Raw genomic sequence first — 253,016 nt, forward strand, 5'->3', positions numbered from 1 at the left:
ACAGAGGATGAAACCCAAAGACGAGTCAAACATCAAATTGGTTGTCAATTTTAATGAACTATTTTAATGATGGGTTGTGTTTTCTGTTGTATTTTATTTGGAGTTGTTTATGATATGCTGTGGGGCTACTTAATATCCCTAATAATCAAGCCAAGTCACCTTCATTTATATAGTGCTTTAAACAAAAAGGATTGTGTCAAAGCAACTGAACAACATTCATTAGGAAAACATGCCACATGCAAAATGACATAAAGGCAGTTTATATAATCTAATCGAATGTAACTTTTTTGAGTGTAAAAAAGGATGATCAAACAAAATATTCTTTATGGAAGATTTGCCATGTAAGATCTGGTCTACGTTGCAGCTTATTCTTCAGATAATTAATTAATATCAGAGAATTAATTATTCAGGCTTTTTTTATTTATTTTTTGTCCTACAATGACGTATGCTATATTGGCAACATATTTACACATTTGACATATTTACATATTTATGTATTTATTCAGAATAAATCAGTTCATACGTTCCAAAAGTGAAGAATATAAGATCAAATGTTCCTTGAGACGAGTGAGCACACAAAAAGATGTTCTTCTGATTTATGAGTTTTCAAACTTGTGGAATCACTAGACAGGGAAGCATATCATTGAGTTTGACAAGGCCTGGTTTCTTACACTGCACAAATTCCAAGTTCCTGCAAGGTCCGGGTTTTTTTTTTTTTTTTTTCTACTTCGAGACCAAAGCCTCGAGCTGACACTTCATCAGACAAATATTGATTCTTAGTGTGTCTGGCCATCATCTATCCTGCACAAAGCTGGCATGCAGCTTTTTCTGAGTGGTTTGAATTTGACTAGCTCTTTTTTCTGTGCGGTATTTGATGGTTTCAGCTCTTTAAGAGACATAGTGTTCTTCTTTCATCAACTGTTATTTAACTCATCCATCACATGGCCTCTTTTGTGAGGTTTGAAAACACACCAGATCAGTCGTTTTGTCATGATGAACTGAAAGAAAGAGTTCCAAATGGATATAAAAAGACAAAACATGAAACCTTTTGGAAAATTTTAAAGATTGCAAGACAAAACGTGAAACCTTAAGAAACTTTTAGCGTTGTAGTGAGACTAAAACATAGCTCCTTGGCTTGAAAGCAAAGTTCTTTGTTTGGTCGAACCAAATTCAATCCATCATGTTTCCATCAAGAACAATGATAGAAGCATCATGCTGTGAGGTTCAGAAGGGGAAACTGAGAAGCTTGTTACCATGAAAGCAATACGGATTGAACCACTGGCTATATACGGTGGGTACGGAAAGTATTCAGACCCCCTTAAATTTTTCACTTTTTCTTATATTGCAGCCATTTGCTAAAATCATTTTATCAAGTTCATTTTTCCCCTGATTAATGTACACACAGCACCCCATATTGACAGAAATACACTGAATTGTTGACATTTTTGCACATTTATTAAAAAAGAAAAAGTGAAATATCACATGGTCCTAAGTATTCAGAACCTTTGCTGTGACACTCATATATTTAACTCAGGTGCTGTCCATTTCTTCTGATCGTCCTTGAGATGGTTCTACACCTTCATTTGAGTCCAGCTGTGTTTGATTATACTGATTGGACTTGATTAGGAAAGCCACACACCTGTCTATATAAGACCTTCCAGCTCACAGTGCATGTCAGAGCAAATAAGAATCATCAGGTCAAAGGACCTGCCTGAAGAGCTCAGAGACAGAACTGTGGCAAGGCACAGATCTGGCCAAGGTTACAAAAAAATTTCTGCTGCGCTTAATGTTCCTAAGAGCACAGTGGCCTCCATAATCCTTAAATAGAAGATGTTTGGGACGACCACAACCCTTCCTAGAGATGGCCGTCCTGCCAAACTGAGCTGTCTGGGGAGAAGAGCCTTGGTGAGAGAGGTAGAGAAGAACCCAAAGATCACTGTGGCTGAGTTCCAGAAATGCAGTCGGGAGGTGGGAGAAAGTTGTAGAAAGTCAACCATCACTGCAGCCCTCCACCAGTCGGGGCTTTATGGCAGAGTGGCCCGATGGAAGCCTCTCCTCAGTGCAAGACACATGAAAGCCCCCATGGAGTTTACTAAAAAACACCTGAAGGATTCTCTGGTCTGATGAGACCAAGATAGACCTTTTTGGCCTTAATTCTAATTATGTGTGGAGAAAACCAGGCACTGCTCATCACCAGTCCAATACAATCCCAACAGTGAAGCATGTTGGTGGCAGCATCATGCTGTGGGGTTGTTTTACAGCTGCAGGGACAGGACGACTGGTTGCAATCGAGGGAAAGATGAATGCAGCCAAGTACAACCTTCTCCAGAGTGCTCAGGACCTCAGACTGGGCTGAAGGTTCACCTTCCAACAAGACAATGACCCTAAGCACAAAGCTAAAATAACAAAGCAGTGGCTTCACAACAACTCTGAGACTGTTCTTGAATGGCCCAGCCAGAGCCCAGAATTAAACCCAATTGAGCATCTCTGGAGAAACCGGCAAATGGCTGTCCACCAACGTTTACCATCCAACCTGAAAGAACTGGAGAGGATCTGCAAGGAGGAATGGCAGAGGATCCCCAAATCCAGGTGTGAAAAACTTGTTGCATCTTTCCCAAAAAGACTCATTGTTGTATAGATCAAAAGGGTGCTTCTACTAAATACTGAGCAAAGGGTCTGAATACTTAGGACCATGTGATTATTTAAAAAAAATTTTTTTTATAAATGTGCAAAAATGTCAACAATTATGTGTTTTTCTGTCAATATAGGGTGCTGTATGTACATTAATGAGGGGGAAAAATTAACTTACCGGGAAATGATTTTAGCAAATGGCTGCAATATAACAGATTGAAAAATTACGGGGGTCTGAATACTTTCTGTACCCACTGTAACATAACTTCTAGGCACAGGTTTTTAGAAGACCGTGGGCCTTATACATTAATAATTTTGTACAGTTTGCATGTTTATGTGCCCAGATAAAGATCTTGAGGAAGAGCGTACTCCCATTTCATAAATATTGCTTTGAACACGCCCAAAATATGTCCATAAGAGCTTTCCATGACAGCATGGGTACTGTTGTCTTTTGTCGCATTGCATTGTGCTGCTCGCGTCCAGTATAGACATGGTGTAACACCACTTTATTAAATTATTAGTAAAATTGGTAGTTTGTTTTTGTAAAAACAGATATGCAATTAATCATCTAAAGAGCATAGGCCTGTTAAAACTCCGCCTTTTTATTTTGTTAGAACACCCTTTAGTGAATTAAGTGAATACAGAAACCACTACAATGTGTTTGCCATATTGCAATGCACCACAAGAGGGTGCAATATGGAGAAAATGGCTTCACACAGGAAAACAACTAAGATAATTCATTTGTCCAAACTGTAGGAATCTATATTGTTTTTCTTTGCCAAATAATGCATGTTTATTACGATACATCGCATACATCCATGATTTTTACATCCATTCAAGTATGCATAATATGAAATTAGTTGAAACTGTCCCTCAAAAAAACAGAGGATAACACTATATTAGCACCATTGACAGACATTAATAGATGAAAGACATTCCACATTGAAAAACAAAGATATTATGAAATAGCATCCCTTTCTTAAAATAAATTATTGAATACTTGCATGATGAAATACTATGAATACCCTTGCATGAATAGTTGGAAAGGACCAGCATGCTTGTGATGTCTTCCAGTCAGATTCAACAGAGTAAATAATTCACAATGATTGTCCACCAGTGAATTCAAAATAACATGAACAGGGTGGGCAAAAACCCCAAACAAAACTAATAAAGTTTGCACAGGGTCATCTGCTCCTAGGATGCCAGTGTTTACAAACCACTTATCTGAATTGGTTGGCTTTAAGCTACTGGCAATATTCAAAGTTTTCTTACACTGCAATTAATAATGTAACAACATAATTTCTGAAAATAGTGATGAAATTGTACACGGATAGAAAATATTGTAAGGCTCATTATATATTTCTAATGCATCAGTTGTTTCCTCTACAAACCCATAAGGTAGTTGAATAATAACAATAATATCTATAAGCAGAAGTCATCGGCTTGGTTTTTCGAAATGCCAAAGTATTTAGTTGAAATGCATGACACACAAAAAAGGTACTGGTCTCTTCATGCCTTTATTTTTCTGTAGATTTATGTAATATTCGTTCAGAAGACTCATCTGAGAAAAGTCCTCTCACCTTATCAAAACACTTACAAAAAGACCTAAACCACAAGTCCTGTCAAGTCAAAAAATAAAAAAGTGCACCAGAGTTCCTTTCATGTCTGAAGTGAGTTCACTTGAGAGTTATCCACAGTTTCATCTTCAACACCAACAGCAAACAAAGAATGAGGTTTTAGAATTGCTACTGGCTCAGCAGTGAGAAATGGAAAACAGAATTTCAGTCTGTTAATCTTTTCAGAGTCATTTCCTGTCTCAAATCTGAGTTCTCAATGGAAAAAGTGATGTTTAGTCCTGTAATACAGTAGATGACTGTGCTGCCTATGTGCTGACACTGAGCATAATTGAAAGAGTACCATGGAATTACTGCTGAGAGATGAAAGGCCCTCTAGAGAGGTGTAGTGGTTCAGGGCACTTGATAATCTCACTGGTTGGCCGTGGTTTCTGGGTGTTCATCAGCACTACTCTTTTACCTATGGATCACCTTATTGTTGATCAGGCCAGGGAAAGTGTCTTCTGTCGCTGCACTAAAGGAGCCCCCTGAAAGAGACAGAATCACAGTGATGTTCACTATAAGGCTATACAGGGTACTATATTATACAAACAAAGAATTTTACTTTAAAATGTATGAAGGTGTCAGTAAGAAATGTAATGTTTGGAATGAGATCTCATTTCATTTCAAATGACGCTTTTAAAAATATATTTTAATATGTAATTTATTCCTGTGATGACAAAAGTTGAATTTTCAGAAGGCATTACTGCAATCTACAGTGTCACATGATCCAAATATGATTGTTTTTTTTATTATTAATGTTAAAGACAGCTTTGCTGCTTGATATTTTTGAGGAAACACATTTGTTCAGACTTCTTTAACAAATGAAAAGTTCAATACAACAGAATTTATTTGAAATAGAAATATTATCTGACATTAGTCAAGTTTTCATGGTCATTTTTGATCAGTTTAGTGCATACTTGCTGAATAAAAATATACATTTATATATATATATGTATATATATATATATACATATATATAAAACTACCAAAATATTTAAGTGGTAATGTAAATTTTACATTTGCCTTTCATTTTTAAAGAATTAGCACACTTTAAGTTTCAAATGATACAATTTATATTATAAAATGTAGTATTTAGACACTTTTTGGTAGTTAAACTTAGTAGAAAATATCCATATTTAAAGTGAAGGGACTTATAAAGTCCAAAATGACGACATGTGAAACATTTTTCATGACAAGACAATGTGAAGAAGCATAATTCATAAATGTTTGTTTACCTATATGGCAATTATACATCCATATACGGTGACCATCATATCGACATCTGCATTTGACAATGTTATTGGTGTAATCAGACTCTGCAACCTCATAATTGGGGTTAATTACAATCTGTCAGAAAGAGTGAACACTGTTAGTAAAAACAATGAATCACAGTGTCTGTGGTCAAGAATCAGGATAACAGGATTCAAAAGAATTTCTTTGGTACTAAAATTACAACTAGTTTGTAAATGCCATTATTACCTGGAATATGTAGTCTCCCGGTTTAACATCTGTAATGTCCACCCACTGGCAGTCGATATCATGTCTGTATGTATCCCAGCAGCCCAGTGTGATCCCCTGCTCACCAAAGTTCGCACACTCGTACCTCTTCTCTATTCCTAATAAAGTTAACAATACAAAGAGCACATCATAAAAGTTGATCACATTACTGTAAATTTAATACCAATTTAATTTCAGTACCAATAATACACAGAGTTAGAGTGAGGTGAAATTTGATTTAACTGTGGGCTACAAAAACAGGCACATTCTCTGATACCTTCATCACATTCTGAGTCCTCTAGACAAAAGCTTGCTTTGTGTCCCTCTGCCACCTTGGTGCCATTGTTGCTAAGTAGGTCATAGTGGGTGAACACTTCCATGCTGTGATAGTGACTGAAACAGTAAAAATTTTCAGTACCCTGAATGTACTCCAGACCTCAGTAACACATGATCCTTTAGAAATCATATTAATATGATGTCAGTTGTCAGTTATCTGACCCCTCACCTGTGGCAGTCATGCCAAACCCAGCTCTCTCTGGAGGCTTTGGGTCTGAAGTCAGATTGTCCATTGTTGTGGATCTGGGAGGTGAACCGGAGAAGCCGGCGATAGGAGTTGGCTGGGGTGGAACTGGAAGTAGAGCCCAGGCAGTTCTCCTCATAAGCGCACCGTAACATGAACATAGGACGGTCCTCTATGTATGTGGTCTGTTGCACCACCTGGGGGTTGAGCACTAGATCTGGGGCAGCTGCAGGGAACAAAGCCAAAAAATAAAATTTAGCTAAAGTTTTAAAACAGATGTTGAATGGTGTCCAGAATAGTTTCTGCATGTTTCTTCTTGATTTTCAACTCCATATTATCTGACAGTGATGGGTTTAAAACACATATTAAACCACAAGCTACATTATTTATTGTTCTTTTTTTCACCAGGACATAAACATTTAGAGATTAAAAATCTCTTTTTCAGAAGCATCCTGGGCAAGATGAGCAGCCACAGAAGTTCTCAGTATTTTAAAATCCATCCATCCATCCATCCATCCATCCATCATCTTCCGCTTAATCCAGGGCCGGGTCGCGGGGGCAACAGTCTAAGCAGAGACGCCCAGACTTCCCTCTCCCTAGCCACTTCTTCCAGCTCTTCTGGGGGGACCCCGAGGCGTTCCCAGGCCAGCCGGGAGACATAGTCCCTCCAGCGTGTCCTAGGTCTTCCCCGGGGCCTCCTCCCGGTGAGACGTGCCTGGAACACCTCCCTGGGAAGGCGTCCAGGAGGCATCCGAAATAGATGCCCGAGCCACCTCAGCTGGCTCCTCTCGATGTGGAGGAGCAACGGCTCTACTCTGAGCTCCTCCCGAGTGACCGAGCTTCTCACCCTATCTCTAAGGGAGCGCCCAGCCACCCGACGGAGAAAGCTCATTTCGGCCGCCTGTATCCGGGATCTTGTCCTTTCGGTCATGACCCACAGCTCATGACCATAGGTGAGAGTAGGAACGTAGATTGACCGGTAAATCGAGAGCTTTGCCTTACAGCTCAGCTCCTTCTTCACCACGACAGACCGATACAGCGACCGAATTACTGCAGAAGCTGCACCGATCCGTCTGTCAATCTCACGTTCCATCCTTCCCTCACTCGTGAACAAGACCCCAAGATACCTGAACTCCTCCACTTGAGGCAGGAACTCTCCACCAACCTGAACCTAAAAATTATGAACAGAACCGGTGACAAAGGGCAGCCCTGCCGGAGTCCAACATGCACTGGGAACAGGTCTGACTTACTGCCGGCAATGCGAACCAAGCTCTTGCTCCGGTCGTATAGGGACCGAACAGCCCTAAGCAGGGGGCCGCCGACCCCATACTCCCAGAGCACCCTCCACAGGATGTCGCGAGGAACACGGTCGAATGCCTTCTCCAAATCCACAAAACACATGTGGACTGGTTGGGCAAACTCCCATGAACCCTCCAGCACCCTGGAAAGGGTATAGAGCTGGTCCAGTGTTCCACGACCGGGACGAAAACCACACTGTTCATCCTGAATCCGAGGTTCCACTATCGGCCGAATTCTCCTCTCCAGTACCCTGGCATAGACTTTACCGGGGAGGCTGAGAAAATTTTATATATAGTATATAGTATTTTACTATATATTTTAGTACATAGTATAGAGTATTTTAAAATAACAAAACAAAACAACACAATACCAATACATACAGTACAGACCAAAAGTTTGGACACACCTTCTCATTCAAAGAGATTTCTTATTTTCATGACTATGAAAATTGTAGAAGGCATCAAGGGCTTTTTGACCAAGAAGGCGAGTGATGGGGTGCTGCGCCAGATGACCTAGCCTCCACAGTCACCGGACCTGAACCCAATCGAGATGGTTTAGGGGTGAGCTGGACCACAGACAGAAGGCAAAAGGGCCAACAAGTGCTAAGCATCTCGCGGGGAACTCATTCAAGACTGTTGGAAGACCATTTCAGGTGACTACCTCTTGAAGCTCATCAAGAGAATGCCAAGAGTGTGCAAAGCAGTAATCAAAGCAAAAGGTGGCTACTTTGAAGAACCTACAATATGATATATTTTCAGTTGTTTCACACTTTTTTTGTTATTTATATAATTCCATATATAATTCCACATGTGTTAATTCATAGTTTTGATGCCTTCAGAGTAAATCTACAATTTTCATAGTCATGAAAATAAAGAAAACTCTTTGAATGAGAAGGTGTGTCCAAACTTTTGGTCTGTACTGTATTTAAAAAAAAAATGCATTTTGATTCTTCCTTTAACAGCTCACAGATCAAAGATTTAAAAGTACACACTGACAACAAACTTTGCATCTATCACTAGCCATGGCATACCGAAAAGCTTGTTTCCCTTATTTAATTGATACAAATGGAGCAGAAAGGACATATATGTGCTAGTGTTCATACAATGAAAACAGTCTTGCATGTTATTTTCAACGTAACCAGTAGAGGTCAGTGTTTTGTCCAGAAATAAATTATTATTAAATTATTAATAAATTAATATATTAATAAAAATGTAAAATAAAATATAAGAATAACTGGATTTGAATATTTGAATATGATGATAATTATCTCACTCTCAGAGCAGGAAACTCCAGCAGCAAAGCGGCCTCCACCTTTAGGGCAGCTGAGATATTGTCCGTGATGCAGACAGTGGGAGAGAGACATCTCTGTTCCTGCACACCTCACCCCACTCATCACCACTGAATCTGCATTCACTGCACCAGGCCAGTTCCATGTCTCCTGTACAAGCACATAATCACACCTCAGCTCAAATCATTCTTCCAATCCACCGGGGAAATTAAGGGAAGTGCAAATAGACTGAATATAAAGACAGCATTTATAATTGTACAGATGTTACATTATTAAAGGTGCACCCTGTAATTTTAACTCAGTCCCAAATATATATTTAAAATGTATTCTTTTTAAAACATAAAGTACTTTTGAAAAATGTAAACTCACATGAGCAGACTCAAATGATAAAAGTATCAAATATCATAGCCTAGTAAAAGCTGTTTTATTTTACATGAAGCAAGTTGCATCATAGGAGCAGACATGTATGAGGCATACTTAAAATGTATATATAATACTTGCTTTATCTCAGTAATGTGTTGGTATTGTTAATTAAATCTAAAATTACAACTATTAAAAATAGCTTTCATTGTTTGAAATAAAGCTGAAATATAAATAATATATAAAAATCAAATCAAAACTTCAACTTTAAAAAACCTAAACAAAAACGAATAAATGTTGCTTCGGTGACTAAAGTAAATACATAAATAGAAACATGCACATTACTCATATAATGCACATATTATACAGTAGACAACAACACATTTCAAAATGACAAAAAACTAATTTCAATTAAAATGAAAACTGAAAATCAAAATTCATTGAGTAGGGCATTTAGTGGTTTCTGTAATTGAAAACGTTTGCTTTTTCATGATTTTACATTCACGTCACTAGGTGTCTTTACAAGACTGGCGTAAAGGAAAAAAATACATGCCCTGAATGCATTCTTATGAAGGAACAGATGTTAAAAAAACTAAACTGAGGAAAATTGGAAAAGGAAAATGTCAACAGAGAAAGAGAAAAACACTAAAACGTACAATAACCACAAGATGGTGCTATTGCATTTCACCCAATCAAAACCTAAGGGACTTCTTTGTTCTAACGGAGAAAAATCCTCAGCAACCTAGACCTAGCTTAGCAAATCATTGGAAAAGTCAAAACACTAAACAGTAGCCATAGAATAGTTCCAGAGCAACGAATTGTTCTCTTTGCTACTATATTTTAAGTTACCTACACTTTAAAGTCGTGAGACAATCCGTTTCCCCTCAAACTACAAAACCATTTCATAAATCACTTGTCAACACAACAGTAACATCTTCAAAAGCAGACCTCTCCTTCTTTTTTTTCCGACCCTGCGGGAGTCAACTGTTTTGTTCTAGCTTGTCATCTATTTAAGATCCATTTGATGAAGAGATATAATTTTCTCCTGGAACAGAGAGTCTCTAACTCTCTTAAAGTCTTCCCAAGTGTAACTGTTTATCTTTAACAATGTCAAACCAGAAGGGAGTAACTGTTTCTCTTGGCAACCGTAAACACAGACATCTATAACTGTCAGAAAGCATGTATTTAAGGTTAATCTGAGGAAAACAAACTTGTCTTAAACAGTTAGCTGTTCTACTAATTACCGTAGTTCTCTATCAGTATCAGAACCATCATTCACACAGGGTGACTTTGCAGAGCTCTGCATATCAGGTCAATGAAACGGGAAAACACATCACACTCTAACATAACTGGGATTCATTTCAGACTTCAGATACACAAGTACATTTGTTTCCTTGCAGTAACTCATTTGTCCCAAGCTGTAAAAAGAAAGAATTTCATCTTGGACGCAGTACACGTCAGATGAGAAAGCGTGCTGCTGGGAGAAAAACAGAAAAACAGTTTCTTTATGGACATATTTGACAAATAGAATCAGGGGACATTCTTTCGAAGGTACAGTCGGCTCTGTTTACAAAATCCCATCTGTGAATTGGCAGATGCAGTGTCATTAGACTAGACAACATGTCTGAGAAATGGAAATGCTGCGATTTCTTATTTACAATCAGCAGGGACAGTTAATGGCCACCACAGGAATCACGTTGTCACAAGATAACTGGCCTGAAACATTCCAGAACTGATATGATCTGGTTTTTCTAAAGCTATACTTCACAAGTAGAGATCTCTCAAGCTTTTACAAAACTTTCAACCCACACAGAGCTTTGATTCCACTAACAGCAGTCTTCCACCATCCCTGCTTATACAAAAAGAGCTGAATAGTAATGTGAAGTTGAAATACCATGAATTTCTTCAAAGGGCCAACACCCAATTTATTAAGATCAAGGGACGACCTGGTGAGAGGGATAGACATATCTTACCAGCCGTCTGTTCAGGTGTCAGCGGTGTAAAAGGATCCCACTTCAAACTTTTAACCCTGGGTCATTCTAAACCCTGATTATCTTGGTTATTGTAACTCTGGTAACCAAGGGTTAAGCACAGTGTGAAGGTTCTTAATGTGAGACTTAAAGGTACAATTTGTAAGATATTGGCAGTAAAATATCCAAAAACCACTAGGCTAGTGTTTTATTTTTATTTTTTTCCAGCCGATTACTAACAATATCTCTAATGTTTTCAGATACTTGTAAATTATGAGAAAATTTAGCTTCAAGCAGTTCCTTATTCACTTCTTCTTGCACGTTTCATGGTGGATTGTGTTACTTATTTATGGAACATTATTAATGTTTACTGTCTGCCGCTGGTTCCATCGACAAGGACAGCTCCCGTAAACGTAAGGGCCAACCAAAAAAACCAAAAAAGTTTGGGACAAGAGGAGAGAAAGAGCAAGGATCAATATCGGTGTTGCATTTTCTAGATGGAAAGAGCTTCGCGACAAACTTCAACTAGAAAGAGATGCTGATCTTGCTTTTGTTTTACTCGACAGGTGAGTTGTTTTGATTCGTATCTTTACAGAAAATGTATGCTATTAAAACGATCAACAAGATTAGTTTTATGGAGCATACATGCCAAACGCGGGGCATCGCGTCTCTAGACCCGCACAAGGACGCATCTGATCCATCGTCTGATCGCGTCTTTGAATCCGTTAAATCCATGATTTATCTTTCCGTCTGATTGATGGCCGTCAGTGGTTGGGTAGAAGACAACAAATCCCATCATCCCACGCTCCTTCTTAGCGTCATCAAACCACGCGATTGTTATTGTTTTGGTAGTGCGCCCTCTAGTGGCAGGTTCTACAACCTGTACCTTTAAATGTCCATTTCTAGTGGGGTTGTGAGGGTAAACATACCTGGAAAGCCTGGCTTGCGAAGCCCAGGCCCAGCTGTCTGCAGACCACCATGGCCTCCATTGTGCCCCAGCCCTCACCACACACAGTCCCCCACACCATAGAACCGTTGTGCTCCATTAGAACCTCCACACGGCCTTCAAAGGGGTTACGACCTCCACTCAAACGCAGCTGCAATAATGAAGAGCACAGTGACTATGTTATGCTATAACGGTTAAAATAAATTTCAATATCCAGTCATATTAAAGGTACCACAGATGCATAAAACAGTAAGTTCTTACCCTCTGTTGAAAGCCCATGGCAGGAACATTGCACCTCACACCTGCGTCTTCTTCATGACTGCAGCCTTCAGAGTCTTTGTCCATACTGAAGGGGCACTCAGTGACAGACTTCTCAAAGCCAGAACATTTAACTTCATTCATATGTACAGGGCCCATTCCTGGAAAATATGCATTTTCATACAGAGAGACATATATTTAAACATATATTTAATCATAATTATTTACTGTAGCTCAAACAGTAAGGTATGTTTTAAGGTATGACAAGAGTCATATCTTTAAACACATATCTAATGATGGCATCATAGAAAAATAAAAATAATTTAACACAAGAACCGTAGTGCATTGTTTTAAATAGTTATTGTGTGCATTTTTCAAAGAATTTAAGGAATTTTCTTTTTCAAGTGAGAAAGAAGTTATATTTTCAGCTTAAACCTATCAATCCAGAGGCTACATAACCATGACCTACCATATCATTTGGATCCCTTTTAGGACTATAGATAACTATAGATCAGTGACCTAAAACAAAAATGGAACCATGCAATTTGTCAAAACCAAACACCTTTAACTGACATAGCATGGTGCGACTACTACAAAACATTCAGATACACTGTAATGTATGCATGAATTATTGCATTAACGTATTATTTAGGCCGGGGTCTGAAAATGGGGACCCATTTCATAACATATAATGTCATCAATAAATTTTTCAAGATCCATTTGTGTGAACAACAGCAAACATTAAAAAAATATGTTAACATAATTTGGTATCATAAAATCTAATTTTCCCTGATTTCTCAAATATAAAAGGTCACTGCACTATAAAAACATACCTTAAATTTCAGAACTCAAAATGATTTCAAAATGACTTGGTATCTACTAATAAAAACATGAAAGAGTTGCTGTGTAATACTTATCTTATACAGTATGCAAAGACTACCTAGTCATATCAGTTCATAACCCCTTTAAAAAATGTTAATGTGTAAACTAATGAGTATGACAACTTTTTAGTGCCATGTAATATATATATATATATATATATATATATATATATATACACATTAAAAATAAACAATAATTAAATTATATTGAAAAAAACGTCAGACAATTTTCACTTTATTCTCGAAATATTTTGACTTTATTTTCAAAATATTACAACTTAAATCTTGTATTGCTACTTCAACTACTTTATTCTTGTTATATTGTATTCATTTATTATATATATATATTTATTTATTTATTTATTGTGGCATCAAAACACCATTGTAGAAGAGAAACGATTCAAATTCAATTTTTTTTCCCCTCCCACACCTTGCAGCCCCCTGGGGATTCCAGACCCCCCAGAGTCATAAAAGCAGTTCTATTCAAGTTGCAAAACTAAAGGTGTGCTAGAAAGATAGTGTCTGTAGTGAACATACTGATGGAAATCACTTTCATTATAACAAGCAATATATCAAATTTAGTCCTCCATTTCCCTAGAGCACCTTGTGTTATGAATACTTAAAAAGTGCACCAACACATGCACAGAAATCAAGGTGGTTGTAATGTTCTCTCTAGAACCTTCTGATCAGTTAAACTATATGCACCTTGTCCAAGTTGACCTCCAGAAATAGCTTCTTTGGCACTTCCAAATCCAAGCTCACGACACACCACAGTAGCTGCTATGAGATTCCAGCTGTCATCACAGATCGTGCCCCATTCTCCATTTTTCAACACCTCCACACGCCCCTCTCCAAGTACAGCGCCACCCCTGAGACGCACCAGAGGTTGCTGTGAAGGAAGAAGAGAATGACTCCTCTTAGCAGAAAAGCTGAAACTCTTTGCTTAAAAACTAATTATGGTTATACTAACTAACAATGAAGGATATTGATATTTGAGACATTTTCCAATAACTCTGGAAATTTTAATGGCAGATGTGCATTACAGACCTCAAGACATCATAAGCCTAACATCATTATAAAAGAGTATAAAAGTTGACAAATCCATTTCTCACTTGCAAAACAGTTGTGCTTGCTAATTTATTTATTTTTTTTGCAACCACTGTGCATTGTTCAAAAGAAATTATCTGAAATATTTTGTAGCATCATAAATTCATACTGTCACTTATGATCAATTTAATATATCATTGCTGAAATAAAGTGTTCAGTTCATGTAATAGTTCATCTTTGACCATAAAATCAATCATAGGTCTTCTATAGGAATTCTTGCAGGAATACATTTAAGTGGTGCAGATCTGTTTCATGCTAATGAACTCACTGACCTCGCTGAATGGTATGCAACAGGCAAGCTTCCACATGGACCACATAGATATGTAATTTGGAAAGAGTGATCTCATTTTCGGCTTCACAGTGCTTTAGAGATTCAAAAATATTCTCTTCTTTGTTCTCTAACATTAGTATTCATATAATCACAGTTTGTGGCAACTTAAAATATTGAACTTAAAAAACTGTCACTTTTCCCATTAAAACTTCTTTAAATAAGTAAGAGACGATTCACTTTGAAGTAACCACTTAGTCTAGATCAAGATTAGTCTAGTCTAGTCTTAGTCTAGATCAAGATATGACCACGGTGAAAAATTGTGCTTAGCTCTGCTCCATACTTAAAGGATTACTCCACCCCAAAAATTACAATTTTGTCATTAATCACTTACACCTATGTGGTTCCAAACTAAAAGCTTAGTTTGTCTTCAAAACACAATTTAAGATATTTTGGATGAAAACACGGAGGCTTGTGACTGTCCTGTAGACTGCCAAGTAAATTACACTGTCAAGGTCTAGAAAAGTATGAAAGACATCGTCAGAATAGTTCATCTGCCATCAGTAGTTCAAATGTAACATTATGAAGCAATGAGAATACTTTTTTAACGTGAAGAAATCAAAAATAACAACTTTCTTCATAACATTACATTTGAACCACTGATGGCAGATGGGCTAGTCTGACAACATCTTTCATACTTTTCTGGACCTTGACAGTAGTTTACTTGGCAGTCTATGGGACAGTCACAAGCCTTTCGGTTTTCATCCAAATATCTTAAATTGTGTTCCGAAGATGAACAAAGCTTTTACATATTTGGAACGACATGGAGGTAAGTGATTAATTACAAAATGTTCATTTTGGGGTGGAGTATCCCTTTAATAGTTTTCATAAAGGTGAGAGTCAGAAGTTCAGCACAAAACACATGTGGGCATGTGGCTTCTTGGATTTTTGGAAATAAATATATCATCTGGCCTCACCTCCTGTCTGAAGGCCTTCTTGTATCCTGCCATGGGAGTGGGGGCGAAAGCTCTGCCAGGGATGCAGCTGACTACCACAGGACTGCTCTGCTCAGATGTGCTATTCGTGGCAAGCATGTGGCCTAGCTTACAGCTAGACAAATGAGCTTCATTTCCCGTGCAATTTATGGAGTAATCCCAATATGTTGGCTTTCTACGGCGGGCAAACATCCTGAGAAATAAAGCAAAGGGAATTTAAGAATTAAACTGAATAAACATAACTAAAACAAAACTCGTATAGGCCCAAAGTGGAAGATCATAGTAATAATATGTGATTCGTGACAGCATTAAAGATTTGATACACACTGAACTGTCAAAAGATGAAATGTTGCTGAAGTGACGTCATATATTCCTGCAGGAAAAATGGTGCTCATCCTACAAACAGAATATTTGAGAAGCTTCATATGAAATCCCATGATGTTAACAGTTCCCTGTCAGAAGTATACTGGCCGTCATTCACAAAACATACACAGTCCACATTTGTTTTTTGTTTAGACTCGGAGGGAGAGAACGTCTCACACTGGAATTGCTCCAAAGTCTGTTTCAGATCCTTGCTGCAACCACCATTGGGAAAACAAATGTGGACACAAACAAACACACAAAAGGCTCTGGAAGATACAAAAGAAATGCTAGACATAGCATTTAACTCACAGATTCTAAAGATGAGAATAAAAGAAAAGAAAAAAAAGCAATTTGTTACAAAAGCTTGAACATATTACCAGGCAGTTCATTTATATTATTTGAGGGAACAGCTGTAGGGAAAGCTGTTATACTTCATCATCTGAGAACATTGTCTGTTTGTTCCAGCCAGGGAAAGAGCCGTATTATTTACAGGAGCCATTCATGTGCGATCCTCTGAAAGGATAGTCCAAGTTTTCTTATGAAGGCATGGTTTAGAGCCACAGGGCAGACAGAGGTAGTTGAAAAGAAGCCCATTTTGGATCCCTGCTGAAAAAGCTACAGCCTTTGGCTACGTGCCCCACCTCCCCCCAACATCAAGCACCCAATTAAAAAAAAAAAAACAGACAGCGCCTGCACATTTCATAAGGCACACCATGTGTAGGGAAGCACGTAGCTCAGCCGAAGAGTCTGAGAATACAACCAACTATAAAGCTTTAATTTCCATTGTGCCTGTATGTTTTGTAATAAAGCAGATTCATTATTTTCTAGTCCTAACTAGTCTTTAGTGCTGAATTCCACATAGTTGTGAAAGTGCTCATGAAGATATACTCGTAGATCATACATTATGAATACATTATGGAATGTAATAGCTTAGCAGAAAGTATAAGTTTGAGTTGCCCTCAGAAGATTTTTATATTTATTTGCCCATTTTCTTGTAGGAGTACTACAGAGATTTATCTACAATGAAATTCTTAAAAGACTCGCTAGAAAACATCCTTCTACCCCAAATAAGGTTCATTTACCTACACATGTTTGAGAGGTATCCAGTGATTTCTCAGACCAGGGCTGATGGAAAAGCACCATGTCTATTTTTATTTTATTTCCAATGTTGGGTATTTTCTTTCAGGCTTTCTACCAACAGCTAACAGATTAAGATTTATGTCTTAATGACTTAAACAAAAAATGACTTATGGTGAATTATGGTATGAAAGTGTCAGGCTGTTTACACTAAGATAGTCAACATATAATAGGACTTCGATCTAAGCAGCATAGCAAATTAGATTAAGGAAGTTTTATTTATATTTGTTAAAATAAATGAAAATTGAAGCATACACTGTAACTTCTAAAGCTTAGCTTAAATTAGCTTAAACATAAAAATATTTCCTCTGTACTACTACTGTATTCTACACTACTAGAAGTGTAAAGATTTGGGGACTTGGGATTTGGGGACATTCTCTTAAACAACATCATAAGATATATCCTGAAATTTAGACCAGGATGATTTCCCTTGAACATTCAGTCCACCCTTATTCAGTAAATAAATAAAATAAAATAATTTTGTGATGAAACTCTTATACTGGATGACTTAGTTCACTTGTTTACAAAACTAAACCTCTATATGTTTCAAACGTCAGCTAACACAGACCCTGCAGTAGCTTTAAGGGCCACTGGATCACAGAAGATGCATCAAAGCGGTTTAGAATTTATACACTGTAGGAGCACTATGATTGAAACATTTGCTATGTTCCATAGGTTGGAACACGGGATTAAATTCAGCACATAACACGACCATATTTTCATGTAAAACATATTTGTCAGTGTACATTCCAAATAAAGCTACAAGCAAACAATTAAACTCCATATGCGTTGAATGGAGTAGGATTTTTATTATCAAAAGGGGAGTACCTCCATGTAAAATGTAAAATTACAATTCTAAATTTTCCCTATAGGTTCCTAAAGTTACTTTTACTTTTATGTAGAAAGAAATCTATATTCTAAAGTAATATTTGCACAAAAGAAATGTCGACTGAAGGCCAAATGAGAACTCACTTGTACACACGGGTGTTGTATCTCTTGTCTCCTGGAAAGCCGAACATGCCACAGATAACCCTGCTGTTCATTTGAGTCCACTCATCATCACAAATCTGCTTCCAGTTGCCTCCATCCTTCACCTCCACATAGCCCTCTGTGACTGGGATGCGCTTACGATATGTAGACAGGATGGGACGTATACGAACATCCTCCACCTGAATGTTCAGACTCTAAAGGGCGAACGACAACACGTTTTGTTAAAGCTGATTTATGATATACAATGATTTTTGTATTAACAAGAAAAATAATTGCAGGGTGAGAAACCGAAGGCCAAACATATTAGACATATTATAAGTTTTTAACAAGGAATCTCCCGTCAGTTGGGTTACCCTATTATGGCTCCGTTTTCAAATAGCGTAAAGTTTCAATTTGTTCTATGTCAGCATTATTCAGTGTACTCATATTGTAAAACTCTTAATTTGACCCTTTAACTTTAACACTTTAAACTAAACAGGTTTTACAGTTCTTCACTTCATTATAAACATCCTATCAGCAGGACTTGTTGACCTGCTCCACCTCTGAAAAAACGTCCAGCCGTGTTTACCCTCAAGCCAACAACAATTCACATCTGTAGCCAGACTGTAAAAATGCATTTAATGGGTTCTGACGTATATAGTCGATAAATAAAAAGGCAAAGAAGAGGTTACTGCTTTCAAGCTCACATCAAATAATCCCAGACACCTTGATAATCAGGCAAAGGTGCATGGTTAAAATTCTTTCCCCAAAGTCTGGAAAACTGAAGTACTTGGAGAACATATTATGCAACACTGAATATCAGAAGGTACTTCAACTCGTTAGATTCACATAGCAGCATCTTAATTATTATTTCATCCCATTTATTTATTTATCATATATTTTATGGACTAACACCAAATTCTTTCAGGAAGTATCTAGGCTTATGTGAGCTCTAAATGCGTCAGAAAGAATTAAGCTAAATCATTTCAGTAGACTCTAAGACTACTTGAAGAGCTTTAGAAGTAGATCCACATTCCTATACAAAGAGACCATGTGGGTTGAGTTTTGAAAGACTATATGCGATGCTGAGCTTAGACATTACATTGCCCTCTGTACCTTATGATATAGTTTGACCACATATTTGTGAATTTTGTTTAAATTTGTGTTAAACAGACTACCATTTAAAAGTCTGGGGTATGTAAGATTTTTTTTTATTCATCAAAGATTTATATATAAAGGGGATACTGGATGAAATTTTTACTTTAATTTTTTGTTATTTTTTTGCATTTAGTTTTTTGCACAAGGTTTCTGGCAAGTCTGCTAGGTCAGAAGAGCTGAAAAGTAAACACACTGTCAGTTTGTTATGGGATGTCTGAGTCTGGATGTGTCTTCCAGCAAGCTGTTTCAATTTGCAGCCACATTCAATGTAGAATGCTAGCTATTTTAATAAGACTAAGGCAGTAATGAAGGGTCATTTTGAACAAATCTTTAATGTGACTCAGGGAGAATAATTCGTCTGGAGGAGTGATTCTTTCAGTCGCGCATGCACAACATCCTATAGGTTCTGTACTGGAGTTAGTCAAGTAGTTCACCTGTTTCGAGTCTTCGGGTTTTTCGAGTCGTTCGTTCATCACGTGACAGACCCATGAGCTTAAACAATGCTGCCCAAACCAGAAAGAAACTTAGTAACAATAAGAACCATAATGACAGAAATTCACACATTTATAAACTCTAAGAAGTATTTGAGACCAGAAACGCACCACGTAACTGTAAGAGTAAATAGTAATAATGATAATAATAATAATAATAATAACTATGCACCCATTTGTACGAACGCTTGTCAATTAACTAATTTCTCTATCCAATGCTGTCACGTCATGTGACAAAAGGACAAACAATTCGAAAGACTCGAGAGATGAACAAGTCAATTTTCTTCCTGGCTCAGACTGCATTGGTTTAGCTTATGGGAGTCACGTGATGAACGAACGACTCAAACCTGAAGACTTGTCAGATAAGAGGTGAGGTGAGCTAATCATAGACTGAAGACCCAGGTAAACCATTAATTAATATTTCTTACAGCATTATAGTTTTGTACTGTTTGCAGTAGATGCGTTAGGGAAGTAACACTAAACATTTTAATTATATTTTGCTTAAATGAACTAAATGACTTTGAAAAAAAGAATCATTTATTTAGCTGAACGAGACTCAAAGGTCCAAGTCAGTAAAATAATCCCAACTTCCCATCACTACAAGGCAGCAAATCCTGTCCTCTGTCAACATGCCCTACAGAAGAGAGGGGCGGGCTGAGCAGTAGCTCATTATCATTTAAAGAGACACGCACTGAAACAAGTCACTGTGAACAGAGCTGTTTTTGAAAGGATGAAAAGGGTGTTGTTTTACACAACACAACCGTTGAGTAATTTTAACCAAAGTACCATACAGACTTTTGCTAACATCAACAAAAAACAACTCCACACTCTTGAACAGTGGAACATAGCATTAAATTAAACGTTAACCAAAGTTAAAGATGCTAAACTAGACATTGTCTCTCATTCTCTCTTACACAATACAATTGTTTTAAAATAAATATAAAAAATAAAAAAAACTTTGCAATGACCAGGTATAAAAGTGCTCCTTGGCCTGTAAAAGGTTACATATTTTTATGAAAAGTGAGGGAGAACAAGAAGTGGACAACCCACTCACCCCCGCCCTCTACAACATAAACCAGAAAAGAGGGAGGTGTCTTTCATTTAAGAAAAATAAATAAATAAATAATCAAGCAATTAATACAAGCTGAAGTCAGGGATTTCGAACTAGGAATGAGAATATGGTTGTTTATGAATGTGGCAGAGTCAAAGGATATCCTTACTGCGCCACACTAGAAATGCAAGCAGTGCAATTATGTGGGTGTATTCCAACATGTAAACACAATAACAAGCGTTCATTAATATGACCTAAAGAGTAAAGACTATTATGGATTTTAAAATGTCCGAAATCTTCACGAGGCAAAACAAAACTCACAAATGAACTGCCTATCACTCAAAAACATGAAATGGTCATATCTGTAAATCAAGAGATTTATTTTTTTTGTGAATGAAAAGGTCAGTGTTTTTTTTATGCCTCTGAGCAAGTGGTCATAGCTGCAGATTGAACGGATTTAATGAAGGTCTGTGCCTTTCCAAAATCTAAATTGGACTCTGTGGTCAGCAAAAGACATCAAAATATAGAAGCAGTTTCCATGACTTGGCACAAAACTAAGTAAACCTTTCATAAACAGTTTTTGTTATCTAAGCAATTGTGAGATGCAACAAAGCATTCCCATCAAATGCTAAAATAAAAAGCTACAGGAAAACACCAGCTAAAACTGCATATAAAGGCAACCAAAAAAAAAAAAAAAAAAAACACGCCAACACAGATTCATGATTTTTTAAATATGTGGCATAACATATTGTTTGTTGGATAATAAAAAGTGAATTTCCATCAGAAAACAACTCCGTAGTCTTGATAAATGAGATTTTAATTTTTTTGATTGAAGTAACCATTTACTTTGTGACTTGATCAGTGAGTTCAAAGACAAGTGCACATTTCTCAGCTACATGAGGTTTCAATTAACTCTTCTCTAAACAGGCAATGTGGAAAGTTTCAATTAAGGTTGGAAGGAAAAAAAAACACCTGAGGTGTGATTTATTAGCACAAAAGAGGAAGAAAAAGACTTCCAAACACGTGTGGCTGGCTTCCATAGTAACTGGATTTTGCAGCGAGGAAAGAAAAATACAGCAGCTGGGATATCGATTTATGAGGGCTTGTCCTTCTGTGGATGTAAGTAAGCGTCTCAGGAGACCAGTCTGTCTTTCAAAAAGAAAAAAGAGAACCCTCCTACTGCTCAGACAGGAGAAGGAGTCTGAGGCGCAAGTGGTGAACTGACAGGCATTCTTCCACTGGCCGCCAGACAGATTGTGAAAAGGAAAATGTCACATTGTTTTTCCCTTCAAACAAGAAGAAAACTGAAAGAGTTGAAAGAGTCTACAACTAAACAATACAAATAACATAAAATTATTCCACAAACTCATTCAAAAAATCTAATAAATCAACATACCCAAGTTAAAATGTACTAAAATGTAAAACTTTATCATAAAACAACTTGCAGTGCTGATTTTATAATACATTATAACTTTAACAACTTTAAATAACTTTACTGGTGAAGGAAATTTAAATGAATGTCTAAAATCCACAAAAGGAGTACAAATGGTAGATATTAAAGCTAAAGATGGGAACAAAGACATGGTTTTAACAAAAAATAAAACTTCTGCTGTTAAAAATGGCTGTTGTTTGTTTTTAAACTCTTTGCAAAGACATGCTAAATGCTTCTCTCCAGATGGAGCCCATTTCCTATTACCATTTTCCCTTCCCCCAACTTATAACAGAAAAGTGTGACAAACAAAATGCTCATAGTTTTTGCTCATAGTTCAATGCTCATAGTTACATTTTACATAAACTTGTCTGTTACTGAGCTTTTAAAAAAGATGGGCAACAGTTAACAAACAACCTTTCTACTTTGCTGGACAATGCCCTGGCCTGTCTTGTTAGACAGACTGAGCGCCTTAACACAAGTGATGATTATCTGTTTCCTAAAATAGCAAGATTGGAGTAGCACGGCCCATTCCACTTATCTGGTGCCCGTGTTTAATTGTCTTTTTATTCTTTCTCTGACTGCCACTCTTTTAACGGTTCCTTCTGACCTAACAGTCTCCTACAAGAATTTTTAACATTGAAACACTGGAAAAAACAACATTGAATTTTGGTGTCAGTTTTCAAGGAAAACGTTTACATGTACAGAAACCTCGGAATCCTCAGGAATGTTAAAAAAAAATGTGTTTTTCCACTTGGGTCAAAAGCAAAATGTACTACAAAAACCACAAGCAATAGTCACATACTATACTGAATAGGGCGACAAAGTAGTGAAGGCTAGGCTTAAGACTGAAAGAACAACTCTTCCCACAGTAAATGACACTGCTAGTCACGTTAACTGTGTTTTGATCTGCATTTTCAGAGATTATGCTTTCTACTTCATAGAAATAAACATCCTGTGTAATGTAGGGTGAGTCATTTCCCTTTAGTATGTAACTTAAAGGGGAGGAGAGGCAGATAAGTAAACAGAATGAACATCGACTTAAAGAAACAGAGAAAGCGAGTGTTTGATAGTAATGAAACTGTTAACTGATCACTGAAATCATTGGTCACTGAAATGTTATTTTAAATATGATATCCATCAAGCGTCTGTGTCATGCAGTTCATTACCTCAAATGTAATTTTTACTCATCCCTCAGTTATTAAAAGCATTTAACAGAAAAAAAAAACAATTACTTTCTTTAAAGTTTTTTTTTCTTTTAACCATAAATACTATTTTATTCCATTTACCCAAAGGTAAGGAATAACAGTCACATTTTGACCTTTGATGCGAGCGGGAAATGTATAGGAAATATACACTGCATAACATTTACATAATAAACTCACTTATAGACATGTGAAAAATATCTGTGAAGTGCAGTACAGTGAAGTACAGTACAGTACAGTCTTGAAAAAAGGTTTTAAAAAGGGGGATTTGTGGAACATGTAGAGCAAGAATAATTGTGCATGCTGGGCCAGACTCCAGGGAGGAGGAACATATTAGTCACAAAACAAATAATGTCTGCCTGTTTCCGAGCTGATCAGCAGCATGAGATGAAGTGGTGGTGACCATGTTTATCTTCAGCTGTTGTACAAGTATTAACAGAACTAAATGACTCTGTACATGAGAAATATCTTAACCTTAAAAATCTTTCCAAGGCATTCTAAGCCCAACTTGGATTTTATGTTAAAAGAAACACAGTCGTTAACTCTTCAGCAAATAAATAAAGCAACTTCCCCTGAACTCAGTACTTTATAAAGGCACAAACTCCCTGTGATTGTAATTAAGGTATTGCATAACACGTGTCTGCATGATAGGCCCGGCTTCCAGCTGCTTCTGCTGTCCCACTCTTCCATGATAATGGTGGATGAGAGCACTGGTCCGGATTTATACAGGGCTTGTATAATGCCTAGATTTATCAGAATTGTCAAAAATGGATTCATCTAGTTTTCATGTATAGAGCTAAATAAATTGAGTAAATGGAAACATTTACTAAAATCATGACTGGCTAACCACATACCTCTCTTTGCAAACAGGGAGAACTTCTCGTTCATTCACATTAAAATTAGGCTGCAGAAAACTATATACAGATTTGACCAGCCAATGCTCTAAGTCTTGCTGTAAAAAAAGTCATGTAGTGCCATGATTTACAGCAGGGGTCTTTAACTAAAATTGTCCAGTAAAAAACTCTCCTCACTAGCGAAGGTCCAGAAATACATGAATTCATAGTTATTTAAGCTCAAATTTAAGACTTTTTTAGGACCTGCACAAGTAAAGTTATTAAAGGGAAGTCGTGGGCTGATGGTTAGAGAGTCGGACTCACAATCGAAAGGTTGTGAGTTCGAGTTCGGGGCCGGCAGGAATTTTAGGTGGGGGGAGTGCATGTAAAGTTCTCTCTTCACCTTCAATACCACGACTTAGGTGCCCTTGAGCAAGGCACTGAACCCCCAACTGCTCCCCGGGCGCCGCAGCATAAATGGCTGCCCACTGCTCCGGGTGTGTGTTCACAGTGTGTGTGTGTGCTCTTTGGATGGGTTAAAAGCAGAGCACGAATTCTGAGTATGGGTCACCATACTTGGCTGAATGTCACGTCACTTTAAAATGATTTACAGTTTTTCAGGTATTCACACACAAAATTAAGTTTCATAAAAAGATTAACTTCCACGTCTAAGCGTAGCAACAGTTAACTGTAGTAGTAATCCGTGGCACCATTTCATAGTTTCAAAACGCTTTGTGGTCCGGATTCATGTTGAGCAGGGTCACAGGATATTTGAGGCACATAAATATTTGCAGCTTTTTGGATAGGTTCAGAAAAGTACACTGTATCTTTCCTTAAGTTTTGGGTTTAAAACAACTTGACAAGATTTTTTTAGATCAATGCTTCTGAGCGAAGTGATTCAGCAAATTATTACGTATACTGTAAAATAAACTACTTTAATGACAATAGCTATTCCATACCACTACCTGGAAAATGTAGTGTTCAAGTATTCTCCCCCAATATTCTTTTAAAGTCTCAACATTGGACGCTCCTCTACATATGCCATTTCTGCACTAATACCTACATTACATAATTTTTCCCATTTTAACATGAGGAAGGCCACAGTGCGCTGCCTATGAACATTCCCAGATGACTTGAATGAGGCCGGCATTATGGTAAACCTCTATGTGATTTGACTGCCTTAATCTGGAGCCCTTGCAGGCTATCAATAGACGGAAAAGCTGACTCTGGCTTTCTCTCAGGGTTTCTTAGCTGGAGACTACCAAATAGAAGCTGATCTAAGAAGTCTAGACTTCCCTCTACCCCCTGCTTGACTCAAATATTCCCTATTCTTTTAGAAAAGGCAAGTATAAGTATATTCAGATATTTTCTTGCTGCAAAGTACAGTGGTGATGAGTGCTCAGACGGACATTCATTCAGGTTTCCATATGGTATTACACTGAGAATTACAATCAAAGATTAACTCTTATTTGTCACATCTTCTATAGTCTGTGTTTCATCAAAAGAATGGAATTACACTTCTCTTTGTTTACTAGAGAGCTTATCATGAAATATTTCTCTGCATGCTTAATACATTCTTTCAAGATGACACTGTCGGCTCTGAGCAGCTTGTGTATGGAACGAGACAGGATGGGGACAAATCCTGTAATTACTCTAACTGGACTTTGAAATGAATTTAGATAAGGCCAAGGCCATGATGTACTTCTGAATTATGAACCGAATCAAGAACACACATTAGTAACACATTTAATGTCACTGTTCCAGAACATTAAGAATTTTAGACCTTTCTGTAGCTTACAGAAACAAATTAGAGTAAGCTATCAGGTCTGATCACCAAAAGGCTAAACTGCACCTTTTTTTCTGCATTTTCATGCTGCGTTACACCTGCACAGATCATCTTTTTAAAATACACTTAAATGGATATATAACACATCTCTCATTAAATGCTGAAACTGTTTGGTTGTATTGTGTTGACAATTTAATATTTTGTAAAATTTTGGACAGATTCCCCGTACTACCTGCACACATAAACACAATGGTTTTGCACAAATCACTAAAAACATATTTTGGCTTCAAAATGGGTGAATTTCACTAAAAGGCTTTGGGGCACTATTAATTTTGCACCTACAATATTAAGATACATGACTGTAAAAATGTTTATTTGTGTCCTTTGGAAGTTGCATTCAAAATCCATTTGGCTCAAAAATTTGAATGGGCATGATGCCACTGAACAGATTTAGAAACACACCTGTAGTAAATTCACTTACATTGATGTTGTTGGTAAGGGTGTTCACAAACTTGAATCCTGGGATTCTCTTGTCGCTGCAAACCACCCCAACATCCTCAGAATGCTTACAATCAGACACTCCTATGCCATTAGACTCACACTGGGCCAAGCTCCTCTCATTCCCCGTGCAGCGGACATTGTCAAACCAGATACGACCTAAAAACACAGAAAGTCAGTGCATGTATATTCTAAAACTCATCAATACTCCATAGAAGAATATGACTGAAATATTGCAGATATTCACTGTTTTGCTAATACTTTCATAATTATTATGTATGCAGCTTTAAAATTCATTTGTCAGAGCACTGGTTCATTAAAACCAGTGAAAAGGGTGCATGAGAACCAATTCTAGAACCATACATTCATATACATTTAACCTAAAATCTTGATGTTGATAAAAATAAATAAACAAACAAACAAACTCCATGGACATGTACTAACCTATAATATCAAAGGAGTAGTTCACCTAAAAAGAAAATTTGCTACAACTGACTCACTTTCAGGCCATCCAAAATGTAGATTTCTTCACTAGAACAGATTTGGATACTTTTTGCACTACATCACTTGCTCACTGATGGATCCACTGCAGAGAATGGGTGCCGCCAAAATAAGTGATAGAAACATCACAATAATCCACAAGTAATTCACATGACTCTGACTTATGGTGATGTTTTTTATCAGCTATTTGGACTCTCATTCTGACAGCACCCATTCACATCACTGGTGAGCAAAACATGTAAAGCCACCCCCCCCCCATCTTACATGGCTTGAGGGTGAGTACATTTTCATACATTTTTAATTTTGGGGTTAACTTTTTCAATAACTGCAGCATGATTGTAAAAGAGAAAAAAATATAGAATTATCTTACCTTCTCCCTTCCCATATTTAGATGATGGAAACCAGGAGACTGCTTCCAAATAACCCAGTTCTCTGCATACAACTTGGGCTGCATGAATGGTGAAATCATCATCACACACAGTCCCCCACTCCCCTTCATAGAAGACCTCAACGCGCCCTTCGTTGTGCTTGCGTTTCTCTCCTGCCAGCCGTAGCTGTATCCTGGGCGTATCTTTAGGAAGCTCTGGAATAGTATAAAGGTCTTGAGCAGGGTCTTGGTAGCCCGGAAGGAAACCCAAATGCTCATATTGTGCATAACTAAATCTCCATGTGCACAATAGTAAAACTGACACAGACCAGAGGGTCAGCATAATGATAGAGGCTCAGAAGATTTTTATGGCCTACAAAAAAAAAAAAAAAAAAAAAAAAAAATAGGGGGTGAAAGTGAAGCAAAGGAAGTAGGTTTTATTGTTATTACTATTTAAAGGCAGCACAGAAAGGCATTATTAATGCTAATAGACAGACATAATCTATTTCTATTTCAATCTATTTCCAACTGGTCATTTATGTGTACTTTTTTTATAAAAAGAACTTTTATCAAAGTATTGCGCTCAAGGATCCATCCCCAAATCAGCCCACATCAAAGAGTGCAGTAATGAGAACACAGAGACTTGTTTAGACTACACCGTGGCATACTATTCATCTACAATGACATGCCCTAATCAGAAAAAAAATTGCACAATCAACTGTTTATCACATGTTTATCAGAAGCAAACAAAAAAAAAGTAAAGAAAGAAAGAAAAAAAAAAACGTAACGTTTCCAACCTTATGTTCCCTTAAGGTTGCCACTCCAAGATAAAAGAGGCACTTCTACAAAAGCACATTTTAAGACTTCCGCTCACTTTCTCAAACACATTCAGAAAATTATTGTCTAAAATACATCACAATGGTGAAGCCTGTAACCTAAACTAAAACTATACAAGCATGAATAAATCTTTCATAATCTTTTCAGGATTTTAGGATGCATTGTCCGAATACATGTGGCAAATAGACATGGCCTCAGAAGTCTCAATGAATTGCCCAAAACTTCGTAACTGAATTTACATAAAGCTCACCACACAGACCACAGGGTTTGTTCAGAAAGTATTTGGTATATACTGTGTGTGTGTTCGCCTGAACAAGACTATTGCTCTGAGCCATCTACAGCTTTGGAACTGCCTCACATTCCAGTCCTGAAGACCTGGTTTTTGTCTGTTAGTAGTTTACTTCCAGACAGCAAGTCCCCTGACCACCATGAATAGGATTCTGACAGGACAAAAGGGTTTACATGTCAAGGGGTCACAGTCCTGTGCAATTCCACCTAGACACAAAAACCCAGTGTTCTTCCTGAACAAAAAGCAAAGGCACATATAAGAAATATATTATGCAATCACATAAACCAACAAGACAGCACAACTTATATCTCTTATTTAGTCAGAAACTCCTTGTACTTGCATCCTATCCCACGAAACTCAAGTATGACGTCATGCCTAACCATTAAAATCGCTGTTTCTCTCTCTCTCTCTTTCTCTCTCCTATCTTACAAGGAAACGTGATGTATTGTAAAACCAGAATGTCAGGTAACAGATTTTAAAACGAAATATTCAGTACAGCTATTTTCGTTTAAAAAAGAGGAAAAAATGCGATTATTCAATAGCTTACTGAAGCAAAGCAGATGCAGTTGTCAGCTTACTTTTGCTGTGAGTGCAACTTTCACAGTGGAATACTCCTCCGAAAGTGAATCTCTGCTTCTCTCAGCTGTTGCACATCCCCTCAACTTTCACTGGTTGATCTCCTACAATTTCAGAGAAGTCGAAACAAAGTTACGCCTTGTAGAACTCCCCCCTAACGCCCACCACTGTGGGCTGGTGACCTCATAGACCTCCAGTCGCACGGGCACATAACTGGAATTTAAAAAAAATGTACGTGCCTAAAAGAAGTTAGTGTAATAAATGTGATGGATTAAATAATCCCCTAGCTTGAAACTTTGGGTGACTGGTGGAGAGTTTTCTGGAAGGCTACTTAATGTTTGTTGGTGTTGTCGTTTTTGGTTGGGACGAATGTATTCCAGTAAGACAGATAGCTGAACTTCATAGTTATTTTCAATTCTTAAACGAATCTTTTTTAATGCGATCTTGTCAACGAATCCGTTGAACCGGTTCACAAAACCGGACTGAATGATTCCTGATTCGTGGCTGAATTCAGCAAAGCATGGCGTGCATGCATAGCCTACTATACATAGAAATATAAATATAGAAATAGAAAAGGTAGTAGCATATAGTTTACCGTTTTAGCCCACATAAGAAATATTGGTTTTAATAAATACCTATTTTCGGCAAATACATTTCTGCTAAATGAATTGTGTACGATCGTTTATTGCAATCCAACTTATTTTCGGCTCTAAATATATTTACTTAACTTAATAGTGGCTGATAACTGATCTGGAAAAATAAATGTTGATCGGGGACCAATGTAATGAGGTAAAACAAAAGCTGAACATAACATCTTTTTGAACAGATTCTTTGAAACGAACAGTTTGAACGAATCGTTTCGCCGTCATGACTCGGACCTCCCATCATTGGAACCGCTGTCTGTTCTCTTGTGGGATATTATTGAATAGGCTACTGCCATCTTGTGGGTAACAGTGAATTTAGGAGAACAGAACTGTAAACGAACCCATAAATGCTAATTAGACTTAACTAGTAAGATAGCAGATGTGTCATGAGAAAGATTTTCCACTTGCTTTAGGCTATTTCTTTGATAAGTAGGCTATTATAAATACTTTGAAAGAGCCTGATGACTGAAAACATGAATTGAAAATATATCATTAAAAATATATCAAAAATGAATAAATAATATATATGAGAGCAGTCACAGTCTCCCTCTCTACTATATTTTCTTAGGCTCCTCCCCCAAGATCATTAGCCTCACCCTCTGCACTGTATTCTCAGGCAATTCTCTGGTTGAACGAAGGAGGGAAGGTTATTTAAGAAATGTTCAATTACAGACAACTCTCTCATTAATGGATGAATTCCTGAAGTCTTTGGATATTAAACTATCTTCAAATGTACCCTGAAGAACGGTTGCTTGATCAAAGGACTACATTTTTCAGGTTGTAGCCAGGGTAATCCCAGAAGATGGTAAACCAGACTGAAGGTTATGTCTCAGAATTAATAACTCGCTCCACGACTGCTTTTCTGCTTTTCATTTTTGTGCTCTCCACCTTTCTAGGGAATGCTCTGGTGTGCACCGCAGTGGTACGGTTCCGTCATCTGCGCTCCAAAGTGGCGTATGTGTTTGTAGTGTCTTTGGCTGTCTCAGATCTTTTAGTAGCCTCTCTTGTAATGCCGTGGAAGGCAGCCACTGACATTGTGGGTTTCTGGCCATTCGGCAGTTTCTGTGAAGTATGGATAGCCTTTGACATCATGTGTTCCACTGCCTCCATTCTTAATCTGTGCATCATAAGTGTGGATCGTTACTGGGCTATTGCTATCCCTTTGAGCTACGAGCAGAAAATGACAAGAAGAGTAGCATTTGTCATGATTGGAGTGGCATGGATGCTCTCTATTCTGATCTCATTCATTCCTGTGCAGCTGAGTTGGCATAAGAGTCTGCGCCATAAAGAAGACCTGGGAGAAATCGGTGAAAAGTGTGATGCCAGTTTAAACCGCACTTACGCCATCACTTCATCTCTAATCAGCTTCTACATCCCTGTCTCCATAATGATTGTCACATACACTCGCATCTTTCTTATAGCGCAAAGGCAGATCCGAAGGATATCAATGCAAGAGTGTACCATTAAGCATGTTCAGTCCTGCCAGAGCTGCAATAAAGCACCTGAAGAGAAGTTAAAAAGCGCATTTAAGAGGGAAACCAAAGTCCTGAAAACCCTGTCGATGATCATGGGCGTGTTTGTCTGTTGTTGGCTCCCTTTCTTCATTCTCAACTGCATGGTGCCATTTTGTGACCCTGGCCTCCACAACACCGGACAGATCCCATGTGTCAATAAGACGACTTTTGATGTTTTCGTGTGGTGTGGATGGGCAAACTCTACCTTGAATCCTGTAGTTTATGCATTTAATGCAGAATTCCGCAAAGCTTTCTCCAGTCTCTTGGGATGTGGGAAGTTGTGCTCTCGGAATACTGTGCAAACGGTTGACTTCAGCAATGAGCTGGTGTCGTACCATCGCGACTCCACAAACCTTCAAGACATTCACCTCTTCAGTCACCCATGTCTGCATCCGCATGCTGTCAGGGAGGAAAGTGATAAAGATATATGCTTTGATACAGTGTCAAAGATGGCTGAAGTCCATTATGAAACGGAATGTACCTTTGTATATGGGGAAAGGACTCATATGCTAAGTCATGGAGAAACAGAATTATCACTGGATAAAATCATACCATTTACAAAAGAGGATGATTTAGCATCTCTTGAACATGTGGCTCATAATGAAAGTGAATCTCCTAGTATATCTGGAATATTGTGATCTTTATGTTTTGAAAATAATTCTACTTCTTATGCCTACTTTTACTTCAAACTGAGTAAGACCATGAGTAATTGAACAGGCTTGACCTGTTTTTGAGTGCTGTTTTCTCCATTACTCTGCTCATGAATCATTCAAAAGGTCACTCATTGTGAGATAGATAGATTCCATACCATAAATTGATTTTAATATATAAAGCTAATAATGTAGTACCAACCATTATTTCTATCTGAATAACGCTCAGTCTTTTTCAGTTAAATGTGTTAATGGCGGAAATAATAATCATGTGTCTGTCATCTTGAAGATTTTGTTTATACTGGAAACAAATAACACCTGACTTTGAAAGACTCCTTTATTCACTCCTAAAGGGAGAAGGCACTAACAGACTGACAGGTTTTTTCTTCTTCTTTTATAATGCTTCCTGCTTTTGTTACCTCGTATTATTTGATGAACTTTGAATATCTACATTTGCCAATCCACAAGCAAAAACAATGAAAATTGTGAAAAACTTCATCAAAATGAAGTCACGAATGAAACCATGTCCAGTGACATTAACATTACCATTTACATTCACATAAATTTTAAGGAAAAACCTTTACGTTTATTTTTATACAAAAAAGAGGTCTGTCCAAAGTTTTAAATGGCTTTTAATAAGAAAATTTGTCCTTAATTTAAAAACATGACATTCAAAAATGTACATTAAGCAGATTTACAGAATGATAATAATAATCTTCTGACACCATTTATTTTTTATTTATTTTTTTATTGTAGTAAAACAGGTTTTGGACAAAATATAGGTTTATGAGTAAAAGGTAAAAACAATAGTATATACACACACACACAAAAACCGATGGGATGTATCTTGCCTTTTATAACAACATTCAACAAACCATTAACAATGAATAAATTAAATGTGTGTTCTGTATTGCTATATTTACAGGAAACTCTAGTATTATCATATAAAAAATATAAATATAGTACACGAATCAGTGTTTAGTCACAAAAGCTCTCACGTATACGTGCACACGCTCGTACACGATGAAATCTTCGCACATTTCGGACACTTTCCAACCAGCGGACTCTTCTGTCTAATCTGTGAAGGATTGAAAATCTACAGCAAATAATCGGCTTTGAGCATCAGGTACAGAGGAAGAGACTGTCACGTGTTTCTACAAACCGATTTTACACAGAAGTATTTGTCCTGGCCGTTCGTGCTGGTGATATTTATAAGCAATAGGACCCTATCCAACAAGACAGCTCAAAATGTGTCGCACCCCACCCAAAAACCATTTTCTCAGTCTATTAAAAAGGCAATAGCCTTCTTACATGCGTTAGGGACATTTGCATTTCTGTGAAGATGGGGTGGCTCTAAGAAGAGCCTTTGGTTTGTGGAATGAAGTCTGGTGGCAGTCTATTTCTTCTTAGCGGCCGTCTTCTTCGCCTTGGTAGCCTTGGGCTTTGCGGCTTTAGGCTTCACTGCTTTGACCTTCTTAGGACTCTTTGCAACTTTCTTCACGGCCGGTTTCTTTACTTTCTTCGGGCTTTTGGCGGCTTTCTTGGGCGCAGCCGGTTTCTTCACTTTTTTGGGAGACTTCTTCGGGGCAGGTTTCTTTACTGCTACCTTTTTGGGCTTCGCCACCTTGGCTGCCGCCTTCTTCTTCACGGCTGGTTTCTTCGGTTTCGCCACAACTTTCTTAACGGGCTTCTTGGCGGCTGGTTTCTTGCTCAGCTTGAAAGATCCAGATGCTCCGGTGCCTTTAGTTTGAACAAGCGCCCCCTTTTTCACCAGAGATTTCAAAGCAATCTTGATGCGAGAGTTGTTTTTCTCAACGTCGTATCCACCACCTGCCAAAGCCTTCTTCAGAGCCGCCAGGGAAACTCCTTTGCGCTCTTTGGAAGCGGTAACCGCCTTCACGATAAGGTCTGACACGCCTGGTCCAGGCTTTTTCGCCTTTACCGTCTTCTTCTTCGGGGCTTTGGCCGGAGCAGCCGCGGGAGCAGGAGCAGTTTCTGCCATAGTTTCAGTAAACTTGGAGCCGATGTCACGTAGTACAGATCTGTCAAGCAATGTTTACATCCAACAGCTGAGGGCGGGATTTAAACGGGAGATGAGAACCATATAGACTCAACTCCCTGAACCGACGCTCTCAACATGACAGAGTCGTTCGTAGATGTGTTTTCTAATTTTGAAAAACACAAGGTTTTCCTCGAAAAAGAGTGACGGATTGTATACTTTAAACCACGTCCCGATAGCAGAGTCTTTCCTCTTTAAAAGCAGCTTATGTTTTGTTCAAAACATCGCTCGGTTTATTGTACAATAATAAAAACGCGTCCAAATTTAGTGCGAGGCGCAGCGGGAAATATCGCACTTCCTCTGTTCTTTTGTAGATTCTATATTAAAATTTGATAATCACAATTAAAATGACGGACAATATGCACAAAAAAGACCCTAATCTAAATATTTGTGGTGGTTTTAGACTAAGATTGGTCACAGAATAAAAAACTGAAGCGTTTTTCTTAAGTGAAGGTAACACAGATCAGCGCTGTAGCCATTTCAACCTCCTCTAATCTCACGGAGATTCTTTCTACAATGATCTATTAATGATAACATATGTACATCCAGTAAATGATTTGAATCACTTGTATATAAGCAATTTACCAACATTACACATGTAAAGACGTTGCCTGTTAGTAAGAAAACGGAAGTTAGTAGTATATAAAGGGAAAAGTGCTCTCAACAGTCGAGGAGTGCCATAACAGAAGCGATCTCGGTGTATGTTGTTCTGATACATTTCTAGCACTTTTTTCAACAATGTAATACTTACAAAACCTTTAATATTCTTACAATTATATTTAGTGGATATACAAAGGCCACTTAGCCACTTTTTATCCGAACAGTCTTAAAAGCGAGGATTTTCACGACGTTCCTTCTTTGTCCAGGGCGGAACTACTGCTAAACGTATTTCTGTACTGTGATGTTGATTGACTTATCTATAGCCTATTACACACATTTATTAAAAAATATTTCATAAATACATGTGACAGACAATTCACTCTTTATTTTAAGCGAAATCTGAAGATTATTCAACATCTGATCAATAACGTATATGGTTCATTAGTAAGAAATAATAAACATCGACCAGGGCACAAAAAGCTTATTTATGACAAATAGGTACAACTTTTATTCATATTTAATTTGCAGTAATATATATATACACACACACATACACACACATATACACATAGCCAATACCAAATACTATACAATACAATACAATAATAAAGGGACTTTGCCTACACACGCACAGAATGTATTATACTGTATTATCCTGCAACTTTGTAAATAATTATTGTAAAAACAAAAATCATTTGACAGTCAATCCACTGTGTGTTGTGTCTAACAACGCCCTTTAAAGTCACAATGAAATCAAAATGTGAAATTCTTATTTTTTAATGGAATACTGTAGTGTTTATTATAATCTATCCGTGCACTTAATTTATGTTTCCCCTCAAAATCTTTGTAACATACAGTTTCACCAAATCTTGTGAACCTATAGACTAGTAGGCTACTGCATCCTTTATATATCCAAAAAGTCTTTAGTTTTATCACAGCTTTCCGATTCTCTCTGGAAAATTTTGGACTTGCATCCTGGGTAGTTTAGACTTTGTGCATTCGACTTGGGAGTGTGATGTCCGCGATGATGCAAATCCGATAATTCTGCAAACAGCAGCATACTTGATAACATCAGTCAGTTCGCCTTGGCTACTGCAATTTTCCTCACTGTATTTACAATAAAACGAAAAAGGATATCAAACACCACTGCCTCCTATCGATTTCCCGATGAAGCGCATTGGTATGTGGTCTTGCTCCCCTCTGGTCAACGTGTGCGCGGGCGCCCTTTTCTGAGAGAAATGCTCATATAGACTGTTTCAACTGCATCAACATAAACAAATGTTATGCTTTTGTGGACCTAACTTAACTTCCGGTAGACTCCAAATAGAATCAATAACAACAGCAAAGTCTGTCTAGAGTAGATATTTTTTGATAACAAACAAAATATGTTTGCTGCTTGGATTAGGCGAATTTAAAGCTGCTTGGATTAGGCGAACTTTTGTGGACCTAACTTAACTTCCGGTAGACTCCAAATAGAATCAATAACAACAGCAAAGTCTGTCTAGAGTAGATATTTTTTGATAACAAACAAAATATGTTTGCTGCTTGGATTAGGCGAACTTAATGAAAATGCAAATTCATTCTTTACCAGCAGGAGATGTTTTAAAGCATAGACATAAAGCACGAGAAATAGAGGTTTCCCCAGTAACAGCTGTAAACAAAGCAGAGCTGGAACGCTCACACACTGCTTTATCACGCATATAACATGCAAGTCCTCCTTCAGAAATACAGCGATATAAAAACACCCGTGCCTCGTTTTGATATTTAAACATAAATGTAAGGAATTCTTATTATTAAACATGCAGTACATAATGTTACGTTACTCATGTTTATTTAACGAAGCCTTTTTGAAAATCTATTGTGGCGAGTCTCAAAAAATAAATAAATGTATGGGAAACACATCCCGCAGCACAACCACCTGAGCCCAACCTCAGTCTACTCATCACCTTGACTTTAACTGCGTTTGTAGATGGCACCGCAGCCAGACCGATATACACAACACAGAACGGAAGTTAACTTAGGTCCAGAAACCGTCTATAAGGAGTTCCACTCTTGTCTACGTCATTAGATCCACGATCTGAAAAAAAAAACAGCCGAAACTGGTACCAACCCAGAAGTAAGATTTTCTGCAAAGAAATTCTCAGTCATTCTTCTAAATTATTTTTTAAAACTTTGGCCATGTTTAACATTAGAATCCATCTCTTTAACAGTGTGAACAACTCTGCATGAAACACCATTGTACCCCCCATTTAATATAAAAAACGTTAACCTCTGATAGGTCTCTGAAGAGGCAGGGAGACAGACAGCCACGCCCTCGCGCCCTCACATGTGATCGCAAGAGAAGATTCTTTATTTGAAAATATTGAAGTGCCCGGATAAGTTATTTATAATAAAGACTACAGTATTCCAATAAAAAAAAAAAAAGACTTGTCAATTTTTATTTCATGCCGACGTCACATGGTGGCAACCTCAATGTAAATGGAACCACGGTGTATCTAGATAGGTTGCAAATTGGTCTTTTTTTTAAATGGTGCAATAGTTTCTTAAAGGCAACAGCAAACAAATCATTCAAGACTGTGGCTTATGGAAGTAAAGTTATTGTACCTGACAACTGCCATAATTATTCACAATACGGAACAACTTCCAGTGCATTATTGTTCATAGACATATTCATTCATTATTATTCAAACCAACCTTATTCATTACCATCATTTAATTATAATAAAGTTTACAAACATTTAGTGAACATGAAAATGTCAAAAGGTTTACTGACATTTCTGTCCGATCATCTATAAACTAATGAACTGTCAATGTTTTTGTTACTACCGCAAGTATCAATTAATGTAACAATTCTAAACGCCTTGCTTTTTTTAAAACTTGAGTAACGTTCGAGCGCCAACCTCCCGCTCTCTCTCGTGAGCAGCAGGGGTATGGAGTTAGAAATGTGTCTTTATTGCATGCGAGAAAATAAAAGATCTGAGAGAAAAAACAAAGTTTGAGAGAAAAAGTTATCACACTGATAGCAAAAAAACATTTCATGAGGGAAAAAAGAATATTTGAGAGAAAAAGTTTTCATGCCAATACACTGTTAGAAAAAGAGGTACAATACAGGTCCATTTTTGTTCCCTAAGGTACAAACTTTGCATGTGTACCCTTAAAAGTACAAAAATGTATCTTTAAGGTACAATTGTGCACCTTTAAGGTACAATTATGCACCTTCCATTGTACATTGTGAGCTTTTTGAGGTGTAAGGTACATATTTGTCCCTTACATATTTGTACCTTAATGTTTAAATATAAAATGGCAGGAATTAGTGGATGCTGAAAATGTCATCTCTCAATATAGAAACACAAGTTAACCTATACTATCAAACTCAATAATGTCAAACTAAATTAACTGTGAAGTTTTGAGATATGGGCAAAATAAATCAGAATGTTTTTTTTTTTTTTTTTTTTTTTGTGAAATGTCCCTTTGAATCATTTTTAATCATGTTAATGAGGATTATGTAATCATTTATATTCACAAACAGTATTGAAGAATTTGATTTTCAAACCATTTACCCTATTTATATTAGAATAAAACAGACAAATAATTGTTAACGCTTTAAGTTGTGTTCTATTGAAAGGATCTAGCTACAGGCTAACCAGAGTTTGACTCGGCGGAAGCATAAATATTGCAGCGCGGAAGGATACAGGAGTGAATCGACAATGATCCAACTGTCAGTCTCTGTCAGTGTCGATCAAAGGTGGGAGGATGGCCCTTCGACATTTATCAACAGAAGATTTAATCACGGAGTTATTTACTTTGGGGACAGAGGTCACTGAAGAGGAGAAAAGTTAATTCAAAGGTAATTTGAATTTTTAATCAGTGTTTGTGGTGTTAATTCAAAGTTGGAAGTTAACTTTTACTGTTAATGTTAGTGCTAGCCAAGTTCATACTCTGTCAACATTAGCTAGCTAGACTCACGTTGACGATTGCCATTATTAACGTTAACTAGTTAACGTTAGTTAAAATATTATTATATAATTATAGCATAAATAAATATTATTATTATAAGTAGCAGTACTATCTTGGCTACAGTTCACCATCGAGCTAACGTTAACTTCTCGGCGGCAAAAACGCTTCTCATCCAACTCTGCAGCCGAAAAGTTAACGTTAACGTGAAATATTAAAATATTTCAGAACAAAAGACTAATGGGCGGCAAAAACGTTTTTTCCACATCATTATAGCTTAGCTGTAAAACTACTGCGTCAGAGTTGGATGAGAAGCGTTTTTGCCGCCGAAAAATCTTTTGTTCTGACTTATGTGAGCTAGCTGGACTGCGTCAGAGGAGAACGATAAAAAAAACAAAAAAAACTTTTTGCCGCCCAACAGTCTCTTGTTCTGGAATATTTTAAAGCTAAAGCAAAGCCATTTGGGCGGAATGTGACTATCGATAGCCAGTGACTGTTTGAAAGTATGATTTAGTCTTTAAATATGCGGTTTATTTATAAAGACAGCGTCTATTTAAAAAATGTGTTTCGCCGATCTCGGAGACATGAGCTCCACATGATCAGCGGACTGCGGTCAAGCCAGCCATCATCATGTATCCGCCGAGAGCAGCCTCAGCTCGGATAGACCTTCTGACATTTGCCGCTGGCTCTGATGTCTCTAGTGGTTCAAGATAAAATGTAATTCGTTTGGGGTAAAGCGAAACGTTTCTTATATTTGTCCTTTATTCAATTAATCTATTAATATGTGTATATATATCGTTAGGTCCTTTTTATTCCTGAAATATGAACTTTTGTCATGAAGCTCTGGCTGACTGCTCACCGACAGCATCAGTTGTTTCTCCATGTTGAATGAGTGACTCCTAGCAGGCTCCTGATTGGTTAACGCGGCGCGAATTGACGCCCAAGTTCAAATTTTTCAACTCGGGCGGCAGACGCGAATCGCGTCAAACGCTTAAATGCACCATTCGCGCTTAACGCGCGTGTCGCGCGAAACGCTCAATTCGCGTCATTCGCGCTAACTAGACTCGAACTTTTTCCCCATTGACTTACACTAAAGTTACAGTCTGCCTTTTTAAATTGTTGTATGTTGTTACCAAAGTGGTGGTTAACATTGCTGTTTTTCTTTTCTCTTTTGTCTAGATAATGATGTTGATGGAGAAGCAGTGGACTATGGATTGAGTGAGAGGATGATTTCATGCCTCTTTGAAGGGTCGTTTAAGAAGCAAGCCAAATTCAACCGATTTGTTCAGCAGTGGAAAGAAAACGTGACACTAACCCTCGAGCCTGTCCCGGTACATTCAGAGAAGGCTACAGCAGATACATACTGTGTCGATGATAAACTGTGTGTTAGTATGGGGCATTTATGTTAAGCTGTGTTGGGAGGGCTGTAGAGGGTTGTGGATGAGCTCAAAGCTTGTGTTTTTTAATCCAGAACACATCAAGTGTCATTTAGTTTATCCGTTATGTTACTCTCTTTACTTTGGTGTGGTGTGCTAAAGTGTTTTGCTTGGTCTTTGATAAAAAAACTCATGTTTTTCTGCACTATATTGCTGTTCTTATTAGTGATGTTCATGAAATTGAAAGAAGGAAAATATAAATGGTTCCATTGTATTTATTCTCTGATATCGCTGTTCATTTTGTTTTTGGAGTGGCAGTAAGTTGTCAGTTTGTCAGTGAAATGCTTCTTAAAAAAATTTAATTAATTATTTTTAATGTTTTTATATCAGACATGACATCCTAAACATTGTTACATTTTATTTTGGGTTGTTACATTGTATGGTTGTGAGATGAATTATTATTGAATCTGTGAATTAAACTGTTTTCCATTTAAGGACTAAAATAAATGTCTTAAAATGCAGTTAGTTGTTGTTTGCCTTCATTTTCTTTCACTCCTTAGGGAATAAAAAGGAACTTTTTTGCCACCTAAAGGTACAAAATGGCTTTGTCACTGGGGTGGTACCTTAATGGGACAAAATTGTACCTTTTTCCAGAGGTACTTTATTGTACCTTTGTCTAAGGTACATTATTGATCCTCAAAGGTACAGTATTGGCCCTTAGAAGGTACAAAAAAGTAAGGTACAAATTTGCTCCTCTGACTCAAGGTACAATAATGTACCTTTGAGGGTACCACCCCAGTGACAAGATTTTGTTCCTTAAAGGTACCGTTTTGTACTTTTTTTTCTGAGAGTGTAGCAAAAAATAATAATATTTGAGACTAAAAAAAGTTTTAAGAGAAAGTATTTTCTCATAGAAACATAAAAAAATATACATTTGAAATTTTTACAATTATTTATGAGAAAAAAAATCTCTCTCAAAATACTTTGAAAAAAAAACTCAAATATATATTTTTTGCTATCAGTGTGAAAATATTTTCTCAAAAAAAAAAAGTGTTTTTCTCTAAACGCTTTTCTTTGCTCTTGATGCAATTTCTTGCTCTCGTGTCAGGATTTTGCTTTCACTGTGAGAATTGTGTCATGGGCGGGGCCACGTTCCTATTGGCCAGTCGGGTGAGCATCGTCTTGTCTTGGGAGTCGAACTGAATCATTACACCATTGTTCGGTTCACCTGCATAGATGCCGCCTCTGCCTTATGGCTAGTTAAGTTGAGCACAGACATATGACACTCCAATGTTTGGGTAAGATGATGACACACAGCTGGCTGAGCAAGTTCAGTATCACTGAAGATTAAACATTAAAAAATAGCACTCATATTCATGAATGAATGTCTATTATATTATTTGCTTGCTAATCGCTAGTAAAGTTAACCAGCCATCATGCTAGGTAAACTTGCAAACTCACCTGGTTTATACTATGTTTAAATCAAATGCCAAATTAATGTTTTGATTTAGATAGTTTCACACCTTATTTAGCGAGTAGTGAGCTAGTTTCTACCTTTGCACTTGCTAGCCTCAAAGCACCTGAAGAGTAACTGCTTGTTCATACAACCTCCCGTACAACTTATAACTAACTTTAGTATGCATGGAAGGTGGCAACCCTACAACTAGCTAACGTTAGACAGTGATTTATAAACCGTTTGAAAGATTTAAAAGAAAAAATAATTACCATGACAGTACAGGCACAAACATATTTGTGGGTTGCTAATGTAAGAGTTAGTTCTAGACCTGCAATTTACCTTGTCAGCTCTAGACCTCGGCTAGATGGTAAAAAATATTTAGAATAAGCCCGTGTAGCTGAGTTTGTGAGCTATACATGCAGTGTAGCTAAACATGTAGTGCAACAACCATACAAAGACTATTTTAAAGAAAACTAGGTGGGACACTTTCAAACGGTATATCAATCACTGCTCACTCACTACTCACTAAATAAGGCGTGAAACTATCTAAATCAAAACATTAATTTGGCATTTGATTTAAACATAGTATAAACCAGGTGAGTTTGCAAGTTTACCTAGCATGATGGCTGGTTAGCTTTACTAGCGATTAGCAAGCAAATAATATAATAGACATTCATTCATGAATATGAGTGCTATTTTTTAATGTTTAATCTTCAGTGATACTAAACTTGCTCAGCCAGCTGTGTGTCATCATCTTACCCAAACATTGGAGTGTCCGTGCTCAACTTAACTAGCCATAAGGCAGAGGCGGCCTCTATGCAGGTGAACCGAACAATGATGTAATGATTCAGTTCGACTCCCAAGACAAGACGATGCTCACCCGACTGGCCAATAGGAACATGGCCCCGCCCATGACACAATTCTCACAGTGAAAGCAAAATCCTGACACGAGAGCAAGAAATTGCATCGAGCAAAGAAAAGCGTTTCGAGAGAAACACTTTTTTTTTTAGAGAAAATATTTTCACACTGATAGCAAAAAATATATATTTGAGTTTTTTTCAAAGTATTTTGAGAGAGATTTTTTTTCTCAGAAATAATGTAAAAAATTTCAAATGTATATTTTTTTATGTTCTATGAGAAAATACTTTCTCTCAAAACTTTTTTTTAGTCTCAAATATTATTTTTTTTTGCTATTGGCATGAAAACCTTTTCTCTCGAATATTCTTTTTTCTCTCATGAAATGTTTTTTTGCTATCAGTGTGATAACTTTTTCTCTCAAACTTTTTTTTTTCTCTCAGATCTTTTATTTTCTCGCATGTAATAAAGAACCAAAACTCACTCCATACAGGGGCCAACAAGGAAGTGACTAATACTGTAATTCATCGACTGGCCGCTTGAGGCTGGCTGCAAAAGGGAGTCAGTCCCATAGACTCCCCATGTTAAAATGCCCAACTTTTACTGTCTACGAACTGTACAGCAAAAAAAAAAAAACATTTTTACAGCCTGGTGCAAAAAATGATTTTGGTCTTAATAGCTAATTTTGCCCTTCATGACAACTGTGAAAGGAGTGAATTTTAAATTCTGCCTGATTAAGAGCGTGGCCACTTGAGTGACAGGGATTGCCGCTGTTGTCGCGCTAGGTGGGCGTGGTTTCAGCAAGTAGCTCCCGCCTTTTTGCCCATTTTTGATTGTCCCGGGAGGGTCGCGCGGTGACGCACTGCGAAGATGGCCACGGCCATGCTCATGCTCTGCACCATAGACATCATATCTTTCTTTTACGGTCTATGCTCTGCACACTTTAGGCTTCAAAAACACACTTCTATCGCGCGTGACGTCACGGACAATCCATGTTTTTATAGTCTATGGTAACTTTAGTGATCTAACGTTAATCAAAACAGAAAGTGTGTTGTGGAGAACAAGAGAAGAAAAGATGAAGGAGAAAATGAGACATTAACTTGCTCTTGTAATTGAATGTGTGGGCGGCCCTCAAAAGACCCTTTTTTAAAATCCGGTCCGGATTAGATGTAACCACCAAAACCATACAGTGTACGGCCTTGACGCTTGAGAGCGTATACTACGTCCATAGCGGTCACAGTCTTGCGCTTGGCGTGCTCGGTGTATGTTACAGCATCACGAATAACATTCTCAAGAAACACTTTCAGTACACCTCTTGTCTCTTCATAGATCAGACCAGAAATACGCTTCACACCTCCACGACGCGCTAGACGGCGAATAGCTGGTTTTGTGATTCCTTGAATGTTATCTCTCAAGACTTTGCGGTGACGTTTTGCAACACCTTTTCCAAGCCCCTTACCGCCTTTTCCTCGGCCAGACATGAAAACAGACTAATATGTCAACGAACACGAATGAAACAATAGCTTCGCTTCCTTGTGAGGCCTGACAACTATATCTTTAAAGCGGACCTAGTGGAAACCATGTTTGGTGCAACCCCTCTGCGGGCGGGGCAAACGCAACAATGCAAAACATGTGGGACGTAGGTCTTATTGAAATAAATGTTATTTTATTAAATTTTTTTATCGTTTACTCCAAAAAAAATTTCTTTTAATAAAATATATAATAAATAAAGACAGGTGCGATGTGCTATTCGCGATATTTCAATAATTAGGATTGACCTGCTTGTCCCTTTTCGTTATCAATTCTCAGTTTTTCTGAATGTATAAATTGTATAACTTTTAGGACAGTATTTAGTGCGGCTTTGTGTTATATTTATGTTTTAGTGCGTAAGTGTCAAACAATCAAATGATAACTTATTTGAGTTCAGCGTAGATATGCACATTTTATACACTCTGTGGAGTGTTTTTATTTGAGCTAGACAGTCTCGATTTCTATTGGGTATTTGCTGATGATGACGCGTAGTGATTTGTCACTGGTATTTTTAACCCCCTTCTCAGCCGGTTTGAACTGGTATAACAAACAAAGAAGAGGCAATACCTTGATTTCAATCATTTATTACACAAGTCTTTCATATAATAAATAAGCATTTTTATTTTACATATATGACCATTTGTATTATGTTCTACAACAACAGCAGCTGTACAATCAAATCAAATGTAAAACATTATAAAATGATTTGCAGTAAACTGCAGTGCTCTGTATGATAACAGCTGCAACATCAGGGGACTTTGATTCCGTTGAAGAGCACAGATAAACATTTAGCTGTCAGATATTTCAGCTTTAGGATATCAGCTTCCATCATACCCCAGCGGCTGAAAATGAGAAGGAGCCATATTAAACGAACCCTGACAGAAAAAAACTGTTACATACTTTCTTGACTACCGATTTATGAATATAAAGAGAATTGTACGGAGACAAAATAATTAGCATTGCTTTCGTCACAACATTAAGCACACAAAACTCAAAGAACAAAGAGTTCTAAAAAAATCTAACAAACAACAAATCCTGTCTTTTACCTGGTAAACTCCCTCTTCATAGCCTGGCTCAGGACGCTGCCATATCTGATTGGATAAGATTTTCAAAACAACCAATCCAAATGCTATAATCATGACCCCCAATGAATTTGCAGTTATTGCCTCTGGTGGTAATGTGGAATAAGACAGCGTGCCATTGGTGTTTCCTTTTCTGAGGAAAGAACCAATAGTAAAACTCATTTGGCATGACAGTACATTTAATCTATTGTGAGTTCTACATTTATGAGTATGTTTTCTACCTACTTCTTTATACCTCATCTCTTGATTATACCATATAGATCATATCAAATTGATTAGACCTTAATGATCAGATCTAGTTAAAAAGCAGGTAGCACTTCATGAAGATCTCTTTAAAATCAATAGCCATATATAATTCAATTAAATATAAGTTCTTATTGTCTTGATTGCAAAAGCTAATTCATACTTCACTTACAGTGCAAAAAAGAGCTTTTCGTTGATCCCTGAGATGCAGGAAACAATGCTCAGTACCAAGATGATTCCTCCCATCCAAACATGAGTTGGCTTTATAAAAGCACGTGTTGAGATTGGAGTGCAGGGTAAGAGGAACGTGGTAAAACCCATAACCCACTAGAAAAAGCATCAGAAAAAAATGAGAATTACTAACACCACTGATAATTGTAAACATTTTGCATGTAATGTAGTTTAACTTTTATATACAAAGTGTGTTCATTTTTTAGCCACTATTAAACTTCACTGTACATCAACACTTTTAAACATGATACTCACCTGTACAGTAAAAAGTGCAGTGGTACAAATCCCCACCCAGCTATGGAGGGAATAAAGGTTGGGTATGTTGTTTGCATTGTGGAAGTCGAACACGGCACAAAGCCCGATAACAGACAGAATGAAAGAAAGGAGCAGAAGTCCAGCATGTAACAGCTTCCACGGGAGCTTATTGTGACCCCAAGTCAGAGGAATACGATACACTATGACCGCTGGTTAATAGAGGACAAAAAGTCACTGATGTCAGAAAGTCTGTTCAGTTGATAAAACTGACAAAAGAAGTCAGAAGTCAGAAGTCAACATAATAAAATATTTAGCCAAATATGATAATATTTCCAGTGTTGCTAGATTGGATGGACTATTTCCAGCCCAAAAGTTCACAAAAACCCACCCACTCCAACAAACATCACGTCTGTTTGATGATCCCTCGTAACTGGCAGCAAATCTGGGTGTCAACATCAACATCAGCGCCTCTGCAGTGTGCACGTGTTAACAAAGATGTGATGACTGACTGGATGCAGTACATGAATATTTGGGTTTGTTTACTAACCAATTAGCCTTTACAACTTATTTGGAAACCCCCAAACGGAAATCCACCCACACAATCAAATTCAAAACCACCCAATCTGGCAACACGGTAACATCCTAAACTTAAAACTAACAATAAAACAATCACACACTTTTTTTTTTTTTTACAACACATTAACTGTGCAATGTTGTGTTATCATATTATAGCTACAGTAGCATGAAACATAAGCCAAAACAACACCCAATCAAACATACCATTCCCATAAAGCACCACCATACCAGTGACCATTAAGACTGGGTGCCAGTTGAAGTGGTTGGCTGAGCCGTCCCATGCAAATCCACCTCGATAGCTGTAATTCCAGTGAACTACCAATGCCACACAGATGATCCCCAGTATCAGGCATGGCAAATAGGTTAGGTAAAATGCAACAATTCCTCTCATCCTGGGAGTGCTGCAGGGACAGACAATGATTTTTCTTTCATCTATTTATCTTGAGAAATTAACTTCACCTGACACATTTATTAAATGTAAACTGAATTATAGAGGTGTTTGCAAAGACATAAGCAACATTAATAGCCAATTGCAAAATAACCTACCTTATAAAAATATCCTCAGAATCAAACAGTCTGGTGATAGTTTAAACAAAGAGCATGCAAGGTGTATGAGGCTGTTTTTCTAAGAGTAGTACATCTGAATGTTCAGTACCTTGATCTGACTTCTTACAAGTTTCCAACAGCCTCGTGACAGCGTTGTTTTTTTTAATCTCAGTTCCTCATTATGATTTTCGATTTTGTCTAAAAACACATCAGATGGCAAACAAACACTAGCAGAACAGCGAAAACGGACAAACTAGCAGTGATAAGGAAAAAAAATGGACATTATGTCACTCAACAAATTGAGAACTATAACAGGGAAGTTATTTGAACTATAACAGAGAAATGTTCAAATAACTTCCATGGCGCAACGAAACAATGTAACAAAAATTGTTTTAATAATAAGACCCGTCCGATTAATGCATAGGCATAAGTAGTGCTTTGGTATTTCTTTTTGGTAAATGTTGTAGGTTTACATTATTATTGTAGTTGGAAACTTAAAGGGTTTTTCTTACTGTGACGTAATGCCAGTTTGAGGACACTCAAAAACAGACGAAGTACCCGCGCAAACTGTTTTCAATATTGCCTGTTAAAATAACAATATTGTCTGTTAACATAAGATAATGTGTTTTACTAAATGTTAGGCAAGAGAGAAAACCAACGTAAATAAACTTTAACGACCAAGCTTACGATGTTTTGGTGAAACGCAGCCCTGTTTGCTGACATGACAATTTCCTGTTTAGCCCGCGAAGCTGCATGGGAAGTGTAGTGAACAGGGTTAAGGCAGACAGCAAAAACTACTGGGCATGCGCACATCAATATAACGTATTTTTTTTTTTCACTGTAAAACAATCATTATTATTTTTGCATTATTTTTATGAGTAGGTTTAGGGTTGGAGTAAGTGTAGAAGCTAACAAAAAACAATCTAATAGGTATAAAATTATATTTATTGTCAGCTTCCGGTATTTGTTCAAGAGTGAACGGAACCTAATTTACGAAGGAAAGATATGTAAATGTTATTAGGTAGATTATATTTCGATTACTTTTCGACAAAACACCCAGAAACATTACAGCATAAGTATAGTTAAATAAAATAAAACTGCAAATGAAAAAGAAAATAAGTGATACTAACCTAATGAGATGTCTTTTGACGTAAATTAAACTTTTCTGCAAACTCACCCCCCCCCCCCCCCCCCCCCCCTACAAAAAAAAAAAGAATAATATAAATAATACAAAAACATCAACAAAACAAAAACATTACATTGGCTAAATAAGAAAAAAGTCCCAAAATTATTAAGTATGTTTTATCACAAGTTATGTATGTATTTTGGACACTACATCATCATAATGCACAAAAGTCCACATATATTTGAATTACAATGAACCTGCTCAATGCAGAGAATGAAAGTTAATTAGATGAAGAAATAAAAAGCGTTTCAACCGCTGCCAGCATCCTTGAACAAAACAAAGAAAACTTGTATAACAAATATATTTATTTATACAAATTTATCTGCACTGCTGTTGTTTGAAATCAAAGCATTCTACCCTCACATATCTGGTTTCATCCACTCTATTTGTAAACCTTGAGGTCGAAATCCTTATTTTCCGGGAGATCAGGTGACCTCTGGTGGCGAGCAAGCTGAAATGCAATTTTTACATATACTATGAACAGCATAAATGAGTACACCTTCTCTGAATAAAATATACAGGTGCTGGTCATATAATTAGAATATCATCAAAAAGTTTATGTTAGTAATTCCATTCAAAAAGTGAAACGTGTATATTACATTGATTAATTACACACAGACTGATATATTTCAAATGTTTATTTCTTTGAATTTTGATGATTATAATTGACAACTAAGGAAAATCCCAAATTCAGTATCTCAGAAAAATAGAATATTACTTAAGACCAATGCAAATTTTTTGAAATCTTGGCCAACTCAAAAGTATGAACATGAAAAGTATGAGCATGTACAGCACTCAATACTTAGTTGGGGCTCCTTTTGCCTGAATTACTCCAGCAATGCTGTGTAGCATGGATTCGATCAGTCTTAGGCACTGCTAAGGTGTTATGAGAGCCCAGGTTGCTCTGATAGCGGCCTTCAGCTCTTCTGCATTCTTGGGTCTGGCATATCGCATCTTCCTCTTCACAATACCCCATATATTTTCAAAGGGGTTAAGGTCAGGCGAGTTTGCTGGCCAATTACGAACAGGGATACCATGGTCCTTAAACCAGGTACTGGTAACTTTGGCACTGTGTGCAGGTGCCAAGTCCTGTTGCAAAATGACATCTGCATCTCCATGAAGTTGGTCAGCAGCAGGAAGCATGAAGTGCTCTAAAACTTCCTGGTATACGGCTACGTTGACCTTGGATCTCAGAAAACACAGTGGACCAACACCAGCAGATGACATGGCACCCCAAACCATGCCTGATTGTGGAAACTTTACACTGGACCTCAAGCAACGTGGACTGTGTGCATCTCCTCTCTTCCTTCAGACTCTGGGACCCTGATTTCCAAAGGAAATGCAAAATTTACTAATGAATGTATATAATATACAAGTTTCACATTTTGAATGGAATTAGTGAAATAAATCAACTTTTTTTATTATATTCTAATTATATGACCAGCACCTGTAAAAGATTTATTTTCTTGAGTGAAAATACAAGATTGAGTGAAACACTGAAGGATTTTCTCCTTGGGAGAATAAATATCTTCTTTGTCATGCTGAAAAAATACCCAATAATGCAGGAAATAAGGGGAGGGTAGCATTTCTGTTTCAAGTTTTTGTATTACATTACACAGTGTGTGAATTCATACCAGCATTGATAAAGCACAACTCTCTCACAGCTTCAGCACTCATATAAAAGCTTTACTACCACTGAACGTCTCTGTGGGTACCGGCACTTCTTACTGTACTCCTGTTCTAGTAACACCAGAACATTTTGGAAGCTTTTGAGGCCGAAATTATTAACTTGGTCTCTTGAGACCAGAGAATGGATTCCAAGAAGTCTCTATTTAGTAAATTTGGTCCATGGAAGAGGTTCAATTAGTTTATTTTTCTTTGTTAATTCTAGTGGTGTCAACAACCTGCAGGCTGCGTCATACTCCGTGAGATAAAGTTTTCATAGCTTTTGCCGCCTCTGAGACACTTGCATTTTATTTCTCCTGCTCTTTTTCTAGCAAAAATTCCCTCCTCACTAAATGAAAACCTAAAAGTGAAGACCTGATTATTTCAGGAGCCTTGTCACAAGTCCATAGTTTTTGAATGTCGGTGCTACTTCTGCTATATATTCACACTTAAAACAATAATTTAGTATTCCTTTTGTACCATTGTCCTCTTTTATGCTAAGAAAGAAGTCTCCTGGCTGTTCTCTCCCAAGTGCTTCCACTGCTGCCAGCATTAAGTCTGAATATGATTCATTGTGCTACATAACACTGTTAATTTCCAGGAAATTACTTGTCTTTAAAGTTTTGGTTCAATATACCTGTAGTTCAAAAATAGGTTTAAATCTATACTTTTTTATTATTATTATTTAGTAACTTTCAGGAGGGTGCTCTCATTTTTGTGACAAAATGTTTCACTTTGATAAGAAAATCTTATTTTGCTGAAAAAAAACATTTCATTCTTCTTTGGTAATTAATCAAGCAGGCTTGTTGGAACATTATTCGTTAAGTTTTAGAGGGGGTGTACTCATTTATGCTGTGAACTGTATAACAGAGAATTATGTGAGCTCTATATTCAGAACCTTAAGATTATTTGAAACGTTGTCAAAATCATTAAAAGAAAAGCTTATAAACAGATGAACTGCTTTTATTAGTTCACAAAATAATCACATGTAAACATTTTATTCAATGCAAATTATACAAAATGGGAAATAATGTAATCAAAACATAATAACAACCCACATTTCACAATAATAAAAGTATTATATACCTATTTTCAAATGTAACTAATGTTTGCAAAGAGTGGCATAACATCTCATATATGTAAGCCATGAAAATAATAATAATAATAATGCTAAATTTAAAATCATATCTTTGCACTTTGAGGAGAATATGGTGCTGACAATATCTGCATGTTTCCAGTCACTCATCTTCATATTTAAAGTAACCATTACTAATTGCCTTTGCAATGATATTTTCTGCTGACAGCCTTTGGTCTAAAAAGATTAATGCTTCAATAATAAATCTGCCTTCAGTCCCTCCTTTTCCATCCAGATTTTTAAGAGTTCATAAATTCTGTCTTCTGGAAAAAGAGACTCTGCACTTTTGATTGAATTCTCACTCAGTCCAATGAACCCGAAGAATCTGCTATGATAGTGGACATCCATTTCTTCAAAGAAATCAAGGTTTTCTTCAACAATTCTTCTCCTGAAAAGGTGAGACAGAGTGAAAACACTGCAGCATATTAGAATTTAAGGAACCGTTCACCCAAAAATGTAAGGTCTGTTATAGGGGCCTAGCCAGAAATGTTTAAGTGGGTGGGCCTACATAAACACTGTGGGCAAAGTGTAGCATATGTAAACTGCATGTCAAACTGCCAACAGAAAATACAGCACAAATTCAATACACAATATTTATAAATCATTGATTAACATTAATGTTAATTTAAAAATGAATTAATACTTATAATTAAAATACTTATAATTTATAATTAAAAGTCATATCTGTTAGCATTTGTAGGCTATGAGCTAATGTTAATAACAAAGATGATAAACACTGTAACAAAAGTATTGCTCATTGTTGGTTAATGCATTAACTAACATCAGTATGGAAGTTCATTGGAAAGCATTATATCAGTCTGAGACATCAATGCTTTGCGGATGATCTGATAATCAATTCTCTCTTTTTCAATTCGCGTTCAAAGATTGAGGAGTGTAGAAATGTCAGCTATAATTCACACCTTTATAAAGTTTGTTACATTTTTATTAGGGGTATCCCGGACTAAGGATTTTCATATAGTCAAATCGGAATTTTTGAATCTTGCTGATATTCTACTGATAGTCGAATCATATGCTTGGGGGCGGGGCAAAATACATTGAGTCAAGTCAGACATTCGACATAATTACTGATGTTAACACACAGGGAAAATGTGTAACAAATGCCTCAGAGATACAAACACGGTAAATAATGTTTTAATGTTTTGATTAAAAGATAGTTAACACTAAACGTCAGCGAAACCCTAACAAATCACATTTTTTAAAATAGTGCTCTCATTATGAAGTTGACAGTCTGACAGAAACGGTGCTTGACTCGAGAAGAGTCAATCTTTTGTTCATTATCTGGCTCAGCTCGGTGTTCATCTTCAGTTCTCTCTTCACAGCAGTTCAGTCAGTGTACTGTTTGAGTACATGAATTACTCCGGGATATTGGTTTGTTTTAACTCAGAGGGAGTATCAGCCACATTGAAAAGGTTAACAGCTTAAGTCATTTGTGGATTAATGCTTATTGGAGACGTGAACCGTTTAAAACGATTCAGTTTGATTTGGTGAAATGGTTCAAAAAGATCCGGTTACATCAAATGATTAGTTCGCGAACCGGATATCACAAACGACTTTGTTTTTACTCTCTAACAACAGACACGGAAGAGAAGACTATGATGAAAAAAGTCATAGTTTTTGCTATTTTTGGACCAAAATGTACTTTCGATGCTTCAAAAAATTCTAACCGACCCTCTGATGTCACATTGACTACTTTGTTGATGTTTTTCTTACCTTTCTGGACATGGACAGTATACCGTACACACAGTTTCAATGGAGGGACTGAGAGCTCTTGGACTATATCTAAAATATCTTAAAGTGTTCCAAAATGTTCCAAAATAAAGGTGGACATGGTATTTTGGTCGTTAGGACATACTTGGTACGTTGCTGCGACCAATATGACCGGTAATGTCCTCATAACGTGCTAGTTTGGTCGTTAGGACATTCTCATCATGTTCCAGTGACGTTCCACTATAACGTCGCCACGACGGATAGGGGAATCACAAAGTTACGTCGCTAGAACGTTATATGGTACGTCGCTGCGACCAATATGGTACTTTATAGTAACGTTCTCATAACGTGCCAGTTTGGTCGTTTGGACGTTCTCATCACGTTCTAACAACGTTTCACTAAAACATCGCCATGACGGATATGGGAATCACAAAGTTAAGTCGCTGGAACGTTATTTGGTACATCGCTGCGACCAATATGGTACTTTATAGTAACGTTCTCATGACGTGCCAGTTTGGTCGTCAGGACGTTCTCATCACGTTCCAATGACGTTCCACTATAATGTCGCCACGAATATGGTCGAATATGGTCTGGGAATCACAAAGTTACGTCGCTGCGACGAATATGGTCTGGTAGCTGGGTTAGAGTCCAGTCAAGTGACCTAATTAATAAACATGAATACGTCGCTATTAAGGATTCATAAGTTGGCGAAACAACCTGGGGTGCGTTTCCAAAAAGCATCGTTAGGTAACTATAGTATAGCAAATCTGTTGGTAACGAAGGAACCTGCGACCATTGCTGCTTTTGGGAACGTACCCCTGGCTGGCACATTAATTGCCTGCAAGCTTCACTTCCTGTTGAATAGCTACTTAAAATATTTCACTACAGTTTATCTGTACGTACTTTTTATTTCTTAGAAGGATATTAGGGCCACATTCTCCATGTTAACTTTGGTGTCCATCTCCATCATCACACATCTAAACTTAGGATGCCTCATTTGGCGTGCTCTCTGAACGCACACACAATCTTAATCATTATTATCAATTTTTAAAATGCAAGGGCATTTCTGTCTGTTTGGCGCCTCTCTAGTAGATAGTTGACTGTGACAGTGAGATACTATGACTGAGTGACAGACAGTGTGTGAAACACATGAAACTGGTTGGGACTCTTGCTTGTTTATTCAGTTACCGAGTCTAAGAGGAATTTCATACTGCTGCTTCAGAATGCAGACAAATGTCACTCCTTTCACTTCCAGCAAATACGCTCCACCACGTGATCCATTCATTAGATATATTAGATTCAACTGATTTTCAACTGTTGAGTTTTAATTGTTTGTTGTCTAGATAAACTATGCGTATGGTCTGTTGTAAGGCATCACTTTGGCTCATTGAAAGCATCTTTCTTTCCTTTCAACAAATCTAGTCATTGTTTTGTTGCTTCCTGGAAACTGATTGAGTTTAGTTCCTTCAGCCAGCCAGAGATGCCAGACAACCAATTATGTCTACATTTACCGACAAAGGCACTTTTCTAAAATGTAATTGCCTGAATAGGCTATATCTATACACAGTATTAGAATGCCTGGTGGTATAATCTTCGAACTGGGTTTTCTTAAGATGCATTTACGGTTCAGATTTCTGAACATTGCTCTAAGAATCCATTCAGCATTAATAACAAACAAACCATTTGTTTACCATGGTTATGAGGGCTGAATCTTTAGTCCCTTATGTGTCCTTTGATAAAAAAGTTCTGAAGGAGGAGGGGCCCTTTGAAGATAAAACAAACTCTGGACTTTGCACCAGCCATTTATGATCCCGAATTACTTTTAAGTATTGCTTAAATCAACACTTTCATCATTAAATGCCTATTGAACTATTGGCTACAGTTTCGTGCAAATACTAGTGAGCTGATTTATTTCTTACACACAGAAGAGTATATGTGGGAATCACTTGTTGGAATAACAGAATATTAGTTTTTTTTTATTTAAGAACTACATTTGCTCTGAAGAAGAGGAACAGGATAGAAAACATTGCAGACATCCTGTGACATTTCTGTAAGAGATAAGATTGCCTGCCTGACACTAAATTAAAATGAAGAAAATCATCAGCACTTGGAAAGAAAATAAGACAAGAGGCATGTTTGCTAGTCGCAGCTCTCTTCAACTGTACATATATTTCCAAAAGACTGCATATACATCAGCAAACTCCACTGTACAGAAAAGATCCAAAATGTTCAAAATTATAGATACAATATACTATAAAGCTGGCCTGGCGGTTCCCAACAAGTTTATTTAGCACTAGAAAAGCTCCTGCCCCCTGCATATCAGTGTAATAGCCTATAGTGTTTTTAACTGATATCTTACAGTACATTTGCATGATTCATAACCATCTTAACCTGTACAACATTCACCATTTACAGAAGTTATACAAGGCACAAGAATCATAGTTTGAAGCATGGGCCATGACATGAACATGTGACAGATAAACACTGCTAACTTTACCGTTCAAAGGCTTTGTATTAGTTTATCAAATAGTGTAAATGCGGTCCACAAATAATAGGGCAAAATCTTAAGATTGGCTTTCTAGCTATTTCTAGAATTATGTTTTTTGTTTGTTTTTTTGCTAATTACTTCTGAAATTTTATCATCATGTTTCAATATTTTGACATAAATGTGAACACTGATTAAGTTTAAAGAGCATCAAAGTGATTTTCTTTAAAATTCATTAACAAGACAACACAACTACACCTTTTAATCAAATTTGAGAGCAAATTCATTAATAAATTAAAATAAAGGAAATAATATAAAAAATATTTTGGGGATATTTGATGTAGTTGTGGGGAACTGCAGTAATAAACGTCAAACTGCCATTCTCAGTGCATATTTAAGAAGTGACCAGCAAATCTGTCAAGTTAAACTTATATTAAAAATACAAATAATATATATGTATATGCAAATATAATATTATCTAGAGTAAGACATAAAGCTTAACTTTTTAAGCCAGTGGTGAGCAATGTTGTGACTGTTGGAAACCAACTAAAATTAGCTCTTGGAGGCATTGCTGTTTGAGAGAGAAGGTTAATGAAGTAAACGACTTGGAAAAGGAGGACATAACTTTTTTCCTGCACTCCTGACAGCATTTTTCCACATAGCTTATCTCTTTTTATCAGACCTTAATTACAGCTATCACTGCTCATCGGCCGTGTTTCCCAGCACACAGTGGAATTTGGTCAGAGGAGATATGAGGATTCTTTTTTTTTTCTTTTCCTTTTCAGATGCATTTCAAAAGAAAGATACAAGTGTTAACAAAAGGGACATGCTGCCGTTTGTAATGGCTTAAGTAAACGCTTCTTCTGGTCAATATTAGTCTCAGGCCTGCCGCTCCCTATAAAAAGCATGAAACCGTCCTGCTCTCTCCACCGATGACTGAAACATGCTCACAGGAACAGAGTAATGCATTTATACTCTGAGGTTTTTAATTGTAATTCATTTATTTTTACAATAACTTAGAGATACTTTCCTTATGTGCAATACTCTGCCATAGCTGAAAACAATGTTAGAATCTTGATATTACCGTATATTATTCGGAATTATTCCTCAACCGATCCTATTAAGATGGAAAAATGACAATAAAACAACAGTGGAGATAAAAGAACGTGCTAAGCCACAGTCACAATGTGTGATGAGCAAAAAAGGGCAGGCTGCAGGATTGTGTTTGCCTCTCTTCCCTTCTCTAAACATCACCGTGCGAACAAAGCACACGTCAGTAGTAACATGCAGAAGAGATATAAATACTTTGCGACTCTGGAACAACAGTGAAAAAATAGGAAAAGGTTAAAAGAATAGCCTAGTTCAGCCAAAACAATGAGTTTTTTTTTCTTTCTGCAGAAAACAAAAGATGACATTTTGTTTCGCTTTCCATTTCTAACAGAAATAGAAAAACTCTGAACATTTTCCATAATATATTCTTTTATCTTCCAAAGAAAAGGGTCATGACATGAGGGGGAGAATGGGATGACAGATTTTATTTTTTTGGGGTGGACTATTCCATTAATTGTGTCGCTAATGCAAGGAAATGCTCAAGAACATTCCAGCCTAGCCACCAATAAAATTCCACACAATAATAATTATTAATCATAAACCAAATTAGGGGTGTGCCATATCGCGGTCGTGAACGATGAAGACGTCTCCACAATCTGCTTTTATCATTATCATTGCACTACAACGCACATTCTGTCAGTCACAGTTCTGGCGCCTCCATCTCAATAATACTCCGCGACATAATGTTACATTCCCATCAAATGTTCACTCAGCAGTAGAGTTACACTCACGGGACACAGTACATTATCGCTATTATTCGGGGGGTGTCGAGGGGGACAATCTAGTTATTTTTGAATAATCATCTATGGCCTGGAAATATTTGTTTATTTGAACAACTTTAATTTGATAGAATTATTGAGGATGGCACCGTAAAGTAAGTGCATGACAAATGTTTAATAGGGTGAATTCAGGTAATCTGGGACACCTAAATTCCAGTGTGTTTATTTCCTGTTCTAACAAAATTTAGTCAACAGGATAATTTTAGCATAGATGTCATGTGACTGAAATCCACAGAAAGTAGTGGGACACTACAAATTACATTTGTGATATATTCAAGCAACAAAATATGTATTTATTTGTTGAAAATGTATTTTAGTTTTTTTTTTTTTTTTTTTTTTTGTTGTCCCACATTATCAAATATGATTGAGAATGTGGGACAGCATTCTTTGGGTAATGACAAGGGATAATATATGCTATTATGAGAAGTGGGTGTCAATGTGGACTACTGGAGGTTATAACATTAGTTCACAGTTGCTAGCAGCTAGCTAAACCAGCTAGCTAGAGAGACGCTACACAGATGGAATCTGGGAAATTTATTCCAGCAGCAAGCAAAGTTATCAGGATGAAGTAAACAGTTCATTTAATTTCTCAAATTCCCAGTTAGTTTAGTATATACTACGGTTTAAATCACTGAACAGGAGGGGGATCTGCACTCAGGCCAGTTGACAATGTTCTGTACACAGATATGCAAACACACACACACACACACACGCATGGGTCTCTCACCTGCAAGGAGTGTTTGTTCCCTGTACTGTAAGAAATTATATTTCCTGATATTGAAATATACATTTCCTTATTGAGGTTTCTGTACTTGTCATTTTTTTCATAATGATTTTTAAAAATGGGTGATATTGTGTTTGGCATGCATGAAGTATGATGAATATAGGCTTTTTAGGCCTAATACATATGTCCTTGATTATAAAGTGACCTGTCCCATGAATGATCAAATTCAGGCAGTTCCCCCCCCCCCCCCCAAACAAACAAACAAACAACAACAAAAAAAGAAACACTAATAGGCTTGGCATGTCTCCTCTGGATATAATAATCAAGATTCGTTCTTCTGATGTGGTTAGAAAACATCTTAGGGATTTTAGAAAAGTCTAATGTGTCGGTCTAATGTGTTAGACAGATATCGAAATAAATGTCCCAGGTTACCCGAATTCACCCTACAAGATTCACCTAAACCTTTAATTTAATAACCCAAAACAGTCTTGTCCTAATTAATATTTTAAGCTTTGGCTAATTAATGCACTTTTATGTGAAATGCTGTTTGTTTTCTTGCAGTTCAATAATAAAATAAGGTGGTCAGGCTCAGAAGTACATTATATTGCGCGCTCCCCTTTAAATATATGTTGGAATATCATGAAACCATCTTCCTTCAGCCTTTGATATTGACTAGGCTGCAGGAGGTTTTTACGCTACTATTTGAAACTTCCACTTTTCGAACTTGGAAGTGGGATAAAGGCCTATACTGCCAAAAACACACAAGGTTTACATCCAAACAGTTGGTTATGTCTAAAGTGAATGCAAACAGCTGACAGAAATACATATGTGTGCCTGTGCAGCTCTTAAAGCGACAGAAGACTAATTGTACTAAACATGATGGAGCTTGTCAATAAATGAATAGTTCAATCAAAAATTACAATTCTTTCATTATTTACACACTCTCATGTTGTCCCAAACCTGTATTCATTTCTTTCTTGTACTGAAAACATATTAAGATATTTTGAAGATTAGCGCTGGGCAATATATCTAACGATATGATTGTCAGTGATCTACGGCTCTGTTTATTAAATGCTGCTCCATTTGAAAGCAGGTGATGGCGATATTCACGGAACCAGATTTACTGACTAGATGCGCATGATCATATCGTTAGATATATATCGCCCAGCCCTATTGAAGAATGTGTGTAACCAAACAGCTGCTGCTCCACGTTAACTTTGATAGTAGAAGGAAAAAAATAACATAAATAAATACCATGGAAGTCACTGGGGACCAGCAACTCTTTGGTTACCCACATGGTTACCAACATTCTTCAAACTATCTTCCTTTGTATTCAGGTTCAAGGTAAGACAACTTGGCACTTGAGTAAATAATGAGAGTTTACATTTTTAGGTGAACTATCCCTTTAATGTAAATAAAACAACAAAACACAAACAGAAAAATCCCTCACTGCTCTTGACTGAAGAACTTTAAAACAGTTGCTTTAATAAGAATAAATGTATAATTATACAGTGAAGTGTATATAGTGTCTCATATTTATATTTGTTCATTTGCTACAGCTAAATACACTTACTGTACCTGAAAGATAAAACAGTTTATTTTGTTTCTATATTAGGTGTATTTGTAATGTGCATCTTTGTTCCTATTTTTAATAACAAAGATAAAATAATGACAATGATTTTTAGCGTCGCCCACTTTGGCCTAAATATCTGCCATTGTTTTGTTTATTTTTTTTGTTTTGTTTTTTAAGGGAAATTAGTTTGGCTGTACTGCTCAGACAACCTGCAAAAGAGTAAAACCAACATGACAAAGAATTGGAGATAAAATAAAGAATCGTGACTTTTCTGAAAAAACTAAAATCATGATATGATATTTTTGCTATATCGCCCACCCCTACACCAAAGAAAGGCTAAAGCGGAATTTTGTGTAAGATGTGATGGCTTGGTACTTCGATGTTTGCTTCGAGAAAAGCATTTTGAAGCTGTTGAATCTGTGCCAAATTCATACTAACGCATACTTCCTTTGCACATGTATAGACACGTGAAACCATCTGGTTGGTCTTCTCTCAGACTGGATATGCCTTGCAGGGTCCAATTTAACTCTAAACTGAAGATACTGGGGAACAGCACCTGGTGGAGAACATGTAGTCTTCAGTAGTCCCTCAAAACGTAAAGTCTGTTTCTTTTTCATCTGTACTCTGAGGCAGACTTTTACAGTGGATCTTTCCAATCTCCTCCAAAGCCCTTGCAAGTGAGTCAAGATCTCCAGTGCCCTGATGCCTGGCCTCCCAGAGACTGAGAATGACAGCAGATGGACTCTTCTGCTTGGTAAAGTAGGACAGGTTCCTGTGCCGAAAGGAAATGCAGGTGTCACAAAGATGACAATGTTATGTGAGTACATTAATAGCATATTTTATATATCAACCTTCTATCCTGCCTGAGTCATATACATAATATTTGCAGGTACTGGATAACCTTTTATTATATTTGCATTAAATTATATGTGTGCATATAGCCTGTATGTATTACTCTGGGTATTCTTATGTATCGGTCTGTTGTTGTTTTTAGTGACTACAGTTGAAATGAATACATGACCCGTGTGCTGTTACATGCAGTATGCCAGTAGATGGCAATGTTGTAGTATAATTCTAAACTCAAATGGACACGTGACATGGGTTCAGAAAAGATAACAAGATGAATGCTTTCTGAATAAATCTGAATTTCCATTTGTTTCAAATAGTACAAATTACACAGCTGCAATTCCAGTTAATATCTTCATAACTGGTATATGTATGTATTAGTAGTACCAAAGTATTACTAGGAATGAAAAACAAATCTTCAGTTGTAATCAGTTCTCTTTTTATTTGTGTTGTTTCCTTTTGTAGACTTACTTGGATGCAACTCTTGTTAAAAATAAATAAATAATAATAATAAAATTAAATCCATTTCTGACTGAACTAACAAATAAAACATTCAGATTTAAAATGAAGGTTTAGGGTTTGGATTTAAGTTCAGCTTATAAATCAGCTACCTAGAAATAAAAATCAGTATAAACGATCAATGTTCCATACAATCACTTTATAGATAACGGGAAGGTGGCGACTCTTATATCTCTCAAATCTCTAGTGGTTCTTTAACTCCTAACCTTTGTATAAACTGAATTAAATAAAGATGAAAGACCCGAGGAGCATGAGTTCTGAGTGAAATGTTTGAGCAAAGCGGAGTGCAGTCTCAGCTTATTATTCAAAGGCATTGTTAACAAAGTGAGCACTGCTGCAATAAGTTTCAGTCAGCCCTGTTGCCTTTGCTTTTTCTCTCTCTGGTGCTCACCTTTGAATGTGGAGTTTCTGAGCTAAGAGCTGCCAGTCCTTGCCCTTGGCGTTGGCAGTATCGAAGGTGGTGCATATCCGCTGACGTATGGACAGGGGGATTTTGAAGGCTTTGGCTCCCGTCTGTGAAGTCACCGTGCAATCTGCCTGCGTGAAAAATGGGACCGTCTCTTTCTCACTCTGGAAAAAAATAAAATAAATAAAAAACGTGGTTTTGGCTTGCATTTTTGCTAATCTACAAAAGAGCTGATGCGACTGGAAAGTTTAGCAGTTGATCTCCTGACAATGATCTGATTAAAGAAAACAGATCATTTCCATAATAACCAATGCAAAATACCAAGAGTGGTGCAAATGAGTAATTGTTGCAGCCATTCCATACGCAATATGGGTTGAGAAATAGTTTTTTGGGCATTTATTAATAGCAAAAATACCAATTGACTACCTCAATCTTTAGTATATCATATTGCATTACACATTTAAATACTCTCCTCCCATAAATTCTGCATCTGAAAGGGAAACTCCTACAAATGCAAATGCAATAAGGTCAGCTGTGTCCACGCCTTTTCATCGCTAATTTTTTACTGCGTGTCTTTAGGTCATTATTATATTATAGAAGTAATTATAATTTTAAGTCATTATTCACATCACGCAGTAATGCTACAGTGACTCTGAATCAAAATAGCCACCTTTTCAAGCAGTGATGCTATAGAAAAACAATTTCTTGTTCCCCAAATAACTGTTTAGTGATAAAAGAACCTTTTTTTCTTGGCCTGAAGAAATAACTTTTTTCACTGTGAGAGCCTTCTGTGCCACAGAAAGGTTCCATGGATGTTAAACGTTCTTCAAGGAACCATGGATGCCAATAAAGAACCTATTTTTAGAGTGTACGGTGCAGGTTAGATGTCAATAGCGGCATATTTGATTTGAGAACTGCACTAAAGTCTACACTGAAATCTTAAAAAATACTGTGAAAATTATTTCTGTTCATGACACTCCTTTTCAGAGCCTGACAGCCTGTCACTATAAACTGGCATTGTGTGGGAGACGTCAAGACTCTTTTTGTTGTTGTTTGTTCCACAGAGAAAATAAACATGAGGCTGAGTAAATAATGACAGCACCCGAAGACACAGCGATGTTATTAAACACTGGGACATTAGAGTGAATCTGACCTCTCCCACTGAGGTGTAGACCTGCAGGATCTGCTCGTGACCTTTGACCTGCCGCACACTGATCTTGCAGGAGAGCTGGGTGGTTGAGGCACTATGTCTCTGCAGCGAGAAGGCACAGTGCATAGGCTGCTGGTTCCTATACCAGACTTGGGTGAAGGAGAATTCCTGCAGCGGGATGAGGTCACCAGAAATGAAAAGAAGAGGAGAGATCAGAGAGAGATCAGAGAGCTGAGTCAGGGAAAGTGCCTGATCCATGAAAAATGTGGAAGTATGCGTATTAAGAGACTCGTTTCTGAGACCAGCAGTACAAAAGAGACACAAACTATAATCCCTGTTAATTCTGATGATAAGGGTCAGTGCTGGGGTATGTACAACACACCGTATCTGGGAGCAGGGCAGCAGAAGGGAAAGCAATTGCCTTTGATGTATAATTAATTTCTGTGAAGCAGCACGTCTGCAGGGAGTGTCCTTGACCTCTCCTGCGCTATTTCTCCAGCGCTACATATTGAAATGACCTGCGAGATGCTCTATGTCAACAGTAATAGGAACCCTGAGCAGAAGAGATGCTTGATGGGACAGCAGTTGCCTTAATGCCAGGATTAATTTCTCCCTTGAGTAGACATAAAAAAGCATGTTCCAGGAGACAGAAGCACCTCTGAACTGATAAAATACCTGAACATAGAACCAAATACTTGTCACTGTCTATCTCCATGCTAGGTAGGAGGACAGTCTTGGTCTTCAGTGCTGAATGAATGAAAGCTAAAATTGCTACTCTTTGATAATATATATATATACTTTGCAAGATTTAAGTAAAATTGCATAAAATATTAAGACTTGTTTTTAGATAATGTCGTTTATTTTTTCTTAACTCACTTGCTGATTGTTTTTTTTTATATAATAAATAAATAAATAACAATTAGTCAGTAAATCAATCTAACATCAAGAGTTTTATGCTTAAACACTATGCTAATACATTAAGGAATATTCCATTAAATTTATGTTCTCTAAAAACAATTTTTAATATCTTACTAAATGACTGAAAAAAAAAAACCAAGTCAAAAACCTTAACAAACACAACCTCACCTCATATTATGGATACTCTACAAAAATTCTGGCCCATTTTTTTCTTGACCCAAATGTTGGCTTCTGTCTGTTGGGTCATTTCATTGGGTTGTTTTTTTTTTTATTGTATTTACCCAGGTGCTGGATAGTTTTTGTGTAAATCAGCTGCTGAGTTAATTTTACTCAAAATTCAAATGATGAACCCCCTCACAACATGTACCCAGCGCTGGGTCAGTGTAACCCATTGTTGGCTAGCCACACTGGTTAAAACCAGATCAATTTGTCAATGGTCATTTTGTGTTCTTTTCTGAGAGAAAATTTCCTGAGAGAAATCTTCCTGAATGGAACTAAGGTTTTTATTTTTAAGGTGTTAATGTTGTCCTATATTTTTTTTTTATTTTTTTTTACTGTAATTAGTTTATTTGTTTACTTGTATGTTGGAACTAATATCTGCTTGGAATGCTAGTCTTCTACAAATGCAGCATACACTGAATCTATGATGCGCCACCATTGATTCATTGAAATGTATGAACTGGCCCTGTTTTATATATATAAAACATAGAATAGATTGCACTACATTTTGTTTGGAATGAATAAGCTTCAATATCTGGTTGTTTGACCCAGTGTTATGTCAAAAAAAAAAAAAAAAGAATATGGGTTAATGTATAAAAACCCAACATGCTGGGTCAGAATAAACCATCTTGTGTTCTGTCCACTACTTACACTGCAGTGGGTTTCCAAATAGCCCTGCACTGGTCATTTTTAATCTAGCATATTTAGATCTTTACCCAGGATGTCTGTAATGCACTTGTGCAGGTATGTGACTGTTGCACTGTACAGTACTGGTCATGTTACCTGACAGGTAGTGAAGGGTTTGATGCTCCACAGAAACTGGGGGATATCCTGGATGGACACCTGCAGACTGAGGCAGTTTCCATTGAAGAACAGCGTCTTGGGCTCCTCAAGAAGCTGACCTCCTCTACTTGTTTCAGCAGTGACCACTCTCTTTGTAAAAAAAATAAGTACATTGAAAACAGAGTGAGAACACTGGGGAAAGACATAGGAGAGGACAGAAAGTGGTATAGAAAGAAAATGTGGATAGACTGGATAACCATAACAACCACAGTATTGCAGCTACTCTGCTTAGGAAGTGCTGTTCAGAAGAGAAATTAATACAATACTTAAAAACACTTATGCCAATTTCAAGTGTAACAAACTTGTCAACCCATTGTAGTTAAAACTCAATATAAGAAATATTATCTAAACTTGATCTTGAAAAAGGCACAGTGTTTGGAAGGACCAAAAGCTCTGCCGCTAATAAACATTTACGGAAAAAAAAGCTTTCAAATAAAGTCCTGGTTAAAGCTTTGAAAAGAAAATTACAGATAATTTAAATTGATTACTGGCTTCTTTAATTTCAAGCGTGGCAGTGTTCATCTGTCAAATCTGCTTTGTGTTTCATTACTTTGCAAAAGTGAGTGTTCTCTTTGTGTGTGAGTGCGTGTGTGAGGAGTCTGAGCGCTCATGCAAGACAACAGTAATTGACTCTGACTTTTGTAACCTCTGGTTGTTTGTTTGAAAATAGCACTGACCAATGCTGACATTCTGATCACACAATTAAACCATTATAATTCTAGACCAACACTGTCACCAGTGGTCTCAGACTTTTGGACCCCACTGCAGTCTACTTTTACTATAATCATTTTGTGATGCGCCACAGATTTACATTTAAATATTTTAATGAAGAAAGTTCTTCAGATATTTAAAACTAGATTGCAACAGTGTCCGCCCAATTTTTAGCAGCCTATTTTTCTCCATTTTTCTTTTAGGTCTTTAAGAGGTATAAGCCATCAACCAAACCACCCAGCTATGAGGTGAATCACAACTTACAAAATGTGATTTGAAGCAAAAAAAAGTGTTTGAAATGATGAAATAAACTTATCTACATCTTGGATGGCTTGAGGGCGAGTATTCTCATAAAATTTTCATTTAAGGGAGATCTATTCCTTTAGTGCTTTCATGAGGGAAACGACTTCATTAAAAACACATCTCTTTGGCCAAGCATTCAAATAATGCATCTCATAATCTTGTACTGAAGTTATATCTGATCAAATGCACATTATTTTTCTTTAGCTTGGGTTAAATAAATTTTGCTTGGCTGGAACTGCAGCTGTGCTAATTATGTCTCTATTTGTTTCTCTGTTTTGCCGTAACTTGGATTTACACAAGCTCCAGTCTGGATCCAGAACACCTGAGAAGAGATGATGCTAACCCCTCAGAGGACCTCAGATGATGCCAACTCTGAAACAACATACAGAACTACCAAATTTTGGTACGTTTGACTGCATCATATAATAATTTCTGTTCATCGTCTATTTGATCACATCTTTAATTGATTTTTTTTCCATAAATGTCTGCCATATGTACATAAACTGGCAGTCACCACTGATACGCTGCTACTAAATGTAGAAACTTAATTTTCTGTAAAACTGCTTTGCAATGATTTGTATTGGGAAAAGCGCTATACAAATAAACTTGAATTGAATTGACCTACAATTCCAAGAAGCACTGTGAATGATAACCAAATTGAAAAGGATGGAGAAAACTAGAATCAAGGGTTAATGTGATTTTTAACCAGGAAATCTATTGTTAAACAAGACTATTTAATTGTATTTTATTTAACTATTTGATAAATATGTTTAACAAATGTGGCCTAATGGCTTTAACACAAGTCTATATTATTGATTACCTTGTAGCTCACACTAAGTAAGTTATCGTTACAAATCAATTCCCCTTTGACAATGAATGGGATTTTTATTTTCGAAGTAGTGTGATTAAGACCACATGTTCACTGTCCTGTGGTCACCTGAAAGGCATGCGGTGTGTCATCTACACAGTGCACTCGCAGGCTGTAGTCCATGGAGAAGGTCTCCATACTGCCGAACACAGCAATCCTCAGTCTCTTTATAGCGGCATCGGTGATGGGTTCCCCCACCAGTGCATAACAGCCTGGCTGATCCAACAACAAGTGACAGCTATGCGAATCCATTAGGCAATAGCAGGAGGTTGATTCATCATTTACTGACATTATTTCCTGTGAACCCAAGCAAAAGATGATCAAATCATTGTAACATTCATAAATGGGACTTTTCAGTGAATGCTTGATAGTATATACAAAGTTTGTATATAGTGCACAAGGCTTCTCACCATCAAGCATCTAAACATGCATTGTTTTGAGAAATGTCACAGTATATCAAACCGTCTTTTGATTTGATGTGATTCATTAGAGAGAAAAGCAGTTAAAATATGCTCAATTCATCATGGATAGCACAATGAAGTTAAAAACTTAACATCCTTGATGTTAAGCACAATCTTCACTCCTGGTGACAGATACTGACATTTCATTATAAAATTTGCTAAATTTACAATCACAATTAAACACATACACTAGGTATACACATACAGATTCATCAATAAAAAACCTACTTAATAGCCAATTTTTTTACTTTAAAACTAAAACTAACAATTTTAATACCCAGAGGTAACTTATTTCACACTTGTGCCCCAGAAAAAGACATATAACCATACATAGTTTTAAAACGAAAATCTAAAATCCATAAGACTTTGCCTAGTATTATAACAATGTTGCTCATTTACCCTAGAAAAAGGCATTAAAATATGAAGGAGCTCTATTGTTGATAATCTTATTTAGCATTTTTAATTTAATGTGTTCTATTTTGCTTTCTATGGATAACAATAATATAATTTTTTAATAGCATTAAACTTACCCAGAACTTTCATATCCATACTAACACCGCTTAAATCTTTATCAAGGACACATCAGACGTAATTAACTGTAGTTTTGTTTGATATTAAACAATCCCTAACCTTAATGACATCTTATAAACCTTATTCTAATTGTTTTTAGACCAAAATAATATGGATTCCATTTGATCTAAATGCAACAAGAATTTGTTTTCAGAAAGCCAGTCTCTTACCTAACAATGCTCTTCACCTAGCCCTAAACACCATATTCAATTACTCCTTTCAGGGAATATACTTTACCTCTGATACCAAAATAAGATCAATGGTACCCCCCTTCCCTTCCCAAACTTAACTGGGTTAAATTGAATAATTTACATAAACACTGCAAAGCACTGAAATTGTCTTTTTCTTTTCTTGTCTATTCTTTTAAATATATTTGTAATAAAATCCCCCATAATAACACATTCTTAGTTCAGATTTCATTTAACATCTATAGGAGTTGAAGCAAAAAAAGATCCTGAGTCTGAACTTTTTCCAGGGGCGGGGCAGCACATGCAAAGCATGCAATGACTGTGACATTTTTAACATTTGAAAGGATACTATGGCAAAGTTATTGCTTTCTTTATTCAAACTGATTTTCTTTTTCATGAATATATGACTGATCTGCAGAATGAAAGCTGTATCAAACACTTGGAAAATTATGAGCTATGTCATCGCTTATTGACACTAGGGGTGTGACAATACACTTAGCTAATGAGATGAGACAAAGTACAGATTGTTGGTTCACCAGAACGTGACATTATTTTAATACTTTAATATTTTAAGAAGTTTTCAATAAAATGTTTGTCTTTTTATTACAAAAAGTAATACAAGCAGTTGTTTTTAGAAATATTTCAACTAATCTAGGGCTGTAACTAAAGATTATTTTGGTAATCAATTAATCTACTGATTATTTTGACAACTGAGTAATCCTATTTTTTTTTTTTTTTTAGTAACACAAACAGACCTAAGTGAAAACCAGGCTTTGGTATGACTATTTATATATAAACTAACAGTGAGGCAATAATAATTGGCTCAAATAAAACATCAAAACCAAGAAATTACAAGATTGAATTGAACTACACTGTTAAAATAACATAATGCAATATGCCTATATATATATATATATATATATATATATATATATATATATATATATATATATATATATATATCCATAATGTATTAAAACAAATATCGCGCCAAAAGCCTGGTGACGTTTCACTTTACAGCTTGATTAAGCAATGTTTAAATCCATTACATTTTAACTTCAGTTAAAATGTAACTAAATTTTAACTTAACATTTTACACATAGACTGTAATTTTTTTTATTTAAAACAAATTCAATTCCCTCATACATTTTTTTTTTCATTTTCTGTAAAACTGCTTTGCAATGATTTGTATTGGGAAAAGCGCTATACAAATAAACTTGAACTGAATTGACCTACAATTCCAAGAAGCACTGTGAATGATAACCAAACTGAAAAACTAGAATGATGGGTTAATGTGATTTTTAACCAGGAAATCTATTGTTAAACAAGACTTTTTAATTTCCATTGTATTTAACTATTTAATAAATATGTTTAACAAATGTGGCCTAATGGCTTTAACACAAGTCTATATTATTGATTACCTTGTAGCTCACACTAAGTAATTATCGTAAAAAATCAATTCCCCTTTGAAAATGAATGGGATTTTTTTTTTTTCGGAGTAGTTTGATTAAGACCACATGTTCACTGTCCTGTGGTCACCTGAAAGGCATGTGGTGTGTCATCTACACAGTGCACTCGCAGGCTGTAGTCATATATATATATATATATATATATATATATATATATCCATAATGTATTAAAACAAATACCGCGCCAAAAGCCTGGTGACGTTTCACTTTACAGCTTGATTAAGCAATGTTTAAATCCATTACATTTTAACTTCAGTTAAAATGTAACTAAATTTTAACTTAAAATTTTACACATAGACTGGAATTATAATTATTTAAAACAAATTCAATTCCCTAATAAAAATGTTTTTGACTGGATCAAAATAATTTTTCAAACTTCAATCTTTTCTGTCCAGCAGAAAAGAAAAGACAAACAAATTATAAGCAACATTAGGGTTAGTAAATGATGGGGAGAATTTTATTTTTGGGGTAAATTATCCCTAAGGAGGATCCATAAGGACCTTTTTTGCCCTTTTTAAAACTTGAGCCCTCAGTCCAAATTTATCGTAATTTTATGGAAAAGAGCCAACAGTACATAATTTAAAATATATTCTTCCATAGAGGGGAAATCAAATGGGTTTAACTGAGCAGCCATTTCTTTCTGCCACAATAAACCATAGGAAACATTAAAAATTTAAGTTAATTAACCTAATCATTTTTTAGTAGCTAACAAAACTATCAGAAGCTGCATGTGGCAAAGAGCTGTCTACAAAGTCTAGTTCTAACAAAGGAAATTAGACTATTTGTAATCATACATATGTTTTTGTTAAATGATAATTTCACCAAGATGTAGGATGTACAGGATTTGTTTTAGTGTCCAGTGCTATGAAAAATTAAAAAGTAAAACATCTCATGAATGTAACTTTAAATTCAATGAGGCTTCTCACTGGTATGGAAGCCTTCAAATAAACAATATTATAGCTTACATTCAATCACAGACTGACTTAAAGCTGTTGCAAAAAAAAAAAAGTAACATCAGAGTGTGAAAGAATGTCAGCTCAGCCTGTATTTTTGCCAGTATAATTGTGATCAGTGGAAAAAGCTAAATTCACTTTGCCGCACTGACATAGAATCACTCACAAATCACGAATCAGTGAGGTCACTTCTGTATTTCTTTGACAAGCTTAGGCTAACATCAAGTCAAGCACAAACATTCATATAATACAGGCTCTTTTCATTTTTCTTACAGACAACCATTTATTTATGTGACTGCAGCTCTTCAAAGAAATGTAAATATGAAACAGAGTGACCTCCTCGGAAAAAAGACACCCTTTGCAATCTGATAAAAAGTATGTGTGATGTGAAAGGGATAGAAATTCATACTACTGCAGTCTTTCTTTGAAAAGTCTGATTTTACCGGTAGTTTTTATGTAATTACTTCAAATAAATGTTTAAATAAAATTTTAAAAGCCAGGAGAAAACTCTGACAGCAGATGCATTTTCATGACGACTGTTGGTTTTAAGTCAAAGATAAGTGCTGTGCTTTGGACCAATCTGAAATTCTTTCAAATGATGACTCATGCTGGTGCCAGACACAAAAGAATCTAAACACCTTCAATAACACTAGCAGCTCACAATAAACAAACTCTATGCTAAACTTTTATTAAAACATCAACTTTCAAACCATGATGACAGTTTAAGGCTTTCAGAGGCCTACAGCAGAGAAAAACACATGGGATTAGGACAAATGTGAATGACTGTAGTAGGGTCAGGAGGGATGACCCATCCATGACTCTTGTCCTGATTGCCCCGTGTCAGCAACTATTTGTGGGGGTCCTAGAGTACAACCAGAATGATATATCCTGATTCTGATGGGTTGCCTTGTCCCAATGCTCCTGCCGTTTGACTGCCATGAACTGTTTCTTCCCAGCTATTACAGGCTGTAATTGTTTTTTCCTTGAGCACTTCACTGCCGTAGCCTCCTCTGAGGAGCTGCTGTCCCTGGATCTCTTGTCAAGAGCACACAATTGCCTCATCAACACATTTTTAAAACACGCACAGCCCCAAAGGCTGAAACAAGCAGTTACAGGATGTGATTCAAATTAATTGCACTTATGATTAGTTCATGGCACACGTCGCCAGGTTAACTGTATCACAAGACCTTAGAAATCTATCTAAATGGCAGCATTAAAAAAAAAAAATAATCATAAGGGGCTGGTGGTATATTTAGCTGAGTAAAGTGCTTGATTTTTTTTTAAATGTTATGTTGACAAGGATTGCCATTACTTTACTGCACTGGCTTAATGCTGATAAATGACAATGTCTTCAATATGACAACTTTATGCTTCATACAGAAAATATACATATTGAAAAACATAGACGTCATGTCTCTGTTCCTACCTCCCACTTGTTGTCCTTGGTTTGTCTCTTGAGTTTAATGTTCCAGTTTTCAGCGCTGACTTCAGCACAATGAGCTATCGTCATGGCAACAGGATAGGACAGGTTCAGCCCTGGTGGTCCATATGTGATCTCTGGCCCTAACAGAATTTCACACCTTTCCTCTGATTGGGCACTAGAAGGCAAAACGAAGAAGAAAAGAAAGGTATATATACATTTTTATATGTGATCATTTCAAGACAGCCCGGCCCCACACCATTATTTATTTGGAAATGAATAAAATACACTTCCATTCAAAAACTTAGGGGTCAGAAGGTATTATTTTTTTTTATTTATTTATTTATTTTTTTTAAAGAAATTACTCCTTTTATTTAGCCAGGACTTATTAAAATTGATAAAAGTGAAACAAAAAAATCTAACAATCCTAAAATAGTTTCCACATAAATATGAAGCATGTTTTGCAGGTGCAAGCACGATCACTTGCATTTAATTTTTTTTTTAATAACAGTAGAAACTAAAAAATACGCTGTAATTTTTGCTCATAATGTTAAGAGTATACATCATTTGGAACTGCAAAGGGTCTACTTGTATTTCTGTGAACTCACAATATCAGCAAAAACTTGTGCTTTTGTAAAATAAGGAAAACAAACATGATGTACTTTCTGCCATTTATTCATTTAGCTGACGCTTTTATCCAAAGCGACTTACAATTGCTATATATGTCAGAGGTCGCACGCCTCTGGAGCAACTATAGGTTAAGTGTCTTGCTCAGGGACACATTGGTGTCTCACAGTGGATTCGAACCCAGGTCTCTCCAACCAATGGCATGTGTCTTATCCACTGCGCCATCACTGACGGTGACAATGGCGGTAACAATACTATAGCGAGAATTTAAGTTACACCTTCTTTCTTTGTGTGACATTTAGGCGGTGTTATGCAGATCTTCCCACACACTGAAGTAGACATTGGGGGCATGTTTAAATGAGGTGGTTTAGGAGGGCGTTGATGAGTATTACATTTTATAAAGAATATCTCTTTGGGTTTGAGACTTTAGTCTTTGCAATTTTAGGGATCGTATCTATGCACCAACAGCTTGTAACACTCCAAAGAGAAAGGAAACTTAAAATTGCATCATATGACCCCTTTAATAAATAATTCTGTAAGATAATAGTTTGTCAACCATATCTAATTAAAATAAAAAATATAATTGCAACATGGAATTTATGCTTTCAATACTTTGGAAGCAATTGGACTCTAAAGTGCCACGTATATCCAAAGATTTGTTTAACAGAAAACTCACTACAAACTGAAAGTCTAGAAGCACCACAGCAGCAGAACTTTTTTTTAAGGACTTTTACAGTATGCCCAAAGGACACCATTAGCTTTTACAGTTTATCTGAATTTATATTAATTCAGCTTTGCTGAAGAGGGAATAAGAACAAAACCTCTATTCACATCCAATCAGCCTGTTCTCTTCTAAACTCTCTTCAAGTGTTCTTCTAGTTACATCTAACTACTATTCAGGCATGCCAGCTCTGTAAGAACTTCAATGTTATTCTTACCTTATTCAGGTATTTTATTATAACTAAAAGAGGCTTTATGAAGGACAATGCATGATGAATGTCTGAAATGCCTCAACTGTATCTGTTTGACTGACATTGAGGCAAAAACATTGTCCTTCCATTACATTTCCAGTGTGTATTTGAACAGGAAGAAAAATACATAACCACCACAGGTTTGGCATCTTTACATAATTCATTTGTTTAAAAATAATAAAACAGATAAAACTTTGCATTGCTATGTACAGATCTCTCTGGTATTCACATCACAGAAGACCTGAATTCTCTATTCAAACAGTTCTTCATTGCAGCACAACACTGGTTTGCATTTCTGAGTCAAGGCTGAGGGCAGATTACCTGGGTTGCATAATGAATGGCATTTCTAAATGCGTTTCCAATCTAGTACCTTAAGTAGCTTGTCATGTTTTGAAGGGTCTTATCCTGCAAGCTCCTAGGTCTGTATTGAGAGGCATTATTCAAAAAGACTGATGAGTCACTGCTAGAGGGTCAGGAAACAGAGTGCTGTAGGAGGTGAGAGGCAAATTTAATGCTTCCATTAGGTATTCATTTTTTATTTGGGCATCTGACCGTGACTTCAGTGTGGCAAATTGATCAGTAACTTGAATTGAATGAATAGGCCTAGTTCCACAAAAATGAAAAGTCTATAATCACTTACTCAACCTCATGACTTTTTTTTTTTTTTTTTAACTTGAATTAACTTTCTTTTTTGTGGAACACAAAAGGAGCTATATCAGAATGTCTAGAATGTTGTTCAAGCAAGGTGTCAAAGCACAGATTTCATAGAAAGATTATCTGTGAATATTGGCCTAAATTGAGTTTATCATATGACATATACAGGCTTAAAATATAGTGAACTAATTTTACAGTGGTCTCATTTTTTATACTTTTGGGAGCCTGATTATCCCCATCCAGTTATGCAAAACATGTCTTTTTTTTCCAGAGAAGAAAATCATACAGGTTTAGAACAAGTGCTGGTTTATCATTTTAAGACTGAACTGTCCCTTTAAGATACAATGCTACAATGATATTTCCATTATGAATTAGAAGAATTCCTAAAAAAGAAAAAAAAGAAAAAAAATGTTTTATTGTGTTTATTGTGATATTTAGAATTACATGGTACTACTGTTCCAAGACAATATCATTCTAGATGTTATTATAAGACACAAACCATGAACAAAAAGCAGACCTAAAAGACAAAGACACATTTCAAAATGTAACATTTACAGAGTGTGGTATAAAACACTGAGATCAGAAAGTGCACTCCTCTAAATAGATTTATAGCAGTAGTACATTGTTGAAAGACACACCTTGAACCCAATCATCAACATTTCAACAAAATGATATTACCAAGTCTCTGAGCTCTTTTATCTTGACTTGCATCTCACAAAACTTGTAACTAATCACAAAGTGTAATGCTGTTCCGGGTGAACTACCAACCAAGTTTACTATGTTAGAAAAGCCATTAAAATTTCATGCAAATATCAATATGTTATGTTTAGAAGCAGTGGTGTATAAAGGACCTGAAAGTCATACTCCAGTTAAAGTACAGATACCTCACCAGAAAGTTACTTTGGTAGAAGTTGAAGTCACCGTTTAGAATATTACTTGAGTAAAAGTCTTAAAGTAAGCTATGTGATATTTATTGTACTTCAGTTCGAAAATTATTTTTTAAATCTTAAATGTACTTATTGAAAGTAAAAGAAGAAGTAAATGCAAAATGGAAAAGCAGCACATATGTTTTCTTGTTCCAGAACTTTTTCTTTCATTACAACATAAGAAAACCTTTCAGGAATATGCATCTGAATTAGCATGTATTGACAGTTTATGTATCTCAGATGGAACATGCATTCATTTAAACTGCAGATACAGTTGCATAAAAGGCCTAATGTTTTGTTTTTAACATAAAACGTTGAATACTGACATTTGAAATAATTTAAAACATTGGAGAAAAAAAAAGTTTTAATCTGAAATAAAAACCGGCAGTTAATGAGTGAGTCATTGAGATTCAACCGATTCATTCAAACGGCTGATTCATTCAGAAACAAAGCATTTGACCGTGTTAATGAGTGAATCACTGAATCATTTATTCAACCGATTCGTTCATTCTTGTAAAAGAGATTCTGAATCTCAATGGGACCTCCTGGTTAAATAAAGGTATAAATAAAAAAAAAAATTCAATAAGTAAAACACTGCCCATTGCTCAGAGATGCAAACATTGCTGTGAACTTTGTTTTGAACATAAGTCACTAATTGCTTTACTGAACTTGTATAACATGATTATTAAATGTGTTCATGCATCTGCAGAAAAATGGTACTCTTTTTGTGATATAGATTAAGTCAACTGGGCCTACATTAAATAATATAAATATAAAAAGCATACAGAAGCATTTTTGCCATCTACAATTTAAAATGCCTGGAATAATGAGTTTTAATAGACTAATAAATTAATGTGCGTGCACTCTGTGTGATTTGTTGATATATCCTACTTGATAACATCAGAGAGCACATCATTACAACAACACTTACCATATGATCGCAGACGATGCTGTATCTCACACCCCTGACTCGACTTGAGTGGAAATGAAATAATCCACAGTTGTGCGCGTTGCGCACTTGTTTGCACATAATCAAAGGGGTTTTTTAGGAGTCTAATGTGCAAACGCCAGACCACTGATTCGTCAAACCTGCTTAATACCTGCAGTCTTTGTTCTTCTGACTATTTTGTATTAAGTAACGAATATACCTATTGGAAATGTAAAAGTAAAAGTATACATTTTAATTAGGAAATGTATTGGAGTTAAAGTAAAAGTTGGCTGTATATAAAAATTCAAGTAAAGTACAGATACTCCCAAAAAATACTGCAAAAATAGGTAGAGACACATACTGTGTTTACAATGAGCTTATGTTGCACACCTGGAAAGAGATCTCTATCTCGAAGTCACATGCAGGCCACTGATATGACTGATGCCTTGACCTCATGTGCATCGATTAACTTAATTTGCAAAAAGTGCTACTCATTTTATTTATTTTTAAGTAAAACATATTTTAGTGAGGATAAAATTACAGGATGCACCTTGAACTCAAGGCTCCAGTCTACATAAGTGTTCTGCCACAGTGCTTAACAATGACTCAATTAACAATTAACGTCCTCCTTTACACTCATTTGTTGTTGCTTCTGTTTCCTCAATCATCCTGTATCGTTATAAAAATGTATTCAGTCTGAGCAAGTTGTGTTGGATCTACTTCAGGTTTTGGCAACAGTCATATTGTCTCCAGAGACACATCAAGGCTCATGCAGGGTCAATACCTTTACATGTGGAGAATACACAATACACAAAGTGTCAAAGATCTTCAGAAACTATCAAGAAAGTTTTATGGGGAAAGATTCAGGTGGGGGTGTAGACCATGACCTATATATACCTATATATACATAAAATGATCACTCAGTGATCAGGATGAAAACGATTCGCTTCTATAAACATCATGTTCAATGTGATAAAGGAAAATCAAGTCACTGTCTGTCATAATCAGACTTCAGCTTTTCCCCTAAAATAGTTCAATTCAAAGTCAGAATCCTGCTTGTTTGACAGAGCTTTCATGGCATTTCACGTTTCAGTGTGAAGTCAGATTCCAACTCTAATATTCATAATCAGATCTCAATTTAAGGCAAGGGAGTCTTGATGATAAAAGTCAATTCTGATATGTACATTCCGTATTCAATTATTCAGACTAATGGGATTTCTTCCCATAAAACAGATGACTTCGAACTGTAAATTTTCATTCATTGACCAGAAATATTTTTATCTATTTCTTCTATTGTTTAAATATATAAAGCAGTAGCATCTGACTCTTAAATATGTCAACTTTCAAAGCAGTAATGTTAATAAACCACTGTGTAAACTAGACCTTACATTGATTTAATGATACATAGTTAAGTGCATTAACAATATAGTCACATTCTCTTGTGATGGCTGTCCGTATAGTGTATAATGTCACACACACATGTCATATGTCTTACCTAGACTCCTCTTGATTTGTGAGCATGTACATTTCCCAAGAGGTATCATCAGCAATCGCCCCGTAAGGTACCAGCAAGCTTACACCTAGAAAACCAACAACAACAACAACACTGGGATACTATTTATGTGCAGCTACACAATACACATTAATTCATATGCTACATCAACTAATTGCCAATATGAGCATTAACACATGAAAAGACTTGATTCCATGTCCTTATATTTACATATTAATGATAGTTGTATTTTTATGTAGTCTGCCTTTATTTTCTTCACTTTCCCCTGCACATTGACAAGTAAAAATAACAAACCTCAGAGAATGGGTTCAGTAAACTGTTGACCTTTACGAACATCAGCCAAAGAAAGCATTTGGTTTTAGTGCACTTATCAGATGCAAACAGGTGATTAGAGTTGTTTTGCATACAGTTCATGCCACATTTTGTGGGCTTGGAAGAAAATGAGGGTGAACAAATGACTGAATATTTTCATTTTTGGGTGAACTCCATCCAACTGCTAAAAGAATATGAATAAATCTAACTGTATTATATCTTAAGATTAATTCCAGACAGTCATGCTCATCATTGCATAAAAATAACTTTTACAATACAAACACTAATACAACTTTCGCTCACCTGCATTTGGAATGACTAATCGGCCACCCTGATGCCCAAACACTGCACTCGTCTTAAACTGACTCTTCCTGAGTGTGTGAAGTCCATTAGGAACAATCATAGTCATCATCTTTCCTTCCACTGTACTGTAGTTTGGAGGAAGGTTAGCAGGAAGGGTCTCTGGATGGGCTTTCACATGGTACTCGGCCCGGTCCGCCACACCTACTGAAAACATTAAGGAGCTCTGAACTTTGACCTTGTCTGGCAGGGGGTCAAAGAGCTCTTTGTCTATGGAGTCCTGAAAGCAGATTTGGCTGCTGTACGTCTGGCCGACGGTTATATCGGGCTGCATTGAGGAATTCAGCAGAAGTGGATTGCCTGAGGAGATGAAAACACAAATTTGTGGTATTTGGGTGTTTCATAGGAGTTGTTGACACAGGTAAAAAGAAAAGAATATGGTAAGATGGGGTCCTGACAGGCCAGCTCCAGTGCAGCAGACCACAGCCTGAAAATCATTACATGCAAATAGAAAAGGATTACATATTTAATTTGCCGTTTTGGCTGAAATATTCATTCTAAGAGTGCTGTGTGTTTGTGTGTGTGTGTGTGTGTGTGTGTATACTGTATATACAATCAAAATAAAACATTTTTACTGAAAAAAGGGAAATATTTTATCTCCTTAACTACATGCTATTTGACTGTTAACCACAAACAGAGAAACCATGAATATGCATATATGTGTTGTTTGCATATGTGTTGTAAATTACTGAAATATTATTTCAGGGAGTATATAGTTTATATCTAATAGGTTTGGATGACAAAAAAGAAAAATTACAAATCTGTCTAAATCTGTGTTAGCAAGCACTTCTCCTTTGCCAAGATAATCCATCCTCCTCACAGGTGTGGCATATTAAGATGCTGATTAGACAGCATGATTATTGCACAGGTGTGCCTTAGGCTGGCCACAATAAAAGGCCAGCCTAAGCACAATGCCACAGATGTCACAAGTTTTGAGGGAGCATGCAATTGGCATGTAAGCCGTCTCCAAAGGCATTTCAGATATATCCAAACTGGCCTCATAACCGCAGACCATGTGTAACCACACCAGCCCAGGAGCTCCACATCCAGCATCTTCACCTCCAAGATCATCTGAGACCAGCCAACCAGACAGCTGCTGCAACAATCGGTTTGCATAAGCAAAGAATGGCTGCACAAACTCCTCATCCGGGTCTTGACCTGACTGCAGTTCGTCATCATAATCGACTTGAGTGGGAAAATGTTCACATTCGATGGTGTCTGGCACTTTGGAGAGGTGTTCTCTTCATGGATGAATCCTGGTATAGGGCACATGGCAGACAGCATGTATGGTGTTGTGTGAGTGAGCGGTTTTCTGATATCAACGTTGTGGATCGAGTGGCCCATGGTGGTGGTGGGATTATAGTATGAGTAGGCGTATGTTATAATAATAATAATAATAATAATTCATTACATTTATATAGCGCTTTTCTAGACACTCAAAGCGCTTACATATTCAGGGGGTATCTCATCATACACCACCAGTGTGCAGCATCCACCTGGATGATGCGATGGAAGCCATAGTGCGCCAGAACTCCCACCACACACCAGCTTACTGGTGGAGAGGAGACAGACTGATGAAGCCAATCAGTAGATATGGGGATTGTTAGGAGGCCATGATGGTCGGAGGCCAATGGGCGAATTTAGCCAGGATGCCGAGGTCACACGCCTGGGATTTTTAATGACCACAGAGAGTCAGGACTTTGGTTTAACGTCTCATCCGAAGGACGTTATGGACAATGAACACAGGTGCATTATATTGATGCCATTCATCTATGACCATCACCTCATGTTGCAGCATGATAATGCACAGCCCCATGTTGCAAGGATGTGTAAACAATTCCTGGAAGCTGAAAACATCCCAGTTCTTGCATGACCAGCATACTCACCGGACATGTCACCCATTGAGCATGTTTGGGATGCTCTGGATTGACGTATATGACATCATGTTCCAGTTCCCTCCAATATCCAGCAACTTCGCACAGCCATTGAACAGAAGTGGATCAATATTCCACAGGCCACAATCAACAAACTGATCAAATCTATGCAAAGGAGATGTGTTGCACTGCGTGAGGCAAATGGTGGTCATCCCAGATGCTGACTGGTATTCGGACTCCCCTGGACCCCCCAATACAGTAAAACTGCACATTTTAGTGTGGCCTAATGATTAGATATTCGGACTCATAATCCAAAGGTTGAAAGTTTGAGTCTCAGGGCTGGCGAGAATTGTAGGTGGAGGGAGTGAATGTACACCGTTCTCTCAATACCACGACTGAGGTGCCCCGAACCCCCAACTTCTCCGGGTATGTGTTCACGGTGTGTGTTTACACTTTGGATGGGTAAACAGAGTATGGAGCCACTGGAAGGGGGTCTTCATCCCTCGCTTTCTCTCTCTCACCTTTACCACTCTTAGACAAACACACACCGTCACTGAGCCCTCACGATTCATCCCGGTGCCAATGTAGCTCTTACAACTGAGTCACTTAGTCCTTGCTGGCCAGCTGCTGCACAGTGAACGGTGGGAGGCAGGAGGCTAATGGGTCTTTATTTTTAGGGAAATCGTTAATTACCCCAGGCAGGGCTGATTGGTGTCAGACGTTTGGGTTATTTCTAGTTGCCATGCTTAGGCAGGTCAAGAATTTGCATGGTCCTACAAAGTTCTAAGGTGTCAGGATGGAATATATGCTGGAAAAATGCAGAAATATACAAAACGTTCAGCTGCTTATGCACATTTGGAATTATCAACTTCTTCATGATCCTTTTAAGGTATATTCACCCCAAAGTAAAAGTTTTGTCATAATTTAATCTTCTCCATTTTGCTCCAAATCATTATCATTTTCTTTCTTCTGTAGAACCCATAAGATATTGTGAAGAACATTACTTTCAACTGTTTTTGTCCATACACAAAGAAAATCAATGGGGCCTAAAACATTTTTACATCCATTGTATGAACAAAAATAAATAAATAAATAAACATTTCTCAGATGTTTTTTATTTTTTTTTGTCTTCCACGGAAGAAACTAACTCATAAAGGTCTGGAATGAAATGAGAAGAAAACATTATTATTTTTGAATGAATTAACCACTAACATTACCTATACCAAAGAAACGAAACCTGATTTAGTTTCACCAGACGTATGAAGAATTGAAAGCATTAAATGGAGGATATGATCACCGTGGGACAAGAAATCTTAAAAAATGACAGAGAAAAATGAAAGGACGAGACAGCAGGATGATAAAGTTAATGAAACAGGCATGTAGTGGGCACCTTGCGGGGAAAGATCTGGAATTAGAGTCGTGATTAAAATGACTCAGTGGCTCAGATTTCAAAAGCAAACGGATGGGCAAAGGTCCGGAGTGTCATACTGTTACCTGAGATTTAGAAAGTCAGCTGGAATACTACAGAAACTTTATCATAATTACACACTGAGAAAACTTCAACAGATATCATGCAGCAAAATTTTATAAAAGGAAAAGTGATACAAAATATAATGAATAGCTTGCACAAAATCGACCTTAAGAGAAATAAAACCAAATCAAAATGACATGAAACATATTCAAAATTGGAACTTTTGAACTATCAAAATGAACAACTGTTTAAAGAAGCCTCTATAGTCTCATCTTACATCCCACATCGTCAAATGAACATCTAACATGCTCTCACTTTCATTGCATGAGGTTGGTCTTTCCTATCAAATGGATTGGCTGTTGGAATAAGGTACAGCGGGAGGTTAGGAGAAAGTTGGCCTTTTTAAATAGGATTGATGACTTGACAGATGTGACTGTGTGAGCTGAGCCTTGATCCCCTTATTCCTGTTGCATGCAAAGGTGGGGGGTTTCACCATCCTAAGCCTTGAGCACAGTAAACACAAGCTGCTAGTCACAGCCTTTCACTGTACTGTCACAAGCAGGCAGGATTGATTACCCTGCAAGGCGATGGCTATGACTTTCTCTGACCCAGAAGTGTCAGCAGTGGTAATATGGACGCATGTAGTGGAACCAAATGTGGGTCATGTGACTATAGTCGTGGTCTTATCAACAAAAGTTATTGGTACAGCTGACAAAAAGACAGAATTGAAGTCAATGTAGCATGTCTTACATTTACTTGTTTTTGTGTGTGTGTGTGCAAATAAATGTTTGCTCAGGGGAGGCTGTTTGTATGACTGAAAAATGTTATTTTCTCGCTGTGAAATAAAGAAAAATCTTATGGCATGCAGCTTAGACTGTTATTGTGACAAGCAGCACAGAAACTTCAGTATCACAATAAAACAATTAATCCAACCGAACCGCTTCATCTACAATGAGCTCTTACCCTGTCTGGTGGTTTTGAAGTTGAAGGACTGGAAGCCCCCAGCAAGAGCAGAAGAGTCAATGACATCCACTCCATACTCACTTTGACTCTTCCTGTAGATGGTGATGGCCACTATGAGGACGACCACAGCGATCACCCCCGCAGCCAGACCAGAGTACAGCGCTACATCAATAGAGTTCTCCATACCTGGGACACAGCCATAAACACACAAACACACATGTCTGGTTCACAATCCGGTTTTTGTACTGTACAAACTGTATTTTCTATTACTCTGCACCAATCATACATCTAAACCTACTCCTCAGAGAATTTTTACAATCTCAAACAAACTAAGTCTGTATGATTTATAAGCTTCAAGTCCCCATGAGTTGGTGTGTATTCAGGTTTAAGTCCCCACCAGTATAGAAAAACATGCACACACAACACACACACTCATTTCGGTTCTTGGAAAAAAAACATAATTTATTGTGGAAACAATTTAGGAAAATATGTCAAATAGCACATACATGTACATGCCTCTCATATTTTGGAAACAATAGTATAGCATTAATGATGATTATTTTTAATAATAATAATAATATTTTAGTAGTAGTAGTAGTAGTGTTGTAAAACATAAAATATTTCTTCAATAACAAATAATCTTTTATGTCATAACACTAATATTATTACTACTACTATACTGTTTTTGTATGTATCATCATCATCATTGTGATGAGTGGGGCGGGGCCAAGAGCCACGGCTCTCAGCCCCGCCCCACTTGTCACAATCATCATTATTAGAAGGTGTTATTGTGTTATGCAATAGTAAAAAGAATTACTTTAATGATAAGCACTCTTTTATGTTTCATTATTAATATTATTATTGTGTTATGAAATAACAAGCTATGGATAATGTGATAGTTTTGTAGATTTGTGCAAGTGAAATGTTTTCACACTCCCAGATAATAAATAAATAAGTGTATAGTTGTAAATATAATCTATTATACTGTATAATAATATAATTATATGAACAAATTTTATTATGAAATAGCAGTTGTCATTATTATTACTATTGTTTTTGTTATATTGTGTTATGAAACAGTATAAAATAAAACTTTAATGATAAGTAATCTTTTATAATAATAATTTCATTATTAGTAGTGGTAGTAGCAGTAGTTGCTATTGTTATCATCATTATTGCTGCTATTATATATTGCTAGTATTGTTATGAAATAGACAAAAAAATAATAACCAAAATAATAAGATAAATAAGATACAGATTTTTTTTTTACAGTTTTGTTGTGCCAGTGAAATGCTTTAATGGTGTCAGAAAAATAACATTTTGGTGACAGGGAAACATTTAAAGCTGCCATGTCTGTTCATTGCAGTTAAACTTGCAAATCCTTTAGACACCTGTGCAAATGTAAGAGGTGCGATATAAACAAGTTTAGCAGTGTATGAAGATATGCTTGGCATGTGAGGGCAGTTTGGGAGGTGTGAATTCCAGGGCTCTTACTACTATAATAACTGGCAGGATGGTTTGCCAACACCCCACACATTGATACATCTGTTCAGCTGGCTTCTATAGCATTGGCCCAAATGACCTTTGCAGCAGGAGGGTTGGCAGACAGAACTCACCAGATCACAAAGGACACAGAGGACATCAATCATGCCATGAGAGGAAGAATATGTTTATAAATCTACAGCACTGCATTTCAAATATTTTGACGCACTACGGAAAGTTGAGCAGAATAACATGCTTCAAGCTGGAAAGAAGTTTCTGTCAAAGTGTAAAGGTGAAATTGCATGTCCATCATGGAACAGATTTAATAGATTCAATTAGAAGCATTATAACCCAGCTCACACACCATTGCACACGGAAGCGTCTCAGAGCCACATCACTTTAACAATGCAGAAGCACCTGGTACTAATATAGATCTAAAATGATGTTTTGCAAAGTGCCTCAATATGGTTAAAATAATAAACAGGGAGAAATTAAGACATAATATGCTTGACGAGGTGAGTTAATATTCAATTATTACACCTTGTCGCTTTCTCTGAATATAGCAAATGTTCCAATGCCACATCCAATCACTCACTCTCTCTAATCTGAAAGGACACAATACATTGACTAACACTTTGAAATCCTCTGAAATGGATGAGCAAAACATCTGTTAAAGTTCATAATATCACCTGCAAAATATTTGGGACTATACAGAGAATCATCTAATTTATAATAAGCATCTATTTTCTTTTTCTGATAAATTCAGCTGAGAAGAAAAATTGCTATAAGAAATCAAGACTTGCTTTTCTTCAAAAAAAAATTTGCCAATTGTTTTATATGTTTTATATTTTCATTTTATATTATAAATGTATAATTTGATATAATATTTTCTAACAACTATTTTTGCATTGCAAAAACTCGTATTTGTAAAGTGTGTTTGCTGTGAATGCCTTAGTTGGTTTGTATTTTCCATACTAAAATTCAAATTGAGAGACAGATTGGATTCTTGCTAATTAATATTCTGCATCTTTTTTTTCCCCTGTTGTCAGCGTAGAAGTGAAGACATATTTGAAGTCTCTTAATTAAGGATAAAGAAAGAAGCTATTAAACAGAAACTCATAAAAAGAATGTTTAAGATAAAGCAGATTCGAAAAGAAGTACAACATTAACATTAGTTAACACTTATTTTGTTGTTTTATTCCCTCATCTGTACAGTAATTATGAATTCACATGGGGGAGTAACTCACTCTGAGGCTTAACATCATGCATCAGCTTCCCATCTGCAGGGAAAAAGACACAGAACAAGAGAAAGAGAGAGAGAAAGGGAGAGAGAATTACAGTCCATCCCTGTTATACTTTTTACAAATCTGCTATCTGATTCACATCACAGGTAGATGTCCAACTGCAGGCTGTGCCAACATCAGCTGTGAATAGTGTTGCTCGTCATTGTTGCCATGGGAAGCTACTGGCAGATGGTTTTGGATCACTTAGGCTGCAGGATGTTTCCATCCTTCATTAAAGAGGAGAAATCTGAGAGGGTTCTCATCATAACAGCTACGAGGGAGATACTGAGAGCGAAACAGGGCATGATGCCTTCACTTTCATCCACTTTTAGCAGACAATTATCACAGTACCCAAAATCTCGCAATTCACACACTTGAACTTCGTGTCAAGGACCAAGTGAGCAATAGCATGACCAACAAGTGATGACGATGCCATTGTTGTCATCGATGAAATGATGGTGTTTATGACATATTACGCCATTTGCTCATACTCACTTTGTGTACACAGTCCTCCCGTGCAGTTCTCCGTGCTTTGACTTTCTCCCTCACACAACTTGCCTCTGTGACGAGGCGGTGGAGCATTGCACTCCCTCCATCTCTGCCTCTCACACTGCGCACTACACATCGTCCATTCGCTCCACTCTTCCCAGACTCCATCCACTGCAGGGCACACAATGGGGTTGCTGTTTAAAGAAGGTGAACAGCTGCTCTGTGCATTAACTGCACTAGGCAATGATTTCTAGAGACTTCATAAATGTAATTAAAAGTGATTTAATGGTCCAACTCTTGACCATACTGGCAGGGTTACACACATTAAACAAACACATTTTAAGTCAACTGTTTAAATTCTCATTATTATCTGTATCTTGGTCAAAATTTTAATTTGTTCTTCATTTTATTTTCAAGCTCTAAAAAGATATTGCTTAAATTATTTAAGTGTTCAAATGTTCGGGTTCAAGAAGGTTTTAAATATTAATAAAAATAATAATACATTTATTCAGCAAGGACACATTAAACTGATCACAAAAGCGACATACAATGTTACTACAAAAGATTTATAGTTCAAATGGGGTTCTTTTAACCTTTCTATTTAAAAAGAATACTGGAAATAAATTGATCATGGTTTCCACAAAAATATTGGTTTTCCACTGTGATAATAAGAAATGTTTCTTGAGTATCAAAGCAGCATTTTTAAATTATTTCTGAAGGATCATGTGGCACTGAAGCATAATGGCTGTTGAAAATCCAGCTTTGGCATCATAGGAATACATTACATTTTAAAATATACTATAAAATAATTATTTTAGAGTTTAATGATATTTTATTGATATATAATGTTTAGCTGCACTTCCACATTATGTGAATAAAATAAATACTGTGATATTTACCCAATTGGACAGATGCTTAAGAGGTTTTAGAAAATAAGAATTGTATTATAAACAATTAATCAATATAGTATATTGTGTCATTTAATTAACAATTGATAAATAACTGACCAATGTAATAGTCACAATTATTCTCAACTAATTACTGGTATGATTTTTAATCAAAGGAATTAATTTTTGAACCACAACCTAAAATCCATTTGAGAATAATATGAACATGTTTCCTGTTAATTTTAATTAAAACAAAAATAAAATACTTTGTTTCTTAATTGTCATCATATAAACTCTATGCATGATTAATTAAGAATTAAACAAATTAAACGTGTCTTACTCGTTTGAAGCCTAACTGTTCACAAATTATTAAATAAAATGAAAAGATTAACATTTATTATGCAAACCAAAAGTAATCATGTATTGTCAGATCAAAAACGCATATTCACGAATTATTTAAATATCACGAAGACAAGAAAATTTCAACATAAATAACTTCTCTAATAAAAATTACTCTAATTAGTGATTATTTATTCATTCTCATGTGAGAACAAAATGTCTCATTTACATACATGAAGTAAAGTCTCAGTAATAATATCCGTAATAACACTCTTACATTGAATTATTATAGAACAGAAAATGTACTACAATGTCTGATGTATTATGAAAGTAAAACATGGCTTTTAAGTGCTACACTGACACCAAAATCTACACTGAGCTTGGATGCTGGAGGACAAGCTGCACCTCGGGGGTGTGTTGGGGTTGATGAGCATCTGACCTGGGCAGAGTGCATTGCAGGTGATCTTCTGCACGGACATGCCCTCACAGAACGCTCCTCCATTCAGAGGAGCAGGGTTAGTGCAGGTCCGAGATCGCTTCTGAACTCCTCTCCCACAGTTCACGCTGCAAGGAGACCACTCTGTCCACAGAGACCATCCACCATTCACTGCAGAAATAAAGAGATCTTCCACTGAATAAGACAACAACTGAGCTTGAGAGACAACCTTTCCCTCACCCTGCCAGAAAAAACACCCAGAGGTCAGGATGACTAACAGGCTAAAGCAAAATCTTTTCTTACATCTGTGCTTTGACTTTTTGTAGTCTAGCTTTGATATGTCTTCGCTGTACAACCAGCAATACAACCAATATTAACACCAAGGTCACATAGCAGGATAACAGAACAGATAACAGAATGCTAAATTTGAATAGTACCATACAGCTGATAACCACAGCTATCCAAGGATTGTTGCATTTTAATAATCATTTATTATTAAGATGAATGAAGGCAAGTTGACCCTTCCAATATGGCAGACGGCTTACAGAAACAGTTGCTAATGAGGCATCTACCTATACATATTTATGGCTGTGATATGTAGGGACAAACATTTGAATTAGACACACACACACCCCTGTTACATGAAACAAATCACTATATAATTAAATTAGTTTAAAATCAGATGAAACCGCTTCGACATTCCCAAGAAGATTAACGAGAAAAACTGGAGAAACATTGTGCTATGAATGAACACTTTAGAATTAAATCCCCAAATCACCATCCATACAAGCATTTACCATGGATGAACTGTAGTAACACTATTGTATTAACCATGGTGTTTTTCCAGAAATGTGGTATATTCGTATTTAATACTAAAATATTATAAATGTATATTGTTTAAAATGTATTGGCGGAGGCAGAGTAAGAGAATGTAATTAATTTATATTCAAACTATGACAGTGTCTTTATGTGTGTAGTTTTTACCTGAATTTACTGTTTTTAAAACAGATACAGTTTTATAGAAATCTTAACCATAGTTACATTTTCTCATAAGATTGTCCTTCTATGTTTTTTTTATTGGTTTTGACAAGGTGAATCTGTCAGGGTTCTGTCACTTCAGGTTAGTAGTGTTCATGGTTTTGTGACAGAGCCCTGATACTCTCCTCATGTTATTGTTTTCATGTGAGCGCGCGGCTTCAAGACCGCTCGAGCTGTGCGCTCTTGTCTGCGTGTCCTGTTTCATGTTGGAGCGTGGTGTTCGGATCCCGGCACTCATGTCTTGCTGAGTTTCGGTTTCGTGTCGGGGACCGAGCACTCGCGCTCCATGTTCTGTTTTATTGTGGCATTGTTGCACACAGCTCGAGTTATCGGCTGTGTGCTTGTTATATTTTGTCTTGTGCTGTCGCACGCAGCTTAGTTTTTACTGGCTGCGTGCTGTCTTGTGTGAACACGCGGGTTATGAGCTTGCTCATTAGCTGCGTGTTTGTGTCCGATTCGAGCACATGGCTTGCGATTGGTTTGCTGGCCATGTGCTTGTGTTTTTTGTTTTGTGTGAGCACATGACTTTTGTCTTCGTTCCTATGTGCCATGTGCTCTCGTCAATTGTCTTGACCCCTCCCATCTTGTTACCTGATTATTGATATAATTTTCCCCACACGTGTTCCCTCGTTAACCTCCTCATTAGCTCCCTATTTATTGCCCTTGTGTTTGCAGTCTGGTTGCGAGTCCGTCGTCGAATCTTTGTCTGTGTATGCCTTGCCTTGCCTTGCCTTGCCTTGCCTTGCCTTGCCTTGCCTTGCCTTGCCCAGTCAAGTTAGTCTGTTTTCCCCCACGGGGTAGTTTTTGTTTGTTTGTTTGTTTTATTTTTATTGCTATTAAAGAGCCCTTCTCTCTGCATCTTTGAGTCCTCGCCTCATCCCTCTACCCAAAACCCTGACAGTACGGACTCGCCACCATGAGGACTCAGCGGAAGAAGGGTTTGCACTGTCCACCAGCCTCCACTCTCTCCAGCCCCCACTATCAGCGCATGCTCCAGTTCAAGACTTTGATCTCTCTCCATCAACAAGGGACTGGTGTGAGGGATTTTGCCCTGGAGTTCAGTGGGACTGCAGAGGGATTGGAGGTCAATGATGCGGCCCTCAAGGACCTCTTCAATTACGCCCTTGATGAGCTTCTCAGCTGGTGGAGTATGAGGGGGCTGGACCACCTGTCGTTTGGGGAATTTGTGGAGTTCTTGGCACGTTCCCCAGCTAAGGAGGCTGCAGCGCCCCCAGAGGAGCCTGTTGAGGCTGCAGCGCCCCCAGAGGAGCCTGTTGAGGCTGCAGCGCCCCCAGAGGAGCCTGTTGAGGCTGCAGCGCCCCCAGTAGTGGCCGACGACATTTCAGTGCCCCAGTCTCGGAGACGGAGGAGAAGGAAAAGGAGAAAGACTTCCCCCGTCCCACATGGCCCGGAGGTCATTCCAGTCATGCCCAGTCTCCTGGCCCTGCCGGCGCCGCCCAGTCTCCTGGCCCTGCCGGCGCCGCCCAGTCTCCTGGCCCTGCCGGCGCCGCCCCGGTCTCCTGGCCCTGCCGGCGCCGCCCCGGTCTCCTGGCCCTGCCGGCGCCGCCCCGGTCTCCTGGCCCTGCCGGCGCCGCCCCGGTCTCCTGGCCCTGCCGGCGCCGCCCCGGTCTCCTGGCCCTGCCGGCGCCGCCCCGGTCTCCTGGCCCTGCCGGCGCCGCCCCGGTCTCCTGGCCCTGCCGGCGCCGCCCAGTCTCCTGGCCCTGCCGGCGCCGCCCCAGCCCGAGCCCCCAGCCCTGATGCCGGCGCTACCCCTGAGGAGTGCCTCGCCGGCTTTGCCCTCCCTATCTGTCGGGGTCCCTGTTTGGCTGGAGGTCTCCTGGTCTCCCCGTCTGGTTTCGCCCTGGTGGTCTGCCGGGGTTCCTGTTTGGCCGGATCCTCGCTGGTTCGTCCCTCCGGTTTCGCCCTGCTGGTCTGCCGGGGTTCCTGTTTGGCCGGATCCTCGCTGGTTCGTCCCTCCGGCTCCGCCCTGGTGGTCTGCCGGGCTTCCTGTTTGGCCGGATCCCCGCTGGTTCGTCCCTCCGGCTCCGCCCTGGTGGTCTGCCGGGGTTCCTGTTTGGCCGGATCCTCCTTGGTCCGTCCCTCCGGCTCCACCCTGGTGGTCTGCCGGGGTTCCTGTTAGGCCGGATCCTCGCTGGCTCATCTCTCCGGTTCCACCCTGGCCCACTGCTGGGACTCCTGTACTGCCTGAGCCTCCTTGGCTCAGCCCTCCCTCCCCTCCCTGGTCTCTTTTATTAACTTATTAGGTTTTTCTTTTTGCTTGACTGGGCCCCCTTCTCTCCCTCCCCTATTTTGTTTGTATTTTGATTTCCATGTCTTGTGTTCTGTTGTGTACCAGGTTTGTGTTGCCATGCCTGTTCTGTCTTGTTCCTGTCTAGTTTTTGGATGTTCCATGTTTTGAGGGAGGCTAGTGTCAGGGTTCTGTCACTTCAGGTTAGTAGTGTTCATGGTTTTGTGACAGAGCCCTGATACTCTCCTCATGTTATTGTTTTCATGTGAGCGCGCGGCTTCAAGACCGCTCGAGCTGTGCGCTCTTGTCTGCGTGTCCTGTTTCATGTTGGAGCGTGGTGTTCGGATCCCGGCACTCATGTCTTGCTGAGTTTCGGTTTCGTGTCGGGGACCGAGCACTCGCGCTCCATGTTCTGTTTTATTGTGGCATTGTTGCACACAGCTCGAGTTATCGGCTGTGTGCTTGTTATATTTTGTCTTGTGCTGTCGCACGCAGCTTAGTTTTTACTGGCTGCGTGCTGTCTTGTGTGAACACGCGGGTTATGAGCTTGCTCATTAGCTGCGTGTTTGTGTCCGATTCGAGCACATGGCTTGCGATTGGTTTGCTGGCCATGTGCTTGTGTTTTTTGTTTTGTGTGAGCACATGACTTTTGTCTTCGTTCCTATGTGCCATGTGCTCTCGTCAATTGTCTTGACCCCTCCCATCTTGTTACCTGATTATTGATATAATTTTCCCCACACGTGTTCCCTCGTTAACCTCCTCATTAGCTCCCTATTTATTGCCCTTGTGTTTGCAGTCTGGTTGCGAGTCCGTCGTCGAATCTTTGTCTGTGTATGCCTTGCCTTGCCTTGCCTTGCCTTGCCTTGCCCAGTCAAGTTAGTCTGTTTTCCCCCACGGGGTAGTTTTTGTTTGTTTGTTTTATTTTTATTGCTATTAAAGAGCCCTTCTCTCTGCATCTTTGAGTCCTCGCCTCATCCCTCTACCCAAAACCCTGACAGAATCATCTGATTCTCTTATCAGCCATTTCGGTTGAAGGGGCGTGTCCATAATTTTATAGAGACAGAGCGCATTTACAATAAACAAATCAACAATCCAACCCTGTCCAATGATTTTGTACTGCGGGAAATAATACATTCTGACTTAAACAACTACTTATAACAATAAACAGAACAACGTCTACAATCTGCTATGTGACAAGGTCCTAGAACTACATTTTGATAAGCGGCCTAAAAAAAGAGAGTTTAAGGGCACAAAATTAGAGTGCAACATATCATATTACTCTGAGAACTACACCTACTGGAAGCAAGCTACTGTCTGTATGTGTGTGTGTGTGTGTGTGTGTGTGTGCACGCTACAATAATTGTAGGCAGTACCGCTTTAGAAAGGCTGTTAAATACCTTTATAAAATAAACTACCTGTATAAAATAAACTATATAAACTAACATGTATTCCTTCAGAACTATAACTTCTCAAACTTACCCATCACCGTCTTCAAACCTTCACCTTCTGGGCCCTATTTTAACTATCTAAGCGCATGGTCTAAAGCGCATGGTTCAGGTGCACTCAGGGTGTGTCCGAATACACTTTTGCCAGTTAAACGACGGGAAAACAATCACCACGTCTGGGTGCATGATCGAAATTGGTTGTCCCTATTCCCTTGTCCCTAATGGGTGTTTTTTGGGTGTAACATGCAATAACCCAATCCTAGTCTCATCCACCATTCTCTTTAAGAGCCAGTTCTGCTTGTGCAGCAAGTGCAAAGACAGAACGTGTCTCCAGAAAGGAAATAGAGCTACTCGTGCATGAGCAAATATGTAGCCTAATTCTAATACATGCAATGACTATCCATTATAACTTGTAGGTATTTTATATTTATATAGCCTACACGATAACATTATTTTACATTGTAATCATTAAATTTTTTATATTTGGCATGTTTGTGTCCTGTTATGCATCCCTGTGTGTGTAATAAGCAGTATGTTCGAACGTTGTGGACCCGCCTATACTAACGCACTATTTAAATAACAAAGAAAAAACGTTGCGCCAGACTTCAGACCAGGTTTGAGCTGGTCAATGGAGCAGTCTATTTTCAGTTCCTCAAAATAGCAACTGGATAGTGGTAGTCACTGGTAGTGATCTTCACTAGTTTGAATTGTTTTGTAGTGTGTATGAATCTCAGCAAACCTCTTAAAGTAAGCTAAAGTTTGTTTAGGTGAAAATTGTATAGCTTTATATGGAATGGAGCTTGTGTAAATATTTACACAAGAAATATTTACACAAGCTCCAGTCTGGATCCAGAACACCTGAGAAGAGAAGATGCTGACCCCTCAGAGGACCCCAGATGATGCTAACCCTGAATCAACAAACTAATTAGAACTAATTAATAATGCATCATATAATAATTGCTGTTAATAATGTTCATTGTCTGGCTGACTACGTCTTGTATTAATTTTTCTGAAAAAATCCTGTCATACGTGCACAAACTGAAAATCACCACTTATAAGCTACTACTAAATATTGTAGAAACCTAATTTTCTGTAAAGTTGCTTTTGTAATCATTTACATCGTAAAAAGCACTATACAAATAAACTTGAATTTAATTGAAAAGCTTTACACATACTGTATAGTTTAAATTCTTCTATATTTTAAGTGTCAATCATGTACAGTGTAACTATAAAAAGTTCACTCAACAAATTATCTATTTTTCATTTAAACACGTAATTGCAAACAGATGTTTTTGTGTGTGTGTCTGTGTGTGTGTGTGTGTGTGTGTGAGTGTGTGTTTCAACTGTTTTTCCATAATTAAATCTGATGAGATCCAAAAAACATTGAACCCCACTGACTTTTTTTGTATTAACAAAACTAACAGATTAAAGTCATGAGGGTGAGTAAACAATAGTTCACGTGAAAAGTGAAAATTATCATTAAGAGGTATAGAACTTAACGAGTTAACAGGTAAAATGTGATAATTAATGACTTCAGAGCCCTGTTGCAAACAGAGAGCTGTTTAATAGTAGTATGTTTAGCAAAGATGAGGAGACAGCACAACAAGTCAATGAAGCATACAGTATGAGTGTCATCTTACCAAACACAACTACAGTAGCTGTAGCACTGCGTCTTTTTGCAACAATGTTACTGGCGAGGCAGGTGTAGTTGCCAGAGTCAGAGAGCCTGGCTTCACTGATGATCAGATTGTGGTCAGCACGAGTGTCAATGTTATCATCTTCAAAGGAGCTAACCAATTCTTCATTTTTCAACCACTCCACCTGACAAAAAGAAAAGCATTTTTTATCAAAGCTGTACAAACAAAAGAGATACCAGTTTTTACACTCAGTTAGAATAGTACAAACTTTGCTGAAGGCATAGTTTAAAAGTCAAAGTACACCCTTTGAAAAACTTGAAGTACAACTCATGTACTCAATTACAGTAATATGTTAATACAGGGGCTATTCGGCTGTCACCCATGAAAGTGGGACAGGAGGTCAGAGCCACTTCAAAACATTTTGAACTCAGTAAAACAAGGTATCGGAAAACGTTTGGATCAGTTTTGCAAGTGATGTTAGTGGAGGTTGTTACCTGTGAAGAGTGTGTATGGTGGAGAAGAGGCTGTTGAAACTGCTTCATATTTCAGCACAGTAATTACTAATTAATTACGAACAGCTCTGATATACGGCCCTCAGGGAGCAGATATATAACGTCGCATCACTGACTGTGAATTCAGTCAAACCCACACATTCACAACACAACGACAAACCAGACACACCTATAATCACTTTGAATTTGTTTCTGACACCAACCTTTGATAGCAAAGACAGGTCAATCAAAATGTCTGCAACTACTTTAGTTTTCATCTTTGGTATTCAATGAGCATAAAACTCAAAACAACTTTCAAATCTATCAACATACTGACATACTGCTTGAGAATTACTAATATAAAAATTATAACTTCATATAATATAAATAAACTTCATTTGGAGCACTACTTCTGCACAATGCACATTTCTTAATATTAAGCCTAAAATGTGTTTTAATGTCACTATACTGATGAGGATTTTATGAACTTTTAATAATACTGGTCTTTAAATGCAAGATATAAGTGTACCTGAAGTATAGAATAGTTCCACATTAGCACAATCAAATATACTTTTTAATATATATTTAGTTGTACTTCAGCAATACTTCTGCACAGTTAAAGTACATTAAGTACAAAATTTGTTTTTCCAATTTAGCAGACCAGTTTAGTATACTAAAAAATACATAAATATGTAAATGTATTTGTTGCATACCTATCATGAAATAAATTTATTTCAAATACATTTTACAGCATATTTATTTTTTACTAGAATAGAATAGAATAGCCGTTATTGACATTGCACTGTGGAGGTACAAATGGAATTTAGGGTGCTCCCCACCCAACAAGAAAAACAAGGAACAACAAACATCAAGACAAAAGGCAAAACAGGCTAAATGAGCAATGTTCTCTCATTAAAATAATAAAAATATATACAAGCATAATGTAAAAAAAATATATATATATATATGTGCATAAAGAATAAATACATATATATACATCCTCCCTCCTGACATTTAGAATCAAACATTCTGTTTTTTGCTACTGCACCTTTAAGACTTGCATGTGAAAAAGTCATCTGCTGTGACTGGATAATCTCTTATCCGAATGAGATCCATATTAGATAAAAAATTAACCGAGGTACTACGGTTTATTTATTGCAACAGATTCTTGCTTGGGAACCCTTGCAAAAACTTGGCAGATCGGACTTACTCCAGTCATGAGAATAACAGACAATGAGCTGGAGAGTGTGGGCAACACAAAGTGTCTGCTTTTGTGGAAAATGGTCCAATCTTTCAAGTAATTAGAGGACTGCCAAGTTCTCAGGGTGAGTATACTGCTGTAATGCTACAGTGAGTTGTGGTTCTAACGCTATTAAGCTCAATTGCTCAACTGCAGAAATCCAAGAGCTGTGGAATCACAGATCCGACCACTAACCCTTTTCTATGTCTCAATTTGTGCAATAGAAATCCCTATTAACTCAACATTTTTCTGTAAGAGGTCAGTATCTATTCTACTTAACCTTTTTTTATGATGTTTTGGATAACAAGCACTATTTAGTGTGATTTTTCAACTTATTTAAATTATATTTGTATTTGTGCCTCAAATTTTGGTATAGTGTCTTGCTCTTATATGACACCATCAAGTATACATTAATTTACTCCTCTCTTGAAAATAATATGACATAATCTATGGTGTGAGCAATATAATTAAATTTAGCAATTCCTATTGATGAATTTATTCCCACTGTATGTCAACATAAATTATCACTAGCATAGATTAGCTTAATATCAAACAGGATTTAGAGTGTGTGTGATTGTGTGTTTCGTAAGAGGGTGATTAATAATTTAATTCCAGTGTTACTTTAATATATGAACATGGCTGATTTTCCTTTTAGTTGTACTGTATCTACACAATTCAAAATACAACATCCTTGGCATTTAATGTTCCAATATATTACTGGCAATCAATATATCAAGATATCATAAACATCATGAACTGCACATCTGGGAAAGAAAATTTGCAAAATAAATCATCTTGGCACTATAATTCCAATGGACAGTTCAAGTGATCCTTGTAATCCAAGTCATCTGTTAAATTAATCCCTCAGTCTCAATCCACAATTTTTCTTTTCGCACAGACTTGTTGTTTTTATATTCTCATCAACTGTCACAAATGTCACAATTCCAGTTTATTTTCCAATTCTAGAACTTTTAAATCTCTTGACACACTCTGTTGGTCAATCACGGAAAAGTAAAGGCAACCACAAGCACAAAGCACAGGGTTGTCCCTTTCTGCCTCCTCTCCTGAACTCACATCCACATTACCCTTCTCCCCAGATCAGCTTTAACTCACCTAAAGACAATAGGCGTTTCTCAATGTCAAGGATACTTCCTTGGTAGGACTGATCCTACCAAGTCACTTCCTTCAGAGGCTAGGTGAGAGTCCTCTTTAGCATACAGAGAACAGGTAAATGGAACAGGCTAGCAAGTGCACGTAATTGCGTCATTACGTCAGTGAAAAGGTCCGTTTGAATAACACTGTGAATGGTATCATTAAATTACTTTGGACAACTTAACTTATAAAATAAATGCCGTTGACGCAACCAATTGTTAAATGACAGGTCCGGTTCAGTTAACCATTTGAATTTGTATAATTTACAATATTGTACTGGCATTTAAACGTCAAACTTTACTTATATTTACTACAGTTATAACAAATGTTTGGTAAAGTAAATAAAAACCGTTAAAGCTCCGATATTTGTTATTAAAGCTCCGATGTGTATGGGATATTCTTCGAACGAAGGACTCAGTCCTTGGTTGAAATTCCGAGGATCCTCGACATTGGAACAGTCCTTCGACGGATGTTGATGACGTAGCATCCTCGAAATACTGGCTTCCGAGGATCCTTCCTTGACATTGAGAAACACCTAGAGACAGGATACCACCCAGCTGCAACAGGTCTGTAATAGGCTTGTTAGATCATGAGGGTCATCACTTAATTTCATGATGGCTGGAACAGGTGAGCACTGAGCTATTGCTCTTTGAGTCTAAAAACTCCTGATGCATATTACAAGTAATTACCATAATTCCTCAAATAAAAACCGGTAGTCAAATAAACGCCTGGCCTCTTATAGTGGCCGGGGGCGTGGTCAACAAGGACAAACAAAGGCTGGTCTTAAATAAAGGACGGGTGAAAATGTGTGCAGCAGAGCCAGATAACGAATGTACACGCCCACTGCCGGAGCGTTTCTCGTTCTCGCGTCAAAACGGTGATTCAGCGTGAAGCAGACTGACACAGAACACATCTGAACTGAACTGGTTCTTTTGGTGATTGATTCTGAACTGATTCTGTGATAATGTTATGATCTCTGTCCACTGGAATGCTATCGCTTTTAATTTAAAATCGGTTATTTAAAACAATTAATTATCAAACAGATGGAATTAGAAATGAAGGCCTGCAACTAAAAAAAGCCTGCTTCAAATAAAAGCATGTTACCTTCTGCAGTTCAGGTAAATAAAGGCCCCGGCTTTTATTTGAGGAATTACGGTATTGAAAAAAGCAAAAGAAAGCTAAAGCAACTGTTTCATTGAAGTATCAACTTTGTCCCAGGGGTTTCCCCAAATATTCCTCAGGAAAAAAATATTTGAATGATGATTGTCATGCAGTAAGAGTATAGAGCTATAAATATGTATCAGCTCAGGTCATTTGGCCTTGGATGAATTTGATTTGAGCTCATGATGAAATATCTGGATTTTGACTGCAAAGTCTGGTGTTTGACAAATCTGAGCACAGCCTAAGACATTTTAAGAGTGCCTCTAAACCTTTAGATGCAAAGATCCACATACAGAAAGAGATTTAAATCTCCATTTATACAAATAAGATACTAAAGAGACATTGTGTTATTTTAATTTCCTCTTAAAGCTTTTCCAAGTCAATAGCAAGAAAAGAAAACAGTAAAAAGGAATGTGAATATATTTCACAGAACGTTTTGGGAGCAAAATCTCTCTCCAAATGAAGACTATGCCACAGTAGCATAACTCAGAGTGCATAATCTCATTAAAAAGATTTTTATGATAACAGCAGTCTAGACCAACGATGTAGAGAGGCTTAAGCAGCTCTCTGGGGAAACTCATTTACATTTACAGTTTAGCTCTAAAACAGGAAACTAGTTCTTTTTCTAAAAGGTCATTTCAGTGTTTTTTGTTCGAGCTGTTATTACCAAAGTGCTGAGAAGCACCCCACACATAGATACAGTATCATGTCACTGTATAATTCACCACTCAGACATCAATACTGCTAATATTCGAAAGGAAAACACACCCTTTTAAGGGAATATATTACCCCTAAATTAAAGTCATCATTATTCATGTAATTCCATGTAATTCTTACCCCATGACATTTTCTTTCTTACATAATATCAGCAACTGCACCAAATTTGTAAGATTTGTACCAGGTTGGACCCCTTTTTGCTTTCAGAACTGCCTTAATTCCTTGTGGCATAGATTCAACAAGGTGTAGGAAACATTTCTCAGAGATTTTGGTCCATATTGACATGACAGCATCACGCAGTTGCTGCAGATTTGTTGGAAGCACATCCATGATGCGAATCTCCCGTGCCACCACATCCAAAAGCTGCTCTGATGGATTGAGATCTGGTGACTGTGGAGGCCATTTGAGTAAAGTGAACTCATTGTCATGTTCAAGAAACCAGTCTGAGATGATGTGTGCTTTGTGACATGGTGCATTATACTGCTGGAAGTATCCATTGGAAGATGGGTACACATTAGTCATAAAGGGATGGACATGGTCAGCAACAATACTCAGGTAGGTCGTGGCATTTAAACGATGCTCAATTGGTACTAAGGGTCCCAAGTGCATGGTTGTAGCCAGCTATGAGGTCACCGAGGTCCGGACCTCTGTAAATTTTCCATGTTCGGAAAAAAAATGTGTTCTCTGATTGACAAATTTGCTTCTCCTCATATGAATGTCTGCATGTATAATTCAGAATATTTTTCATCCGTGGTATAAAAATGATCGCTGCGAGACGCTTCTGAAGTGAACGAGTCGTCAGAGTGTTATGAGTGACATCGCTAGACGCAGCCTCCGTGTTGCCAGATCCAACTATTATAAGCGTTTTTTGACTTGTCTTTCCACTTAATTTAACACTTTAGAAAGATAATGAAGTAGGAAGTTGCGGTTTTCAGTCAGCGATAACTTTATCTTATCTAATTTCCAAAATATTTGAAATAATTTAGGTTTATTTTATTTATTTATAGGTTTTTGTTTATTTTAATAGCAACATCTGGCAACAATGCATCGCCAGCATTAGTCTGGCAGTTATTAAATAAGGCAGCAACTATTTTCACTAAGTGCAAATAGAAGCATTTTTTTGTGATATGCTATTCACATTAAGTGCAAATATTTATATATATCATTTATATTTATACTTACTGCAAATAGTGGCAATTATCTGCACCTCAGTATTGTAGTACATTATAAAACAGTATGCAATAATAACTTAAGTCTAATTTAATGGATGCCACCTTATTGGGACAATAAAGCCCTCCCTACACCTACCCTTAACTTTTTGATTTACTTAATTTTCATTAAAAATAAATGGTTATCTGATGTGGTTTGAAATTTGAAAAGGGAGAAAAAAATTTTCGTCGATCACGTCAAAATATGTATGACACACGCTTGGTAATATGAATATGAATTACACGTTTAGTGGGCAATATGTATGTTTGCATGAATAATGAACAACTGATAAAATTATCCACCCCATAAATATAGTATTAACAAATTTTGATGCACTAAATAGGGTATAGTTTAAAAATGAGCATCCCCCCAAAAAAATCTACATTTCTGTTTCTTTTCAAGTGTTAAGAGTATATAATTAGTTGTATTTATAGGGGTTATTATAGCACAATTCTATAATAAGGGGGATATTATAGAAAGCCCCTGGACCTCACTAATTTTCAATCTCTAACCAGCCTGCCCATTCTACTTTGACCTCTGACATCAACAATCCTTTTTTCTCCACACAACTGCTGCTCACTGGATATTTTCTCTTTTTTGGACCATTCTCTCTAAACCCTAGAGATGGTTGTGCGTGAGAGTACCTGTAGATCAGCAGTTTTTGAAATACTCAGACCAGCACATCTGTCACCAACACATTCAAAGTCACTTAAATCCCCTTTCTTCCCCATTCTGATGCTCGGTTTGATCTTCAGCAAGTTGTATTCACCACATCTAGATGCCTAAATGCATTGAGTTGCTGCCATGTGATTGGCCGATACCGATACTTGAGAACCAGTCAGTCTGTTTTTCGTTTTCTGGCTCAGCTCGGTGTTCACCTTCAGTTCTCTCTTCACAGCAGTTCAGTCAGTGTACTGTTTGAGCACATGAATTACTCTGGGATATTGGTTTGTTTGAACTCAGAGGGAGTGTCAGCCACATTCAAAAAGTTAACAGCTTAAAGGTGCCATCTGTCATGTTTGGCAAAAAAATCAAGTCATACTCCACATTCCATACCAGATGGGGGGAGTATGCCTCAATAAAGTGAATTGGTCTACTCTAGAGTAACAAACGAGAAACGGCATAGTCTCTATGCTCCGCCCCTACCTTCACAACAACCCTACAGCCATAGCCGAAGCCTAAGGCCGGTGACACACTGGCTGCGTGGCGTGAGCGCTGCTGCTGTAGAGGGAGACCGTTGACAGACCAGGCTCATGTCTACATTACAACAATATATACTTTTGTTTACACACCTACACCTACGCCTACTGATAAAGGATACCGTCAAAAGTATTGACGGCGAAATAGATTATGTTTGACAGGTGCAATGTTTGAAAATCGATAATTATGTATTTATTTATTTTATTTATTACCTTTATATCTGAATTTATGTCAACCTATAGACTTTCAAATATCAAAATATCAGGAATTCATATGTATTTGTGTACAAAATGACATTTAAACACATTTTCCTATTATATTTTGCCTGGAAAAGCTTCCAACACGCGCGCGTGTTGCGGTAAAAATAGGCGTCGGTTCTATTTCTAGCAAGCAAGCGTTTGCCGCGCGGCTCGCGCAGGCGGTCTGTAAGCTCTAACCTGTTAACATGGGAGCCGAATTAAAAACCGACATGCCACGCGGCTGAGACGCTTGCGCCACGCATCCAGTGTGTCGCCGGCCTAAGAGGACGTTTTGCCTCCAGAGGAACATTGGGTGATGACAAGTGATTTTGAAACATGACATCTTCAAGCTACTCCCCTTCACCTTTACCAGTGAATATGTTCATATTCGTTTTGTTCATATTACATTTTGAATTATATATACACATTATTCGAATTAAATTAATTTGACAGACAGCATTCTGTCAACATCATTGGTCAACATCAGACTGCTGATGTTCCAAAGATAAACGGAGGTCTTACGGGTTTGGAACAACATGAGGGTAAGTTATTAATGACATAATTTTGCTATTTGGGTGAACTAACCCTTTAAGTAAATAAACAATAATGTCCCCATCTTTTACTCTCGCAATGAGCTTATTATATTAGTTTGCTACATTAGTAGGACCCTATGATTTCCATGATGCTGAAAACACTGAATACTCAATAAAAGAATGATATTGTTGTGTTTTTGAAAGTTTTTATTTTGTTAGGGTTAATAATAAACATCACCATCGTGATTATAACCAGTACTTGGCTTGTGAATTAGCAGAATTTGAACAGGGACTTTAAAACGCTTAACACAAGTAACGCTTCATGAGGCTTAATGTACCAAGACATAAGCCAAAAATGTGGCTCATGTCCTCTCTTATGTCCTCTCCTCCCATATAAAACAATGCTTAATGTACCGAGGCAGTGAAATTACTATCATAATATGTGCAGAAAAACTGATGAACCCAAAAATATTAACTTTAAATACTTAATGCTTAAGTATTTTCTGCATTACAATTTTCTAAAGGGAGGAAAATTCTTTGCGTGTATTTAAACGTGCTGTGTTAATGTTCTGGGCTTATCTGCATGTCTTTTAGCATTACTGTCGTGCTACATTAAACCAGCATTTTAAAATTCTACAAACCTGTTCACAAGCTTCCAGGGATTTAATTTGAGTGGTCTGTAAAAATAAATATAAAATACAGTGTGTGTGTCTGTCTGCTGAATGTGATCCATAGAGAAAAAAGTTTGTCTGAGTGCTAAAAAGCTTGTCTGTGTGTGCACACAGCGTGATCTGTGTGAGTGACTAAATGTGTGCGTGAGATACAGTGAAGACATTAGTTTAGAACTCTTCTAATTTTTATTTTTTTAAACATAGAGAGTGTGTTTATTTGTGCAATGAAAACCTACCAGCAATGTTAAGATGATTTTAATACATTAGAATGAGTACGTTACAATATAAATTTATTAGAACATGTACATTATTATTTATGGGCTTAAAAATAAGATGCAAACAGAATACTTTGCCTGGTGGGGAGGTTAAAATTTAGTGCAGTCCCGTATCATGGACTCTGTATCATGATACATATCGTATCGTGACTTTGCTGGTGATACACAGCCCTAGTGACCCACAAACTCCGATTCTCCTCTGTGGTGAAATATACTTCATCATTAAAACGTTTCCAAAAAATAAATGCATTGACTTTTGTCAGCTTTTTGAACAAATTTATTTGGATAATCTATTATATGATGGCTGAAGCAACAGCGAGCGTCCAGTCGGCGACACTGTTTTCATGCTAAATTCAAGCGTAAATTCAGGCAAATTCTAGAGGAAAAAAAAAATAATTATATATATATATATATATATATACATAAAGTATAAAATATATAAACACAAAGTTTACTGTTAAGTGCACTGATGTCAGACTCATTTTGAATAACAAAGTTTATTTTTAAATTGTTAAATATCCTGCCTCCACTACATTGGCCTATGTTTGTCACATCATAAGTGTTTGATCAGCACATTTGAATTATCATTGCAAAAAATGTGTTTATGTATATATATTCTGTTTATGTAGGCTATATACTGTATTTTACTTACAGCACCATTCAAAGGTCTGAACACACTTGGGAAGTGTGTCCAAATTATTTACTATACTGTACTATAATATAGCCTACACATAAAGAATGTTGGCCGATGTTGGCCGATATATTGATATCAGTTTTCTTTATACTCACTAATATCAGTATCAGCCTACAAAAAAACCATATTGGTCAGGCTCTAGTTTAAACTTTCCACAGTGCGTGAGTAATGCATGTCCTTTCGTGTGTATTCCTCTCTTGAATATTGACATCGCAAAGGCTTAAACTTTTGTGATAAAGCAGCACTGACCCATCAATTATACAGAGTGTCGTTCACATTTGTTCTCACATCATTGCACTTTTAGAATTTATAAAATGTTACCAGCCATCTGGCGACTGACAGAGTTTCATATACTTGTCAAAGCCGCATTTGGCACTTGGCGAGAAAGACTTATTAGCTACAAAGACTAGAAAAGACTCATTAGCTAGAAAGACTAGAATAGACTCAGCTTTGTGATCACAGAAATGTTTCAGAGCATTTCTCAGAGGGGGTGTTCATGAACATTTAAAACCACAAACATATTGTATTAGGACAGACAGAGAGCAAGTGAGAGAGTGTCAGCATCCAGCATGCTGGTAAATTAGTGTATAAATCTTTGCGCTCGCCCCATCACAGCTTGGATTTAAATTTTTCATGGCGGAGGTGTGCTGGAATGGACCTGATCACCAATTTCTGGTCTGCACACTACATTATTCAGTAGCCCCTCTTAAATCGACTTAATTTATATTGACAAAGTACTTGAAAGGAGATTCTTTTCTTCCAGTACTTCCCAGATTTCCTGTGTTTCTGTCCACCGTGCTCTTGAAGTGACAGATCCTGACAGAGCTCTTCCATTTCATCACTGAATCATTCATAAAGCATTGGTGGCTGCCAAGAATCAAATTCTACTATAATCACACACATGTAGACAGATATTTTGCCTGCTCGTAATCCATGATATGTGGACCTGTCATTTTTGTCCCTTACTTGGCCCTTGACTGCACAAGAATGTGTATTAAACTGAAATCAATATATCAAATTTGATGACAACAGTCAGCGAACAGTCAGTTGCAGTCCTGTTTAAAGGGATAGTTCACTCAAAAATTTAATCCAGCCATCATTCTCTCACTCTCATATAATTCCAAATCTGTATGCCTTTCTTTCTTATCTTCATTTGTGTTCTGAGATATTTTGGAAAATTCAAAATATTAAAGTCAATATGGTCCCATGTTTTTGGACCCCATTGACTTTCATTACATGTTTTTGTGTGTGTCCATACAATGAAAATCATAATGTCCCACGTTTTGGACCCCACTGACTTTGATTAACGTATTTTCCAGACTATAAGTCACACTTTTTTTCATAGTTTGGCTGGTCCTGCAACTTATAGTCAGGTGCGACTTATTTATCAAATTTAATTTGACATGAACCGAGAGAAATAAACCAAGAGAAAACATTACAGCATATAGCACCCTCTCGCGGCTGTAGACGGTAAAGTTTTCTCCTGGTTCTTGGGTCTAAATAAATGCAACTTATAGTCCAGTGTGACTTATATATGTTTTTTTCGTCGTCATGACGTATTTTTGGACTGATGCGACTTATACTCAGATGCAACTTATAGTCCGAAAAATACGGTATATAGACAAAAACAGCTGTTTATTTTTTTTTCTTGTATTTCTCTGTGTGTATGTGTGTTCCACAGAAGAAAGAAAAAGTTATACAGGTTTGTAATAACATGAGGCTATTGTAAATGTTGATAAATTTTTATTTGTGGTCGACCTATCCCTTTAAGCACAGAATTAGTATAGATGTTTAAAACAACACTGAGACTCCCTGTGGGAATGATGTCAGAGACCTGAGAGGATGGGTCTTACCTCTGCCATGGGCACTCCCTCTGGGGGACGGCAATGCAGCACAATCATGCCCTTCATTGGCACTTCGTTCCCTTGAGGATCCTGCTCGAAGTTCTTGCGGAGATCTGTTTCAAAAAAGATAAGAAGCAGCTATCACAGTGGTCAGAGTTTGATCCAATATTTGGCGTATTTATGCCAAATGCTTTCATCAGTCAGCATCTTGCTCTCGCTACGCCCCTTGCCCTTCTTTTTTGCAAACTTGGAAAGGCAGAGCAAGAGAGCAAGAGAGTGCAGGCATTCTAAAAGGTGCTTTGGCCATCTGCTATTTCAATTGTAGGTCATGTTTCATGCATCACTCACAGGCTATCCTCACTGTGGCCTTACGGCTCTTTGAGGTTCCTAGGTGACTCCAGGCCACACACAGGCACCAGTAGTCTTCTGGACCATGGAAATCCTCCACCTGCTGCCTGGTAACATTGATCATCACTTCACGGATTTTCAGCCCTGTATAGCAAGAGACACAAAGCATGAACATCTTCATCTAAATTCACTTCAGGTCAATGCCCATTAAGTATTGACTTTCAGTGTTTGGTCACTTCAGTCAGGGTCCCTAATGGCAACTGAACGAAAGAATATACACTGGGTGTCAGAAAGATGAAAGGGTTTCAGATTTCTGTGAATTCTGAGAATGAAGTTGAAAAATATCTTATGCACTGTCATTGTCATACGATTGTTAAAAGAACATTATTTTTGTAACTAAACTCACGTTTGAATCGTTGTTGCCAATTTCTTTAAATATGTAAACGTACTTTCAGACTGTGAGTGATGAACAGCCGGCATTGCAGTCTACTTCCAGGATCAGGAATCAGTCCTCCATAAAATGCACTGTACACATCTGACACACAGCATCTCCATAACATGGCAGCAGCGGCAATAGCGAGTCATCAAGTTACGCCTTCTTTCTTTGCTTTCACATTTGGCGGCATTATGCAAATCTCCCCACATCGTTACGTAAACTTGTGGGGGTGTGTTAGAATGAGCCATTTTAGGTAGGAGTGGTTGACTCGTAACTTTCATAAATAATATCTTTTTGGATCTGAGACTTTAGTCTTTGCAACTTTACAGAACTTCTTTATTCCCCAAGAGCTTGTAACGCTCCAAAGAAAAAGGAAAAAATTAAATCGCATCATATGACCCCTTTAAAAAATATCTATGACCAGTGAAAAATTAAATGGCTTCGGGTTGCTTTTCCCTTCACGAGCTGCCCTACATAACTCCAGTTCTCTCTGCTCCAAGTTTTTATTGCAATACTAATTTAAAAAAAAAATCTCTCCCTCTCCCACGACTTCCTTCGTTGTTGTCTGTGCCACGGATCGTTAGCAAGATGAAAATAGCTATCTGAAGTTGCATTAGCCTAAAAGCACAAGAGCCAGAAAGGCTTGTTACCCCGGAAGCTTCATTTAAGACAAATATCTGCAGATGCCATGGTCACAACCTAACCTTTCAAACTCTCAAATCTATATGACCATTAAAACTGTAAGTCAGTTTTTGCAGGTTTGTTGCATTAGTAAAGGCTTCCATTGTTATTCAGTTTTATCTTCTACCTGTTTCTTCAGTATCTCTACCCTACAAACTAAAAAAAAATAAAATAATACAAATAGGATTAGAAGCAAGATGCAATATGTTGAGAACCATAACAAACAATCCAGACTGTTTGCTCCTCCACTTGAACGTTCTCTGATATAACTGTAATCTGGATTGCTCCTGTACTGTGTGCCTCCTAACAATGCTGCAGGGACCATATCTGAACACTTTTACCAGATAAATATCAAATAAATCTGAAAGTGCCTGATAACTACACATGGATTATTTTTGAGGCTCAAAGATAAAACAATGGCATGCATTTTATGTAAACAGATCGGTTCAAGAAGGCTTAGCTCATTTTGAAAAAAAAAATAAAAAATTAGTATGTGATTGGGATGAGCCCCAGTGTGGTAGATAAAATATAAGTCAGATAAAATAATGCTGACATTGTGTTTTGAATTTTGCTCTGGAAGATGGCCACAAAGAAGCCCATACAAACATGACATTTCTTGTTTGGAAGTGTTCCATTTCATATCCTCAGTTTTACTCTGAGAAACTATACAAGTGGGCATTGCAGTTCTCAATAAAATCTAAAATTGTGTTTGCAAGTTTCCAAAAGTTGATAATAATCAGCATATTTGAGGGATTTCTGAAGGATCATGTGTCACTGAAGACCAAGTAATGGCTGCTGAAAATTCAGCTTTGCCATTAAAGGAATAGTTTACATTTTTTAAAATAAACTAATTACATTTTAATAATATTGCACAATATTATTGTTTTTAATGGATTTTGCAGCCTTGGTGAGCATAAAGACTTTTAAAAACCACAACAACATAATAATCTTTAATTAGTTGATCCTAAACTTTTGAAAACTAGTGTATGTATGTAATATAGGATTCCAGAACGGAGCAATCACACTTAGGTTTACGAGGAGAAATTAAATAGTTACTGAGGCAGCTAAAACAATGCAAATTAAATGTGTCCCCTGCCTCTTTACTAGTCACGTTTAAGCATATCTCAGGGTCACTTTGAATGGTTACATAGCGGTGCAAGTATCATTATACAAGTTGCATTTCCGGTTGGATGTTTTGAGAGTAAATATTTAAACATTAACAGGCCAGAATGGTTGACTGTGCTGTTAGGGAACAAGAAGGTTTTAAGAAAGAATTTTGTTTCTTTTGTGGAAGGGCTGCAACTTCTCAGAGAGGGGTTTAGCATGCTGACAGTGTGCTATGCTTCAGGGTTTAGAAATAGTAACTGCTGGACTGTCAGTGAACTGAAGTCATCTCTGAGCAGCATTCTCTAGATCCAACCCCTTTAAAGCACCACTGCTCTAGCCAAAGCACCACTTTTGCAACAAATTCAGTTTGTCAATCAATTCAAGAGCTATTATTAACAGTTGTTATTGACATATATAAACTAATTAATAAATGTGACTAATAAATATAAAAATAGACCTTTAAAAAATATATATATATATATGTGTGTGTGTGTGTGTGTGTGTGTGTGTGTGTGTGTGTGTGTGTGTGTGTGTGTGTGTGTGTGTGTGTGTGTGTGTGTGTGTGTGTGTGTACTTGTCTACCTATCCAACAGGGGACCATGGTGTCGTTACACACTCACCAACAGGGGACCTCTGAGCTAAGAGGGGACATTTTTCAGGTCCCCTGTTAGACATGCCTTAAATCATGCTAAAATCATCTGAAAAAGCCCCTGGTGAAGTTTTTTTAATTTTGACCAAGTGGGGACCTGGACGTGTGTGTGTGTTTAAACTCATTCTCAGCAGCGCCCCTGTAGGCCGGGGCAGGAACTGTAAAGGCAAATTCACACACGTCGTTCACACTCCTCTATTGTCTGAATGCCTGCTGTTCCAGAGAGGCTCTGAGGCTCTGAGAGGAGATTGAACACAAACCAATCTTTTAAACTCCTAAACTCTTTTAAACTCTTAAAACATTCCTATTCTCAAACATCCAGGAGGACCACATTACAGTGAGGCAAAATAGTGTCTGAATTATTAGCATTATTATTTCACTCTAATGCTAAAAAAAGTTTATTTTTATATTTTTTACCCCAAAATTTTTTAACAGTGTATGTTGAATGTCAAGAACTGGTATTTTATTGTTATCATCAACATTGCCATTGCATGCACAGATAGTGAGAATGTGAATTATTGTTAAATATTGGTCAGCCAATCAGGCGTCACACTTCACCATCTAACAGGGGACCAGTGTGCTTATTTTTTTTAATGCAACAATCAATATATAATTTTGAAAAACTGACATATTATAACCAACAATTCCTCATAAAGTAGACTACCAGTAAATTTGATAAAAATTATTCTGCCAATAGATCTGACCATTTTTTGCTTAAGTGCTATCTGATATTATCAAGATGAATTTGTTCTGACAGGTTAACTCTGAGTTCTTGTCATCTTTTATTACCATTATCTAAACTATAGCAAATAAACTGTGATAGCGTTTGAAATGTTCAAGGTGTCTGAACAAATGTAGTTTTTACTGTATACATACACAATATACGTATATGTACTTATAATACTGACACATTGAGAAGTGCCATTATAGTTAGTTTGTTAGTACTTAGTTTCTTTATTTTTCAAATAATAATAATAGTAATAAAAATTAGTAATATAATTAGAGTCAGCCAGCTGTCAACAGTTCAAGGGCAGAGGTAATGCCTCTTATAATTAACTATATATATAAATATATATATATATATATATATATATATATATATATATATATATATATATATATATATATATATATATATATATATAATTTTTTTTTTTTTTTTACATTTATTTGACATTTTCTTGGCTTAACCCCAATACACTTCTGAACGTATGAATGCAATCAAAACCCATTCCTGAGAAGGTCCTATCAGTGATGATAATTTGATCAGACAGATGGATGGATGGATGGATGGATGGATAGATAGATAGATAGATGGATGGATGGATGGATGGATGGATGGATGGATGGATGGATGGATGGATGGACGGACGAACGGATGGATGGATGGATGGATGGATAGAACAGATAGATGGAATAGTGCTAATGTTGATCTGAACACTTAGGTCCCCTGTTAAATGGTAAACTGCGACATCTCTTTGGTTGCTTTGACATTTCTTCAGAATTTCATGTTGACTTTGAAAATATTCACTTGGCTAAATTTCTAAATCAATGTTACAATCAACATATATTGTAACATTATATTATCATCCTTGCCATAGCATTCAGAGATGGTGAGAATGTGAAATATTGTTAAATGTAAGGTCAGCCAATCAGGCGTCACACTTCACCATCTAACAGGGGACCAGTGTGCTTTAGTCTAGTGAAATCACCGCTACATGCACAGACCTGTTGCTGTGTATGTTTAGTATGTACAGTTTAGCCTGTGTGGAATTGTTTTTATTATTTGACTTTTTTCTGTTCAACACAAACAAAAATGACCCTCATTGGCCGATAAGAAACATCAAAAGAGGATTCGTTGTAGAGTGTTTGACAAAATGAATGTCTTGTAATGTATAATGTACGCTCAGCACCGCTGAGTGTTCCCGCGATCCTTAAATCGAAACATGTACGCGTATTTAAAAGCAATTTTAATACCCCCGCATTTTGAGAGTGACTCCCTGATGCTCACAAGTTAGGCTTCATAACATATCTAGACTGTTATTAGTATGTAGGCTATAACAGGTTTTGTAGTTGTCTATAGATCTGTTATCTTTCTCTGTTTGAACTTTGAATATATAGAGAGCACTTATTGTTTCTACGTAATACGACTATTATGTTATTTGTTATGTGTTTATTTGTATGTTCAGTTTGTGAAAAGAAGTTCACTTTCAGTCGGTCACTCTCAGCGTCACATCGGTGATGACCGACACATTGTGATCCCACTTCTAGAAGCTCATAATTCATGTACGGTTCCAATGTCTAAAGAGACTCACATAAAATCATGCAGGAGAGAATCCAGTCAGTTGAACAAAACCTTTTACAGAGCTTGAGTGTTGTTGTTTTTACTGCATATGATAATTCATACTCAGAAAGTAGAACTGAAATTATATTTATTACAAGATGATTTTTCCAGTCAAACATTTTTAGACCAGAAGTTGGTCATTAAGATTCCTTTTTTTTATCTGTAAAAATCTTGTCTTGTGGCTTGAGTTAAGTGTTGGCATTAATGCTAATCAAACAATAAAAGGCGAGAAGAAAAATAATTACATTAATTTCTCAAGTAAAGCATTATTAGTTTGTTTAATTTACATCAACAAAACAAATTGATGGGTTAAAAAGAGCAGAAAGAGCTCTTTAAGGTAACAATTGCATGTCAATACTTCTGACAGTAAAGAGTGAATGTGTTAGATAAAATGAGTTTGGTCCCCAGTTAGATGGTGACGTGTGACGCCTGTTAGACTGAATCACCTCTTCTTACATCTCAGACACATTGTTAACATTATATGTTAAGTTAAGAAACAATATTATATGTTAACTTAAGAAACAACATTATATGTTAACTTAAACAATATTATATGTTAACTTAAGAAACAATATTATATGTTAACTTAAGAAACAATATTATATGTTAACTTAAGAAACAACATTATATGTTAACTTAAACAATATTATATGTTAACTTAAGAAACAATATTATATGTTAACTTGCTGCATTGAAAAATTTCAATTGAGTTCAGTAAAACAGCTTTTAACTATGCTACTTTAGCTGTTTAACACTGACATTTTCCAGAGGCTCAATTTTTTTGTAGGGTATTATCAGCATTGCCATTATATTCATAAATAAATAAATAAATGTAATTTGTTAAATGTAAAGGCAACCAAACAGATCACGTCATGCTTCACCATCTAACTGGGGACCGGTTTGATTTTGGAGGCCAATTTGTGAATTTTTTTTGATAGATAGATAGATAGATAGATAGATAGATAGATAGATAGATAGATAGATAGATAGATAGATAGATAGATAGATAGATGGATGGATGGATGGATGGATGGATGGATGGATGGATGGATGGATGGATGGATGGATGGATAGAACAGATAGATGGAATAGTGCTAATGTTGATCTGAACACTTAGGTCCCCTGTTAAATGGTAAACTGCGACATCTCTTTGGTTGCTTTGACATTTCTTCAGAATTTCATGTTGACTTTGAAAATATTCAATTGGCTAAATTTCTAAATCAATGTTACAATCAACATATATCATAACATTATATTATCATCCTTGCCATAGCATTCAGAGATGGTGAGAATGTGAAATATTGTTAAATGTAAGGTCAACTGATCAGGCGTCACACTTCACCATCTAACAGGGGACCAGTGTGCTTTAGTCTAGTGAAATCACCGCTACATGCACAGACCTGTTGCTGTGTATGTTTAGCATGTACAGTTTAGTCTGTGTAGAAATGACCATGCAGTAGTGAACAAAATGGTGACCTAAACATGGAACATTGAAATGAACTGATTTTGTTCAAGTGAAAAAAATTATTGAACATCATTGAACCAAATTTACACTTCAGTTTTCACCAACAAAACTTTTGACATTGTATGGGTAAAAGCAGCATAAAGAGCTCTTTAAGGTAACAATTGCAGGTCAGTACGTTTAATAGTAAAGAGTGCATGTGTTAGATAAAATGAGTTTGGTCCCCAGTTAGATGGTGATGTGCGATACATGTCTGGCTGATTTGCCCTTTCTCGAATAACAAACGCACTATAAAGATTCTGGAGCTTAAAACTCAACAATTCTATTACTGACGAATACTGTTCAATTTAAAGGGTTTATCGTGGACTACGGTGTTTATAGTTTTTATTCGTTTAATATGCAAATTTTACATTATTTCGAGTTTAATGAAACACAACTTTTTTTCTGTCAAAAACAATTTTGTTTGACATGAGTAGCATATTTTACTAACTATTCAGCAGATGTTGTAAAAAATGCTTGAAAAAATCTTACATTTCATCTTAAAATCTTAAATTTAATTTTAACAACAGTTTGTAAGTAAAAGTTCTTAATGTCAGTTTACAGTGAACCCTTGGCGTCAATTTTTAGTTTGTCCATTTAGTGCAGTTTTCCATGTGCAGGGTATTTCACTGGTTTCATTAAGATACCTTTGCATCAACAGACGCTGTGGACAGGGACATTTATTACGTCAGTTTTGATGTCTTTTATCTCAAACTCAAATTCAGCTGTATTTTATGATGACTGTGTTTATGGAGTGGAATTATTTTCAGCAATTAATACCTCAATGTTGAAACTTTTCACATAAACTTATTGTATGACTTCAGAAGACTTTGAATACAACACAAATAGTTTTTAATACTTTTATAATCTTTCTTGGACTAAATGTCCATGAGTATGTGTACCCCAATATATTATTTCATCAGGAAATAACATTTGGCCATAGATTCTGCATATTGATGCTAAAGGTTTCTCATTCAAAGCCATGGAGCGCCTGCATGTGGAGAAACAGTGTTTTCTGTCAATATGTGACCGGTTGAGAACGCTTGTAGAGTTTAAGCAGTGTGAAAATAGACACACAAGAGATTCTGTTAGAATGAGTTTGGTCCCCAGTTAGATGGTGAATTGTGACGTCTATTTGGCTGATTTTGGCATGAGAAGCCTACTAAGTTTAATTCTATTAAGCCATTTTTTTTACATTATTTCTGAATGTAATAATGACATATGAGTTACACATATTATCTGTCTTTATACACAATTTTGATTATAATGTATATTAGTATATTACTAAAAATTACTTAAATTACTTTTGATTGTTCACTAGTAGTATTAATATGGTTTTATTTTTTTACCCTAAAATTTTACAGTGTTTGTTGAACGGGTATTTTAGTGTTATGATCAACATTGGCGTTGCATACACAGATAGTGAGGATGCTAAATGTAAGGTCAACCAGCATCACACTTGACCATCTAACAGGGGACCAGTGTGCTTTAGTTTAGTGAAATCACTTCTGCGCTCTAAAAACCCATAAGTTCTAAATACTCAATTTTTTTGTGGACACCAATTATCTAAAAAAAAAAAAAAAAAAGAATAATTAAGCAACTCTAATTTTTTTATTTACTTATACATTATAATAATTACATGAATTAATTTAGTCAAGTCAAGCTAAAAAGCTTTTTTTTTTTGCTTAATGTTTAAGTGCAGTGTACTTAAAACTGTTTATCATACATAATGTTTTTCATTTAGCAATTATTTCGGTACTTTATAAATTACAAATACTAACTAAAAAAAGAATCAAAAACTCAAAAAAATATTCAGCCTTTTTTAAACCGCACGATCTGTGTATTTCTGAATGTGAAACACTGGAAGATCATCTCATCACAGCTGCAGTGCTTGCAGGACATTGTCCATGATAACACAATCAGCAGGAGAGGGGCTTGTGTCAGTGATGTCTCACTCAATTCCTCCTGGAATAAGCACAGAGAGGAAAACTTTATCATCAGAGACTAAAGTACACATTAATATGTAATGCCAACAGAGTGGGGGGAACTTTAACATCAGAACCCAGAAGAGTAATTCACCATGGGATCGTTCTAGAGCTGGGCGATATGGCCTAAAAAACAAACAAACAAAAAACTAATTTTTTCATAAAAAAATCTGATTTACAATTTTAATTGATTTTCCCCCTACTTAAAATCAATATTCAGATGACAAAGTAGAAGTTCAAAAGCAGTTAAAATGTCGTTCTTTATAATTTAACAGTCAAATTTAAAACTGAGACAAGATTATATATAAAGGCAGAATTACCTTAAAGCTGGAATGACCTTATTGTTTTTTTATACTAGCCCATCATGCATCCAACCATCCACTCAGCGTTCAGAGCTGTTCAGATTAAACTGCAGCTCCGCAGTGAGACAGTGTCATGGACGGAGGACAGAGCAAGTGGAAATATATTTTCTAGGCTATATTTTCCGTCTTGTAATGCCCCAGGTTTAGGTTATTTATTGATTGATTTAAATATAAATGATTTGTAATAGAGCAGACACTGTCTAACCGTGTCTACACCGAACGTGAGAGTTGTGCCGTGCCCCGCTGAGCTAAAAGTGTGTCTAGACTTGATGACATCACACTACAGTGTCAAATCATCTGAACGTAGTGTCAGTAAATTTGATCATAAACAGAACGAGCATCAGTTCACTGATGGGGATCGTGTCACATCCAGTGTAGACAACATCAGACACAAATATTGAAGCAGTTATGTTCATTTTTGAAAAACGATGTTTTTAATAAATAGCTAAATAAGCAAAAAATAATAAAAATAAGCAAGCAAGCCCAAGTTTGGGGGTTTGATTCCCCGGGAACACATGATAGGTAAAAATTGATAGCCTGAATGCACTGTAAGTCGCTTTGGATAAAAGCGTCTGCTAAATGCATAAATTTAATTTTTAATTTAACTTTAATTTAAATAAGAAAGTTTTAGGCTGTGAGTGTGTGCAGTTTACACTGTAGAAAATAAATAGAAGCATCGTCAAGTTATGTTTACCACAGGCATTATTTTATTCATAAATTGAAAAACTCCATTAAAAAAAACATATGCAAATCTCAAAGCAACCCGCAGCTCTGACGTCATAGTTCTACCACTCTTATTCCAGATCTATTATGGCACTTAATTCTTACATGTTATGTCCTAAAGAACATTTATTCTCACACATGTACACTGGGAAAGCATGAAGGGCTCCTTTCATGTTGACATCATGTAAAAAAAAACTATAATAATAAAAAAACGGTGATGGAGGCAGTTAGTGTTTGTGATTTGCCCTCACATGAAGATCAGACGTTTAGAATGTGATGAATGTCTGTGAAATCCTGCAGGTCTCTGATATGGTGAAACCTAGAAAACCACAAAAACGTAAAGTGTTTAACCGACATTGGAAAAGAGAAAGCCAAATCTGTGTCCTGTTATGTTCGGACACTTCACACAACTTGAAGTTACAGTACCTGAAGTGTTGAGGCTCACTCTGTTATATTCAGCATCCAGCTCAGCCTGCAGTTTAAGAAACATTGTAAAGGTTTACTACAAGTTTGTACATTGCTTTTGTAATTTTAATATATTACAATATTCATGTCTGTGTATAAGCTTAAACCTAATTTTGGATTAGTACTCTTAGAAGCTAGTTGTTTAAAAACAGACCAAAAAACAAACAAACACACGTTTACCAGGGCATTTCCCCAAAAAAGCACTGTATGGCTAGGATGAGCGTAGAAACATTTGACACCAAATGGTCTCAACAATCGACTTGCTCATAATGCTTTGAGAAACGCAGTCCTGAACATCACAGTTAACATCAGTGACATTCAAATCTTTTAGTGATGAAAAGCCAGCTGAGCTAACGTTAAGATTAGTGTCCTTCTTAGACATTAACATCATACTGTAAGCAGTGATGCTAAAATAGAATCCAGATCAATGCACATTCAAAAGCTCTTGGGCGCTCTGTAAAAACAGCATTTCCCAAAAATAAAAACATCCCTTTATCTTGATATTCAATAAGACATTTTCACAATTGTTTTGATGTACTTACAAGTTGTTCCATAAGTTCGCTCCAGTCGCTTGTGATTATCCACCGTGTTGAACAGATTCTTCTGAACGTCGATTAGAGCAACATCGTGACGTCACGGAGTAAACTTAAAATTAATAATTTCAATAGAAAAGTCTACTCAAAACCCGACGTTAAGCCACACAAAAAAATAAAACAATTCCTCATTCAGAAAATGTAATTTTTATAAGTTGCATCAATGATTTAAAAGACTTTAAATGCGGTGTTCTTAATCTTTTTAAGTTAGTAGTAAAGTTCAGCTTCAGACCTGTTGTTGTGTAAGTTTAGCATGTACAGTTTAGTCTGTGTAGAAATGACCGTTCAATAGTGAACAAAATGGAGACCTAAACATTGAAACATACATATATATATATATATATATATATATATATATATATATATATATATATATATATATATATATATATATATATATATATATATATATATATATATCAGTATCTACAATGTGTATGATGGTCTTTCCTGGCTAGTGCATTATAAAAAAGTAAAATAAAATCAGATTATTTGTCAAGCTACATAATCTTAAAGCAGATCAATCTGAATCAAAGTGACTTGTTTTAAAGAATCCCACATCCCCCAGTTCCCCCAGCAGTGTCTGCTAAACTGATGGTCTCCTCTCTTCATATGTTAATAACACTAATGCCTCCACATTATCACCTGGCCTCTCACAGCGAGCAGATATTCGGACATACAAGCAAAGCCCAGAAAAGAAAGCAGGTCTATTTAAGTGTATTTTATAAATGAAATGATAAAAATAGTATTTAATTATACCTGATATTTATTTATTATTATTAAATTTAGGTTGAAACTCAACATTTTTGCAAAGAAGCTGTTTATATTTTAGGCATTGTATATTATTTTATTTTAAAATAAGTCCGGGGAATACTTTTATTAAGTCAGGCATTTGTTGAACACACTGCTGGGTACTTTTTAAAAATACAGGAGAGCTTCTTTCCCATAACATGCACCAATCCGGCATCAGGCTTATGGTCTGTGGTCTCTCAAACACTGGATAATATCAGTAAAAAAAAAAATATCATTTCCCTTAGGGCTTAAATGAACCTCATCATTTAAATATAGCTCAGGCTTCTCAAACACTATGTGTGGATGATGGACAATGCTCCATTAACACAGAGAACAAATTTGGCCATCACATTGTTCACAAACTTCCTGACTCTGTCCACCTTTCCTCCAGTGGTGCCTCGGGTCGACTGAAGAAAGCATAATCTTCATTTGTTCAGTTGATCCCTGAAACTGAAAGATATTCAGATCAATATATACTAACACTAAGAGGTTTACTTGTCTTGAAATGAGATTGACATCTATTATTCTTGTTGATTGTGGCAATTCCATTTTGGGGAATATATATTTTTGTATTCAGAACATTTTATATTCAAAATATATTGAGTAGCAACATACCTTTTTTTTTGAGGACTGAACTTTCTGATGAAGTGAAATTCTTGTTTAGAGTGAACAATGTGAACTGTTGACTTGACTTTTCTTAAAAGAAAAAAGTAAAGACAGTTTTGTTAAACATGTTTAAACATAGTTGCAACATTTGTAGAATAAGTGATTAGAAAATGTAGAACTTACTCACGTTGAAGGATATGTTCTCCTTTCTAGCAGCCAGAATCATTTTAATAGTGAGTGAATGTTCTGTGATTATAAAGCAGCACTTCCTCCAGCTGGAGAGCGATTGGTTACATCAGGATGTGATCACTGTCTGTATGATGCGGTCTGTATGGCCGGTCATCTGTATGATCAGCTTCTGTTTGACCAGTCATCAGCATGCTGGCCATTCTCTTATGCATTGCATCTCGACCTGACGAGTCACTCTATGTCTTATGTTTTTACTTAAGTTTAACTTTTTCGGATGGAAAGAATGGCTGTTTTAGTGTTATTATCAACATTGTTGTTTCATAGATAAACAGAATATGAAATATTGATAAATGTGAAGGCAACCAAACAGGCTTCACAATTCACAGTCTCATTGGGGACCGTCTTTTACACTTTCTCAATCCTTGACTCTTGGTCAGGAGCCCTTGGCGTAAATGTTTAGTTTGTCCATTTAGTGCAGTTTTCCATGTGCAGGGTATTTCACTGGTTTCATTAAGATACCTTTGCATCAACAGACGCTGTGGACAGGGACATTTATCACGTCAGTTTTGATGTATTTTATCTCAAACTCAAATTCAGCTATATTTTATGATGACTGTGTTTATGGAGTGGAATTATTTTCAGCAATTAATACCTCAATGTTGAAACTTTTCACATAAACTTATTGTATGACTTCAGAAGACTTTGAATACAACACAAATAGTTTTTAATACTTTTATAATCTTTCTAGCACTAAATGCCCATGAGTGTAAAAAAAAAAAAAAAAATCCCTGATTATTTTTCAAGCTACATAATCTAAAAGCAAACCAATCCCAGTCAAAGTGACTTGTTTTAAAGAATCCCCACATCCCCCAGTTCCCCCAGCAGTGTCTGGTAAACTGATTGTTCTCTCTTCTTATGCTAATAACACTAATGTCTCCACATTATCACCTGGCCCTTCACAGCAACAGTACCAACAGTATCCGGGCTAACTGAGTCTTATCCAATCACGCTCCAGATATCTGGGTGGGGTTATATATATACTGTTTTTCTGACAAAATCTACTTTGAATTTTTTAGTTTTTTGTGAAATAAATTTCCAAAACCTTGAAGGACAAACTGCTTTTTGAGATTCCTACATTGCCTACAAGGGACCACATACAACAAAGCCTACTAAGGCCATTTCTCATCTCTTTTTTCCATTCAAGACTGAAAAGGTAAGTTATACATTCTGAATTTAGATTCTGATAATATGTAAATAGTAGCCTTAAAAAATAAATGTGACAAAAATGCATGCAGACTGTTAAAATTTGTATGTAGTCTCTTAGTAAATGTTAGTGCTGTTTAATCTCTATTTACTGTATATATTTGTTCATTTGTTGATAGATTTTTTTTTGTGGTTGTTTCTAAATATTGTTTTTCATTTTGGCAAATGCAGTGTACCCTAAAAAGATCTTGAATATTTCACAGGAAAATGAGACCCAGAAGAGTCTGTCCTGAAAAGGAAGCTTTGAAATTCATCGCATCTGGGAAAGATAAAGACATATTTCAGTCAAGAGTCAAGAGAACGGTAAGTTATCATTTAAGACTCGGTCTCCAATACTGTATGACTGCAAATATTAATTAAGTACTTGGCATAGTAGCTTATGAATTTCAAGAAGTGTACTGTGCAATGTTATTACTTGTTCATAGTGTGCAGTGTGAAAAAAATACAGAAATTATAGATAATCAGTGGCTTGAAAATTTAGTGTATTTTAATTTTGATGCACAGTTATAAAGATTGTAATGCACTGATAATCATACTTGATAAAATATTAAATATTGATAATCAATGGAACTCGAAAACAACTGGGACACATATTAAACTTGTATCATAAATGTATGTATTCTCTAAAGCTAATATGTGCATGTGTATGTGTTTGTGACCAACAGATTGTTGATGAAGAGAAAAGAGCACATTTGTGTGCATTTGTGACCACAAACATCACTACAGGAGAAGAAATGATGTTGGACTGCGGAGATCCTGACTGCCCATGGAGACAGGTACATTTCTATTTCAATAACTTTAGCTCATATTTCAGAGTTATTTCATGAATTGTTATTTATTTGTAGTAGTCAAACTTCCTTTGAGTTTTAATGTAAAATAATGGAATTAACCTGGCAAACTTGTTACAAACAATGTTAAATCAGTTTGGGATCAGTACGATTTTTTAAATGTCTTAACAGTAACAGTTCTCTCTCTCTCTCTCTCTCTCTCTCTCTCTCTCTCTCTCTCTCTCTCTCTCTCTCTCTCTCTCTCTCTCTCTCTATACGTATACTGTATATATAGACAATATATCTATAGATATCTCTATATAGGTCTATTCAGTTTATTTTAAATAAATGCTGTAATTTTGAACTTTATTTTCATTAAATAATCCTAAAAAGTACTATATATCACAGTTTCCACAAAACTATGAAGACGGAAAAGATGCTTTCAACACTGATAATATAAGAATCCTTATTAATGATTGAGAACCAATAATAATTGATCATAAAAGAACATCAATTCAGCTAATTCAAATTATTTCTGAAGATCATTTGACACTGAAGACTAGAGTAATGATGCTGAAAATACAGCTGCACATCACAGAAATACATTACAGTTTAAAGAACATTCGATAAGAAAACAGTTATTTCAAATTGTAATACTATTTCACAATTTTAAATTCATTTTAAAATATTTCTGATCAGGTAAATGCAGCCTTGATTAGCAGTTAAGTCTTCTTTTAAAAACATTAAACCAGTCTTCCTGATCCCAGACTCACTGATCAGGTGTTGATCCTGTGAGAGGTGTGATGTTTGTGGGGGAGAGAGAGCGTGAACAGAGCAGATAGCACTACAACACAATAGAGATTACTGATCAAAGTGAAGAAAAAACAATCCGCACTGGTATGGTCTTTACTATATTTCATAAAATAGTACCACTTTCCCATAAGATGTCATTGGTTAACACTAGTTAACATGAAAATCACTTTTAAAGTGTTTATTAATGTTAGTAAACATTACTTTCATCATTAACAAATACAATGTTTGATTTTAATAATGTATTAATAAATATTATTTAATGTAGTTGAGCTAACATTAACAAAAAATAAACAGTTGTATTTTTTTTAATGTTAACAAAGCTTAAATATTTAAACAAATGTATTTCTCATTGTTAGTTAATGTGTCCTGTCCATCGCTCAGTGTTTTTAAATCAAACTTAAAGACTCATTTTTACACCCTTGCATTTGAGTGATGCGGTGTACGGTTCTTTTGATGTATGTTTTTTATTTTTTTAAATGTGTATATATAAATATTTTTATTTTAATTTTTGATCTCTGTTGCTTTTAAAGTAAACTTTTCCTGTAAAGCAGTTGGATCAATGATGGTTGTGTTAATGTTGTGCTCTATAAATAGAAATTGACTTGACCTGACTTATTGTAAAGTGAAACTTTACACTTAACAAAAAACACTTTATTTAAAGTGAATAATGCATTGGTAATCCAGAATAATGCATTAGTTAATCAATAATTATTGGCTTATTCTGGTCAATAAACTTGAATATCACTTAGTAAGTGCCACTCAATAATTGTGAAAAAGTGAATCATTAATTACCGGTTTGTTTATTCTTAACTAATGCACAATTCTGGATCCTTAAAATGTTAGGTTAATCATGAATTACTAGTGTGTTATTACATGAATTACATCTTTTAATTTGGGTCTGGGTTTGAGTATAAAAGGGGATGCAAGTCAAAAAGTTTAATGTATGCAATAATAAAATTTTAGTCTGTAACAAATATGATTAAAATAATTAATTAAAGCATTAATTAAAATCAGTTTTACAAAAAAGAGCACTTGTTGAAATGTTCTGCATGTCACTTTCAGCGTTCATAACAATATCATTATTAATTCTGTACAGCTTAGTCAGGTGGCCATTACTAGAGATTGATAGAAATGAATCTTCTATATTACAGGTAGCAGGATGCTTGGTCCATTACATCCTGACGGATGGACAACACCCTCATCAGACAACTACACCCTCCACCCAGGATCCACTTGGTCTGTCTCTACATGTCAGAACGAGTAACTTCAGTCTTCAATGGGATGAAAGACAAAAAATATCTTAAGCAGAGTGATGAGCAAATCAGTGGAAGAGCATCCTACTATTGAGGAATGCCTTCAGGAAGTCAAAACTATGTGCAAAGACTTATTGTAGAGTTTACAATAAGCATTCAAATGATTAGATATAAATACTGGTGTGAATTTGATCACTGGTCTTATCAAATATGAACCAAAAACAGCTACAGCAATGTCCATGTGGTTTCAGGAAATAGTGACACAAATGATGATCTTTCTGAAATAAGGGCAGCCAGCTCAGAAAAGACTTCAGTCTTCAGTCTCGGATACATCAGTAAATCACTAGTGCCATTAAATCAAAACGGTATGTTCCATTCACCACAAACAATACTGAAGAGCTGAAGATCATTGTCTTTTCATGTTTTCAACTTTGTAAAGTATGTATTACTGACATTACATTTTTTTCATTCATTCATATATTTATTCACTATATATATTTTTTTATCTTTTAATTTTGTTAAATAGCAAGAGCCAGAAAGCCCTGGTCAGAAACAGAGAGGAAAGTCATAGAACACTGTTTCAAGATCTACTTTGAGGAAATGAAGGCTCCTGGAAAAGTGGACTGTGAAAGATGCATAAATGCAAACAGGATTCTAAAGGGTAATGGAAGAGACTGGAAAACAGTTAAATACTTTGTGCTCAACAGAATAATTTCAGTTAAGAGAAGTTTGGGTCAACAGTACTGAGCCCATAAACCCTGAGAGCTATTTTTAGAGAGATTATGAGAATAAAGTTTGACTTGATTTCATTCAAAATGCTGTTTTGTTTTTTCACAATATCCTTTTCAGTGCAGGAAGTCTCCATATATATATATATATATATATATATATATATATATATATATATATATATATATATATATATATATATATATATATATATATATATATATATATATATATGTATGTATGTATGTATGTATGTATTACCTCCAAAGATCCAAATGGTTATCTGCTTTCTTGCCTTTACATTTAACAATTTACATTTCACATCAATGTTTAGAATATTCTGCCTATTTTCTGAATGTAATGGCAATGTTGATAATAAAAATGGAGCCCCTAAATCAAGTGCTGCTCTGAAAAATGTTAGTGTGTTAAACGACTAAAGTGCCAATGCTTAAAAAGTATTTTATTGTAGCTCTCCATACAACACCTGACACTAATACACATGTGGAGGTCAAAACTGAAAATTATATATTGATTGTTGCATTGAGAATTTTCAGTTGGATCCACAAATGTGCAAATGTTAGACATTCAGTTCATTTAATTTACTGGAGCCAACTGAAGTTTTTAATGCAGTAAATAAAAAAATAAAAAAAACACTGGTCCCCTGTTAGATGGTGAAGTGTGACGCCTGATCGGCTGACCAATATTTAACAATAATTCACATTCTCCCCATCTCTGAATGCTATGGCAAGGGTGATAAGTGTTCAGATCAACATTAGCACTATTCCATCCATCCATCCATCCATCCATCTAAAAAATGCACAAATTGGCCTCCAAGATCAAACCGGTCCCCAGTTAGATGGTGAAGCATGACGTGATCTGTTTGGTTGCCTTTACATTTAACAAATTACATTTATTTATTTATTTATTTCTGAATATAATGGCAATGCTGATAATACCCTACAAAAAAATTGAGCCTCTGGAAAATGTCAGTGTTAAACAGCTAAAGTAGCATAGTTAAAAGCTGTTTTACTGAACTCAACTGAAATTTTTCAATGCAGCAAGTTAACATATAATATTGTTTCTTAAGTTAACATATAATATTGTTTAAGTTAACATATAATGTTGTTTCTTAAGTTAACATATAATATTGTTTCTTAAGTTAACATATAATATTGTTTAAGTTAACATATAATGTTGTTTCTTAACTTAACATATAATATTGTTTCTTAATTTAACATATAATGTTAATGTGTCTGAGATGTAAGAAGAGGTGATTCAGTCTAACAGGCGTCACACGTCACCATCTAACTGGGGACCAAACTCATTTTATCTAACACATTCACTCTTTACTGTCAGAAGTATTGACATGCAATTGTTACCTTAAAGAGCTCTTTCTGCTCTTTTTAACCCATCAATTTGTTTTGTTGATGTAAATTAAACAAACTAATAATGCTTTACTTGAGAAATTAATGTAATTATTTTTCTTCTCGCCTTTTATTGTTTGATTAGCATTAATGCCAACACTTAACTCAAGCCACAAGACAAGATTTTTACAGATAAAAAAAAGGAATCTTAATGACCAACTTCTGGTCTAAAAATGTTTGACTGGAAAAATCATCTTGTAATAAATATAATTTCAGTTCTACTTTCTGAGTATGAATTATCATATGCAGTAAAAACAACAACACTCAAGCTCTGTAAAAGGTTTTGTTCAACTGACTGGATTCTCTCCTGCATGATTTTATGTGAGTCTCTTTAGACATTGGAACCGTACATGAATTATGAGCTTCTAGAAGTGGGATCACAATGTGTCGGTCATCACCGATGTGACGCTGAGAGTGACCGACTGAAAGTGAACTTCTTTTCACAAACTGAACATACAAATAAACACATAACAAATAACATAATAGTCGTATTACGTAGAAACAATAAGTGCTCTCTATATATTCAAAGTTCAAACAGAGAAAGATAACAGATCTATAGACAACTACAAAACCTGTTATAGCCTACATACTAATAACAGTCTAGATATGTTATGAAGCCTAACTTGTGAGCATCAGGGAGTCACTCTCAAAATGCGGGGGTATTAAAATTGCTTTTAAATACGCGTACATGTTTCGATTTAAGGATCGCGGGAACACTCAGCGGTGCTGAGCGTACATTATACATTACAAGACATTCATTTTGTCAAACACTCTACAACGAATCCTCTTTTGATGTTTCTTATCGGCCAATGAGGGTCATTTTTGTTTGTGTTGAACAGAAAAAAGTCAAATAATAAAAACAATTCCACACAGGCTAAACTGTACATACTAAACATACACAGCAACAGGTCTGTGCATGTAGCGGTGATTTCACTAGACTAAAGCACACTGGTCCCCTGTTAGATGGTGAAGTGTGACGCCTGATTGGCTGACCTTACATTTAACAATATTTCACATTCTCACCATCTCTGAATGCTATGGCAAGGATGATAATATAATGTTACAATATATGTTGATTGTAACATTGATTTAGAAATTTAGCCAAGTGAATATTTTCAAAGTCAACATGAAATTCTGAAGAAATGTCAAAGCAACCAAAGAGATGTCGCAGTTTACCATTTAACAGGGGACCTAAGTGTTCAGATCAACATTAGCACTATTCCATCTATCTGTTCTATCCATCCATCCATCCATCCATCCATCCATCCATCTATCTATCTATCTATCTATCTATCTATCTATCTATCTATCTATCTATCTATCTATCTATCTATCTATCTATCTATCTATCTATCTATCTATCTATCTATCCATCTGTCTATCTATCTATCTGTCTGATCAAATTATCATCACTGATAGGACCTTCTCAGGAATGGGTTTTGATTGCATTCATACGTTCAGAAGTGTATTGGGGTTAAGCCAAGAAAATGTCAAATAAATGTAAAAATAATAATTATATATATATATATATATATATATATATATATATATATATATATATATATATATAGTTAATTATAAGAGGCATTACCTCTGCCCTTGAACTGTTGACAGCTGGCTGACTCTAATTATATTACTACTTTTTATTACTATTATTATTATTTGAAAAATAAAGAAACTAAGTACTAACAAACTAACTATAATGGCACTTCTCAATGTGTCAGTATTATAAGTACATATACGTATATTGTGTATGTATACAGTAAAAACTACATTTATTCAGACACCTTGAACATTTCAAACGCTATCACAGTTTATTTGCTATAGTTTAGATAATGGTAATAAAAGATGACAAGAACTCAGAGTTAACCTGTCAGAACAAATTCATCTTGATAATATCAGATAGCACTTAAGCAAAAAATGGTCAGATCTATTGGCAGAATAATTTTTATCAAATTTACTGGTAGTCTACTTTATGAGGAATTGTTGGTTATAATATGTCAGTTTTTCAAAATTATATATTGATTGTTGCATTAAAAAAAATAAGCACACTGGTCCCCTGTTAGATGGTGAAGTGTGACGCCTGATTGGCTGACCTTACATTTAACAATATTTCACATTCTCACCATCTCTGAATGCTATGGCAAGGATGATAATATAATGTTACAATATATGTTGATTGTAACATTGATTTAGAAATTTAGCCAAGTGAATATTTTCAAAGTCAACATGAAATTCTGAAGAAATGTCAAAGCAACCAAAGAGATGTCGCAGTTTACCATTTAACAGGGGACCTAAGTGTTCAGATCAACATTAGCACTATTCCATCTATCTGTTCTATCCATCCATCCATCCATCCATCCATCTATCTATCTATCTATTAAAAAAATGCACAAATTGGCCTCCAAGATCAAACCGGTCCCCAGTTAGATGGTGAAGCATGACGTGATCTGTTTGGTTGCCTTTACATTTAACAAATTACATTTATTTATTTATTTATTTCTGAATATAATGGCAATGCTGATAATACCCTACAAAAAAATTGAGCCTCTGGAAAATGTCAGTGTTAAACAGCTAAAGTAGCATAGTTAAAAGCTGTTTTACTGAACTCAACTGAAATTTTTCAATGCAGCAAGTTAACATATAATATTGTTTCTTAAGTTAACATATAATATTGTTTAAGTTAACATATAATGTTGTTTCTTAAGTTAACATATAATATTGTTTCTTAATTTAACATATAATGTAGTTTCTTAACTTAACATATAATGTTAACAATGTGTCTGAGATGTAAGAAGAGGTGATTCAGTCTAACAGGCGTCACACATCACCATCTAACTGGGGACATGCAATTGTTACCTTAAAGAGCTCTTTATTTTACTTTATTTTTGCTATCCTCAAATTAACTATAGTGTCTTGCTTGTTTTGTCTTATTATCTGTGTGATTGCATTCATATATTGAGAAGTGTATTTGTATTAGTCTCAAACCCCGAAAATATCTGCACGTCATACTAATTTATTAAACATTTTGGATTTCTATTAGAATATTTCTTAAATGGAGATATAATGTGAATGTTTCAAAGTTTAGAGTTGCATTTAAATACAGTTAGATTGTAAAGAAAGACTTGGTACAATTGCCCTTGTGTTTGCACACACAGTTGCATTGCAGTCTATGGAGGTCCTCTGTTGGATAGGTAGACGTCACTCAGGTCCCCACTTGGCATGTTTTTAAAAAAAATAAAAAATGAATTTTTTCAGTTATATTATGAAAAAAGACCTCAAATGAAAATTTTGTATGTAATTTTTGTTTCTTAAAAATGACCAGAAACACTGGTCCCCTCTTGGTCAGTGTAGAGTGATAGTCCCCTCTTAGTAACATAGACGTGTAAGTGTGTGTGTGCGTGTGTGTGTGTGTGTTCCATGGAAAAAAAGTCTTCCTCAGAAAAAAGAAGGAAAACTAGTACATTTCTTTAAAAGAAACTAGTCAAATAGTCATTCAGATAGCCCACAGTCTAATCAATTTCAAAATGATGTAGTTGAGTGCATTCCTAATGACTCGGTAGGTTTTCTGAAATTCACCTTCTGTCATTAAAGATTTGAGATCATTAACATAACTTTTTTTAATTAACCACATAATGACAGACTCTGCTGAGATGATGATACAAAATAAATGTTGATCCATCACATTAGGCACTTACATCTGCTTTGCCAAAATTGGATGTGATTCTTCCTTTAATAAATGAGCAGCTCTCAACCACTGTTGAAAGTAGTCTGGGAGAGCAGGAGGCGAAACTCTAACATCTCATTTAATCAAGTGCCTTCCTGATTTGGTTTTTTCCCAAAAATGAATGACACCGCAGAGAAAAAAGCAGACGAGAACAGCGTGGTGTATCCTGCCTGTCCAACAGGCTTATTGATCATGAGAGCAGATTGCCTTCACTTCTGAGCTGACTCTACATGGTCCTGTTAGTCAAGGGTAAACAAAGCAAGACAGACACCTGTGTTCATGGACACTGAGATACACAGACATCATTCCCTAGCTGAGATGTTCCATCGACAGCATAGTGTGGAGGATAGAATTATGATGGTTCATAATCAAGCCTAATAGATGAAAATATGAGAACTATATTAAAAGGAGGCGGTCTTTCTCTCTGTTTGAAAGATTACAATTTTCGAGCAAGAATATTGACAGGTGAGTTGACAGGTGATATTCTATAGAGACAGCTGACATGCTTTCATCTGTCAGCATATTTTTTTTTTTACAAAGAAAATGCTGTTGACAGCAGAGGTGGGAAAGGGGTCGTCACTTAAATTCATGCAGCCTTGCGTAAATTTTCATGGGTGGGCCTCTCATCACAGAGCTCTACTGAGGAATCAGATCTGTGACCAATCAAATCAAATCACAATGTTACACACCGTAGATATCTGGCTCATAATACAATTAAAGTGAGATTGTTTCATTAGTGTGTATATATATTCAAAATGAATATATACTTCAATCCATTACTCAAGTTGATATTTCATCTGCAACTGACTGATTTCCTCAACCTACACTAATGTGGGATTTTATTGTTCTTGAAGGAGGATTCTTATTTTCAGTTTTATCAGAAATCATTCTAATATGTTAATTTGGTGCTGAAGAAACAATGCTTTTTATTATCAATGCTCATGACAGTTATGCTGTTTAATATTTCTGTGTAAACGGTAATAAAAAATGTTTTATTCAATCCTGGTCCCAGAGAATCCCCAACACTGCACGCTTTTGATGACCCTTATCTGACACACACATTTGTGGTTTGTTTAGATCAGTGACATATAGTTCTGACAGCACAGAATATGAAAAGCAGCACTCAAGAAGAATCACAGTTTTAAGTTCACAACAGAGACGCATCAATCAACAACATTTGCAAGTCACTTTTAATACGCTTTACACCGGATAATGCTTGACTAGCTAGACTCAAAGAAAGCTGCTTACATTACATGACAGCCACAGGGAATGACTTTAGCAGTATTTAAGTGTTTGTACTGACTTAGAACAGAACATGGCACAGCGAGAATGGTGTAATGTTTCGTTCCATGTAATTATTGCAAAGGCTTCCAGCAATTGATTTGTACCTTTTGTCTCCCCTGGTGTAGTGAGGAGAGATTATTTCAGCACCATGGAGAGTGACAAACAATGGAGAACCAGCAAGTGGAGCTGCTGCAGTCATACAGTATTTATTGAATTCCAAGTCAGATTTTTTCAGTTTTCACTTTCGTGAGAATTTGGACAGGACAGTAAATTCAATAAAAGTACTTCAAATAATGGCATCTTAGCACCTAAACAACCAGCAGGACTGAAAGTAAACACGATTTTCTCCTCCTTATCCTTTTCCTGAATGACTGAATCTCAAAATAATTTCAATTGTGACATCAGTGTAGCATGCTATACTTAAATTAAGCGTGAGATTAATTTCATATGAATTAACAGACCTAAAGGAAAATTAAAACTTTTAGAGAATTATTTGTCATATACAGAAGTACAATGCTGATTCATGATAAAGAAAACCTTTGATTTTTGAGCCAGACAGATCTTTAAATGTAAGTTCTATAAAGAAAATATCTTAGGAAATTAAGTTGCACAATTATTGTTTAAAAAAGTGTTTTTAAAGGTGTCTAAAACTGCCACTGGTAATTCTATTTGAAATAAATGAATTGAAACATAAATAAAAATATAAACAAATTGATATATAAATTAATGAAAATGCACATATAATTAAATTCAATGACAAAATAATGAATATAAATAAATTTTATTAAATCATTAGAAACAAACAAAAAAACAAATAAATATGTGTATTTATTTTTATATACACACATTCATTTAACCAATTTTCTTACTATCAGCAGATATTCAAACAAGGAGCTACAACCCAATTGTGCCCTTGAACAGAGTATTTAACCCTAGCTTGCTTCAGGGGGATTTTCCACATAATAAGAGTTGCTTTGAACAAAAGCATCTGTTAAATGACCACTTGCATTACTAATGTGGACATTTACTGGATGGGATTCCAAAGGTTGCGTTCTTCTCTGTGGGTAACAGGTCATTTCTCAACTAACTTACATAACATTGGTGTGACCTCCTCTGAATGACTCATCTCACTGTGTGCATGTGTGTGTTCTTGAGCTCACAGTGGCAAATGTGAAACTTAGCTCAAGGGGTAGAAGCTTAATAGCACATTAATGTCATCCTCCATCACACGCTCATGTACTCCCCACCCGCTCTGCAATGTCTGTGTGGCAGCTCCCTCCAGCATAACTCCAAATAAATAATTATCAAAACAGCCACACCACAAAGTGCTATTAAAGCGATGAAGGGAAGACTTCAAGAATTCAAAAATAAAAAATGACCTGAAAGACATAAATATGCACAACATATTCATGGCAGTTTCTGAAATAGCCCTATTGCGTTCAAGGTTTGAACTCATTTACTTGCTACTCTTTCCTGATGAACAATTACAGATCTTTGAACTGTCTTTTAAGTCTTAAGAGAGATCAGAAATTATAAAACACAGCTAGTTAGAGTAACATGTCCGTTAGGTCACCGTTTTAAGGTTTGGCAGCAATTAAAAATTTAACAGCCTTGCTCACGAATATTAATGACAAACTGTTTAGTTCTAAGTGATTTGTTAAAAGGTAGGAATCAAAAAGCAGCTGGTAGATTAGGATTACTCCTTGTTGGCCGCGTCTTTTACTTGGTCTTAAAGTTGTCTTCGCCAAAAATAGCTCTTAAAACATAATGATTTCCTCACAAACAGGAAGCACTAACTTAAGTTAAAAAAATAAAATGACAGGGACATGTTCCTTCCAGTTACATGTTTGATTTGTCCATGCTATTAACAAATCAAACAAACAGTCTGCAACATGAAAAGGACTGATTTAGCAAATCTAATTTAACTTGTGATTTCACATAATATTTTCCAAACTTACTAATTTTCCAAAGAAAAAAGTAAAAAAAAAAAAAAAAAACTGTCCCGTTGTAGTCCAGACATGTATGTTGCAGTGCGGGTGTTGTGTGTGCAGTTGTCTGTGATAATGCTATTACAGGCCCAGAAAAGATGAACATCAACACTAAAATGCATTTGTGTTAAACGAAATGAAGGGTGAACCCCTGTACTTGTCCTCTTTCACTGCCTTTGCTTTGCAGTCAGCTCCCATTTGTTGTACTGCACAAGTCCTTTCTTTCTCTTTTTCTCTGTCCTTCATTTGCAGTCAGCTTCCATCTATTGTAGCGTAAAGGCACTTTCTCAGAAAGTTTTTTTTTTTGCCCTGTGCTGTCGCTAACAGATGTCAACACCATATCACATGTCAGCCTCTGACACACCACAACTATACTTGCAGTGGTCAGTTGGCTCCTCTTCTGTGACAGAAAGCTTGACTGAGCTACATGAGCAACAACTGTCCTGAAGTTTTGCTGTGTGCATTCACTGCAATCACTCTGAGACAGAGGAGAGAAAAAATTAGTGTAAATAACAGAAGCGACAAAGTAACAGGATTGGTGCTTAACAGCACTCGTAGCACTAAATAAAATACTTCAAACTTTACAATCAAACTTTTTTTTAATGCGGAGATGCCTCAAATCTGAACAAGTCAGAAAGAGAACAATATAACAAGCAAAAAGTAATGTCTCGGTAACGTATGATAATCCTAGTTCCCTGAAGGAGGGAATGGAGATGCCACGTCGGTGACCGACGAAAATGGGATATCGCTTCAATAGACCAATCTACTTCAAGTGTAAACTAAACGAGCCAATGCACATTGACATGCAATTATTGCATCCAGCTGCCGTTTACTCATGATGTTTACTCAACATCATTTCATCCAGGATGTAGATGAGGTTGTTTCTTCATTGGAACAGATTTGAATGTGACGAGATAATTTTGATTTGAAGTAAGAAGACAACAAGGAATGAATTTTATAATGGTGCCATTATTATTATACTGCCATTATTATGAACTCTTATTTTGGTTATTTTTAGTGATGTTTAAACTCAAAATACCTTGATGTTTTCATCAGCTGTTTGAACTCTCATTCTGACAATGCACATTCAGGATTGGTAGTGAGCAAAATGATGTAATTCTACATTTCTCCAAATCTGTTGTAATAAAAAAACTAACTCACCTACAGTATTGTTCAAAATAATAGCAATACAATGTGACTAACCAGAATAATCAAGGTTTTTCGTATATTTTTTTATTGCTACGTGGCAAACAAGTTACCAGTAGGTTCAGTAGATTCTCAGAAAACAAATGAGACCCAGCATTCATGATATGCACGCTCTTAAGGCTGTGCAATTGGGCAATTAGTTGAATTAGTTGAAAGGGGTGTGTTCAAAAAAATAGCAGTGTGGCATTCAATCACTGAGGTCATCAATTTTGTGAAGAAACAGGTGTGAATCAGGTGGCCCCTATTTAAGGATGAAGCCAACACTTGTTGAACATGCATTTGAAAGCTGAGGAAAATGGGTCGTTCAAGACATTGTTCAGAAGAACAGCGTACTTTGATTAAAAAGTTGATTAGAGAGGGGAAAACCTATAAAGAGGTGCAAAAAATGATAGGCTGTTCAGCTAAAATGATCTCCAATGCCTTAAAATGGATAGCAAAACCAGAGAGACGTGGAAGAAAACGGAAGACAACCATCAAAATGGATAGAAGAATAACCAGAATGGCAAAGGCTCAGCCAATGATCACCTCCAGGATGATCAAAGACAGTCTGGAGTTACCTGTAAGTACTGTGACAGTTAGAAGACGTCTGTGTGAAGCTAATCTATTTTCAAGAATCCCCCACAAAGTCCCTCTGTTAAAAAAAAGGCATGTGCAGAAGAGGTTACAATTTGCCAAAGAACACATCTACTGGCCTAAAGAGAAATGGAGGAACATTTTGTGGACTGATGAGAGTAAAATTGTTCTTTTGGGGTCCAAGGGCCACAGGCAGTTTGTGAGACGACCCCAAACTCTGAATTCAAGCCACAGTACACAGTGAAGACAGTGAAGCATGGAGGTGCAAGCATCATGATATGGGCATGTTTCTCCTACTATGGTGTTGGGCCTATTTATCGCATACCAGGGATCATGGATCAGTTTGCATATGTTAAAATACTTGAAGAGGTCATGTTGCCCTATGCTGAAGAGGACATGCCCTTGAAATGGTTGTTTCAACAAGACAATGACCCAAAACACACTAGTAAACGGGCAAAGTCTTGGTTCCAAACCAACAAAATTAATGTTATGGAGTGGCCAGCCCAATCTCCAGACCTTAATCCAATTGAGAACTTGTGGGGTGATATCAAAAATGCTGTTTCTGAAGCAAAACCAAGAAATGTGAATGAATTGTGGAATGTTGTTAAAGAATCATGGAGTGGAATAACAGCTGAGAGGTGCCACAAGTTGGTTGACTCCATGCCACACAGATGTCAAGCAGTTTTAAAAAACTGTGGTCATACAACTAAATATTAGTTTAGTGATTCACAGGATTGCTAAATCCCAGAAAAAAAAAATGTTTGTACAAAATAGTTTTGAGTTTGTACAGTCAAAGGTAGACACTGCTATTTTTTTGAACCCACCCCTTTCAACTAATTGCCCAATTGCACAGCCTTAAGAGCGTACATATCATGAATGCTGGGTCTTGTTTGTTTTCTGACAATCTACTGAACCTACTGGTAACTTGTTTGCCATGTAGCAATAAAAAATATACTAAAAACCTTGATTATTCTGGTTAGTCACATTGTACTGCTATTATTTTGAACAATACTGTACATAACTATTTAAAGCGGATAAAACATCCGCTTTTTTTTTATCATAAACACCACAAGGCAGAGAAAAGAAAGCATGTAGACACAGTGCCAGAGGAAAGATCTCATCATTGTTGTCACTGCTGCCTGGTCGCCAGGACTCAAGGCCTTCACTTCGGGTATGACGGGGACACAAAGAGTCCATTATTGGGTCTAGGCAGCATCTGAGCCCTCTATAGTGTTTGGAACTAGCCTGGATCTGCCTTTTTCTATTTGCCCCTTATCTATAGACAGGAAGCTAAATTCTCATATAGTTTCTGGTCACATTCAATATGATTATTTCTCCACCTACACTTATGTACAGATAGTTTTTGGTTTATTGTTTTTTTTTTTTTTTTTTTTTTTTACCACAATCCACAGGTTACACTCCTAAATGGAGTAGTATGCGGGCCTTATTTGTGTGCTGCTGCATAGAGGTTTCAGCTTGTCATTTATCAATAAAGGACAATAATAGAAGCACAGCAAACAGTGCAGCAGTCGTTTCTTTGGCAAAGCTGTGATAAATGACTAAGCGGAGGATGATTTTTCATAAGATGGTTATGCTCTATAACTGTCCTCATGGGTTGATATTGCAGAGCTTGGAACAAATCAAATCTGAGGTAGTCCTCCAGAATGGGGTTCGTCAAACACCTTTGAAAATTTCAGATCTCTTCCCAAGTCAACACTGAAGAATAAAAGGAAAAATTCTACAAGTATTTATATATTGTTTCCAAAGCAGTATTAATGCTCATGTCAGAAGAAAAGCATGCATCTTGCTGTTATACCAGTCACTGCAAGACCAGCATAAATGAGGTCCTTTTCAACTCCCGCTGAGCTATAATTCAACCGAGCAAATTATTGAAGCACCAGGGAAGCTCAGTAACTAGTCTCATAAACCACATTCATCACTTTAAGGGTTGGATTATTAAGGCATTCATTACATCAGCAACTGATTTGCTGAGGCAAAAACCATAAGAGCATATCATTAGCTGATGTATTAAACATGTTTCTGTCACTGATAATGACACTAATGCACAAAAATATTACATTGCATTGATAAATCCATCCATCCATTCATGGAATTTTGGTAATGATGGAATTCATACATCCGATCACCACCACTTCATATCCCATCATCCATTGCTCTAACTGCACACAGCACTCATTGCACACAGCTGGAACAAATCACATATTCACTATAACACTCAATCAGATCCCTTTCAATCTGCTGTGTATTGTTCTGCATTTATCACTCCCCAAGTGTTAGCTGTTTTACTGAGCCATTCCTTGTTTCTCTGTTCCGGTTCAGTCTCTGTCCAGTCTTTTTGTGTTGCCTTGTTGTCTGTTCCCTGACCTTCTTCTTGTTTATATTGGCTTACCCTTTAGTCAAGCCCTCTGGATACTGTTCGCCAATCGAAGACCCATGCTAGCCCTAGGAATATTCTTTGTCTTGCCTGTGCTATACCTGTTTGCTGTTGTTCCACTCTGCCTGTGTTTTTAATAAAGCTTGCACATGGATCAGCATGCCTCTCGTCTCGTCAGCCCAGTTACAGAATACATGGGCAAACAAAGATCCAGCAACTTTACATGTGGACATTTGCCAGGTATGGACACTGCAAAACTATTATTAGCCTTAAAGCAGGGCATACCCCCGTTTGAAGGCTATATTCAAGAGTCTCTGGATATTGGGTGTTATTCTGATTTGCCAAACTGTGTACTGATAGACTTTTTCTGTGATGGAGTAAATAAACCTTTAAAGTCACGATTAATCTGTGAAGGTCCCCGCTCCGCTCATCTCTCGCTCAGTTTGTGGATTATGCTTTGTTGACTGCTGGCTCCTTGTTTACAGTGGGTGTCACGGAGGAAGAACGCGACACTGTGTCTTACAGAAATGGCGGATGTACTAGAGCACGGTCACAAAATGGCAGACACAACAGCGCCTCCTCATATTACAACTTCCTTTCCTGAGTCAAGTCAAGTCACGGCTGACCTTCACGAGTCAAGTCATGGCTGACCTTCATGAGTCAAGTCAAGTCAAGGCTGATCTTTCTGAATCACATCACAGTGCAGCTGCTCATCCGAGTCACGTCGCAGCACAGCTGATTGTCCTGAGTCACGTCACAGTACAGCTGATTGTCCCCAGCCATGTAACAGTGCAGCTGATTGTCACGTCACAGTGCAGCTGATTGTCCCGAGCCCTATCATGTCTCGTCTGTTCATCCGGAGTCCTGTCCCTTCCTGTCAGCTGCACCCAGATCTTCGAGGTCAGTTCTTCAGTCTCCCAGACTGGCATCCAGCATGAAGGATCCACTGCTGGTGGCAGAACGTGCAGCTGATATCCCAGAACCCATTCATTTTAGCCCTCCTGTTCCTGAACTTATCCCCCTGTCTGTTGCTTTATGGAGTGTTTGGGCTGCATACACCACCACTGGGACTTGTGAAACAGTGGCACCTACTATGATGTTTCCACAGGTTGCGGCTGATGCTGCAGAACCTCCCAATGTAATGGCTCATGCCGTCTTGTCCCCAGAGACGATGACGCCCACTTCAGATTCTCCAGAGGTGGTAGCTCATGCTGCAGATCCTCCCGAGGCAGCAACTTCAGCTTCTTGCTTGGTTTTGGAGTTCAGTAATGAACTCAACCCTTATGATACTGCCGTAGAACCTCCAAAGGTGGCGGCAACAGCTGCAAAACCTCCAGTAGTACCCACCTATGAATTCTCTGCCTGTCACCCCACAGCTATGCAGGCCGTCTGTAAACTCTCTGCCTGTCCTGTTCCAGTCAAGGAGTCAACATCCAAATCCCCAGCCATGCCTGTCAGGGTTACTGAACTCTTGTCCTATCTCAACTCTGCCGCAGAAGCTCCCTTCCTTTTCCGCCAACTCTGTCACTGCCATAGAAACCATCATGGAACTATATACGTGTTCTGTTTCCCCAAGTGTGTCTTATCCTGAATTGTCTGAGTGTCTTGTTTCAGTCACTGAAATGTCTACCAGTTCAGTTTCAATTAATATACCCAATTTTTAACTGTCAACCTATCCCATATCTACCCATGAATCTTTTTGTGAACTGTCTTCCTGTCCTGTTACCCCTGTCAGTGCCAAAGAAACAATTTATGATCTTGTTGCATGCTCAGTTACCACTAGGGAAGATATTTATGGAATTATTGTGTTGCACACAGAATTGCACACAGTTGGAACCAGTCACACATTCACAATATGTAATGCTGCGTTCTCACCAAACACGAATAGAGCGTCAAATTCACATCTACCACGTCTAGTTTGCCGCTTGAACATTTGGAATGTATTTGCGCGTCTAGAGTGAAATAGACACGTGTAAAAAGCACAAATTTAAAGCAAAATTTCAAGCACCTGAGGCGAAATCCTCTTCTTTTGGGAGGGGCAAGTCCTAGCAGGTTGTCTGTTTGCAAGATGGCTGATGTTGAAACTTGCTCATGGATCTGCATGCCTCTCGTTTTGTCAGACCCATTACAGCTTCACATTATTATTTTAACAATAATAAACAACTTGGCTCATAAAAATTTCCATTTTGTGTGCCGAAAAAAATTAAATAAATAAAATTAAATAAAGAGACATTTTGGGGTAGGGCTTTTATAATTTTTTGAAAGTCTCTTACATATGCTTACAAAGGCTGCATCTATTTGATAAAAAATCTGTAGTGCATAAAGCACTATAGAAATAAAGGGGCATATATCCCATTTAATCAAATAGCTTCATAATATTTAAATACAAAAATGGACATGAAATAATGATTTGAAAAGACAAAGATTGAGTGATACAAAAAACAAATACATAAAGGAAAACAGTTGCTTGGAAGTACAGACAATTACACAGTATGGTCATTATTCAAAAACTATATGACTGCAATTAGAATTAAGTTTTGAATAAAGCCATGTAATAATGATTATTATAATGATATGGATGGGCCTAAATGCTTACATATGCCCTATTTTTGAGAGTGGCTCACTATAAAGGCTACCATGGGCACATTAACTGTCAGTTCTTACCAATTCTGAAAACAGACTCTGGAAACTGTTTGACAGCAAAGCGTTTGCACTTATGGAATGAAAGCAACAGTATAATTGTACTGTAATATGAACTTTATCTGCAATAAAACTGTTTAATTTATGACATAAATAGTAAATTAATAAAATAAAAATAAAAAATTTCTGACATTACATACATTTTCCATCTTATCCATATTTGTGCCTGGACCAATCCGAGAACATTTTTAGAGAAATATCAGTTGATGTACCATGGGAAAACTTTAAATTAATTAAGGATTTAAGTTTGTCAGCCATTTGTTTATTTATGAAGAAGAAATCAGCAATATTTATCAGCTATGAATGTGACAGACCCTTCTACTGCCCTTCTGTTTACTATTTTCTGTTCCCAACACAAGCCTGAATGAAAAACAAAACTGACTACATGATCTTAATTTGTTGCCACAATGGCAAACAAACCCCCCAAAGAAAAGCAATAATTGACATGCATTGGCTTCTGTCCAACAGGTTTAGACTGGTAAGTCTTGATCTTCACCTCTTCTAAACTCAAGGGCAATGTGTTGCTGCTTATCTGTATGCCTGGTAAATAAGAGATCTTATCTTCCACTTGCAATGACACTGAAGACCCATGCTCTAATCAATAAAATCCAATTCTTTGTAGATCTGTGGCTCTGATTAGCATCCCTCTAATCCAATCCTCATTTTTGTCATCCATTATGGTGGCATGGTGGGGTGCTATAAAGGATGTTGTTATCACTGGTTATGAGTTTAGCACTGATCCTGGCAATGTGATTGGCCGAATGGAGACTTCCTCTGGCTCTTCTAATTGCAAATCCACTTGGGCCCAGACTGATACATTTCATCGCCTTGGCAACACTGCAGGCAGTGAACCTGGTAATGGGGGAAGTATATTCTCAAGGGAGGAAATTACTGCTTTCCATATTGTAGCTGGACAGAGCAAAAGGGGAGCACGCAATGGTGAGCAACCTGTCCTAAAATCTGCTGTAAATCTACTGTACAACAGATCGCAAGCTAGATAAAGAAACAAAACTTTTAGTGGAATGATTATGACATTCAGAGCCTATTGGAAGCTATTTCACATGTAAAATGCAACAGTTAAGGTTCTTAATTTAGGACCACTGAACCTGATTTGATTTGTAATAGTATGATGAAACTGTGTGCAAGGATGTGTGATATGCAAATGCTCAAGGGTACAGAAAGAAGGAGCAAGAAAACATGTTGCAATGTCTTGAGCATGTATGTACAGTATCGAGATGAAACTGAGATCAGCAAGCAAAAAATCTGTTATAAATCAACTGGGCAGATCACCAGATGAAATCACCACCAAAACAAAAAGTCATCTCATTCATTATTGTGGACAAAAAACACAGGAAAGCTGCAAGGTGAAGCTTGCCAGGCAGATTTCTGAGCATATTATCAATGTAAAAGCAGAAATTGAGACATCTTGAGATGTTCTTTTCAGTGATGATTCTCAATGTAGTGTCTTCTTCCTGTTTTTTAGCTATAACAATCCAGCACTGACTGAATACATCCATATCAGAATATGTATTTAAATAAATTCGTTGTTAAAGCAAATTTTTGTGAAATATCAAATCACACTGTTTGGCAATACATCTACAGAATGTGACATAGTGACAAGCAAGTTTGCCTAAACTTCTCTGACTTTTCCCATATGTAGACGGGAAAATAATTTGTTGTGATTTTTCATTTTCTCGTTATCAAGCCCGCAATAATTTCACAGCACAGCAATCACACAATAATGAACTTACAGAAGCAATTAAGGGGCTATTCCTGGCACGTAGCTTTCTTGTGAGGCAAATGTCTTTGTGGACTAATAATAGTGTGCTTCAGAGAAGCTGGTGGATTAGGTTTTTATTTTTTGGTCATACAGAAGTTGAAATCCTCTAATCATTGCACTGTCGAGTGTACCTCTGACAGTTCCTGTAATTCAGCCTAAATTGTGCTGGACATTATTGCAGCTGGCAAGTGGTCAAGGAAATATGAAATTAATGTTACAGAACTTAAAAAAATACAACATCTGACTTCAAAAGTAGATATTTTTAGTTATATTTTACTTATATTTGTATTCATTTTGTTCATATTTTTAGAGAAAATAGGATTTTTAGCATATTTTAGCACTGATCAGTGTACACTTAATTATTTATATTCCACCAAAATCCCAACTGTGCAAAGCACTGAATCCCAGTGAAGCTGAATAAAAAACAAGTGTGTAAAAAGGACCACAACATATTACAGTTCTGAAACACAACAGCCATAGTAACCATAAAGAGTCTCAATGTTACTGTATCATGACAGACATCAATATAATATTGCATTGACAAATCACCCCAACCATGAACTTTATTTATTCATGAGAACTTCACATTGAGCATCTAAATCTTGCCTGTGATGCAGACTAACTGGGAAATAATCAGCTGTAGTGTGAAGATAAATTCTGAAGCAATTTATGGAATAAAATTCTAAGACTACATAACAGTGAATACATTTGAAAAAAAACATACCAAGTAACCAATTAAATGTCCTTTTATCATATATATTCCTGGCTTTTTTAGAACAAAAAATCTAGATGAGACAGAGGAAAAATATCCATTAAGGACCTAACAGATAAGAGATTTAAGTGTATTTAAACTACAGTTGAACCAACAGGCTTTTATGGACATACATAAAATAAAAAGAAATGATTAGGTGGACGGCAGCAGCAAAATCATATGTGTCTTACCAGTGTTATGGTCTATGTACTCATTTGAGGTATGTTGGTTCTGATGGACCCATTCCCCATTACATTTGAAGAAGATCTGCAGGGCAGGAGTGGCACGGCAGCGCAGCTTGATTGGATTATTTTTGATTATGTAAGCATCCTCGGGCTCTTGCAGGAAGTGAGGTAATGTCCCACCAACGGATGACAGAGAATCAGCAAGGGTATCACTGACGGCTCCTGTGAAATCAATCAACATGTAAGAACTGAGCACAGTTTTCTAGCACATTTATTCTGATTTTAAACTCAAAAAATCTTAATTTTATGCCCATTTTTGGATCCTTGAACATCCCAGACACAAAAGTTGCATGTGTACCTTTGTGCTTAATTTTATTTTATTTTTTTAATGAAAAATTATATCACAAACTTTGAATCTGATCTATATTTAATACAGCTTCAGGTTTGTAAATATGCTGCTTTTCCTCTGGGAATGTTCTCAGCTTCCCATTGATTTAAAACTGTGTGCCAAAGAGACTATTTCACTAAAACAATTCAAACCATTTTCTACTTTAAAAATGCATTAGCTTTCCCTGAGTGCTTTTGTGATGAAAAGAATAAAATTATTTGGAAAAGAGTGCGACTGATTGATTTGTGTTGGACTGATGAGCTAAAATGCATATCAGTGCAGAAGAAAGTGAGAATGCTCTTCCTTGGGCAGAGTGTTCTTTTTTTCTTCTATCATTCTTTTTAAAGAATCAAATAGCAGGCACACCAATAGAGATGGAGAAAAGACACAAGACAGGGGTGTTAAGGATGGAGGGAAATTAGAAAGATTTTATTTGGAATTAATTACTTGAAAGCCATTTTAATAATTGCCGATACCATCTTTGACACTCTGAAAAAAAACTCTCCACCCATTAGAGCCCAGCCATTTATAGTGGGGATGCAACAGTCTGGATTTTTGCACCTGATACTGAGAACAGATTTCTTGTCATGGGGACTGGCCTATACCAGTGCCGATTCTGATGCTTCAAGCCCTTTGTCTTTCTCTTTCTTTCTCTCTCCGGATGCTCACCAGTGCAACTTATTGTTCCCTTAAAATTATGTATTTTCTCAGTTTAAACATTTGATATGTCATCTATGTTGTATTCTGAAACTTCCACATCATTGCATTATGTTTTTATTCACAATTTGTATAGTGTCCCAACTTTTTTGGAATCGGGTTTGTAAATGCATTCTGATTATTTGCAGGTGGGTCATTGGTGGATAAAATAATCATATTTGATGCAAATCTATGATGTTTTTTCATCAGGCAGATGATATTGTGTGTGTGTGTGTGTGTGTGTGTGTTTGCCTGAACAGTTGCAGTAACAGAAATGGTGACATTCCAGATAAAGTTTGAAAGGAATAAAGCCTGTGTTAATGCTACTGAGTAGGCTAATATGGCCAAAGAAGATATTTTGTTTTACAAATAAATGTTTCTTCTGTGAGTGAGTAAACATGATGATTTTCACATCATTTTGAAGCAAAGATTGTAGGCTTCAAGCTCTAGGTTTGACAGTCTTGTGAACAAATGTTCTGTAAGTTTTATGACCTTATTTCAGTGACTTTTTGTTTTTCACTAACCACGCATAAACTTTGTTTTCACAAAAACAAAATCATGTACAGTTTGTACTGAATACAGTGTTTTCAGACTTAGCCACTTATATGTTTAGAAGCAACTTAAAAAAGCAAAAAAGTCAGGGCTTGTCAAAACTTCTCCAGGCCCCCAAAACCCCTAGTCCTCAGACATCAACATGTGCACACGTGCTATCAGCACCCGGGTGATGACGGAAGAAATGACTGCTCATATTCCAACATACAACATTCACATTGAACAAGAATGCATGGTTTGTCTACGTTTTTTTTTTTTTTTTTTTTTTTTTTATCAATTTTGTTGTAATGTCTGGGAAGCCAGAATGCGTATCCATCAACAGAAACATATATTAGCTGAACCCTGTTTGTTCATGCATTAATTGTGCAGCCCTAGAGGAAACTAGTTGACGTAATTAATCATGTTATCTGCCTCGGCAGTATTTATTTCAATACAAACTAATGGAGGGTGGGTCTCTGTCTTGATCGGGGGGGAAAGAGGGATAAATGAAAATGACACAGATATATAGTTTATGTAGGACCTGGAAGTATTTATTTTGTGATTGGTGCTAAAACGTCATCTGTACGAAACACCATTGTGTACGGAACATGATGTTACCCAAAAAATTCCCAAACTTCATCTATTTCAACTGGGGAAAAAGTTCCAGGGATTCACATCCTTGCTCCTTCGACCATCCCACACATAGGTGACTCTCACTCGCACCAACTGTTACACTCCTCGCTACACACAACTGAGGGAGTCCTGCATTTCCCGTCCTTGAACTCACATAAAGAAAATCTCTGCATACTGTAGGAAAAAGATACTGATAACTACACATTATTTAAGGCTATTTCTATTCATTACGACATTGATATATGTACTGTTGTAGTCAAGTAAACTTAATTAACTATGCTTCCACCGTTGTGAGCCTATGCACTCCTCTAAACTGTCTGGGTGCTGCACTGCTCTCGCGGTTGACTGGTTTCTTCTTGTTTCTTTTCTCAGTCTCATACATGCTGCACAAGTTAGCCATGCCAACTTATTTACATGCCACGGTATACACAGAATAAAATAAAAAAAATCTGTTAAGGTTATATACTGTCATTCCGCCCAGCCCTAGTTCATTTTATGCCCTTCCAAAAGCTTGGTTGGGAAAACAAATGATTTTAACAAAACAGGCCTGTAGCTTCAGTCGCATGCCATCATGTCACTTACATTGTGTAAAACCATGAATATCCACTGAATTTTATTCCCATGATAAAGGGAGAAATAAGGACAAATTCTGCTGTGCAGTGTTGCAGATAGGTCTGTGACAAGATGAAAATTGTATCATGAGCTGAATACGACGACATCACTTCTCTCCATTACAGGAGGTCAGTGGTAGAAAAGGCAGCTGTAACCTTTGGATATAATTCTTTATTCTGTCTTGTAGATCTGTATTTGCTTGTTTTCCATTCATGCAAATATTTGCCCTCAACATCACAAGGTATTTCTCTCATTTACATAGTAGTACTCCCTATGAGTAGTCTGGTCCTTTCTTTTAGTTTTACCAGCAAAAATCTCCCACATTCGTTGCACAAATTTCAGTGATGAAACAGACAGCATCATACTAAACTTCAGCAAAAAAAAATAAGATGAAAAAACAATAAAATCTAGAAAACATTTCGAAAAATGAAAAAAAGTCATTAGCAGAAACTATGTGAGAAAGAGTAGATAGATACATAGGAAATATTATAAGAAAGTAAATGGAACACAAGGTGAAGGTTAAAGCCAATTCTTATCAGTATGATTATGTTTTTGACCTCTTGCTCTGTCATCTAAATGCAAACCTGTATTGATCTGTACAAAACTAATACTATTAATATATTAGTACAGCAGAACGGCTTACAAAAGCCCCTTTACATTATGGGCCAATTGGTGAATGTGCAAGATAACTTTGTACTTTGACTTTGTCAGCATATATTTAAGTAATTACATGACTAGTGACTGCTGTTTCAACAATGGAGGCAAAGGCATTTTAAAGGGATAGTTCACCCATAAATTAAAATTGTCATTATTTATCTACTTGCCCTCAATGTTTTTCCTGTCTGCTTTTATTTTTTTTGTTATTTTCTTTCAATGAAAAACAAACAAAATAAGATTTTTTTTTTCAACTCACTTGAACAATGATCCAGTCAGAGAAATTCCAGATTTAACATCTCTCCAAGATTATAAGCAAAAATTTACCAAAATTTCAGTGCATTTCTCATACACAACTTTTCCACACACAACTTTTGCATTTTTGTCATTTGTACGGGATAATGACATGAGGATGGGTAAATAATGTATATCTGACTATCCCTACAGTTAATCTTCTAGGATTTAATCCACATCAAGACAAGTAGCAAGACAACAATACAGCTGACCATCATAAAACACAACCCAATTATAAACACCTTTCCATGTGGAAATTTAATGAGTTACAGTAATGAAGTTTAAAAGAATGAGAGTGTGTAGAGGTTAATAGACCCATCCATGTACAACTTTAACTTGGTATGAGTTCACAATGATTCCCAGAGTGCTAATTGTTGGCCTTATCCTTTTAGTAGTGCCTGCACACTTACTGCAGTAAAAGGTAATAGATAATTTGAACAATTCATGCTCTATAAAAACAGCAGAGCCAATTCTTGCTGCTCCTCCTATGACAGATGAGCATAAAGACGAGTCCTAATGACTCTAACAAGCAAGTCATTCATTTTCTCATTATGCTAATTAATTTTAAAGGGGTCATATTATGTTGCTAAAAAGAACATTATTTTGTGTATTTGGTGTAATGCAATGTGTTTATGCGGTTTAAGGGCCAACACCACATTATTTTCCATACTGTACAGTATTGTTTCTCTTCTAAGCCCCACCTTTCTGAAACATGTAAATTTTTACAAAGCTCATTGGTCTGAAAGGCGAGATGAGCTCTGATTGGCCAGCTATTCAGAGCTTTCTGATTGACCGAATACCTCAAGCATGTGACGGAAATGTTACGCCCCTTAACATACCATTATGCCGTGTCCAGGTGTTCTAAAAAATAATGCTACCTATCAGATTATGCTACCAAAACTTTTATCCTACTGTAAGGGTAGGTTTAAGGTTGGGGTAGGTCAGCGGTTCTTAATTCCAGTCCTTGCACCCCCCCTGTTCTGCACATTTTGTATGTTTCTCTTATCGCTTCAGACATTTGTTCTTTTCAAACGTAAGTGCCCTGCGAAGTGGACATCACAGGATATTCCACCTTGATTCCAGTTCAAAGCGAACGTATATTTTCCATTCAAAGTGCATTTGAAGTGTGCAAGATGTGAATTTAAATTGTATTCATTAACAGAGATATAAGATGTCACACTTGTCCATATGTGAAGACGTTGCGCAACGCAAATCCATGAATGAATGTTCTGAAGTGAGGTAAACTATGGAGTCAATATAATGCTGCTTACATATGCCAAAAAAAATTGCTAATTAAAGTACTGAGAAATTAAATGTGCTTTTTGCAAACAAAAATAAAGAATTGCAAAACATAAATGAAACAGCGATACATATGCAATTCATATTTTCAATGGCCATATCTACTCATTTATTTGCAACGCTGCTTTTATTTTGTGTTTTAGTCTAGTTTGAGCTTTCGATACAGTTTTCCCTTTGCGCTTCATGTTTCTGCGAGTCTCATTTTCTGGCACTTTTTCATGTGGGGGTGGAGTCAAGGGACGGGGCGTGTACAACATGCCTACATCGGCCCGAGATGCAGTTCACTGATCCAGGTCCATGATGAGCAGAGGCTTGCGAGTGGATTGGTTTCCTCTATTTTCATTGTTAATCTGCAGCCTTGCCTGTACACTCTTAAAAATAAAGTTGCTTCACCATGCCTCAGAAGAACCTTTTTATCTAAAATGTTCCATAAAGAACCTTTAACATCTGAAGAACCTTTTTGTTTGACAAAAGGTTCTTTGTGGTGAAAGAAGGTTCCTCAGATTACAAAAAGGTAAGAAAGAGATGGTTCTTTAAAGAAATTTTAACTAAATGGTTCTTTGTAGAACCAAAAATGGTTCTTCTATGGTATCACTTTAAGAACCTTTTGAAGCTCCTTTATTTTTAAGAGTGTACCTAGTGAGTTTATATTTATAGCATTTTGGAACCAAACTCTTTAAATATATACAGGTGCTGGTCATATAATAAGAATATCACCAAAAAGTTGATTTCTGAATTTGGGATTTTCCTTAGTTGTCAGTTAATCATCAGAATTAAAAGAAATAAACATTGTCTGTGTGTAATGAATGAATATCATATACAATTTTTACTTTTTGAATGGAATTAATGAAATAAATCAACTTTTTGATGATATTCTAATTATATGACCGGCACCTGTATATAAATTATATATAGAGATTACCATCTAAATCCAGAGATGTATAGTAACGAAGTAGAACTACTTCACTACTGTACTTAAGTACTAAAAGGCGGTATCTGTACTTTACTAGAGTATTATTTTTTTCTCCTACTTCCACTTATACTTCGGTACATATTTTCGCTGAGTTTAATACTTTTACTCCGATATTTTTTTTATGTGCTGCATCGTTACTCGTTACAATTATAATAATGTTACGAATCATTCCATTACAAACCACTGCCAGAACTGTAGATGGCAGGTTTGATGAAGCTGGCACATCATTAAGCGAATCAAGCGAGACTGCGCATGCTGACTGAACTGCTGTTAAGAGAGAGATGAACACCGAGCCGAGCCAGATAATGACTCGTTCACGAGTCAAGAACCGGTTGCATCGGTTTTCGGATGACCAGTCGAACTGTTCTTTCTGACAGTTCGATTCAATAAACCAGTTGAAGAAAACAGTTCACCGATTCTTTTGCGCTCGATGCAATGGCGTCATTGGCGTTGACTGCACATGGGCTCATAACATTAACACAGAATCAGAATCAATCACCAAAAGAATCAGTTCGGTTCAGACGCTCTGTGTCTGTCTGGTTCACGCTAAGTCACACATGCGCAGTATCATCAGCTCCTCGGTTCACGAATCGGACGCGTCTGACAGAAACGGTTCTTGACTCGTGAACGAGTCATTATCTGGCTCGGCTCGGTGTTCATCTTCAGTTCTCTCTTCACAGCAGTTCAGTCAGTGTACTGTTTGAGTCAATGAATTACTCCGGGATATTGGTTTGTTTTAACTCAGAGGGAGTGTCAGACACATTAAACAAGTTAACAGCTTAATTCATCTGTGGATTAATGTGTATTGGGGACGCGAACTGTTTAAAACGATTCAGTTCGATTTGGTGAACTGGTTCAAAAAGATCCGGTTACATCTAATGATTCGTTCGCGAACCAGATATCACAAACTGCTTTGTTTTTAACTGTCTAATAACAACAGACACGGAAGAGAAGACAATGTTGAATAAAGTCTAGTTTTTGCTATTTTTGGACCAAAATGTATTTTCGATGCTTCAAAAAATTCTAAATGACCCTCTGATGTCTTACGGGTTTGAAACAACATGAGGGTAAGTTATTAATGACATCATTTTGCAAATTGGGCTAACTAACCCTAGTAACCGTTTTTTGTTTACAAGAAGTCACAAAGGAATTGTGATTGTCCTTTAGGTTAATCATTTGAAATAGTAAAAACAATATGTTCAAACTTTTGACTACTTTCTTTAATAGCTACATAACACAATACTTCTACTTTTACTTTCAGTACTTGAGAAGTAAATTTTAAAATAGACTACTTGCAATACTTAAGTACAAAAAATGTTGAATACTTTAGTACTTCTACTTAAGTGTGGTGCTTAAAGAGCACTTCTACTTCTACTCAAGTCACTTTTTTGATAGAGCACTTGTACTTTTACTCAAGTATGGTTCTCTAGTACTTTATACATCTCTGTCTAAATCGCTTGTGATGTTTCCTTGAATGCATTTAAGACTTGTGTTTTAAAAACAAGTGATTTAAAACCATTAAGTAATCATTAAGCGCAATAAGCAGTCATTTTTGTATATAAGCGCACTGTCTGAGAGATGTCTAAATGCATACACCTAAAAAGTGCACGAAAAGATATAATATTTTTGAGGTCGGATGATTTTTGGCATTTTGAAATGAATCCTCTTTTAAACCATTACAGCGTACAAAATAGGGCTGAAACGATTCCTCAAGTAACTCGAGTAACTCGATTACAAAAATTGATTGATGCCTCGAAGCATCTTTTAATTTATTTTAAAACTCACGTCATGTTCTTTAGCAATGATTTTTTTAAATGTGACAACGCATTTACGTCACCCATACTGCAAGGAGTATGAAAGGAGTAAGAAATCACATACTGCAAGGAGTCAGCAGTGTTTTGATTTGAGGGCGTGGGCAAACGTAAAGAGAACGTCGTGGTGTGTGTCTATTGCAAGATAGGACTGGCATACCACAACTAGGGCCCTATGATTTCCGCGATGCAGAAAACGCGGGGTAATCGCGGAATCCAGTCATAAAAACAGTTTACAGTTTAACGCAGAATGGCACGGAATTTGCCACATTTTGAATGAATTAATCAAAAATAGGTCATTGCACTTACATCAAATCACGATATGGACTGAAATCTGTAAATATTAAGCCGGAACAATCTATTTAAATATGAATCCTGCATGTTCTGCATGTCTCTGTTAATAAATGGCGGAGAAGCGTTTCTTCCTGTATTACACACACTGAAGCGCGCGTGACGCTCGCGGTGATTGCAGTGTCTGCTGTCTCACTAAATAAGATGTGAACACATGAACAATATCTCCAGAACTGCTTTGACAGTCAATTCATGAGCATTTGACCATTTGATTTGAGTAAAACTAGCGTCACATCACATACACAGAACTGTAAAGGTACGTCAACCCGTCAAAATAAAAGACTTGTCTAGTTTAAAGTAAAGTATTTGCCAAATATGTATTACTATTGTTAAGCAGAATGTACATAGCCTACTACTAAAAAAAAATCTAACATTATTTTTTTAAGGTTTAATCACACAACATTTCTTCCATGTTTTATTTTTAATAGTAAATCCCATTTGTTTACCAAAAAGTTAAGTTTGCTTAATTTTCAATAATTAAAAGATAAATTAAATGTGTTATGTGTTTAATGTTTAATGTGCATCTCAGAAAAATGCTTTATTCAGAACCCGAACTGAATGGCACTTAAATGCACTTAATTCATCTGTCAACTTTATTGTCATTGTTCACAGTACAAGTACAGACAGAGAAACAATGGGTAAACTAAATGGGTTACTAAAATATTTGATAGCTACAGCCCTAGTACAAAACAGCTGTAGCAAAATGGCAGAAACTGCATTTGAATGAAACGAGAATGAGACTGCAATCCTGGGATGTCATAATAAAATAATTTTACACAATTTTGAATCGAGTTTTAATATTTTATCTACTTAAACGCAAAGCTTCCACCAAGAAAAAAAGTTCAAGCAAGAGTACAGCGCCTACTGCTGCTACCCAGATGAGCCTGTGTTATTAGATTTTACCCGTTATTATCTAGGCATAATATACCTCGGAATGTCGCGACTGACCAATCAGAATACATTTTTCCACAGAGCAGTGTAAAAATGGCTGATAAAGTAGTGTTTGTGAGAGCAGCACTTAACTGATTACAGCCGTTACCAGGGAAACTACTAAATCTCCTGCTCAAACAGTGCCTCCTGCTGTCAGAGAATGAATTTGCGTTTGCAAGTCTGTGAGAAACACTGGTGTCTGTCAGCAAACAAACAAAAAGCATGCTTCAGAATGGTTTTGAGAAGCAAAAGTTTTGTAGTGCTTAAGTTTTGTATTATTACTATGAATTAGGCTACTACTACTATTACAATTTTTAGCCTGCAGTAAACATTTACTCAAACTCATTTATATGAGATGAAGGGGTAAAAAAGAAAAAGAAAATCGGCCAAAAAAATTGCCTCTATTATATTTCTTATATTTGTATGATTTATGAAGGATCATGTGACATTAAATACTAAGTAACATCTGTTTTGAAAAACTAAAATAAATAAAATAAATACATAAATGCATCCTTGGTAAGCATAAGAGACAAAAGAGACCAAAAAATATTGAACAACATTTTTTTAATGGAATATAGGCTACATACATGCACATTAAAATAAATGGATCTTTTGAAGAAAATAAAAAAGGACATTTATCCGTCTATGTAGTCACCAAAATGTTTCACAGTGTTTCTTCTGTACAAACCAACTTAAATGGTAATCACATTTGAAATCAGTCATTATGAGTCAGTGCAACACTAAACCTCTAGTTCTAATAATCTCATAAAGCACATAAAGCCAAATATCTCATAATGTGTCAGCAATTCCCATGCCAGCTATTTTGGGCTCTCTGGCTTTCTGATGTGAAAGTGCATGGAAAGCAGCTTGACTGGGTGGTAGTGGGTTTCATGGAAAAGCATTTGAATCATCAGTCCTCATCACCAAGTGGCCACTTGATGTAGTAACACATCACTGTTTCAGCACATGCATCTAAAGTCCCTGCCCTTTAAATCCATGCACTTTGCTTTCACCCCCAAGCCTCTCGTGGATTACTGAAGAGGGTTTGACACAAGAGGAGGAGAGTATGTGTACAAGGGAGCATGTGGGGGTTTCATGGTGAGCACTCTGTTGGATGTCAGTAAACTGTGAATTTTAAGGCAGAAGTGCCAGAAAATGTCAAGATAATCCCAGCCAAGGTGAAAGGATGAGAGCGAGAGAAAGGGAAAAGAAGTGTGAGAGAAAGGAAGTTAGAAAGAGTTGGAATTGATAGGGTTTTAATTGATGTCTCAAATATCTCTTACTCCGTTCACTCAATCGTGTATGTGTTCTCTCTCTCTCGCTTTCTCTGCAGAAATCAAGGAACATATGCAAGATTGTTTTATGATATTTTTAAGAATAATATCATTACCATTAAAATAACTGAACCAGATTAAAATGATGAAAGAATTACAGAAACATTACTAAAGCACTACCATTTTTTTAACTTAAAATTAAACCTAAACTTTAAATTGCACATGATCTTCATAAATAATGTCATTCTAGTTCTTTAACATGAAACACAAGTACAGTATAAGTAAATATTAAACTTTTCAACTAGTCTTCGCTATGATAGAGCAGTGATGTAAATTAAATGCAGGCATAAGGTGAAAAGGTATTTATAAACTGAAATCGCATTGAATTATGTGAACTATTGCTTTAAAAATGTAAGCATAAATTTAATTTGAGGCATTTTTTGTTTGTTTGTACCAGTAGGTGGCCCAAACTTGCTCAGGTAGTCTTAAGGCAGTCTTAAGACACAGAATATTTTATATTCTTTTTTTTTTTTTTTTTTTGTGGTAAACCAGTTTAAAATCGTATATATGTGGCACACTAGAGCCCTGCATTTCAGCCCCGGTCCGACGGTAGTTTCATGTGTCCATATTGCACCAAAATGCCACACTGCACTCCCTTGTGTCCACAGCAAGTCGAATGGATGAATGGTTCTGTACATAATAAAAATTCAAACAGACAGACGCACAGAGATTCCTGCCTTTATTAGAGAGAAGGATATGTTCAGCCCCTTCCCTCCAAAGCTTTGAATATTCAGTGTTGATTACTACCGAAGCTTCGAAGCTCAAAAAATGGTTTTCAGACCAGCCCTATTCATTACGTCAAATTGAGTTAAACCTATCGGACTGCACCATGAGAGTTTCATGCCAGAACTCTGTATTTGATGGAAGTGACAGAGTAAGTGAAAATATGAAAGAGACGAGCACAGTTCATAATACACCTGTATAATGAGTCTTTTATATACTGCATACATGTTCCACTACCATCTAAATTGTCCAACATAACTCTTTTTTAAGGACCAACCAAACCTGCTTAACTACCTTTGGTTTTCAATTTTTGCTTTAAAGGGTGGCTCTGCATGTCATGCAATAGTTAAAACTCACTTAGCTTTGATAAGAACTATAAACTAAATCTGTTCACATTTCAAGTTGATTGTATTTTAAGAAATACAACTCACAAGAACCACAAGCAGCTCTACACATTCAAATGAGCCTGGAAAACAACATTTCCCCCAAAGAATGAGTTCAGATCTCCTCTTTTCATCTGAAGACCTTTGTAGAGCAAGCTTTTTTTTTATTGCCAGTTATTTTATTTATTTATTTATTTATAGTTTTTTTTTTTTTTTGCTGACTAACAGATTTGGGCTGCATCGTGTTAAGAAAGTTGCTTCACTAGCTGAACATATGGTCAAAAGTGTAAAACAGCAGCCAGTACTGGAAGCTCACACAGAAGCGTTCTCCTTCACTTGGTTGTTTTCTCTCTCTTTACTTCACTCTACTCTCAATTCCACACATTCAGCAATCCGGTCACACTTTTTCATTGTTGGGCATTCATTACAGGTGTCATTTTACCTTATCAGCAACATTAGTTCTCAGATTTGTCTGCAGTGATAGAGAGGAGGTTGCTGCCTCCCTAAGCCCCTCTCACATTTACCTTAGATGGCACTGATGCCCATCTGCTCTCCAGGCACTAGAAGCCATCAAACCAGGCTAGCAGAAGAGATCTGGGACAAAAAGCTCTGCTGCATCAACAATCCTCATTGTTAAGCCAGGGTTGGGTGTGCCTTTAGCAGCAAAAACAATAAAATCAAGAACGGCCTTTCATAATTCGGATATCAAACTGCCCAGCTATTTCACTTCAGCACCGCTTTTCTCACACACACATACACATGCGTGTGCACGCAAATAAAGATTAGAGCCTGTAACCGGTGGAGGAGTCTCCATCCACAAACAGACGAATATTGCCTGCAGATATAAGGTATTTAATTGCACTTTAACAAGTAATCCAGCCTATATATGTGCAATATTTTAATCGAGCCCTCACTAACTGAGTTTAATGGCACAGTTATGTTAGAATGCATCTCATTCTTGTTTCTGTGGCGGTGCGTCATGCTTATCATAAGGCACACATAACACCTAACACTATTAAGCATCTTTAAAGGGTACATAGCACACAGTTTTGGCCAATTCATGTTAATCTCGAGTACCAATATATTAGTATTGTGTCCTTTATATCTCCAAAAGTATTTAGTTTTATCAGATTTATAAAAGAGAAATACAGGCAGAGCTAAAGAGTTACGATCACGATTGCTAACAAAAGACAAAAATTTGATGCAATTTTATGACTGGTTTATTTTATCGCTGGGACTGTATCTTTAAGTATCAAATGATGTGCAAATCCAGTGTCAAACTGGGCCAAGTTTTCGGGAACAAACAAACACATCTGTGTTATTAAAACACACTTCTTTGGAGACATTCAAGTCCTGCTCAGCATGGTACAAAGGAGTAAGTGGGGTCTGAGAACCCTCAAAGAAGGGCTACATTAATTACATTTGCAAATGTGAAATATTTGATGACTAAATTAGCTTTTTGCTTCATGTTGCAAACTGATATATCACAAATGAAATTCTAGATATGAAACAATATTAAATAATATCAATTAAATAGAAATGTACTTCAAGAGATTTCATAATGTTGCAATAGATGTGAAGGACTTTCTTTATTGGGCCCTCCAATGGCTTTAATTTTTCATCCTCTAGATAAGACTCTATATTCACAGAAGTTAGATACAAGATGCACTTGAACAATAGAGCTTAAAAGCTAATTCTATAATGAGCAGCATAATCCAACCCCACCATACAGACATTCATTCCACTATTGCATTAGTAATGCTCTAAAACTGAGATGTGATAAGAAAATGCATTAAATTGAAACTACTGTCATTGGCAGGGAGAAAAATGAATAATAAATTAGCCTAAATGTTAAGTGGTGAATAAGAAAAGCTGTATTCTAAAAGAAATCCTCTCTGAGAACGATTACCCTCATCTTCTGCTTCATGCATAAAATTAGAAATGTTTTATATTAGCATAGAGAATATTATTACAGCAGCTACTGACTTTCTTTTCTGTAAAAATAAATATATGTATATAATAATTTAAAAAAAAAGAGTAAAAAAAAACTGAGGTCAGTGTGTGTAGAAATATATTTTAGAAATGTATATTTCCTAGAAAATAAATTCAATACAATCTAAACTATGAAATACAATCCCCTCAAATGAAATGCCACCAGAAGAGATGAGATCCCGCTCATGTCTGTTGAAAATACAAATGAAATTAAACTAAATATGAGCAAATGAGATACAGCAGTGGTTATTATCCTATAAACATAAAATCATAGCACAAAGTCCTTTGGCTTATCTTAATCTTTGCACACACAAGATATTAATTTGAATAATTTTAAATAGCATTCAAATTCAGCCCTCATCCAAAGCATTCTGTAATAATACAAAGAAACACATTCATTCAATATTTACATGAAATGGATCTTCTAATCTTCCAATCTTCTACTGCCTAATGTACAATACCTAAATTCTTCTGTACCATCATTAATATTTGTTTCATAAATAAAACCGGATAGAGTCTTTAGTCTACATAATATTCCAAAAACAACAAGACAAGCTGATGCCTTGTAAAAGAATAATACAAACAGTTGGTTTGGGCATTTTGACACAGCTGGAATGGAAAGGAAGGACTAAAGTGTCTTTTTTCTCTGCAGAAGCTGAGGGAGTTTGACTGGCTCATTAATAATGGCTAAATGTTCAGGCAGGTTTATGTGAATAATGAAAGGATGTTTTAGGTGCACTAGCTGCTTCATTTGTTTTACCAATATTAGTCACAACTTTTGTGTCTTGTATTATAACCTATGATTTTGACTGGAATGACACAAAGAGCAAAAACAGGACTTCTAAATCAGTTGAAGTGGATGCTAACCTCAAGAAACATCAGCCTACCTTTCTCTTGCTTCCTTTCTATCTCAGTTCATTCTTTTGTGGTTACAGCCTACCTTTATCCGACAGGTGAGTAAAACTTCCCTCTCCAGCTCACTGGTTGTGAGGTACATTTAATCACTTCAGAGGCTGATTTATTTACCACGTGGTTATATGAGGGCTCTCAAGGGCTAGTGAAAGATCCAAGGGAAGTGACGTATAAACCCAAACACAGCCCGACTCTGATCAATCTTCTTTATTACTATGCATGAGAATGGAGAATGGATGAATCTGTTTTAGCTATGAAAATAACCAATGAGACAATTTTTGGCCATTTCTACAATGTAAATGCCTTGCTACAAAGTTATCAGTGCCACAGCATGCTCTTCTGAACAACACCATAAGCCAAATTATGTGTGCATTAAGGCATGAACAGAAAGAAAACTGAATCAAGTGTGCTAAAAAAAAAATAGGTAACCAGGCAAATGCACTTACACTATTTCATAAGTCACCATTAAATTGAAGATATACATAAACAGGGCCATTACAGATCCATTTGCTGCACTGTACCCAATTGTAATTCTTAATTCTGTCATTAAAGCTATCATGTATCAAAAAATATAAATGTAAGCCACTTATCCCACCATAATGTGCTATGTTCTCTAAGACAGCAATGGAAGAAATAATCCAATGATCTTTAAATGAGAAAAAGAAAAACACTGTCACTTTATTAATCTGCTAGTTTAATGTGATAAAGTCAATGACCTTCTTCTTTCTCTCTCAAGCAATTATACCTCCCAACATGAAACGTAAACCATTGTGTTACAGAGTTTCAATATTGCAGCACTTTAGCATCGCAGTCGAAGCCATTATTCAGAAAAAAAGAAGCAAAACATGGCCCATGTGCACTGAGTATTGAGCAGAATATCAAACAGATTCAGTAGCAGATCCTCATGCTGATCCTGAAAACAAATCTACCATCTAATGGATGGACATCTAGCATATAGATGTAGCCTATTTTTAATAGTACAAAAAAGTGCACAATACAACCAAATTGAGTCTTTGGTCTATATATATATATATATATATATATATATATATATATATATATATATATATATATATATATATATATATATATATATATATATATATATATATATATATATATATATATATCTATATATATATATATATATATATATATATATATATATATATATATATATATATATATATATATATATATATATATATATATATATATATATATATATATATTTGTGGTGGGCACAGATTAAATTTTTTAATCGAGATTAATCTCACTGTGATCTTGAAATTAATCTAGATTAATCTAGATTAATCTAGATTAAAATGGCTCATTCGAATTCTGCCGAAGGCATTCAGAATATGTGTGTTACTCAAATAAAATTGACAAACAGTAAGTATTTGAGAAGGTGGTTTATCAGGCTAGGTGGTGCATTGGAAAAGGGGCTCATCTCCTGTTTCCAAAATGCATCACAAAGTGCTTGAAAAAGATGTAAACTAATTACACATCGCACAAGGTGCAAACAACATTAAGCCTGTTTCACACCAATGTTTAAGTTTTTTTCAAGTTTTCACTGGATAGTCTTCAATGTAAAAATGAAATATACAATCAAACCTACATTTATTCAGACACCTTCAACATTTCTCACATTATTACAGTTTTGATATATATATCAAAAATTATACCTGGTGTCTGAATAATTTTTGTTAAAACTACAAAGTAATGCAGCCAAGAGCAGTGAGTGATTTTCTTTTTTCATTTTCTTGGATTAACATTACAGCAGCCAGTAGCTAAATTAGGCTTAGTCACTTTAAGAGACCATGAACGCATCCAATATAATACACATCCCATTTTTTCCCTCAACTGTTTGCTTTCACTTAAGAAATAACTGACAGTTTTTTCGAGCCTAATTTCCAAGGTGGATATTTTGACATATTTTGTATGTATTTGTCGGCACAAAAGCAAAAATAAGCAAATTCGATGTTCAAGTGTTTTGAGACGCCTTTCTCTTCGCAGAAGAGAGCTCGGTTCAGTGTCGCTGTCCGTGATGCGCGTCTCTCTCTCTCTCTCTCTCTCTCTCTCTCTCTCTCTCTCTCTCTCTCTCTCTCTCGTGCGCACCGAACACCAGTAACCAGCTACCAGTGTTGGGGAGTAACTAGTTACATGTAACGGCGTTACGTAATTTAATTACAAAATAAATGTAACAGTATTCAGTTACAGTTACTAAGAAAAAATGAGTAATTAAATTACAGTTACTTATGAAAATTTTAATGATTACAAAGAGGATTACATTTGAATATTTACACACATCCACATACAGCTTATTTCTTTCCCAAACTGCACTAAGACATATGGCCCATCATCTCCGTGACGCGGAGAACACATTCGTAGAATTCAATCATAAAAATGGAATTCAGCCTATAACGCGGACGAAATGTGCCACATTTTGGATGAATAAATCAAAAGTAGGTCAGTACACTTGAATAAAAATGCGATATGGAAAGGTCTCTGTGAATATTAAGCCGCAAAAAGAATGAATATGAATCCTGCATGTTCTGCGTGTCTGTGGAAACCAGGCGCTGACTGGACATCGGGAGAACCGGGACTGTTCCCGGTGGCCTGGCAGACGATTTGGTGCTCTACTTTAATATTGTTATTGCAAGCCGAATATACTAAAGCGATTATTTCCAAATCCGCCATTCGATAATTAAATCTCCAATAAATCACGAATCGGTTAGTAGTGACTGGCAATGGTTTGGCTCGCGCGCTCTCTGCGCCTCCGCCGAACAGTTTGGATCAGACTCCGAGTAATCAATGCGAGAGAGACCGGAGTGAACTGTGGAAGCGCACAGCTGGAGCAGAGAAGCGACACTTCTGTTCAGGGTTTCAGGTGCAGGTCAGTTTCATCTGTAAATATGCTAATGTACTGTAGTATTGTCTTTGTTAACTTAGTCAAGCAGCAGCAGCACATTGCTCACACTCACTCAAAATACTGTATAAACGACGTCATTGTTATCTATTGTAATGTTACAGTAGTAATATAGCAGACAAATCATCATATTTTATCATAGGTTTAGGGGGAGCTAGTGCATACAAAAACACAACCCTTAAGAAAATTAATGTAGCTTATTGTATGGTAGTCCTACTAACCGTGGTTTAACCATGGAATTTGTAGTAAAAATTAATACAAGTGGTAATTCATTTGCCAAAAAAAAAAAAAACAATTGCACTTACAAAACATGGTAAAAGTCAAATAAAAATCTTCAGTATTAAAGTCATGAGAGAGATGGATGGATAATGGAAGTGAAGTGAAGTTCAGGAGAGAACTCTTAATTACGTTGCAGGTCCCCCAACCTAAGGATTCAAATCTTTTTCATGTCAGGTCCATAAAAAATTGGGTTGTCCATGTTTCAGAATTGATGGTGGGTGTAAGAGTGTGAGATTTCCCAGCCTATTTTTTTTCCCAGTCCGCCCCTCATGAAAATTAATCTCTAGAACTGCTCTGAGTCACTTCATGAGCATTTTTTACTTATTTTGAGAAATCATATACAAAGAGACAGCAGTGTTTCAAAAAGACATTAATGTTTCAGGAGTTTAGTACACAAAATAGGACACATGCCGTAGAGAGATAACCGTATTTGAGTTGATGTATATATGCTTTTATTTATTTTTTTTATTAACTATTTTTCCCCAAACCATTGTTAGATGCAGTTAGATGCCTGTAGTTATGCAAAGATTTGGTTTCAAAAACAGTACCTATAAACTATTTCTTTTGATTTTAAATCTGCATCGAACTTCAGATCAATCTCATTAAAGTAAAAGGCAGTACTAAAGTCTGATTGTGTGGTGGATGTGTTCAAATGTGATCATCTTAATTCAAGTGATGAAGGATGGTGAAAGTCTGACAGTATTCAGCACTACTTTAAGGTTAAACCTGCATGGTGTAAATGGTTGAAGATGATTAACAGTTGCAAATAAACATTCATAAGAAATTTATAAAAGTAATTGAAAAGTACTCAAAAGTAATTAGTTACATTACTTTTTTAAAGTAATTAAAAAAGTTACACTACTATTACATTTTAAATAGGGTAACTTGTAATCTGTAACCTATTACATTTCCAAAGTAACCTTCCCAACACTGCCAGCTACTCCGTTCAGCTTTTCCGCGTCTTGTGTCTGGATGCTTTAATGTTTAAATCAACAAGCGGTAAGGCGTAAAAACATGTGCTTTCGTGACGATGCACAGCAGTGGCCCGTCAACTGTCCTGAGCATTTTTTTAGGCTTGCCTCAGCCAGTCGGTTATATAAAATATCAAAGTGAAAGTCATCATAGCTTGCTTAGTATAGACCCAGCTCCCAACCCAACTTTGAGAATAGATTAACAGCGATATTTTTTTATCGCCCGATAAGAGTCTCGCGTTAACGCAGCACATTAACGCCGATAACGGCCCACCACTAATATATATATATTTTGACAGCTAATGGAAAGACAGGACAAATATTTCAGTAACACAGTGATATCTAGTATAAAAATGTGCACAGATAAGCAAAAAATAAATAAAATAGAATAAAATAAAAATATATTAACAGACGCATTAAAATAATTTGTTTCAGCTCAAATCAATTAGAGGAACATTAACATCATAGATTTTTAAATCATATCCTTTTAAATCATTGAATATAGTCCTCACTACAAAACGTGAGAGAAAATGAGAGGTCAGAAGTCCCACGAGTTCTCATTAAAGTTACAAAGACAACATGTGTCCTTAAGCTCAGGCTCTCTAAAATAAACCCTCTTGTGTGCACAGAACGGAAGAATGAATACAACTGCATCTCTTAGCATTGTAATCCATTTACGCTCAACATTTAAGTTATTAAATATGGCATCACCTTTGATGTCTTGGTGCAAGTTGTGAGCAGAATCTTCTTTGTAACCATCAAGCATTCAAAAATGTTTTCCCAGACAATTTTCATAGGCATATTGCATTTATGGACACTGACAATCATGACAGAGTAGACATGTGATACTGAAACTCTGACACATCTGCTGTGCATCAGATGCCAAAATGGCAAAGAGTGAGCAATCTCATATGATCCAGCCCAACCTTAATGCATCTTTCACTTAATATCCCAGTCCACCTGCCACCACTCAAACCAACGCTAGCAGTTGGTTTCATTTAGGCATCAGCTGGAAGGCAGTCCCTTTTAACATGTAATCTACAAAGTATATAAGGAGGTGAAATGCTGACTACAAGAACAGTGGTAGTTTTTCAAGCTAATGTTGACCTTTTTCAAGTGATCATTTACATACACTATGTGTCAATTAGAGGCTGACATTTTTTTCGGGAATCCTGCAGGTCATAGGAATGCGGCAGGATTGGAAACAAAATCACTTTTCATCACGTGATTGGGACGGGGCAGGAAAAAATGTCAACCGGAGTAGGCTGGACCGGGAATCATAACAACACTATGATACCCAACTTTATACACAAATATACCTTTTATATAAACAAACTATAAACTGTATATTTTCATTTTGAACTCAATTCTAGTTGCCCTGTCTCATGCTCTCCTCATGGGAAACTCATTCTTCTGGGTTTGGGATGGGACAGGATTATTTTTTTAAGGGGAGTGGGATGGGAAAAGTTTAAAAATCAACTCCTGTTTCACCCTCTAGTTTGAATACTATAATGAATGTATTAATAGAGCTGTTGTAATTATTATTATTATTATTATTGTCTTTTTTATTTTATTTTACAGAACAACAGTAAACTACAATAATAACATTTATTAATATTGATGGAGTTCAGGTTGATCAGGTGTGTGATTTCACATAATGCACCTGTTTCTACATAGAGCCGTTGTTAACTGAGAAGATGCGTAAATAAATGCTGAAAATGAACGTGGATTTGCGCATCTTCTCAGTTAACAATGGCTCTGTGAAGTAACAGCTGCTCTATGTGAAATCACGCACCTGATGGAATTTACTGCTGATTAGAAAACCGGCTTTACTGACGAGATGCGCATAACGATCGGTCGATCGTGATCGGCACAGCCCTATTGTTTAAGTGAAAGAACATCTGTAACCTAGTCCAGGTTGGGGGAATTGTAATAATATTTTTTTTTATTATGTAAATAATAATTTTGCATTGAAAAAAATTTTTGTTTGTAGAACTGTCAATCAGAAAGAAAACTGAAATTGGCAAATTTCAGGATCGACATGACACACTTACTGTACAAAAACATTGGAATTGGCCAATGGAAATTGCAATCACTGCATCTCTACAATGTATATTGATATATCACTGAACCAGTGGAGAGGCAAATTTACACACCAGTCACTTTGCACTTGATCACTTAATATAAAGCAAGTAACTATAAATAACAATATTTCCCGATACCCAAAACCCTGAATCTATTGTCTGTTGACGTGAAAGTCCATTGCAAATGATACATTTTGTACAGTGAATCTCTACAGAAATATCCTGCTTCACATATAGAGAGCAGTGAACACTGTGAAGGAACCTTGTGAAACTTTGTGAGAGAAACTTTTGACACCATGTCCCCTTACCCCAACTAAATGAGAATAATCGCTGATAATTGGCAGCTGGCAGTTTTTACAAGGCGAGAATTATGAGACATGATTACTGCTAATTAAGGCTGGTGTGACAGATGAGGGAAGGAAGAGTGAGGGAGCCTGTATACCATATTCACAGGAAAAACCTCTGGCATATATGCAAGAATGCATGCTCAACAAAAGTCATTTTATCACCCTCGTGTTACTGCAAACCTGTATGACTTAATTCCTTCAGTGGAACACAAAGTAAAATGTCAAGCAGAATGTCCGAATTTCTTTTCTCCAAACCAGAAGGAACAAAGAAACTCATACAGGTTCGAAACTTTAATTTTCAACAATTTACAGACATTTATAGATAATTATAGCTATATATATAGATATAAATACATACATACATTTTATATGTATATATATATATATATATATATATATATATATATATATATATATAAAATGCACCAATAGGATATGTATTAATATACTTTCACTGACTGGCCATGCTATTCAGACTAAAACGATAAAACAAAAAAAATACAAAAAGAACAAAGCTGTTGGAGGAGATACAAAGAAAACTGACAGGTAAGGACAGAGTGTTAAGGTGTTAATTCTGCAAAGTATCACATGGATGTGCAGGTTTCTCTGATAGATGAAGAAAGTGTGTTGTCAGCTGAGCTGCAGGCAGAGAGCAGGAAAGGGTGAGCAGTCCACAATCTGCTCTGCAAGCCAAAAACGCCTTAGCCAGCAGTCCTCAAAATAACAAATGCTTAATAAGCAAAGCTGTCTACTAACGATCCTTTGGTCAGGATTTACAATGAATTATGATAGTATAACAGCTTGTTATTGCATGCTCAATTTAAATAAGACAATGTCTAAAGTCTCCCACTATCATTGAGTGTTTGTTTAAATATCACTGCACTGGGCTAGATCTGGAAAATTAATTACTAGCTACATAGCTGATTTTGGACTGGGGTTTTAATAGCTCAGGGGTAATTTTACAGCACAAACTACATACACAGCAGGGCATCCTTAAAGATCAACAATGCCTTCCGAGTATAACTACAGCACACGGTCACATTTTGCAGTAATCCCACTCCTAATCCTGATTCTTACTATCAAGTTGCCTAAAATCTAGCGATGTGCAATACATCTGCAGTGGAAATTTAAATGTGGATGGTCATTTCCCCATCTCAAAGGTGATCTTTTAAGACACTGATTGTATTGTAATCTGTGAAATAGCTTTTAATTATTGGATAAATTAGACTGTAGAATGCATTTATTTGATAGAAATTTTTTTTAAGTAAAACCAATACTGTTAAATAATAAAATACAATTTAATATAATTATAAAAGGATAGTTCCCAAAAACTAAAAAAGAAAATTGCGTCATTAAAGGTGCAATAGGTGATTGTCTTTAGAAACATGTTTTGTTATACTGGTTAAAAGTCTCTTCACATCCCGATATTAATAATTAAGTTAAGTGGTCTGAATGTATTTATCTATATTTATATATTCTGTGGAAGGCCTAGGACCAAAAAAATATTTGTTCAATCAAAAGCTCAGTCCGAAATAATTTTCCTACCTGCCTGTCAACATATGTATCTGCATACCTCAGCACCCTGTTCGTGCAGACTGAATACGTCATCTGCACGTTCATGCATGCTGTGCAGACAGAGTGAGAATGGCACACAAACATCAACAACCCAGTCTTCTTTCCTGGTACTGTAGTACTTTAACTTGTTAACCAGACCCCCCATTATGAGACTCACAACTGAAAGTGCCCTACCTAATTTAAAATTGCAACAGTTCCTTACTTATTTTTTTGTTACACACATAATTTTGGTGTCTTTGGAAAGAAGACCCTTTGGGCTTGACTTTTTATCAACCAGAGTTGATAATGCTCAAAAATGTTAAAAGTACATAATTTATATTTAAATAATTTGCCAATGAAGGATTCAAACGCGAGTTTTGAGCAGGCTTGTTGTTTGTTGTTTTTTCAGATCAAAAATGCAGAAATGGTTTTATGTTTCCGCAGCCCGATACGCAATGCTTAAAAAGACAACATAAGTCATTATAATCAATAATTATGTCCCCATTGGATGTAACAAATGCCTCGTTTGTAGGGCTGTCACTTTTAGTTCGAAAATCGATTGTAAAATTGATCAGACCAACCAAAAAAAGTTTAGAAAATGAAAATGGGGAATCGATTTTAACCAAATATGTACACTATTAATTTTAAAATAATTAAACAATTAAAAAACATAGATGTAACAAAACTCACAACCAAGCAGAAAAAGAAAATAAAGAATTCAGAAAGTACAGTATGCGTTGCGAAAGCTAGACAGAAAATACCAGCAATTTAAGCACCTATAAGACCCAGTGACATCAAAAGCGTCCTCTTATGCTGCGTTCACACCAAACGCGAATAGAGCGTCTGGCGCGTATAATTTCAATGATAAGTCAATGTAAAGGCTTGTTTGCGCGCGTATTGAGGTCTCGTGGTGCGGTAGACGCGAATTCGCCTCATTCATGCATCTAGTTACATGAGATTCTGAGTTATGAAAAGGACCATTGCAAGCTGAGAGCGACCGGCTTTTGTGGTGGAAAATTGGCAGAAAATTGGCAGCCCCCACCCTGCGCAGCTGTACCTGATTGTTCCTTGACATCAGTGCGATCGGAGCGCGTCTTCTCAACAGCTGGACATATAGTGAATAAAAAACGCTCTGCTCTGGTCCACGAAAATGTTGATCGACTTGTTTTCCTGTCCAATAAATTTGTAATGTCCCTAGCCTAAATGGCAGTTACGTTCAATAAAAAAAAAACACACACACATGGCCTGTTCTCAAGTTCATTTAAAGTTAAAATTTTTGAACAGTTGTTTGAAATGGATTGAATCATTATTTAAAACATGCCTTTTTTTTTAAATGCCTAAATTATAAATTCAGCCTGATTGAAGCCTGCAGTGATGTTTTTTCTTTTGTTATGGCAGCCGTCCCCTCTGCATATATATTTTTTTCGAGAATGTTGCACTCCTGTTGCTGTTTGTTATAATGCCAGAAACTTCATGCCAATAAATAAGAAATATTGCTGACTTGTGCGTTTCCAGCACTCTCTTTACGTTCGTCCGTTACTTGGCGTTGAAAAAGGAAAAGTCTTCACAAAAGTGACAGCCCTACTCGTTTGTAATGGGTTTTATTGGTTTTGTCTCTTCTGATGTCCGGATCTCAAACAAATCTTTCTATTTAACCAGATCTTCTTAGTAAACCAGTCGAACCAGTTCACCAAATCGAACTGAATCATTTTAAATGGTTCGTGTCTCCAGTACACAGTAATGAAGTACACACAGTAACTAAACTGTCAGCCTGAAGGGTAACAGTAGATATTTTAACTACAGGGCAGTGGTATAACAAGACAGTGAGTATGAAATGACAATGACTTCGGAGAAGTTTGAACTTTAATAGTGTGTGGTCCTAACAGACCAGGACAATGGCCGTCTGCTCACAACAACTGTTAAACAAGATCATAATAAATGCACAAAAGAGATCCTCAAACATAACGACAAGTATGATTTAAGTTATTTAAAATCTTTAATAAACCAGGCCATCTAGAGCTATTGATTTTAATCTGGTGTAACTATAGGTTGTAAATTCTCACTAACAGAAAGGAACAGCTCTTCTTTTTCTTAATTTTATTATTATTATTTATTTTATTTGTTTACCCTGCACAAATATGACAGTGGTCTTGGAATTATAAAGTAGCATCAAACAACGGTTTTTATTTACTGATGCCACAGTAAAAAAAAAGTTGGCAACATTATCAGCTGTTAGTACTGGCATGTCATGTGATCTTAATGCCATCGCTCATGTGACGACCCTCTCCAGAAAAGAAATAAGAAAAAAAAAAGTAAATAAATAAAAAAAAAAAAAAAAAAAAATTTGGAAAAGCATATGCATTTTTACTTGGTTTTACTGGCACTTGAAACCTTCAGAACGTGAAAATATCGATCCTAAAGTATTGTGGCAGAGCAAATGAACACCTCCCAAAAACAAGAGTGCCCAGAGTGCTGCTTTTGTGATGGTGGCGCATGTTTATGTTTCTGAGTTCATTCTTTTGAGTTTCTCTATGCATAATTTCAAAGATATGTGGCTATATTTAACCACTGGTTCACCTAAAAACTCTTACACTATCTGTAGTTAAATGGCATGGTTTGATATAGTGCTCAGGTAAATTTGATCTAAGTAAATGTTAAACTTTTGAAATTCAGAAAAAAGAACCACATATTGATGAATCAATACATGAAAATTATGTATCTGTGTCCTGTTATTTATCTTTTGGTATGCATTTCAAAAAAAAAATGGTTAGGATTCAGGTGTAATTGCAAATAGCGATTAATCCTGATTAATCCACTGAGAATTCTGATTAATTTGATTAAAAATTGTAATCATTTGACAGCCCTAATATATATATATATATATATATATATATATATATATATATATATATATATATATATATATATATATATATATATATATATATATATATATATATATATATATATTAGGTCACTAATATGACTGTACACTGGAATCTTGTGTAAGGGTTTATTCTTTTAAACAATAACTTTCTTTTGTAATAAAATATAGGAGTGGTGTTGGCGCAGTGGATTAGACGCATGCCTTTGGTGTGAGAAACCCGGGTTCGAATCCAATGTGAAACACCAATGTGTCCCTGAGCAAGACACTTAAGCCCTAGTTGCTCCAGAGGTGTGTGACCTCTGACATATATAGTAATTGTAAGTCGTTTTGGATAAAAGCATCAGCTAAATTAATAAATGTAAATCTACCTTCATACAAGTGGGAGGGAATACAAACCTGAACTGCTGACCAAGAGTTTAAACACAGTTGTCATTAAACATCTTATGGTGTACATGCCAGTTCCTTCCCATTTTTACAGAGTAGAAAAATAAACGTACTCCTCAACTGATATGGTGTTGTATTCGTCAGGCTTTTCATTACAGAAGTTATCTCTTGAAATACTGTATTTGAAGACAACAAGGTCAAGGTTTTATTACCTACAACCAGAGAGGATGAGAACACAAAATATTTTACACAGAAGGAAAATTCAAAGCTTCATCCATAATTCCTGAAGTTGCAAGCTTTAAAGCCATTGTACTTGTATTGCATGCACAAAAATCGAACATTTAATGACACAAATTATTAATCAAAAAGGCAAAAATAAAAACGCAAAGAAAAAGCTCCATTTCTTTTCTCTTCATTTCTCTCAGACCAGTCCTGGGGGATATGAATTAATCCTAAACTCTAAGAATTTGAAGCTTTCATAGTAAACAGGAGACAAAAAAAAACCTAATCTGTGGTCAGCACAGTTCCCATAAAAAACATACCATTATCTCCTGCTCTCATCTCACTTCTGTCTAAGATGTTCCACTCAAAGAAAATGCTGACTTCTTTAAATGTGCTCTTCAGCACTGGAAACATTGAAAAACACGCTTGTATGCCAAAATAGAGATAGCTAGCCCGTAACGGATTTACACCCCAGCCTTTCCATTATCCTGCTACGAGCACTATAAAAGTCATGACATCAGTTTAATGTACCATTCCATGCAATTATAGGCAGAGCATGTGATTTAAGTGCGTTTAAAAGGGGATAATAAGTAGCTGCCTAAGGGTCACCCCATCTCAGATACATTAAACACACTTGGGTTTCCCATGACACATGGAGTAACAATATGTGGATTATTGAAAGAAAAACTGCCATCACCATATATTTGGACTGAATTTCTACAACAACAACAAAATAATAATAATTATTATTATTATTATAATAAAACAGAAAATAACAATATATATTTTATTATTACCAACAGGTTGGATGAGTCTTGATGTGAGCTTTTTCAAGATGATAGAAAACCAGACAAGACAATAAAAGTCAGATTATTGTTCTGGGATGAAGGTGTTGCAACAATTCAGGGCATCCATACATCTACTACCACAAATAATCTATTAATTTAATATATTTTATAAACGTATTAACCCACAATTTTACATTTATGCATTTAGCAGATGCTTTTACATCAATTAGCATATTTTTCAAAGTTGATGTTTTTTACATCAATTAGGGCTGGGACAACACGTCGAGGTCATCGATGACGTTGACGCAAAAAATACATAGACGCAAAATATGCGCATCGATTCATCGACCTGTTTTTATCTCTCTAAAAAACGTTTGCAAAACGTTTACCTTATGTGCGCTGAATCTACGCGATGGCCGGATCAACATTCTGTCCAACGTTATATAACCAATCAAGGGGGTTTTCTGCATTTATCTTTTTCTTTGGCGGCTGTCAAAGCCTTATTTGATCGGTGAGTGATGTAGAATAGAATGACTGCTGCGACTGACAGGGCGCGTACGAGAGAGAGCCCCGCCTGCGCGTGCACACTCACAGTCTTCAAACAACACGAGCGCTTCTTGCTCTCACTCTCCCTGGTGCATATTAATCAAAATCATTAAACACGATAGAAAAAGGGCGAAACACCAAAGTTTCACACGCGCTGGCGCACTCACAGCCTTCAAACTACAAGAGCGCTGTCTTGCTCTCTCTCTCTCTCTCTCTCTCTCCCCCGTGCATATTAACCAAAATTATTAGACACAATCGAAAAAGGGCGGAACGCCAAAGTTTCACGTGGAGCATTCAGAGATTTTTTTTTCTCCATAACAGGTTGCTGGCTCCCACTGTTAATTTGTTTTTTGTTTTTTTTTGTTTTTTCGGAAAAGCACTCTCTGTATTAGCTTAAAGCCCTCAAGTTTACATTGGTTACTGTATACTTTCAATTGCTCTAAACAAGTATTTTGAGTGACCTTTTTTATTGAATGCTAGACATCAAGTTGTTGTTATTTTCATCTGAAAGAAGAACTTTTTTCAGTAAGCTAGGCCCTATGTGTTCAGTAAGCTTATTTCAGTAAGCTATGTGTTTTCAAGGCTTCAATGTTTTATTGAATGCTATCTCTATACAAGTGCAAAGTAATGCATTCTTAGTCAGTCTTTTATTTTGTAATTTTAAGAGCAATAAACATATATTGCAATGTTAAGGAATTCATGTTTTTTTCATTCAGATATGTAAATCAACATGTATAAACTGTTAGTAGTGAATTAATGTTGAGATAATCGAAATCGAATCGGTCTGAAAAAATTAATTGTTTGATTAATCGATGCATCGAAAAAATTATCGCTAGATTAATCGTTTATCCCAGCCCTACTATCAATAGCGTTTTGCTTTTCAAGCAGGAATAAGCTTGTTGTCCAAATAGTCCCTTGAGGGCTGAGACACTAGTTACTTTCCCTTAATTAATGAAATATAAACGGTTAAACTTATAAACATGTATACACACTCTCCATAAAGTCCCTATTTTACAAATAATAATGGAGTCAAGAGATGGTGTGATGCAATGACATTTAAAACATTTAAAATGCATTAAAATAAATATTTTCTATCACTTTATCACTCTTGAAATGCAATGAGTGGTTTTCCGCATTTTTAAACATTTAAAATGCATTAAAATAAATATTTTCTATCACTTTGTTTATCACTCTTGAAATGACCTGTACACTAAATAATCTAACCCTCATACTTGCATAACAATAGCAGTCTATTTATTTAGTGGTCCAAGTTAAAGCCAGTATGTATATCAATGACAATATGGGACAAATATAATGTAATTTAGTGGCGGCAGGTGCAACTGCTGTTAGATGTACAGTCAGACAAATGATGTGCACAGTTATCAAAGGTGCGATTGCACATACAGTCGTGGGAAACAATGTGTTCAGCAATTAAAGACGCGACAGCGCAGCGAGTCTGTGGAATGCGCGTCATTGGAATCAATGTGCTCAGTAATTAAAGAGGCAGGGAGGCGTGTCTGTTATTCGGTTTGAGACATCCTTTACAGGAAACGGTGAATACTCAGAACAACGGCGCAAGGGTGCTCACAGCGCTTGGTCACGTGTTGCACCAAAACCGTTTTCGGAACTGAAACTTAGAAATTGCTCACGGTTCCGGTTCTTTTCAAAGAACAAAACAGGTTCTGAATAAGAACGGGTCTCGGTTCCCATCCCTATGAATGGTTCATTGAATCATTAGGTTTGTTCGACTTGAAGCGGATCATCACCATCAGACCAATCGGTGTATGACATCAAAGTTCCGCAAAAGCTCAGAAAGCAGACAACTCTTTGTGCTTTTGAATCGCTCTCACGGTACTCTGATGTTATTTGGTTGTTAAGTGATGACATAAGAAGCGCTGATTCCGGGTCCAAGCCTCAACTCGCTTCACTTGAGAATACGACCTCAGCAGCCGTTTATGAGCACTGTTTATTCATATTAATAATTTAAGCTAAGCGCTTTCAAACTTACGGTATACACTACAGTCTCTGTGCTCGCAGCATCCCAAACACAAATAATTTTTATATATATTTTTTATATTTATATTTTCATTGTCTGGCTATCTGGGACTTAGGTATGGAGTTTCACTAGTTCACGCTTACATATAATCAGCTGAGGTATGGTTTGCGTATTTGGCATGCTGTCCGGGGAAGCGCTCCGAGCTCGGGAATGGCCCGAACCTAGGAGTACCCGCCCTTCCCCGTCTATTCATAAAGTGAACTCAGAGTGAGGAGATGGGGTGTAGGAGGGATGCTGCTAAACCGTCAATGGATAGAGGTAAGTCAGCGATATTTATACTATGGGATTGATTACTTGATTATGGTCCCCCTGTGTCGATTAGGCTAAGTATCTGACGCGCTCTTCCCGAATCTTATAAATAAAAACGTCATTTCACTAGTTCACGCTTACATATAATTAACTGAGGTATGGTATGCGTGTGACGAGTGGGGCGGGGCCGAGAGACGTGGGAACAAAGTGAGGCCGGTGGAGTGATTGGAGATGAGCGACACCTGCTCGACCCACCGGTCTCGAGTCCCACGGAGGAGATAGAAGGATATAAAACAGGAGCGATGACAGTGACGGATGAGAGAGGACCAGGCCAACGCTGACATTTGTCCACGAGCTGACACTTCGACGTTTACCGTTCAGGGATAGGAATCGTTTTTTCTGACATAAATTACTAAATAACGGTCACTGAAATTATGTTTTATCAAAATATTGGTCAAATATTTGTGACGAGTCAGCTGCCTCCTCCCTGATTATCACCGGCACCCCGTCCTAAATCGCCGCCCTTCACCAGGCTCCCGACTGGAGTGGGTGTGTGAGAGGAGGGGCGCTGGACGAGTCAGGGCTGGCGGCGTGTGATGGGGCACACCTGAAGGAAGTGGAGCCTCATTACCGCCGCTGTTTAAAAGCCCAACGCGCCTCTCCTCGGGAGACCGGTCTCTTCCCCGTGCATGCACACTGGTGTCCTCGTGGGTCCAGGAAGGGTGCATTGAGGGACTCCCGTGCCACCAAGACGTGAGCTGCCAGACCCGCGATCCGGATGGGAACCGCACCCGTATACACGGCCGACGGGCCAGGATGCCGGGCCGTCCATCCCCTACCAGCGCCGCGGCCAACGAGAGAGACGCGGCCGCTAGGAGAAGCCGCCGTTCCTCGCGCCCCGGACCGAGGAGGGGAGCGCGTTCGGCCGCCGGACTCCGCCCCTTGCCTGGACCCTTCCTCGATGAACACTGCCTGACCCACTCGAACCCCGCAGCACGACGAGGACACCAGATTCCCTGTTATTTTGGACACTTTTCCCCCTTTGGCCACTTTTATTCCCTGTTATTTTATGATTTCTGTTAATAAAAGCCTCTCCGAGGCCTGACGCCACGCCCACTGTGTCTGTCTTGTGCTCCTCCCGTGACACTGGTGGAGAATGCGGGCAAGACGGAGCCTAGACAGCGCAGTTGGGAAACGTCTGGTGACGTCACTCCCTCTCGATTGCAAACGTTCGTGAGAACCCAGACTGGGACGGAGGAAAACTGGGGACAGCCTCCCAGCCACAAAAGGGGTAAGTGACTTTGGTTATTGTCATTTTACCCTGTGGTTGGTTGAGGCTGTCACTAAAACCCGGTTTCTCTGTCCCTGTTCTGGTGCGCTAAGAGAGGGAGGACCGCCCCGAGAGGAAGCCCCGCCCACTCCGACCGTTTGGAGCCTGGTTGAGGATGGTAGCACTCCCGTGTGGGCGGCGCCCTGATGACGGGGATGTCGCTTGGGAGGGGGAATGTGACGAGTCAGCTGCCTCCTCCCTGATTATCACCGGCACCCCGTCCTAAATCGCCGCCCTTCACCAGGCTCCCGACTGGAGTGGGTGTGTGAGAGGAGGGGCGCTGGACGAGTCAGGGCTGGCGGCGTGTGATGGGGCACACCTGAAGGAAGTGGAGCCTCATTACCGCCGCTGTTTAAAAGCCCAACACGCCTCTCCTCGGGAGACCGGTCTCTTCCCCATGCATGCACACTGGTGTCCTCGTGGGTCCAGGAAGGGTGCATTGAGGGACTCCCGTGCCACCAAGACGTGAGCTGCCAGACCCGCGATCCGGATGGGAACCGCACCCGTATACACGGCCGACGGGCCAGGATGCCGGGCCGTTCATCCCCTACCAGCGCCGCGGCCAACGAGAGAGACGCGGCCGCTAGGAGAAGCCCGACGAGCCCGACGCAGCACGACGAGGACACCAGATTCCCTGTTATTTTGGACACTTTTCCCCCTTTGGCCACTTTTATTCCCTGTTATTTTATGATTTCTGTTAATAAAAGCCTCTCCGAGGCCTGACGCCACGCCCACTGTGTCTGTCTTGTGCTCCTCCCGTGACATATTGAAGCCAGAGTCTTTAGACTATCAATTGATGCACGGTTTATCCAGATCAAGTAAGAGAGTGATGTTTAACGTGCTGTGAAAGTGAAACGATAATAAACTGGGGCCGTTGGATTACTTGCCTGTTTTTCGTATAACGGTCGTAAAAAGGCGACAGTAATTTTACTCACACTTGCTATCCTGCGTCAAAACACGAGGGCTGATGCGTTTTAGATGAATTTTGAGTGATCACGCCCATGAATGGTGAAATAGGTCCCTAAATAAATTGGTCCTGCCAGAAAACTTGCATGAAAATTAAAATTTTACATTAAATCAAGCATTTAGCAGACACTTTTATCCAGCGACTTACATATGGTGCATTCAGGCATTTTTTTTATATATATATATATATATATCTCATGGAACTTATGTCTGTATCATTTCAGTGAGGTTTAAACGTGCGCGGTAAGGCGAATGTAATGTTTTGGACATTTCAGTGAGGATGAAGACTCTGGAAGTAATGCCTTGGCTTCGTGGTTAAAAGTGGCATCATCATCTGACGGAACTACGTCTGTATCTGTAGTCCAAACCTATGCACACTCAACACTCCAGATCAGCAGGTGGTTGTAATGCATCTTTATGCTGGTTTGCCAAAACCGCCATAAAACACTAGTAGAAGAAGACGGAACTGCGTCATGACGTCATTTAACCCTCTGGAGTCTAAGGGTATTTTTGGGGCCTTGAGAAGTTTTGTCATGCCCTGACATTTGTGCTCTTTTCAGTTTCTTATAAATATCTAAATGGGTAAAGTCTAATATCACTGTAATCAGCACAAACTGGGCTATAATAATATGTGAAATGCATACATGTACATGATTGTATTTTTGAGAAAAAAAATGTTATGCATGGTTAGTGAAAAACTAAAAATGTTAAATCACTTGAATAATGCCATAAAACACATACATAACATTGGTTGCCGGAAAAGTTGAGAACTGGAGCTTGTAGCCTAGAATTTTTCTTTCTGAATGATGTGAAAATCATCTTGTTTACTCACTCACAGAAAACAATATATTGATTTAAATTTTCTAAGACACTTTTTGTTGGTAAAAGTCATATGCGAGTAGGCGTCAACTATCATGAATATCATTGTGATTTACACCTGAGAAGACAAAGGCCTGCATAATGAGCTGCATAATGAGCCTCTCATTCAACTGTGCCACTGTGAGGGAGGACTTACAAGAAAGAATGTGAGAACAAAATAAAAGTATATAATTTTATGTTTGTAGTTTATTAAGAATATATTTAATTATCCCACAACATAATTTAATATCCACTTGGGGGAGCAGTTAAACAGTTTATTAGGGACAATCAAAGCTGACTTTCAAACAAATTTTTTGGCATCCTTCAGAAATCCTTTTAACAATCTGATTTTCTACCAAATAAACCCCATTTATTATCATCATCATTATTATTATTATTATTAATGTTGAAAAGAGCTGATAATATTTTTCAGTTTTTTTTAGGGGGAATAAATCGAAAGAACTGCATTGTTTTTACATTTGTTAGGGTTATCTCTATTTGTCACATTTATATTATTTACATCAAGCTTTTGAATGGTATAGTATTGTATACTGTTATTGAAACTTCATAATGTTTCACTTGATTATACATTTAGTCAGGAATTATAGTTTGGAAAAAGTATTTGGAAAAAGTCTAACTAGTAAAATGTTTACACTTTATGTGAAAACTAGTACAAATAAATAAAAAGAGACTTACTCATGTTTATGATCTCTGCTGAATAAAGTGCTTCATTCTTTTTTCTGAGGAAATCCATTTCTCAAATCCTCAACCACATCACATCTTTTTGGGGTGAATTATGTCTTAGTCCTCTCATCGCGAAGCAAACAGTAAAATAAAATAAAAACTTGAAGAATAGTCTGGCTGCTTTTTCTTCTGTGTGGGCGTATTCAAGCCGCACGCTTCAGTTTGAATCTGAATAGCGCGTTAAGCGCGGGGGCGTGGTCACATTAGATATAATGAGCGGAGATATGAAAAACAGACATTGCGTTGTTTTCATATGGATTACTTTATCTCAGAATATTTGTTTTCGGCAGCACTTGTTTAGTTTAAAAGTAGACATTTCAGGCTTTCTATAGATATCTCTCTCATGTCTCTTCGTTGAGTATTCACGGAGTTACAGTTCATTTTAATGAAATGTTTGTACATGACGATCAGCGGAGACAAAGACTGTAGACAGCGCACCTTGTTTGTTATATTTATTTTATAAGTGCACAAAGGTTTTTTGTTATTATGTCTGTATCCAAAAAAAACTAGACCCTTTACAGATTCGATTGATGTATTGCTCCTATCTGTACGATTAAAACTGAGAGTGTAATTTAATTTCTTTTCGGGGTTATCAGGAGAAAATGACTCAAAACGCATATATGCGTTAATCGACTCGAAAGGGTTAACAAACTTTAGTCGCGAACCTGCTTTTAGATACAACATTTTGGATGTCAACTGCCGTAAAAATCCAAAGAAGCAAAAGAAGAAGAACTTGCTTTTAGCGTCTTTACCTGAAAATGTATTGGTTAACGTCGCGTGGTCTGCGCCACTAGAGGAAGCGGCGTCAAACTGCCACTCGGCCAGAACGCCGAGGTGAAAGGCTGAGCCGCGGCGGGAAGTGAGAGAGGCTTGCTGCGGTGAGAACTGGGGTGCGGCCCAGGCTGGTTGGATTCCTGCTGCTGCAATCCAGCGCTCGAGGAGAGCTCGGTCTCGGGCGGCACGATCGTTGTGTCGAGCGAGGCGAGCTCGGAGCTTGCACAGTCTATTGGCCACGACGTGTGGCGATGACACTTAATGCTGCTCAACGGCCGTGTTTGGCTGGGTAGGAGTGATCGCGGGTCCGGCAAAACAGCAGGTCGTATAAATCCCCGGTGTAGCTCTCTTCGTTGGTACGAAAATTGGGTCTGTGATAAGGTGACAGACGAAGTGAACCAGCATGCTGATAAACTGTCAATGGATAGAGGTAAGTCAGCGATATTTATACTATGGGGTTGATTGCTTGATTATGGTCCACCTGTGTCAATTAGGCTAAGTATCTGACGCGCTCCTCCCGAATCTTGTTAATAAAAACGTCATTAAATGTTAAATGTTAAGACTTAACAAACGAACCCACCGATCGGTCTGTGCAGCATCACTTCAAAGCCAACGCACATGCCAATGGTTCAACGTGTCAAATATGGTTCAGCATTTTGCCCCATATGCCCAATTTTAGGGACATTTTCTAGGCTCCATCACGCAGTAAGTTGTTGCTCTGCCTCATATTAGTCATCAATCGACTGTATGAAATGGCAGATGATCCACATAGGTCTGGGGTGGGGCAAGTGCATAAATAATTTTAACGTGTTATTTTTCTTCATAATTAATTCATTTCTTTTTATTCATAATTGACTAATTAACATGTTAAATTACCAGCCCTAGTCTAAAGTTTAGTTTTTTTATTATTATTATGACTTAAATAATTTACATTTAATTTAAATAATTTAATGCAGCTAGATATTAACTTTTCAGTAATCTTTGCACAATTAGTCTGAATTAAACTATAAATAATACAAATATTTTAGTACAGCTTAGTTTAACTGATATTCATTACATTTACTGCAATATTAATGTCACATAACAACTTTGTACTGTCGTTTTTTTTTCATTCATTCATTCGAGTGGATGTTGACAGAAAAATGCAAGCAACAACCATTTGTACAAAGAAAACATCTTAAAACCAAAATTAATAGATAATTGATAATGTTTACTCCACAGTCAGATTTAGCCATCTACCGTGGAACCAGTATCAGTATGTTCTCTGCAAAAGTGTGCAGCCTTCTGAGCACCCTTCTGAAACCTAAAATGACTAATTAGCTTTAGAACTTCATGCGCATGGGTATGAGGCAACCATTACAAGACCCTTAAGACTGTAAGTGCAAGTGCGCCATCTGGGACAGGGCCAAACTCAACCAAACGACACATCGCTCTTCCTTTCCACAGAAAACATCTACCAATCCTATTAGTCTAAGCTAAAAAACTGCTCTGTCTATTTCTCTCTGTCTTTATCTCTCTTTTCTGTCTCACATTACTCTTACTCTGACACACATACACACACCTTTTCACATATATTGGTCGCTTAAGAAAACCTGATGAGAGAGGACAGACTGAGACACCGCCAAGAATACAAACAGCCACAGTACAAACAGCCAATGAAATAAGCATTTATTCTGATATACCGAATATCATGCTCAAATAGAGGGATATTCAAAATGAATCAAATGATGATAAATTAATTAGAAGGGGATTATAAATAAGCATACGCAGATGCAAAGTGTAGTGTGTTTGAGTTTTCTTTAAAATCATATGCCATAGGGATGAGCAGCACCATATATATATTTGGATAAAATACCCTTTTGAAAAAAACTTCACAGTAGAAGCCATGCCATTTCTTTATGCCAGCCCAGCATCCTGTAGGTATTGAGTCAAGAATGGAGAATCCATAGCTGTAAACGAGACAGAGTAATGAATGTGAGTGCATCTCAATCACTCAATATATAAGGTGCCATTTACACTGACAAGGTGAGAATCTACTTCTCTCTCTCTCTCTTTCTCTCTCTCTCTCTCTCACACACACACACAGATCCAGAACCTCTGTATCATTAGCCTGAGGAGAAACCAGAGGAGCAGGCCTCATAACATGGCTGCTCTGGGACATGGGCCAGAAAAACGAGCAGGACAGCCACTCATTTTCACTATCACCTTTAGCTTTTATTGATGAGGTGAGAAATGTGTAGAATATATATGTGGAAAAACAGAAACCACAGGTTTGGTTTGAGGTAATTATGCCCATTGTGTATTTTTACATGATACGGTGCACTGCAGGATTTAAAAAAGCACATTACAGCAAGCAACATTATGGGTTAACCGTGCATAAACCAAATAATAAACATGTTTTTATGAGCTTTTCTGAAACTGTGTTATGCTTTAGGGAAAAATCTTTCATTAACTTGCTCCAATATGTTTAATTCCTTAGCAGGAGAAAATCAATATGCCGTCTTCTTCTGACCTATAGTAACAAAATGTACTTACGAAAAGTAAGACTGGTTCAGATATCACAGATTTCATTATGCATTTTATATTCAGCAGATCATAACTATAGATTGGCAGGTACCTATTCCATCATTTGGTTAGTCTTTCTTATGATCTTTGATACCCTGACAGTCTGTATTTTTATGTGTGATGTTTAACTCTTTAAGCCCTGAGGTTATTTTTGCCTCACAGATGTTGATGTTTTTTCTGAGAGCCATACACAAAAATAATGACTCATAACTCCAAGACTGTAGCAAGGAGAGTCATAAGGTTGGTATCGTTTGATAGAAAACTTTCTGTACTTTTTTTTTTCATTTGGACATTCTCTTGCAGAGAAGTTGCTGACAAAAATGTAAGAAACATTTGAGTGCTCACTGCTCAAGATACATTTTTCATCCGTCTTATTTCACATTCAGTATCTCAGGACAGAAATAAGGTAGGATGAAAATTCTTTTTTTGATGTTATTCCCCAGCATGTTAGGTGTATATGTTTAACATTTTGTGGTGATAACAAAGTGTCCAAAAGTTGTTTAGCTCTTGAATCCCTGAAGGAATTGAGTGCCCTACACAAAAATGACATCAAGACCATAGCAAGGAAAGTCAAAAGTTAGGTATCGTTTGAGAGAAATCTTTAAAAAATCTTTGCATTTTGAATTAAGAGAACAGATTTTACAACTGGGTGAAAAATATTTGCATTTGAATATTGTCATGTTGAGAAATAGGTAAAAAATTGTGTGGTCAAGGGAAATTTTTCATAATCAGTATCTCATGAAAGAAATAAGGTAGGACTTTTTTTTTTTTTTAGATGTTCCCCAACATATGTGCTGTATGCGAATTAAATTATGTGATGATATCATGAAGTAATCAAAAGTTACAGCATTTGGAACCAAAGTAGCCTTTCTCTTAGCCCTTGACCGTTTTGAAATTGTTGTTTTGAATTTGAAGTAATTCTTCACTCAAGTTTAGTCAAAGCCCATAACAATTATACTTGACACCTTTTAAATGACATAGAACACATGACTATCTGAGCTGTATGATGTTTCTGACACACATGGCACAAAAAACATTTTTCATAAATTATGAAAAAATATTTTTCTATTTATCAACAAATAACTCAGCACTAATTAGTAGTTTATCAAAGTGAACATGTATTGTAAAGTCAGACTCCAAGCTTTTAAATGACACCTATTTTGTGTTGAGAAAAGGCATTAATTTAGAAAAATATGATTATTATTTTTTTTCTTTGCTAGGGGCAGCCCGCCAGCGGTACACTCCGGTTTAGAGGAACTAGGCAGCACTGGTTAGGAGTTGATCAAAATAGTTGGGTGCATTCAAATGCTGAATTTGTAAGCTTTAAAATGATAACTAAGTATACAAATTTTAAAATATCTATGCATGTTTCGTGAAGTTAAAAATAAAAGTGCAAAGTGAAAGGACAGTTATTTATTCTGTTTCACCTGAAGTGCACCCACTGGGTTTATGTGTTATAGCTCGATGAACAAATTTTTTTGATGTGATTGATGATGTGATTTTTTTTTGCTAAGCTATACGTCCTAATTCTTTTCTATGTGTTATAGCTTAATGAGAGATATCGTAAGACCTGAACATTGGGAGAATTGGGAGAATTTTTTGCAAATAATGACATGCCAGTTTCTATGATATCTGCATGTTTCATGAAATTATGTGCAAAATCACCACATGAAAGCTTGACTGTAACCCTTCAGTTGATATCCATTTTTTGTTGATAAAGGCAGTGGTTTGAAAAATATGATTGGTAATATTTTCGCTGGGGGGGGGGGCTTCCTGCCCATGGTACTCTTCGGTTTAAAGGGACTGCTCAGCGCTCGATAAGAGCTGTTCAAAATAATTTTTTTACATTAATTTAAAAGCTGAAATTATTAGCTTTAAGATTGTACCTATTTTATTATTCCATTCAGGGGCTGCTTATTAATTTTATTCTTAATTTTTCATCTGCGAGGGGTCCCAGGCTTAAAGGTTTAATTTAGCACTCCTTTTATCATTCAAGTAATGGATCTGTCGGAACAAAGTGTAAGTTGCAGACAGACTCCAAATAAAGTCTTTCATCTTACAAAAAGCTGTTCAATATACTTAAAATTATAATAATAATAAAAAGGTTCAGCTCTTCTAGTATTATTAATATTTAGTTTGTTTTATACAAGTTTTCTTAATACATCAGAGAGATAGTACTGTACAAACAATCTTTTTACATGTTGAGAATAAACACACTAAATTCAATGAAGAATCTGTGGCAGATCCGGTCCATGTGACCTGGAAACACTCAGGAGATAACAACAATAAAAATAATATTAATTGTTCGTTTTAATATTATTATTATTATTATTATTATATATTATTTCATATTATTATATAATATGATATTATTATTATGATTTTTATTATTACTGGCCACAGGTTAAAATACTTTCCTATTTCTTTTCCTTTCTTTTCAATTAGTCAAGGACAAAGGCAAATGGTAAATATAAAGATGGAAAAAAGTTGCTAAGCAGCCTTTATTGCTCGATATTAAGAGTTGTATTGATGGAAGTAAACCATTACAGAGTTAGACCACTTAAAAACTGTAAGTGCCATACAGAGGCTAAACACAGTAGCTACATGTAAATCAGATTGTAGTTATTTCATACAGTATTAATCTTCTTACTGTATTTTTGGATAAAATTAATGTGAATATGAAATAAATACAAATATGAACAAATGCAAAGTTAAAAGTCTGTCGTGCGTGCATGAAAACAAACACAAAATAACACATTTGCATGAGAAAACTCACAGCAAAACACACGACAGAGTACTTTGACATAAAAAAAAAAAAAAAACAAGGATGAAACAGCGGTACATGTCTGATAAAGCACTGGGATTTATGTCTTTGCATTGCTAGGCGATGTTACAGTAAAATCGATTCTGACGCAGATTACAGGCAGCGGATCCATCATTTATATTATGTATATTAAGTAAATAATTCTTATATAGCTCATAAAGATAATTTGCACTATTTTTTCTGTTGCACTCTGAATATTTCTCACTACTTTTGTCTGTAGTTTATGAATCATTGGTTTGTATTGTTGCAGAAGACCATTTATGCAATTGTTTTTACTACATGCTGCATGGTTTGTGTTTATTCTTCATACTCCGACTATAATACTCTTTCCACTTTCTTTACTTTACTTTGACAAAGAAAACAAAGAAAAGTACAGGTGTGTCAGGCACCACCAAAACTGTTCTAGGTCTTTAAGGGTTAATGTTAAAGTGTATTAAATTACAAACAAACACTTACTTCTTCTTTTTTTGTCTTGTTTTACAATAACATTTACATAATAAAATAATAATAATGTATTAGACATTTTAAATTGGTCATGGCATGGACTTATATAGTACTTTAATATGCTCCTTGAGAAAAAAACTAACAAATACATTATAAATACATATAGGTGTGGGTCACTTAAGGCTTGTTAGTAATCGGCCACATTGGTTAACATCATTGCATAGGAAACATTATCAGTGCTACTGCATGTAAGAGTATAAAAACCGTTTTTTACAGACCGAGCATTATGAAACCATTTACTTATGGTTTGCCATGCAGCTGCTGTCAGATCCAGTACTGCTTCATCTTTCAACAAAAGTTTCTTTGAGAAGTCTCTATTACACTGTGCATTGTTTACAAAACAAAATGCTCCAAACGAACATATAATCTTCCGACATGATCCGGGATTGTCATTCAAATAAATCATCCACTTGCTCCTGATGCTGGGATCCTTCTCAAGTCTGTTCAAAAAAATGTGAATGACCTGTTTAAACCAAACATGTCAAAGTAAACATTCTTTTACTATTCAGTTTGTACGGCGGCAGTTGTTATAATGGGTTCTATTTGTTTTTGTTTTCATCCAATGTAGGCTATTGAAGTGACTGAATGCCAGTGGGAATGAATGCCTATGTTGAGACGATGCCTATTTATCGATGTCTTGCTGTGGAGGCAGAGTATATGCAAATGTTTGTGCTCTTGTGAGGTCACATGCCACCTCAGATAGAACGAGACATTTTTAGAGCTTGATCAGATTAATGCTTTGTTTATCAATGCTTTGTTTATAAAATATGAAACTTGTAGGATATTTTAATGGTACAAAGAAAAGATCAAGGCAAATTTGACGTAAATTTGATAAAATATTTTCTTGTATTTAATATGAGGTTTATTGCTTAAAAAACAGAAGGAAAATAATTTGCCATTGGATTATGAAAAATAATTCTACAATAGTGATTCAAGTAAATTTACATCATATTAAATACTGAAAAAGATAAAAATACTGATTATGATAAAAAGGTAAGCATTGTCATAAGACTGTATCATTGGCCTGCTGAATTTTACACACAATAATAACCAACTGCTTACTGGTACCAGAAAACAAAAAAGATCATGGATAATGAGGACTGAAAGCTTCTTTTTTTAAATGACACCTACATACTTGAACCACAAGAGACCACAAAGACAGTTCTCGTTTTTGCTCTTGCACCAGGCAAGCTACCTAGCATCTCTGTACCACATCTGCAGCGTCGGGTCTATGAAACTTGGCTGTTTTGTAGCCTGTGAGCTGGAGAGTCCAAATTAAACAGTCCCACATGTTCTCCAGAGGTTCAGCGACCCATCTGTCAGCGTGCTGCCCTGCTACAGTCAGCTCACCTGCTGCAAATGACTTGTGGGAGGTCGTTGTGAGCTCTAGGTCTCTATAATCATCACACTTTCCAAATGCTCCCCATCTCCCGCTGACAGCACTTTGCTCACTCTGATATGACTGAAGTAATTCCAAGTGTTAAACATCTGTTAAGCAGACATAAAAGATCCCCCATGGGAGCTCTTTAGAAACTACTGTAGATAAACACCGGGGTTCGGTGAGAAGTTGTGGATCGGGATTCATTCAGACACAAGCAGATACAATAAGCCCTCATCGGAAAAAGTAAGAAATAAGTATAACATCATGCTGTAGAGGCCACAAAAAGAGAGAGAGAGAGACAGAGGACAGAAAATACAGTTCATGTCAAAGGGTCAGTAGGAACCACAGAGATTTCTGGCACAGCTCTGGACATGACAACACAGTAAGCGTAATCTCACAGGCTTACTGGACAACCCTGTGTTGATGGCATAATGATGTATGAGTACCCACTGAACTCCCCTCTTTCTCCTTGCTCTAAGGAGCAGGTGTGGAGATCAGTACCTCTTGATCTGTCAGTATAAATACAAAAATAGCCCTTTCAATTCAGCCGAGACTGAGACTCCAATGTCCAAACCACTGAACTCCAAATTGACCTTGACCAGCATTTCAAGGTTCCTGACATCAATAATTAAACTAAAAGCCTCTCAAAGTGAAACCGGCCAATGATAGTACATCCGATCTCTATTCTATGACCATTTTAAGTGATTCTTCACCTGAAAAAAGAAAAATGTTCCTCAAGAAGGATACTTGCATTTCAAAGTAACCCTCTTATCTCATGGTTTTGAACTCATTGCTGGATTATTATCCTTGTTGTCTCAACAACACAGGACTGCCCGATGGCCCAGGAAAGTTGATCATTAAAAGTGATTGTTCACCTGAAAAAAGAAAAATGTTCCTCCAGAAGGATACTTGCATTTCAAAGTAACCCTCTTATCTCATGGTATTGAACTCATTGCTTTATTATTATCCTTGTTGTCTCAAAAAGTTGTCTCGACTGCCCGATGGCACAGGAAAGTTGACAATTGTCATCACGAAAGTTTATCGAGCATTAAAGTGATTTTGTGGCAATGAAGAACTCAATTCAATCTGATGTTATTCTGCTTATTATTGCTTGATATTTCTTTCTGCTTCTATTACTGAATGTTTACTTGTTTTTAATAGTGTTTGGAACTTAGTTAGGCTAGCAGTTTTTTTGCTGTGGTACTGGAATTGGTATAGAGAATTGTGAAATTTCACTGGTATCTAAAATTTCACTGGTGTCTAAAAAATTCCATTAGAATACAATGTTAGATGGGTGATGGGTTATATTAAAATATATTAGGATTAGGGCTGTAGCTATCGAATATTTTAGTAATCGAGTATTCTACCAAAAATTCCATCGATTAATCGAGTAATCAGATAAAATGTGTATTTACGTAATTAAAGTGCAAAATTAATTATGCAAGAGACAATAAGAATAAGACTTAATTATTACCCATTATTTATCTGTCTGAACTTGTACTGTGAGCAATGACAATAAAGTTGACAGATGAATTACGTGCATTTAAGTGCCATTCAGTTGGGGTTTTAAATAAACCATTTTCTGAGATGTACATTAAACATTAAACACATAAAAATTAATTGAATTTATTTTTTAATTATTGAAAATTAAGCAAACCTAACTTTTTGGTAAACAAAGGGGATTTACTATTAAAAATAACACATGGAAGAAATGTTGTGTGATTAAACATAAAAAAATAATAATGTTAGATTTTTTTTGTAGTAGGCTATGTACATTCTGCTGAACAATAGTAATACATATCTGGCAAATACTTGTCTGTAAAATAAAACTGACTTTTTTTTGACTGGTTGACATACCTTTACAGTTCTGTGTATGTGAGATTTAGAAGCTGAGCTGAACCAGACAGTTACTGAAGTGCAAAGGATGGATTCAATGATGGTGGAGTAGAACTGTTTCAGCAGCTCCTGTGGCTGGTTGAACTTCCTCAGCTCGTGAAGGAAGTACAACCTCTGCTGGGCCTTTTTCACAATGTAGTCAATGTGAATGTCCCACTTCAGGTCCTGAGAGATAGTGGTGCCCAGGAACTTGAATGACTCCACTGCAGTAACAGTGCTGTTCATGATGGTGAGTGGAGGGAGAGCAGGGGGTTTCTCCTGAAGTCCACTATCATCTCCACTGTTTTGAGCTAGTTAAGCTCCATTCTTAGATCAGATAGCTATCCGATTTGTTAAAACTGTTCCATTCTAGTTCCCACACTATATGCAAATTCATCAAAGTTCATGTCACTGAAAACAACAGATATGTGCTGCATTTTATTTATCATCAGCTGATTTCAAGATCAAAAGCCCAAAACAGTTAGGAGAGTGCAATCCTAGCTACTTTTCAAGTCAAGTCTGCTTTATTTTATTCCACATGTACAGCACATACATACAGAAAATTGAAATTGCATTACTCTCAGACCCTTCATACATAAAGATAGCACTAAAAGTAGAGGATAAATTTAACTCTACAAATAAGGGCATGTTAATTTAAAAAAACAATACAGTTACAGCATGTATGCATGCTTAAAGACACAATGAAGACGTACAAAAACACTGTGATTCACAAGAAATAACCCCGGGAGAGAGAGAAGCCACTATATGTAGATGTGCTGCCATCTTGGAAAATGTTTGCACTCTGAGCAAGCAGTCCTTTGGAAAAACAACAATAAAAGAACAGCTGCAACCAAATTATTTCCCCTTATCTCAACAACCCCAGAGTGAAAACACAGACAATAGAAGAACCTTTAGATATCAAACTCTCTTCAGCGTAATCCCTCTATGCCCATTTTACTGTCGTCAACATGCTTGCTAACTGTTCTCTGTATCAGCTGTAAGCTCCAGTGAAAATGCATCACTGAGAGTTTTCCATTGTGGTTTGCTGCTGGTGGTGTTGGTGTGGGCTTGCAGTGTCAGAATGTTGTTCCATAATGACGCTGAACAACTACACAGAACCTATCACCAACCACCAGCCAATGTTCGCAAACTGCTGCCTAAAGTAATTTCCCCTTCAGCACTCTGGGTCTAACCACCTAGCTTTCACTGTAAACACACCTCCCAAACCACGCTCAGACGGTCGCCGTCCACCGGAGGAGTGTCGTGCTGTCCGCCAAGGGCTGTCCAGCACCACTGCTAGGCACCGCAGAGGAGATCACCCAGCTGGTGGAGGGCCGAGCAGCAGTGCGTCTGGGAACCGGAATTTTTTTTTTCTTTCTCCCCTCTCTCGTCTCTGTCGCTCCTCCTTCAATCTCCTTTTCTCTCGCCTCGTCTGTCCTACCCCCAGGTTCCCGCAGGTCCCCATGAGCGGTCCCCCCCGGAGGGAGGGGGGGTAAAGCGCAGTCTCGAGGGTACCCCCCCCCGGCCTGCGAGGGACGATGGGGGTATGTGGCGAGTGGGGCGGGGCCGAGGGACGTGGGTACAAGGAGTGAGGACGGCGGAATGATTGGGAAATCAGCGACACCTGCGCCCCACCGCCGGTCTCGAGTCCCACGTAGGAGATGGAAGGATATAAAACTGGAGCGACGATAGTGAAGGATGAGAGAGGACCAGGCCTGGGATTTATTTTATGTTTTGCTTTTTATTTATGTTTTGTGTTTGTTTGGAATTATTAAAGTTTCATTTTGATTGTGCGCCGGTTCCCGCCTCCTTCTTGCCGATGTTTAGGAAGTTGAACATTCTTAACTTGTGAGTTAAAGGAATCAAGGAGAATTTCAATAGAGTCTGCAGAAATTTTGGTGTTAAAGATATGGCCTCCATAAACAGAACACTAGTGTTCTCATTAATGCATCTCTTTCTGACAGAGACAGATCAGTGGTAGATTCAGTGGTAGCAGAGATCAATATATTGAAGAAAATACCGAAGTAATCAGATGCTACGTCCTTAATAGCAATGGATGAAATGTTTAAACCCCTACTGATGATTAAATTTAGAGTGTGTCCACCTTTGTGTGTGGGTCCATGCACATGCTGAATCAGGTCAAAAGTGTTTAAAACTGTTATCATTTATTTTGTAGTTTTGTTTTCTGCATTATCTATGTGCATATTAAAATCTGCAATAACAAAACAGTCAAACTCAGAGGAAATCATTGATAGCATTTCTGTTCCTCTTCAACAAAGGCTGCAGAGTATTTTGGAGGCCTGTAAATAATAATAAACAGAATTTGTGAAGCACCTTTCAGCACAATCCCTAGATATTCAAAAGACAAGTACTGACCAAATGACACTTGCTTGCATTGATAGACATATTGACACTCATGAACGTAAAGTTATGATATTAGACTGATTACCAATTCTGTAAACAGAACTGAAATTGTATTGTATTTTATTTTAAATTAACAAACTGTTTGACACAAATGATATTATTTATATTCCTTTACCTTATTATACTTTTAAGAATTATCATTTCATATTTATACACAGTCCCATGGATACTTTTTCTGTTATTTCTCATAGGAGGTAGTGCCTGTGAATAAACTGAATAAACACATCAAGTCCAAAACGTCCATCTCTCAAAGCCTAATTGAATGCTATCATTACAGTACAAAAGTAACATTCTATTACTTGTGTGGTATATCCAAATTACTGTCAGGGGTGTGAGCAGAAAGAAAACAGGAGGGAGGGAGGAAACAAGACAATGATACAGAGAGGGGAAAATATGCTGAAAAACTGCGATGGCATAAATTTATCTGAAAAATAATCCAAGCATAGCTGTTTAATTGGCTCCTCTAACTTGGCCTTTCCCAAATCTCTAGGGAGCCAGAAAGCTCCTCATCTGGACAGCCATCAGAGAGAGAGAGAACTGAAGCTCAGTTAAGCTGGAAAGCATTTGATTTACTATTCACAGGCACTGGCGAATGCTCACATGCTAATGTAACATTTATACGTTTATTATCTCCTGCAACCAAAGTGGAGGCTATTGCTAGTCACATCAGACAGATACTGCCTTTCAAGCAGCAGAGTTGGTCATCCTACTTTAAAAAAGTAATTAGTTACAGTTACAGATTACAGTTACCACATTGTAAAAGTTATTAGTTATTATTTTTTATGTTCTATAACGCTATTACGTCCTTTAACATGATAATATTAACTGATTGAAGAACAAAAATTTTAGAAAATGCTGTATTTATTTGAATTCAATAGATTGCAGCCTGCCATATGATATGCATAGAAATAAAAACGTAAAAAATAAATATTGAAAATAAAATTCAAGTGCAAAATTAAGACAAACAAATTTAAACTTGGGTAAAAAGAAACAAAGGGAAACCTGGCCATTAGTGCAAATCTCTGTAACTGTATATTAGGCCTAAGCTACTGCACAATAAACAGAACACTATCCAACTCTTATATATTCAGTACTAGGGCTGTCACGATAACCGCAATATTGTAATACCGCGCGTGCTATTGACAAGCAAACCGCAGAGGAAAGATAGCAACCGCAGAAACCGCGGCAACTACAATGTTTGTTTTTATTAATTTTTTTTATGAGGCTGTGGCCTTCTTGTTTTTTTTCAACTTGTAACTGTGCATTCAATGTTAAATAAATTAATGATACAATATGGTTACTAGTGATCGACCGATATTGATTTTTTATAACCGATACCGATACCGATTATTTGCATGTTTATGTACCCGATAACCGATATGCAGAACCGATATTTATTTACTGTTATACTTCTGTTTCTGAGAATTATTACAACACAAATGAGCTGAAAAAAAACATTTTATTTATAACAATCACTCCCTCCTTGCATACAAAAAAAAAACCTTTATATTTATACACAAATAAATAGAGAGGTCTGAGTCCAAAAAATTTAAGTGCACTGTTACTAAGTGTCTTTGTTTTAAAATAAAAGTTTGATGAGGTAAAAAAATAAAAACGGTAAAAAAATAAAGCACAAAAATTAGTCTAACATATTGGTGGGGGCGGGAGGGCTATTTAGGAGTGCATAGCTATTTAGTAGTGTAACTTAATACTCCCAGTTAAGCAGAACTAGGTTTTAGTGTAGAAAACAGAGTCTTTCAGCATTCTGCCCTGTAAGCCTGATTCCTTCAAAAATTTCATGCAGTGGCCGTGCATGAGGCTTCCTGATCATCAACCCAGTCAGGTGCTGAGCAATATGAACAAACTTTTATCCCGAGACTATATAAAATTAAACAGCACTTGTCAGTTGGCATTTTATGATCAAGATTCAATCTAACGTTAGATCATGAAATGCCAACTGACAAAGTGCTGTTTGACTATAATTTAATCAACCGCGATCGCACATGGAGATAATAAATAAATAATTTCCACAAAGCGGTATATGTATATGTGTATTAGCGAAATAATTGTTATGTAGTAAAGGATAATATAATCTAGTGTGTTTAAACAAGATAATCTTGTCAAAAGTTTCATTCAGTGGCATTGCTTGAGGCTTCCTGATCATCAACCCAGTCAGGTGCTGAGCAATATGAACGAACTTTTTTTCCCGAGACTATATAAAGTTAAACAGCACTTGTCAGTTGGCATTTTATGATGTAAATTTAATCTAATGTTTAATCATGAAATGCCAACTGACAAAGTGCTGTTTGACTATAACTTAATCAACCGCGATCGCGCATGGAGATAATAAATAATTAATTTCCACAAAGCGGTAGGCTATATTTATATGTGTATTAGCGAAATAATTGTTATGTAGTAAATGAAAATATAATCTAGGGTTTTTAAACAAGATAATCTTGTCAAAAGTTTCATTCAGTGGCCGTGCTTAAGCCTCCAGATCATCCGTCAGTTGCTAAGCAATATGAACGAACTTTCTCTTCTAGACTAATGGTGAGCATATACAACAGATAGAGAATTAAATTCAACGCTTTTATTTTCAACATGCACTCATTCATGTCTGTTTTTTTTAATTCATGTAAAGATACGTCTTTATTGGGGCAGGACATGACGAACACTACGTGACTCAATGAGTTTGTCTCAATTGTTTAGAAACAAGCTGCATAAATTAACTATATCAGGAATTTATGTCTCAGATCTCATTTGTGCATGTCTGTTATGTTAAATAAAGTTGATTAATTAAAGTAAACCAAGTAGAACATATACTTTACCTGTGCACTGAGTTGTTGTTGACTGATCTCCTCAGACGCCCGGGCTGCAATGGCGGAAATCTCAAATCGGCCACAAGATGGCGCCGTAAATCGGCGAATCCGATATTACAAAACCGATACCCGATTATGGAAAAATGCTTAAATATCGGGAAAAATATCGGTAAACAGATACATCGGTCGATCACTAATGGTTACGACTGTAATTTTCTCGCGAGCCGTTGTATCTTTATGGTGCCTCAGTACTGTATGTGGACACTACACAACACTGCTGGATTGAATTGGTGAAGAAATTTAAATGGAATTAAATTAAAATGAAATTGAAAAATAAACTCAATGTGTTCAGGCATGGTGATGAGTAGGCCTGCAAGGAAAATTAGTATAGAAAACAATATAGCACATTTTCATTAAACACATCATATCAAAATAAATGTAATACAGAGAATTACAAATTTTATCAACAATTACATAACATTTTCAAAAGAGTGCAGATTCAGTGAAGACCTAATGTTGTAATACTAACTGCAAAGTGTGGGTCAGTCTCTCTGGTTCATTAGGTTCCTGGTCAGTTATAACCATTTCCTTATACACATTCTGAGAGGCTGAAAGTAAATCTCACTTATATGAATATTTAATGTAAACTTCCTTGTCTTTCTGTTGGCTTCTAGCCCTAATGGGGTCTAAAAAAGTGGCATCATGCTGTCCACTGTGAAACACGATTTCCTATTCCTTTCTGTGAACTCAGAGAGAAACTCATTCTAATTCAGATTCTTAACTTCATTTGTTATTCATTGCTTCTGATGTCCAAGCAGCTGGTCAATCATGAAAAATGTGTTGAAGATCACTAAGCTCTCTGTGCAGCACAATGTAACCAAAATGATTATGATGGCTTGAAAAAAAAATCCCATCTCACTTTATACGAAGAGCAACAATTCATATGCAGTGTCTGGCACTGCTTTTAGCAATTGGGACCGGGATTAGACAATTTTCCATATGATCGGCCCGGACCAGTGACTGGCCAATCAGTCTCACGTCTTGCGATTCCAAGCCGGTACATGTTGAAGTGTTTTATTCTAACTGAATTGATTGGATGGGAAAGATTACATATACATAGCCTGTAGGGGTGTAACGGTTCACAAAATTCACGGTTCGGTTCGATACGATACACTGATATCACGGTTCGGTTCGGTACGTTTTAGATACAGCAAAATGTAAAAACATCTCAACTTTTCAGAATGCCTCAAGCGCACCGCGGGTCATGTGACAAGAACTAACCAATCAGCTTCATCCTTTCCAGTAACAACGTTGAAAGCTCAGCCAAGATGAAGGAACAGCAGATCATAGTTGTATATGGATTGCAATTTTGAAATAAATTTAGTAGCAGAGCTAGCCTACTGCAAGCGATTTTTAGAGCTGAAAATCCATTTATCCTTTGCTGAAATTTCCGCGTCTTCATGAAGAGAGCACTTCATTGTTGCTTAATAAGGCAGACGCCTCAGGGGCGCTTCTGCCCGAGCGCTTTGGAAAGGAGGAGAAAGACGCGCCTAGCGTTTTCCACGCGCTTTAGGCGCGATATGTGAATGGCCCCTAAGGCGCTCGCTCACTCAGCACGCACTGAAGGCTCGTTGCAAAATGTCGAATGCCTTTAACAGACCAGAAATATAAGATCCTAAAATAACCAACAGGTCTGGTGTTTGGGTGCACTTTGGATGCCCTGTAAGCTATAATGGTGATTTTGGTCTTTTGCCCTGTTTGAGTCAGTTGGAAATGTCTGTCTAAATGCTGCGGGGATAGTTTGTTGCGTGTATGTTTCTCCTTTTTTTCGTCTTTTCCCAGATACTGACACACTAAGGTGATGTCGGCGTAAATTAGTTGACATGTTTCAAATATTCCCGCTGGTGTTTTTTTTGTTGTTTTTGTATTCCCGCTGGTGTACCCTTTTGTCATGTAGCAGATGCGACATACCGTTGTTGTTTTTATCCACCACTCTCTTGCCATCACCATTATAGCTTACAGGGAATCCAAAGTGCACCCAAACACCAGACCTGTTGGTTATTGGAGGATCTTCTATTTCTGGTCTGCTAAACGCATTGGCCATTTTGCAATGAGCCTTCAGCGTGTACTGAGTGAGCGAGCGCCTGACTGAGTAGCCTAACATAAACATATAAGTTGGTGTTTTTTTCTTCTTCGGGGGTTTCAGGGGCGTTGCCTGCTACATTGTTTGGGTTATTGGGCTACCTTGTTGAACGCATATCATTATATTTCATATTTTCATTATATTCTTTTTTTTTCAAATATAATTAATTAGTCCAACGAACCGTTCGGTACATAATGCGTACCACGTACCGAACCGAAAGCCTCATACCGAACGGTTTAATATGAATACGAGTATCGTTACACCCCTAATAGCCTGGTAATACCAAACTCTGCTACTTCGCTTTGCTTAGTAGACAGAGTCTGGAAGGGCATAATTGACAAGCGTTTACTTTCTCGTGGGGGGGCGCTTGTCTGAAGTTTAAAATCATTGGTTTACCAGTAAGCCAATCACATAACGTTTGGTTATGATGTGTGTTATGCGCCAGCTCAGCCACCTCAAACTTCCACTGTAAACAAAGGAATGCTACGGAAACAAAACCATGGAGTTTCGCTGCCTCTTTAACCTGATCCTGCATGAGAGCAAACAATGAACACATAATCACAATTATCGCCTTGCCAGACTTTTGCCTCCAGTTTCTCGCTGACGATCGGTAACAGTTGATAAATTAAACTTTTCCCCAAACCTGTCAGGAGTAAGGCCACAACATCACCTCCATTAAAAATGTGAAATAAACACTCTTTTTGTTCGAGCTTCAGTTGGTAAATGCCGTGAATACTCTCCACTAGGGATGCACGATTAGATTCTTGATGGCTGATTCCGAATACCGTTTTTTTACAAGCAAACTGGCCGATTCCGATTTTAAGCAACAAACAAGAAAGAAGGTAAGTATGCATAAACAAGATGTTTATTTGGTATTTAATAGGCTAAACTGGCTTTTGGCTATTGAAAACAATAACCTGAAATTAACGGTAGTAACTGCACAGTAAGTAGCCTACATTTTATACAAACATAGATGGTACAGACATCAGCATTAAGCTTTTGTTTTTGAATTGGGTTGAAACTACAAAGAACTGGCCTTACATGAAAAGATTAACTGTAACCATGTGAAATTTAAAGGTAACAACTGAATAGTTCTACAATCCAAACAACACAATCAACACACATTCAATAAGATGTAACTTAATCAACATTGAGTATTTGTTTTAGTTTTAAAATTTGGTTTAAAAAAAAGCTTTACCAGTGAGTAAAAAAGTAGGCTATGCTATATAAATAAATTATTCCAAAATGTTAAAATCAAATAATGTTGGTGCGAAAAAAACAAAGATGCAAAGTATTTCATTCGTCAAATAATAAAAAAAAATAAAAAATAATAATAATAATAGGGTAATGATTCACATCTATATTTTTTACTTGAGCCAATGAAAAATAAATAACTATTGGTTCGAGGAAAAAAATATAGATATGAATCAATACCCTAAAATGTTTTAATTGGATGAATGAAACTTTTTTTCAGTGTACTACAGCAGGTGATTTTTGAATCAAATGAAGTCTATGTATTTTTAAGGTAAAATAAAAATAATCATCCTATACAGAACTGACGTTTACTTCTGGCTTTTCAAACGTGTATGCAACTTTTACTTTATAAAAAATAAATAAATAAAATTTTCAGTTTTGTCACAGTTTAGTACATTTATTTTCTCATCCAACACGCGAAAAGTTGAGCTGAACAATGCTTCACTGTCTCCTCTTGTGTAGGGAAAATTACAGTACACTCGCCCAGGAAAGGAGCTCTTATTTGTGCGTCAGTACACCAATAGCTGTTCGCTTCCTGCTATCTGTGCCTCAGACATGAAGCTCGGCACTTCCAGTGCTGAAGGGCTGCCCATGTCCTGCGCACAGATTTCTAAATACTCTTTCACACAAATGACTTGATAGCGAATAATTACAAATGTAGTCTGTGCACGCAGATGGACTTCCGAAAAAATCGGCTGAAAAAAGACCAAATTCTAAGCAAAAACCGTCCGGTCAACCGGTGCATCCCTGCTCTCCACAATACAGCAAATAGCATCCCATGTCTCCATGTCCGCTGTCATTTTCGAATTCCCTAACCTAAACTACAATCTTAAATTTGGCCTTTAAATCTTAGCTCGCCTTCTGTTCGTTGATTGGCCAGCTGGTTTGGAGCTGGAGGAAACTGGGAGATGGTTTGCTATCTCAAACGGAGTACAGAAGCGAACTGAAATCGAGCAGAAGTATGAAGTCTGACATAGTCAGGCTGACATATACATTTAATAAAGGTTAGGAAAAAATGGCCATATATAAACACTGAAAAATGACACCGGTTTTGTTATATACTTCAATTAATTTCAACCTATATCCAGTCACAGAACACTTTATTTTGAGTTTAATTCAAGTGAGAGAACATCTGTTTCTGCTATCTACAGTAGCGATTAAAATGAAAGCATCTTAACACTTGTATGTATTGTTACACTTTTAACTGGGATAAGTGTGTCGTCAAACCCCAAATATATATGTGTGTGTGTGTGTGTGTGTGTGTGTGTGAAAAACTCAAAGGTATGAGATTTTTCAAGACCAAGAAAATCCATTAGACTCATCAAACTCATATGCTTTCCCCTACGGGCTTTTTCAGAGCAGTGTGAATGACAAAAAGGATTAAACTTTAATTATGCAGTCGCACTCCATTCCATCTCAAGGTTTTAGACCAGCCCCACATCTCTCTCTCTCTCACTCTTTCTCTCTCAGGACTGATTCTCAAGTAACACAAATGCCTCTCATCAAGAAGGAGGACCACAGATGGATGTGTCCCACAGGAGAGCTAACAGAAATGCTAATAACCTTGGAAAAAGTAATTATAAATCATAGATGTAGGTGTATCAAAGAAATGTAGGAGTCTTCAAGCCTCTTTTTGATGAAAAACACTTGATTATGAGTCAGAGAAAATGTGAAAAAAAAAAAACATATTTGTTTCAATGTGGTGATATAGCTGTGGGGTTCTCCACCACCAGTTTTCTTAGGAGACTAATGAAAACACACAAATAGGCTACAACCATTACAGATTTGTCAACATCTCTGTCCTGACTTATGTTATAACCTGATGCCCGGAAACCTAATACAATGAGATTCAATAAGATTCCTCAATTAAATCTGAGTTAAGACATAATGGCAGGAGGGTAAACCAAGCACGGTCAGCTAGACTGATTATATAACAGCAATCATTCTGGTTTAAACCAATCACTCCCTGCTTGATGAGTTCTATTACTTTGTCCATACATTTGTATGATATTGCTTTCAATTCTTTCAAAATTCAAACAGACAGCCAGACAGTCTTTTATTAAATAAATGCGAGAATGACTAGTTATGAGGTTTAAAGGACAAAGAAGACAAACACAATAAAAAAGTTTATTAACAAAAACATGTAAAACAATAGAAAAAAAAGCAAAAAAGATTTGCTGACAGTTTCAAAGTTTCAAAGTTAAGTGTAGGCTATGTTTTACAATAGCCTATTTGCTGCAGGCTGCTTTAAAGGTTTTTCTTTGTTCACTTTGTTTTGTTTTTTTTGCTTTTAATCTGTACTTTTGTTTGTTTGCACTTATTGTTAAAGGTATTCAGCTACAAAACACGATGTGTAATGTTCAAGCTTATTGTGTGTAAGCTCTTTCAAAAATGATGGAAACAATAAATGTTGCTGAAAAATAATGTCTGTCATTAAACCTAATTTAAATAAACGAATAAACGAATATTCGAATATTCGATTTTGTGAGCTCAAATATTCGAATGTGATATTTGCGGAAAATGCCCATCCCTACAAACAACTAGGTTGTTATGGCAATAAATAATTAGACAACTGTCTCCTTATATGCTGATTAGTTGCCTAGTCGATGACATACTGTAAGCGATTGTGAAAATATGTAGTTTTTTGACAGCTGATACCGACGCGGCTGTGATATCTTGGAAAGCAGGCTGGCCGATATAAAGCCGATATAATTGTATTTATTTTAATTAATATTTAAGAAATTTTAAATAATTAGAAAATTTATTAAAATAAATGTGTAAAATAAACATGCTTATACATTACATTTTTCAAAAATAAACAAATATTTAATAAATATAATTAAAAAGGAAGTAAACTTGTGTGCACTGGGAATAAAAAAAAATTCAAATAAAGCCAAGGTAACACTCATTTTACATACAGCACACAGTGAAAATTACATGAATATGACATTGGGCAAAAGCATACAGCATAATTTGAAATCACGAGTTTAAAGTTTGTCGATTGCGTGTCTCAATGAAGCTGAACTGTCCTCCTGTCCACATTCAATTTGCATAGACCAACCTTCACGCAGAGTACATGCGATCATGCAGGATATAAATGCACACTTCATAAGATCTCACAGCTGGATTTGACCAAGTTTGCAAGGCTTTGAAATTAAATGTTCATTAGTCATTGAAAGATTTATTTAAATTATATAAATGCATATTTGCTGAATGCTGACAGCCAATCGTGATCCACTAACCACCACCCCCCCCGCCTTTTGAATGCACAATCACTTTTTAGTTTCACCACTTTCGAGATTAGCGATCACACGTACTCTGTTTAGTGAAGTGACATTCAGCCAAGTATGGTGACCCATACTCAGAATTTGTGCTCTGCATTTAACCCATCCGAAATGCACACACACAGAGCAGTGAACACACACACACACACACACACACACACACACTGTGAGCACACCCCCGGATCAGTGGGCAGCCATTTAAGCTGCGGCGCCCAGGGAGCAGTTGGGGGTGCGATGCCTTGCTCAAGGGCACCTAAGTCGTGGTATTGAAGGTGGAGAGAGAGCTGTTCATGCACTACCCCCATCCACAATTCCTGCCGGCCCGAGACTAGAACTCAGAACCTTTCGATTGGGAGTCCAACCCTCTAACCATTAGGCCACGACTTCCCATACTGTGTGGCAGTCATCCGCGAGGGACTGTCGCGCTATTTTGTGTTTATTTTGGGATTAAAGTTTGATTTAAATGTCCACCAGTTCCCGCCTCCTCCTTCCCGTGATTATGAAGTTTTTACACTGTTACACCTGGTTTCACGCATCTTCCATCCACTGGGTGCGAGGGAAACCTGCAAAGGGTTTCAGCATAGTGGTCGCGGTATGATTTCACACATTGTCTGGCATTATAGCAGATATGTGCAGGAAATCTCTGGGTTCCTAGGTTAAGAATTACACGCTTCAGTGACAACAGCTGTGATTCACTGGAACTTTGTGTAGATCAGCACACTTTTTAAATAAGATTTGCACAGGCAATGGCAGAACAAATTATGTTGTCTTGACCGATAAAGTACTGACTATTAAAACCAAATTGTTGAACCTCATCTTAGGATCAAAATCACTCAACTTAGACAGCAGTATAACTATTAGCCAATTAATAAAATTCCCAGCATGTATCAGTGTTAATGAATCCATCAAGTAGCTCAATGGACTGTAACTAAACATAAACAATTGAAAGTGCAAATACAGACTCCAGATCTTATCTATTTTTATATTTATCTGTCATTTCTCTCTGAATATGTGCAGTAATTTTTTTACAGATTGAATGATAGGTATAATTAGGACTGCAAGACATATGTTGAATGGCAAAGGCAGTCTAATGCTGATTTAATGTGATTGGTATGACATACCTCATTCATCTTGATATTGCTGCTGAAGCGGTGAATGACGCTTTGATATATTGGGTTTAACATTTATTATCATAAAGAATCATGTTAAGATGTCTGGTATAGGCAATTTATCTTTGTTGGCCATGGATTGTCTCTTTGCATGAAATTTAGTGCCACAACACTGAATAGTGCGATAAGAAGAGTAATTTAACAAAAGGTCCTTAAGACACATAGAGAGAAAAAGAGTCCATTTACATTAAAACTGCAGTGGCTGCCATCGATCGACCCCAGTGAACAAAAGTATAAAATGGAAAATATTGTTCTCACACAAACATCTTGAATATAAATCACTACTGATAGGAGAGTGGCTCTACAGTCTACCAAATCAACAAAAAATGGTTAAGAAACATCTATGCTATGGTGTTCGATGCACAATGCTTATATACATTCAACATGTAATTTAAACAGCTTATTTGTCAAAAATGTTGTGCTCTTACAGCTCCAAAACATAATTCAAAAGCTGTAATTTCCATTTAGCCACATACATCACCTACCTTGTGCTGAGGCCATCCTTAAAATATTTTGGTTTGCAGTGACAGTCACTAGGTAGGTTTATATATATTTTTTTCAAGTTTCAATGTACAACTTTGGGGATGGTGATTACGTAGGTATGAATTTAAACAAATTAGCATATCGTGACATCATTGACTGGGTCTTCAACCCGTGCCTTCAGGCGCATCATTGCAAACCTCATTTTGATGCAGGCTATATAGACCACAAATCAAATTTAAATCTTTGTCAAAAACATGTTAATTGCATGAATTTCAGGTAAGAAGAATAAAAATTAGGTACTGTTATACTGTTTTACTTGCATCCACCGCTAGGTGTCAATGCAACCTACAAATGAGAGACCATTTACTTTGATTTCTTGGGTTGTCACTTTGAATAAAATTGTTAATTGAATCGATTGTAAAACCGATTTTGCATGTCTAGATGCATTTTATACAGCAAATAACACCAAATATAGGTAAATCCACGGACAACATATAGGACGAATGTAAAGATTCAATATATTGGTAAAGACCAATATTTCTTATGATTTATTGGCGTGCAACATTCTCGAAAAACAATAAGCAAAATGGACTGCCATAATGCAAAACATTTACTACAGGCGTCAACATGGCTGTGTTTACGATTAGAAATGTCAACAACAACAACAACAACAACAAAAAATCGCATACGTAGGCGGTTCTAGCCCGAATCTGTATCTGTATGCCGCAGCCATGATTACCAAGCACGAACCGTTGACTAAAAGTGAATTAGAGTATGAGACGAAGTAGTGTGACCATAGTGTGACATCCGTGTAAACATGTATGACGTCACAGAGTTTTTTTTTAAGAAAGAACGTAGTCTTCGTTTGTATGTAGGCCTTGGCAATTTATATATTTACAATACTTACTTAAATATAATTAATATTATTTATTAATTTATTTATTATTATATAAAGTGCTTTTGTATTAGTTGTTTGAAGAGTAAAAAAAATAAATAATTGGTCAGATTTTAACGCAAATGTACAACCGGCAAGTCGGTCGGACAAAAAGCAAAAAATAATAATAATAATTGAGTCTGTCTTAAATTCACTGGGTCTGACGCAACGGGTTATGGCAAACAAGAATATTTTTAAGGATTGCCTGGACTGCATGAATCATATGAGCTTTTTAGCCAGGTAAAGTGCTTGCCAGCACAGCTAAAAAAATGAGCCCTCTGAGAGGATGTATTTTAAAACATAACAATTGTTGACCTCAGGAATAATCTTAAAGGAGCTGGAGGTCCACACCAGGAGCACAACACAAATGGCAGTGTTTCTCCAAAGAGGAACAGTTCAATCTATTGTGCAAATCAAACATGGTTAGACCCACAGATCAGCGCTGATGTGGAAATCAGAGACTATGGGGAATCCAGGAGACTGTAGGACAGGGCTATTCAATTGGCGGCCCGCCAATCATCTTTATCCGGCCCGTGAGAAGAGTACGTGCAGATCGCATATATGCCTTGAATTGTGTTTTCACCCAATGTAGTTTGTCCACAAGGTGGCAACACTGGCCCGGGCCAGCCAGAAAATAAGAGACGCAACAGCGCTTTTCCCACAGAATTGGGCTACTTCAACAATGTTGCCAAGGGTTGTTTTTCATATATATATATATATATATATATATATATATATATATATATATATATATATATATATATTAGGGCAGGGACTTTAACGCGTTAATTGAGATTAATTAATTACACAAAAATAACGCGTTAATTAATATTAATTAGTTACAGAAAAAAAAATTCCCGCATTTTTAATAACTTATTTTTGCACTGCGGAACGTTTCTCACTGGATGAGTTTCGGCAGACCGATTATACTGGAGCACCAACTAGCATTCGCATATCAGCGCAGCAGCACATAGAGCCTCAAGTATCACCTCAACGCAAAACATATAGCAGCTAGCGTGGACTTTACACTTTATGTTGAACTATGTATTATTTTGTTGGTGCAATTGGCTCTTTATGTTAAACTCTTTATTGTTTTGGCCAAGGTTATTAAGAGTTGGACTTAGTATGTTATGGCCTCTGAAGCAACAGAGAGATGTTTTCTAATAGTCAGGGTTTCCAATGTTCTGAATGTAATTGACAGTATTGTGTTTTACTTAAAAAACACTTTACAGAAGGTTCCAGCACCTACATGTATAAGCTACCTGAATTTCTGAAATGTACTATTTCTAAATTGTTTCTAAATATGCCATTGCTACACTTAATGGCAAAAATTGCACTGGTCTGCTAGACTTGGTTGAACAAAAATAAACAATATTTTGTTGCTTAAGCTTATGTATTCAGTCATTATTCAATGGTATACTATAAATCCATGTGAAAAAAAATTACTTGTCACTGTTCTCAGGTCAAATATTTATGTGCGATTAAAATGCGATTAATTTCGATTAATTAATTACAAAGCCTCTAATTAATTAGATTAATTTTTTTAATCGAGTCCCGGCCCTAATATATATATATATATATATATATATATATATATAATGTTTATTTTTTTAACTGGGAAACCCATCGAAATGCGATTGGGCTAGATTTGGGCTTGTTTTGAGTAGCTTTGGGCGGATTTTCTTGTGAAAACTTGGCAACTACAATCTACCAGGGAACGCAACATCATTAGATAGCGACGTTGACAAGAGCTTGTGTGAGGGAGTTATGAGATATCCACAACTCTAGTTTTAAACGAGTATAAAGACAGTGTTATATGCAGAAATAGCACAGACTGGATGGAGGTGATTGCAGTATAGTTTAAAAGTCTGCACGTTCGGCTGAACGTATGCTGGCTGTAGCCGCATCAGACAAGCGTGCCAGTAGCACTTCAAATGACAAAAACACACACAATGATTGTTTTTTAAAACACTGCCGTAAATTATTTATAAAGTCCAAAATAATCGTAAAGAGCTGGGATAAACCTGATTTTTCCAGACTCCCTTTCCTTCTCATTTTCTCATACCCAAACCCCTTACTCAATTTGTCCTTATCCATTTGGTCTGCATGATGCATGCTGTAATAAACGAGAGTCCACATTCTATGCTTCTAATTTACTCATTCATTAAATAAGTGATAATTAGGTATGGGTAATCAGTTCAGAGACAGAACAGAGGTATCATCTCCTGCTCTTTCAATGGTCCATTTGTTTAGGGCCATTAGGAAGAGTTGGTTGTAGCTTGTGGTACAATTAACTCTAACGCCCTTACACGCCACAGCATATGGCAGGGAAGCTCTACAAAGATTAGGTAGTTGATAAACAGTTTCAGGTCCACGAGAACTACTGGGTATATATCAACGTAAATATTCAATAATGATCCCACACTAGGGCTGTGACGGTCACCATGACAACTGCGACCACCAACTGCCACCAGTGGTAGTGCATGTACTGTAACATCAAGCACTCTATAACAAGCATAATACAAAGTTTTGTTTTCAAGTGTAATAACAGTAATAGTTGCAAATTGTTTTATTTAGACAACAAGTCTATGGTAATTCACAAATTACCTCAAAATGCCATACACAGGGTTTCCTTTAGATTTGGCAGGTTTGAGCGAATGAAAATATAGTTTATTCTATATTCAGCAAATTAATTTTGTGTTTGGCAATGGAACGCCTACATCGCCGATCTGAAGCCATCTCCATTCATGTAACCCATATGCATTTGTACAGTAGGTGGCCAACCAAAATACCCAATACTGCCTGTACCATTTTATCGCGTTTTAAAGTTGTTCACAAAACTACCGCCAGGTGGCGCAAAGGGACAGTTTGCAAACTGACTGGAATTATATTTTGTTTTGTAAACGGAGATCAAAAATTCGGACTCCCAATCGAAAGGTTGTGAGTTCGAGTCCCGTGCCGGCAGGAATTGTAGGTGGGGGGAGTGCATCTACAGTTCTCTCTCCACCCTCAATACCACGACTTAGGTGCCCTTGAGCAAGGCACCGAACCCCCAACTGCTCCCCGGGCGCCGCAGCATAAATGGCTGCCCACTGCTCTGGGTGTGTGTTCACAGTGTGTGTGTGTGTTCACTGCTCTGGGTGTGTGCATTTCGGATGGGTTAAATGCAGAGCACAAATTCTGAGTATGGGTCACCATACTTGGCTGAATGTCACTTTCACTTTCACTAAAAATAATAATTTACACAATGGCTATGTGGCGAGTGGGGCGGGGCCGAGAGGCGTGGGAACGAGGAGTGAGGCCAGGTGTAGTGATTGGAGATGAGCTACACCTGAGCCCCACCGCTAGTATCGAGTCCCACGCCTCTCGGCCCCGCCCCACTCGCCACAGGCTCTTACTGCATGTTATGGTTATTAAACAGTCATTATGAAAACCATTAAAACTATACAATTTCCTATCTTGGTCTCATCAGACCAGAGAATCCTTCGGGTGTTTTTATTAAACTCCATGAGGGTTTCATGTGCCTTGCACTGAGGAGAGGCTTCCATCGGGCCACTCTGCCATAAAGCCCCGACTGGTGGAGGGCTGCAGTGATGGTTGACTTTCTACAACTTTCTCCCACCTCCCGACTGCATCTCTGGAGCTCACCCACAGTGATCTTTGGGTTCTTCTTTACCTCTCTCACCAAGGCTCTTCTCCCCAGACAGCTCAGTTTGGACAGATGGCCAGCTCTAGGAAGGGTTCTGGTCGTCCCAAACATTTATCCTTAAATTTCCATTTAAGGATAATGGAAATCTCAACACCGCATCACTGGCGGAAGTTGGTCCATTACCACCGCGGTGGTAAAAATCTGCCACTGTTACAGCCCAATACCACACAGCAGCTCTTTAAAGTGAAGTGTGCTATCTTATTCAATATATAATTTAATTTGACAGGAATGAAAATAAGCCTGTGAGGGATGCACTTAAAATCTTTTCCAATGAGTTATACCACTAATTAGTGTTGATTAATCATCAGATGAAACATTGGGGGAAAATATATTTTAAAAACATAAAAATAAAAAAAATCCAGAAACCACAAGCCTTTCTGATAATAAGATGTAATCTACAGTCTTTATACCTATACTTGCTGTAATCAGTGATTGGCCATTGAAGAGACTGTAAGTCTATTCACTCATTTTCATTCCCATCCTAAATGAAATGTGGTGCTACTATGAATAAGTCTGTTACATTTGAGATAAAATGCAAATTTTTGTTTATACATATACGTTTATATTTTTGATTAATTTTATGTCTTGGTGGTCAGAAATAATGTGTCAGTTTATCTGGAATTGTACGAAAATCGTTCAAAAGTTCTTAACTAAAATGTCTTAGTCTGTTCCAATGTATTGATAAATGCTCTTATGCTCACCAAGACTGCATTTATTTGATCAATAATATAGTAAAACCTGCAATACCGTGTAATACTGTTTTTTATTTTATTTTACTATATGTATATGTAATAAAAAAAATATTCTGTGATATGTTTCTGGTCTTGTGACTCCAGTGTCACATGATCCTTCAGAAATCATTCAAATATGCTGATTTGGTACTCAAATAACACATCAATGTTGAAAAATTTTTAAGCTGCTATTTATATTTGAGATACTTTTTTGTATCTGTCTTTTCATGAATACAAGAGAAAAACATTTATTTATAAATAGAATATTATGTGGGTTTCATTGTGAAAACGAAACTACTTTCTTTGGCCTTCCAAAAGAGCGTGATATCTGCTCCGTCATGCCTAGAGCTGATCCGTGCTGGTCACGGAGGAAATACATCAACTTGGCGTTGTGGATCGCTGGATCGGCTTTCACCATGGACAAAGCAGCATCCAGCCTGGGGTCATCATATGTGGTTGCCACAAGCCACTGGTTGCTCCTTCAAGTCCACGGCTATTCCTCACTCAAGTCCCTGGCTGTTCCTCACTCAAGGCCCTGGCTGTTCCTCACTCTATCCCTGGCCATTCCAAACTCTCTTCAAGGACAGTCTGGTGCTTTTGACTCACAGTCTATAAGTATATTTACATATTTAAAGGATTCGCCACTGATGAAATGCCATAACAGTATGGTGGGAGCATAACATTTCCATCACACGCTTGAGGCATTCAGCCAATCACAATGCACTGGATAGCTCGCCAATCACTGCACAACTCACTTTTCAGACCGATGAGCTTTGTAAAAAAACTATGCATTTCAGAAAGGTGGAGCATAGAGAGGAGAAACAATAATGTACAGTATGTGGGAAATAATTTTTTTTTTAACCATAAACCACATAAACACATTTCATTACACCAAATACACAAAATTATATCCTTTTTAGCAACATCATATCACCCTTTATAAAGCTTAGGTTTTGTATCTAAAATATCTACATTAGTTCAGAATTTTTTCAAATGAAAGTGTAGCAAGTAGGCAAAGTTAAAAAGCCATTATTAGTACTCTTTCTAGAATATTAAATGACCCAATTACATAGTCCACTGCTATCTATGTGCGATTACTGCACACTAGTCAGTAATCCTTTAGGGAAAATGAATTAGAAATGTCAAAATTGAATCTCCACCTCAGTAACTGCTGGGGATTTACCATGGATTAATGAACTGTTTCCCTCACCACCAACACACTTGTTTTAACTGTCAATCACTTTGGAGACCATCCTCCTGGGCTTCCACTCAGAAGTCAAGTGAAGTTGGGTTTGGATCACATGCTTGGTCACTCACAGAAAAGGTTATTTCCAAGCAAAATAAACTTGCATGCATGTAAGGCTCTCATTCATTCAATAAAAACAACTTCTCATTTTGTCTGTGCAAATGAAAAGTAGCTTATTGATTAAAAGGCAGTCTCTGGGTGTTAAGATAGCCTGCTGTTCGAACACTGATAGGACATAATGAGCAATTCTTCATTGATACAGAAGCCAGGCCACTTGAGGTAGGAGGGCTGATTAAAATCCTATCTCAATGCTTTCTACTGTAACTGTTTTAGTTCAGTTGGTTCTTAGTGACCATCTGAAATGTCTACTCTTAACCAAACTTCCTCCTCACCCTGAGGCATTCTATGTTTCTGTCGTATTACGGCTGCAGAGTTTCTATCGATGCTAGTTAAACCTGAGAGGCAATTTCAGGCGTCAAGTAGCTGAAAAACATCCATCATCCCCTCAGCTACTTTAAATGCAGACATCAAAAATGTAACCTTTTGCAATTGATCTCTCTGATCACGTAAAGGATTCTTTGTCTGCCTGACTGACGGCTATAATGGGATTTAGCTCTCTTTTGGCTGATAAGAGACCTGACAGTTCCTCAGGCCACCACTGAAAAGTTACACCCAATAGTAAATGGGGCTCCTTAAAACCACAACCTTTCAGGTAGCATCAGATAAAATTGGCAAGAGATTCAGTCAGGGAATAAATCCAACTACCACTTAAAGTAAAATAGAGGGTTCAACATTAACCCAAGTGGACTACCATGACTGCATTTACATGCACGTTCTTAACCTAATTAAGCTTAATAAGCCGACAATGCATGTGGTCATTTACATGCTTTAACACGTTTTCTTTTATAAGGTAATAAATGGCTTAAGCATAAACCAATCATCACAGCTACATTATTGCCCCTTATGCCGATTACACACAGCATGTAAAATCATTAACCTTTTTTTATCAGTTTATGTACACACTCTCTCTATCTCTCTCTCGCGTGCGCGCGCTCTCTCTAGTGCTCTCTCTCTCTCTCTCTCTCTCTCTCTCTCTCTCTCTCGTGCTCTCTCTCTCTCTGCTTGTTCTTATATGTGCTCTGTTAAACTGACAGGACTTAAACTGTGCAATTAATCCGCGAATCATATTCGTCAAGGGCCGGGGAGCAGCTGGCCCATACAGTTAATGAATAACAGATCAACTACGACAGCCTACATCGCACATCCTGCGATGTGACAATCGCGGATTCGTACATCGCGATATCGATGCTTAAATGATACATCGTGCAGCCCTAATGGATAGTCATTGCATGTATCAGAATTAGGCTATTTGGTCGCACACAAACAGCTCCGTTTCATCTCGGAGACACGTTCTGTCATTGCTTTTGCCAAATTCCGCCATGTAAATAGCAAATCCATCATGACGCGAGCACAATTAGCTCTTAAAGGGAATGGAAGATGAAACTCTGATTGGTTTATTGCATGTTACGCCCAAAAAAAATCCATTACTCATTAAGAAAATAGGGACAACCCATTTAGACCATGAGCCCGAAGCGACCAACCGTTTTTCCGTCGTTAAAATAGCAAAAGTGGATTTGGACATGCCCTGAGTCCACCTGCGCCATGCGCTTTACACTTTGCATTTAGATCGTTAAAATAGGGCCCAAGAGTTTAACTAAATATTGGACATAAATGAACAAACTAAATATACAAGTATAAAAGTAAGGTGCTGAAGTGAAATAGTGGGGCAATTTGAGAATAATAGCTGAATTATAATAGGCCACCTAATAATAACAACAATAATTTTATACGAGAATTAACCTAATGTCGTCTTGGCTATCGACAAAGACATCTGACCATCATCAAGTGTAGTATCATTATACTATCGTCTATGCGCACTTAGTTGGGGGTTTGGTGCCTTGCTAAATGGTGTCACTTCAGCCATTGTATTGGTGGAAAAGAGCCCTGGTCATTCACTTCCCCCACCAACAATCCCTGCCTGTACTGAGACTCAAACCCTCAACCTTTGAGTCACAAGTCCAACTCTCTAACCACAAGACAAGCAGCAAATAAAAAAGGTGTAGTGCCTGATTTGAATCGTAGGAAAATAGTTTGGCAATGACAATGCATAGGTATTTGAGTTCAAAAAGTTCAAAAGATGTGAAAGTCAGTCCTTTGGCTTGTCTTCAGCTATGCTGCAGCTGGAGAGTTGTTGTAAAACTCTGAATGACCTCATCCATTGGAGCAATGCTAAATGGAAGAGACAGGACTTATGTCTGACCTTGTGTTATGGCACGGCAGCCTTCCTCTATCATCCTGAGACGAATGGTGTCTTCACTGCCTCAAAGCCACGGCACTAAGGAAATCTACTGACAGCTTCACTCTCATTGTCAGTGTCAACGCAGCAGGCATCATCTACAGCTTAGTCAATGACACGAAATGGAGAAAAAAAAATACAATCTAAATGTTAAAATAAACATGTTAATAAATAAAAAATTGAAATTAATTTGTACTGGTGAAGTTCCTAGGTTCTTATTTGATACACAACTGCACAAAACACCATTCGTATAATGTAAACCTTGACTTGCAGTGTTTGAATAAGAAATACAATTGGAAATGGCCTTTAGGTAAACTTGACGGAACAGATGGCTTATAAAACCAAGAGAAAACTGGGAGACCACAAACTAATCAATCAAACCAGACTAGCAGTCTTATGCAAGAAGCAATTAGTGAAAAAACTTACAGAAGCTCTAAGCATTTTAAGCATGACGTGAAATAAAAACAAATGAATATGATTCTGCTACAAAATCACCATGCTGTAATCCCTTTAGGACAATTGAGCACTTTTTCCAGATAAAATGGGCGGAATTAGTATTCAATAATAGGAGCATAGGCAATGCTTAACTACATCAGGGAAAAGGCAAAAGGAAATCTAATTTACATTGCTTGAAATACAGTCCCCTAATATGCTAAAGTAATTCTGATTTAGAAATACTGTAGTCTCACCGGCATTCGCAGGCTTTAGGGTTCTACCATCTACTTTTGAGGCAGTAGACTGCAAATCTATAATGATTCGGGGGATGCAATGGAACCTACGGCTGAGATATGGGCATATACAACAGAGGCACTGCACACATGCAGTGTACAGCACATTATGAAGAGTAAAGGGTTGGTGGGAAGGGATTGGATTATGATGTGTCAATGAGAATGATCCCATGGGGAGGTGAAACAGCTGTTGCCATTGATTAGCATGATGATTCTGGCACTGAACGGTCTGCAATGTAACAAAAGTCATAGTGAAAAGCTTTCTACACACTGCTGACTCTTAAACTTCCTTGGCACCATTTTCATGTTACTTTCAACAGGTACATCATAAGATGCAGTACATCAGTCATTTTCTGGGTTATTGCTTTAACAATTGACAAATCCCTGACAGTACACTGCCTCGTCTTATTTATGAGGTACTGACAAAGAGTTTAAATGTCTGGTGAAGACACTAGGCAAACTTGTTGCGATGGTTCACTGAAAAAAGCCTTATCCATTTTGGAAGGGTGCACGCGCCAGTGGAGCCAGGTGAAAGTATAAATCCTCCTTTAACCCTCTGGAGTCTAAGGGTATTTTTGGGGCCTTGAGAAGTTTTGTCATGCCCTGACATTTGTGCTTTTTTCAGTTTCTTTTAAATATCTAAATGGGTAAAGTCTAATATCACTGTAATCAGCACAAACTGGGCTATAATAATATGTGAAATGCATGCATGTACATGATTGTATTTTTGAGAAAAAAAAAATGTTATGCATGGTTAGTGAAAAACTAAAAATGTTAAATCAATTGAATAAGGCAATAAAACACATACATAAAATTGGTTGCCGGAAAAGTTGAGAACTGGAGCTTGTAACCTAGAATTTTTCTTTCTAAATTATGTGAAAATCATCTTGTTTACTCATTCACAGAAAACAATATATTGATTTAAATTTTCTAAGACACTTTTTGTTGGTAAAAGTCATATGCGAGTAGGCGTCAACTATCATGAATATCATTGTGATTTACACCTGAGAAGACAAAGGCCTGCATAATGAGCTGCATAATGAGCCTCTCATTCAACTGTGCCACTGTGAGGGAGGACTTACAAGAAAGAATGTGAGAACAAAATAAAAGTATATAATTGATGTTTGTAGTTTATTAAGAATATATTTAATTATCCCACAACATAATTTAATATCCACTTGGGGGAGCAGTTAAACAGTTTATTAGGAACAATCAAAGCTGACTTTCAAATTTTTTGGCATCCTTTCTCTAGTCACACAATCCTTCAGAAATCCTTTTAACAATCTTATTTTCTACCAAATAAACCCCATTTATTATCATTATTATTATTATTATTATTATTATTATTAATGTTGAAAAGCGCTGATAATATTTTTCAGGTTTTTTTTAGGGGGAATAAATCGAAAGAACTGCATTGTTTTTACATTTGTTAGAGTTATCTCTATTTGTCACATTTATATTATTTACATCAAGCTTTTGAATGGTATAGTATTGTATATTGTTATTGAAACTTCATAATGTTTCACTTGATTATACATTTAGTCAGGAATTATAGTTTGGAAAAGTATTTGGAAAAAGTCTAACTAGTAAAATGTTTACACGTTATGTGAAAACTAGTACAAATAAATAAAAAGAGACTTACTCATGTTTATGATCTCTGCTGAATAAAGTGCTTCATTCTTTTTTCTGAGGAAATCCATTTCTCAAATCCTCAACCACATCACATCTTTTTGGGGTGAATTATGTCTTAGTCCTCTCATCGCGAAGCAAACAGTAAAATAAAATAAAAACTTGAAGAATAGTCTGGCTGCTTTTTCTTCTGTGTGGGCGTATTCAAGCCGCACGCTTCAGTTTGAATCTGAATAGCGCGTTAAGCGCGGGGGCGTGGTCACATTAGATATAATGAGCGGAGATATGAAAAACAGACATTGCGTTGTTTTCATATGGATTACTTTATCTCAGAATATTTGTTTTCGGCAGCACTTGTTTAGTTTAAAAGTAGACATTTCAGGCTTTCTATAGATATCTCTCTCATGTCTCTTCGTTGAGTATTCACGGAGTTACAGTTTATTTTAATGAAATGTTTGTACATGACGATCAGCGGAGACAAAGACTGTAGACAGCGCACCTTGTTTGTTATCATTATTTTATAAGTGCACAAAGGTTTTTTGTTATTATGTCTGTATCCAAAAAAAACTAGACCCTTTACAGATTCGATTGATGTATTGCTCTTATCTGTACGATTAAAACTGAGAGTGTAATTTAAGTTCTTTTCGGGGTTATCAGGTGAAAATGACTCAAAACGCATATATGCGTTAATCGACTCGAAAGGGTTAAGCGAGCGCATTACCTCCTTGTATGCATGCGCTCTCTTTTAAATAGGAATCGTTCCCACATTTTTTGTTAAAAATTGTATTTATCGCTGTCTCGAGTCATTTGTATTTGGACAGTCTGGAGAAAGCCTCATCACATCAAATTATTAATTTGCAAATTATAACCTCTGATTATAACAAGTGTGGTATTAGGGCTGAAACGATTCCTCGAGTAACTCGATAAAAAAAAATGATCGAGGCAAATTCCTCTGCCTCGAAGCCTCTTTTAATCTATTTAAAATCTCACGTCAGCAATGATTTTTTTAATATGGCACAATGCGTTTACGTCACCCACAAAGCGGAAGGAGACACAAGGAGTCAGCAGTGTTTTGATTTGAGGGCACGGGCAAACGTAAAGAAAATGTCGTGGCATGTGACCATTGCAAGATAGAGCTGGCACACCACAACTAGGGCCCTATGATTTCCGCGATGCAAAAAACGCGGGAAGAATCGCGGAATCCAGTCAAAAAAATAGGTTATTGCACATCAAATCACGATATGGACTAAAATCTGTAAATATTAAGCCGGAACAGTCTATTTAAATATGAATCGTGCATGTTCTGCGTGTCTCTGTTAATGAATGGAGCAGAAGCATGACTTCCTTTATCACACACACTGAAGCGTGCGTGACGCTCCGGTGATTTCAGCGTCTGCTATTTCACTAAATAAGACGTGAACACATGAACAATATCTCCAGAACTGCTCTGACAGTCATTTCATGAGCATTTGACCGTTGGATTTGAGTAAAACTAGCGTCACATCACGTACACAAAACTGTAAAGGTACGTCAACCCGTCAGAATATAAGTCAGGTTTATAGTCCAAGACAAGTATTTGCCAGAGATGTATTACTTTTGTTCAGCAGAATGTACATAGCCTACTACAAAAAAAAAAAAAAAAGAAAGATCGAACATTATTTTTTATTTAAGGTTTAATCACACAACATTTCTTCCATGTTTTATTTTTAATAGTAAACCCCTTTGTTTACCAAAAAGTTAAGTTAATTTTCAATAATTAAGAGATCAATTAAAATAATGTTTTATGTGTTTAATGTGTTTAATTCATCTGTCAACTTTATTGTCATTGTTCACAGTCCAAGTACAGACAGAGAAACAATGGGTAATAATTAAATGTTTATTTTTGATGTATGAATTGCATTCTATGCATTTAAAAAATAAAAATATTTTTTTTCTAAAAAAGGAAACTTACCTGAACTCTCATGAGTGCGGTTGCCAAATAGAGTTCCCAAATCAGAGCTTAGCTGTTACATAGATAAATTTCCTTCCTGGTGTTTTGCCTATTGTAAGCAATCTGGCAACCATGCATACCCAAACGCTAGCTCCTCATTGCGAAAGCACCGATGCAGATGATCTGAAGAACAAACAACCTGGAGTTTAGCAATCTAAATGAATGTGTCATTCAGCAGGTCTGTGTTCTGTCATGAGATCTCGACTGTATTGTTTGTGAATGTGGTCACTGTGTAAATGCTCTAACGCTAATCTAATCACTGTTGTGTGAATAGAGAAACATAGGATATGGCACTTTTATCTAGCTTGCTTATTTTTGGTGTGAATACATGGAAAGTTCCGGAATACATTCCAGAAAAAAATTTTTTTAATTAAAACTTTTCTTGCTTCTTGGCTGCCAGCCGATCAATAGTCTGTGAAAATAAAACTAAATTAGCTTTAGCACTCTCACGCATCTCCTCTAAGTTAACCCATTTACTGTAGAAAACTGTAGAAGACAAAGCATGCTTTAAAAAAAATAAGGCAGCTCCACAAAGACCACCGAGGCATGTAAATGTCATACTAAGAGGGACCACTGCACCATTTTGTCATTAATGTAATAATATTGCCCTTATCCAGCTCCCTCTAAATTATCTAAAAAGCATTCAGACCAATCTCCAATCCCACAAGTAGATTTTGGTCCAAAAAAGGCTTGTAAGGTGCATTAGCAATACTTCTCATTCACTCAATTGGACTGGCATGCTAATGTGACTTGCCAGTGCAGACAGTCTTTGAGAACACAAAGTGCAGCACTGTGCTGAAGGCCTTTTATTAGAAATTATACATATACGATTAATAAACATCACACCGGCGCAATCCCATGGGATGTGGCCACTTCATAAGATCTCAGATTCAACTAGGTTTGCAATGTTTTTGAACTTAGATATTCATAAGTCATTTAAACATTTTTTTTAATTCTATAAATGTGTATTTGCATGAATGCTGACGACAAACGAGAAAGTATTATAATGTTTGCCTTTTTATTACTAACAATATAAAAGCAATCGTTATAATAGTTTTTTGCATAGATTTAATTCCTTTGTTTAACAGCTCTTATCTTATTATAAGACAGACTTAAACAGAAAAACTTATCAGCTGATACCGGTATTTGAAAAATGCCAAATATCGGCTGATATATTGGCCTTGGCGTATTCATACAAATATATAACAGATGGTAATTTTCATTTTTGGCTGAATATCGCTTTAAGATACCAATATTCACTAGAACATTATGAAGTTTCACTACATTTCTAAAGCTCATGTAATGTTGATAGTATTCTTCCCTTGTAACACTGTGTAGAAGTGAAGACACATGCTGTGTTTGAAACATCAGTGAGGATTACAGAGAGATGTGGCCTTTCAGAAACTTGACAAATGGGTTGATAGTTTCACTGAAAGTTCAACTTATTTAAATGACACAGCATAAAAACAGAGCATAAATGACCTGAGACACTGAAAATAAAAATTCAGTGATCCAAAGATGTCCATCTAGCATGTTTACATAAAAATAAATAGGGCTGTTGATTTTACATGTGAATTTGGTGCAATTGCAACATTATCAAAAACTATCTGCATTATCTATCAAGTAAAGCCTGTAGCCCTGCTACATCAAAAGCTCAGAGATTGTTCTCCTTCAGCAGCCCTGTAGCAGACCAACAGAAATAAATGTAATCACTGCACTTTGTTCTCCCCTGTGATATCCCACCTTCTTATTACTTCTAAACCGGTCTGCCTCTCAGTCCAAGATCAAAATCTTATTTTGTTGCACATTTGCTTTGGGTTTCAACCTTCTCCAATTTCAACAGGTAATCACAGCTCAGTGTTGTTGTCCTTAGACCTAAGACACATCAAGTCACAGTTACCTGTGCTATAGATGTAGGAAGTGTCAATATCATTGATGGTTGTCCTTTTAAGATTATCTAAAAATAAATCATGTATACTGAGAGGTTTAGGATTTGAAGCCAGTCTTAGATCAGTGAAATAAGTTAATTCTAGCAGTGCAAGTGAATCTTGCCCTGACATTTATGTATCTGTATTTTTTTTAATCCCTATAAGTTTGGCAAGTTTCAGCTCATCAAAAGGAAACGTTGATGATGACAAAGGTGGCCTTTAAGAAAGGCCTTTGACTGAAGACAAACCAAGGAAAGTAACATTTATCAAAGTCTAATACCAGGGCTGTTGAATCAATTAGAAAATGTCATTTATCAAGATATTCCACAATGCCAGACAACCCATGCCTTGCCTGAAAAGCAGATATTTTTAGATATCAGTTTTTTTTTTTTAACTATCTAATGAAAGTAATAAATCATTCCTAAATTTAGTCTGTTATTTAAACAGGTCTTGAACTCAACCATAATCCAGTTTTCACTAAGGAAGATTTTCAGCAAATAATTTTACTTGTGCTTGAATTCATGACAAGTCAGATAAGCCTTTTGTGGGTCACTTGATTTTTGATAAATTTGCTATTTGTGATTGTGCTTTAAACTCACCACTAGCCAACAATACAGCCAACAATACAGCCAACAATACAAGACAAGAAAAAATTGAGTTTCTTTACCTTCCTATTTTCAAATTAGCCCATCCATTCCATCTTCCGATACAAATTTATTTATAATTAATAGAGCTATATTTTTTCATTAGGTCAGATGATGAGTAAGGTATTATCTAGATTTTTTCTTTTAAGCAAATACATTTTTGAGAAGGAAAAAAATCACCTTAAAGAAAAAAAAATACTCTATACACCACCCAAGAGAGAGGTTTTTAGTATTTATTACAATATCCACAGACACCCTATTGTGTCTGAAGAGTCAGTTATACTACTGCTGGAATCTAATCACAGACCAAATGAGCCCAAGCTAATTCCCACCCTGATTTCTGTACCTTTCCCGCTACTCATCATAATGAAACCAGAGCCACAACCATAACCACCACACTCATGTGGGGATAAAAACCCATGAGCACAAATGGATTGATCTGTCTCAAGAGCCACAAATGTTTGGTGATCTCATGGTATCTAGCAGCACACTAGAGAGGTTTCAGCTACACAATACTAAGAATTAGACAACATAAAATTTAAGATCACTGTAGCGGATCTGACTCGAATCAGACAAATTAAAGAGTCGATCAGGACTGTGGTTGAAACATGAGCCAAATTCCTCAGGAAGGCAACCGGAGGTCATAAAACAGTTCTAGTGGCACAAGTCCCAAGCAAGATAACCAACCAACCCTTTCACAGAACAGCTTTCAACATTAACACCACTAGAACAATTATTGACCATTTCAATTCGGAGAAGAGATTGTCAAATTTGGGGCAAGTGAGATGCAACGTCAGACATCACTTGTAAAGTTGAGAGTTATACACAATATCCTTAAACACTTCCCCCACCTAGCAGAACCAGACTGAAATTCCTAAAGGCGGGGCCATTGAACCTCTGGTCTCCACAGAAATCTTTGTCAAAAGATAATGACACAGAAACAGACACAGAAAGTCTTTTCTACATATATATAGACCAAGATGAACTCAAAAAGACTTATAAATGAATATCAGTCCATCGCTTCACTCCATATTCATTTATATGTAACCCACACATTTGACTATCATGTTATAATCACTTATTGTGTATGTCTTTTAATAACTATTGGATAGCTTAAGGATACATATTCATGTTTCATATGTATGTGCTTGAATCTGCTTGCTTGAAACAGTCATGACCATCAGTTATTTGTCAAATGTATCATATTCTTGTTATAGGAATCATGTCCAAAATTAGATGCTGCAAGTGCGGGAAAATTCAGACCACATGCTTGATAAGAACATATGATTTATGATACCCCCGAGCCAAGACAATATCTGATTGATCAAGACAACATTTGAGGTGTGGCCAATAGGCCAGTTTAAATACTTAGGACACCATAAAATCTTGCTTTTAGGTTTTAGCTATGCTTCTTAGCTTTTGCTATTAGTCATGTTTGCTTTTAGTTTTAGCTATGCATTTAGCTTCTGCTATTAGTCATGCCTGCTTTTAGCTTTAGCTTTGCTTCTTAGCTTTAGCTTTAGCTTTTAGCCATGCTGTTAGTCATCACTGTTCTTTGAGCGCGGTTCCAGCATGCTTCGGCCTGCACGCCTGCTGCTACCTAGCCACGATGAGAAGAAACACCACCTAGTCTCGTCAAACTTTACTTCTTTTCTTTTCCATTTGAGAGTAAAGTTTTGTAACCGAGTTCAACTTCAGCCAGCCACACAACTCTGCGTCTTCAGCCAACGCCCAACCACGGGCTTCCCAAGACGAAACTTCAGCGACTACTGAACTTCCAGCCAATCAGCGACATCGACAACAAAGGGAACACAGGCAATGTGCCTCCAGACTGATTTGCACTGGTGTATCTAATATAATTTTAACCTCATTGAGGAACTCAATGCGAGCGTTAATTAGGTGATTGATGGTTGTTCATGTCTATGCAATTTAACGTATTGCTGTAAACTTGGGATTCCATATTTCCATTCTCTTAAACTCATTCTTCCCTAACTTTCGATCTTCCTGCAACTTGTGTGAATGTGTGTGTGCGTACGTTTATTTGTTAGATTAGTTTATATGTCTTAGATTTATCTAATAAAGCCTTATTCATATTGAAAAGAGAAGTATCTTGTGTTTTGTGCTTACAAGTTAATGTCTTAAACTGGCGATCTTGTTACTGTGCTAATTGATAGTGTTTTCACTATACTTTGGGTATTAATATCCAGCACAGCTTTGATGTTTAACGGCTCATTCAGTGAATCGCAGGCGCGTCTCCGTGATCAGCGTGAAACAATGATTCTGTTCAAATTCCCTTTAAAATCTTAAATGATTGCCTTTGAGCTAAATTGACCTGTGTCCCTTAAATCACGCACACTTTAAAAAGCAGCAGTATGAAAATGATGCAATGAAATTAAGGCATAATTGGGTCTATCTATAAAAAAAAAAATTTTAAGTAGTGGATAAATGGATCGTGTTGATCTATGATCCGTATGGACCGAGCCCCAAGCTTTGGCAACATGTGATCCGTGGATCAATTGCAAAATTTAACCATAATATAAGTTTATCATTTGTTTGTATTTACACAAGCAAGCAAATTTTAAACAATTCCAGAGAGAAAGATTTGTTACTTGTGTGCTGTTCTGTATGCGCACAGCCGCACATATGCATTTCAGACGAATACTACCAGCCTTACTTTATTTGTAACATATTCTGTTGTATTTAACTATGCTTGTAATTTGTGTATTTGTTCTTATTTTTACTGACTGTTCTCTTGTCTCTTTAATCGTGTTGAAACTTTTTTAGTTAATCTTGTAGTATTTGCTGTGGTATCAAAGAAGTACTTCGCTTTCAATAATAAATGAAAAGCAAGTTAAATTGAAATATTTTTCTTTTCTTGCTTATCCAAAAAAATGATTTAATCCGTGGATCAAAAACCATAATGTGATCCGTTGAACCACTAATCTCAAGCATAACAAAAAATCTAACTACATCAACTTAACTGAAAATAAAGTTAGACTACTTAAAAACATTTCCAAAAGGTAATGTGCTAGTAGAGAAGAACCTGAATTTAATAATCACTGTTAAGTTGACAGACCCTGTACCTCAACTGACAGAGTGATTTAGTGTTTAAGTGACATCTGCTAAATTACTGGCATGCAATTTTAGCAGCCTAGCATGGCACTGAATTATAGGCTTTCAGTCATAACCAAAGTACTGCAGATACAAAAGTGAAAGGACCAATACTTTGAGTCCTGCAATTAAAAGTGACAACACCAAACCTATTTTACGTCATGAATGTAGCCTCAGACTTTGAAATCGTTATGACCTTTGACCTCAGACACATCATAATCTAATGACAAAGCACTGCAGTTCTCTCTAGTGTTGAACAATTACTTTGATTTGGCTCTGATATTGTCCCAAACCCCTCTCTGATGAAAAGCAAGCTTAAAGATTTATGTTTTGTTTAATATTTAGTAGATGGGCTGCAGTTTACCTTTCAGCCTGACTGCTTTCAGTGAAGCACTTCATTTAGGCTACATAAATATTTCAATGTTCCTCATTAATTATTTGAACCATGGATGCACAATCAATGCGTTTCCAATAATTACAGTTTATTCAAAATGTATATTCGCCTGCTCACTCATTTATATTACACAAACAAATTACACTGTTAGACATGTATACCCCATTTTGTTGATGTAGTGGCTCATTTTTTCCTGATAAAATTTCACAGCCATTAGTGCTGACATTTTTTGCCAGCTCTATATTCATGTGAATAGTCCCCGAGTCCTGACCAAGACATTCTAATGAAAATAAAGGACAATTTTTAAATCCCTCTCTGACCTAGAGTCAGTCAGCTTACATTCAAAAGAGCTCAGGTGTGATTTTAATAGTATTCCCTAATTTGATATTTCCCCGTTGGATAGTAGGTAGTTTATTCACAATAGGGATGAGCACTATACATGTCGTATGGAAATTTAAACAGAGAGGATCATTCAGATGGGATAGATGGCTTCTATCTGTGTCCTTCCAGTGCATGAGACATTAAATCACAAGTCTGCTGCACCTATAAAGATGAAAAACACAATGAAGGACAAGGTACTGTATGCATGCCACGCAGTAAACCTCAGTCATGTGTGCGGTCCAAAAAACATACTTCTAGGGGAACATATGGGGAACTGCCATAATGGTCCACCCCTAAAAATATTATTTTAAGCATAGAAAACATAATTTGAGAAAGATATGCCACTTCATTAAAGCTTTACTACTCATGTGAACTCAACTTTGCTTTCAAACTATAGCTTTGATTTAATGCAATTAAGCAACAGAAACACTGTACCTAAATCAGGGTCAGATATTGATGAGAAATACACAATATTTGATTTAATAGCTGTAAAGCTCAGAGGAATTTCTTTTTTACATATTCCTTGACCTTGACACCAGTCTGATAACAAATATGATTGCATTCAAGCCAATCACCATTTGGGCTGCAGCCAAAAACAGCATAATTTTGGTGTGTGTGATAGAAAACTTATAAAAGCAAAAAAGATGCAAAAAATGTAGTTATCAAATATTGCTCTTTAATAAAAAGGTTATTTCTGACACTGACCTAATGTGTAAGGTGATATTGTAAAGCACTTCATTACTATTTGTCACCATTGGGTTAGTATAAAAACATTGCCTATATTTTAGCATGACTCAAGCAAAAATTCTTTATCATCTGTGTTGCCATGAGGTCCCCAATCAGTTTATTATAATTCAAAAGGTAGATTAACCTTTAAATGAACACATTGCGCTTCTGGCTTGAACACAGAATTGTTTAGTGAACTAGTTGGTATATGAATAATCAACATTTAGAAAATAGAAAAAAAAGCTGAAACCTAATACTGTACATGAAAAACACTGTAGAAGAGGTAGAAGTTTGAGAACTAATTTAATGTTTGAAAAAATGATCAACATCATTTGTATTGCAGTACAGTGTTTATGATCTACTTCATTCTACTGAAGTGATAACAGAATATTCCTGAACTCTTTTGTCCTCTTGTAGTTCTGTGACTCCTAAATGCAGCATCAAAACCACCAGAATTAACATGACCCTTGGTGTAGGTGCAGGTTAAATCAACAAAAAAGCTGACAAACATCCTCCTGGGATGGATAAGAGAGTGAGAGGTGGGTGGAGCCCACTGTAGGTCAAACTCTGAAAAACTTAAGCACTAGAACAAAAGAAAAGGGCAATTGTGATCGAAACTTGGAAAGCACAGAAAAGAAAGAGTAAAATAGCTGGAGGCACTCCAAAAAAAAAAAAACAGTGATTTTGTACCACTCACAGCAGATCGGAGAAAGTGTGTGTATATAATCTAGAACAGGGATAGGCAACTTTGATAGTGATGAGGGCCAGCATTGTTTCTCCTTTATACCAAGGGGCCAGACTACTAATCCACATCCACACACCTTTTAAACATTCTTACTTGAAGGAAATTAAAGAATAACTAATGTCATTTGTTTTTAAAGATTTTAAGTATAAAACCTGTAAACAAGCAAATGTAAACATCTCAATTACATTGTCTGTAAATTTGCAACAAACAGAATGTACAGGGGTCCTTAAGAGGACAGTTTAAAAAAAAGGCTTATAAAAATATATACAGTCTTGTTCAAAATAATAGCAGTACAATGTGACTAACCAGAATAATCAAGGTTTTTAGTATATTTTTTATTGCTACGTGGCAAACAAGTTACCAGTAGGTTCAGTAGATTCTCAGAAAACAAATGAGACCCAGCATTCATGATATGCACGCTCTTAAGGCTGTGCAATTGGGCAATTAGTTGAAAGGGGTGTGTTCAAAAAAATAGCAGTGTCTACCTTTGACTGTACAAACTCAAAACTATTTTGTACAAACATTTTTTTTTCTGGGATTTAGCAATCCTGTGAATCACTAAACTAATATTTAGTTGTATGACCACAGTTTTTTAAAACTGCTTGACATCTGTGTGGCATGGAGTCAACCAACTTGTGGCACCTCTCAGCTGTTATTCCACTCCATGATTCTTTAACAACATTCCACAATTCATTCACATTTCTTGGTTTTGCTTCAGAAACAGCATTTTTGATATCACCCCACAAGTTCTCAATTGGATTAAGGTCTGGAGATTGGGCTGGCCACTCCATAACATTAATTTTGTTGGTTTGGAACCAAGACTTTGCCCGTTTACTAGTGTGTTTTGGGTCATTGTCTTGTTGAAACAACCATTTCAAGGGCATGTCCTCTTCAGCATAGGGCAACATGACCTCTTCAAGTATTTTAACATATGCAAACTGATCCATGATCCCTGGTATGCGATAAATAGGCCCAACACCATAGTAGGAGAAACATGCCCATATCATGATGCTTGCACCTCCATGCTTCACTGTCTTCACTGTGTACTGTGGCTTGAATTCAGAGTTTGGGGGTCGTCTCACAAACTGCCTGTGGCCCTTGGACCCAAAAAGAACAATTTTACTCTCATCAGTCCACAAAATGTTCCTCCATTTCTCTTTAGGCCAGTTGATGTGTTCTTTGGCAAATTGTAACCTCTTCTGCACATGCCTTTTTTTTAACAGAGGGACTTTGCGCGGGATTCTTGAAAATAGATTAGCTTCACACAGACGTCTTCTAACTGTCAAAGTATTTACAGGTAACTCCAGACTGTCTATGATCATCCTGGAGGTGATCATTGGCTGAGCCTTTGCCATTCTGGTTATTCTTCTATCCATTTTGATGGTTGTCTTCCGTTTTCTTCCACGTCTCTCTGGTTTTGCTCTCCATTTTAAGGCATTGGAGATCATTTTAGCTGAACAGCCTATCATTTTTTGCACCTCTTTATAGGTTTTCCCCTCTCTAATCAACTTTTTAATCAAAGTACGCTGTTCTTCTGAACAATGTCTTGAACGACCCATTTTCCTCAGCTTTCAAATGCATGTTCAACAAGTGTTGGCTTCATCCTTAAATAGGGGCCACCTGATTCACACCTGTTTCTTCACAAAATTGATGACCTCAGTGATTGAATGCCACACTGCTATTTTTTTGAACACACCCCTTTCAACTAATTCAACTAATTGCCCAATTGCACAGCCTTAAGAGCGTGCATATCATGAATGCTGGGTCTCATTTGTTTTCTGAGAATCTACTGAACCTACTGGTAACTTGTTTGCCACGTAGCAATAAAAAATATACGAAAAACCTTGATTATTCTGGTTAGTCACATTGTACTGCTATTATTTTGAACAATACTGTATATTGAAAATGGTACCATAAAATAACCTGGTATCTGCAGGATTTTTTAAAATCAAATTTAGGACCTTTAAATACCTTTTTAAGATCTGATTTTCACCTTTCAGCCTTTAAACAATTTTTAAGAAAAGTGATGAGTCATAAGTATCAATTATTACATTAATTGAAACAATTATTATCAATTAATTATTATGCTAAATAACATATAAATATATCTTAGTGTCTTAATTGTTTAGATTTTTATAATCCATTAGCTTTTTGTTGATCCACTGGTTCACATTTAAAAATAGCAAAAATAGCAGATGGGCTTATTAAAAAACAAATTCATTCTCTGCCAGCAGGTTTAACTTTCAGAGCGGCAGAATGTAGTGGATCCCACAGTAACCACAGTACACAAAGCTGCCGTGCAGCGCTCAAGTTTATTCAGTGAAATCGTAGCCTTTTGAAGTTTAATTGACATATTAATCCATGTAGCAATTATTTTCTTTGCGTACCCAAATACCTCTTATAATTTAGAATTTCTGTACCATTTGAATTTTCATGGCCTTAAATGTAAACAATTTAACTGAAAATGCTTTAAGGACCTGTAGAAACACTAATAAGAACATAGTTCAGTGCAAACATTTCTGTCATGCATATGGCAAAATGCTTTTGTTAACTATGAATTTTTCCTTTGAAATTTGAGGTGAGCAGTTGCATGATTTAAATAAAGTACAGATTTCCAAACAACCCAAACATAATGGCATCCTGTTGAACTTGTTAAAAAGATAATCTATTTACCATCTTGACTGGAAAATACTGTTTTCATGGTAATTTTTTCATTTATTATTTGCTAATGTTAGTGAATGTTTACATTAGAGTGCAAACACTTCGCTGAAATTAATACGGGGACCAACTGGAAAGTAGCGACCTCTCCTGGTGGGAGATACTGTACTATTAACATAATAAACAGGAAAACGACAAAACAACGAACTTGAGCACGTAAATGATGCGATATGTGAACGGCATCTTAGGAAGTGTGCATTGTGAAGGGGCGCTCTGAAGATCGGCAGCGCAGGCAAAGGATTAAAATCTCTATTAAAACAGATGTCCAGATGAGCGTAGCGGTACGCTAAAAGCGCATTCTGGACGCACGGAGAGGTGGCGGTACGCTCAAGAGCTATATTTGGAAGTGGCGGTACTGAGTACCAGTGCGTACCGGCCAACTTAAAGCACTGGTATGCATACAGTTGAATGGCTAGCCTTTCAAAGTATACTCCATTGATATTGTGTGCGAATGGAGGCGATCGACACATACACTCTAGAAAGCTTCATCCATGTCCAGAGTCTGCTGTATTTTTCTAAAACCAACCTAAACTTAGCTGGTTAAGGCTGGTCTCCCAGCTTGGTCAAGCTGGTTTTAGCTGGTTGTTCCAGCTGGTCTCCCAGCCTGACAAGCTAAGGAAGTTGTCAAAACCCCTCTAAAACCAGCCTTCTGACCAGCAAAAACCGCCCTGGATGACCAACTAAAATCAGTCAACCAGCATAGGCTGGTTTTAGCGGGGGTTTTATTTTTATGTGGGAAAAATGGGAAAAAGCCACTCAGATGGCAAAGTAAATTTGCTCAAAGATTGTTAATACACACTGAAAACTAACATTGCCATGTCATTTATTTTCAACACAAAAATTGGTAAAAACTCAATAAGATCCATTATTGAAACTCAGTTTGATCATGGCACATCTGGTTACACAAACAGTACAAATGGCTTGTGAAAAAGCACACATTGTCTATATGACACTTTCTGTTGTGGAGAGATCGCTAAACTCGTATGTTTTCATCATCAGTGCTTGTTCCACCTTAGTGAGCATGCAGAGACTGCACAAATTAAATAAAACACCAGGCAGAAAGTGTAACCCTAAATGGGAAAAGCTCTGTTTTGGGACTTAAAGCTCTTAACATCTGGCAACCACAAGCATGAACGCCAGTGAAGACTTGTTATCAATGCAAGATAACACTGATCCAAATTAAAAACAACGTTTCAGGATAAATAACGAGCCGGTCAATATCGCGACGATTACTTTTAATTAATTGAGAAAGGTGGATACCGTTATAGAGATTAAAATGTGATTAATCGTGCAGCCCTACTAGTAAATATTCATATTTAACCTTGAGGTCAAAACATATTGTGCATCTCAGAAGATAAAAACTGTATGCATTTTCCTGACATGCAACTCCTTTGTTATAGTTTTAAATATTGAACTACCATTTTCAGCTACAGTATATTAAATCCGGCCTGAACACATTTTGCTGCCGGTGAAAATAAATAAGTAGTTAGAGTAATTCTCTAAATGTAAATATTTTAGTTAGCTACCAAATAAATCATGCAATGATGGTGACCACAGTTTTTACAATGCTTCCGAAGGTCTAACACTTATGACTAACACATAATATCTCACATGTTCAAATGTTATTATAAGTGGTTTTGCTAATGTTGCAGAATGTACTAAAGATTCTGATGAGACCAGATATTACCTTACATCTTCATACGCTTGCATATCCTTAGAATACATGGAATTTGAATGACAATAGTGCTGAAAATTAAGCCTTTATACCTAGGCCTATATCTTGAATATATAAGTCTATGCTTATACCATGCAAACTCTTTTACAGACTTCACATTAAAGGATGAGTCTAGGCACTGCACTGATCATTATGAAGAGGTGGTGATGAAAACCTGAAAAAAGCCTGATCAGCCCACGTTACTTCTACTTTAGACTAATGAAGTTAAATTCACTCTTCACCATCAAAAATAAATAAATATTTACACAGTGAAAGCACATATAGGAGCACAATGAAAGCAGTCGCAGCAAGCTCATATTATTTTCTGCACACTTATAAGTAGGGGTGTAACGGTACACAAAAATCACGGTTCGGTACGTACCTCAGTTTTAAAGTCACGGTTCGGTTCATTTTCGGTACAGTAAGGAAAAGAAATGCAAAAATTAAACTGAAGGTTGTTTATTACTATAAACTTTTTTTAACAATTTGTTTACAATTTTTTTAAATACTTTTTTAATAAAATATATATAAAATAAAAAAAGAATAAGAAATAAAATATTGCTGCAAAGTTCTCCTTTAAATAAAATACTCTGTCTCAAACCAATATCTTATAATAAAATATAATGAAAAATATAAATAAATAACTATGATTACAGTGCAGCATTACCAATCCCAGCTTGTAGGCCTGCTCATATTAAAAAAAAAAATATATATATATATATAACTTTTCCTAAGTGTAAAATGCAGCATCAACAGTTTCAGTTTTTAAACCTGCTCAGATTTCGTTATTGCGTTGGACCGATCAGAATTAAGAGCAAAGGTCTGTTTAAATGCCGATGGGAGTTGCATTTGAATTACAATCGTTTTTTTCCTAGTTGTAGTGATGTTATCACTCGCGTGATGCCTTTTGAAAACCTCAGGACGGTGACACACTGGCATATTGCACCTGTCAAACAGTCTATTTTGCCGTCAATACTGTTGACGGTGTCCTTTATCAGTAGGCTTCATATTTATGCTCAACATGAAGTATAGATATTGTTGTCGTGAAGACCAGATCCTGGTCTGTTGGCGGTGTCCCTCTGTCACCTACAGTAGCAGCAGCGCTAGCACCGCGTCAGGCATGATTCTGGTGTGTAAAGACACAGAAAACACGAGGCAGCAGAAACGCACGCTCACGCCACGCAGCCAGTCCATTACGAATACATGTACCATTACACCCCTACTAATAAGTATAGCTAAGAGTTAAAGGATTAGTTCACTTTCAAATGAAAATTTCCTGATAATTTACTCACCCCCATGTCATCCAAGATGTTTACATCTTATTTCTTCAGTCGTAAAGAAGGTTTTTGATGAAAACATTCCAGGATTATGTTCTTTAAGTATGGCTCGCTGATCATATTAGACTCGAATGATCAATTATAAAACATTTGAAAAGCAAGTTATGAGACTGCTTTCAGTTTATGATGTTAATATTACAGTATTTTCAACCAGAATAGGTTGCTAGTTTCCAGCCGCTCCCTGTATTAATTTTAGCGTAGTGTGTACTCTAATGTAATACCAGACACAATACCAGATGAGGAATAAGGGTCTTATCAAGTGAAACGATCAGTCATTTTATTAGACTCTTAGACCCCACACCCTTATTCCTCGTTTGGTATTGTGTAGAACCCTTTGAAGCTGCACTGAAACTGTCATTTTGACCTTCAACCATTTGGTAGCCGTTTAGTCCACTATAAGGAGAATAATCCTGTAATGTTTTCATCAAAAACCTTAATTTATTTTCAACTGAAAAAAAAAAACTTAGACATCTTTGATGACATGAGGGTGTTTAAATTTTAAAAGTTTGAAAGTGAACTAATCCTTTAATAATGCTCAAGGTTACACTCTCTAGGTACTTACTCTTGCCTGATTTATTCCATCAAGCCTTCTGAAGGCCCTATATGAGACATGTTTTTCTTTTTTTTTTTAAACAATGATCGATCTGTAATTTCCTTATTTATCAACACATATTTAATTAGGACCTAATAACAGTTTCAGGCAGAGAATCATAATTTTGCACACACAAAAAAAAAAACAAGAAGGTTGGGCTTTTTATTTTTACTGAATTTCATCTGTAAGTGTTCAGTCCATTAGTTTCATTTAAATGTAAATTTGAGCAGTGAGCAGTACTGCATTGGCACAATGTTAGCATACCTGAGCTGGTGATGGATTTTTATAACTGTGGGGAAAATACACAGAACCTCTATCGCTTCCAGAATCCAGATTGGCTGTTTTCTGTCATTGGGCGGTCCACTGGTAGAGTTTGGTGATTCGACAATTTCACTGCTAAAATTAGCTTGTTACTACTAAAACTGCATTGTATACGGGTGCAATCATTTAAATTCAATCTAAATACTTTAGCACAAGACAAAAAAACTAAAAGATGAAAAGAACGCAGTTCTAATCATGCCACCTAGACTTTTTCTGTGTCCATCTGCTCAAGTATAAACCATACTTATACACAATGCACAATCAAATACTTCAACAACTAACATTGAACAATACTTGGCTGTGTTTTTTGGACCAAGTGCCAACTGTAGTTTGACTTACTTATATACAATATATGTTAGCAATAACCACATTAACTACATCTGTTAGTCCAACTTCACAAAAAAAAAAAAAAAAAGACAGAGAGAGAGAGAGAGAACGGTATGATTCCAGTTAAACTAAATAGTTTTATGTGACATTTAAATTTGAAATTATCATTTTAGTCTGACTGAAATGTAACTTTTGCATGTAAATGTACTTTATGAATTAGAAAATAAAAGCAAAAGTGTAGTCACATCGCTGCCATATTTTTAAGTGTATGGCAAAAGTAAACAACTTCTAATGAGGATCATCAGCAGAGAGATCTTGCTGAAAGTGATTTGAAAAAGGCCATGTATTGTCATAGCACAGATCTTTATATTCTTACTGAGGTGTATGCCTGTGTGTGAATGAGAAAACCCTGCAAACATACCTTTTCAATAGTCAGAATGAGTTAAGGCACCTCTATGTATCCACACTTTATCTTTCTTTTTTCAAGCTTGTGCTAAACCCTTAATTTACTCATGTCTGCACAGTCTGTGCCGCCTTCTGCTAGAGAAAAAGAAAGCGAACCATCGCGTGCCATTATGTGGAATCCATGTGGCACGCATGCTCGGATGGATGCATTGAGAACCCTTTTAAAGTTTCATATAGGCCCCATTGGGCTTGCTGAGAGCAGTGTAGCACGCAAGAGGTCTCAGTTCCTGACCCTTCACGTGTGTTCCATCATTGTGAAGATATGATGTTCATCCACACTGAACTCTGAAAAGCAAAATCTAACCAGCTTCAATACATCCCAGACAAAAATAACAAGTTGCCGTGGCTTACAAGATGACCTTCTGTACATCTTACACAGACTTAAGGCATCTCTAGTCTTTTGTGACAACTGGATAATTTTAAAAATAAGTTTAAAAAAAAGGATTGTATTCACAAAGTTCAATGTTTTATCAAATATATTCAAAAAGTTAACATTTAAATTTATATAAATTCATATTTTAAAAAGTTTTCCATGAACATGGAACTCTGCAATAATAATAGTAATAATAATAAATGTTTTTTTCTATTATTAATAATATGAAACATATAATACGTAGCTATACAATACCAACACCTTTCTTACACTTACGCGTCATATTTTCCATTACATATTATCATTATTATTATTATATGAAAGTGAAAGTGACGTGACATTCAGCCAAGTATGGTGACCCATACTCAGAATTTGTGCTCTGCATTTAACCCATCCGAAGTGCACACACACAGCAGTGTACACACACACACACTGTGAACACACACACGGAGCAGTGGGCAGCCATTTATGCTGCGGTGCCCGGGGAGCAGTTGGGGGTTCGATGCCTTGCTCAAGGGCACCTAAGTCGTGGTATTGAAGGTGGAGAGAGAACTGTACATGCACTACCCCCACCCACAATTCCTGCCAGCCCGGGACTCAAACTCACAACCTTTCGATTGGGAGTCTGACTCTCTAACCATTAGGCCACGACTTCCCATTGTTATTATATTATTCTTTTGTCTATAAATAAAATACAAAACCTTTAAATTACTATAATTACACAACTACCATCACATCACCTGACAGTCCATCATCTTCACCTTAATCCACACAAGTCAAGTGTAGCCTACAGTATGTAAAAAGGCAGCAGGACTATACTGCTGAACAGTGCATTTCACTTCATGTTATTTCAAGTGATATTAAGAATTGAATGGGCTAACACAATGAACTCAGTATAAAGGAGTACTTCACTTCATTTAATTCTGTCATCATTTACAAAACCCTCTTCTTGTTCCAAAACTGCATGAGTTTCTTTCTTCTGTTAAACACAAAAGAAGATATTTTGAAAAATTTTAGTATCTGAACAGTTGATGTGCACAACTGACTTCCAAAGTAGGAAAAAAAAGGTTGTGTAAGGTTGTGTAAACGATTACAGAATTTTCATTTTGGATGTGAACTACTCCCTTAATAGCTGCATTTAGTGAATTTTAGTGTCACAATAATGATATTTGGTACATGTGAGTTAGGAGAGAGAGGTATTTAAATATACGGCCGCCTGTTGAACGTGGACTTTCTATTAAAAAGCTTAATGCTCTCCTGCTCTTCTTCTCCATTTGTTCAGTTTGTGTTTGTTTGTTTTTGTTTTAATAACGAACCTGTCACGGGTGGTGTGGACAATCTACTGCTTTCTTTCAGAACAGAAAGTTATAAACAGTCCATTTCACTGTCAGTCTAAACAGTGTTTACATCCCACAGTTAAAATATATACAGTATAAAAATATACAGCAAAAACACCATAAAAACTAAAATGCTCGCTTAGTAGCTACCGTATATATTCGTATTAAAAACTGCGCTGTTAAGAGTCAGTAGTTTTTCTGAGATGAACTCTTAACGCCACTGCGTTCAAGAGCGCGTGGGCAAAGCGGGAAAACAAAAATGTCTCATAAGATTCTCTATCCAGCATAAAAGTTGAAATAATGACAACATGATATTTAGTATGTTATAACACTGTAAATGTCACAGCGTATTTTCTCCCACATACAGCTCTTACCTCGACCGCTGGCGCTTGTTGCACAGAGCGCGAGAACCAAGATGATCTCCAAAAATCGCCGACGTCCCTTCACAGTAACGTTACTTCCCATTTCTTTCTGTTTCTCTCTGTTTTGACAGTTCCTTATGTTTTGCTCTAACGGTCTCTCTCACTTTAATGTTCTGACATCTCTTTAAAAACCTCATCAGACATCATTCCTGTGCGCCGAACTTCAAACACCGCACCCGCTTGTGCTCTGCTTGAGAGCCTTGTTCTAGTGCACTGAGATACTTGCTGAGACTCAAGTATACCCGGCTGCAGACTTGCAGGTGCAGCACGCTCACTAGCCGAGCCGGCCAATGGCGCATCGTGGTGGGCGGAGTCACGTTCACCACACGCATCAGTACCAGTCAGATGGGAATATTCGTGGGCTCAGGACTATATACCGTGAATTTTGATGTAGCTTTTGTAGTGCGTCCGGAATCTAATAGGTAGAAATATTGCTACATTGTCAAAAAAAAAAAAGTTAACTTCAGCAAAAAAACTTTTTAATGCTTAAAGACCTTGCCAGCTGCTGGATTGCCTCAAATATATTTATATATATAAAAAAAATAGTTTGACTGCCTCTCCCTATATTTAATAAACAATTTATTTCAGTATTTAATGGTACAAAAATGTTTATTACTTTATCTATATAGGCTATGTGAACATTTATAATTGGATGTAAGAGTGTACTGCTGATCCGAAAAACCGATGCAACCTGTTCTTGACTTGAAAATGAGTCAGTCTTTGTTCGGTGTTCATCTTCTGTTCTCTCTTCACAGCAGTTCAGTCAGTGTACTGTTTGAGTGCATGAATTACTCTGGGATATTGGTTTATTTTGACTCAGAGAGAGTGTCAGTCAGCCACGTTAAAAAAGTTAACATCTTTAGAAATTTGTGGATTATACTTATTGGAGACGCGAACCGTTTCAAACAATTCAGTTCGGTTTGGTGAACTGGTTCAACCAGTTCACTAAGAAGAACTGGTTAAATTGAATTATTTGCTTGCGAACTGGATATCACTACACTACAGTGTTGTGAACGGGCTTACAACAGACCCGGAAGAGAAGACAATGCAGAATAAAGTCGTAATTTTTTTTATTTTTCGACCAAAATGTATTTTTGATGCTTCAACAAATTCTAACTGAACCTCTGATGTCACATGGACTACTCTGATGATGTTTTTATTACCTTTCTGGACATGGACAGTATACCGTACATAGATTTCCTCTGTTGTGTTGTGTACTGTGTTCCCGAAAATGAGGTCTTACGGGTTTGGAATGACACAAGGGAGAGTCATTAATGACATAATTTTCATTTTTGGAAGAACTAACCCTTTAAGTTTCTGTTGTTGTTTTTGTTTGTTTTTTGGTGATCTGGTCTTCATAAACTACAGTGCATATCTTATAGAACACGACTGGTGTATTATCAGCACAGCCATGATTAGCTGTAGGTGCAAGGCCACAGATAACAGCATTTTTAATATATATTAAATGTAACCAAAGGTCCTCACCCTAAGGTTGTGGGTTCGAGTCTCAGGCCGGGAATACCATGACTGAGGTGCCCTTGAGCAAGGTACCAAACCTCCAACTGCTCCCTGGGCGCTGCAGCATAAACGGCTGCCCACTGCTCCGGGTGTGTGTTCACAGTGTGTGTGTGTTCACTGCTGTGTGTGTGCCCTTTGGATGGGATAAATGCAGAGCACAAATTCTGAGTATGGGTCACCATACTTGGCTGTATGTCACGTCACTTTGTCATATATATATATATATATATATATATATATATATATATATATATATATATATATATATATATATATATATGACAGATACTACATGTATACTAAAAAATGACTGCAAATTCAGTATAGCTTTATAAATAAATAATATTGATTAACTTATGTTTCAGACAAAACCACTCAAGCTCTTTCATATATTTCTTATCCGTCAATTAAAATAGTATTAAATTAAATCAAAGTACAAAGGATCCATGTTGTCAAGCATTGCACTGGAATACAGATTCCACTCTACTCCAGCTAAACCCCACTTCAGTTTTTTATGCCCATTTCATGCTCCCAGCATGTAAGAGAGACAAATCCTGTTACTTTATTTGCCAGAGAGAACACAGATGTTTAGACTTTCAAAAAACCTAGGATGCTGTGAATATAGTATACAATGCAAAATCCTACTGCTGTCAGACTAAACTTTAGGAACGTATAAATTGTTGTATGATATAAAAATGTAATGCAGGCAAGCCTTGTAAATTCTGTAAATCAAAATCTACAGAACTGTAGAATCACTTAGCACTAATAAATGTATATTATAAATACTCATATAGCATTGTGTAATGTAGCCCACTAATGGAGGAATGTGCAAGCATACATTATGGTTTTATGCTATAGATTCACAATAATGCAATAATCTCCCCTTTAGTTAGATAGAGGCACTGAGTAAGAAACAATTTACATATCCAATAGACATAAATGATGCACCTGTGGGGGCAATATTACATTAGAGAAAGCAATTCAAATGTATAATGTGAATAACCTTTCATAGTGGGCGGCATTTAGAAACATAACGTTTTTCTCTAAACCAAGTTATGCAAAAGAGGAATATCATGCATTCATTGTTTACTACCAGAGGAAAACTGCATTACAAAGTTTTACGAAAAAAGAGTTGGTATGCGTATTTGTGGAAGTTTGTATAATATTGTGCTTCAGGGGAAGTTTTATTTCACATGAGGAAAGGTAGGAGTCAATATTTAAATAGACATATTTCTATAGGACATTTTAATATTTAAGTTTGTTCAAGTTCAAAACCAACAAAGTTAATGTCATGACTCAATAAATGTCACACAACTCTAGGCCTATGTCCTGTACATGCACAAGCAAGCCAAGCTGTAAAAACCTTTCAGAAAATCTTATTGATAATTAAGGTTCCTCACAACATGAGCAACTGTACATGACTTTCTTTTTTTACATTTCATTGTTTCAGTGAAGACAGTTTCCAGCAGGCCCTAAAATGTCTTTGTTTTTCTCAGCTTTTTATGGTAAGCTGAAATGTAATCTTTCAGAGGATGAATTACAGAGTGAGTTGAGTATTATTCACCATTTTTATCAAATTGTAAAGATGAGTAGGGCAGCAGAAAGCACTGCTTGCATGAGCATGAAACAGAAGAATAGTGTTGAAATACTAACAAGCCAGCTGTTATATATGCTTGGGGTCATTTTCCATCATTATACTTACAGCTCTGAAGATATACATATATGAATCAGCCTTTGGGGCTTTGAAGTAGCTCTCTAAACAGTAAGCTTAATCAGTAAATACTTTTCTTTGTTCTAAAGGGGTTCTAACTGGCCCACTTTGCTACCTTTCGAGTTGTAATGTCACAAAAATGTTGAAAATACAGTAAGAATAAACAACGGAATGCATCAAATGAGCCATGGGCAATATATTCAAGAAGGCAGAAATTTTAATGAGCAATGAGGCAGTGTTTTTGACAGTCTTCTCATTTATCAAATTCATGCACAGAAAGTACTTTTTTCTCCATTTACTGATGAGATAAAACAATTGTTTTCTGAATCCCTTAAAACTTCATACAGATTTAGACAATACAAACATAATACGTTTCCTCTCTTTGCATTCAGCCAACTTATTACATTTGTGGTGTAGTTTTATTGATGTTTTGAGGAATTGTCATATCCACAAATGATAAATTAATCTAAAATGTCTTTGAAGGCATGCTTGTGTATGATTTCAGTGGACCACCTGGTTGACAGCTAGGAAGCGGAATATATATATTGGTTTACTGACACCAGAGAGTAGACTACAACAGGTAACTCAAAAGGTCTAACCTTTTGTCACAGAGATTCTGTCCTGTCTGCAGTAAACATTTGCTATTGGAGAGGTCTAGCCTCTTAAGCGGCCCTAAACTTGCTCTGTGGTTAATCTCCTCAGGGTAAGTAAATGGAGTAATTGACTTGCAGCCGGCAGAGCGGAACAATGGAATGAAAATCTGGCATCCGAGCCAAACCCCTGAGCAGAGGAGGCAAACTGATAGTCAGCACTTAGAGGTAATCCAAGGAGGCATCAATATCTGCCTTCATTCTGAGATCTCTGATGGCAATTCAGAATTGCCTTTCCTCTTGTGACTCCTAAGCATACAGTATATTAAAGGAACAGTTTCAATCATTTTCAGAAAATTTACTCACCCATGTCATTCCAAACCTGTATGTCTTACTTTCTTCTGTGGAACACAAAGATTATTTTGAAAAATGTTTGTCCATACGCTCTCAAAAAAAGAAATTAGGAGTTGTGTACTATGTCTGCACCACGAGCGGACATGGGTTCCTGTTGAAATTGAACAATATTAGAAAATAATCCACACCCTCAAGTTAATTCAATTACTCAAGTTAATTCAACCAGAGTAATTTAATACACTTATAATATGGTTACAACTCAAGACATTGTTCAGATGTTGTTTTTCCAAGACATCTGTCAGGTTTTTGTCATTAAAATGATCTTGTATGTAGGACTAATTTCTTATGTACCTCATTCAGCGCCTCCATTGCCAATTCCAAAACATAATTTTAAAGCAACTGATAGCAAACTGACAGTTATTAATGCAGTCATTAGAGAGAGTATGTACAGTATACATGTCAACACACACACACACACACTAGTGGGAAGCTTCACTGATGTTAATCAAAAGAAACTATTTATTAATAAAATATATGATCTGAGAAGTGGGCCACAGTCTATCCCTTCTATCGCTAGTAGCTTCTAACATAAACAATGCCTCTGTCTGAGATATTGCATTTCTTCAAAATTGAGCACATTATGGACAGATCTGTCATTCAGTTTGCACATATAATAATCACAAACATTAAAAAGCGTCAAAAATAATTAACTCACAATTTGTTCAAATGATTTAATATGAAAGAGATTGTCTACAATAATTCCACATCTTTAAGCGTCCATAAAGATTCTAACTCTCTTCCATTTTTTAAGCCTTTCTGTCACTACAAACATTTCTTAAAACTTATTAAAACACTTGGATCGGTGAGATCACACAAAGGCTACGGACACCCATCTGCACACTTTCTCTAACTCCTCTGATATACCTACCTTTATGCTGTTCTGAAAAGGTCACTCAATGTAGGACTGGTTTCTGTCCACTGTTTTATATGCTGCTGACATAAATGATCAATTTAAGCCAGAAAATATGTCATAGCATGATGCCTGCTCCAGACAAGAAGCTCAGCCATATTAAACCTTTTTTGCAACAGTCTGAAATGCAAAAAGTACAAACATGGAACATTTATTTTAACATCTATTTTAAACTGGCAAGTCTTATCTTATTTATGTAGGTGCTGTGTATTTGTTTGCAAAGCCTTCCTCTCTGTGGCTGATTGATGAATCTAACTGCTTCCAATCAACTTACGCATAGCCTCCAGTATTTAAACCCTGGGTCTTCAGCCATTCTCTACCAGATTGTTCAGTCTCCTTATGTAATCTCAGGTCATCTGCATTCTGCTTGCCATACCTCGCCAACAAACTACAGCCATGGCCAAAAGTTTTGGCAATGACATAAATTTAATGGTTTGCAAAGTTTGTTACTTAAACTGTTGTGGTGTTCATTCACATTGTTTCTCAATTATTGTGTAGACTGATCAGATGCATTTTAAATAATTACTAAAAGCTTCATTGGGCAAAAAAAAAATACTAATTTAAATTGTTTGATCCTGGCGTAAAATGACCCGTTAACATTAATTGACATTATATCAGCAGCACATGTGAAAGTATGGATGAATACTAGTCCGGTAAAACACTATCATACTAATAAGAGCAGACTGATTGCTATAAAAGGAGGAAAGAAGCGCTTCCGATCATTGTGATCTTTTTAGCAGTGGTTGCCTCCAAAGAAACGTGCAACCATCATCGCTTTGCATCAAAATGGCCTCACATGCAAGGAAATTGTTACAAAGAATATTGCACCTGAAATAATTATATACCAGAATGTTAAGAACTTCAAGTAGAGAGGTTCAGCTGCAGCCAAGAAATCTTCAGGACATTCCAGAGTGTTAAGCGAGCGCCATAACCGTCTCCTCCTGAGGAGTCAGCTGAAATCATGTCTCCAGCAGTACAGAGATTGCTCAGGAATGACAGCAGGTTGGTGTGAGAGGACCTGCACGCACAGTGAGGCCAAGACTTTTGGACAACGGCCTGGAGTCAAGAAGGGCAGCAAAGAAACCACTTCTCTCCAAGAAAAACATCAAGGACAGACTGAAATTCTGCAGGAAGTACAAGAATTGGACAGCAGAAGACTGGTGCAATGTTATTTTCTCTGATGAAGCTCCCTTCCGACTTTTTGGGACATCATGAAAATCAATTGTTCAGAGAAGAAAAGTTGTACACTACCACGAGCCCTGTGTTGTGCCAACATTGATCCATGGATCACCATCAGTCAGGATTTGGCCCAGAAGCTAATATCCAGCATGCCAGATAGGATTGCAAAGGTTATGAAGAACAAGGGTCAACACTGTAAATACTGACTCATTGTACACTAACACAATTTTTTTGCCAATAAAAGTCTTTAAAACTTATGATATGCTTATCGTTGGTTTTCAGTATACCATAGAAACATGGAACAGTAATCTTCAAATACTGAAACTTTTTAAAATATAAAATTTATGTCACTGTCAAAACTTTGGGCCATGACTGTACTCACTCAACTCTGGCCTATTTAGTTTCCTGCTCACCTCAGCCAACCGTCTCCAACAGCAAAAGAGAGATGGATTGTGTTGCTTGATTTTTTGGCAATAAATACATTTTATTAGCATAATATTTAGTCTGTGTTCTGCTTTTGGATCCAAAGCTGTGTTTGATTACAACACATTACTAGAATTCGGTGCCATCACAAATGATGACCATTGACAGATATTATCAATGGCTTGAAATGAAATGATGAAGTGTGATAGCGGCATGGCGTCTGTTGGCCCAGCTGCCACTGGGACTTGGTCAGACCTCCAGTCAATTATTCAGCACACAGCATGTGCACAAAGAGTTTAGCATAGACTCGGAGATGGTTGACTCTCAGCGTGGGAGTCTGTGAAGTGCATCAAGGAAATTAAAATCACTAGAATCTCAGGGTGGGCAAAAATGTATTTAATAAATCTGTTTGACTTTCTCAAAAATCAACATTATGCACTCTGGTGCACTTTTATTGCAGATTCAGTATTTGTTTTTATGATATGCATTGAAATTGGAAAACATGTCATGACGTTATTGTCGTTGTCATCAGTAAATATGGCCGATTGTGAAATAGCTTTCTTTTCATCAGCTTGTGTAGCCATTCTAGAGAAACTGTGAAAGAATGAATGAGCTGGCTGTCACTATCATGGACTTTTAGTTTGTTTTCTTTCCTCATGTTTCCCTTGACCTACTGTACTTTCCCTTGTGTCTGATTAGTTCATTCTGTTCACCTGTGTCTAGTTAGTTATCTTTATTTGCATATGTATTTAAGTTCCTGTCAATTCTGTTAGTGTTTGTCAGATCTTGTCAATGTCTTCCTGTGTGCAAAGCCTTCCTCTTCTGGATTTACCATCTGTGTTGATATGAAAAATTATTTTACCTTCATAATTTTCATTAGTGTTGTGAATTTGAACATTTGACCAAACAAGAAGTTTAGTTTAGTGCATGTCAAGTCACCTTTATTTATATAGTGCTTTAAACAAAAAAGATTGTGTCAAAGCAACTGAACAACATTAATCAGGAAAATAGTGTGTCAATAATGCAAAATGACAATTAAAGGCAGTTCCTTATTGAATTCAGTGATGTCATCATCTCAGTTCAGTTTAAATAGTATCTGTATCTGTGCAATCATTTGCAATCAAGTCAACAATATCGCTGTAAATGAAGTGTCCCCAGTACTCCTCTGACCAGACAATTTCCCAGACTTTCCCTTGTTTTGTTCTTTTTTGTTTGTTTGTTTGTTTTTTTTTTCTTTTAAATGGATCACCCTGAATTCCTCCTCCAGCTGCTGGAGCAGGTGGGGGACTTGCCCTCGAGGACCAGACCAGACTGTTTCTGGACATTACCAACAATACCAGCTACCCAGAGAATGTGCTCTGCTTGTTCTACCTAGTGAGCCACAACACCGTGTGCAGAGTGTGGTTGTCCGGAGATGGTCCTTGAGGGATTTTCGCCACCTCTGTGGAGTGGGTGCTGGTGAGAAACTTATAGATAAGATCACCTACAGATAAGTGTCCACAATGTTTCAAACTTACAACGCCCTAAATTATTTAGTTTCCCACTACATTTTTTGCAGTCCCACAATTGCATTGCAATTTTCATTTATGTGTAGCTCATTTGTAGCAATGAAAATTTGTATTCATTCAAAAATGATTTGTCCTAAATGTGTAACTTTGCAAAGCCCCGTTCATTCCAGTGAGTCTTTTTCTTCTAAACAATCCTTTCTCCCGTGTAGTGTTGGAAATTCTAATTCCTTCTAGTTAATCACTTCATGTGGACCATTTGAAATGGAAACATTACAAAAAATAATTCCTCGATTTGAGTCTCTGAACTATGTGAATATATTATACATGCATATAAGATAATGAATAATCTAAAAGCATTTCAGCATCCATTTATAGTTACATCCACACCCAGAAAGCTAATGGTCCCAATTGCCTTTATTAATTTACATTTCCAAAGACCAACTTTTATTATAGAAACTATGGAAACTTTTGTAGATGCTCCTGATATTTTTGCCCCACATGGAATGCATTTCAGTTTTGCATATAATTGTCATCCATCATGACTTCGATATTAGCACCAGCAATGTGTTGTTTTCCACCTCTCACCCAGTGGACGACATACTGGGCTAGATGAGCCATGGTGAGTTATTGTTTGCTAGATATTAATTTGTCTAAATCAAGGACAAGGCTATCTAAAGGAGCTAGACCTTCACTCATACCCATCATCAGGCTCCCTTTCAATTCTAGTAAATCTATCAGTGAATCAATGGGCTGCAAAAGAGTCACAACTGCAACAACAAAAATGCCATGTAACAGTCAGCTAGCTCACCATATGTGGCATTATATATCTCTAGGACAAAATATATTGATACATCACATGGGAACACAACTAGTAACCTTAGTCCTTATGTAAAATATTTAATATGCAATTAGGGGAGAAAAAGACAAATAATTTACATCCAAATCACAAATACACTCAACTGACAAAACTATGCTCTAAGAACATTTTGCTAATTTTCCTATGAAGTTATTAAACTATTTCTCAATTTTCTCTGAACATTCAAATTGTCCAGTTTTTAAACATTTTAAGTGTTTTTTATTTTATTTATTTTATTATTATTGGTTATGTGAACGTTAAAGGAACCCTTCATTTTGCAAACATCATGGGAATATTACTTTTGAATGTTCAAATGTTCTGAAACAAGTAGTAATAATTAAAAAATATAAAAAAGTTAGACAAATGTTCAATTATGATGTTCAGGGAAAAAAAAGAGCAAGAACAACATAAAAACTTTTAGGGTTTTGTATATAATGAGAAAGAGAACAATATTAAAGACCAGGTATTTTTGAATGAATTCTATTTACATTACTAGATGAATTATTGTTTGAACTTCAAGAGAACCTTTCTAGAACGATAGCTGAAGTTCCTTGTTTGATTGGTTTTTCAAAACACTTTCACACAAAGTAAATAATAGTTGTCTGATATAATAATATTTTGGTGTAATATTTTTTATGATCAAATCAAACCCACTGGCAGCAAGTAATGCCTGAAAAAGCACTGTGACAAGAAGACCAAAAAAAAACTGAAACGGTTTCCCACATTCAATTTCTTCTCCAAAGAAATGTACTTGATCAGTACCTAAGTACTGCAAATGGGGACATATGAACACTACGAAGGCGATCTATTTAAAAACAAATAGAAAAAGCCCCAGAGAAAAACTCTAAATCAAAAAGGTTGTTGGAGAACACAGGGAGAGACTCTGTAATCGGCCCAGAGATCATGTCAGTGTGTTTTATCAGCCTGACTGCCCTGTGAATCAGTCATTGTACCTCTGCTCAGGTGATAAATACACAAGCAAGGGGTCTAACACAAGATAGGACTCATTGTTGGGGAAGCTCGTCCTGTATTTCATTGGGCAGGTTCAGCTTGTGATGGATGGGGTGAGCCTCAGCCATATTTCTCCCACCGTCTTTTCCCTGGCACAGTGTTGAATCAGGGGAGTAGGGACAAACCAGAGGGTAGGGAAAGGTGGAACCAGGTATTCTGGGATAGAATGTCAGCAGAACCACTGCTATTCAGTACTCATTTCAATTTAATTGATTTCACAAAATGTTACACTTTAGCTATACAGATCACTCACATGCAATCACATTTAACATTGTTTTGAATGCGTTCCGGGAATATGTTTATTTATAATTAAAAAGATAAACTGAAAAAAAACATAAAGTGTATGAATCAATGAGTCTTCATTCTGTTGTACAGCATCCCAAATGTTTTACCTTCTAAACAATTTATATTCAAATAAAGCTGAGAGTGAATCATTCCAGTCATGTGCCATAATCAACTTAATTTGAATAAGTATTTAAAAAAAAAAAAAATTCAGAAAAGAGACAAGAATCTTGTATACAAAACACAAGTTAAACAAAGGTTGGCAACCACGGAACATAAAGAAATTGTATTCATATTATTCATATTCATATCAATCTTTTTCTTATTAAACAACAATACAGTCCACTAAACACCATGTACTTCTATCCCTCACAGCTTCATTTTCATTCCTTTTAGAAATTACCCTGACTAAGGTCTATTGTTGGATTGCTTTTTATGCAAAATATAAATAGACTGTGAAATGTTATTTAAATCTGTGTAAAAACAGGTTTTGAAAGAAGAGATTATTTTACTACAGAAACAGTCTCATCATTTGGCACTGAAACGGAATTTATGAATACAATTTACAATTGTTAAAATATTGTTGAATAGAACAACTAAAGAACCTGAATTTATTTAAAGTAATCTAAGCTATTTTTTTGTTTGTTAGTTTTTTTTTTTTGGGGGGGGGGGGGGGGGGGGGTTGGAAAGAGATATATGGCAAAATCTGGTTCCAGAGCTTCACTACAGCACTTTTCAAAGTGTTCTGTCCGAGAGTGTGCTCTGCTTTCTATCATTCAAACACATGCTCTATACTGTTCCTTCTACTTCATAGTCACCTACAGAGCATGAGCGTCGAAGCAGAGCAAATTGAATTAGGTAGCTGATCCATTTGCCCTCATGGAAGCCTTCAGAGGACAAAAAAGGTATGTCGTATGAACTAATGGAACAGTTGTACAAATTAAGTGTGGTTTTTTTAGGTGTGTCATAAGCCTCAGAGGGGTGTTCAGAACCCTCAGGCTGTCTTTGATGAGTGTGCGAGTGAGCCAGAGTCCCACAGTGTTGTCGAACAGCAGTTCATGCATTAACCATCTCCTGATGAGCATTTGAAGGCAGCACCGCTGCGTCCGAATCCTACTATATAGCTGTTACCTTTTATTTCCTCCTTACTGTGACTGCTTCACCAAGTCCATTCTCTGAAGAAGCAATTAAAACTAGAAACCCTTTTTCGGCATGACAGGCTTTGCATTTCTTTCGAAGGCAAAATGTTCAAAGGATAGAAAAGGCTTTTTATTCTCATAAATCATTCAGTGGCTTATAAGAAGAGGTCAGCTTTACTTTGAAGGGTCAATTCATTAAATGCTGTATTTTGTCTTGATTTTCTAAGATTTTAATACACTACTGTACATAAACATCCTGTAAAGTGAACTCAAAACTCCCTGTGAGCTTTTCTAACATCATAGTAGCTATGTTTCCATTATTCTGTATATTCAGAGTCATCAAAGCAACATTTCAGATGGAAACTGAAATGATGGTAACTCTCATTACGTGATTTTATAAAGCTAAAAGAACTTTAGATTTGTATTTTTTTAATGTAAGGCTATTTTCATCAAAATGTTTTCAATCTCAATTCTAAGTGCTTCTTTTACTATTTCTTCGTTTCCTTGAAAGACACTGAGCATGCTGTCTGTATTTTCAGCATAAACAATCCCCAACAACAAGCTTTATGTTCTGATGATTATAGTTCAAGGTAATTTAGCAATATTATAACCTCACTGGCACATTACTCTCTCTCAGACATATACAAAGTATCTGTGCAAAATAATTTCTAAACAAGGCACGTTAATAAGTCTTGGCACAAATAATATCTAACGTGAAGGAGCCCCCCCCCCCCCCCCCAGCACTTTGATTGGCAATTATGATAAATTGCTATAATTATTGCATGCCCAAGGGAGGGTTTAAATCTTGACTTTGGCAGCAACATGACAACTTTTTGTGTACTTAAAGAGAAAAATAGCATCTCCGTGCTGTCCTACAGACTACAAAGGCCATTACAATTGGTAGCGCAGCTGCTAGAGAGGCATGTGAGGAATAGCTTTGGGACCTGGCCATCTAGCACAATCTGGACTCTCCTTTTTTTTTCTTTCATAAGAGAATTCATTAGGCAGGTTTGGCCTGGGGTCACTTCCTCATGCTGGTAATCTCAGCTGGGCTGCAGCACAGCAGTGCTGGGTCAGGCCTTTACAGCAGCTTTGCTCATAATGTTGACCTGAATGGAGAAAAGGGAGCATTGTTGCAGAGGTTTACTACTTCTCAAAATCACAAGAGTCTTGTGCTGGTCTGGAAAGCTGATCGATTTCTGTTTACATTCTTGTAATCTCTGCAAAACTATTACATAAAACTTCTGTGCTTCACATGATGAGCAGAACAAAAATATGTTCTAAGACATAACATTTTCCTTACTTAGATAACATTTAGCTAAAATGAATACATTATTTCTGAATGTTCAAAATGTCCAGTTAAAATGTTTAAATCGTAAATGTATCATTCGTTCGTTATCTGGCTCAGCTCAGTGTTCATCTTCAGTTCTCTCTTCACATCAGTTCAGTCAGTGTACTGTTTGAGTACATGAATTACTCCGGGATATTGGTTTGTTTGAACTCAGAGGGAGTGTCAGCCACATTAAAAAAGTTAACAGCTTAAGTAATTTGTGGATTAATGTGTATTGGAGACGCAGACCATTTTAAACGATTCAGTTCGATTTGGTGAACTGGTTCAAGAAGATCCGGTTACATCGAGTGATTCGTTCGCAAACTGGATATCACTACACTGCAGTGAATGCGCTCACACCAGACCCGGAAGAGAAGACAATTCTTAGTAATGTCATAGTTTTTGTTATTTTTGGACCAAAATGTATTTTCGATGCTTCAAAAAATTCTAACTGACCCTCTGATGTCATGGACTACTTTAATGGTGTTTTTATTACTTTTCTGGACATGAACAGTATACCGTACATTTTCAATGGAGGGACAGAAAGCTCTCGGACTAAATCTAAAATATCTTAAACTGTGTTCCGAAGATGAATGGAGGTCTTACAGATTTGGAACGACATGAGGGTGAGTTATTAATGACATAATTTTAATATTTGGGTGAACTAACCCTTTAAAGGCATTATTAAGAGGAACATTCCGATTTTATTATTTTGCATGCATAATGGGAATATACATTTTGAATGTTCTCTAAACCAAGTTAGACAAACATTAAAAAAAAATGTTTCAGAAACATTTTATGTTGTGCTAACTTTTTGTACTAACGTTATTAAAGAAAAAAGATAACTTTTAGATAACTATTATCGTTTTTGCTGTGTTTTGTCAATGGGGATCGTTTTTATAATCTTTACATCTGAACACAAAACTTTTCAAAGATGCAAAGGAAAAACTTTTCTGTTTTGAGTACACTGTTGCCGTTTAAACGTACCCAAAGAACCCTATAAATGTAAAAAGGGTTCATTGTTTTCAAACAGGTTTTCGTAAAGCTATACCACTGCCCCCTGCTGACAAATGTTCAGAAGAATAGGTAGCCCTTCATGACAGATCCCTTAACCATACCAAATTCTTTGGAACTTCAACTTTTGAATGCATTACTTAGTTGTTTCTGCACATTAAACTGGGATAAAAGAAAGTAGGGTGACATCAAAGTAATTGCACACTTCACTGTAGAAGTTTTCCTATTTGCCACTCAATTATATGTTTTCTGCATTCATCTCCAGGTCCTACTCATTAGAACAGATGCATGTTATTTCCTCACTTTGCTTTATAATGTGATAACCTGGAAGCAGAACTCATCTTAGGCCCCTCTCCTCAGTAGTCTCTAAGCATATGACAGATTCCAATGACAGATTGCCAATCAGAACAGTTTGGTAAATGCTGGAGCCTGTCAATGTCAAACATAAACAACACAGCTGTTGTTATAATATCAAAGGTGTTACTCATCAGCCAAAATGAGATGCATCTTGCTTTTATCAGCAGGCACTAACCTGATCTTGATCCAAGGGGACAGTGATTTACTTTCTCAGGGGCTAACATGCAATCTAAAACTGCTATATGGCAGGTGAAATTACCAAATAAGTTGTGAAGCTACTTTCAACTTATACACAAAGTCATTCTTTATCATAGTCTTCAATGAAGCATCTAATGGACTTTAGCAGCCAGGCCTGTTTGTTTATTCTCTTTATCCTTATTTATGTGAACATATTCATTTTAAATTATGAATCAGAATCATGTGCATTTCACAACAGAACATGAAATGGCAACAGAAATGGACTGCATGCATAAGAATGGGGGGTGGGGGATTATATTGTGACCTTTAAAGTCAGTCAATGTTTGTCTGTGACGTTTAATAAGAAATTTCACAGTCATCTAATACAACCTGATACTCAATAATTCATAATATACAGTATGTTCACAGTACGTGCATTTCACAAACTGAACACAACAGATTTCATGCATTTCAGCTCGACTGCTTTTGCATGCATATGAATGGAAGAAAAATGTGTATTAAGTCTATACTGTGACCTTTAAAAATCAGTCAATGCCTGTCTATGATGTTTTGTCAAATAAATCATTTCACACAGCCATCTAACTCTTACAAAATACACATGCAGAATTTTAGGCAATTTACTTTGATACTCTACAATAGCAATAATGTATATTAAAATGCTATGTAATCACATGATATATTCAAATTAGTTGTCTGTGTACATGATGAGTTTATGTTATGTATACTTCTGTTATTGCCTATAGGAACTACATTCACCTCTTTTCTTATTCTGTGAAAGAAAACGGACAATAAGCTGTGACTTGATGCAAATATATTTCATGGGACATGTTGTGTCCCAATTTGGTTATAAATTCGACAGAGACTAAAATAAAGTGACATTTTTCATGTTTGTATTAGTGGAAACAACAAAGCAATCAGATGTCAACAAAGTTTTACACTGCAACAGTAGTCAATCATGTAAAGTATTTCAGAAGTGATGACAGAGAGCATCTCGTTCACTCGGCTGCCTTGCACAGGAGCAGGACACCAACATCCATCACAGCTGTCAATACCACTGTTTGCAAATAACATCAGTGCTGGCAGGGAGGACTGGTGAAAACTTCAGATTGACTTTCAGTATGACTCTATTTACAATACAGTGGCCCCCATAAACTTCAGATTGACTTACAGTATGACTCTTATTTATATACAGCACAACGGCCCCCAATAAGCTCTGCTTAAAGCAATAGTTCGCCCAAAAATGTACTCACACTAAGGCCATCCAAGATGTGGATGAGTTATTTTTTTATAGGAAAATATTTGGAGAAATGTAGCATTACATCACTTGCTCACCAATGGATTCTCTGCAGTGAATGGATGTCATCAAGATGAGGAAAAGTTTCTACAAAGTAGTACAGTATATCATTCTCATCATCACTTTAAGAATTTTCAGCATTCAGTACTGTCATGGGATAGCCTACAGCTCAGAGGATGAAAAATCATAAAATGACACACACCCATGGTCTTGAATTTATGAACTGTATGATCATTACTAAAGCAATCTCAGCTAAGTGAACCAGTAAAGAATCAAGGTTTCTCATCAACTCCCTTTAAGAGTCATATCATGGCACTGTGATTTCAGCACTAAAACACAATGCAGGGCTTTATTATTTTCCATTGTGCTGAGCTTGTTTATTTTCATCATATCTAGTGCAAAATCAGTTGGTATCAAACATATAATTGAGCAAATGAAAGCATTAGCTACTTAAAACAATACTGTTTGATTAGCCTTTTTTAACATTTGCAGATGTAGATTCAATAAATAATTTGTTATGCAATTTTCTTATAAACACAGGGGTTGGAAAATTATGTGAACACATGGGAAATAGGCTGAATTTCTTTATTCAGGTGTTTTACCACAATTTGCCTTTAATACAGCTTAAGATTTTCTTAGAATAGTCTCCAGTTGAATGTTGTCTATAAAACAAACACAAAGTTACCACCATTCAATGCAAGTATATTAGGTGACATAACAATTTCTGAAGGTGTAGTGATTGTGTGCAGGAATAAGCATGTGTGGTAGAATAGAGGAGGGCACGCGACAGTTGCCCTGACACTGACAAATAGGAGTAATCTAGCACAGGGCTATTATTTACATATTTATGTTTCAACTTTGTCCTACTATTCCTTCAGGATTAAATGAGCTTCCATTATCAACTAGCATTTCAGTGGTGAGAACATTAATAAAATAAGGCTTTGTAGTGAGTCTGGAGTCTGGACTTTTCCCTGTGTGTGCATTATTTATCACCTGTCACAGTTTTAAATGCAAATCTTCAATGAACCTGGCTTTGTCTATGAGTCAAAGTACTCTGGTCTTTTTTTGGGTAACCCACAAACAGTGTTGATATGGTTGCACGACATCAGCAAAATTTCCACGGAACAAATTTCAGTTTACTAGCAAATAATCGTATAATGTGCATGTGTATATGTTCCTGGGTTAGAACTATAAAGGTTTTGATGTTTTCTGTGTTCTCATTATCTGAGAACAAATTTTTGGTATTAAATGTGTGTTCTGGTGCCATTCCTTATTACAGTAAAAGTGTCTTCCTTCTCAGCATGGTACGGGGTATGAGGCTTTGATAATGAGGATTAGTCTGCATCATGTGTGGCATGTCTTCTAACTGAGGAAGCGCCAAACAGCTCCTCTGGGACAATTTTCAGTCTGTCTTACACAGCCTAATAATATAAAGATATACTCTGTCATCTACCATCTACACTACCATAATGTGCCAAACAAATGTTTAACACTTCACACAGTAGCTGAAGGAGTGCTGATAAAGAGAAACTTAATAGTCAGTGTTAGACAGTAGCCCATGTGTTTTTTCACAGCTAGAATGGCTGCGCTAGATGTTCTTCTTTTATAACTGAGATTTATTCATTTTAAAATTGCATAAAAGAGTAATATTTTTGATGTGCATTTTTGATGTTGCACATCCATCAAAATCAGAACATTATTTTGCAGCCATCTGGAGCTTCTCCTCACCTGGTCAGCATAGTGAGAAGAAGCAAAGAAGGAGGGAATCTCTGCTACAGTAGATAATTTCAAACAAAGGTGAAGAAGAGGGTATGATCTCAATTATTGATAATTCACTAAGCATTTTATTACAAGATTTCAGGGAATGAATTTTACCAGAGTCCTGCACTGGAACTTAATAAAAAGAGGCATAGCATGTCTGGACTCCTGCTAGAGTTATCATATCTCTAAGAACAGCGGAAAGGTCACTGGAAGAAGATCAGGACTCCAAAACAGTTTTATAAGTGCTTTATAAAACTATCTAAATGATTTATTTCAGAATACTGACAAAGATATGCCTGAACATTGTATTGTTTTTAATTTACACCATTAATGTAAAACTCTTACCTGAACATAACATACATTTTATGTTTCATTACACTTTTGTTTAATTAGCTAGATAACTGATATCTCTCTGACTTAAAGCCTTGGTCACCACTGAACAGGACATATTTTCTGTTTTTACCAAGAACATCAGAGTAGGCCAAGATCCTTTATTGACTTCTCATTAAAAGTTATTTTAAGAAAAGTGAGAAATTATCACAGAGAAAGAACTAATAAGATGGATAAATAAATAAAGAAACCCATGTTATCCCTGTTGTTAATTTGCCCCTAAGATGAATCAAGCTTCTCACCTCTGATAAAAACAGGCTGTCTGTGTACTCTACTAATTGAGTTTGGAGAGCAGCATATAGTAATGTCTTCATTATACAACTTGAAAATATTCTACAGCTCATTATATGCAGCTTTATGGACTAAATGAGGCCATTAAGCAGACAAACGACAATGTGTGCACCATTCAAGGAAGGTGAAACACTACTGTAAAAATTGCTTCAATTATTATTGGGTTTTCATGCAGCAGCTATGGAAATACTGTTACTTACAGGTGTTTATGTACTGTAATTCTTCTGGGAGCACTTAAAAAACTGAACATTTGAAGACATGGCAATAATTAATATCAGGTTAAGAAGCCTGATAGAAAACATGCAGTCTCGTAAGAAGAATGGTAAGAAGATGCAATGTCTCGTTCTCTGTCTCTGTGGTCAGATTCTAGCTTTATCATCCACTCCTTTTGCTCTTGGCCAGTGTATTTAAATCAACAACATTCCCACGGTGATTGACCTTGACTCTGGCTATACAGTGTTTTTCTCTCTGCATAAATTTACATCAGTGTATCTTAGAGACAAATGACAAAATAGAAAACAGAAGAAGTAAAAACATCAAATTGATACTAAATTGCAGCTGTATTGACAGCTTTTTCACCTTTTTGTTTACACTCTAAAAAACGCTGGGTTGTTTTTTCAACCCAACTGCTGGGTTGAGGCCGTTGGATAGGACTTTGGGATGTTTTAACCCAAGTTTGGGTTGAAAATAACTATCTTTTTTAACCCAGCGGGGGTGGGTTGAGGACGCGGACGTGAAGGAGAGCACTCACGTCACGTCAAAATCGTACGTCTCTCCAGTGCGAGCAGCCGCCATTTTCTCAGCGTGATAGAAGCGAGAAGCGAGTGAAAGACTATGGTAAGTAACGTTAAATATTCAAAATGTAAAGTTATCTTTTATTGTTTACCCGGTTGTATGAAAGGCGGAAGGTTTTATGAAAGGCGGAAACAAAGGAGCTTAACGTTATATCTAACGTTATATAAAAAAACGGACGCGGTTTTCGCCTCGGACACGGAGGTCTTAACTGCCTCATGTAACGTTACTGAACGGAGGATGTACTTTTAATATAACGTCTGTGAATGTATTTGGTCATATTTACATAAGATTTTACATTATCTGTTCTCTTTGAGGCGTTAACAGACGGTTATGGTCACGGTTACGCTCATGTGAATTTGTCTTTTTTTTTCGCGGTTAAACTGAATGTATGTTTGTCTCCTAAAGGAAACGGCATTGTGTAGTAAAGACTAGCATAATTATTTTGAGGCTGTTGAAGTGGTAACTGTTAAAAGTATGTTTTACATGTAATATTTCAGACTTGTCCAGCTCCTGTCTTTATTGTCCTCGCTCTGAGAGTTAAAGACACAGAAGCTGTTTGTGTGAGGAGTCACAGACCTGTGTGAGGATGAGGAGGAGGTGTTCTTCTGAAGAGAGGGACAGACGGTTTAAGGAGAGTAAACTTCAGAATAACATCAAGTTATCTTTATTTTTTACTAAGACTAAAATAATGTGTGTGTTTTTTTTAGATGTTGAAATCCAGAGACAAGATAACTTCATTCTTTTGAGACTGATGTAAGTTAAATTATTATTACTTTTTTTTTTTAATATTTATGTTTCTGTTGTGTCCTGCCTGTTAACTTCACATTTTGATGCAAAAACAGTGTGATTTTATATATGTATGTATGTATATGTTAATATTTTATTGAAACCATTGATGCCCCTCTTTGCAGAACTCAAACTAACTGGAGTTAAGGACACACAAGTCTGCTTGTGTGAGGAAGTGGTTTTCTCAGCTTCTTCTGAAGAGAGGGAAAGATCGTTTAAGGCAAGTAAACTTCATAATTTCATGTTATCAGTTGTTGTTTTTTTACTAAGAGTAAAATAATGTTTGTTTTTTGTTTTTGTAGATGTTAAAAGCAAGAGACATGGGAGATCATCATTCCCTTGAGATTTTATGTAAGTTATTTTTAGAAAATAAATTTTTCTGTTGTCTCCTGCCAGTTTACTTCACATTTTGATGCAACAACAGTGTGATTACTTGCTCATTTCATTAAGACCATTGATGTCTGTGTTTTTTATTGCAGAAATCAAACCAACTTTGGAGTTGTCTGATTTGGAGAGTCATTATTCTTGGTCTTCGCTCTTAAAGGTAAAGTTCACACAAAAAATCATTTACTTGCCCTCAAGTCATTCCAAACCTATAAGACTTTTGTCTGTCTTTACAACATAAATTAATATATTTTTTGTTTTCTCATAATATTTGTAAATCCATTTATAGTTTAGATAATCAGTATTTTCAAGCTTCATAAATATAGAGTTATTGTAGAAGTAAATTCTGATATTTATATATGAATACATCTTAAATTATATGATAGCAAACATGTATGTTCAAAATAAAATATTGGTCTCCCAGACCAGCAATGGAGGACACAAAAAGAGAATATTAAATATATTCATATGTTTTCCAAAAAATGAACAGAGTTTGTATGAGTCTGGAAAAACATGGGGAGAGTAAATTATGAACATTTTAATTATTTGGTGAACTAACGGTTTGAAGAGCAGCCCTCCACGTACATGAATATTGTGAGGTATGTGAATGTCATGTCTGTTTTAATGTTTCAGTAAAGAAGCTTTCTGAAAGCAATATTTATTCAAACAATATCACCTGTCCTCACACTAGTGCTGCCATTATAGCATTCTGTAGCGCTGTGGTGGACTGAGACATTAAACAACCACACAGTGTTGAAACTTTAACACCGATTATTTACCTATCCTTACGCATGTGAATACACCTCTACCTGAAAATGGATAGTTTAATTAAATGTTTAATTTTTTCAAATGTGTTTCTCTTAGGCCACTGATGAAGAACAGGCGGTGACTGGGATGAATGCTGGTCAGAGAGGAGAATCTTCTTTCCCCTAAACAGCGGTGGTTTTAAAGGAGGACGCTGCCCTGGATGATGTAGAAGATGTCACATGCTGTGCAGATGGGGTTTCTTCATGATTACATCAGTTATGCTAAAGAGATCATGAAAATTGACCGTGATGCATGATCTGTATTCATGGACTATGAAACAAACTGTAAGTGTATAATTTGTTTAAAAAAAAAAGTTAAATGCTTTTTCTGTGTTGTTTAGTAGAAGAGTTTACACTCTGTCATTCATACACCTGCTCACATTCTTTCACACACACACATACACACACACACACACACACACACACATGCGTCTGTTAAAGGTTATAATATCAAAGTTAATGTTGTGATTTATTTGTGTACTGTCATGCCAGAATAGTTGGAAAAAAACCTAACTAATTGTAAATTTATTGTGTGTGTTTTCGTATATTTTTATACAATATATACAAATGAACAAAGTCCAATTTGATCTTAAGTTATATTCATCAAATGTTCAATGCTTTGTTTATGAACTCTGTAGCTGTTAATTCCATCCTTTTCTGCATTTCTTCTAACATGTTACTTTTTGACTTTTCTCTTGTTTTTAATAAATATTTTCCTTTTGGTAATTATTATTTGTGTGTAAAAGTGATATTTAAAATGAACAACATTTGTAGGTTTAATGCCTAGCTCAATTTGGGTTAATTTTAACGTAGAAATGCATTGTTTCCCCACATGGCTGCACTCTGCGAGTTTATTTTCTGCCAGCAGGAGGCGCTAAGAGCGGGAGAGGTAGGTTTCTCCGGTAACGGCTGCAGAGCAGCGCTGAGCTCACAAACGCTGCCTTATCAAGCATATGCGAAATGATATCGAACATTTTCTAAATACAGTAGTTTTCCTTCTGAAATACAGTGATAAAAAAAACACCCGCTCTGTTTTTTTAAACCCTGCAATATAGTCATTTTAAACCATAAAAAAGGCAACCCAGCAGGCTGGGTTAAATATGATAACCCAACTGGTTGGGTTAAAACAACCCAGCGCTGGGTTCGTCCCTTTTTGACCCAGCGCTGGGTTGTCAAAATAACCCAAATTGGGTTGTTTTCAACCCAGCAGTTTTTAGAGTGTATGCAGAAATGCATAAAAGCCCACACATCACTTTCACTTTTATGAGTAAGCAAGCCTCAGTGATGATTAATGAGTTAATATTTTATTGTTTAGAGTGGTGTAGCGCATTTTCAACATGGACTGGCAGTTTGTGTGCATTACACCAAGCTTCACTGTTTTTTTAGATGCCCATCTGTCAATAATAAGTGTACACTGTGAGATACAAAGTTGCAGTTATGAGATATAAAGTCACAATTGCGAGTTTTGTTGTATCTGCCAAATGCGACACAGTATCTCAAAATGCTATGTAAATTCTTGCAATTGCATCTTTATTTCTGGTCATTTAGACTTGACAACATTATTTCTTTTATAAAACTTTGTTTCACCATTACGTCTTAGTTCTTACTCTGGAAATGGATTCTATATGGTTCCATAGTGTGACATAAAGCAGGACAGTAGTAGATTCTAGACCATCTCCTGAAATAAAAGGATTGAGAAGCTGAGTAGCTCTTACAGTATGCTTTCCTTGATGATCAGCAGGTGCCATACAATGCAAAAATCACTTTTATAAGGTGTTTGAACACAGTCGTGTGGCCTCAGTGTGTGTAAACAACCAGCTTATAATGGTATAAATCCACCCACTCATTGTTTTATAATCCCAATAATTCATAAACAGTATCTCCACACTAGCAGTTTCAGGTTTCGCACTAATATGATGACATAGTCCCGCACATTTATGACACTCTCTGCCCTATTAACATATACACAGCCCTGAGTGAGAAGCTGCAGTCCGCCATTACTGTTTTCTTACTGTAGCCGCTGGAGGTAAAATGTCAGCGCCAAAGAGCCATTAAAAGTGTTGTGTGTTGGGAATCTTGGGATGCACCAACGAACATAGGAGTCTCCATAGACTGCTGAGGACACAGTGATTAAATTTTATTTGCAAAGGAAATATCCCAGAAAAAAAATGGAAAAGTCCTATACGTTTGTACTACCATGTCACACCGGACTGCCTCGCAAACAAGGGTCAGTCCAGCACTGAAGTTGTCACCAGTAAACCGTCACAGTATGCCCATGAGCATGAGCTGTTGGGTTGCCAGGTTTTCACAACAAAACCCACCCAATTGCTACTCAAAATTAGCCCAGTCATGTTTTGAAGAGGTTCCCCTGGTAAAAATTGCATTCCGGTGGGGTAAAATACACTATTTTGGTGGGTTTCCCCTGGTAAAAATGCCATTTTAGGTGCTAAATATCATGTTATTGGGGTCGCTTAATCCCGTGAGAAAACCGCAGACTTGGCGACACTGGCTCAGCTCGTCTGAAAAGGGAGCAGCTCATTTTCATTTAAATTGGACAAACACAAATAACAGTGTGTTTTGGCTCATACCCTAAAAGTTGCAAATTCAACAAGCTATAAAAACTTATCTGGGGTATTTTGAGATTAAACTTCACATACACACTCTGGGGACATCAGAGAACAATTAAAAATATTGTATGAATGCATTCTATGGCACCTTTAAAGAAGCTGATAACGTTGTAAAATAAATCAATTCCAGGCATATGTTGTGTCCTTGGATTGATGGAGTGCTTATACAACAACAGTTACACTGTAAATTGTTCATCTGTTTATTAGCTTTTGACCTGTTCACCATGCTTTTCAACCTTGGTGTTGTAACATTTAAGCAGCAGGTGAAGTGCTTTTTATTGAGTTCATTAAATTGTAGAATATCACATTTCTTCCACTTAATGAGGCTATTTTTCAAGTGCATGTCAAAGCAATATCTATTCACTGGAAATATAGAGACAATTAGTGAAAATGAGCCAGATTTACAAAACTGCCATTTCACAGCATGGCATATCTGTTGATTGGACTGTCATTTGGTACCATACTATAGGAGAAACTATCTATGGCAAAGAGTTCTACCGTGTCTACCAGAAACTGGTCAGAATAATGACAGCCACCTTATTGGCCGCTTAAGCATTGTCAAAATTATCTCTGCACTCACAGAAGCATATTTTATTCACACACAATTAAATTCTCTCTTCAGTGAATCCACTCCAGCAGAATTCATCAGGAGCAGCTTTCTTCTGCAATTGTCCTAGAACTTTGCAGAGGTGCAGAAGAGAGAAAGAAATGTGCAAAAAAAGCTTACAAATGCTACCAGAAGTGTGCAAAGAAAGATGTCTTTTTCATTCCAGTCTATTGTCTTCAGCACCTTTCTTTCTGAACAGGTTGAACTTTTACAATGGATGGGGTCATTATTTTTTCATTTTCGGTTCCTTATAAAGTCGAGTGGCTGCCTACTAACGCTCATAAACCGGGTGGAGGTTGAGCCTGTAAATCAATGGGAAGATGTTAAATATATTAAATAGTACACGCCAAGGTTTGTGGCACAGAAATATCAATAAAATGTCATGGTCAGTGATATGTTCATGCATAGAGTCTGGTGCTAGAGCTTGATTGTAGGAAGTTACCATTGATTTTTTTCAAGTTTTGTATAATCGATAGTGGATAGTTGTAATACTTAACGGTTTAGGTTCAGTTTGAAAATAAAAACTGTAATATTGGCCCTAGATCAAAATTACATGAAAAATAAACTTAAAAACAAGACCTGAAAAAGTCAAATAAAGGATAATTAAAGGTCTTGATTACTGATCATTCTCTGAAGCTTTACAGCCGAAATCTACTTTTTCGTTGTTGTTTAAATACTCAGCCTGTCATCAATAATTAATGGAATGTAATAAGTGACCCATGCTGCCTGCATGAATCAATATATCCCCTGCATCAGCTGTTATCAAGACTTAAATGGTCTCATCTTCTACTGATGTGTAATCTGACGTTGAACTAGTTAGGTGTTAGAAGATGAGAAGTTAGAAGGTGATAACACCAAAAATAGATCATGTCAAACTGTTCAAACAGCACATATTCAACAATCACGCATTATCT

The 253,016-nt window shown here is 36.7% G+C and overlaps 7 protein-coding genes and 1 long non-coding RNA gene across 14 annotated transcripts; 2 read left to right on the plus strand and 6 right to left on the minus strand.

Moving 5' to 3' along the window:
- Positions 1–3,213: 3,213 nt before the first annotated feature.
- LOC113091276 (lysyl oxidase homolog 2B-like) lies at positions 3,214–29,253 on the minus strand. 2 transcript variants are annotated; one of them, XM_026256686.1, is made up of 14 exons: positions 29,129–29,253; positions 27,428–27,797; positions 26,540–26,715; positions 18,109–18,320; positions 15,619–15,829; positions 13,972–14,155; positions 12,389–12,546; positions 12,111–12,278; positions 8,836–9,001; positions 6,250–6,490; positions 6,022–6,137; positions 5,727–5,863; positions 5,483–5,594; positions 3,214–4,732 (listed from the first exon to the last, which is right to left on the minus strand). In XM_026256686.1, exons 2-14 carry the CDS (start codon positions 27,765–27,767, stop codon positions 4,662–4,664), a joined length of 2,292 nt encoding a protein of 763 aa, XP_026112471.1. In that variant the 5' UTR covers positions 27,768–27,797; positions 29,129–29,253; the 3' UTR covers positions 3,214–4,661. The 2 variants fall into 2 exon arrangements, with proteins under 2 accessions (XP_026112471.1, XP_026112472.1); XM_026256687.1 differs by having other exon boundaries at positions 29,098–29,244.
- A 1,181-nt stretch (positions 29,254–30,434) lies between these two features.
- Positions 30,435–32,767, plus strand: LOC113091297 (D(1) dopamine receptor-like). The gene has a single exon (XM_026256721.1). It carries the CDS (start codon positions 30,573–30,575, stop codon positions 31,920–31,922), a length of 1,350 nt encoding a protein of 449 aa, XP_026112506.1. The 5' UTR covers positions 30,435–30,572; the 3' UTR covers positions 31,923–32,767.
- Positions 32,768–32,885: 118 nt separating this feature from the next.
- LOC113091298 (histone H1-like) lies at positions 32,886–34,001 on the minus strand. Its single transcript, XM_026256722.1, has one exon. The coding sequence runs from the start codon at positions 33,934–33,936 to the stop codon at positions 33,331–33,333; it is 606 nt and encodes a 201-aa protein (XP_026112507.1). The 5' UTR covers positions 33,937–34,001; the 3' UTR covers positions 32,886–33,330.
- A 9,396-nt stretch (positions 34,002–43,397) lies between these two features.
- LOC113091442 (histone H4-like) lies at positions 43,398–43,715 on the minus strand. Its single transcript, XM_026256972.1, has one exon. The coding sequence runs from the start codon at positions 43,713–43,715 to the stop codon at positions 43,398–43,400; it is 318 nt and encodes a 105-aa protein (XP_026112757.1).
- Positions 43,716–44,332: 617 nt separating this feature from the next.
- LOC113091358 (cytochrome b ascorbate-dependent protein 3-like) lies at positions 44,333–47,451 on the minus strand. 4 transcript variants are annotated; one of them, XM_026256832.1, is made up of 9 exons: positions 47,385–47,451; positions 47,210–47,280; positions 46,807–46,895; positions 46,698–46,727; positions 46,356–46,552; positions 45,576–45,784; positions 45,262–45,416; positions 44,811–44,979; positions 44,333–44,606 (listed from the first exon to the last, which is right to left on the minus strand). In XM_026256832.1, the coding sequence occupies exons 5-9, from the start codon at positions 46,540–46,542 to the stop codon at positions 44,583–44,585; spliced, it is 744 nt and encodes a 247-aa protein (XP_026112617.1). In that variant the 5' UTR covers positions 46,543–46,552; positions 46,698–46,727; positions 46,807–46,895; positions 47,210–47,280; positions 47,385–47,451; the 3' UTR covers positions 44,333–44,582. The 4 variants fall into 4 exon arrangements, with proteins under 4 accessions (XP_026112617.1, XP_026112614.1, XP_026112615.1 ...); XM_026256829.1 differs by lacking the exon at positions 46,698–46,727; XM_026256830.1 differs by having other exon boundaries at positions 46,698–46,895.
- An 11,562-nt stretch (positions 47,452–59,013) lies between these two features.
- Positions 59,014–228,214, minus strand: LOC113091341 (netrin receptor UNC5D-like). 2 transcript variants are annotated; one of them, XM_026256793.1, is made up of 17 exons: positions 227,874–228,214; positions 139,861–140,076; positions 104,584–104,727; positions 104,245–104,348; positions 92,813–92,993; positions 86,445–86,612; positions 84,786–84,950; positions 84,255–84,287; positions 81,526–81,711; positions 77,161–77,517; positions 76,528–76,612; positions 70,933–71,104; positions 65,935–66,162; positions 63,924–64,073; positions 62,007–62,171; positions 60,839–61,017; positions 59,014–59,854 (listed from the first exon to the last, which is right to left on the minus strand). In XM_026256793.1, the coding sequence occupies exons 1-17, from the start codon at positions 227,962–227,964 to the stop codon at positions 59,671–59,673; spliced, it is 2,808 nt and encodes a 935-aa protein (XP_026112578.1). In that variant the 5' UTR covers positions 227,965–228,214; the 3' UTR covers positions 59,014–59,670. The 2 variants fall into 2 exon arrangements, with proteins under 2 accessions (XP_026112578.1, XP_026112579.1); XM_026256794.1 differs by lacking the exon at positions 84,255–84,287.
- LOC113091342 (uncharacterized PE-PGRS family protein PE_PGRS54-like) lies at positions 88,403–89,888 on the minus strand. The gene is made up of 2 exons (XM_026256795.1): positions 89,195–89,888; positions 88,403–88,971 (listed from the first exon to the last, which is right to left on the minus strand). The coding sequence occupies exons 1-2, from the start codon at positions 89,638–89,640 to the stop codon at positions 88,596–88,598; spliced, it is 822 nt and encodes a 273-aa protein (XP_026112580.1). The 5' UTR covers positions 89,641–89,888; the 3' UTR covers positions 88,403–88,595.
- On the plus strand, positions 118,543–121,970 carry LOC113091343 (uncharacterized). 2 transcript variants are annotated; one of them, XR_003287332.1, is made up of 4 exons: positions 118,543–118,582; positions 118,945–119,055; positions 121,011–121,477; positions 121,639–121,970. It is a non-coding gene; the product is annotated as an uncharacterized LOC113091343 (long non-coding RNA). The 2 variants fall into 2 exon arrangements; XR_003287331.1 differs by lacking the exon at positions 121,639–121,970 and having other exon boundaries at positions 121,011–121,607.
- Positions 228,215–253,016: the final 24,802 nt, after the last annotated feature.

This window comes from Carassius auratus, unplaced genomic scaffold, assembly GCF_003368295.1.
Source record: "Carassius auratus strain Wakin unplaced genomic scaffold, ASM336829v1 scaf_tig00214183_4049273_7079891, whole genome shotgun sequence".
Classification (NCBI taxonomy): domain Eukaryota; kingdom Metazoa; phylum Chordata; class Actinopteri; order Cypriniformes; family Cyprinidae; genus Carassius; species Carassius auratus.

Bases quoted from the DNA above. Each gene is read 5' to 3' on its own strand.
- LOC113091276 (XM_026256686.1), bottom strand. From the start codon at position 27,767: ATGCTGACCCTCTGGTCTGTGTCAGTTTTACTATTGTGCACATGGAGA. The intron at 26,716-27,427 runs GTAAGATAATTC...CTGTGTTTTTAG, and splicing joins TAAATATGGGAAGGGAGAAG to GTCGTATCTGGTTTGACAAT. The intron at 15,830-18,108 runs GTGAGTTCTCAT...TTTATTTCTCAG, and splicing joins TACAACACCCGTGTGTACAA to GATGTTTGCCCGCCGTAGAA.
- LOC113091297 (XM_026256721.1), top strand. From the start codon at position 30,573: ATGGTAAACCAGACTGAAGGTTATGTCTCAGAATTAATAACTCGCTCC.
- LOC113091298 (XM_026256722.1), bottom strand. From the start codon at position 33,936: ATGGCAGAAACTGCTCCTGCTCCCGCGGCTGCTCCGGCCAAAGCCCCG.
- LOC113091442 (XM_026256972.1), bottom strand. From the start codon at position 43,715: ATGTCTGGCCGAGGAAAAGGCGGTAAGGGGCTTGGAAAAGGTGTTGCA.
- LOC113091358 (XM_026256829.1), bottom strand. From the start codon at position 46,542: ATGAGAGGAATTGTTGCATTTTACCTAACCTATTTGCCATGCCTGATA. The intron at 45,417-45,575 runs GTGAGTATCATG...TGCTTTTTCTAG, and splicing joins CTGCACTTTTTACTGTACAG to TGGGTTATGGGTTTTACCAC. The intron at 44,980-45,261 runs GTAAGTGAAGTA...TTCTTTCCTCAG, and splicing joins GAAAAGCTCTTTTTTGCACT to AAAAGGAAACACCAATGGCA.
- LOC113091342 (XM_026256795.1), bottom strand. From the start codon at position 89,640: ATGAGCCAGCGAGGATCCGGCCTAACAGGAACCCCGGCAGACCACCAG. The intron at 88,972-89,194 runs GAGACTGGGCGG...CGGCAGGGCCAG, and splicing joins GGCGGCGCCGGCAGGGCCAG to GAGACTGGGCGGCGCCGGCA.
- LOC113091341 (XM_026256793.1), bottom strand. From the start codon at position 227,964: ATGGGAAGTAACGTTACTGTGAAGGGACGTCGGCGATTTTTGGAGATC. The intron at 66,163-70,932 runs GTAGGAACAGAG...TTGGGTTCACAG, and splicing joins CCAAGGACAACAAGTGGGAG to GAAATAATGTCAGTAAATGA. The intron at 64,074-65,934 runs GTGACCACAGGA...TTTTTTACAAAG, and splicing joins ACACACCGCATGCCTTTCAG to AGAGTGGTCACTGCTGAAAC.